The sequence below is a fragment of the Heterodontus francisci genome, chromosome 28 (assembly GCF_036365525.1).
Source record: "Heterodontus francisci isolate sHetFra1 chromosome 28, sHetFra1.hap1, whole genome shotgun sequence".
Taxonomy (NCBI): Eukaryota; Metazoa; Chordata; class Chondrichthyes; order Heterodontiformes; family Heterodontidae; genus Heterodontus; species Heterodontus francisci.
The window spans coordinates 34,739,817-35,028,174 of record NC_090398.1 but is presented as its reverse complement, the minus strand read 5'-3'; the positions used below and the strand labels follow the sequence as shown (position 1 = coordinate 35,028,174).

The following is a 288,358-nucleotide window of genomic DNA, read 5'->3' as shown; positions in this document are numbered from 1 at the left end:
GTGACAGTGGTCCAATGTTGCAGGCAAAGAGCACTGGGTATGACAGTGGTCCAGCACTGCAGGCACAGAGCACTGGGTGTGACAGTGGTCCAATGTTGCAGGCACAGAGCACGGGGTGTGACAGTGTTCCAATGTTGCAGGCTCAGAGCACCGGGTGTGACAGTCACCCAATGTTGCAGCACAGAGCACCGGGTGTGACAGTGGTCCAATGCTGCAGGCACAGAGCACCAGGTGTGACAGTAGTCCAATTTTGCAGGCACAGAGCACTGGGTGTGGCAGTGGTCCAGCGCTGCAGGGACAGAGCACGGGGTGTGACAGTGGTCCAATGTTGCAGGCTCAGAGCACCGGGTGTGACAGTGGTCCAATGTTGCAGGCACAGAGCACCGGGTGTGATCTTTGGGCCAGCGCTGCAGGCACTGAGCACTGGGTGTGACAGTGTTCCAATGTTGCAGGCACAGAGCACCGGGTGTGACAGTGGTCCAATATGGCAGGCTCAGAGCACCGGGTGTGACAGTGGTCCAATGTTGCAGGCACAGAGCACCGGGTGTGACATTGGTCCAATTTTGCACTCACAGAGCACTGGGTGTGACAGTGGTCCAGCGCTGCAGCCTCAAAGCACCGGGTGTGACAGTGGTCCAGTGCTGCAGGCACAGAGCACTGGGTGTGACAGTGGTCCAGTGCTGCAGGCTCAGAGCACTGGGTGTGACAGTGGTCCAGTGCTGCAGGCACAGACCATCGGGTTTGACAGTGGTCCAGCGCTGCAGGCACAGAGCACCGGGTGTGACAGTGGCCCAATATTGGAGGCTCAGAGCACCGGGTGTGACAGTGGTCCAATATTGGAGGCTCAGAGCACCGGGTGTGACAGTGTTCCAGCGCTGCAGGCACAGAGCACCGGTGTGACAGTGGTCCAGTGCTGCAGGCACTGAGCACCGGGTGTGACAGTGGTCCTATATTGGAGGCTCAGAGCACCGGGTGTGACAGTGTTCCAGCGCTGCAGGCACAGAGTACCGGTGTGACAGTGTTCCAATGTTGCAGGCACAGAGCACCGGGTGTGACAGTGGTCCAATGTTGCAGTCTCAGAGCACTGGGTGTGACAGTTGTCCAGCGCTGCAGGCACAGAGCACTGGGTGTGACAGAGGTCCAATGTTGCAGGCAGAGAGCACCGGGTGTGACAGTGGTCCAATGTTGCATCACAGAGCACCGGGTGTGACAGTGGTCCAGTGCTGCAGGCACAGATCACCGGGTGTGACAGTGGTCCAATGTTGCAAGCAGAGAGCACCGGGTGTGACAGTGGTCCAATGTTGCAGTCACAGAGCACCGGGTGTGACAGTGGTCCAATGTTGCAGGCACAGAGCACTGGGTGTGACAGTGGTCCAATGTTGCAGGCAGAGAGCACTGGGTGTGACAGTGGTCCAATATTGCAGTCACAGAGCTCCGGGTGTGATAGTGGTCCAATGTTGCAGGCTCAGAGCACGGGGTGTGACAGTGGTCCGATGTTGCAGGCACAGAGCACCGTGTATGACAGTGGTCCAATGTTGCAGGCACAGAGCACCGGGTGTGACAGTTGTCCAATGTTGCAGGCACAGAGCATGGTGTGTGACAGTGGTCCAATGTTGCAGGCTCAGAGCACCGGGTGTGACAGTGGTCCAATGTTGAAGGCACAGAGCACCGGGTGTAACAGTGGTCCAGCGCTGCAGGCACAGAGCACGGGGTATGACAGTGGTCAAATGTTGCAGGCACATAGCACCGGGAGTCACACTGGTCCAGTGCTGCAGGCACAGATCACCGGGTGTGACAGTGGTCCAATGTTGCAGGCACAGAGCACTGGGTGTGACAGTGGTCCAATGTTGCAGGCACAGAGCACCGGGTGTGACAGTGGTCCAATGTTGCAGGCTCAGAGCACGGGGTGTGACAGTGGTCCGATGTTGCAGGCACAGAGCACCGGGTATGACAGTGGTCAAATGTTGCAGGCACATAGCACCGGGTGTCACAGTGGTCCAATTCTGCAGGCACAGAGCACTGGGTGTGACAGTGGTCCAGCGCAGCTGGGACAGAGCACGGGGTGTGACAGTGGTCCAATGTTGCAGGCTCAGAGCACCGGGTGTGACAGTGGTCCGGCGCTGCAGGCACAGAGCACGGGGTGCGACAGTGTTCCAATGTTGCAGGCACAGAATACCGGGTGTGACAGTGGTCCAATGTTACAGGCACAGAGCACGGTGCGAAACAGTGGTCCTATGTTGCAGGCACAGAGCACCGGGTGTGACAGTGGTCCAGCGCTGCAGGCACAGAGCACCGGGTGTGACAGTGGTCCAGCGCTCCAGGCTCAGAGCACCGGGTGTGACAGTGTTCCAGCACTGCAGGCACAGAGCACCGGGTGTGTCAATGGTCCAATGTTACAGGCACAGAGCACCGGGTGTGACAGAGGTCCAGCGCTGCAGGCACAGAGCACCGGGTGTGACAGTGGTCAAATGTTGCAGGCACATAGCACCGGGTGTCACAGTGGTCCAGTGCTGCAGGCACAGATCACCGGGTGTGACAGTGGTCCAATGTTGCAGGCACAGAGCACCGGGTGTGACAGTGGTCCAATGTTGCAGGCACAGAGCACGGGGTGTGACAGTGGTCCAATGTTGCAGGCACAGAGCACCGGGTGTGACAGTGGTCCAATGTTGCAGGCACAGAGCACGGGGTGTGACAGTGGTCCGATGTTGCAGGCACAGAGCACCGGGTATGACAGTGGTCAAATGTTGCAGGCACATAGCACCGGGTGTCACAGTGGTCCAATTCTGCAGGCACAGAGCACTGGGTGTGACAGTGGTCCAGCGCTGCTGGGACAGAGCACGGGGTGTGACAGTGGTCCAATGTTGCAGGCTCAGAGCACTGGGTGTGACAGTGGTCCGGCGCTGCAGGCACAGAGCACGGGGTGCGACAGTGTTCCAATGTTGCAGGCACAGAATACCGGGTGTGACAGTGGTCCAATGTTACTGGCACAGAGCACGGTGCGTAACAGTGGTCCTATGTTGCAGGCACAGAGCACCGGGTGTGACAGTGGTCCAGCGCTGCAGGCACAGAGCACCGGGTGTGACAGTGGTCCAGCGCTCCAGGCACTGTGCACCGTGTGTGACAGTGGTCCAGCGCTCCAGGCACAGCGCACCGGGTGTGACAGTGGTCCAATGTAGCAGGCACAGAGCACCGGGTGTGACAGTGGTCCAATGTTGCAGGCACAGAGCACCAGGTGTGACAGTGGTCCAATGTTGCAGGCTCAGAGCACCGGGAGTGACAGTGGTCCAGCCCTGCAGGCACAGAGCACCGGATGTGACAGTGGTCCAATGTTGCAGGCTCAGAGCACCGGGTGTGACAGTGTTCCAGCACTGCAGGCACAGAGCACCGGGTGTGTCAATGGTCCAATGTTGCAGGCACAGAGCACCGGGTGTGACAGTGGTCCAGCGCTGCAGGCACAGAGCACCAGGTGTGACAGTGGTCCAATGTTGCAGGCACAGAGCACGGGGTGTGACAGTGGTCCAATGTTGCAGGCACAGAGCACCGGGTGTGACAGTGGTCCAATGCTGCAGGCACAGAGCACCAGGTGTGACAGTAGTCCAATTTTGCAGGCACAGAGCACTGGGTGTGGCAGTGGTCCAGCGCTGCAGGGACAGAGCACGGGGTGTGACAGTGGTCCAATGTTGCAGGCTCAGAGCACCGGGTGTGACAGTGGTCCAATGTTGCAGGCACAGAGCACCGGGTGTGACTGTGGGCCAGCGCTACAGGCACTGAGCACTGGGTGTGACAGTGTTCCAATGTTGCAGGCACAGAGCACCGGGTGTGACAGTGGTCCAATATTGCAGGCTCAGAGCACCGGGTGTGACAGTGGTCCAATGTTGCAGGCACAGAGCACCGGGTGTGACATTGGTCCAATTTTGCACTCACAGAGCGCTGGGTGTGACTGTGGTCCAGCGCTGCAGCCTCAAAGCACCGGGTGTGACAGTGGTCCAGTGCTGCAGGCACAGAGCACTGGGTGTGACAGTGGTCCAGTGCTGCAGGCTCAGAGCACTGGGTGTGACAGTGGTCCAGTGCTGCAGGCACTGACCATCTGGTTTGACAGTGGCCCAATATTGGAGGCTCAGATCACCGGGTGTGACAGTGGCCCAATATTGGAGGCTCAGAGCACCGGGTGTGACAGTGGTCCAATATTGGAGGCTCAGAGCACCGGGTGTGACAGTGTTCCAGCGCTGCAGGCACAGAGCACTGGGTGTGACAGTGGTCCAGTGCTGCAGGCACTGAGCACCGGGTGTGACAGTGGTCCTATATTGGAGGCTCAGAGCACCGGGTGTGACAGTGTTCCAGCGCTGCAGGCACAGAGCACCGGGTGTGACAGTGGTCCAGCGCTGCTGTGACAGAGCACGGTGTGTGACAGTGGTCCAACGTTGCAGGCACAGAGCACCGGGTGTGACAGTGGTCCAATGTTGCAGGCACAGAGCACCGGGTATGACAGTGGTCCAATGTTGCAAGCACTGAGCACGGTGTGTGACAGTGGTCCAATGTTGCATGCTCAGAGCAGTGGGTGTGACAGTGGTCCAATGTTGCAGGCACAGAGCACCGGGTGTGACAGTGGTCCAATGTTGCAGGCACAGAGCACGGTGTGTGACAGTGGTCCAATGTTGCAGGCACAGAGCACGGGGTGTGACAGTGGTCCAATGTTGCAGGCACAGAGCACTGGGTGTGACAGTGGTCCAGCGCTGCAGGCACAGAGCTCGGTGAGTGACAGTGGTCCAATGTTACAGGCTCAGAGCACCGGGTGTGACAGTGGTTCAATGTTGCAGGCACAGTGCACCAGGTGTGACAGTGGTCCAGCGCTGCAGGCACAGAGCACGGGGTGTGACAGTGGTCCAATGTTGCAGGCACAGAGCACCGGGTGTGACAGTGGTCCAGCGCTGCAGGCACAGAGCATGGGGTGTGACAGTGTTCCAATGTTGCAGGCACAGAGCACCGGTTGTGACAGTGGTCCAGATTTGCAGGCACAGAGAACGGTGTGTGACAGTGGTCCAATGTTGCAGGCACAGAGCTCCGGGTGCGACAGTGGTCCAGTGCTGCAGGCACAGATCACCGGGTGTGACAGTGGTCCAATGTTGCAGGCACAGAGCACCGGGTGTGACAGTGGTCCAATGTTGCAGGCACAGAGCACCGGGTGTGAAGGTGGTCCAATGTTGCAGGCACAGAGCACTGGGTGTGACAGTGGTCCAGCGCTGCTGGGACAGAGCACGGGGTGTGACAGTGGTCCAATGTTGCAGGCACAGAGCACCGGGTGTGACAGTGGTCCAATGTTGCAGGCACAGAGCACCGGGTATGACAGTCATCCAATGTTGCAGGCACAGAGCACGGTGTGTGACAGTGGTCCAATGTTGCAGGCTCAGAGTACCGGGTGTGACAGTGGTCCAATGTTGCAGGCACAGAGCACCGGGTGTGACAGTGGTACAGTGCTGCAGGCACAGAGCACGGGGTGTGACAGTGGTCCAATGTTGCAGGCACAGAGCACCGGGTGTGACAGTGGTCCTGCGCTGCAGGCACAGAGCACGGGGTGTGACAGAGGTCCAATGTTGCAGGCAGAGAGCACCGGGTGTGACAGTGGTCCAATGTTGCAGTCACAGAGCACCGGATGTGACAGTGGTCCAGTGCTGCAGGCACAGATCACCGGGTGTGACAGTGGTCCAATGTTGCAGGCAGAGAGCACCGGGTGTGACAGTGGTCCAATGTTGCAGTCACAGAGCACCGGGTGTGACAGTGGTCCAGTGCTGCAGGCACAGAGCACTGGGTGTGACAGAGGTCCAATGTTGCAGGCACAGAGCACTGGGAGTGACAGTGGTCCAATGTTGCAGTCACAGAGCACCGGGTGTGACAGTGGTCCAATGTTGCAGGCTCAGAGCACGGGGTGTGACAGTGGTCCGATGTTGCAGGCACAGAGCACCGTGTATGACAGTGGTCCAATGTTGCAGGCACAGAGCACCGTGTATGACAGTGGTCCAATGTTGCAGGCACAGAGCACCGGGTGTGACAGTGGTCCAATTTTGCAGGCACAGAGCACTGGGTGTGACAGTGGTCCAGCGCTGCTGGGACAGAGCACCGGGTGTGTCAGTGGTCCAATGTTGCAGGCACAGAGCACCGGGTGTGACAGTGGTCCAATGTTGCAGGCACAGAGCACCGGGTATGGCAGTTGTCCAATGTTGCAGGCACAGAGCATGGTGTGTGACAGTGGTCCAATGTTGCAGGCTCAGAGCACCGGGTGTGACAGTGGTCCAATGTTGAAGGCACAGAGCACCGGGTGTAACAGTGGTCCAGCGCTGCAGGCACAGAGCACGGGGTATGACAGTGGTCAAATGTTGCAGGCACATAGCACCGGGTGTCACAGTGGTCCAGTGCTGCAGGCACAGATCACCGGGTGTGACAGTGGTCCAATGTTGCAGGCACAGAGCACCGGGTGTGACAGTGGTCCAATGTTGCAGGCACAGAGCACCGGGTGTGACAGTGGTCCAATGTTGCAGGCTCAGAGCACGGGGTGTGACAGTGGTCCGATGTTGCAGGCACAGAGCACCGGGTATGACAGTGGTCAAATGTTGCAGGCACATAGCACCGGGTGTCACAGTGGTCCAATTCTGCAGGCACAGAGCACTGGGTGTGACAGTGGTCCAGCGCTGCTGGGACAGAGCACGGGGTGTGACAGTGGTCCAATGTTGCAGGCTCAGAGCACCGGGTGTGACAGTGGTCCAATGTTGCAGGCACAGAGCACCGGGTATGACAGTCGTCCAATGTTGCAGGCACAGAGCACGGTGTGTGACAGTGGTCCAATGTTGCAGGCTCAGAGCACCGGGTGTGACAGTGGTCCAATGTTGCAGGCACAGAGCACCGGGTGTGACAGTGGTCCAGTGCTGCAGGCACAGAGCACGGGGTGTGACAGTGGTCCAATGTTGCAGGCACAGAGCACCGGGTGTGACAGTGGTCCTGCGCTGCAGGCACAGAGCACGGGGTGTGACAGTGTTCCAATGTTGCAGGCACAGAGCACCGGGTGTGACAGTGTTCCAATGTTGCAGTCTCAGAGCACTGGGTGTGACAGTTGTCCAGCGCTGCAGGCACAGAGCACTGGGTGTGACAGAGGTCCAATGTTGCAGGCAGAGAGCACCGGGTGTGACAGTGGTCCAATGTTGCAGTCACAGAGCACCGGGTTTGACAGTGGTCCAGTGCTGCAGGCACAGATCACCGGGTGTGACAGTGGTCCAATGTTGCAGGCAGAGAGCACCGGGTGTGACAGTGGTCCAATGTTGCAGTCACAGAGCACCGGGTGTGACAGTGGTCCAGTGCTGCAGGCACAGAGCACTGGGTGTGACAGAGGTCCAATGTTGCAGGCACAGAGCACTGGGTGTGACAGTGGTCCAATGTTGCAGGCAGAGAGCACCGGGTGTGACAGTGGTCCAATGTTGCATTCACAGAGCACCGGGTGTGACAGTGGTCCAATGTTGCAGGCTCAGAGCACGGGGTGTGACAGTGGTCCGATGTTGCAGGCACAGAGCACCGTGTATGACAGTGGTCCAATGTTGCAGGCACAGAGCACCGGGTGTGACAGTGGTCCAATTTTGCAGGCACAGAGCACTGGGTGTGACAGTGGTCCAGCTCTGCTGGGACAGAGCACCGGGTGTGTCAGTGGTCCAATGTTGCAGGCACAGAGCACGGTGTGTGACAGTGGTCCAACGTTGCAGGCACAAAGCACCGGGTGTGACAGTGGTCCAATGTTGCAGGCACAGAGCACCGGGTATGACAGTGGTCCAATGTTGCAAGCACTGAGCACGGTGTGTGACAGTGGTCCAATGTTGCAGGCTCAGAGCAGTGGGTGTGACAGTGGTCCAATGTTGCAGGCACAGAGCACCGGGTGTGACAGTAGTCCAGCGCTGCAGGCACAGAGCACGGGGTGTGACAGTGGTCCAATGTTGCAGGCACAGAGCACTGGGTGTGACAGTGGTCCAGCGCTGCAGGCACAGAGCTCGGTGAGTGACAGTGGTCCCATGTTACAGGCTCAGAGCACCGGGTGTGACAGTGGTTCAATGTTGCAGGCACAGTGCACCAGGTGTGACAGTGGTCCAGCGCTGCAGGCACAGAGCACGGGGTGTGACAGTGGTTCAATGTTGCAGGCACAGAGCACCGGGTGTGACAGTGGTCCAGCGCTGCAGGCACAGAGTATGGGGTGTGACAGTGTTCCAATGTTGCAGGCACAGAGCACCGGTTGTGACAGTGGTCCAGTGTTGCAGGCACAGAGAACGGTGTGTGACAGTGGTCCAATGTTGCAGGCACAGAGCTCCGGGTGCGACAGTGGTCCAGTGCTGCAGGCACAGATCACCGGGTGTGACAGTGGTCCAATGTTGCAGGCACAGAGCACCGGGTGTGACAGTGGTCCAATGTTGCAGGCACAGAGCACCGGGTGTGACAGTGGTCCAATGTTGCAGGCACAGAGCACCGGGTGTGACTGTGGGCCAGCGCTGCAGGCACTGAGCACTGGGTGTGACAGTGTTCCAATGTTGCAGGCACAGAGCACCGGGTGTGACAGTGGTCCAATATTGCAGGCTCAGAGCACCGGGTGTGACAGTGGTCCAATGTTGCAGGCACAGAGCACCGGGTGTGACATTGGTCCAATTTTGCACTCACAGAGCGCTGGGTGTGACTGTGGTCCAGCGCTGCAGCCTCAAAGCACCGGGTGTGACAGTGGTCCAGTGCTGCAGGCACAGAGCACTGGGTGTGACAGTGCTCCAGTGCTGCAGGCTCAGAGCACTGGGTGTGACAGTGGTCCAGTGCTGCAGGCACTGACCATCTGGTTTGACAGTGGCCCAATATTGGAGGCTCAGATCACCGGGTGTGATAGTGGCCCAATATTGGAGGCTCAGAGCACCGGGTGTGACAGTGGTCCAATATTGGAGGCTCAGAGCACCGGGTGTGACAGTGTTCCAGCGCTGCAGGCACAGAGCACTGGGTGTGACAGTGGTCCAGTGCTGCAGGCACTGAGCACCGGGTGTGACAGTGGTCCTATATTGGAGGCTCAGAGCACCGGGTGTGACAGTGTTCCAGCGCTGCAGGCACAGAGCACCGGGTGTGACAGTGGTCCAGCGCTGCTGTGACAGAGCACGGTGTGTGACAGTGGTCCAACGTTGCAGGCACAGAGCACCGGGTGTGACAGTGGTCCAATGTTGCAGGCACAGAGCACCGGGTATGACAGTGGTCCAATGTTGCAAGCACTGAGCACGGTGTGTGACAGTGGTCCAATGTTGCATGCTCAGAGCAGTGGGTGTGACAGTGGTCCAATGTTGCAGGCACAGAGCACCGGGTGTGACAGTGGTCCAGCGCTGCAGGCACAGAGCACGGGGTGTGACAGTGGTCCAATGTTGCAGGCACAGAGCACTGGGTGTGACAGTGGTCCAGCGCTGCAGGCACAGAGCTCGGTGAGTGACAGTGGTCCAATGTTACAGGCTCAGAGCACCGGGTGTGACAGTGGTTCAATGTTGCAGGCACAGTGCACCAGGTGTGACAGTGGTCCAGCGCTGCAGGCACAGAGCACGGGGTGTGACAGTGGTCCAGCGCTGCAGGCACAGAGCATGGGGTGTGACAGTGTTCCAATGTTGCAGGCACAGAGCACCGGTTGTGACAGTGGTCCAGTGTTGCAGGCACAGAGAACGGTGTGTGACAGTGTCCAATGTTGCAGGCACAGAGCTCCGGGTGCGACAGTGGTACAGTGCTGCAGGCACAGATCACCGGGTGTGACAGTGGTCCAATGTTGCAGGCACAGAGCACCGGGTGTGACAGTGGTCCAATGTTGCAGGCACAGAGCACCGGGTGTGAAGGTGGTCCAATGTTGCAGGCACAGAGCACTGGGTGTGACAGTGGTCCAGCGCTGCTGGGACAGAGCACGGGGTGTGACAGTGGTCCAATGTTGCAGGCACAGAGCACCGGGTGTGACAGTGGTCCAATGTTGCAGGCACAGAGCACCGGGTATGACAGTCATCCAATGTTGCAGGCACAGAGCACGGTGTGTGACAGTGGTCCAATGTTGCAGGCTCAGAGCAACGGGTGTGACAGTGGTCCAATGTTGCAGGCACAGAGCACCGGGTGTGACAGTGGTACAGTGCTGCAGGCACAGAGCACGGGGTGTGACAGTGGTCCAATGTTGCAGGCACAGAGCACCGGGTGTGACAGTGGTCCAATGTTGCAGGCACAGAGCACCGGGTGTGACAGTGGTCCAATGTTGCAGGCACAGAGCACTGGGTGTGACAGTGGTCCAGCGCTGCTGGGACAGAGCACGGGGTGTGACAGTGGTCCAATGTTGCAGGCACAGAGCACCGGGTGTGACAGTGGTCCAATGTTGCAGGCACAGAGCACCGGGTATGACAGTCATCCAATGTTGCAGGCACAGAGCATGGTGTGTGACAGTGGTCCAATGTTGCAGGCTCAGAGCACCGGTTGTGACAGTGGTCCAATGTTGCAGGCACAGAGCACCGGGTGTGACAGTGGTCCAGTGCTGCAGGCACAGAGCACGGGGTGTGACAGTGGTCCAATGTTGCAGGCACAGAGCACCGGGTGTGACAGTGGTCCTGCGCTGCAGGTACAGAGCACGGGGTGTGACAGTGTTCCAATGTTGCAGGCACAGAGCACCGGGTGTGACAGTGGTCCAATGTTGCAGGCACAGTGCACCAGGTGTGACAGTGGTCCAGCGCTGCAGGCACAGAGCACGGGGTGTGACAGTGGTCCAATGTTGCAGGCACAGAGCACCGGGTGTGACAGTGGTCCAGCGCTGCAGGCACAGAGCATGGGGTGTGACAGTGTTCCAATGTTGCAGGCACAGAGCACCGGTTGTGACAGTGGTCCAGTTTTGCAGGCACAGAGAACGGTGTGTGACAGTGGTCCAATGTTGCAGGCACAGAGCTCCGGGTGCGACAGTGGTCCAGTGCTGCAGGCACAGATCACCGGGTGTGACAGTGGTCCAATGTTGCAGGCACAGAGCACCGGGTGTGACAGTGGTCCAATGTGGCAGGCACAGAGCACCGGGTGTGAAGGTGGTCCAATGTTGCAGGCACAGAGCACTGGGTGTGACAGTGGTCCAGCGCTGCTGGGACAGAGCACGGGGTGTGACAGTGGTCCAATGTTGCAGGCACAGAGCACCGGGTGTGACAGTGGTCCAATGTTGCAGGCACAGAGCACCGGGTATGACAGTCATCCAATGTTGCAGGCACAGAGCACGGTGTGTGACAGTGGTCCAATGTTGCAGGCTCAGAGCACCGGGTGTGACAGTGGTCCAATGTTGCAGGCACAGAGCACCGGGTGTGACAGTGGTACAGTGCTGCAGGCACAGAGCACGGGGTGTGACAGTGGTCCAATGTTGCAGGCACAGAGCACCGGGTGTGACAGTGGTCCTGCGCTGCAGGCACAGAGCACGGGGTGTGACAGTGTTCCAATGTTGCAGGCACAGAGCACCGGGTGTGACAGTGGTCCAATGTTGCAGTCTCAGAGCACTGGGTGTGACAGTTGTCCTGCGCTGCAGGCACAGAGCACTGGGTGTGACAGAGGTCCAATGTTGCAGGCAGAGAGCACCGGGTGTGACAGTGGTCCAATGTTGCAGTCACAGAGCACCGGATGTGACAGTGGTCCAGTGCTGCAGGCACAGATCACCGGGTGTGACAGTGGTCCAATGTTGCAGGCAGAGAGCACCGGGTGTGACAGTGGTCCAATGTTGCAGTCACAGAGCACCGGGTGTGACAGTGGTCCAGTGCTGCAGGCACAGAGCACTGGGTGTGACAGAGGTCCAATGTTGCAGGCACAGAGCACTGGGAGTGACAGTGGTCCAATGTTGCAGTCACAGAGCACCGGGTGTGACAGTGGTCCAATGTTGCAGGCTCAGAGCACGGGGTGTGACAGTGGTCCGATGTTGCAGGCACAGAGCACCGTGTATGACAGTGGTCCAATGTTGCAGGCACAGAGCACCGTGTATGACAGTGGTCCAATGTTGCAGGCACAGAGCACCGGGTGTGACAGTGGTCCAATTTTGCAGGCACAGAGCACTGGGTGTGACAGTGGTCCAGCGCTGCTGGGACAGAGCACCGGGTGTGTCAGTGGTCCAATGTTGCAGGCACAGAGCACCGGGTGTGACAGTGGTCCAATGTTGCAGGCACAGAGCACCGGGTATGGCAGTTGTCCAATGTTGCAGGCACAGAGCATGGTGTGTGACAGTGGTCCAATGTTGCAGGCTCAGAGCACCGGGTGTGACAGTGGTCCAATGTTGAAGGCACAGAGCACCGGGTGTAACAGTGGTCCAGCGCTGCAGGCACAGAGCACGGGGTATGACAGTGGTCAAATGTTGCAGGCACATAGCACCGGGTGTCACAGTGGTCCAGTGCTGCAGGCACAGATCACCGGGTGTGACAGTGGTCCAATGTTGCAGGCACAGAGCACCGGGTGTGACAGTGGTCCAATGTTGCAGGCACAGAGCACCGGGTGTGACAGTGGTCCAATGTTGCAGGCTCAGAGCACGGGGTGTGACAGTGGTCCGATGTTGCAGGCACAGAGCACCGGGTATGACAGTGGTCAAATGTTGCAGGCACATAGCACCGGGTGTCACAGTGGTCCAATTCTGCAGGCACAGAGCACTGGGTGTGACAGTGGTCCAGCGCTGCTGGGACAGAGCACGGGGTGTGACAGTGGTCCAATGTTGCAGGCTCAGAGCACCGGGTGTGACAGTGGTCCAATGTTGCAGGCACAGAGCACCGGGTATGACAGTCGTCCAATGTTGCAGGCACAGAGCACGGTGTGTGACAGTGGTCCAATGTTGCAGGCTCAGAGCACCGGGTGTGACAGTGGTCCAATGTTGCAGGCACAGAGCACCGGGTGTGACAGTGGTCCAGTGCTGCAGGCACAGAGCACGGGGTGTGACAGTGGTCCAATGTTGCAGGCACAGAGCACCGGGTGTGACAGTGGTCCTGCGCTGCAGGCACAGAGCACGGGGTGTGACAGTGTTCCAATGTTGCAGGCACAGAGCACCGGGTGTGACAGTGTTCCAATGTTGCAGTCTCAGAGCACTGGGTGTGACAGTTGTCCAGCGCTGCAGGCACAGAGCACTGGGTGTGACAGAGGTCCAATGTTGCAGGCAGAGAGCACCGGGTGTGACAGTGGTCCAATGTTGCAGTCACAGAGCACCGGGTTTGACAGTGGTCCAGTGCTGCAGGCACAGATCACCGGGTGTGACAGTGGTCCAATGTTGCAGGCAGAGAGCACCGGGTGTGACAGTGGTCCAATGTTGCAGTCACAGAGCACCGGGTGTGACAGTGGTCCAGTGCTGCAGGCACAGAGCACTGGGTGTGACAGAGGTCCAATGTTGCAGGCACAGAGCACTGGGTGTGACAGTGGTCCAATGTTGCAGGCAGAGAGCACCGGGTGTGACAGTGGTCCAATGTTGCATTCACAGAGCACCGGGTGTGACAGTGGTCCAATGTTGCAGGCTCAGAGCACGGGGTGTGACAGTGGTCCGATGTTGCAGGCACAGAGCACCGTGTATGACAGTGGTCCAATGTTGCAGGCACAGAGCACCGGGTGTGACAGTGGTCCAATTTTGCAGGCACAGAGCACTGGGTGTGACAGTGGTCCAGCTCTGCTGGGACAGAGCACCGGGTGTGTCAGTGGTCCAATGTTGCAGGCACAGAGCACCGGGTGTGACAGTGGTCCAATGTTGCAGGCACAGAGCACCGGGTATGACAGTGGTCCAATGTTGCAAGCACTGAGCACGGTGTGTGACAGTGGTCCAATGTTGCAGGCTCAGAGCAGTGGGTGTGACAGTGGTCCAATGTTGCAGGCACAGAGCACCGGGTGTGACAGTAGTCCAGCGCTGCAGGCACAGAGCACGGGGTGTGACAGTGGTCCAATGTTGCAGGCACAGAGCACTGGGTGTGACAGTGGTCCAGCGCTGCAGGCACAGAGCTCGGTGAGTGACAGTGGTCCCATGTTACAGGCTCAGAGCACCGGGTGTGACAGTGGTTCAATGTTGCAGGCACAGTGCACCAGGTGTGACAGTGGTCCAGCGCTGCAGGCACAGAGCACGGGGTGTGACAGTGGTCCAATGTTGCAGGCACAGAGCACCGGGTGTGACAGTGGTCCAGCGCTGCAGGCACAGAGTATGGGGTGTGACAGTGTTCCAATGTTGCAGGCACAGAGCACCGGTTGTGACAGTGGTCCAGTGTTGCAGGCACAGAGAACGGTGTGTGACAGTGGTCCAATGTTGCAGGCACAGAGCTCCGGGTGCGACAGTGGTCCAGTGCTGCAGGCACAGATCACCGGGTGTGACAGTGGTCCAATGTTGCAGGCACAGAGCACCGGGTGTGACAGTGGTCCAATGTTGCAGGCACAGAGCACCGGGTGTGACAGTGGTCCAATGTTGCAGGCACAGAGCACCGGGTGTGACTGTGGGCCAGCGCTGCAGGCACTGAGCACTGGGTGTGACAGTGTTCCATTGTTGCAGGCACAGAGCACCGGGTGTGACAGTGGTCCAATATTGCAGGCTCAGAGCACCGGGTGTGACAGTGGTCCAATGTTGCAGGCACAGAGCACCGGGTGTGACATTGGTCCAATTTTGCACTCACAGAGCGCTGGGTGTGACTGTGGTCCAGCGCTGCAGCCTCAAAGCACCGGGTGTGACAGTGGTCCAGTGCTGCAGGCACAGAGCACTGGGTGTGACAGTGCTCCAGTGCTGCAGGCTCAGAGCACTGGGTGTGACAGTGGTCCAGTGCTGCAGGCACTGACCATCTGGTTTGACAGTGGCCCAATATTGGAGGCTCAGATCACCGGGTGTGACAGTGGCCCAATATTGGAGGCTCAGAGCACCGGGTGTGACAGTGGTCCAATATTGGAGGCTCAGAGCACCGGGTGTGACAGTGTTCCAGCGCTGCAGGCACAGAGCACTGGGTGTGACAGTGGTCCAGTGCTGCAGGCACTGAGCACCGGGTGTGACAGTGGTCCTATATTGGAGGCTCAGAGCACCGGGTGTGACAGTGTTCCAGCGCTGCAGTCACAGAGCACCGGGTGTGACAGTGGTCCAGCGCTGCTGTGACAGAGCACGGTGTGTGACAGTGGTCCAACGTTGCAGGCACAGAGCACCGGGTGTGACAGTGGTCCAATGTTGCAGGCACAGAGCACCGGGTATGACAGTGGTCCAATGTTGCAAGCACTGAGCACGGTGTGTGACAGTGGTCCAATGTTGCATGCTCAGAGCAGTGTGTGTGACAGTGGTCCAATGTTGCAGGCACAGAGCACCGGGTGTGACAGTGGTCCAGCGCTGCAGGCACAGAGCACGGGGTGTGACAGTGGTCCAATGTTGCAGGCACAGAGCACTGGGTGTGACAGTGGTCCAGCGCTGCAGGCACAGAGCTCGGTGAGTGACAGTGGTCCAATGTTACAGGCTCAGAGCACCGGGTGTGACAGTGGTTCAATGTTGCAGGCACAGTGCACCAGGTGTGACAGTGGTCCAGCGCTGCAGGCACAGAGCACGGGGTGTGACAGTGGTCCAGCGCTGCAGGCACAGAGCATGGGGTGTGACAGTGTTCCAATGTTGCAGGCACAGAGCACCGGTTGTGACAGTGGTCCAGTGTTGCAGGCACAGAGAACGGTGTGTGACAGTGTCCAATGTTGCAGGCACAGAGCTCCGGGTGCGACAGTGGTACAGTGCTGCAGGCACAGATCACCGGGTGTGACAGTGGTCCAATGTTGCAGGCACAGAGCACCGGGTGTGACAGTGGTCCAATGTTGCAGGCACAGAGCACCGGGTGTGAAGGTGGTCCAATGTTGCAGGCACAGAGCACTGGGTGTGACAGTGGTCCAGCGCTGCTGGGACAGAGCACGGGGTGTGACAGTGGTCCAATGTTGCAGGCACAGAGCACCGGGTGTGACAGTGGTCCAATGTTGCAGGCACAGAGCACCGGGTATGACAGTCATCCAATGTTGCAGGCACAGAGCACGGTGTGTGACAGTGGTCCAATGTTGCAGGCTCAGAGCAACGGGTGTGACAGTGGTCCAATGTTGCAGGCACAGAGCACCGGGTGTGACAGTGGTACAGTGCTGCAGGCACAGAGCACGGGGTGTGACAGTGGTCCAATGTTGCAGGCACAGAGCACCGGGTGTGACAGTGGTCCAATGTTGCAGGCACAGAGCACCGGGTCTGACAGTGGTCCAATGTTGCAGGCACAGAGCAATGGGTGTGACAGTGGTCCAGCGCTGCTGGGACAGAGCACGGGGTGTGACAGTGGTCCAATGTTGCAGGCACAGAGCACCGGGTGTGACAGTGGTCCAATGTTGCAGGCACAGAGCACCGGGTATGACAGTCATCCAATGTTGCAGGCACAGAGCATGGTGTGTGACAGTGGTCCAATGTTGCAGGCTCAGAGCACCGGTTGTGACAGTGGTCCAATGTTGCAGGCACAGAGCACCGGGTGTGACAGTGGTCCAGTGCTGCAGGCACAGAGCACGGGGTGTGACAGTGGTCCAATGTTGCAGGCACAGAGCACCGGGTGTGACAGTGGTCCTGCGCTGCAGGTACAGAGCACGGGGTGTGACAGTGTTCCAATGTTGCAGGCACAGAGCACCGGGTGTGACAGTGGTCCAATGTTGCAGTCTCAGAGCACTGGGTGTGACAGTTGTCCAGCGCTGCAGGCACAGAGCACTGGGTGTGACAGAGGTCCAATGTTGCAGGCAGAGAGCATCGGGTGTGACAGTGGTCCAATGTTGCAGGCACAGAGCACTGGGTGTGACAGTGGTCCAGCGTTGCTGGGACAGAGCACGGGGTGTGACAGTGGTCCAATGTTGCAGGCACAGAGCACCGGGTGTGACAGTGGTCCAATGTTGCAGGCACAGAGCACCGGGTATGACAGTCATCCAATGTTGCAGGCACAGAGCACGGTGTGTGACAGTGGTCCAATGTTGCAGGCTCAGAGCACCGGGTGTGACAGTGGTCCAATGTTGCAGGCACAGAGCACTGGGTGTGACAGTGGTCCAGCGCTGCTGGGACAGAGCACGGGGTGTGACAGTGGTCCAATGTTGCAGGCACAGAGCACCGGGTGTGACAGTGGTCCAATGTTGCAGGCACAGAGCACCGGGTATGACAGTCATCCAATGTTGCAGGCACAGAGCACGGTGTGTGACAGTGGTCCAATGTTGCAGGCTCAGAGCACCGGGTGTGACAGTGGTCCAATGTTGCAGGCACAGAGCACCGGGTGTGACAGTGGTCCAGTGCTGCAGGCACAGAGCACGGGGTGTGACAGTGGTCCAATGTTGCAGGCACAGAGCATCGGGTGTGACAGTGGTCCTGCGCTGCAGGCACAGAGCACGGGGTGTGACAGTGTTCCAATGTTGCAGGCACAGAGCACCGGGTGTGACAGTGGTCCAATGTTGCAGGCACAGAGCATCGGGTGTGACAGTGGTCCTGCGCTGCAGGCACAGAGCACGGGGTGTGACAGTGTTCCAATGTTGCAGGCACAGAGCACCGGGTGTGACAGTGGTCCAATGTTGCAGTCTCAGAGCACTGGGTGTGACAGTTGTCCAGCGCTGCAGGCACAGAGCACTGGGTGTGACTGAGGTCCAATGTTGCAGGCAGAGAGCACCGGGTGTGACAGTGGTCCAATGTTGCAGTCACAGAGCACCGGATGTGACAGTGGTCCAGTGCTGCAGGCACAGATCACCGGGTGTGACAGTGGTCCAATGTTGCAGGCAGAGAGCACCGGGTGTGACAGTGGTCCAATGTTGCAGTCACAGAGCACCGGGTGTGACAGTGGTCCAGTGCTGCAGGCACAGAGCACTGGGTGTGACAGAGGTCCAATGTTGCAGGCAGAGAGCACTGGGTGTGACAGTGGTCCAATGTTGCAGTCACAGAGCACCGGGTGTGACAGTGGTCCAATGTTGCAGGCTCAGAGCACGGGGTGTGACAGTGGTCCGATGTTGCAGGCACAGAGCACCGTGTATGACAGTGGTCCAATGTTGCAGGCACAGAGCACCGTGTATGACAGTGGTCCAATGTTGCAGGCACAGAGCACCGGGTGTGACAGTGGTCCAATTTTGCAGGCACAGAGCACTGGGTGTGACAGTGGTCCAGCGCTGCTGCGACAGAGCACCGGGTGTGTCAGTGGTCCAATGTTGCAGGCACAGAGCACCGGGTGTGACAGTGGTCCAATGTTGCAGGCACAGAGCACCGGGTATGGCAGTTGTCCAGTGTTGCAGGCACAGAGCATGGTGTGTGACAGTGGTCCAATGTTGCAGGCTCAGAGCACCGGGTGTGACAGTGGTCCAATGTTGAAGGCACAGAGCACCGGGTGTAACAGTGGTCCAGCGCTGCAGGCACAGAGCACGGGGTATGACAGTGGTCAAATGTTGCAGGCACATAGCACCGGGTGTCACAGTGGTCCAGTGCTGCAGGCACAGATCACCGGGTGTGACAGTGGTCCAATGTTGCAGGCACAGAGCACCGGGTGTGACAGTGGTCCAATGTTGCAGGCACAGAGCACCGGGTGTGACAGTGGTCCAATGTTGCAGGCTCAGAGCACGGGGTGTGACAGTGGTCCGATGTTGCAGGCACAGAGCACCGGGTATGACAGTGGTCAAATGTTGCAGGCACATAGCACCGGGTGACACAGTGGTCCAATTCTGCAGGCACAGAGCACTGGGTGTGACAGTGGTCCAGCGCTGCTGGGACAGAGCACGGGGTGTGACAGTGGTCCAATGTTGCAGGCTCAGAGCACCGGGTGTGACAGTGGTCCAATGTTGCAGGCACAGAGCACCGGGTATGACAGTCGTCCAATGTTGCAGGCACAGCACACGGTGTGTGACAGTGGTCCAATGTTGCAGGCTCAGAGCACCGGGTGTGACAGTGGTCCAATGTTGCAGGCACAGAGCACCGGATGTGACAGTGGTCCAGTGCTGCAGGCACAGAGCACGGGGTGTGACAGTGGTCCAATGTTGCAGGCACAGAGCACCGGGTGTGACAGTGGTCCTGCGCTGCAGGCACAGAGCACGGGGTGTGACAGTGTTCCAATGTTGCAGGCACAGAGCACCGGGTGTGACAGTGTTCCAATGTTGCAGTCTCAGAGCACTGGGTGTGACAGTTGTCCAGCGCTGCAGGCACAGAGCACTGGGTGTGACAGAGGTCCAATGTTGCAGGCAGAGAGCACCGGGTGTGACAGTGGTCCAATGTTGCAGTCACAGAGCACCGGGTTTGACAGTGTTCCAGTGCTGCAGGCACAGATCACCGGGTGTGACAGTGGACCAATGTTGCAGGCAGAGAGCACCGGGTGTGACAGTGGTCCAATGTTGCAGTCACAGAGCACCGGGTGTGACAGTGGTCCAGTGCTGCAGGCACAGAGCACTGGGTGTGACAGAGGTCCAATGTTGCAGGCACAGAGCACTGGGTGTGACAGTGGTCCAATGTTGCAGGCAGAGAGCACTGGGTGTGACAGTGGTCCAATTTTGCAGGCACATAGCACTGGGTGTGACAGTGGTCCAGCTCTGCTGGGACAGAGCACCGGGTGTGTCAGTGGTCCAATGTTGCAGGCACAGAGCACCGGGTGTGACAGTGGTCCAATGTTGCAGGCACAGAGCACCGGGTATGACAGTGGTCCAATGTTGCAAGCACTGAGCACGGTGTGTGACAGTGGTCCAATGTTGCAGGCTCAGAGCACTGGGTGTGACAGTGGTCCAATGTTGCAGGCACAGAGCACCGGGTGTGACAGTGGTCCAATTTTGCAGGCACAGAGCACAGGGTGTGACAGTGGTCCAGCTCTGCTGGGACAGAGCACCGGGTGTGTCAGTGGTCCAATGTTGCAGGCACAGAGCACCGGGTGTGACAGTGGTCCAATGTTGCAGGCACAGAGCACCGGATATGACAGTGGTCCAATGTTGCAAGCACTGAGCACGGTGTGTGACAGTGGTCCAATGTTGCAGGCTCAGAGCAGTGGGTGTGACAGTGGTCCAATGTTGCAGGCACAGAGCACCGGGTGTGACAGTAGTCCAGCGCTGCAGGCACAGAGCACGGGGTGTGACAGTGGTCCAATGTTGCAGGCACAGAGCACTGGGTGTGACAGTGGTTCAGCGCTGCAGGCACAGAGCTCGGTGAGTGACAGTGCTCCCATGTTACAGGCTCAGAGCACCGGGTGTGACAGTGGTTCAATGTTGCAGGCACAGTGCACCAGGTGTGACAGTGGTCCAGCGCTGCAGGCACAGAGTACGGGGTGTGACAGTGGTCCAATGTTGCAGGCACAGAGCACCGGGTGTGACAGTGGTCCAGCGCTGCAGGCACAGAGCATGGGGTGTGACAGTGTTCCAATGTTGCAGGCACAGAGCACCGGTTGTGACAGTGGTCCAGTGTTGCAGGCACAGAGAACGGTGTGTGACAGTGGTCCAATGTTGCAGGCACAGAGCTCCGGGTGCGACAGTGGTCCAGTGCTGCAGGCACAGATCACCGGGTGTGACAGTGGTCCAATGTTGCAGGCACAGAGCACCGGGTGTGACAGTGGTCCAATGTTGCAGGCACAGAGCACCGGGTGTGACAGTGGTCCAATGTTGCAGGCACAGAGCACTGGGTGTGACAGTGGTCCAGCGCTGCTGGGACAGAGCACGGGGTGTGACAGTGGTCCAATGTTGCAGGCACAGAGCACCGGGTGTGACAGTGGTCCAATGTTGCAGGCACAGAGCACCGGGTATGACAGTCATCCAATGTTGCAGGCACAGAGCATGGTGTGTGACAGTGGTCCAATGTTGCAGGCTCAGAGCACCGGTTGTGACAGTGGTCCAATGTTGCAGGCACAGAGCACCGGGTGTGATAGTGGTCCAGTGCTGCAGGCACAGAGCACGGGGTGTGACAGTGGTCCAATGTTGCAGGCACAGAGCACCGGGTGTGACAGTGGTCCTGCGCTGCAGGCACAGAGCACGGGGTGTGACAGTGTTCCAATGTTGCAGGCACAGAGCACCGGGTGTGACAGTGGTCCAATGTTGCAGTCTCAGAGCACTGGGTGTGACAGTTGTCCAGCGCTGCAGGCACAGAGCACTGGGTGTGACAGAGGTCCAATGTTGCAGGCAGAGAGCACCGGGTGTGACAGTGGTCCAATGTTGCATCACAGAGCACCGGGTGTGACAGTGGTCCAGTGCTGCAGGCACAGATCACCGGGTGTGACAGTGGTCCAATGTTGCAAGCAGAGAGCATCGGGTGTGACAGTGGTCCAATGTTGCAGTCACAGAGCACCGGGTGTGACAGTGGTCCAGTGCTGCAGGCACAGAGCACTGGGTGTGACAGAGGTCCAATGTTGCAGGCACAGAGCACTGGGTGTGACAGTGGTCCAATGTTGCAGGCAGAGAGCACTGGGTGTGACAGTGGTCCAATATTGCAGTCACAGAGCACCGGGTGTGACAGTGGTCCAATGTTGCAGGCTCAGAGCACGGGGTGTGACAGTGGTCCGATGTTGCAGGCACAGAGCACCGTGTATGACAGTGGTCCAATGTTGCAGGCACAGAGCACCGGGTGTGACAGTTGTCCAATGTTGCAGGCACAGAGCATGGTGTGTGACAGTGGTCCAATGTTGCAGGCTCAGAGCACCGGGTGTGACAGTGGTCCAATGTTGAAGGCACAGAGCACCGTGTGTAACAGTGGTCCAGCGCTGCAGGCACAGAGCACGGGGTATGACAGTGGTCAAATGTTTCAGGCACATAGCACCGGGTGTCACAGTGGTCCAGTGCTGCAGGCACAGATCACCGGGTGTGACAGTGGTCCAATGTTGCAGGCACAGAGCACTGGGTGTGACAGTGGTCCAATGTTGCAGGCACAGAGCACCGGGTGTGACAGTGGTCCAATGTTGCAGGCTCAGAGCACGGAGTGTGACAGTGGTCCGATGTTGCAGGCACAGAGCACCGGGTATGACAGTGGTCAAATGTTGCAGGCACATAGCACCGGGTGTCACAGTGGTCCAATTCTGCAGGCACAGAGCACTGGGTGTGACAGTGGTCCAGCGCTGCTGGGACAGAGCACGGGGTGTGACAGTGGTCCAATGTTGCAGGCTCAGAGCACCGGGTGTGACAGTGGTCCGGCGCTGCAGGCACAGAGCACGGGGTGCGACAGTGTTCCAATGTTGCAGGCACAGAATACCGGGTGTGACAGTGGTCCAATGTTACAGGCACAGAGCACGGTGCGTAACAGTGGTCCTATGTTGCAGGCACAGAGCACCGGGTGTGACAGTGGTCCAGCGCTGCAGGCACAGAGCACCGGGTGTGACAGTGGTCCAGCGCTCCAGGCACTGTGCACCGTGTGTGACAGTGGTCCAGCGCTCCAGGCACAGTGCACAGGGTGTGACAGTGGTCCAATGTTGCAGGCACAGAGCACCGGGTGTGACAGTGGTCCAATGTTGCAGGCACAGAGCACCAGGTGTGACAGTGTTCCAATGTTGCAGGCTCAGAGCACCGGGTGTGACAGTGGTCCAATGTTGCAGGCACAGAGCACCAGGTGTGACAGTGGTCCAATGTTGCAGGCTCAGAGCACCGGGTGTGACAGTGGTCCAGCCCTGCAGGCACAGAGCACCGGATGTGACAGTGGTCCAATGTTGCAGGCTCAGAGCACCGGGTGTGACAGTGTTCCAGCACTGCAGGCACAGAGCACCGGGTGTGTCAATGGTCCAATGTTGCAGGCACAGAGCACCGGGTGTGACAGTGGTCCAGCGCTGCAGGCACAGAGCACCAGGTGTGACAGTGGTCCAATGTTGCAGGCACAGAGCACCGGGTGTGACAGTGGTCAAATGTTGCAGGCACAATACACCGGGTGTCACAGTGGTCCAGTGCTGCAGGCACAGATCACCGGGTGTGACAGTGGTCCAATGTTGCAGGCACAGAGCACCGGGTGTGACAGTGGTCCAATGTTGCAGGCACAGAGCACTGGGTGTGACAGTGGTCCAATGTTGCAGGCTCAGAGCACGGGGTGTGACAGTGGTCCGATGTTGCAGGCACAGAGCACCGGGTATGACAGTGGTCAAATGTTGCAGGCACATAGCACCGGGTGTCACAGTGGTCCAATTCTGCAGGCACAGAGCACTGGGTGTGACAGTGGTCCAGCGCTGCTGGGACAGAGCACGGGGTGTGACAGTGGTCCAATGTTGCAGGCTCAGAGCACCGGGTGTGACAGTGGTCCGGCGCTGCAGGCACAGAGCACGGGGTGCGACAGTGTTCCAATGTTGCAGGCACAGAATACCGGGTGTGACAGTGGTCCAATGTTACAGGCACAGAGCACGGTGCGTAACAGTGGTCCTATGTTGCAGGCACAGAGCACCGGGTGTGCCAGTGGTCCAGCGCTGCAGGCACAGAGCACCGGGTGTGACAGTGGTCCAGCGCTCCAGGGACTGTGCACCGTGTGTGACAGTGGTCCAGCGCTCCAGGCACAGCGCACCGGGTGTGACAGTGGTCCAATGTTGCAGGCACAGAGCACCGGGTGTGACAGTGGTCCAATGTTGCAGGCACAGAGCACCAGGTGTGACAGTGGTCCAATGTTGCAGGCTCAGAGCACCGGGTGTGACAGTGGTCCAGCCCTGCAGGCACAGAGCACCGGGTGTGTCAATGGTCCAATGTTGCAGGCACAGAGCACCGGGTGTGACAGTGGTCCAGCGCGGCAGGCACAGAGCACCAGGTGTGACAGTGGTCCAGCGTTGCAGGCACAGAGCACCGGGTGTGACAGTGGTCCAATGTTGCAGGCAAAGAGCACTGGGTATGACAGTGGTCCAGCACTGCAGGCACAGAGCACCGGGTGTGACATTGGTCCAATGTTGCAGGCTCAGAGCACGGGGTGTGACAGTCACCCAATGTTGCAGGCACAGAGCACCGGGTGTGACAGTGGTCCAATGCTGCAGGCACAGAGCACCAGGTGTGACAGTAGTACAATTTTGCAGGCACAGAGCACTGGGTGTGGCAGTGGTCCAGCGCTGCAGGGACAGAGCACGGGGTGTGACAGTGGTCCAATGTTGCAGGCTCAGAGCACCGGGTGTGACAGTGGTCCAATGTTGCAGGCACAGAGCACCGGGTGTGACTGTGGGCCAGCGCTGCAGGCACTGAGCACTGGGTGTGACAGTGTTCCAATGTTGCAGGCACAGAGCACCGGGTGTGACAGTGGTCCAATATTGCAGGCTCAGAGCACCGAGTGTGACAGTGGTCCAATGTTGCAGGCACAGAGCACCAGGTGTGACAGTGGTCCAATGTTGCAGGCTCAGAGCACCGGCTGTGACAGTGTTCCAGCACTGCAGGCACAGAGCACCGGGTGTGTCAATGGTCCAATGTTGCAGGCACAGAGCACCGGGTGTGACAGTGGTCCAGCGCTGCAGGCACAGAGCACCAGGTGTGACAGTGGTCCAATGTTGCAGGCACAGAGCACCGGGTGTGACAGTGGTCCAATGTTGCAGCAAAGAGCACTGGGTATGACAGTGGTCCTGCACTGCAGGCACAGAGCACCGGGTGTGACAGTGGTCCAATGTTGCAGGCACAGAGCACGGGGTGTGACAGTGTTCCAATGTTGCAGGCTCAGAGCACGGGGTGTGACAGTCACCCAATGTTGCAGGCACAGAGCACCGGGTGTGACAGTGGTGCAATGCTGCAGGCACAGAGCACCAGGTGTGACAGTAGTCCAATTTTGCAGGCACAGAGCACTGGGTGTGGCAGTGGTCCAGCGCTGCAGGGACAGAGCACGGGGTGTGACAGTGGTCCAATGTTGCAGGCTCAGAGCACCGGGTGTGACAGTGGTCCAATGTTGCAGGCACAGAGCACCGGGTGTGACTGTGGGCCAGCGCTGCAGGCACTGAGCACCGGGTGTGACAGTGTTCCAATGTTGCAGGCACAGAGCACCGGGTGCGACAGTGGTCCAATATTGCAGGCTCAGAGCACCGGGTGTGACAGTGGTCCAATGTTGCAGGCACAGAGCACCGGGTGTGACATTGGTCCAATTTTGCACTCACAGAGCGCTGGGTGTGACTGTGGTCCAGCGCTGCAGCCTCAAAGCACCGGGTGTGACAGTGGTCCAGTGCTGCAGGCACAGAGCACTGGGTGTGACAGTGGTCCAGTGCTGCAGGCACAGAGCACTGGGTGTGACAGTGGTCCAGGGCTGCAGGCACAGACCATCGGGTTTGACAGTGGTCCAGCGCTGCAGGCACAGAGCACCGGGTGTGACATGGGCCCAATATTGGAGGCTCAGATCACCGGGTGTGACAATGGCCCAATATTGGAGGCTCAGAGCACCGGGTGTGACAGTGGTCCAATATTGGAGGCTCAGAGCACCGGGTGTGACAGTGTTCCAGCGCTGCAGGCACAGAGCACCGGGTGTGACAGTGGTCCAGTGCTGCAGGCACTGAGCACCGGGTGTGACAGTGGTCCTATATTGGAGGCTCAGAGCACCGGGTGTGACAGTGTTCCAGCGCTGCAGGCACAGAGCACCGGGAGTGACAGTGGTCCAGCGCTGCTGGGACAGAGCACGGTGTGTGACAGTGGTCCAACGTTGCAGGCACAGAGCACCGGGTGTGACAGTGGTCCAATGTTGCAGGCACAGAGCTCCGGGTATGACAGTGGTCCAATGTTGCAAGCACTGAGCACGGTGTGTGACAGTGGTCCAATGTTGCAGGCTCAGAGCAGTGGGTGTGACAGTGGTCCAATGTTGCAGGCACAGAGCACCGGGTGTGACAGTGGTCCAGCGCTGCAGGCACAGAGCACGGGGTGTGACAGTGGTCCAATGTTGCAGGCACAGAGCACTGGGTGTGACAGTGGTCCAGCGCTGCAGGCACAGAGCTCGGTGAGTGACAGTGGTCCAGCGCTGCTGGGACAGAGCACGGTGTGTGACAGTGGTCCAACGTTGCAGGCACAGAGCACCGGGTGTGACAGTGGTCCAATTTTGCAGGCACAGAGCACCGGGTATGACAGTGGTCCAATGTTGCAAGCACTGAGCACGGTGTGTGACAGTGGTCCAATGTTGCAGGCTCAGAGCAGTGGGTGTGACAGTGGTCCAATGTTGCAGGCACAGAGCACCGGGTGTGACAGTGGTCCAGCGCTGCAGGCACAGAGCACGGGGTGTGACAGTGGTCCAATGTTGCAGGCACAGAGCACCGGGTGTGACAGTGGTCCAATGTTGCAGGCACAGAGCACTGGGTGTGACAGTGGTCCAATGTTGCAGGCTCAGAGCACGGGGTGTGACAGTGGTCCGATGTTGCAGGCACAGAGCACCGGGTATGACAGTGGTCAAATGTTGCAGGCACATAGCACCGGGTGTCACAGTGGTCCAATTCTGCAGGCACAGATCACTGGGTGTGACAGTGGTCCAGCGCTGCTGGGACAGAGCACGGGGTGTGACAGTGGTCCAATGTTGCAGGCTCAGAGCACCGGGTGTGACAGTGGTCCGGCGCTGCAGGCACAGAGCACGGGGTGCGACAGTGTTCCAATGTTGCAGGCACAGAATACCGGGTGTGACAGTGGTCCAATGTTACAGGCACAGAGCACGGTGCGTAACAGTGGTCCTATGTTGCAGGCACAGAGCACCGGGTGTGCCAGTGGTCCAGCGCTGCAGGCACAGAGCACCGGGTGTGACAGTGGTCCAGCGCTCCAGGGACTGTGCACCGTGTGTGACAGTGGTCCAGCGCTCCAGGCACAGCGCACCGGGTGTGACAGTGGTCCAATGTTGCAGGCACAGAGCACCGGGTGTGACAGTGGTCCAATGTTGCAGGCACAGAGCACCAGGTGTGACAGTGGTCCAATGTTGCAGGCTCAGAGCACCGGGTGTGACAGTGGTCCAGCCCTGCAGGCACAGAGCACCGGGTGTGTCAATGGTCCAATGTTGCAGGCACAGAGCACCGGGTGTGACAGTGGTCCAGCGCTGCAGGCACAGAGCACCAGGTGTGACAGTGGTCCAATGTTGCAGGCACAGAGCACCGGGTGTGACAGTGGTCCAATGTTGCAGGCAAAGAGCACTGGGTATGACAGTGGTCCAGCACTGCAGGCACAGAGCACCGGGTGTGACAGTGGTCCAATGTTGCAGGCTCAGAGCACGGGGTGTGACAGTCACCCAATGTTGCAGGCACAGAGCACCGGGTGTGACAGTGGTCCAATGCTGCAGGCACAGAGCACCAGGTGTGACAGTAGTCCAATTTTGCAGGCACAGAGCACTGGGTGTGGCAGTGGTCCAGCGCTGCAGGGACAGAGCACGGGGTGTGACAGTGGTCCAATGTTGCAGGCTCAGAGCACCGGGTGTGACAGTGGTCCAATGTTGCAGGCACAGAGCACCGGGTGTGACTGTGGGCCAGCGCTGCAGGCACTGAGCACTGGGTGTGACAGTGTTCCAATGTTGCAGGCACAGAGCACCGGGTGTGACAGTGGTCCAATATTGCAGGCTCAGAGCACCGGGTGTGACAGTGGTCCAATGTTGCAGGCACAGAGCACCAGGTGTGACAGTGGTCCAATGTTGCAGGCTCAGAGCACCGGCTGTGACAGTGTTCCAGCACTGCAGGCACAGAGCACCGGGTCTGTCAATGGTCCAATGTTGCAGGCACAGAGCACCGGGTGTGACAGTGGTCCAGCGCTGCAGGCACAGAGCACCAGGTGTGACAGTGGTCCAATGTTGCAGGCACAGAGCACCGGGTGTGACAGTGGTCCAATGTTGCAGCAAAGAGCACTGGGTATGACAGTGGTCCTGCACTGCAGGCACAGAGCACCGGGTGTGACAGTGGTCCAATGTTGCAGGCACAGAGCACGGGGTGTGACAGTGTTCCAATGTTGCAGGCTCAGAGCACGGGGTGTGACAGTCACCCAATGTTGCAGGCACAGAGCACCGGGTGTGACAGTGGTCCAATGCTGCAGGCACAGAGCACCAGGTGTGACAGTAGTCCAATTTTGCAGGCACAGAGCACTGGGTGTGGCAGTGGTCCAGCGCTGCAGGGACAGAGCACGGGGTGTGACAGTGGTCCAATGTTGCAGGCTCAGAGCACCGGGTGTGACAGTGGTCCAATGTTGCAGGCACAGAGCACCGGGTGTGACTGTGGGCCAGCGCTGCAGGCACTGAGCACTGGGTGTGACAGTGTTCCAATGTTGCAGGCACAGAGCACCGGGTGTGACAGTGGTCCAATATTGCAGGCTCAGAGCACCGGGTGTGACAGTGGTCCAATGTTGCAGGCACAGAGCACCGGGTGTGACATTGGTCCAATTTTGCACTCACAGAACGCTGGGTGTGACTGTGGTCCAGCGCTGCAGCCTCAAAGCACCGGGTGTGACAGTGGTCCAGTGCTGCAGGCACAGAGCACTGGGTGTGACAGTGGTCCAGTGCTGCAGGCACAGACCATCGGGTTTGACAGTGGTCCAGCGCTGCAGGCACAGAGCACCGGGTGTGACATGGGCCCAATATTGGAGGCTCAGATCACCGGGTGTGACAATTGCCCAATATTGGAGGCTCAGAGCACCGGGTGTGACAGTGGTCCAATATTGGAGGCTCAGAGCACGGGGTGTGACAGTGTTCCAGCGCTGCAGGCACAGAGCACCGGGTGTGACAGTGGTCCAGTGCTGCAGGCACTGAGCACCGGGTGTGACAGTGGTCCTATATTGGAGGCTCAGAGCACCGGGTGTGACAGTGTTCCAGCGCTGCAGGCACAGAGCACCGGGAGTGACAGTGGTCCAGCGCTGCTGGGACAGAGCACGGTGTGTGACAGTGGTCCAACGTTGCAGGCACAGAGCACCGGGTGTGACAGTGGTCCAATGTTGCAGGCACAGAGCTCCGGGTATGACAGTGGTCCAATGTTGCAAGCACTGAGCACGGTGTGTGACAGTGGTCCAATGTTGCAGGCTCAGAGCAGTGGGTGTGACAGTGGTCCAATGTTGCAGGCACAGAGCACCGGGTGTGACAGTGGTCCAGCGCTGCAGGCACAGAGCACGGGGTGTGACAGTGGTCCAATGTTGCAGGCACAGAGCACTGGGTGTGACAGTGGTCCAGCGCTGCAGGCACAGAGCTCGGTGAGTGACAGTGGTCCAGCGCTGCTGGGACAGAGCACGGTGTGTGACAGTGGTCCAACGTTGCAGGCACAGAGCACCGGGTGTGACAGTGGTCCAATGTTGCAGGCACAGAGCACCGGGTATGACAGTGGTCCAATGTTGCAAGCACTGAGCACGGTGTGTGACAGTGGTCCAATGTTGCAGGCTCAGAGCAGTGGGTGTGACAGTGGTCCAATGTTGCAGGCACAGAGCACCGGGTGTGACAGTGGTCCAGCGCTGCAGGCACAGAGCACGGGGTGTGACAGTGGTCCAATGTTGCAGGCACAGAGCACTGGGTGTGACAGTGGTCCAGCGCTGCAGGCACAGAGCTCGGTGAGTGACAGTGGTCCAATGTTACAGGCTGAGAGCACAGGGTGTGACAGTGGTTCAATGTTGCAGGCACAGTGCACCAGGTGTGACAGTGGTCCAGCGCTGCAGGCACAGAGCACGGGGTGTGACAGTGGTCCAATGTTGCAGGCACAGAGCACCGGGTGTGACAGTGGTCCAGCGCTGCAGGCACAGAGCAAGGGGTGTGACAGTGTTCCAATGTTGCAGGCACAGAGCACCGGTTGTGACAGTGGTCCAGTGTTGCAGGCACAGAGAAAGGTGTGTGACAGTGGTCCAATGTTGCAGGCACAGAGCTCCGGGTGCGACAGTGGTCCAGTGCTGCAGGCACAGATCACCGGGTGTGACAGTGGTCCAATGTTGCAGGCACAGAGCACCGGGTGTGACAGTGGTCCAATGTTGCAGGCACAGAGCACTGGGTGTGACAGTGGTCCAGCGCTGCTGGGACAGAGCACGGGGTGTGACAGTGGTCCAATGTTGCAGGCACAGAGCACCGGGTGTGACAGTGGTCCAATGTTGCAGGCACAGAGCACCGGGTATGACAGTCATCCAATGTTGCAGGCACAGAGCACGGTGTGTGTCATTGGTCCAATGTTGCAGGCTCAGAGCACCGGGTGTGACAGTGGTCCAATGTTGCAGGCACAGAGCACCGGGTGTGACAGTGGTCCAGTGCTGCAGGCACAGAGCACGGGGTGTGACAGTGGTCCAATGTTGCAAGCACAGAGCACCGGGTGTGACAGTGGTCCTGCGCTGCAGGCACAGAGCACGGGGTGTGACAGTGTTCCAATGTTGCAGGCACAGAGCACCGGGTGTGACAGTGGTCCAATGTTGCAGTCTCAGAGCACTGGGTGTGACAGTTGTCCAGCGCTGCAGGCACAGAGCACCGGGTGTGACAGAGGTCCAATGTTGCAGGCAGAGATCACCGGGTGTGACAGTGGTCCAATGTTGCAGTCACAGAGCACCGGATGTGACAGTGGTCCAGTGCTGCAGGCACAGATCACCGGGTGTGACAGTGGTCCAATGTTGCAGGCAGAGAGCACCGGGTGTGACAGTGGTCCAATGTTGCAGGCACAGAGCACCGGGTGTGACAGTGGTCCAGTGCTGCAGGCACAGAGCACTGGGTGTGACAGAGGTCCAATGTTGCAGGCACAGAGCACTGGGTGTGACTGTGGTCCAATGTTGCAGGCAGAGAGCACTGGGTGTGACAGTGGTCCAATGTTGCAGTCACAGAGCACCGGGTGTGACAGTGGTCCAATGTTGCAGGCTCAGAGCACGGGGTGTGACAGTGGTCCGATGTTGCAGGCACAGAGCACCGTGTATGACAGTGGTCCAATGTTGCAGGCACAGAGCACCGGGTGTGACAGTGGTCCAATTTTGCAGGCACAGAACACTGGGTGTGACAGTGGTCCAGCGCTGCTGGGACAGAGCACCGGGTGTGTCAGTGGTCCAATGTTGCAGGCACAGAGCACCGGGTGTGACAGTGGTCCAATGTTGCAGGAACAGAGCACCGGGTCTGGCAGTTGTCCAATGTTGCAGGCACCGAGCATGGTGTGTGACAGTGGTCCAATGTTGCAGGCTCAGAGCACCGGGTGTGACAGTGGTCCAATGTTGAAGGCACAGAGCACAGGGTGTAACAGTGGTCCAGCGCTGCAGGCACAGAGCACGGGGTATGACAGTGGTCAAATGTTGCAGGCACATAGCACCGGGTGTCACAGTGGTCCAGTGCTGCAGGCACAGATCACCGGGTGTGACAGTGGTCCAATGTTGCAGGCACAGAGCACCGGGTGTGACAGTGGTCCGATGTTGCAGGCACAGAGCACCGGGTATGACAGTGGTCAAATGTTGCAGGCACAGAGCACCGGGTGTGACAGTGGTCCAATGTTGCAGGCACAGAGCACCGGGTGTGACAGTGGTCCAATGTTGCAGGCTCAGAGCACGGGGTGTGACAGTGGTCCGATGTTGCAGGCACAGAGCACCGGGTATGACAGTGGTCCAATGTTGCAAGCACTGAGCACGGTGTGTGACAGTGGTCCAATGTTGCAGGCTCAGAGCAGTGGGTGTGACAGTGGTCCAATGTTGCAGGCACAGAGCACCGGGTGTGACAGTGGTCCAGCGCTGCAGGCACAGAGCACGGGGTGTGACAGTGGTCCAATGTTGCAGGCACAGAGCACTGGGTGTGACAGTGGTCCAGCGCTGCAGGCACAGAGCTCGGTGAGTGACAGTGGTCCAGCGCTGCTGGGACAGAGCACGGTGTGTGACAGTGGTCCAACGTTGCAGGCACAGAGCACCGGGTGTGACAGTGGTCCAATTTTGCAGGCACAGAGCACCGGGTATGACAGTGGTCCAATGTTGCAAGCACTGAGCACGGTGTGTGACAGTGGTCCAATGTTGCAGGCTCAGAGCAGTGGGTGTGACAGTGGTCCAATGTTGCAGGCACAGAGCACCGGGTGTGACAGTGGTCCAGCGCTGCAGGCACAGAGCACGGGGTGTGACAGTGGTCCAATGTTGCAGGCACAGAGCACCGGGTGTGACAGTGGTCCAATGTTGCAGGCACAGAGCACTGGGTGTGACAGTGGTCCAATGTTGCAGGCTCAGAGCACCGGGTATGACAGTGGTCAAATGTTGCAGGCACATAGCACCGGGTGTCACAGTGGTCCAATTCTGCAGGCACAGAGCACTGGGTGTGACAGTGGTCCAGCGCTGCTGGGACAGAGCACGGGGTGTGACAGTGGTCCAATGTTGCAGGCTCAGAGCACCGGGTGTGACAGTGGTCCGGCGCTGCAGGCACAGAGCACGAGGTGCGACAGTGTTCCAATGTTGCAGGCACAGAATACCGGGTGTGACAGTGGTCCAATGTTACAGGCACAGAGCACGGTGCGTAACAGTGGTCCTATGTTGCAGGCACAGAGCACCGGGTGTGCCAGTGGTCCAGCGCTGCAGGCACAGAGCACCGGGTGTGACAGTGGTCCAGCGCTCCAGGGACTGTGCACCGTGTGTGACAGTGGTCCAGCGCTCCAGGCACAGCGCACCGGGTGTGACAGTGGTCCAATGTTGCAGGCACAGAGCACCGGGTGTGACAGTGGTCCAATGTTGCAGGCACAGAGCACCAGGTGTGACAGTGGTCCAATGTTGCAGGCTCAGAGCACCGGGTGTGACAGTGGTCCAGCCCTGCAGGCACAGAGCACCGGGTGTGTCAATGGTCCAATGTTGCAGGCACAGAGCACCGGGTGTGACAGTGGTCCAGCGCTGCAGGCACAGAGCACCAGGTGTGACAGTGGTCCAATGTTGCAGGCACAGAGCACCGGGTGTGACAGTGGTCCAATGTTGCAGGCAAAGAGCACTGGGTAGGACAGTGGTCCAGCACTGCAGGCACAGAGCACCGGATGTGACAGTGGTCCAATGTTGCAGGCTCAGAGCACGGGGTGTGACAGTCACCCAATGTTGCAGGCACAGAGCACCGGGTGTGACAGTGGTCCAATGCTGCAGGCACAGAGCACCAGGTGTGACAGTAGTCCAATTTTGCAGGCACAGAGCACTGGGTGTGGCAGTGGTCCAGCGCTGCAGGGACAGAGCACGGGGTGTGACAGTGGTCCAATGTTGCAGGCTCAGAGCACCGGGTGTGACAGTGGTCCAATGTTGCAGGCACAGAGCACCGGGTGTGACTGTGGGCCAGCGCTGCAGGCACTGAGCACTGGGTGTGACAGTGTTCCAATGTTGCAGGCACAGAGCACCGGGTGTGACAGTGGTCCAATATTGCAGGCTCAGAGCACCGGGTGTGACAGTGGTCCAATGTTGCAGGCACAGAGCACCAGGTGTGACAGTGGTCCAATGTTGCAGGCTCAGAGCACCGGGTGTGACAGTGTTCCAGCACTGCAGGCACAGAGCACCGGGTGTGTCAATGGTCGAATGTTGCAGGCACAGAGCACCGGGTGTGACAGTGGTCCAGCGCTGCAGGCACAGAGCACCAGGTGTGACAGTGGTCCAATGTTGCAGGCACAGAGCACCGGGTGTGACAGTGGTCCAATGTTGCAGCAAAGAGCACTGGGTATGACAGTGGTCCTGCACTGCAGGCACAGAGCACCGGGTGTGACAGTGGTCCAATGTTGCAGGCACAGAGCACGGGGTGTGACAGTGTTCCAATGTTGCAGGCTCAGAGCACGGGGTGTGACAGTCACCCAATGTTGCAGGCACAGAGCACCGGGTGTGACAGTGGTCCAATGCTGCAGGCACAGAGCACCAGGTGTGACAGTAGTCCAATTTTGCAGGCACAGAGCACTGGGTGTGGCAGTGGTCCAGCGCTGCAGGGACAGAGCACGGGGTGTGACAGTGGTCCAATGTTGCAGGCTCAGAGCACCGGGTGTGACAGTGGTCCAATGTTGCAGGCACAGAGCACCGGGTGTGACTGTGGGCCAGCGCTGCAGGCACTGAGCACTGGGTGTGACAGTGTTCCAATGTTGCAGGCACAGAGCACCGGGTGTGACAGTGGTCCAATATTGCAGGCTCAGAGCACCGGGTGTGACAGTGGTCCAATGTTGCAGGCACAGAGCACCGGGTGTGACATTGGTCCAATTTTGCACTCACAGAGCGCTGGGTGTGACTGTGGTCCAGCGCTGCAGCCTCAAAGCACCGGGTGTGACAGTGGTCCAGTGCTGCAGGCACAGAGCACTGGGTGTGACAGTGCTCCAGTGCTGCAGGCTCAGAGCACTGGGTGTGACAGTGGTCCAGTGCTGCAGGCACAGACCATCGGGTTTGACAGTGGTCCAGCGCTGCAGGCACAGAGCACCGGGTGTGACATGGGCCCAATATTGGAGGCTCAGATCACCGGGTGTGACAATGGCCCAATATTGGAGGCTCAGAGCACCGGGTGTGACAGTGGTTCAATATTGGAGGCTCAGAGCACCGGGTGTGACAGTGTTCCAGCGCTGCAGGCACAGAGCACCGGGTGTGACAGTGGTCCAGTGCTGCAGGCACTGAGCACCAGGTGTGACAGTGGTCCTATATTGGAGGCTCAGAGCACCGGGTGTGACAGTGTTCCAGCGCTGCAGGCACAGAGCACCGGGAGTGACAGTGGTCCAGCGCTGCTGGGACAGAGCACGGTGTGTGACAGTGGTCCAACGTTGCAGGCACAGAGCACCGGGTGTGACAGTGGTCCAATGTTGCAGGCACAGAGCTCCGGGTATGACAGTGGTCCAATGTGGCAAGCACTGAGCACGGTGTGTGACAGTGGTCCAATGTTGCAGGCTCAGAGCAGTGGGTGTGACAGTGGTCCAATGTTGCAGGCACAGAGCACCGGGTGTGACAGTGGTCCAGCGCTGCAGGCACAGAGCACGGGGTGTGACAGTGGTCCAATGTTGCAGGCACAGAGCACTGGGTGTGACAGTGGTCCAGCGCTGCAGGCACAGAGCTCGGTGAGTGACAGTGGTCCAGCGCTGCTGGGACAGAGCACGGTGTGTGACAGTGGTCCAACGTTGCAGGCACAGAGCACCGGGTGTGACAGTGGTCCAATGTTGCAGGCACAGAGCACCGGGTATGACAGTGGTCCAATGTTGCAAGCACTGAGCACGGTGTGTGACAGTGGTCCAATGTTGCAGGCTCAGAGCAGTGGGTGTGACAGTGGTCCAATGTTGCAGGCACAGAGCACCGGGTGTGACAGTGGTCCAGCGCTGCAGGCACAGAGCACGGGGTGTGACAGTGGTCCAATGTTGCAGGCACAGAGCACTGGGTGTGACAGTGGTCCAGCGCTGCAGGCACAGAGCTCGGTGAGTGACAGTGGTCCAATGTTACAGGCTGAGAGCACAGTGTGTGACAGTGGTTCAATGTTGCAGGCACAGTGCACCAGGTGTGACAGTGGTCCAGCGCTGCAGGCACAGAGCACGGGGTGTGACAGTGGTCCAATGTTGCAGGCACAGAGCACCGGGTGTGACAGTGGTCCAGCGCTGCAGGCACAGAGCAAGGGGTGTGACAGTGTTCCAATGTTGCAGGCACAGAGCACCGGTTGTGACAGTGGTCCAGTGTTGCAGGCACAGAGAACGGTGTGTGACAGTGGTCCAATGTTGCAGGCACAGAGCTCCGGGTGCGACAGTGGTCCAGTGCTGCAGGCACAGATCACCGGGTGTGACAGTGGTCCAATGTTGCAGGCAAAGAGCACCGGGTGTGACAGTGGTCCAATGTTGCAGGCACAGAGCACTGGGTGTGACAGTGGTCCAGCGGTGCTGGGACAGAGCACGGGGTGTGACAGTGGTCCAATGTTGCAGGCACAGAGCACCGGGTGTGACAGTGGTCCAATGTTGCAGGCACAGAGCACCGGGTATGACAGTCATCCAATGTTGCAGGCACAGAGCACGGTGTGTGTCAGTGGTCCAATGTTGCAGGCTCAGAGAACCGGGTGTGACAGTGGTCCAATGTTGCAGGCACAGAGCACCGGGTGTGACAGTGGTCCAGTGCTGCAGGCACAGAGCACGGGGTGTGACAGTGGTCCAATGTTGCAGGCACAGAGCACTGGGTGTGACAGTGGTCCTGCGCTGCAGGCACAGAGCACGGGGTGTGACAGTGTTCCAATGTTGCAGGCACAGAGCACCGGGTGTGACAGTGGTCCAATGTTGCAGTCTCAGAGCACTGGGTGTGACAGTTGTCCAGCGCTGCAGGCACAGAGCACTGGGTGTGACAGAGGTCCAATGTTGCAGGCAGAGATCACCGGGTGTGACAGTGGTCCAATGTTGCAGTCACAGAGCACCGGATGTGACAGTGGTCCAGTGCTGCAGGCACAGATCACCGGGTGTGACAGTGGTCCAATGTTGCAGGCAGAGAGCACCGGGTGTGACAGTGGTCCAATGTTGCAGTCACAGAGCACCGGGTGTGACAGTGGTCCAATGTTGCAGGCACAGAGCACTGGGTGTGACAGAGGTCCAATGTTGCAGGCACAGAGCACTGGGTGTGACAGTGGTCCAATGTTGCAGGCAGAGAGCACTGGGTGTGACAGTGGTCCAATGTTGCAGTCACAGAGCACCGGGTGTGACAGTGGTCCAATGTTGCAGGCTCAGAGCACGGGGTGTGACAGTGGTCCGATGTTGCAGGCACAGAGCACCGTGTATGACAGTGGTCCAATGTTGCAGGCACAGAGCACCGGGTGTGACAGTGGTCCAATTTTGCAGGCACAGAGCACTGGGTGTGACAGTGGTCCAGCGCTGCTGGGACAGAGCACCGGGTGTGTCAGTGGTCCAATGTTGCAGGCACAGAGCACCGGGTGTGACAGTGGTCCAATGTTGCAGGCACAGAGCACCGGGTATGGCAGTTGTCCAATGTTGCAGGCACAGAGGATGGTGTGTGACAGTGGTCCAATGTTGCAGGCTCAGAGCACCGGGTGTGACAGTGGTCCAATGTTGAAGGCACAGAGCACAGGGTGTAACAGTGGTCCAGCGCTGCAGGCACAGAGCACGGGGTATGACAGTGGTCAAATGTTGCAGGCACATAGCACCGGGTGTCACAGTGGTCCAGTGCTGCAGGCACAGATCACCGGGTGTGACAGTGGTCCAATGTTGCAGGCACAGAGCACCGGGTGTGACAGTGGTCCAATGTTGCAGGCACAGAGCACCGGGTGTGACAGTGGTCCAATGTTGCAGGCTCAGAGCACGGGGTGTGACAGTGGTCCGATGTTGCAGGCACAGAGCACCGGGTATGACAGTGGTCAAATGTTGCAGGCACATAGCACCGGGTGTCACAGTGGTCCAATTCTGCAGGCACAGAGCACTGGGTGTGACAGTGGTCCAGCGCTGCTGGGACAGAGCACGGGGTGTGACAGTGGTCCAATGTTGCAGGCTCAGAGCACCGGGTGTGACAGTGGTCCAATGTTGCAGGCACAGAGCACCGGGTATGACAGTCGTCCAATGTTGCAGGCACAGAGCACGGTGTGTGACAGTGGTCCAATGTTGCAGGCTCAGAGCACCGGGTGTGACAGTGGTCCAATGTTGCAGGCACAGAGCACCGGGTGTGACAGTGGTCCAGTGCTGCAGGCACAGAGCACGGGGTGTGACAGTGGTCCAATGTTGCAGGCACAGAGCACCGGGTGTGACAGTGGTCCTGCGCTGCAGGCACAGAGCACGGGGTGTGACAGTGTTCCAATGTTGCAGGCACAGAGCACCGGGTGTGACAGTGTTCCAATGTTGCAGTCTCAGAGCACTGGGTGTGACAGTTGTCCAGCGCTGCAGGCACAGAGCACTGGGTGTGACAGAGGTCCAATGTTGCAGGCAGAGAGCACCGGGTGTGACAGTGGTCCAATGTTGCAGTCACAGAGCACCGGGTTTGACAGTGGTCCAGTGCTGCAGGCACAGATCACCGGGTGTGACAGTGGTCCAATGTTGCAGGCAGAGAGCACCGGGTGTGACAGTGGTCCAATGTTGCAGTCACAGAGCACCGGGTGTGACAGTGGTCCAGTGCTGCAGGCACAGAGCACTGGGTGTGACAGAGGTCCAATGTTGCAGGCACAGAGCACTGGGTGTGACAGTGGTCCAATGTTGCAGGCAGAGAGCACCGGGTGTGACAGTGGTCCAATGTTGCAGTCACAGAGCACCGGGTGTGACAGTGGTCCAATGTTGCAGCCTCAGAGCACGGGGTGTGACAGTGGTCCGATGTTGCAGGCACAGAGCACCGTGTATGACAGTGGTCCAATGTTGCAGGCACAGAGCACGGGGTGTGACAGTGGTCCAATTTTGCAGGCACAGAACACTGGGTGTGACAGTGGTCCAGCGCTGCTGGGACAGAGCACCGGGTGTGTCAGTGGTCCAATGTTGCAGGCACAGAGCACCGGGTGTGACTGTGGTCCAATGTTGCAGGCACAGAGCACCGGGTATGACAGTTGTCCAATGTTGCAGGCACAGAGCACGGTGTGTGACAGTGGTCCAATGTTGCAGGCTCAGAGCACCGGGTGTGACAGTGGTCCAATGTTGAAGGCACAGAGCACCGGGTGTAACAGTGGTCCAGCGCTGCAGGCACAGAGCACGGGGTGTGACAGTGTTCCAATGTTGCAGGCACAGAGCACCGGGTGTGACAGTGGTCCAATGTTGCAGGCTCAGAGCACCAGGTGTGACAGTGGTCCAATGTTACAGGCACAGAGAACTGTGTGTAACAGTGGTCCAATGCTGCAGGCACAGAGCACCGGGTGTGACAGTGGTCCAGCGCTGCAGGCTCAGAGCACCGGGTGTGACAGTGGTCCAGCGCTCCAGGCACTGCGCACCGGGTGTGACAGTGGTCCAGCACTGCAGTCACAGCGCACCGGGTGTGACAGTGGTCCAATGTTGCAGGCTCAGAGCACCGGGTTTGACAGTGGTCCAATGTTGCAGGCTCAGAGCACCGGGTGTGACAGTGGTCCAATGTTGCAGTCTCAGAGCACTGGGTGTGACAGTTGTCCAGCGCTGCAGGCACAGAGCACCGGGTGTGACAGAGTTCCAATGTTGCAGGCACAGAGCACCGGGTATGACAGTCGTCCAATGTTGCAGGCACAGAGCACGGTGTGTGACAGTGGTCCAATGTTACAGGCACAGAGAACTGTGTGTAACAGTGGTCCAATGATGCAGGCACAGAGCACCGGGTGTGACAGTGGTCCAGCGCTGCAGGCTCAGAGCACCGGGTGTGACAGTGGTCCAGCGCTCCAGGCACTGCACACCGGGTGTGACAGTGGTCCAGCGCTGCAGGCACAGCGCACCGGGTGTGACAGTGGTCCAATGTTGCAGGCACAGAGCACCGGGTGTGACAGTGGTCCAATGTTGCAGGCACAGAGCACCAGGTGTGACAGTGGTCCAATGTTGCAGGCTCAGAGCACCGGGTGTGACAGTGGTCCAGCCCTGCAGGCACAGAGCACCGGGTGTGACAGTGGTCCAGCGCTGCAGGCACAGAGCACCGGGTGTGACAGTGATCCAATGTTGCCTGCTCAGTGCACCGGGTGTGACAGTGGTCCAGAACTGCAGGCACCGAGCACCGGGTGTGACAGTGGTCCAATGTTGCAGGCACAGAGCACCGGGTGTGACAGTGGTCCAGCGCTGTAGGCACAGAGCACCAGGTGTGACAGTGGTCCAATGTTGCAGGCACAGAGCACCGGGTGTGACAGTGGTCCAATGTTGCAGGCTCAGAGCACCGGGTGTGACAGTGGTCCAGTCCTGCAGGCACAGAGCACCGGGTGTGACAGTGGTCCAGCGCTGCAGGCACAGAGCACCGGGTGTGACAGTGATCCAATGTTGCCTGCTCAGAGCACTGGGTGTGACAGTGGTCCAGCACTGCAGGCACAGAGCACCGGGTGTGACAGTGGTCCAATGTTGCAGGCACAGAGCACCGGGTGTGACAGTGGTCCAGCGCTGTAGGCACAGAGCACCAGGTGTGACAGTGGTCCAATGTTGCAGGCACAGAGCACCGGGTGTGACAGTGGTCCAGTGCTGCAGGCACAGAGCACCAGGTGTGACAGTGGTCCAATGTAGCAGGAAAAGAGCACCGGGTGTGACAGTGGTCCAGTGCTGCAGGCACAGCGCACCGGGTATGACAGTGGTCCAATGTTGCAGGCACAGAGCACCGGGTGTGACAGTGGTCCAATGTTGAAGGCACAGAGCACCAGGTGTGACAGTGGTCCAATGTTGCAGGCTCAGAGCACCGGGTGTGACAGTGGTCCTGCCCTGCAGGCACAGAGCACCGGGTGTGACAGTGGTCCAGCGCTGCAGGCACAGAGCACCGGGTGTGACAGTGATCCAATGTTGCCTGCTCAGTGCACCGGGTGTGACAGTGGTCCAGCACTGCAGGCACCGAGCACCGGGTGTGACAGTGGTCCAATGTTGCAAGCACAGAGCACCGGGTGTGACAGTGGTCCAGCGCTGTAGGCACAGAGCACCAGGTGTGACAGTGGTCCAATGTTGCAGGCACAGAGCACCGGGTGTGACAGTGGTCCAATGTTGCAGGCTCAGAGCACCGGGTGTGACAGTGGTCCAGCCCTACAGGCACAGAGCACCGGGTGTGACAGTGGTCCAATGTTGCAAGCACAGAGCACCGGGTGTGACAGTGGTCCAGCGCTGTAGGCACAGAGCACCAGGTGTGACAGTGGTCCAATGTTGCAGGCACAGAGCACCGGGTGTGACAGTGGTCCAATGTTGCAGGCTCAGAGCACCGGGTGTGACAGTGGTCCAGCCCTACAGGCACAGAGCACCGGGTGTGACAGTGATCCAATGTTGCCTGCTCAGAGCACTGGGTGTGACAGTGGTCCAGCACTGCAGGCACAGAGCACCGGGTGTGACAGTGGTCCAATCTTGCAGGCACAGAGCACCGGGTGTGACAGTGGTCCAGCGCTGTAGGCACAGAGCACCAGGTGTGACAGTGGTCCAATGTTGCAGGCACAGAGCACCGGGTGTGACAGTGGTCCAGTGCTGCAGGCACAGAGCACCAGGTGTGACAGTGGCCCAATGTTGCAGGCACAGAGCACCGGGTGTGACAGTGGTCCAGTGCTGCAGGCACAGAGCACGGGGTGTGACAGTGGTCCAATGTTGCAGGCACAGAGCACGGGGTGTGACAGTGGTCCAATGTTGCAGGCTCAGAGCAACGGGTGTGACAGTGGTCCAATGTTGCAGGCACAGAGCACTGGGTGTGACAGTGGTCCAGCGCTGCTGGGACAGAGCACGGGGTGTGACAGTGGTCCAATGTTGCAGGCTCAGAGCACCGGGTGTGACAGTGGTCCAATGTTGCAGGCACAGAGCACTGGGTGTGACAGTGGTCCAGCGCTGCTGGGACAGAGCACGGGGTGTGACAGTGGTCCAATGTTGCAGGCTCAGAGCACCGGGTGTGACAGTGGTCCAATGTTGCAGGCACAGAGCACCGGGTATGACAGTCGTCCAATGTTACAGGCACAGAGCACGGTGTGTGACAGTAGTCCAATGTTGCAGGCTCAGAGCACCGGGTGTGACAGTGGTCCAATGTTGCAGGCACAGAGCACCGGGTGTGACAGTGGTCCAGTGCTGCAGGCACAGAGCACGGGGTGTGACAGTGGTCCAATGTTGCAGGCACAGAGCACCGGGTGTGACAGTGGTCCTGCGCTGCAGGCACAGAGCACGGGGTGTGACAGTGTTCCAATGTTGCAGGCACAGAGCACCGGGTATGACAGTGTTCCAATGTTGCAGTCTCAGAGCACTGGGTGTGACAGTTGTCCAGCGCTGCAGGCACAGAGCACTGGGTGTGACAGAGGTCCAATGTTGCAGGCAGAGAGCACCGGGTGTGACAGTGGTCCAATGTTGCAGTCACAGAGCACCGGGTTTGACAGTGGTCCAGTGCTGCAGGCACAGATCACCGGGTGTGACAGTGGTCCAATGTTGCAGGCAGAGAGCACCGGGTGTGACAGTGGTCCAATGTTGCAGTCACAGAGCACCGGGTGTGACAGTGGTCCAGTGCTGCAGGCACAGAGCACTGGGTGTGACAGAGGTCCAATGTTGCAGGCACAGAGCACTGGGTGTGACAGTGGTCCAATGTTGCAGGCAGAGAGCACCGCGTGTGACAGTGGTCCAATGTTGCAGTCACAGAGCACCGGGTGTGACAGTGGTCCAATGTTGCAGGCTCAGAGCACGGGGTGTGACAGTGGTCCGATGTTGCAGGCACAGAGCACCGTGTATGACAGTGGTCCAATGTTGCAGGCACAGAGCACCGGGTGTGACAGTAGTCCAATTTTGCAGGCACAGTGCACTGGGTGTGACAGTGGTCCAGCGCTGCTGGGACAGAGCACCGGGTGTGTCAGTGGTCCAATGTTGCAGGCACAGAGCACCGGGTGTGACAGTGGTCCAATGTTGCAGGCACAGAGCACCGGGTATGACAGTTGTCCAATGTTGCAGGCACAGAGCATGGTGTGTGACAGTGGTCCAATGTTGCAGGCTCAGAGCACCGGGTGTGACAGTGGTCCAATGTTGAAGGCACAGAGCACCGGGTGTAACAGTGGTCCAGCGCTGCAGGCACAGAGCACGGGGTGTGACAGTGTTCCAATGTTGCAGGCACAGAGCACCGGGTGTGACAGTGGTCCAATGTTGCAGGCTCAGAGCACCAGGTGTGACAGTGGTCCAATGTTACAGGCACAGAGAACTGTGTGTAACAGTGGTCCAATGCTGCAGGCACAGAGCACCGGGTGTGACAGTGGTCCAGCGCTGCAGGCTCAGAGCACCGGGTGTGACAGTGGTCCAGCGCTCCAGGCACTGCGCACCGGGTGTGACAGTGGTCCAGCGCTGCAGGCACAGCGCACCGGGTGTGACAGTGGTCCAATGTTGCAGGCACAGAGCACCGGGTTTGACAGTGGTCCAATGTTGCAGGCTCAGAGCACCGGGTGTGACAGTGGTCCAATGTTGCAGTCTCAGAGCACTGGGTGTGACAGTTGTCCAGCGCTGCAGGCACAGAGCACTGGGTGTGACAGAGGTCCAATGTTGCAGGCTCAGATCACCGGGTGTGACAGTGGTCCAATGTTGCAGGCACAGAGCACCGGGTATGACAGTCGTCCAATGTTGCAAACACAGAGCACGGTGTGTGACAGTGGTCCAATGTTACAGGCACAGAGAACTGTGTGTAACAGTGGTCCAATGTTGCAGGCACAGAGCACCGGGTGTGACAGTGGTCCAGCGCTGCAGGCTCAGAGCACCGGGTGTGACAGTGGTCCAGCGCTCCAGGCACTGCGCACCGGGTGTGACAGTGGTCCAGCGCTGCAGGCACAGCGCACAGGGTGTGACAGTGGTCCAATTTTGCAGGCACAGAGCACCGGGTGTGACAGTGGTCCAATGTTGCAGGCACAGAGCACCAGGTGTGACAGTGGTCCAATGTTGCAGGCTCAGAGCACCGGGTGTGACAGTGGTCCAGCCCTGCAGGCACAGAGCACCGGGTGTGACAGTGGTCCAGCGCTGCAGGCACAGAGCACCGGGTGTGACAGTGATCCAATGTTGCCTGCTCTGTGCACCGGGTGTGACAGTGGTCCAGAACTGCAGGCACCGAGCACCGGGTGTGACAGTGGTCCAATGTTGCAGGCACAGAGCACCGGGTGTGACAGTGGTCCAGCGCTGTAGGCACAGAGCACCAGGTGTGACAGTGGTCCAATGTTGCAGGCACAGAGCACCGGGTGTGACAGTGGTCCAATGTTGCAGGCTCAGAGCACCGGGTGTGACAGTGGTCCAGCCCTGCAGGCACAGAGCACCGGGTGTGACAGTGGTCCAGCGCTGCAGGCACAGAGCACCGGGTGTGACAGTGATCCAATGTTGCCTGCTCAGAGCACTGGGTGTGACAGTGGTCCAGCACTGCAGGCACAGAGCACCGGGTGTGACAGTGGTCCAATGTTGCAGGCACAGAGCACCGGGTGTGACAGTGGTCCAGCGCTGTAGGCACAGAGCACCAGGTGTGACAGTGGTCCAATGTTGCAGGCACAGAGCACCGGGTGTGACAGTGGTCCAGTGCTGCAGGCACAGAGCACCAGGTGTGACAGTGGTCCAATGTAGCAGGAAAAGAGCACCGGGTGTGACAGTGGTCCAGTGCTGCAGGCACAGCGCACCGGGTATGACAGTGGTCCAATGTTGCAGGCACAGAGCACCGGGTGTGACAGTGGTCCAATGTTGAAGGCACAGAGCACCAGGTGTGACAGTGGTCCAATGTTGCAGGCTCAGAGCACCGGGTGTGACAGTGGTCCAGCCCTGCAGGCACAGAGCACCGGGTGTGACAGTGGTCCAGCGCTGCAGGCACAGAGCACCGGGTGTGACAGTGATCCAATGTTGCCTGCTCAGTGCACCGGGTGTGACAGTGGTCCAGCACTGCAGGCACCGAGCACCGGGTGTGACAGTGGTCCAATGTTGCAAGCACAGAGCACCGGGTGTGACAGTGGTCCAGCGCTGTAGGCACAGAGCACCAGGTGTGACAGTGGTCCAATGTTGCAGGCACAGAGCACCGGGTGTGACAGTGGTCCAATGTTGCAGGCTCAGAGCACCGGGTGTGACAGTGGTCCAGCCCTACAGGCACAGAGCACCGGGTGTGACAGTGGTCCAATGTTGCAAGCACAGAGCACCGGGTGTGACAGTGGTCCAGCGCTGTAGGCACAGAGCACCAGGTGTGACAGTGGTCCAATGTTGCAGGCACAGAGCACCGGGTGTGACAGTGGTCCAATGTTGCAGGCTCAGAGCACCGGGTGTGACAGTGGTCCAGCCCTACAGGCACAGAGCACCGGGTGTGACAGTGATCCAATGTTGCCTGCTCAGAGCACTGGGTGTGACAGTGGTCCAGCACTGCAGGCACAGAGCACCGGGTGTGACAGTGGTCCAATCTTGCAGGCACAGAGCACCGGGTGTGACAGTGGTCCAGCGCTGTAGGCACAGAGCACCAGGTGTGACAGTGGTCCAATGTTGCAGGCACAGAGCACCGGGTGTGACAGTGGTCCAGTGCTGCAGGCACAGAGCACCAGGTGTGACAGTGGCCCAATGTTGCAGGCACAGAGCACCGGGTGTGACAGTGGTCCAGTGCTGCAGGCACAGAGCACGGGGTGTGACAGTGGTCCAATGTTGCAGGCACAGAGCACGGGGTGTGACAGTGGTCCAATGTTGCAGGCTCAGAGCAACGGGTGTGACAGTGGTCCAATGTTGCAGGCACAGAGCACTGGGTGTGACAGTGGTCCAGCGCTGCTGGGACAGAGCACGGGGTGTGACAGTGGTCCAATGTTGCAGGCTCAGAGCACCGGGTGTGACAGTGGTCCAATGTTGCAGGCACAGAGCACTGGGTGTGACAGTGGTCCAGCGCTGCTGGGACAGAGCACGGGGTGTGACAGTGGTCCAATGTTGCAGGCTCAGAGCACCGGGTGTGACAGTGGTCCAATGTTGCAGGCACAGAGCACCGGGTATGACAGTCGTCCAATGTTACAGGCACAGAGCACGGTGTGTGACAGTAGTCCAATGTTGCAGGCTCAGAGCACCGGGTGTGACAGTGGTCCAATGTTGCAGGCACAGAGCACCGGGTGTGACAGTGGTCCAGTGCTGCAGGCACAGAGCACGGGGTGTGACAGTGGTCCAATGTTGCAGGCACAGAGCACCGGGTGTGACAGTGGTCCTGCGCTGCAGGCACAGAGCACGGGGTGTGACAGTGTTCCAATGTTGCAGGCACAGAGCACCGGGTATGACAGTGTTCCAATGTTGCAGTCTCAGAGCACTGGGTGTGACAGTTGTCCAGCGCTGCAGGCACAGAGCACTGGGTGTGACAGAGGTCCAATGTTGCAGGCAGAGAGCACCGGGTGTGACAGTGGTCCAATGTTGCAGTCACAGAGCACCGGGTTTGACAGTGGTCCAGTGCTGCAGGCACAGATCACCGGGTGTGACAGTGGTCCAATGTTGCAGGCAGAGAGCACCGGGTGTGACAGTGGTCCAATGTTGCAGTCACAGAGCACCGGGTGTGACAGTGGTCCAGTGCTGCAGGCACAGAGCACTGGGTGTGACAGAGGTCCAATGTTGCAGGCACAGAGCACTGGGTGTGACAGTGGTCCAATGTTGCAGGCAGAGAGCACCGCGTGTGACAGTGGTCCAATGTTGCAGTCACAGAGCACCGGGTGTGACAGTGGTCCAATGTTGCAGGCTCAGAGCACGGGGTGTGACAGTGGTCCGATGTTGCAGGCACAGAGCACCGTGTATGACAGTGGTCCAATGTTGCAGGCACAGAGCACCGGGTGTGACAGTAGTCCAATTTTGCAGGCACAGTGCACTGGGTGTGACAGTGGTCCAGCGCTGCTGGGACAGAGCACCGGGTGTGTCAGTGGTCCAATGTTGCAGGCACAGAGCACCGGGTGTGACAGTGGTCCAATGTTGCAGGCACAGAGCACCGGGTATGACAGTTGTCCAATGTTGCAGGCACAGAGCATGGTGTGTGACAGTGGTCCAATGTTGCAGGCTCAGAGCACCGGGTGTGACAGTGGTCCAATGTTGAAGGCACAGAGCACCGGGTGTAACAGTGGTCCAGCGCTGCAGGCACAGAGCACGGGGTGTGACAGTGTTCCAATGTTGCAGGCACAGAGCACCGGGTGTGACAGTGGTCCAATGTTGCAGGCTCAGAGCACCAGGTGTGACAGTGGTCCAATGTTACAGGCACAGAGAACTGTGTGTAACAGTGGTCCAATGCTGCAGGCACAGAGCACCGGGTGTGACAGTGGTCCAGCGCTGCAGGCTCAGAGCACCGGGTGTGACAGTGGTCCAGCGCTCCAGGCACTGCGCACCGGGTGTGACAGTGGTCCAGCGCTGCAGGCACAGCGCACCGGGTGTGACAGTGGTCCAATGTTGCAGGCACAGAGCACCGGGTTTGACAGTGGTCCAATGTTGCAGGCTCAGAGCACCGGGTGTGACAGTGGTCCAATGTTGCAGTCTCAGAGCACTGGGTGTGACAGTTGTCCAGCGCTGCAGGCACAGAGCACTGGGTGTGACAGAGGTCCAATGTTGCAGGCTCAGATCACCGGGTGTGACAGTGGTCCAATGTTGCAGGCACAGAGCACCGGGTATGACAGTCGTCCAATGTTGCAGGCACAGAGCACGGTGTGTGACAGTGGTCCAATGTTACAGGCACAGAGAACTGTGTGTAACAGTGGTCCAATGTTGCAGGCACAGAGCACCGGGTGTGACAGTGGTCCAGCGCTGCAGGCTCAGAGCACCGGGTGTGACAGTGGTCCAGCGCTCCAGGCACTGCGCACCGGGTGTGACAGTGGTCCAGCGCTGCAGGCACAGCGCACCGGGTGTGACAGTGGTCCAATTTTGCAGGCACAGAGCACCGGGTGTGACAGTGGTCCAATGTTGCAGGCACAGAGCACCAGGTGTGACAGTGGTCCAATGTTGCAGGCTCAGAGCACCGGGTGTGACAGTGGTCCAGCCCTGCAGGCACAGAGCACCGGGTGTGACAGTGGTCCAGCGCTGCAGGCACAGAGCACCGGGTGTGACAGTGATCCAATGTTGCCTGCTCAGTGCACCGGGTGTGACAGTGGTCCAGCACTGCAGGCACCGAGCACCGGGTGTGACAGTGGTCCAATGTTGCAGGCACAGAGCACCGGGTGTGACAGTGGTCCAGCGCTGTAGGCACAGAGCACCAGGTGTGACAGTGGTCCAATGTTGCAGGCACAGAGCACCGGGTGTGACAGTGGTCCAATGTTGCAGGCTCAGAGCACCGGGTGTGACAGTGGTCCAGCCCTGCAGGCACAGAGCACCGGGTGTGACAGTGGTCCAGCGCTGCAGGCACAGAGCACCGAGTGTGACAGTGATCCAATGTTGCCTGCTCAGAGCACTGGGTGTGACAGTGGTCCAGCACTGCAGGCACAGAGCACCGGGTGTGACAGTGGTCCAATGTTGCAGGCACAGAGCACCGGGTGTGACAGTGGTCCAGCGCTGTAGGCACAGAGCACCAGGTGTGACAGTGGTCCAATGTTGCAGGCACAGAGCACCGGGTGTGACAGTGGTCCAGTGCTGCAGGCACAGAGCATCAGGTGTGACAGTGATCCAGCATTGCAGGCACAGATCACCGGGTGTGACAGTGTTCCAATGTTGCAGGCACAGAACACCGGGTGTGACAGTGGTCCAATGTTGCCGGCTCAGAGCACCGGGTGTGACAGTGGTCCAATGCTGTCGGCACAGAGTACCGGGTCAGGCAGTCGCCCAGCGGTGCAGGCACAGCAGACCTGCATTGTTTTTTTCTTCCTTCAAGGAAAGCTACTAAAACCCAGTAATTAAAGGGGAAAGCTCCAGTAGAAGAATTTTTGAAAGAAAGAATTTCCGACACCATGACAACAAAATACCCAGTGGTGAATTGGAAGGTTCCAACTGGAACTAGCTTTTGGACAGCAGCCCAAATAATCTTTTGACCTGGATATGTCAGAAAGAAAGGGAAAACCGTGATTTTTCAGACTCAAAACTTTCTGAGAGGAAAATGAGCTGGTCATCACATCAACTCCAATAGAGGCATTTAAAAATGTTGGTTTCATAAGTCAAGAGGACATGACATCGGCGGTCTCCAAGGATGTCAGAGGGTGCGAAACCATAGCTGCAATCAGGCAAACACACAAGGAATGGGAGCAGCAACTATCATATGTGAAGTAGCCAAGACACCTCTACAGGACAAGATGTGTGACAAGTGTGGTCTCATGCATTCGCCAAGAAATTGTTCTACATTCAGAGACACCTGCAAGGAATGTTGTATAAAGGGACACTGCGCAATACTATGCAGGGAATCTGGCAGTGAAGAAGCAGTCAGAAGCCACAGCAAGACAAAGTTCTATCAGAAATTGCCTAGTGGCAAGAACAGAAACAATTTCTCCAAACACCAGTTTGAGCACAGGATGTCCATGAGATAGGCAAAGACCTCTGTAGCAAAGATGGCACTGAAAGTGAACAAGCGTTTCACACACCACATGGATTCAATCACACAGTTGGAATCCTTCAATACTATCAAAATCATATATGCAAACAAAAGTAGCAAGCACAAGCCACGAAGGAAGATAGACATTGGTACAAGTGCCAACAATTTACCACTACGTATACTTAAGGATACATATATAGTGAGGTGGGAGTCTATGTTGCAGCCAACAAGAGCTAGGCTCATTGTGTATAATGGATCACCTATATGCTGCATGGGAGTATTGATATCGGAGTGCAGATATGGAAATTCTGCATGATCACCACAAGTCTTCTACACAGTTGACACCCATGGTCTAACGGTAGCAGAACTATTGGCATGCAGTGGATGCCAGATCATGACGATTCACGAGATAAATAAAGCACCAAGGCTAGACAATCAAGGCACATGTGATCCCAGGAGCCCATTCATGATTTACAACAGAAGTACCCAGATCTAGATATGATACCGAGGGCAGTTTTCTAGGAGATGCTCTTCATTTGAAAGACGATGCATTTCCTTCCAGAAATCCACCACAGGAATGCAGTGTCCACATAACTGACAAGCTAAAAAGATGAGCTTGACACAATCGAACGACAAGGGATCACTTTCTGTGTTCAGCAGCACATAGACTGGGGTAGTTCTATAACTACTGTAATCAAGAAACATGGGACCATCAGAGTATGTCCAGATCCGAGAAGATTGAATTGCACATTCAAAAGATGCATTCACAAAATAATCACTTTGGAAGAGCTAAATCCGAGGTTTGAAAAGCCACATTTTTCTTGAAGTTGGACACGAAACATGGATACTGGTCAATCCATCTTTCTGAATGTTTACAGAACGCCATTTGGAAAGTATTGTTTCTTACAGTTACCATTTGGTTTTTTAGGAAGTCAAGACTTGCTCAAACGGGAAGCGGTGGCATAGTGGTTTTGTCACTGGACTAGTAACCCAGAGACCCAGGGTATTGCTCTGGGGACATGGGTCCAAATCCCACCACAGCAGAAGGTGGAATTTGAATTCAACTAATAAATCTGGAATTAAAAGCTAGTCTAATGATGGCCATGAAACCATTGTCGATTGTTGTAAAAACCCATCTGGTTCACTAATGTCCTTCAGAGAAGGAAATCTACTGTCCTTACCTGGTCTGGCCACAGCAATGTGGTTGACTCTTACATGCCCTCTGAAAAGGCCTGGCAAGCCACTCAGTTGTATCTAACTGCTACGAAGTCAATAAAAAGGAATGAAACTGGACGGACCACCCAGCTTCGACCTAGGCACTGGAAACGACTATGGCAAACCCAGCCCTGTTGATACTGCAAAGTCCTCCTTACTAACATCTGGGGGCTTGTGCCAAAGTTGGGAGAGCTGTCCCACAGACCAGTCAAGCAACAGCCTGACATAGTCATACGGAATCATACCTGACAATGTCCCAGACTCTGCCATCACTATCCCCCAGTATGTCCTGTCCCAACAGCAGGACAGACCCAGCAGAGGTGGCGGGACAGTGGTATACAGTAGGGAGAGTGTTGCCCTGGGAGGCCTCAACATCGACTCTTGACCCCATGAAGTCTCATGACATCAGGTCAAACATGGACAAAGAAACCCCCTGCTGATTACCACCTACCGCCCTCCCTCAGCTGATAAGTCAGTACCATGTTGAACAGCACTTGGAGGAAGCACTGAGGGTGGCAAGGGCGCAGAATGTACTCTGGGTGGGGGAATTCAATGTTCATCACCAAGAATGGCTTGGTAGCACCACTACTGACCGGGCTGAGTCCTGAAGGACATAGCTGCGAGACTGTGTCTGCGGCAGGTGGTGAGGGAACCAACAAGAGGGGAAAACATACTTGACTGCGTCCTCACCAATTTGCCTGCTGCAGGTGCATCTGTCCATGACAGTACTGGTAGGAGTGACCACCGCACAGTCCTTGTGGAGGCGAAGTCCCGCCTTCACATTGAGGATACACTGCTTTGTGTTGTGTGGCACTACCACCGTGCTAAATGGGATAGATTTTGAACAGATCTAGCAAGGCAAAACTGGGCATCCATGAGATGCTGCGGGCCATCAGCAGCAGCAGAATTGTACTCAACCACAACCTGTAACCTCATCGCCCGGCATATTCCCCACTCTACCATTACCATCAAGCCAGGAGACCAACCCTGGTTCAATGAAGAGTGCAGGAGAGCAGGCCAGGAGCAGCACCAGGCATACCTCAAAATGAGGTGTCAACCTGGTGAAGCGACAACACAGGACTATCTGCGTGCCAAACTGCATAAGCAGCATGTGATAGACAGAGCTAAGCGATCCCATAATCAACGGATCAGATCTGCGTTCTGCAGTCCTGCCACATCCAGCCATGAATGGTGGTGGACAATCAAATAACTAACTGGAGGAGGTGGCTCCACAAATATTCAATGATGGGAGAGCCCAGCACATCAGTGCAAAAGATAAGGCTGAAGCATTTGCAACAATCTTCAGCCAGAAGTGCCGAGTTGATGATCCATCTCGGCCTCCTCCTGAAGTCCCCAGCATCACAGATGCTAAACTTCAGCCAATTCGATTCACTCCCCGTGATGTCAAGAAACGACTGAAGGCACTGGATACTGCAAAGGCTATGGGTCCGGAAATATTCCGGCAATAGTGCTAAAGACCTGTGCTCCAGAACCTGCCACGCCCCTAGTCAAGCTGTTCCAGTACAGCTACAACATGGGCATCTACCCAGCAATGTGGAAAATTGCCCAGGTATGTCCTGTACACAAAAAGCAGGACAAGGCCAACCCGGCCAATTAATGCCCCATCAGCCTACTCTCAATCATCAGTAAAGTGATGGAAGGTGCCATCAAGCAGCACTTGCTTCGCAATAACCTGCTCAGTGACGCTCAGTTTGGGTTCGCCAGGGCCACTCAGCTCCTGACCTCATTACAGCCTTGGTTCAATCATGGACAAAACAGCTGAACTCAAGAGGTGAGGGGAGAATGACTGACCTTGAGATCAAGGCAGCATTTGACCAAGTATGGCATCAAGGAGCCCTAGCAAAACTGAAGTCAATGGGAATCGGGGAAAACTCTCCACTGGTTGGAGTCATACCTAACGCAAAGGAAGATGGTTGTGGTTGTTGGAGGTCAATAATCTGAGCTCCAGGACATCACTGCAGGAGTTCTTCAGGGTGCTGTCCTCGGCCGAACCATCTTCAGCTGCTTCATCAATGACCTTTCTTCAATCATAAGGTCAGAACTGGGGATGTTCGCTGATGATTGCACAATGTTCAGCACCATTCGTGACTCCTCAGATACTGAAGCAGTCTGTGTAAAAATGCAGCAAGACTGGACAATGTCCAGGCTTGGGCTGATAAGTGGCAAGTAACATTCGCGCCACACAAATGCCAGGCAATGACCATCCCCAACAAGAGAGAATCTAACCATCTCCCCTTGACATTCAATGGCATTACCATGGCTGAATCCCCCACTATCAACATCCTAGGGGCTACCATTGACCAGAAACTGAACTGGAGTAGCCATATAAATACCGTGGCTACAAGAGCAGGTCAGAGGCTAGCAATCCTGTGGCGAGTAACTCACCTCCTGACTCCCCAAAGTCTGTCCACCATCTACAAGGCACAAGTCAGGAGTGTGATGGAATACTCTCCACTTGCCTGGATGGGTGCAGCTCCAACAGCACTCCAGAAGCTCAACACCATCCAGGACAAAGCAGGCCGCTTGATCGGCACCCCATCCACAAACATTCACTCCCTCCACTACCGACACACAGTGGCAGCAGTGTGTACCATCTACAAGATGCACTGCAGCAACAAACCAAGGCTCCTTAGACAGCACCTTCCAAACCCACGACCTCTACCAACTAGAAGGACAAGGGCAGCAAATGTATGGGAACACCACCACCTGCAGATTCCCCTCCATGTTACACACCATCCTGACTTGGAACTATATCACCCCTCCTTCACTGTCCATGGGTTAAAATCCTGGGACTCCCTTCCTTACAGCACTGTGGGTGTATCTGCCTCCCATGGACTGCAGCTGTTCAAGAAGGCAGCTCACCATCACCTTCTCAAGGGCAATTAGGGATGGGCAATAAATGCTGGCCTGGCCAGCGACGCCCACATCCCATGAATGAATATAAAAAAAAATCTCTTATGAGGCACTTTATCAAATGTGTTCTGATAGTTCACATAAATAACATCCATACACATTCTTCTTTTGATGACATTAATCACCACTTCAAAAAATCCAATCCGATCTGCAAGACATGACCTACCCTTTATAAATCCATGCTGGTCTCCCTGAGCACTTGACATTTTTTTAAGTGTTTAATCACCTTGTCTTTAATTATAGTCTCTTGCAATTTCCCTACAGAGAGGTTTCGCTAACTGGTCTATAATTCCCAGGTTTCCCTCTCTCACCTCTCTTAAACAGTGATGCTTCGTTGACTTGTCTCTCTGATATTTCCCTCAGGTAAACTGCTTTTGAGCCACATTCAACTTTTATCTGGTAAAGGCCAACATTCTCTGAAACTATTCTCAAATTTGAAGTTGGTAAGAAGTCCTGAGATGTACTTGTTAAGATAATGCATCATTTAATTCAACATCACACAATAACAATTCTCATCAGTACTGTTACATCATCCAGGAGGCAGTGATACAGAGGTGAAGTTTAATAAAACATTTCCAAGTGGAAGTCATTATACAAATCCAGGTGAGTACAGGTAACAAGTCCGTTCATCGACCCCTCAGTAATGTTTACAAATTGAGATGTTCACACAACCACATCCAGCCTGGGTCTTGTACCCTGCAATGACTTCAGCTGATTCTTTCCATTTGAACTGAACTGGTTCCACCGCAACCTGAATGAGATTAAAGATTAAACAGGAAATAAACAGATTGACCAATAGTGTAAATAACAGGGAGACTGGGATTAATATTTCAATAATAATTACAGAAATATTACTCATAATAGTGAGTGAACCAATTTATATTTTATTAATTACATTAAACAGTAACACAAGCACTCACCGGGTCTGCTCCAGACTCCGACAAGTCAGTATGAGGCGGCGGAGATCGGGGACAGATCGGTCTGTGAAGGCGTTTGATCCCAGGTTCAGAAACGTCAGTGACTGGTTTGTCCTGAGAGCAAAAGTGAGATCCTTGGCACAAAAATCTGTGAGACCGACATCTGATAAGCTGGGGATCAGAGAGAGAAATAACAGGAATCATAAATCTCCAGCATTCATTGATAACACTATTACTGATACTAATAATAATGTACAGCGTTCATTAATAACACTATTACTGATACTAATAATAATGTACAGCGTTCATTATTATTAATAACACTATTACTGATACTAATAATATTGTTCACTGCCCTGTTATTATAAACATAATCTCACACAGTCTGGTACTTACTGTTCTACTCTGTAAAGGCAGCTGGTGAAATGTGTGCTTAAGTTCCCATCCCTAGGTGACCCAAAGAACATGAAACTAGTCATTTTTAGCGATGGTTCACATGCTAATCTTCCTGATGGGTATTCTAGTGCAGCTGGTTTCATAATATTACTGATGGGTGAAAATGGGAGATACTGTCCTTCAGCTTGGGAAGCTCAGAAAATAAAAAGGGTTGTTAAAAGTACTTCAGCTGATTGATACACTGGCCCTAGTGGAGACAGTGGATATGGGATTCTATTTGTCAAATATTGTAAGTGAGATTCTATACAAGGGGTGTACTGAAGATCACATACTCATTGAATGTTATGTAGATAATTGTTCATTGTTGGCTGATGCACATTCTACTAAAAGTTTCAGAAAAGGTTCCAGATCGATCTTGGTGGCTTGAAAGAAATGCCGGAGAGAAAGGAAATCTCTAAAATTAAATGGGTAGATGCAAGTCATCAGCTGTCTGATTGTTTTACAAAAGGAAATTCTTGTACGAAGAAATTCTTTATGGTCCTCGAGGAGGGGCCTCTCGAAAATGTAATGCTTTGTACAGAATATGGAGGTTTTGAATTTGTTTTTTTTGTTGAAATTTTGGTTGTGCATATTAACTCCAACATCTGTATCACCCAGTCATTCATCAAACCCCCTAGCAATCAGCCTGGTTTTAGCCTTATAAGTTCCATCTGCAAGGACGTTTTCAGTACAAATCCACCTATCTGACAAGGCTGCTTGCCCCTGATCTGTTACCAGAGTAAACTCCAACTGTCTCCAACTATCGAATTCCCTTTGTTTTGCTTCTCTTAATAGTTTGTCCTCAAGTTTATTGGCAGCCACTAAAACTTTGCAATCATGAGGACTTCTGCAGAGACTGTTCTGTGGCTTTAATTTCATTGTGTAATCTGTTCAGGTTATGGCCTCTTCTTGCACTTTTACATCTGTTGGGACGACTACTGAGAGATCTCTCTCTTACACAATCGAGGCACTTTCTCTGATACCTGATTTTTTTCTGATGCAAGAGTCACCTCCAGATCCACTATCAGAACGTGCACTGTGCTTTCATACCATCCACTCTTTCGTCCCATTCTACCAGTCCACAGACCTCACTTCTTGACCATCATCCTATACATTAAACAATATTTAAACTTGCCAGTAGGTTTTCCTGCACATCCCACAATTGTCATATTCCTGCATTAACTTGACCCCTCTGGAATATGTGTCACCCAAGTTTCTGAGCAATTGGTCTTTGGATGTGATAGCTCTGTCCTGTGTGTCATGATCACTCATAGTACCACTAACCAGCCCCTGATCTACTGTTTTACTGGTCCTCAGGACCCTCATCACAAAACACACGAACATTTGAGGTACAAGGTGCCTCGTTTACTTCTATCGGCTGCTCAGAGTCCAAGATATAATTAATCCTGATTAATCGTGAGGAATGAACCTGAACAGTTTGATATGTTTGATAAGGACTGTTTTACCATCATGGCCTATTACTTTACCCAGGCCTCTCCATTCCCTATGACCCTCTCTTTTATAATAGAGCAAATCTGCTGAATTAAATTCTATCTCAGATGGTCTTATATGATGCCTCAGAGCTCTCTGAATTTTCATCAAGATCTCAGACCTGATGAAATCCCATCTCCCTGCATGTAAAACATTCAAATGTACTGAAAAAATTGAACTAATTGTAGTACCTTCTGGAACAGGAGGACTATCACACAGTTCAGAAGGAAATTTGGAATTTTTCCTCACAGACCGATTGACAGAGACTAAACCCTCCAACCACTGGAGTGATTTCTTTGTATGAACCATCAATGCTCGGCCGGTTGTCAACTTGCAGTCTGGTTGATCAGCTAAGATTTTATGCAGCATTTCATCAATCACCACATCATCCCTGTCGCAGAGTCCATTACTGAAAAGACTTTCAGCTGCTGTATTCATGACCATATTGTTCATGTTTTCAAACATGTCATTGAACTCATCATTGGCAAATTCCCTCCACGATCAATTAGAAACTTTGCTCGTGCCCCAAGTCTGATCCCTATCCATTTCTCCATGATTTTATCCTTAATCACCCTTTTGACCTTACTCTGTTTTATTGTAGAAACACTAAGTCTGGTGGCCAGGTCTATAAAATGTCGAATGAAAATATTTCTGTCTTTAATCCACGCAATGGCCTCATTAAAGCCACATGCCAATGGAAGGTTTACAATAGGACGTGGATTACTTTTTACATATTTCACACTTGACTAATCTCTTCTATTAGCCTCATACACTCTTCAACTGTACCTGTATCTTTTAGTAGGGTTTTTAACCTCTGACAAGCAGGGTGAGCAAATTGTCTATATTACTTCAGGCGAATTTGCTTTTCTACTCTCTGATTCTTATCATCTGATGCCATTAATACTTGTCTAACACTCTGATAAGGAACAACAGGTTTTGTTGAGGGGACCCAATAATGTCAAGATTGGGTAAACTGCAGATCCACTGACTTTCCAAAAGTAACTGCCTTATCACACTCCATGTCAAATTTCATTTGTGTCTCATTGATAGAAGGTTTACTCAACCACATAGATATCTCACTAGAGACATCAGTACTGATAACATGGCTTACTCCAGCTATTTTATATGGAATTATGACTCTATTTAATGACCTTAATGCTGGTCATCTCTGAACCGGAAACAAGTAGTACTTTTATACTCCTTCATGTTGCATCAATCCTCACTATTTAGTGAATCTAGATAGCATTTTAACCAATCTGTTCTACATACTGTTGAAGTGCAAGCACTACTAGCATGACATAGTTAAACAAGTCTGCGAATAACTCCTTGTGGCCTGTACAATTTGTTCAGATTCATCAAGGTCTTCATCTTCTGCCTCAGAATCCTCTGTCCCATGTGTCATTTTGAGGACTCTGCCTCGATGCTTTGTGCAGTTCATGGCATAATGGTACTTGGAGCCACACCTGACACACCTATTAATTGTTCCTTGGCCATTGCTGGGATTCAGTCATCTATTATTGCTGATCCAATTTTGTCTTCGTTATAATAGCCAGATCTGCTAAAGGTGCTTTCATCCTCATTCTGACTGTCCATAAACATTCTATTGTACTTACGCCTGCATCCAGTATCTGGTCCCTTTCGAAATCTGGCAATTATTGAGTCTTCTGTTCTTTGTGTTACTGCGGAATGTCCCATTTGCTCCGCCAAGCCCCCAAGAATCTTTACAAGAGAGCAGACATTTGATCCAGCAGGAAGTCTCCCTCTCCGAGAACTGAAAACCAGTTAGAACCAGGAGTATGTCCCCATGCTACACTTTGGCACAATCCAGCAATTTAAGTGTTAGCACTGAAACAGGGATCTCTAAAGTGAATTTTGTCAATCTTTTATACAATCTGTTAATGGATATGATATATTCTTCCTTTGAATAAACATCTGTTTTCCAAAATGTATCAAACTCTGACCATGCCTCAAAGGCATTTAATAGATCACCTCACTTGTATATTTCATCCAAGAACTCTAATAGAAGATCCAAACCATCATCCGTTTTTAATTGATGGGGAGGCAGCTCACAAAGCATTTTACTTCTCATTTTACTTCTGGTCCAAAGCAACGCCAAGGCCATATCTTGTTTCCTTTCTCATTGGGACACAACCCATTTCCACATATCCACTTCATTCTTCCACTGATCATTTTTTATACTTATTTGTTTTGTGGGATGTGGGCGTCACTGGAAAGACCAGCATTTGTTGCCCATCCCTAATTGCCCGTGGGAAGGTGGTGGTGAGCTGCCTTCTTGAACCTCTGCAGTCTATCTGGTGTAGGTACATCCACAATGCTGTTAGAGAGGGAATTCCAGGATGTCGATCTAGCAACAGTGAAGGAACAGCAATATTTTCCCAAGTCAGGATGGTGTGTGGCTTGGAGGAAAACTTGCAGATGGTGGTGTTCCCATGCGTCTGCTGCCCTTGTCCTTCTAGGTGGAGGCGGTCGTGGGTTTGGAAGGTGCTGTTGAATAGGGCATGGTGAGTTGCTGCAGTGCATCTTGTATCTGGTACACTCTGCTGCCTCTGCCCATTCCTGGTGGAGGGAGTGAATGTTTAAGGTGGTGCATGGGGTGCCGATCAAGTGGGCTGATTTATCCTGGATGGTGTTGAACTTCCTGAGTGTTGTTGGAGCTGCACTCATCCAGGCAAGTCGAGATTATTCCATCATACTCTTGACTTGTGCCTTGTAGATGGTGGACAGGCATGGGGAATCAGGAGGTGGACTACTCGCTGCAGCATTTCCAGCCTTTGACCTGCTCTTGTCAACACAGTATTTATACTGCTGCTCCAGTTCAGTTTCTGGATGTTGAGGGGGATCCAGCAATATTAATGCCATTGAATGTCAAGGGGTGATGGTTAGATTCTCTCTTGTTGGAGATGGGCATTGCCTGACACTTGTTTGGCATGAATGTTACTTAGCACCTATCAGCCCAAGCCTGGATGTTGTCCAGGTCTTGCCTCATGAGGACATGGACTACTTCAGTATCTGATGCACTGAGAATGGTAGATGGAGTATAATGTAGGGAAGTGTAAAGTTATTCACATTAGTAGTAATGTGAGAATAAGAAATACTGAAATGTTGTTTCGACAGCTTGTGGAAAGTTACCAAGAAGTCATTTGTGCACAACATAATGAAATCACTGAAAAAGTGAACTGATAAGGGTCTGTAAGTGGAGACCTTAAGACAGTACATCACTGACAAAGTGAACTGATAAGGGTCTGTAAGTGGAGACCTTAAGACAGTACATCACTGAAAAAGAGAATTGATAAGGGTATGTAAGTACAGACCTTGGGACAGTACATCACTTAAAAATTGTGCTTAGGCAGATAAAAGAGAAACAGCAAGAGTTAGAACAAAGGATGTAGTGAATAAGAAACTGCCCCACTAAGATAAAGGCTGACAGCTGCAAGTTAAAACACATAATGGAGAGCCAAATAAGGTAAAACAAAAACAAGAGTTAGGGGCTAGAAAGTTAGAGTAGGGGGAGAAGTAAACAGAGGAGGAGACTGTAGCAACCATAGGATAGGTTAGTGTCATAATACGTTATAACCAATAATGTAAAATAAAGGCGTGGACAAATGGATTTGTATTGTATAAACATGAACTGAATATGTTGATCGGTGTGCCTGCTTGTAGGACACCCGATCTTGCAAGACCGTTAAATAAACTTACTTCTTCAGAGTTTGACTTGGTGTAAATTATTATCAAGTGGGCTACGTTTCTCACAGTAAGAATAGAAAAGCAGAGTGTTTTTTAAAAGGTGTGAAACTTGTAAGTGTTGATGTTCAGTGAGACTTAGGTGTGCTTGAATGCAGAAAGTTAGCATGCAGGTATAGCAAGAAATTAGGAAAGCAAATGGCATGTTGGCCTTTATTGCAAGGGGATTGGAGTACAGGAATAAAGAAGTCTCGCTACAATTGTACAGAGTTTTGGTGAGACCACATCTCGAGTACTGTAGACAGTTTTAGTCTCCACATTTAAGTAAGAATATACTTGCATTGGAGGCGGTACAGCGAAGGTTCACGAGATTGGTCCCTGGGATGAGGGGGTTGTCCTATGATGAGAGGCTGAGTAAATTGGGCCTATATTCTCTGGAGTTTAGAAGAATGAGAGACGATCTCATGGAAACATACAAGATTCTGAATGGACTGGATAGAGTAGACACAGAGATTGTTTCCACTGTTTGGGGAATCGATAACACGGGGCACAGTCTCAGGATTAGTGGCTGATCATTTAGGACTGAGATGAGGAAAGATTACTTCACTCAGAGGGTTGAGAGTCTTTGGAATGCTCTACCCCAGAAGGTTGTGGATGCTCCATTGTTGAATACATTTAAGGCTGGGTTATATAGATTTTTGGTCTCTCGGAATCAAGGGATATGGCAAGCGGGCGGGAAAGTGAAGTTGAAGCCTAAGATTAGCCATGATCATACTGAATGGTGGAGCAGGCTCGATGGGCCATATGGTCTACTCCTGCTCCAATTTCTTGTGTTCTTGTGACACTGTACATTGTACAATCATTACCGAACATCCTCACTTCCGACTTTATGATGGAAGGAAGGTCATTGATGAAGCAGCTGAAGATGGTTGAGCGGAGGACACTACTCTGAGGAACTCCTGCAATGATGTCCTGGAACTGAGATCACTGAACTCCAACAACCGCAACTGAAGCCTGGCTTGGGTATAAAATTAAATCCCAACACAGGCCTGACATGAAGGCAGCCAACCCGAACCCGACCTGAGCTCTTTAATTTTTTTTGTGTGCCCGACCCGACCCGCATCTCCTTCATCTGTTCCGGCAGCAAGCTGTTCCTGCAGCTGGAGTTGTGCGGAAATCACTGGTAAGCCTGATCCCCTGACTTCCTGGAAGCAATGTCCAGCCCGACCTGACCCCAGCCCGAATGCTGGACTCGGAATTTCGACCCAACCTGAACCCGACACATGCAGTTGGGTCTAGTCGGGTTCTGGTCGGTAGCCAGGCTTTAACTACAACCATCTTCCTTTGTGCTAGGTGTGACACCAATGTTATGAAGGTGCTTCTATTTTCTAATATTTTTTGGGGACTCATGTTCAAAAGACTGTGGAAATACCTGAGGACTTGCTTGACTTTACTTTTTAAAGGGTTACTGGAAGGACACTTGAGACTTTGTTTAAAAAAACACTTAGTGGAAGTCACATGTCTTCAGCTAAGTAAACAGCAGAGGCCTTGCTGACTGTTGAAGTTGTTTACAGAGAAGTCACATGTCTAGATTTATGGTGGACAGGAGTTGGTTTTGTTTTGAACTGTTTGAATGGACAGTTGGGGTGTCAGCCTGATAAGAGAGAGAGGTCACCAGTTCATCCTGTTTCACATCTTTGAGATCTCTGAGAATCCAGTGTGAGAACTGGAGAAACTGATGCAGCATTTCTCCTGAGAAGTTTCTGCAAGACTTTCTCTTCACATCTCCTGAACGAACAGCTTCTGAAAAGATCCCAATGACAACTGCATGTGAAGAGTGACCCCCGTCTACATGGATCCAGACCAACTGGAATAGTCCATATCGTATCTTTTTTTCTCCAAGAATTAACAAGTACTTAGCCAAAGTTTTTTTTGTTTTTTTGTAAAGTTGGTCTCTGCAGAGAAAGCATCTTTATTTTTCCTTTAACTGGTATGTGTGTTTGTGTTGGCTTATTTTGAAAGGAATATATTTATACTTTCATATTTCAACCTGTGTTAATAAGCTTTGCACCTTTATAAAATGAGTCTGTTTTTTTTTTCTGGAATATCTCCTGACAATGCAGAGCATGTGCAGAGCGATGGCCGATGTCATCACTGCTTTCGAACATTTGCCAGTTTGCCAGGATGGGTCCATGCACGCGCACGTCAACGTCACCATGTAATGACGTCAGACATAATAATGTCCGAGTGTTGCTTCACCCCTCAATGCCCGCAATCACAATCTCCATCCCTCCAACAGTACCCCGCTCCCTCCCCCAATCAGTGCCTCAGTCACCTGTTTTCTTCCCCGCTGTCTCCTGCTGTTCTCTCCTGCATCCGTCTGCTCGCCGCTCCCTACTCTTTGCCGCTCCATCCCTCCTCGCCGCTAGCACCTCACTGGCTCCCCCCACCGCCGCTTCTCTGAATGGCGAGGCAGGTATCGAGCAGCAGGAGGGAACAGCGAGCAGACGGGTGCGGGAGAGAATGGTGAAATGGAATGACGAGCAGTCGGGAGTGGCAGGAAGGTGGGTGCAGGAGGGAGCAGGTAAGAGAAGTGGTGATTGCTTGAGGAAGCGGTGTATTGTTGGGGAGTTGGTGGAGACAGTGATCATTGGGGGGATGACGGGGTTTGAGTTCGATTTTTTTTGTGTTAAATTCAGCAGCACCATTTTTATTACTGGCAGCTGCCTGAGACGTCGAGACGGTGATGTTTCTGTCCATAAGTCTGCATTTGCACATGTGCCCATACTGCGCCACCTAGTGGTTGCATTGTCAGCAAACGCAGCCTTTTTTCATAGCCTTGGACTAAAGGCCTGCTACCTGACCTGAAGCTGACGGGACCCGACAATATGTGTCGGGAAGGGTCGGGTCGGGCCCCTCTTCCGGGTCCGGCTTTCAGGTGCGGGTTGGGTTGGGCCGAATCCAAGTCAGGCCGGACACGCACGGCAAGTGCTCTGCTGGTAAGTATTGAAATTAAAAAACTTACCTGAGCTGGGAGTCCGGGACAAAACTGAGTCTGCGCAGTGAGCAAGTGATGTCTCTAGATGTCGTCACGCACACGCTGCAGCTTCCTGGAGGTTCCAAATCAGAAAGTAAGTCAAGGGATGGTCGCGTTTGGCTCGGGGCAAAATCGAAGGGAGTCGGACCGGGTCGGATTCTGGTCGGCTGTGATTCTGTCGGGTTTGCATCGGTTTGGATGATGGCATAGTAAGTCATATATCCAAATTTGCTGATGATACAAAGTTAGGCGGCATTGTAGACAGTCTAGATGATAGCATAAAATTGCAAAGAGATATTGACAGACGAGGTGAGTGGGAAAAACTGTGGCAGATGGATTTCAATGTGGGCAAGTATGAGGTTATCCATTTTGGACCAAAAAAGGATAGAGCAGGGTATTTTCTAAATGGGAAGAGGTTAAGTACAGTGGATGTCCAAAGAGACTTGGGGGTTCAGGTACATAGATCTTTAAAATGCCATTAGCAAGTGCAGAAAATAATCAAAAAGGCTAATGGAATGCTAGCATTTATATCTAGAGGATTGGAGTGTAAAGACAGAGAGGTTATGCTGCAGCCATACAAAACACTGGTTGGACCCCACTTGGAACACTGTGAGCAGTTCTGGGCACCACACCTTAGGAAGGATATATTGACCTTGGAGGGAGTGCAACGTAGGTTTACAAGAATGATACCTGGACTACAGGGGTTAAGTTACGAGGAGCGATTACACAAATTAAGCCAGTTTTCACTAGAATTTAGAAGGTTAAGGGGTGATCTGATCGAAGTCTTCAAGATATTAACAGGAAAAGACAGGCTAGATAAAGATAAACTATTTCCACTGTTTGGAGATTCTAAAACTAGGGGACATAGTCTAAAAATTAGGGCCAGAGCATTCAGGAGAAATGTTGGAAAGCACTTCTTCACGCAAAGGGTGGTAGAGGTTTGGAACTCTCTCCCACAAACAGCAGTTGAAGCTAGAACAGTTGTAAATTTTAAATGTGAGATGGATAGATTTTTGCTAAGCAAAGATATTAAGGGATATGGGCCAAAGGCAGGTATATGGAGTTAGGCTGCGGATCAGCCATGATCTCATTGAATGGCAGGACAGGCTCGAGGGGCTGAATGGCCTACTCCTGTTCCTATGGCTTCTTTTTCACTACCTAAGCAGGCCTTCCCCTTGGACCTTCATCTTGAGGTGAGCATTCTCTGTTACCATATTCGACTCTGGAAAGCCAGTTGGTGAAGAATATTACTGGAGCTAATCTTTACTCAGTTTTACATTAATTTACAGAGTAAAGCATTACAAGCATAAACCTCCTCACTCAACCACACCACAGTTTCAATAAGTGCCTCTTTATATGTACTCAAGTGAAACCCCAGTTAATGCCCACTACCTGCACACAATTAAACATAATTAATATACAATTAGCACTTACCCCAGTCTCTGTATTTTACAGTCTGGATTCCTCAAAGCTGCAGACAGGAGTTTCACTCCTGAATCTCCCAGTTTATTACCACCCAAGTCCAGATCCGTCAGTGACCGGTTTGTACTGACAGCGGAGGCGAGATCTTCGATACAAGAATCTGTGAGTTCGTTATTATAAAGCCTGGGATCAGAGAGACAGAAATACCAGGAATCACAGTAAATTCCAGAGTTTATTAAGAATGCCATTACTGATACTAATGTTTATTGATGACACTATTATTGATACTAATAATTATGTGCAGTGTTAAACATCCAGTTATTATAGACACAATTTCTCACAGTCTGGTACTTACCACAGTCTCTGTATTTTACAGTCCGGGTTCCTAAGAGCTGCAGACAGTAATTTCACTACTGAATTTCCCAGATTATTATCATTCAGGTTCAGATCCGTCAGTGACCGGTTTGTATTGAGAATGGAGGTGAAATCTTCAATACAAGAAGCTGTGAGTGCGTTATGAGAAAGCCTGGAGTCAGAGAGAGAGTGAAAGAACAGGAATGACAGTAAATTCCCAGTGTTTATTAAGAACACCATTACTGATAATAATAATAATATTTATTGATAACACTATCATTGATACTAATAATAATGTGCAGTGTTAGACATCCAGTTATTATAGACACAATCTCTCACAGTCTGGTACTTACCACAGTCTCTGTATTTTACAGTCCGGGTTCCTCAGAGCTGCAGACAGTAGTTTCACTACTGAATCTCCCAGATTATTACCGCTCAGGTTCAGATCTGTCAGTGACTGGTTTGTATTGAGAATGGAGGTGAGATTTTCCATACAAGAAGCTGTGAGTGCATTATGAGAAAGCCTGGGATCAGACAGAGAGACAAAGAACAGGAATGACAGTAAATTCCCAGTGTTTATTCAGAACACCATTACTGATACTCATAATGTTTATTGATGACACTATTATTGATATTAACAATAATGTCCAGTGTTAGACATCCAGTTATAATAGACACAATCTCTCAGTCTGGTACTTACTCCAGTGCCTGTATTTTACAGTCTGAGTTAATGCCCACCATCTGGATTCAATTAAACATAATTAATATAAAATTAGCATTTACCACAGTTTCTGTATTTTACAGTCCAGGTTTCTCAGAGCTGCAGACAGTAGTTTCACTCCTGAATCTCCCAGTTTATTCAGAGCCAGGTTCAGAACCGTCAGTGATCGGTTTGCGCTGAGAATGGAGGCAAGATCCTCGACACTAGAATCTGTGAGATTGTTTCGTCCCAGCCTGGGATCAAAGATGGAGAAGTAACAGGAATCAGAGTAAATCCCCAGTGTTTATTGGTAACACTATTCCTGATAATAATAATGTACAGTGCTTAGCAATAACACTATTGCTGAAACTAATAATAATGCACAGTGTTTATTAATAATACTATTACTGATATTAATAATATACAGTGTCAGATACCCAGTTAGTGTAAAGAAAATCTCACACTGTCTGGTACTTACCCCAGTTTCTGTATTTTACAGTCTGGGTTCCTCAAAGCCGCAGACAGTAGTTTCACTCCTGAATCTCCCAGTTTATTAGAACCCAGTCTAAACACAAACAGACAGAGAGTGAGAAACAAACTGAATCAAACCCGGACCTGATACAATTCACTTTCTGTTGAATGTTACAGGAAACACTGAAAAAGACGTGAGGAAATTAACGACCAGATTTTCCTGTCACTGACAATGAATCTCACACTGTAGAACTCCTCATATATTCAGGAGCTGTCAATAAACATCAAAGAGGGAAGTAACAGGACAGAACATTGGTTGTTGAGTATTACAGTGTGTTTTTGTCTCTCTAAGTGGCAGCATTTGAATAAAATATTGCTTGGGGAAATAAATCTATTAATTTATTAAATTAATCAGATAAATCAATTAATACATTTATTTTTAATTGATTTAAAAACTTAATTACGTTTATTCAGGCTATCAATAAGCAAATTAATTATAAAAGACGAGAGATGACAGGGTAGGCTACGTGTTGGGACTGGAGGATGTGGGAGTTTGTGGATAGTGAGACTGTCCCACATTCCCACACCAGCAGGAAATGTCTCTGTCTTCAGTCATTCCAGCTCAGAGTCAATGGGCTGGAATGTGAGTTAGAGACACTCCCAAACGTAATGGAGGGGGAGGAATTTCTTCACAGTTTTTTCCAGAACACAATCACAGCTCAGAGAAAATCACAGGTTCAAGAAGAGGGTGTAACCATTAGGGAGCAGCATGGTGAGGACTGAGGAGAGGTTGAGAAGGAGGTTCCTCAAACACAGGTCCTGTTCAAAAGGTACAATGTACTTGTTACCTGTGAGGACAAGCAGAAAGACTGTGGGGAAGACAGTCACAATGCAGACCAAGGCACTGTGGCTCAGAAGGCTGTCCAAGGGGGAAAGAGCAGAATAGAATGTGGTAGTGATAAGGGTTTCTATAATTAGAGGGAGGGAACTGAAGTCGGAACTGAAGAAGGGTCACTGACCTGAAACGTTAACTCTGCTTCTCTTTCTACAGATACTGCCAGACCTGCTGAGTGGTTCCAGCATTTCTTGTTTTTATTTAAGAGAGGATTCCCGACTGGATATAGTAATGGGCAATGGGCCAGAGTAAATAAAAGAAGTAAAAGTAGGGGAACATCGAGACAATACTGAACATTAATTTTATATACTTTCAGATAATAATTGAGAAGGAGGTAAGTATGACGAAGACCAGGGAATAGATTGGAGAAAAATGGATTTTGAGGGGTGGAGAATAGAGCCAAGGAAAATAAAACTGACAACAATATTGTCAAACAGTGATGTCGAACAGCAATGGGAAACATTTAAAACCCTGTTCGACACAGTCCAGGAAAAATATATTCTGCTAAAAAAAACAAGAACAAGTGAAACACTAATGAGTTACCCTGGATAAATAAAGACATCAGATAAAGAAAAATGAGGTCTTGGAAAAAGACAGACACTAAGTACATGAGGTCTAGATGGAGCAGAATTTGTAAGGAGCATCCAGGAGGGTTTTCTAGAGCAGTATGTAAATAGTCCAACTCGGGAAGGGGCCATACTGGACCTGGTGTTGGGGAATGAGCCCGGCCAGGTGGTTGAAGTTTCAGTAGGGGACTACTTTGGGAATAGTGATCACAATTCCGTAAGTTTTAGAATACTCATGGACAAAGACGAGAGTGGTCCTAAAGGAAGAGTGCTAAATTGGGGGAAGGCCAACTATACCAAAATTCGGCAGGAGCTGGGGAATGTAGATTGGGAGCAGCTGTTTGAAGGTAAATCCACATTTGATATGTGGGAGGCTTTTAAAGAGAGGTTGATTAGTGTGCAGGAGAGACATGTTCCTGTGAAAATGAGGGATAGAAATGGGAAGATTAGGGAACCATAGATGACAGGTGAAATTGTGAGACTAGCTAAGAGGAAAAAGGAAGCATACATAAGGTCTACGAGGCTGAAGAAAGACGAAGTTTTGAAAGAATATCGGGATTGTAGGCGCAATCTGAAACGAGGAATTAAGAGGGCTAAAAGGGGTCATGAAATATCTTTAGCAAACAGGGTTAAGGAAAATCCCAAAGCCTTTTATTCATATATAAGGAGCATGAGGGTAACTAGAGAAAGGATTGGCCCACTCAAGGACAAAGGAGGAAAGTTATGCGTGGAGTCAGAGAACATGGGTGAGATTCTAAACGAGTACTTTGCATCGGTATTCACCGAGGAGAGGGACATGACAGATGTTGAGGTTAGGGACAGATGTTTGATTACTCTAGGTCAAGTCGGCATAAGGAGGGAGGAAGTGTTGGATATTCTAAAAGGCATTAAGGTGGACAAGTCCCCAGGTCCGGATGGGATCTATCCCAGGTTACTGTGGGAAGCGAGAGAGGAAATAGCTGTGGCTTTAACAGATATCTTTGCAGCATCCTTAAACATGGGTGAGGTCCCGGAGGACTGGAGAATTGCTAATGTTGTCCCCTTGTTTAAGAAGGGTAGCAGGGATAATCCAGGTAATTATAAACCGGTGAGCCTGACGTCAGTGGTAGGGAAGCTGCTGGAGAAGATACTGAGGGATAGGATCTATTCCCATTTGGAAGAAAATGGGCTTATCAGTGATAGGCAACATGGTTTTGTGCAGGGAAGATCATGTCTTACCAACTTAATAGAATTCTTTGAGGAAGTGACAAAGTTGATTGATGAGGGAAGGGCTGTAGATGTCATATACATGGACTTCAGTAAGGCGTTTGATAAGGTTCCCCGTGGTAGGCTGATGGAGAAAGTGAAGGCGCATGGGGTCCAGGGTGTACTAGCTAGATGGATAAAGAACTGGCTGGGCAACAGGAGACAGAGAGTAGCAGTGGAAGGGAGTTTCTCAAAATGGAGACGTGTGACCAGTGGTGTTCCACAGGGATCCGTGCTGGGACCACTGTTGTTTGTGATATACATAAATGATTTGGAGGAAAGTATAGGTGGTCTGATTAGCAAGTTTGCAGACGACACTAAGATTGGTGGAGTAGCAGATAGTGAAGGGGACTGTCAGAGAATACAGCAGAATATAGATAGATTGGAGAGTTGGGCAGAGAAATGGCAGATGGAGTTCAATCAGGGCAAATGCGAGGTGATGCATTTTGGAAGATCCAATTCAAGAGTGAACTATACAGTAAATGGAAAAGTCCTGGGGAAGATTGATGTACAGAGGGATTTGGGTGTTCAGGTCCATTGTTCCCTGAAGGTGGCAACGCAGGTCAATAGAGTGGTCAAGAAGGCATACGGCATGCTTTCCTTCATCGGACGGGGTATTGAGTACAAGGGTTGGCAGGTCATGTTACAGTTGTATAGGACTTTGGTTCGGCCACATTTGGAATACTGCGTGCAGTTCTGGTCGCCACATTACCAAAAGGATGTGGATGCTTTGGAGAGGGTGCAGAGGAGATTCACCAGGATGTTGCCTGGTATGGAGGGTGCTAGCTATGAAGAGAGGTTGAGTAGATTAGGATTATTTTCATTAGAAAGACGGAGGTTGAGGGGGGACCTGATTGAGGTGTACAAAATCATGAGAGGTATAGACAGGTTGGATAGCAAGAAGCTTTTTCCCAGAGTGGGGGATTCAATTACAAGGGGACACGAGTTCAAAGCGAAAGGGGAAAAGTTTAGGGGGGATATGCGTGGAACGTTCTTTACGCAGAGGGTGGTGGGTGCCTGGAAAGCGTTGCCAGTGGAGGTGGTAGACGCGGGCACGATAGCGTCTTTTAAGATGTATCTAGACAGATACATGAATGGGCAGGAAGTAAAGAGATACAGACCCTTAGAAAATAGGCGACAGGCTTAGATAGAGGATCTGGATCGGCGTAGGCTTGGAGGGCCGAAGGGCCTGTTCCTGTGCTGTAATTTTCTTTGTTCTTTGTTCTTTGTATGAGCAGCAGGGGAGAGTACGACAAAGAGATTAGAAATAAAAAAGGACAAAAAGGAATAATTAAATTATCAAGTAACAAATAGAAAAATATTTTCCAGGAACATAAATAAAAAAAGGAAAATCATGATGGAAATAGGACCAATTATTGATGGTCAGGATTATATCACAACAGGCAACGATAGAGAAATGGCAGAAATGTTAAATAATGACCTTGCTTCAATATTTACCAGGAAAACAGGATAGGTGGACAGATTAGAAATCAGATAGCAGCATTGAAAATAAAAAAGGCAAAGTTTTATATAAACTAATCAAACTGAGAGGATAAAAACCCCTGGTCCAAATGGATTACATCCACACATTTTAAAAGAATCTCGGGAAGGGATAGCAGAGACATTACTGCACATTTTTAATAATTCTTTAGAGAAAGGTGTAGTGCCTGAAGACTGGCCGATAGCTAACATTATATCTATATTTAAGAACGGAGAGAGAACATGTACAGGGAACTATAGACCAGTTGGCTTAACATCAGTGGTCGGAAACATAATGGAATCCCTACTAAAGGTGGGAATAGAAGAATATCTAGAAACCAAAGATATAATAATGAATAGTCAGCATGGATTTAAAGAGAAAGTCTTGCTTAACCAACCATGTTGAATTTTTTGTAGAGGTGACAGAGAAAGTAGACAATGTTAATGCAGTAGATGCAATTTATCCAGATTTTCAAACAGTCTTCGATAAGGTATCACATAACAGACTAATGAATAAGGTCAGAGATTGCAGGATCAGGGAACAAGCAGAATGGACAGCTAGCTGGTTTCAAAACAGAAAGCAGAGAGTAGGGATAAAGAGTAGTTATTCAGAATGGCAGAAGGTGGAAGGTGGTGTTCATAAGATCATAAGATCATAAGAACTAGGAGCAGGAGTAGGCCGCCCGGCCCCTCGAACCTCCTCCGCCATTCAATAAGATCATGGCTGATCTTTTCGTGGACTCAGATCCACTTACCCGCGCTCTCACCGTATCCCTTAATTCCTTTATTGTTCAAAAAGATATCTACCTTAGCTTTAAAAACATTTCCTGAAGTAGCGTCAACTACTTACTGGGCAAGGAATTCCATAAATTAACAACCCTCTGGGTGAAGAAGTTCCTTCTCAATTCAGTCCTAAATCTGCTCCCTCAAGAACCCACAAGGATCAGTGCTGGGATCAGTGTTTTACAATTTATATTAATGATTTAGACTTTGAAATCAAAACCACAATTTCTAAATCTTCAGATGACACCAAACTTGGGGTTGGGGGGGATAGTTAATCTGAGGAGGATAGCAACAAATTACATGAAGATATTCACAAACTTGCAGAATGGACATGTAATTGACAAATTAATGTCAACATAGATAAATGTGAGGTGTTACATTTTGGAAAGAAAAGTGAAGAGGTTACATATTACTTGCAAAATAAGAATCTAAATGGGACAGAGGAGGTAAGGGATCTGGGAGTACAAATACACAAATCACAAAGTAGCTCCACAGGTTAACAGTAAACCAAGCACTAAGGTTTATTCCTAGGGGGTAGAATTGAAAAGTATCGAAGTTATGCTAAACTTGTGCCAAACCCTGGTTGGACCACACCTGGAATACTGCAGACAATTCTGTTCACCATATTATAAAAAAGATATGGAGGCAGTGGAGAGGGTGCAAAAATATTTACAAGGATGATACCAGAAATGTAGGGAATACCGATCAGGAGGGAATGAACAGGCTGGTCTCTTTTCTCTAAAAAGAGAGCAGGCTGAGGGGTGACCTAACAGAGATTTTTGAAAGTATGAAAAGTTTCGATAGAGGAGACACAGAGAGAATGTTTCCACTTGTGGGGAAAAGCAAAACTAGAGGCCATCAATGTCAGATAGTCACCCACAAATCAAACAGCGAATTCAGATTCGTGAGTCCTGTATGATGTGTTACCTCCCTGGTGCTGGGGTAAAGGACATCACGGAGAACATTCTGCAGGGGGAAGGGGGTGAGCCAGAGTTGTGGTGCACATCGGTACCAACGACATAGAGAGGGCAGGTATTGAGGTCCTACAGTCTGATTTTCAGGAGTTAGGGAGGAAATTAAAAAGTAGGACCTCAAAGGCAGGAATCTCTGGATTAGTCCCCGTGCCACGCACCAGTGAAAGTAGAAATAGGAAGATAGGGAGGATTAATGTGTGGCTCGAGACATGATGCAAGAGGGCTTCAAATTATTGGGATATTGGGATCTGGGGCAGGAGACACCTATTAAAAAACGACGGGTTGCACCTCAGCAGGACTGGGCCCAATGTCCTTGTGGGGAGGTTTACTAGTGTAGATGGAGAGGCTTTATACTAAATTGGTAGGGGCACAGGCAACACCATATAAAGTAGAAAAGTGTAGAATAAGGTGCTTAAAGTAGTGAGAGTATTGGACAGTACTAGAGAAGGAAGTAGTACCATATTAAATCGGAGCTGACTAAGGACTACAGGGAATACAGGTTCAGAATGCATGTTTAGAAATGTAAAGTGTGGTGAATAAGGTTGATGAGCTACAAGCACGAACACCTATGTGGGAACATAATGCAGTGGAAATAACAGAAACGTGGCTTAAAACTGGTGAGGACGGGGCACTTAATATTCACGGATACAAAGTGTTCAGAAAACATAGCGAAGGAGAAAAGGGAGGTGTGTGGCAGTACTGATTAGGGAAGACATTGTAGTGTTGGAAAGAGAGGATGATCTTCAGGGAGCAAGGATAGAATACATTTGGTTAGAGGTGAGAAAGAAAAGGATGTGATCACATGACTGGGGGTAATCTACAGGCCTCGGAATAGTGACAGAGAGAAATAATGGAGCAAATCTGCACGGAAATCACAGAGATGTGCGAGAACTATAGAGTGGTGATATTGGGGGAACGTTAATTACCCGAATGTCGATTGGGATAATGTTAGAGTAAAGGGAAAGGAGGGGTTAGGAATTTCTGAAATATTTTCAGGCGAACTTCCTTGACTAGCATGTCCTCAGTCCAACTAGGAAGGAGGCATTGGTGGATCTGGTGCTTGAGGAATGAGGTGTATCAAGTATCTGTGGGGGAACATTTGGGGAAGAGTGATCATTGTATCATAGGCTTTAGATTAGTCATGGAGAAGAGCAAGGAACAATCTAAAATAGTGAAAGATGGACACGTTCAATGGGATGAGAGGGGATCTAGCCAGGGCAAAATGGAACCAAAGACTAATAGGAAAAATGGTAATGGAACCATGGGTGATCTTTAAGGAGGAGCTGTTTCAGGTGTGGGCTAAGTACATTCGAACAAGCTCGAAAGGTAGGGGAACCAAAGCCAGGGCTCCTTGGATAATGAGGGAGCGAGAGAATATGATGAAACAAAAAACAAGTCTGTATGATGCATGACAGGTGAATTCTTCAAGCACGAACCAGGCCAAACACAATGGGCTGGATTTTACCGAGCCCCTGATCTCAGGCTCCGTGGCGGGGAGGCAGAAGATGCTTCTGGCAGAGGCTCGCCATAGAGCCCGATGCCATGAGGGCCAGGCCTGATCCTCCTGGCAGTGGCAAGGCTCTGTGACGGCACCCCAGCCGCAGGGCAACAGGACCTGCATTTAAATATTTTTATGAATAGATTTAAATAAACTTACCTCGAATCTTCTGGGCCTGCCATGATCTTCAGTGCGGCGGCCGGCCCTCCCACACCTTCACTTCCCCGTCTGGGAAAAGCAGGCATGACACTGGTGCGGGATGGGGGGGAATTAAGATTTTTAGTGCGGGGAGAGGGTCCGGTACTGGGGGGGACGGGGCCAAATAATCATCATCAGTATAGGGGATTGTGGGAAGGGGTGAACTTTAAACTTTGTAAAGTCTGGGGGGCAAAGGTCACATTTCAAAGCTAAGTGTTTTTTGGAGGGAAAGGGCAAATATTTAATGTAATTGTTACTGGGTGGGAAAGGGGCGTTACAATTTTATTTGGTTAATTTTGGGGCAGGGATACTTCTTTAAAAATTCAAATTGGCTGGCAGAACTGGCTGCCCTTGAAAGATGGCACCAGCACCTGCACACAGGCATCTGACACTATTGCCGGCGTCGGACAGCCCGTCCCCTCCACATTGGGAGGGGAGGGGAGGCGACAAACCGTGCCGGCTGTTTAAATGAGCTGTCTTCCCTAATCAGGACTGTCACCACACTTCCCTTTTATCCTTCCCTATCTTTTCATCAGTTCTGATGAAAGGTCACAGACCTGAAACAGTAACTCTGCTTCTCTCTCCACAGATGCTGCCAGACCTGCTGAGTATTGACTGCACTTTGTTTTTATTTCATATTCCCACATGCTGTTTGTACTTGTAGCTCAACAAACTTATTCACCACACTTTGTGCTTATACACACATGTCTAAACATGTCTTTGTATTCCTTGTAGTCCTTCTTAATCTCTCTATCTCTGTAATCTCCTCCAGCCCCACAACTCTCCGAGATATCTGCGCTCCTCTAATTCTGGCCTCTTGTACATCCCTGATTTTAATCGCTCCACCATTGGTGACCGTCAGTTTTCTAGGCCCCAAGCTCTGGAATACCTTCCCCAGACCACTTTCCTCCAATAAGACACTCCTTAAAACCTACTTTTAACCAAGCTTTTGGTCACCTGATCTAATAGCTCCAAATAAAGAAAAAGAAAGACTTACATTTCTATAATGCTTCTCATGACCACCGGACGTCTCAAAGCACCTTACAGCCAATGAAGTATTTTTGAAGTGTAGTCACTGTAGTAATGTAGGAAGTGTGGCAGCTAATTTACACACAGTAAACTCCACAAACAGCAATGTGATAATGAACAGACAATCTGTTTCTGTGATATTGATTGAGGGCCAGGATTGGCCAGGACACCAGGGAAAATCCCCCTGCTCTTCTTCAAAATAGTGCCATAGAATCTTTTACATACACCCAAGCTGGTCGATGGGACCTCGGTTTAACATCTCATGTGGAAGACGGTACTTCCAACAGTGCAGCACTTCCTCAGTACTGCATTGCAGTGTTCGTCTTGATCTTTGCATTCAAGTCACCCAACTCCAGCTCCTCGAGAACCGCGTTAGGGAACTGGAGCTGGAGCTGAATGAACTTCGGATCATTTAGGAGGCGGAGGGGGTTATTGAGAGGAGTTATGGGGAGGTAGTCACACCTCAGGTAAAAGAAGTAGGTAGATGGGTTACCGTCAGGGGAAGGAGAGGGAACCAGCAAGCAGTGCAGGGATCCCCTGTGGCCGTTTCCCTCAACAACAGGTATACCGTTTTGGATACTGTTGCGGGGGACGACTTACCAGGGGTAAGCAATGGGGTGCAGGTCTCTGGCACAGAGTCTGTCCCTGTTGCTCAGAAGGGAAGGGGGAAGAGGAGCAGAGCATTAGTCATTGGGGACTCCATAGTTAGGGGAACAGATAGGAGGTTCTGTGGGAACGAGAGAGACTCACGGTTGGTGTGTTGCCTCCCAGGTGCCAGGGTTCGTGATGTCTCGGATCGTGTTTTTGGGATCCTTAAGGGGGAGGGGGAGCAGCCCCAAGTCGTGGTCCACATAGGCACCAACGACATAGGTAGGAAGATTTAAGACAGAAATTCAGGGAGCTAGGGTGGAAGCTTAGAGCGAGAACAAACAGAGTTGTTATCTTTGGGTTGTTGCCCGTGCCACGTGATAGCGAAGCGAGGAATAGGGAGAGAGGAGTTGAACACGTGACTGCAGGGATGGTGTAGGAGGGAGGGTTTTGGTTTCCTGGATAATTGGGGCTCTTTCTGGGGTAGGTGGGACCTCTACAAACAGGATGGTCTTCACCTGAACCAGAGGGGTACCAATATCCTGGGGGGGGAGATTTGCTAGTGCTCTTCGGGGGGGTTTAAACTAATTCAGCAGGTGAATGGGAACCTAAATTGTAGTTCCAGTGTACAGGATGTTGAGAGTAGTGAGGTCAGGGATAAGGTTACAAGGACGCAAGAGGGCACTGGCAAGCAAGAACTTGGTTTAAAGTGTGTCTACTTCAACGCCAGGAGCATCCGGAATAAGGTGGGTGAGCTTGCAGCATGGGTTGGTACCTGGGATCTCGATGTAGTGGCCATTTCGGAGACATGGGTAGAGCAGGGGCAGGAATGGATGTTGCAGGTTCCGGGATTTAGATGTTTCAGAAAAAACAGAGAAGATGGTAAAAGAGGGGGAGGTGTGGCATTGTTAATCAAGGAGAGTATTACAGCAGCAGAAAGGACGTTTGAAGACTCGTCTACTGAGGTAGTACGGGCCGAGGTTAGAAACAGGAGAGGAGAGGTCACCCTGTTGGGAGTTTTCTATAGACCTCCAAATAGTTCCAGAGATGTAGAGGAAAGGATAGCGAAGATGACTCTCGATAGGGGCGAGAGTAACAGGGTAGTTGTTATGGGGGACTTTAACTTTCCAAATATTGACTGGAAATACTATAGTTCGAGTACTTTAGATGGGTCAGTTTTTGTCCAGTGTGTGCAGGAGGGTTTTCTGACACAGTATGTAGACAGGCCAACCAGGGGCGATGCCACATTGGATTTGGTACTGGGTAATGAACCCGGCCAGGTGTTAGATTTAGATGTAGGTGAGCACTTTGGTGATAGTGATCACAATTCGGTTAGGTTTACCTTAGCGATGGGCAGGGACAGGTATATACTGCAGGGCAAGAATTATAGCTGGGGGAAAAGAAATTATGATGCGATTAGGCAAGATTTAGGATGCGTAGGATGGGGAAGGAAACTGCAGGGGATGGGAACAATCGAAATGTGGAGCTTATTCAAGGCGCAGCTACTGCGTGTCCTTGATAAGTATGTACCTGTCAGGCAGGGAGGAAGTTGTCGAGCGAGGGAGCCGTGGTTTACTAAAGAAGTTGAAGCGCTTGTCAAGAGGAAGAAGGCGGCTCATGTTAGGATGAGACGTGAAGGCTCAGTTAGGGCGCTTGAGAGTTACAAGCTAGCCAGGAAGGATCTAAAGGGAGAGCTAAGAAGAGCAAGGAGAGGACACGAGAAGTCATTGGCGGATAGGATCAGGGAAAACCCTAAGGCTTTCTATAGGTATATCAGGAATAAAAGAATGACTAGAGTTAGATTAGGGCCAATCAAGGATAGTAGTGGGAAGTTGTGTGTGGAATCAGAGGAGATAGGGGAAGCGTTAAATGAATATTTTTCGTCAGTATTTACAGTAGAGAAAGAAAATGTTGTCGAGGAGAATACTGAGATACAGACTACTAGGCTAGATGGGATTGAGGGTCACAAAGAGGAGGTGTTAGCAATTTTGGAAAGTGTGAAAATAGATAAGTCCCCTGGGCCAGATGGGATTTCTCCTATGATTCTCTGGGAAGCTAGGGAGGAGATTGCAGAGCCTTTGTCCTTGATCTTTATGTCGTCATTGTCGACAGGAATAGTGCCAGAAGACTGGAGGATAGCAAATGTTGTCCCCTCGTTCAAGAAGGGGAGTAGAGACAGCCCTGGTAATTACAGACCTGTGAGCCTTACTTCGGTTGTGGGTAAAATGTTGGAAAAGGTTATAAGAGACAGGATTTATAATCATCTTGAAAAGAATAAGTTCATTAGCGATAGTCAGCACGGTTTTATGAAAGGTAGGTCGTGCCTCACAAACCTTATTGAGTTTTTCGAGAAGGTGACCAAACAGGTGGATGAGGGTAAAGCAGTGGATGTGGTGTATATGGATTTCAGTAAGGCATTTGATAAGGTTCCCCACGGTAGGCTATTGCAGAAAATATGGAAGTATGGGGTTGAAGGTGATTTAGAGCTTTGGATCAGAAATTGGCTAGCTGAAAGAAGACAGAGGGTGGTGGTTGATGGCAAATGTTCATCCTGGAGTTTAGTTACTAGTGGTGTACCGCAAGGATCTGTTTTGGGGCCACTGCTGTTTGTCATTTTTATAAATCACCTGGAAGAGAGTGTAGAAGGGTGGGTTAGTAAATTTGCGGATGACACGAAGGTCGGTGGAGTTGTGGATAGTGCCGAAGGATGTTGTAGGGTACAGAGGGACATAGATAGGCTGCAGAGCTGGGCTGAGAGATGGCAAATGGAGTTTAATGCGGAGAAGTGTGAGGTGATTCACTTTGGAAGGAGTAACAGGAATGCAGAGTACTGGGCTAATGGGAAGATTCTTGGTAGTGTAGATGAACAGAGAGATCTTGGTGTCCAGGTACATAAATCCCTGAAAGTTGCTACCCAGGTTAATAGGGCTGTTAAGAAGGCATATGGTGTGTTAGCTTTTATTAGTAGGGGGATTGAGTTTCGGAGCCACGAGGTCATGCTGCAGCTGCACAAAACTCTGGTGAGACCGCACCTGGAGTATTGTGTGCAGTTCTGGTCACCGCATTATAGGAAGGATGTGGAAGCTTTGGAAAGGGTGCAGAGGAGATTTACTAGGATGTTGCCTGGTATGGAGGGAAGGTCTTACGAGGAAAGGCTGAGGGACTTGAGGTTGTTTTCATTGGAGAGAAGGAGGAGGAGAGGTGACTTAATAGAGACATATAAGATAATCAGAGGGTTAGATAGGGTGGATAGTGAGAGTCTTTTTCCTCGGATGGTGATGGCAAACACGAGGGGACATAGATTTAAGTTGAGGGGTGATAGATATAGGACAGATGTTCGAGGTAGTTTCTTTACTCAGAGAGTAGTAGGGGTGTGGAACGCCCTGCCTGCAACAGTAGTAGACTCGCCAACTTTAAGGGCATTTAAGTGGTCATTGGATAGATATATGGATGAAAGTGGAATAGTGTAGGTCAGAGGGCCGAAGGGCCTGTACTGCGCTGTAATGTTCTAAAAAAAAAGTCCTGGACTGGGATTTGAATCCAGAACCTTGTGACGCAGAGGTGAGAGGGCAACCAACTGAGCCACAGCTGACACATCTATGTGACTCAGTATCATACTTTGTTTTAGAATACTACTGTGAAGTGCATTGGGTCATTTTATTACATTAAAGGTGCTATATAAATATCAGCTTTTGTTATTGTCTGCTCTTAACTCAATGTATGGTTGTTAAATTTACTGATGACACAAAGATAGGTAGGCGAGTAAGTTGTGAATAGGACATAAAGAGTCCACAAAGAGATATAGACAGGTTAAGTGAGTAGGCAAAAATTTGGCAGATGGAGTATTATGTGGGAAAATGTGGACTTGTCCACTTTGGCAGGAAGAATTGAAAAGCAGTATATTATTGAAATGGAGAGAGATTGCAGAACTCTGCAGTACAGAGGGATCGGGGTGTCCTGGTACATGATTCACAAAGTTAGTATGCAGGTACAGCAAGTAATGAGGAATGAAATGGAATGCTGTTGTTTATTGCAAGGGGAATAGAATATAAAAGTAGGGAAGCTTAGCTATAGTTGGACAGGGTGTTGGTGAGACAACATCTGAAAAACTGCATTCTTAAGAAAGGATAGAATTGCATTAGAAACAGTTCAGAGAAGGTTCACTCGACTGATTCCTGGGATGAAGGGGTGATCATGTGAGGAAAGGTTGGACAGGTTGGGTCTGTATTCATTGGAGTTTAGAAGAATGAGAGGTGATCTTATTGAAACATATAAGATCCTGAGGGGACTTGACAGGTGGATGTTGAAAAGATGTTTCCCCTTGTGGCGGAGACTAAAATTAGGGAACACAGTTTAAAAATAAGGGGTCTCCCATTTAAGACCAAGATGATGAGAAATGTTTTCTCTCATAGGGTTGTTAGTCTGTGGAATTCTCTTCTCCAGATAGCAGTGAAGGCAGGGTCATTGAATATTTTTAAGGCTGAGTTCGACAGATTCTTGATTGACAGGGGTGTCAAAGGTTATAGCAGCGAGACGGGAAAGTAGAGTCGGGGCTGCAATGGTTAGCACCGCACAGTGGCGCAGTGGTTAGCACCGCAGCCTCACAGCTCCAGCGATCCAGGTTCAATTCTGGGTACTGCCTGTGTGGAGTTTGCAAGTTCTCCCTGTGTCTGCGTGGGTTTCCTCCGGGTGCTCCGGTTTCCTCCCACATGCCAAAGACTTGCTGGTTGATAGGTTAATTGGCCATTATAAATTGCCCCTAGTGTAGGTTGGTGGTAGGGAAATATAGGGACTGGTGGGGGTGTGGTAGGGATATGGAATTAGTGTAGGATTAGTATAAATGGGTGGTTGATGGTCGGCACAGACTCGGTGGGCCGAAGGGCCTGGTCAGTGCTGTATCTCTAAACTAAACTAAACTTATCAAATGGTACAGGCTCCAGGAGCCGAATGACCGACTCCACCTGCTAAGGTGTATGTTCATATCGAATATGGTCCTACTTCCTTTTCTAGTACTATCCAATACACTTTATTTACCTTATTCCTCTATTCTACTTCTATATGCTAGTGATCATCCCCCTGCCACTTCAATATAAAACCTCCGCAACCGCACCAGTGAACATCCCCACTCGGCCATTGGTCCCAGTCCTGTTGGGGTGGAACCTGTCCCTTTTGAATAGGTGCCTCCTGCCCCAGAACTGGTCCCAATGCCCCAAGAATCTGAAGCCCTCCCTCCTGCACCATGCTTCAAGCCACATATTGATGCTCCCTATCTTCTGATTTCTACTCTCACTGGTGTGTGACACTGGGACTAATCCACAGATTATTACCAGAGATCTGACTTTTTAAACTTCCTCCCGCGCTCCTGAAAATCTGACTGTAGGATCTCAGTACCTTCCCTCTCTATGTTTATTGGTATTGATGTGTCCCACCACTGCTAGCGCGCTTCCTTCCCCTGCAAACTATTCTGCACTCTCGCCTTTACCCCGGCATGAAAGAGGCAACTCACCATGTGGGACTCACAATGAGGGTTACAGAAATACCTGACTATGGAATCTCCTATAACCACTGCATTCCTACACTTTGCTGTCCCCCTTGTGCAGTCTCTTGCTCATTGGTGCCATGGTCTGGACTGCTCTCCAATGTGTTGTCATTCTCAGCAGTCTTATGGGGAATCTTGTGGGGGCACAGTTTCAAACTAAGGGCCCTTCCATTGAAGATGAAGTTGAGGAGGAACTTCGTCTCCGAGGGTTGTTAGTGTTTGGAATTCTTTTCCCCAGAGAGCAGTGGAGGCTGGATCATTGAATATATTCAAGGCTGAGTTGGACAGATTTTGGATTGACAAGGGAGTCGATGTTTATTGGGGGCAGGCAGGAAAGCGGGGTTAAGGCCACAATTAGATCAGTCATGACCTTATTGAATGTCAGAACAGACTCGAGGGACTGAATGGCCGACTCCTGCTCCTATTTCTAATGTTCTTATGAGGATGATACCAATCGCCTGCATCAGGACATAGATAGGCTATCAGAATGGGCAGACAAATAGCAGATGGAATGTCATAGAGAGAAGTGTGAGGTGATGCATTTGGCAGAAGAGATAGAGAGAGGCAATACAGACTTAATGGCACAGCTCTCGAGTGTGCAGGAATGGAGGGACCTGGGAGTTCATGTGCATGGGTCTTTGAACATGGCAGGACATATTGGGAGAGTAGTTAACAAAGTTTATGGGATCTTGGGCTTCATAAATAGAAGTATTGAGTACAAAAGCAGGGAAGTTATGTCGAATCTTTATAAAGCTCTGGTTAGGCCACAATTGGAGTATTACGTCCAGTTTTGGTCACCACACATTAGGAAGAATGTGAGGGTTTTTGAGAGGGTGCAGTAGAGATTTAGCACAACAGTTCCAGGGATGGGGGATTTTAGCTACACGGTTAGATTGGAAAATCTGGGGTTGTTCTCCTTACATATGAAGTTGGAGCAGGAGGAGGCCACTCGGCCCCTTGAGTCTGCTCCGCTATTCAATAAGATCATGGCTGATCGCCTCCCTATCCCCAACAACCTTTCACCCCCTTGCATATCAAGAATTTATCTACCTCTGTCTTAAAAATATTCAAAGATTCTGCTTCCACCGCCTATTGAGGAAGGAAGTTCCAAAGACTCACGACCTTCAGAGAAAAAAATTCTCCTCATCTCTGTCTTAAATGGGTGACCTCTTATTTTTAAACAGTGACCCCTGATTCTAGATTCTCCCACAAGAGGAAACATCCTTTCCACATCCACCTTGTCAAGACCTATCAGAATCTTATATGTTTCAATCAAGTTGCCTCTTACTCTTCTAAACTTCAGTGGATACAAGGCGATCCTGTCCAACCTTTCCTCATAGGACAACCCACCCATTCCAGGTATTACTCTAGTAAACCTTCTTTGAACTGCTTCTAATGCATTTCCATCCTTCCGACTACTTTGTTCTACTTGAGCTGCATGAAGGGAGGTTGTCAATTGAGCCAAGTAGTTCCCCAGGTGTCTTGAACATGGCTGCAAATGAGATCGAGGTATGTTGGGGTCAAGAGAAGGTGAAAGTAAATGTCCTTTTCATGATTACATACATTCCTTGTCTGGTCCACCAATCACTGCACAAACCTAAGCTGGGAACCACACACCTGAAGGATTTTGGATTTTTCGATGCCAGTTTTAAGGATTAATTATCTGCTAAAGGATCTGAGTTTGTTTCAGGGTATTAATTTAACAAAGGAACTGTTAAATGGACTGATCAACAGCATGATGGTAAGGGTGACTGCATTCGAAATGTCTTATTCAGTAGACTGTCTAGAAAGTTCAAGATAAGACAGTTGCAAGGTTTTGAAAATCTCTGAGAAGCTGTTGTAAGCATCAGATGTTGTAGTAATAATCTGTTTGAAACTATGAGAAAGAGGTATCGTGTGTGGAAAAGTATAAACATTTTTGCCAGCAAGATTATAAAACCAGGATTTTAGCAAGTTCGAGTAGACAGTCCATGAGGAGATCACGAAAACAATCCAGGAGAAAACCACAGGGGATGTCGATGGAGAATTAGGACTGAACTTTATCAGCAGCAAAGAAATCCTGCCACCAGGACTGAAAGTGAGACCTGATCCCGTGCCGGTGGGTGGTGGGACCTGACCCCGTGCCGGTAGGTGGCGGGACCTGACCCTGTGGATGGTGGGACCTGACCCCATGCCATCGGGTGACAGGACCTGACCCTGTAGCAGTGGGTGACGGGACCTGACCCTGTGCAGGTGGGCAGCAGGACCCTGGGGCGGCATTTTAACAGCGGTGGCTAATTCAGACTTGAACTCTTTAACTCTGCCAGAGCCAGACAGGCAGGCCTCGGTGATCGGGAGGAGAGGGAAAATCCTCTTCCATTGTTGGTGCTGTAGCCACGAGGGTGGCCATTGTGAGCTGGAGGCCTCTTCATTGACCATCGAGCAGCCATAAGGGAGGATTTACCTGGCGCTTTCCCATATTAGCGGAGGTGGGAAGTGCCTCTTCATTGGCACTTAATTGCCTCAATTGGCTTCCCGGTGGGCGGCAGTGCCACTGAGGTTCCCGCTGCCGGAAAAATGCCGTGGCACCGGGAAGCAGAAGAATTGGCCATTCTGAGTTTTGAGGAGTAGTTCTAATTAAGCTTATGTGAATCTCTTTTTTTTAATTTTTTGTACTTTAATGTTAATAAATGTAATCAGTTAAAGTCATTACCGTAAAGAGTTAAAACAAACACCTCCCCTGGAAACATTGTACCCACAATCATTTCACATTTTTCCACATTATACTCCATTTTCCAGATCTTTGCCCACTCACATAACCTATCTCCATCCCTTTGTAGCCTCCTTATGTCCACTTCACAACTTACATTCCTACCGATCTTTGTGTCATCAACAAATTTAATAACCATACCTTCAGTCCCTTCATCCAACTCATTTATATAAATTGTAAAATGTTGAGGCCCCATCACTGATCCCTGTAAGACACCACTCATTACATTTTGCCAACCAGAAAATGACCTATTAATGCCTACTCTCTGTTTCCTGTTAGCTCGCCAATCTTCTACCCACACCAATGTTACCCTCTACACCGTGAGCTTTTATTTTCCACAATAATCTTTGATGTGGTACCTGATTGTTATTATCTCCTTGGAGCAGAAAAGGTTGAGAGGAGATCTGACAGAGGTGTATAAGATTATAACAGGTTTAGATAAGATCGACAAAGAAAATCTGTTACCATTAGCTGAAGGTACAAATTTCAGATTTTGAGCAAGAGATACAGGGGGTTTGTGAGGAAGAACTTTACTTTCCACAGTGAGTAGTCATGACTTGGAACTCACTGTCTAGGAGGGTGGAGGAAGTGGAGATGATCAATGATTTCAGAAGGAAATTCGATACGTACTTGAGGGAAATAAACTAGCAGGGCTACAGAGATAGAACGGGGGAATGGGACTGACTGAATTGCTATACAGAGAGCTGGCATGGACTCAATGGGTCGAATGGCCTCCTGTGGCAAAATGACTCTCTGATGTGAATGTGAAACTCGCTACCACAGGAGATGTTTGTGGTGAATAGTTTATATACATTGAAGGGGAGGCTAGATAATCAGATGAGAGAGAAGACAATAGAGGAGTTATGCTGATAGAATTAGATGAGGAAAGACAAGAGGAGGCTCGAGTGCAGCATCAATGCCTGCATGGACTGGTTGGGCCGAATGGCCTGTTTCTGTGCTGTATATCCTATGTAATACAGTACTGGCTGTGTGAAGTCTTTAACTGTCCCTCAGTCTGGTCTCATTGCCTGATGATCAGAATTACCCTCCTGGAGCTGAGTGACCAGCCTCGTCATGTTTGGGGAAAATGGTCTCATTCTGTCGCTTCTTAAATCCTGGATTTTATGGGAATGGGGTGATTTCTCCTGAATTAAATGATAAAACGGTGATTTCCTGTACTTTTTACTCTGTGCAGTATATCAATTTGTATAATACCTGGGGTGAGTTATATTGTGAAATGGTGCTAACTGCTGCTGTAAAATCCATTCCCCAGGATTTTGTCTAACAAGGAGAATTGATTCTGTCCCATTGTAAGTTTTAAATGTGCCTGTGCTCCTATTTTACAGGGGAGGGGAGTCACTCACTTTATTCCCCATTAAACTGGCGCTGCATTTATTTCAAATGGAACTGGTCCGACTGTTTCTGGGGAATTTTCGGAAGTTCCCTCCCAGATTGGGGCTTCTCACACAGGGGACAGATTATGGGGAATTCACGGGTTTAGGCCTCAGGTTTTTCCCAGGAGCTGCTACTAAGAGGCCCCACCGCTGGCTGTGTCTGTACTCCGGGGTTAAAATCCCACAACACGTTAGATTGGAGTCTTTTTATCAAAAAGTTTAACCTCCCAAATGTCACTCTTTACTTAATGTTCAGGACTATGAATAATTCTAAACATTTACAGCTAAAATAATTCCTGTTTTCCCAATACTCCCAATCCAGGAAACGTCTCCCTCGACATACACATCCTGCATGGGATTGGATTAAATATCTCACTGTTAATTATTCAAACTCGGGATTTTGTCCTGTTTCTAGTTAAAATGGTGGACATGGAAAATATTTGACATTAATTTTCTGTACTGCTGGTTTATATTTTATATTTACATTCTGCTGTCCAGCCTTATTAATGATGATTTATTGTAATTAAATTATAAGACTCTTTCAGTGACCTGTATTTACTGATTCCATACAGATTGTAAAATCCCTGCTGGTTCACAAGGATCCATTTTAGATTTTCCAGTCCTGATGGTAAAATTAAACAATCCTCTTATTATTTGTCATCGTTGTGTTGAATCTGTTTCTTTCCCTTCATTACGGAGCAACTACACAATCTGTGACTGTTCCACAATTCACCCAACAATTAGAAACAAATAAACAGTTACCTCAACTCCTGGAATTTGTGCAATATGGGTCCTAGCCGCTGGAATCCTCCAAACTGAATGTAGCAGAACTCCAGATCAAGATTTTTTATGGTATCACAGAGAGCAATAATATGAGACAGGACCGCACAGTCAATTGGGGTCAGTCGCAATCTACTAAATGTAAGTGTGTTCACAGATCCCACTGTGTCCTGAACCAGTGTTTTATTCTGAGACTCAAACAGGTAGTGCAATGTGTTCAGGAGGTTCCTTTTACCAGTTTCACTCCTTGTGTTTCTAATCGCTCCTTTAACCTTCTCCTTCACCCAGTCAATCACTCGGCAGGTTGTTTGATGAGGAAATGGACCCAGAAACTCCTCCAGGGGTCGAGCTGCCTGTGGGGAGGAGAGACCGGCAACAAAACGCAGAAATATCTTAAATCTCCCATCCTTCTCGCTGTGAGCTTCACTGAGGAGTTTTGGGGTGTCCCCTCGACCTACAGTGAGGAATTGTGCAAGTGCGGCTACAAACTCTTGGATGGTGAGGTGTGGGAATGTGTAAACCACACTCTGGACAGAATCATCTCTCTCCAAAAGTTCCATCAAGAATCCAGACAGGAACTGGGAAGGTTGCAGATTGTACTCGATCAAATCTCCATTTCTAAACACAATCTTCTTCCTGGAGACTCCTGTGAAGGCCATCTCACCGATCTTCAGTAACATATCACGGGGGTTTTCAATCTCTCGGCTATGGTTTTTCAGAATGTTGTAAATATAGTAGGAATATAGCTGGGTGATGGTCTTGGGAACTTGCTGCTGTTTCCTGTCTCTTTGTGTAAAGAAGGAACCCAGTGACAGACAGAGGATCCAGCAGTAGGAAGGGTTGTAGCACATGGTGTACAGGATCTCGTTCTCCTCCACGTGTTTGAAAACAGCTGCTGCTACCGTCTGATCTTCAAAACACTTGTTGAAATATTCCTTCCGTTCATCACCAACAAATCCCAGGATTTCAGCCCAGACACTGATCTCAGCCTTTTCCAATAAATGTAATGAAGTGGGACGACTGGTCACTAACACTGAACATCCTGGGAGCAGCTTGTGTTGAATTAAACTGTACACAATGTCAGACACTTCACACCAGCATTCGGGATCTGTGCACATGTACTGAGGTTCTGTATTTCTCCGATTGTCACCAAAATCCATCGTGTCCTTGAATTCATCCAAACCATCAAATATAAACAGCAATCCCTCTGGATCCTTCCAGAGCTCTCCCAGAACATTCCCAAAGTAGGGATACTGATCCAGTACTAGATTCCTCAGGTTTATTCTACAGTTAATTGTATTCAAATCCCGGAATTTAAAACTGAAAACAAATTGAAAGTGTGGGTATATTTTCCCAGTGGCCCAGTCATAAACAATCTTTTGTACCATTGTTGTTTTTCCAATCCCTGGGACTCCGCTCACTGCTGCTGAACTCCCAGATTTGGATTTTCCCCAGGAAAAACTACTCTGGAACAATTGATCAGTTCGGATTTTTTCCAGTTCTCTCCGGAGATGTTTCTCTCTCCACTCTTCATGATCTCGACCTCTTGCCAGCAGTTCATGTTCTACAAGCGTCCGATCTCGAACAGTAGAAATGACCGTTAGCTCAGCGTATCGATCAACCAGCTGGAAAATCTTAACCTTCTCCTTTATTAGGATAGTGTTCACTCTCAGTGTTTCAGTTTGTACCTGGAGTGTTTCCTTGTGTTTCTGTTGAACATCTTCAATTAGAACAGACAGAAAGTGGTTTTCAATGTTAGCTGCATTGATATAAAAACAACTTCTGAAAAACATTTTATTATTCAATAAATGTGGCAAGATTTAATTCACAGCTTCAGTAGAGTAAATTAAAACTCAGTTAACGAAAACTTTGCTTGAAGGTGAACAATGGTGAAAAGAAGTTTTAAATCCTGGTTTGATTCTAACATTTACTGAAGATGGAGATGCCCACACAGGTAATATTTTCCCTCTGATGGTTAACATGATCCGGCCTGCCCTGTTCGATTAGAAATCTCATTACAAATCCACACGTGATCCTGGTTATACAACCATAGAGATTTCATTGCATTAACTTTTAAAACTATCAGCAGTATTTACCTTCTGCAGAAATGGGAAATGTGACATCGGACACAAGTGGGTTATACTGTGAATTGTCAGTAATCCCACTGTTATTGTATCAGACAATGAGCAGTTTATCTGGCTGGACACTGGCTCCCAGTTCGGCAACGTATCAATTTAAAAATTCTCACTGTTTTCAAATCCCTCCGTGGCCTGGACCCTCACTATCTCTGTAACCACCTCCAGCCTGACAAAACTCTGAGGTCTCTGCATTCCACCAAGGGTAGAGTAACACAGTTATGTCACATGGACTAGTAAGCCAGAGGCTTGGATCACTGATCCGGAGATGTGAGTTTATGTACAACCATGGCAGCTGGGGAATGTAAATTCTGTTAAGTAAATAATTCAGGAATAAAGCTAGTATCAAGTATCATGAAAACTACCAGATTGTCATGAAAATCCATCTGGTTCACTAATGTCGTTTAGGGAAAGAAATCCACCGTCCTTATCCAGTTTGGTTCTAGGTGACTCCAGACACGCAACAACGTGTTGGACTGTTAACTGCTGGCTAAACTGGCCTGGCGAGCAACTTAGTTCTATCAAATCATTATAAAAAAGGTCTAAGCAGTATAAAACCAGACAAACCACCTGGCATCGGCTGAGGCTCCTGACACCACAATGATAAAGCAGTCCACTTGATCGGCACCCCATTCACCACCGTAATCATTCACTCCTCCACCAACAGTACACAGTGGCAGCAGTGTGTACCAGATACAAGATGCAGTACAGCAACTAGTCAAGCCTCTGTCAACAGCACCTTCTAAAATCACAACCTCTACCACTCACGAGAAGTGCAACGGTGGAAATATAGAAGCAAACTGAAGAATTATAAAAACTGACTGTTCCTTTGAAAAGTGGACAGTGTGATGCAAAATGGCCACTGAAAGTTGGGCTGACTTGGCCTGTATATTCAAACTGTCTCACTGTCTGTTAAGAACAAGAGGATACATTCCAGGCTAGGAGGTGTCAATTACACCCATCTTGAAACCATCAAGAGACATTCCTGAATTGAATGTGTTCTTCTGAAACAAATGAGGTGTGAAGTAGCCACATTCTGGGCCACTGTGTGGTCACAACAGGGAGGGGGACCAGGCATCTCCTAACAGATGCTAATGTGTGAATATTTTTTTACCTTAAAAAGATATCTCTATGGAGAGTGAAAGAGAGAGAGAGAGATCACAAGAACATCACCAAAAAGCAGTCTAACTGAGGTCTATGAAAAGTAGCCCAGCAAAAACCAAAGAAGGAACCCTGCTGCAAATTCTACACTTAAACTTGGTGCAGCAGAGAACTGAAAGTGACCACCACCCCCAGTCTGAAGTCTCAACCACCAGAAAACTGCAAACACCCAGGCCTGCAACTTTAAAGAAACTGTCCTCTCAGAAGATTCAACAGGTTTACCATGAACCCTGAACACTTACCTCACTTCAAACCACTTACCCTTTTCCTCTCTATTGATTCTTTTGTCTGTGTGTGTGTATGAGTGAATGTTTGCATGGGTGCAGTTGCGACCATTTCGGGAATGAAAATTGTTCAATAAATAGTTAATCTTCTGTTTTAAACCTACAAGAAAACCTGTCACTGTGTGTTTATTTGACAAATAAAACACAAGGGGCTAAAAGCGTAATAACAAAATCACTTGCTGTGGTCAGTTGGGAAGTGAACAGTGGGAACAAGCCGTGCCTCAGTCACCTGGCTGTAACAATGGGAACACCACCACCTGCAATTTCTCTTCCAAGTCTCTCAGCATCCTGACTTGGATCTGTATTGCTGATCCTTCACTGTCACTGGGTCAAAAACCTGGAACTCCCTTCCTAACAGCAGTGTGGGTGTACCTACACCAGACAGACTTCAGCAGTTCAAGGCAGCTCACCACCATCTTCTCAAAAGCAATTAGGATGGGCAACAAATGTGGGCCTTGCCAGCAATGCTCAGATCCCATGAACGCATAAAAAAATGTACAGGACTGCTAAGCATTGATTTGATACATTGGTTGTGGGATTGCTTAGCTGTCTATAGCACTGCTGCTTCTGCTGTTTATAATGCATGTAGCCCTGTGTAATTACATTACCGGGTTGGCACCTAATGTTCAGCTATGCCTGGTGCTGATCCTGCAATGCTGTCCTCCACTCATCGTTGAACTAGGGTTGAACCCCTGGCACAACAGTAACGGTAGAGTGAGAAATATGTCAGGCCACAAGGTAACTGATTTTGATGGAATACAATTCTGCTGCTGCTGATGGTACACAGTGCCTCATGGATGCCCAGATTTGTGTTGTTAGATCTGCTGTGAAACTATCCCATTTAACAGTATGGTAGTTGCCAGAAACCAAATGATGGAGAGATCCTCAGTGTGAAGATGGGATTTACTCCACAAGGATTGTGTGCCCCATTCAGCGTATATTCTGTGCCATCTCTTCTCAGTGTTTCTTCTGAGTGGTGTTCAACATGAACGAATAGTAATTCATCAGCTGAGGGAGGGCGGTAGGTGGTAATCAGCAGGATATTTCCTTGTCTGTATGTGACTTGATGCCATGCAAATTCAAGGGATCTGGAGTCAATGTTGAGAACTCCCAGGGCCACTCTCTCCTGACTGTGTACCACTGTGCCACCATCTGTGATGGGTCTGTCCTGTCGGTGGGACTGGACATATCCAGTGATTGTGAAGGAGGAATCTGGACCATTGGCTGAGATATATGATGATGTAACTATGACTATTTCAGGCTGTAGTTTGACGAGCCTGTGGGACAGTCTCCCAATTTTGGCACAATTCCCCAGATGTCAGTGAGAAGCACTTTGCAGGGTCGACTGGGCTGGTTATATCTGGTGCCCAGGTCAATACTGAATGGTGTCAGCAGTGTCTCAGTTGGTAGCTCACATCCTGTGAGTCAGAAGGTTGCGGGTTTAAGTCCCACTCCAGAAACCGGAGAATAAAAATCAAGGCTGATACTCCAATGCAGTACTGAAGGAGTGCTGCACTGCCAGAGGTGCTGTTTTTATGCTGAAACATTAAACCAATGCTCCTTTTCCCTCACGTGAATGTGCAACTTCCCATGGCACTATTTCAAAGACGACCAGGGGAGGTATGCCTGGGGAGTTATTGCCAGTGTCCTGGCCAACATTTACCCCTTCAGTCTACATCACAAAAGCAGATAATCTGGTTATTATCACATTGCAAAGCATGCCCGATCCTGGGTTCATAAATAGAGGTACTGAATACAAAAGTAGGGAAATCATACTCAACTATTATAAAGCTCTGGTGATGCTACAACTTGAGTATTGCACCCAGTTCTGGTCACCCACACTTTAGGAAGGACGTCAGGGTCCTTGAAATAACATAGGAGCAGGAGTAGGCCATTCAGCCCATTGAGCCTGCTCCATCATTCAATTAGATCATGGCTGATCTAATGAGTGCAGGCTGTAGATGCTTTGGAGAGGGTGCAGAGGACGTTCACCAGGATGTTGCCTGGTATGGAGGGTGCTAGCTATGAAGAGAGGTTGAGTAGATTAGGATTATTTTCATTAGAAAGACGGAGGTTGAGAGGGGACCTGATTGAGGTGTACAAAATCATGAGAGGTCTCGACAGGTTGGATAGCAAGAAGCTTTTCCCAGAGTGGGGGATTCGATTACTAGGGGTCACGAGTTCAAAGTGAGAGGGGAAAAGTTTAGGGGGGATATTCGTGGAAAGTTCTTTACACAGAGGGTGGTGGGTGCCTGGAACGCGTTGCCAGCGGAGGTGGTAGACGCGGGCATGATAGCGTCTTTTAAGATGTATCTAGACAGATGCATGAATGGGCAGGAAGCAAAGAGATACAGACCCTTAGAAAATAGGCGACAGGTTTAGATAGAGGATCTAGATCGGCGCAGGCTTGGAGGGCCGAAAGGCCTGTTCCTGTGCTGTAATTTTCTTTGTTCTTTGTTCTTGTTCTTTCCCACGCTATCTCCATATCCCTTGGTGTCATTAGTACCAGATATCCATCAATTTCTGTCTTGAACATGCTCAATGACTGAGTTTCCACAGCCCTCTGGGATACAGAATTCCAAAGATTCATCACCCTCTGAGAGAAGAAATTCCTTCTCATCTCAGTCTTAAATAGCCCACCCCTTATTCTGAGACTATGTCCCCTGGTTTAGACTTAAAGCCAGGGGAAACATCCCATCTACATCCACCCTGTCACACCCTGTAAGAATTTTGAAAGTTTCAATGAGATCAGCTCTCATTCTTCGAAACTCTAGACAGTGACTGGAAGCCAGTGTCCAGTGGCGTACCACAGGGATCAGTGCTGGGTTCCCTATTGTTTGTCATTTATATAAATGACATAGATGACTATGTGGGGGGTAGGATCAGTAAGTTCGCAGATGACACAAAGATTGGCCGAGTGGTTCACAGTGAGGTTGAGTGTCTTAGGTTACAGGAAGATATAGACAGGATGGTCAAATGGGCAGAAAAGTGGCAGATGGAATTTAATGCTGAAAAGTGTGAGGTGATACACTTTGGACGGAGTAATATGACACGGAAGTATTCAATGAATGGCCTGACACTGGGAAGTTCCGTGGAACAAAGGAACCTTGGCGTGTTTGTCCATATATCTCTGAAGGCAGAAGGACAGGATAATAGGGTGGTGACAAAGGCATATGGGACACTTGCCTTTATCAATCGAGGCATAGATTACAAAAGCAGGGAGGTTATGTTGGAGTTGTATAGAACTTTGGTAAGAACACAGCTGGAGTACTGTGTGCAATTCTGGTCGCCACATTATAGGAAGGATGAGATTGCATTGGAGGGGGTGCAGAGGCGATTCACCAGGATGTCGCCTGGGATGGAACATTTAAGCTATGAAGAGAGGTTGGATAGGCTTGGGTTGTTTTCGCTGGAGCAGAGAAGACTGAGGGGTGACCTGATTGAGGTGTACAAGATTATGAGGGGCATGGACAGGGTGGATAGGGAGCAGCTGTTCCCCTTAGTTGAAGGGTCAGTTACGAGGGGACACAAGTTTAAGGTGAGGGGCAGGAGGTTTAAGGGGGATTTGAGGAAGAACTTTTTCACCCAGAGGGTGGCGACAGTCTGGAAAGCACTGCCTGGGGGGCGGTAGAGGCGGGTTGCCTCACATCCTTTAAAAAGTACTTGGATGAGCAGTTGGCACATCATAACATTCAAGGCTATGGGCCAAGTGCTGGTAAATGGGATTAGGTAGACAGGTCAGGTGTCTTCAATGCATCGGTGCAGACTCGATGGCCGAAGGGCCTCTTCTGCACAGTATTATTCTGTGATTCTGTGAATACAGGCCCAGTTTCCTCGATCTCTCCGCATAAGACAATCCCGCCATCCCAGGAATGATGCAGAGGAGATTTACCACAATCGGTCCAGGGATGAGGGATTTTAGCGACAAGGTCAGGTTGGAGAAGCTGGGGTTGTTCTCCTTGGAGCAAAGGAGATTGAGGGGAGATTTGATAGACAGGTTTGGAGAAGGTAGACAGAGAAAAGCTTTTCCCATTAGCTGATTGTCTCCAAGACCATGTGCTGATCTTTAATGTTTTAGGCAGGAGATGCAGGGGAAATGTGAGGAAAAACTTTTACACTCAGCGAGTGGTAATGACCTGAAACTCGCTGCCTACGAAGGTGGCGGAAGCAGAGATGATCAACGATTTCAAAAGGAAATTGGGTGGTCACTTGAGGGATATAAACTGCGGTGATAGGGCCGGGGAACGGGACTGATTGGATTCCTCTACAAAGAGCCAGCATGGACTCGATGGGCCAAATGGACTCACTCTGTGTGGTTATGACTCGATGATGTTTATGGGAGTTTTGTGTGTGCAGGTTGACTGCTGAGTTTCCCACATTACAAAAGTGACTGCATTTCAAAAGTACTTCATTGGCAAGAAAGCACTTTGGGACGTCCAGGGGTCGTGAAAAGCTCGATATAAATGCAAGGTTTTTATAGTTTACAGCAACTATACATTCCTTCAAGGCACAAAAACCCCAAAAGTAAAGGCAATCAACCGTGGATAACAAAGGAATTTAAGGATAGCACCGCAGCCTCACAGCTCCAGGGACCCGGGTTCGATTCTGGGTACTGCCTGTGTGGAGTTTGCAAGTTCTCCCTGTGTCTGCGTGGGTTTTCTCCGGGTGCTCCGGTTTCCTCCCACAAGCCAAAAGACTTGCAGGTTGGTAGGTAAATTGGCCATTATAAATTGTCACTAGTATAGGTAGGTGGTAGGGAAATATAGGGACAGGTGGGGATGTTTGGTAGGAATATGGGATTAGTGTAGGATTAGTATAAATGGGTGGTTGATGGTCGGCACAGACTCGGTGGGCCGAAGGGCCTGTTTCAGTGCTGTATCTCTAATCTAAAAAAAAGAAAAGGCCTACAAAGTTGCCTGAAATAGATAGATAGTAGCAAACCTGAGAATTGGGAGGATTTTGGAATACAGCAAAGGAGAACCAAGAAACTGATAAAGAAAGGAAGAATAGATTATGAATGTAAGCTAGCGGAAAATATAAAAACAAGCTGTAAAAGTTTCTACAGGTATGTAAAAAGGAAACGTTTGGCTAAGACAAATGTGGGTCCATTACAGGCAGAGTCAGGAGAATTTATAATGGGGAATAGAGAAATGGCAGAGAAGCTAAATGATGACTTTGTGTCTGTCTTCACTGAGGAAGATACAAGAAATCTCCCAGAATTAGAGATCCAAACGATTGAGGGGGGGGGGGGGGGGGGGGGAGGGGAGCGGAGAGCAGGGGAAGAGGATCTAAAGGAAATTAGTATTAGTAAGAAAGTTGTATTGGAGAAATTAATGGGGCTGAAGGTTGATAAGTTCCCAGGACCTGATATTCTACATCCCAGAGTGTTGAAAGAGGTAGCTATGGAGATAGTGGATGCATTGATCATCTTTCAAAATTCTATAGATTCTGGAGCGGTTCTTGCAGATTGGAAGGTCACAAATGTCAACCCAATATTTAAGAAGGGAGGGAGAGAGAAAACAGGGAATTACAGACTTGTTGGCCTTACGTCAATCATTGGGAAAATGCTAGAATCTCTTCTAAAGGATGTGATAAATGGTCACTTGGATAATAATGATCTAATTGGGCACAGTCAACATTTCGACTTATGAATGGGAAATCATGTTTCACGAACCTGTTGGTGTTTTTTGAAGATGTTACGAACAAAATTGATGAAGGGGAGTCAGTGGATATGGAATACTTGGATTTTCAGAAGGCTTTTGATAAAGTCCCCCACTGGAGATTGGTTAGCAAAATTAAAGCACATGGGATTGGAGGTAATATACTGGCATGGATTAAGGATTGGTGAACAGGCAGAAAGCAGAGAGTAGGAATAAACGGGCCATTCTCGCATTGGCAGGCTGTGACTAGTGGGATACCTCAGGGATCAATACTTGGGCCCCAGCTGTTCACAATATACATCAATGATTTGGATGTGGGGACCAAATGTAGTATTTCCAAGTTCACAGATGACACAAAACTAGGTGGGAATGTGTGTTGTGAGGAAGATACAAAGTTGCTTCAAGGGTATTTGGATAGACTTAGTGAGTGGGCATGATGGACATGGCAGATGAAATATAATGTGGAAAATTGTGAGGTTATCCACTTTGGTAGGAAGAACAAATGAGCAGGGTATTTCTTAAATGGTAAGAGATTAGGAAGGGTAGATGAACAAGGGAACCTGGATATCCTTGTCAATAAGTCACTGAAAGCTAATATGTCGGTGCAACAAGCAATTAGGAAGGCTAATGGAATGTTAGACTTTATCGCAAGGGGATTTGAGTACAGGAGTACTCAATTGTATAGAACCTTGGTTAGACCACACTTGGAGTACTGTTTGCAGTTTTGGTCCCCTCACCTTAGGAAGGATATTTTTGCTGTAGAGGGAATGCAACGAAGATTCACCAGACTTGTTCCCAGGATGGCAGGACTGTCCTATGAAGAGTGATTGGGGAAACTGGGCCTGCATTCCCTGGAATTCCAAAGAATGAGAGGTGATCTCACTACAAAATACTTAAAGGGATAGACAGGATAGATGCAGCTAAGATGTTTCCCCTGGTTGGCGAGTCTAGAACCAGGGGACACAATTTCAAAGTGAGGACAGAGATGAGGTGAAATTTCTTGATTCAGAGTGTTGTAAATCTTTTGAATTCTGTACCCCAGAGGGCTGTGGAAGCTCAGTCATTAAGTATGTTTAAAGCAGAGATTGACAGATTTCTAAATACAAATGACATAAGGGGATATGAGGCTGGTGTGAGAAAAAGGTATTGAAGTGGATGATCAGTCATGATCATATTGAATGGCGCGACAGGCTCGATGGGCTGAATGGCCTACTCCTGCTCCTATGTTCCGATATTATGGTCTGTCTGTTTTGAGTACAGTAGCATCGTGGTTATGCGGCTGGATTGAAATCCAGATGCGTGAAGTAGTGATCTGGAGATATGAATTAATATAAAACGATTCCAGCTGGGGATTTAAAGTTCAGATAATTTTTTAAAAATTGGAATAAAACATAAGTATCACAAGTAATATTTGACAATAAAACTATCGAATTGCTGTAAAAAGAAACCCAAATGCTTCATCAGTGTCCAGAGGGAAGGAAATCTACTGTCCTTAGCAATTCAATGACTCAGACCCACAGCAATACATTTCACTCTTAACTGCCCTCTTAAGTGGCCGAGCAAGCCACTCAGTTGCATCAAACCACCACTATTATGCCAGGTGTGTATGCGGTTTCACAGTGTATCAGGATCCTGTCAGGTGTGTCTGGGGTTTCACAGTGTATCAGGATCCTGCCTGGTGTGTATGCGGTTTCACAGTGTATCAGGATCCTGCCAGGTGTATATGCGGTTTCACAGTGTATCAGGATCCTGCCAGGTGTGTATGCGGTTTCACAGTGTATCAGGATCCTGCCAGGTGTGTATGGGGTTTCACAGTGTATCAGGATCCTGCCAGGTGTGTATGGGGTTTCACAGTGTATCAGGATCCTGCCAGGTGTGTCTGGGGTTTCAAAGTGTATCAGGATCCTGCCAGGTGTGTCTGGGGTTTCACAGTATATCAGGATCCTGCCAGGTGTATATGGGGTTTCACAGTGTATCAGGATCCTGCCAGGTGTGTATGGGGTTTCACAGTGTATCAGGATCCTGCCAGGTGTGTATGGGGTTTCACAGTGTATCAGGATCCTGCCAGGTGTGTCTGGGGTTTCACAGTGTATCAGGATCCTGCCAGGTGTGTATGGGGTTTCACAGTGTATCAGGATCCTGCCAGGTGTGTATGGGGTTTCACAGTGTATCAGGATCCTGCCAGGTGTGTATGGGGTTTCACAGTGTATCAGGATCCTGCCAGGTGTGTATGGGGTTTCACAGTGTATCAGGATCCTGCCAGGTGTGCATGGGGTTTCACAGTGTATCAGGATCCTGCCAGGTGTGTATGGGGTTTCACAGTGTATCAGGATCCTGTCAGGTGTGTATGGGATTTCACAGTGTGTCAGGATCCTGCCAGGTGTGTATGGGGTTTCACAGTGTATCAGGATCCTGCCAGGTGTGTATGGGGTTTCACAGTGTATCAGGATCCTGCCAGGTGTATATGGGGTTTTACAGTGTATCAGGATCCTGCCAGGTGTGTATGCGGTTTCACAGTGTATCAGGATCCTGCCAGGTGTGTATGGGGTTTCACAGTGTATCAGGATCCTGCCAGGTGTGTATGGGGTTTCACAGTGTATCAGGATCCTGTCAGGTGTGTCTGGGGTTTCACAGTGTATCAGGATCCTGCCTGGTGTGTATGCGGTTTCACAGTGTATCAGGATCCTGTCAGGTGTGTCTTGGGTTTCACAGTGTATCAGGATCCTGCCTGGTGTGTATGCGGTTTCACAGTGTATCAGGATCCTGCCAGGTGTGTATGCGGTTTCACAGTGTATCAGGATCCTGCCAGGTGTGTATGCGGTTTCACAGTGTATCAGGATCCTGCCAGGTGTGTATGGGGTTTCACAGTGTATCAGGATCCTGCCAGGTGTGTATGGGGTTTCACAGTGTATCAGGATCCTGCCAGGTGTGTCTGGGGTTTCAAAGTGTATCAGGATCCTGCCAGGTGTGTCTGGGGTTTCACAGTATATCAGGATCCTGCCAGGTGTATATGGGGTTTCACAGTGTATCAGGATCCTGCCAGGTGTGTATGGGGTTTCACAGTGTATCAGGATCCTGCCAGGTGTGTCTGGGGTTTCACAGTGTATCAGGATCCTGCCAGGTGTGTATGGGGTTTCACAGTGTATCAGGATCCTGCCAGGTGTGTATGGGGTTTCACAGTGTATCAGGATCCTGCCAGGTGTGTATGGGGTTTCACAGTGTATCAGGATCCTGCCAGGTGTGTATGGGGTTTCACAGTGTATCAGGATCCTGCCAGGTGTGTATGGGGTTTCACAGTGTATCAGGATCCTGCCAGGTGTGCATGGGATTTCACAGTGTATCAGGATCCTGCCAGGTGTGTATGGGGTTTCACAGTGTATCAGGATCCTGTCAGGTGTGTATGGGATTTCACAGTGTGTCAGGATCCTGCCAGGTGTGTGTGGGGTTTCACAGTGTATCAGGATCCTGCCAGGTGTGTATGGGGTTTCACCGTGTATCAGGATCCTGCCAGGTGTGTCTGGGGTTTCACAGTATATCAGGATCCTGCCAGGTGTATCTGGGGTTTTACAGTGTATCAGGATCCTGCCAGGTGTGTATGGGGTTTTACAGTGTATCAGGATCCTGCCAGGTGTGTCTGGGGTTTCACAGTATATCAGGATCCTGCCAGGTGTATATGGGGTTTTACAGTGTATCAGGATCCTGTCAGGTGTGTATGGGGTTTTACAGTGTATCAGGATCCTGCCAGGTGTGTATGGGGTTTCACCGTGTATCAGGATCCTGCCAGGTGTGTCTGGGGTTTCACAGTATATCAGGATCCTGCCAGGTGTGTATGGGGTTTCACCGTGTATCAGGATCCTGCCAGGTGTGTATGGGGTTTCACCGTGTATCAGGATCCTGCCAGGTGTGTCTGGGGTTTTACAGTGTATCAGGATCCTGCCAGGTGTGTATGGGGTTTTACAGTGTATCAGGATCCTGCCAGGTGTGTCTGGGGTTTCACAGTATATCAGGATCCTGCCAGGTGTATATGGGGTTTTACAGTGTATCAGGATCCTGTCAGGTGTGTATGGGGTTTTACAGTGTATCAGGAACCTGCCAGGTGTGTATGGGGTTTCACTGTGTATCAGGATCCTGCCAGGTGTGTGTGGGGTTTCACAATGTATCAGGATCCTGTCAGGTGTGTCTGGGGTTTCACAGTGTATCAGGATCCTGCCAGGTGTGTATGGGGTTTCACAGTGTATCAGGATCCTGCCAGGTGTGTCTGGGGTTTCACAGTGTATCAGAATCCTGCCAGGTGTGTATGGGGTTTCACAGTGTATCAGGATCCTGCCAGGTGTTAATGGGGTTTCACAGTGTATCAGGATTCTGCCAGGTGTGTATGGGGTTTCACAGTGTATCAGGATCCTGCCAGGTGTGTATGGGGGTTTCACAGTGTATCAGGATCCTGCCAGGTGTGTATGGGGTTTCACAGTGTATCAGGATCCTGCCAGGTGTGTATGGGGTATTAAAATTGAACGTTGGATTAGCTTGAGTAATAAAATGTGTGCAGGTTGGCAAACAATTAAGGACTCTGAGTAAATAGTCAGTGCATTTTACACGGACGGTTCAAAGAATATTGGGCGGCAAAGTGGCGCAGTGGTGAGCACTACAGCCTCACAACTCCAGCGACCTGGGTTCAGTTCTGTGTACTGCCTGTGCAGAGTTTGTAAATTCTCCCTGTAACTGTGTGGACGTCTGCTAGGTGCTCTGGTTTCCTCCCACAGCAAAAGACTTGCAGGTTGATAGGTAAATTGACCATTGTAAAGTATCCCTAGTGTAGGTAGGAGAATGGTTGGGATGTGGTAGGGAATATGGGACTAATGTCGGATTAGTATAAATGGTTGGTTGTTGGTCAGCACAGACTTGCCGGGCTGAAGGGCCTGTTTCAGTGCTGTATCCCTAAATTCAAAAAAAATTAATACTGATAAATCCAAATTATCTATTATCCTGTTTTTCCTCGGATTTACACTTTTTTTCAGGTTCCGATAATTTCTAAACTGATGGCTGAAGTCAAACATTCTAATTCTCAGAAGTGAAATAAATGCTTTAAAATCTGCATTTCATTACTTACCTTTCAGGTGACTGGGTACTTCGGATAAATGTTTTGTTATTTTCATCAAATCAAATGAATCAGAACCTGTTTAAGTCAATCAATTTTCATGAAATCAGATCTGTATAATATTATAGTAAAATCTGCAGTGTTTGAATCTGAAGTTGAATTCAGTGTGTGATTTTACCGTACCAAGTTCCTGTATTTCTTTCAGTATTTTGTCCAACTTTGGTACTCCATGACGCATTTTCACAAAGGATTCCCACATCAGCCTTCCAGCCCGAGAGCCTTTCTCCATCACCAGATTTAGGATAAGCTTGGAACTGTCCGCCCTGTTTCCCTTCTCCACGAGATCAGTGAATTTCTGTGAAGAAGAATAATGAATATATTGAGGAGTGAAGTAAAAGACAGACACAACAGAACACTTAGCTACACTGGGTAAGTTGAAGGTGGGGGGCACAAGGTGCTAGATTTAAAAGGAACAGCTATGTTTTGGCCTGCAGGTGGTTTGTAGGGCTGGATCATGTTTCAACGATAAGGAAAAGCAAGGCTATGAAAGGCTTTAAATTGGACGACAGGAATTCTATATTTTGGATGTGCTGAAGTTTATCAGGCATCAAAGAGGGAGTGAAAACAGAAAATACTCATCAGGTCGGGGAGCATTGTGGAGAGAGAAACAGAGTTAACATTTCAGCTTGTGAGCTTTCATCAGAACTGAGCAAAGTTAAACATGGAAAAGGTTTTGACAAGTGAAAGGAGGGGTTGGGTGGGTGGGGGGGGGGGCGGGTAAGAAGAGCAAAAGTGCAGGTCAGTGTTAGGGTGGAGGGCAGGAGAGATTCAATGACCAAAAGGTTTCACGATGCAAAGCTGAAGCGAATCATAATGGGATAAGTCAAGAAACAAATGATGTGTCTGGATGAGGTGCAAATGACCGGATAGCAGACGTCTAAACGCACTGTCAAGGAATTAAAAAAGAGGGGAAAAAAGCAACAAAAAACAAAATGCAGGCAGAGGTTTACGATCTAAACTTATTGAACTTCATGTTGAGTTTGGAAGATTATAAAGTGTCCAATCGAAAGATGAGTGCTGTTTCTCGAGCTTACGTTGAGCTTCATTGGAACACTCGATGGACAGAAAGGTCAGAGTGGGAACAAAGTAGAGAATTAAAATGGCAGGTTGACTGGAAGCTCAGGATCATGCTTGTGGACTGAACGGAGGTATTCCTCAATGTGTCACCCAATCCGTGTTTGGCCTCCCCAGTGTAGAGCAGAAGTACCAGTAAATTGCTGTTTCACTTGGAAGAAGTGTTTGGGGCCTTGGATGGTGAGAAGGGAGGAGGTAAAAGGGCAGGTGCTGCATCCTGAACTTGCATGGAAAGGTACTGTAGGAATGGGGGAGGTGTTGGGGTGACTGAGGAGTGGACCAGGGTGTTATGGAGGGAATGGTCCCTTCGGAATGCTGAAAGGAGAGAGGAGCAGATGTATTTGGTGGTGGTATCATGCTGCAGATGGCAGAGGATGATCTGTTGAATACAGAGGCTGGTGGGGTGGAAGGTGAGGACAAGGGGAACCCTGTTGTAGTTCTGGGGGGGAATAGAAGGTAAAGGCCTGCTCAGGTCGGGAAACAGAACCCGACCCGAACCCGACCAATCCACAGCAGACCCGAGCCCGACCCGGCCCGAGTCCCTCTAATTTCGTCCCGGCCTGAGCCTGACCCGAACATCCCTTCACTTACCATCCGACTGGGAAGCTCCACGAAGCTGCAGCGCATGCATGATGACGTCACAGCGACGTCACTCGCTCACTGCGTAGACTCAGTTTCGTCCTGGACACCCAGCTCAGCTAAGTTTTTTAATTTTAATACTTACTGGCAGAGCATTTACTTTGTGTATCCAGCCTGACCCAACCCGAGCACGACCCGGACTCGGCCCAGCCCGACCTGACCCGAGACCGAAAGCCAGACCCGGAAGAGGGGCCTGACCTGACCCAACCCAAACCCGACACATTGTCGGGTCTCATCGGGTTCGAGTCGGGTAGCAGGCCTTTAATGGAAGGGGTGAGAGCAAAAGTGCATGAAACAGATCGGACACAGTTGTGGGCCCTGTCCACTACGGTTGGTGGGGCAGGGGATTCTTCAGTTGAGGAAAAGAGGAAGACATATCGGACGCGCTAGTTTAGGCGTAAAGGTCCTTCCGATTCCAGTATTGTTGCTGGTACCTTAAGGAATTGAACCCCTTTTTCCACAGGACATTTTTAGCCACCTGTTGACTTTTCTAATAGTTACAGAATCATAGAATTATACAGAAACTGGCCCTTCGGCCTATCGTATCTGTGCCAGCCATCAAGCACCGAATATTCTAATCCCATTTTCCAGCATTTGGCCCACAGCCTTGTATGCTATGGCATTTCAAGTGCTCATTTCAATACTTTTTAAATGTTGTGAGGGTTCCGGCCTCTACCACCTCTTCAGGCAGTGTGTTCCAGATTCCAAACAGCCTCTGGGTGAAAAAATATTTCCTCAAATCCCCTCTAAACCTCCTGCCCCTTATCTTAAATCTATGCCCCCTGGTTATTAAGCCCTCCGCTAAGGGAAAAAAAGTTTCTTCCTATCTAACCTATCAACGCCCCTCATAATTTTGTATACCTCAGTCATGTCCCCCCTCAGCCTCATCTGCTCTAAGGAGAACAAACCGAGCCTTTTCAGTCTCTTCATAGCTGAAATGCTCCGGCCCAGGCAACATCCTGGTGAAGCTCCTCTGCACCCTCTCCAGTGCAATCACATCCTTCCTATCGTGTGGTGCCAGAACTGTACACAGTACTCCAGCTGTGGCCTAACTAGCGTTTTATACAGCTCCATAATAACCTCCCTGCTCTTGTATTCTATGCCTCGGCCAATAAAGGCAAGTATCCCATCTGCCTTCCTAACCACCTTATCTACCTGTTGCATTCAGTGATCTATGGACAAGTACACCAAGGTCTCTGTGACCTTCTGTACTTCCTTGGGTCCTACCATCCATTATATATTCCCTTGCCTTGTTAGTCCTCCCAAAATGCATCACCTCACACTTCTCAGGATTCAATTCCATTTGCCACTGCTCCGCCCATTTTACCAGCCCATCTATATCGTCCTGTAATCTAAGGCTTTCCTCCTTACTATTTACGACACCACCAATTTTCATGTCATGTGTGAACTTACTGATCATACCTCCTATATTCACATCTAAATCATTAATGTACACTGCAAACAGCAAAGGTCCCAGCACCGATCCCTGTGGTACACCACTGGTCACAGGCATCCACTCGCAAAAATAACCCTCGACCATTACCCTCTGTTTCCTGCCACTAAGCCAATTTTGCATCCAATTTACCAAACTGCCCCGGATAACCAATCTCCCATGCGGGACCTTATCAAAAGCCTTACTGAAGTCCATGTCTACTACATCTACTGCTTTACTCTCATCTACACATCTTGTCACCACCTCGAAAAATTCAATCAAGTTAGTTAGACACAATCTCCCTCTGACAAACCCATGCTAACTATCCCTGATTAATCCCTGCCTCACCAAGTGGAGATTAATCCTGTCCCATAGAATTTTTTTCCAATAGTTTCCCAACCACTGATGTTCGACTCACCAGCCTGTAATTACCTGGTTTATCCCTACTACCCTTCTTGAATAATGGTACCACATTTACCGTCCTCCAGCCCTCTGGTACCTCTCCTGTGGCCACAGAGGATTTGAAAATTTGTGTCAAGAGCCCCTCCTATCTCTTCCATGCCTCAGATAACAGCCTGGGATACATCTCATCTGAGCCTGGGGATTTATCCACTTTTAAGCCTGCTAAAACAGCTAATACTTCCTCCCTTTCAATGCTAATATGTTGAAGTATATCACAATCCCCCTCCCTGATCTCTACATCTACATCTTCCTTCTCCATAGTGAACACAGATGAAAAGTAATCATTTTAAACCTCACCCATGTCCTCCGGCTCCACACACAGATTGCCACTTTGGTCCCTAATGGGCCTTACTCTTTCCCCAGTTACCCTCTTGCCCTTAATATACTTATAAAATGCCTTAGGATTTTCCTTTATCTTGCCTGCCAGTATTTTTCCATGCCCCCTCTTAGCTCTCCTAATTACTGTTTTAAGTCCCCCCCCCTCCCCCGCACTTTCTATACTCCTCTAGTGCCTCCGCTGCTTTCAGCACTCCAAATCTGCCATAAGCCTCCTTTTTTTTCTAATCCAATCCTTTATATCCATTGACAACCAGGGTTCCCTGGACTTGTTGGTCCTACCCTTCACCTTAATGGGTCTGTACTCTCACTAATTCCTCTTTGACTGACTCCCACTAGTCTGATGTAGACTTTCCAACAAGTCGCTGCTCCTAGTCCACTTTGGCCAGATCCTGTTTAATCATATTGAAATCGGCCTTCCCCCAATTCAGTACCTTTATTTCTGGTCCATCTTTGTCCTTTTCCATAACTACCTTAAATCTTACAGAGTTATAGTCACTATCGCCGAAATGCTCCCCCACTGGCATTTCTACCACTTGTCCAGCTTCATTCCCTTGGATTAGGTCCAGTACTTCCCCTTGTCTTGTAGGACTTTCTACATACTGACTCAAAAAGCTCTCCTGTATGCATTTTACGAATTCTGCCCCCTCTAAGCTTTTTGCACTGAGACTATCCCAGTTGATATTGGGGAAGTTGAAATCCCTACTATTATTACCTTATCACTTTTACACCTCTCTGAGATTTGCCTACATATCTGCTCCTCTATCTCTCCCTGACTGTTTGGAGACCTGTAGTACACTCCCAGCCATGCGATTGCCCCCTTTTTGTTTTCAAGTTCTACCCATGTGGCCTCATTTGAGGAACCTTCTTAAGATATCATCCCTCCTTCCTGCAGTAATTGACTCCTTGATCAACAGTGCAATGCCACCTCCTCTTTTACCCCCTCCCATGTCATGTCTGAAGATTTTATACCCTGCCAGTCCTGCCACTCCCTCAACCATGTCTCTGTGATAGCAATAGTATCATAATCCCATGTGCAAATCAACACCCTCAATTCATCTGCCTTACTAGTAAGGCTCCTTGCATTAAAATAGATGCAATTCAGTCTTGCATTTTTCATCTGTGCCTTAACAGGTCTATATTTGCTCTGCCTTCCAGAATGATTCAGTTGCTCTTCTATATTTGACTGTGCATCACCCCCCACTGTACCTCCACTCTGTATCCCATCCCCCTGCCAATTAGTTTAAACCACCACCACCTCCCCCCTCCCCCCGCCCCCCAACAGCACTAGCAAACCTCCCTGCAAGGATGTTGGTCCCGTTCCGGTTCAGGTGCAATCCGTCCAACTTGTAGAGGTCCCACCTTTGCCAGAAACAGATCCAGTGATCCAGGAAACTAAAGCCCTCCCTCTTGCACCATCTCGTCAGCCACGTATTCATCTGCTCTATCCTCCTATACTCATTAGCACGTGGCACAGGGACTAATCCAGAGATTGCAGCCTTTGTCCCTTAATCTCTTTGTCCCTCTGCCAATTTGTATATGACTGAGTAATAATCCCAAGATTATTTCAGGTGATGTCCTGTTTTTCAATTTAGCTCCCAACTCCTGATAGTCCCTTAGCAGAACCTCTTCCTCAGTTTCTCCTGTGTCCTTGGTTCCAACAAGGAACGGAACGACTGAACTTCCCCCATCTTTCCAAATCTTTTTTCCGGCCATTTCAAGATCTCCCTTACCCTGGCATCCAGTAGGCAACACATTGTTTGGATTCTCAATCATTACTACTGACAGACGGACTGTCGATCCCTCTAGTTATAAAATTCCCTATAACTACAATCTTTCTAGTCTGCACCTCCTCCTCTTGCACTACCATCTGGTCCATGGGTACTTTGGTTACGATTCTCACTCTCCTTTCCAGTCTTTCTCCTTATTCCTATGAATGTCGAGTTCTTGGTACCTGCTGGAATGGAACAGTGTCGGCTGGAACTCCTTCACAATCTCTCCTATGTTCCTGATACCAGAATGACTCACTGTTACATTCTTCTCTTCTGCCCGATATTTGACTCTGGTATGTCACTGTACTCTGGAGGAATTTGCCTAGTAATTCCTCCTCCTTGGGCACAATTCTCTGGAGTTTCGAAGAATAGTGGTGATCTCATTGAAACATTTAAAATTCTTAATGGGCTTCACAGGGTAGATGTTGACAGGATGTATTACCTGACTGGATGGTCTGGAACAAGGGGTCATAGTATCAGGGTAAGGGTTCAGCCATTTAGGAGAGATGGGGAGTAATATCTTTACTCAGAGTGTTGTGAATCTTTGAAATTCTCTGCCCCGTAAGGCAGTGGACGCTCAGTAGATGAGTATATTCAAGATTGAGATAGATAAATTTTCAGGCACAAATGGAATCAAGAGATATAGGGCTCCAGTAGGAAAGTGGAATTGATGTAGAAGTTCAGCTATTACCTTACTGAATGGCGGAATGATTCTATGGGCCATAAGACATACTCCTGTTTGTATTTCTTATACTCTTATGTTCTCCCTTATGTGTCGGAGTGTCTCTAGCTTGGACTCCAGCTCAACAACTGTGAGTCAGTGTCTCGAAGCAGAAACATTTCTTGCAGATGCTGTGGTCTGGGACAGTCCTGTTGTCAATAAACCCCAACCTATTGCAGTCCAGCCACACTGCCTGCACTGCTACATCATTACTAATTTATTAACTCATTGATTGGTTATCTGGTGTTTATTTCTTGAACTGAGGCACAGTGTGGCTTTCGTGCAGAGAGATCGACCATTGACATGCTGTTCTCCCTTCGTCAGATACAGGAGAAATGCCGTGAACAACAGATGCCCCTCAACATTGCTTTCATTGATCTCACCAAAGCCTTTGACCTCGTCAGCAGACGTGGTCTCTTCAGACTACTAGAAAAGATCGGATGTCCACCAAAGCTACTAAGTATCATCACCTCATTCCATGACAATATGAAAGGCACAATTCAACATGGTGGCTCCTCATCAGAGCCCTTTCCTATCCTGAGTGGTGTGAAACAGGGCTGTGTTCTCGCACCCACACTTTTTGGGATTTTCTTCTCCCTGCTGCTTTCACATGCGTTCAAATCCTCTGAAGAAGGAATTTTCCTCCACACAAGATCAGGGGGCAGGTTGTTCAACCTTGCCCGTCTAAGAGCGAAGTCCAAAGTACGGAAAGCCCTCATCAGAGAACTCCTCTTTGCTGACGATGCTGCTTTAACATCTCACACTGAAGAGTGCCTGCAGAGTCTCATCGACAGGTTTGCGGCTGCCTGCAATGAATTTGGCCTAACCATCAGCCTCAAGAAAACGAACATCATGGGGCAGGACGTCAGAAATGCTCCATCCATCAATATTGGCGACCACGCTCTGGAAGTGGTTCAAGAGTTCACCTACCTAGGCTCAACTATCACCAGTAACCTGTCTCTAGATGCAGAAATCAACAAGCGCATGGGTAAGGCTTCCACTGCTATGTCCAGACTGGCCAAGAGAGTGTGGGAAAATGGCGCACTGACACGGAACACAAAAGTCCGAGTGTATCAGGCCTGTGTCCTCAGTACCTTGCTCTACGGCAGCGAGGCCTGGACAACGTATGCCAGCCAAGAGCGACATCTCAATTAATTCCATCTTCGCTGCCTTCGGAGAATACTTGGCATCAGGTGGCAGGACTATATCTCCAACACAGAAGTCCTTGAAGCGGCCAACACCCCCAGCTTATACACACTACTGAGTCAGCAGCCCTTGAGATGGCTTGGCCATGTGAGCCGCATGGAAGATGGCAGGATCCCCAAAGACACGTTGTACAGCGAGCTCGCCACTGGTATCAGACCCACTGGCCGTCCATGTCTCCGCTATAAAGACGTCTGCAAACGCAACATGAAATCGTGTGACATTGATCACAAGTCGTGGGAGTCAGTTGCCAGCATTCGCCAGAGCTGGCGGGCAGCCATAAAGACAGGGCTAAATTGTGGCGAGTCGAAGAGACTTAGTAGTTGGCAGGAAAAAAGACACAGGCGCAAGGGGAGAGCCAACTGTGCAACAGCCCCGACAAACAAATTTCTCTGCAGCACCTGTGGAAGAGCCTGTCACTCCAGAATTGGCCTTTATAGCCACTCCAGGCGCTGCTTCACAAACCACTGACCACCTCCAGGCGCGTATCCATTGTCTCTCGAGATAAGGAGGCCCAAAAGAAAGAAAGAAAAGAATTTCTTGAACTAATTGGTCACTTGAAATCTAATTTTATTAAAAAGATGGATTTAGCGTGATGTTAAATAAATTAGTAATTAGTTACAGTGATTAATTACTTAGCTGTCTGTCAGGTATTAATATGTCGAAAAGCAGTTAGAATTTAATTACTTAGTAGGTTTTCCTATTACTTCCACTTAACTGCACTACTATTACATCTTTGTTCACTCAGGCTTAACATTAACCAGTAATGATACTAAACACACAAAATGATATCTAGATACTTAACTATATATTTAACTTAATTTCCTCAGGTTCTGCAGCTTCTCTGTGTGTTGATTTTGACATTATTTTTACTATTTCCTCCAGGGTGATTATTTAATGTTGCCCCTTTCTTGAAAGCACCGCATTTCCAATTTCACCAAATCCCTACTGCCACTCCGTTTAGTAGATTCTCCCAGCTCTGTGTACACAGCTCTGTGTGTTCCCACTGTATTAGATATCCCTCTAATATATACCTTTTAGAAATGCCTGAGTTACAACCAGTCAATCAACACTTAATGACAATAATTAGCATCTAGTCAGGTACATAACTGACTGTTAAATAACTCTGGCTTGCAGTTTTAAAGTAAATGTATAAAGTAAGAAAATTATGTTAACTATCAGATTGATAGCAACATAGTAGTAATACTTTTCACACACAACGTACCAAATTCCTGTTGCCACTCTCTTTAGAAGTTGATCCCACCTCTGCAAGTAGGGCACAGGAGGTTGTGATTCGATTGGTGGGTTATTAATGGAAATGGATTGTGAACAGGAAGTTAGGATGAGGTTCAGTTCTCTAGATTTTCAACTTGGACCGGTGGTGTATGATCGACCGCCAATTATACACCTTGTCTGATCTTCATGTCTACATGGTTCTAATTCCATTAAAGATAACTGGCAGCAGGCTGTTTTCATGCATTTCTTAAAGTATCTTCAAGGAGTGATGCTCCCTGTAAGGTCTACTTCCAGTACTATGCCTCTATCCAAGTTGAAATTGACTCCTGGTAATGTATGAGAGAAGAAAACCTGTACAGGAACAGTTTTCAATCCCCAGAATTTGTTTTTGTTTGGTTAGTTTGCTTATTTGGCTCTCATACAATTTAATATTTTTGTTGTTCCTTTTCTCTCATTTACTCCACAGATGATAAAATAGAATAACAGCAACTAACAGCACAGGAGGTGACAATTCAGTCTGTCTTACCTGCATTGCCTCTTTGAAAGAGCAGTTCCACATTCCCACTTTTTGTTCATAACCCTATCAGTTCCCTATTCTCACAAAACTATCCAACTCCCTTTGAAAATTATTTATGGAATCCGCTTCTGTCACTTTTTCTGGTGTAACATCCGAGATCCAGAAAACTCTTGACTGAAAAAAAAATCAGCATATCTCCCCGCTAGATCTCTTGTCATTGATTTTGAATCTCTGAGCTCTCATTAACAACCCACACAGCAAACTCTCCAGCTATCCTATCAAAACCAATCACCTTGAAACCACGATTAGGTCACCTCTCAATCTTCTCTATTCCAAGAAGAACAGTCATAGTTTTCCAACCTCTCCTTATAACTCTAGTCCCTCATCTTGGATAACATCATGGTAAATCTTTCTGTACCCTTTCTAAGGCCTTTACATCTTTCCTGAAGTGTGACGATCAGAATTTTCCATGATATGCCAACCAAGGCCTAACCCCAGTCAGTTACAAAGTTCTACAATGACCTCTTTGCTTTTATATTCTCTTCCACAATTTATAAGCACAAGTAACTGTTACGCTTTTTAATCACCTTATCAATTTGCCTTACCACCTTTAAGAATGTGTGTATTTGGACACACAGTCCTTCTGCTCATTTACACTTTTCAGAATTGGGCCATTTGCAATATACTGTCTATCCATATTCATCCTCCCAAAGAGCATCACTTCGTACTTCTCCACATTGAAAACTCAGTCACGCATCAGCTCATTTCACCATCACGTCCATGTCTTCCTGAAACCTATAACTATCCTCATCAATATTTATTACTTTGCCAAGTTTTTTATCATCTGCAAACTGAAATTCTGCTTCCTAATCCTGAGTCCAGGTCTTTTAAAATGCTGAAGAGTAATGGATCCAAAACTAACCACATGGGGAACAGCACTGCAAACCATCTCTCAGCCTGAAAAAAAATCCATCCACCACCACACTTTGCTGCCTGTCAACGAGCCAATTTTCTATTCATTCCACTTTATTCCATGGGATTCCATCGTATTAGTATGCCTACTGTTTGGCACCTTGTCGAAAGCCTTCTGAAAATCCACATATACAACATCTACTACACAACCTTTATCAACCTTCTCTCTAACAGTATCAAAGAAATTCATCAAAGTTAGTCAGACATGAGTTGTCTTTAACAAGTGCACGCTGATTCTCCTTTATTAATCCATGCCTTTCCAGATGAAACTTTATTATGTTCCTGATAATGGTTTCCAAAAATGTACCCACCATCAATGTTAGGTCGATGATGGTCTGTAGTTTTCTGCTTTATCCCCGTCCGTCTAATTTCTTTGAAGTAGCTTTCCAATCAATCAACTCATGACCATCACTCTAAATTTTTGTCTGTTGCCTCTGGTCTCTCATTTTCTGAGTCCCATTAAAATATTGCCCATTGTTTCCACTCCATGCAAGAATTCTACCTGAACCATTCCCTATCCTTTGTATAGATACTGACAGATCCCCTGGGTATTTTCACCTCTTTGTATCACTGTTTCAGACAGAAATATTTTCAGTTTATTCATTTTTTCTGTTTCTCTTCTGTAATATTCTATGATTCTAAGATCTGATATCCTGTCAGTTCAGTGATCTTTAAGAATCCAAATTCACTTTTCATCCGTCCCACTTACCCGATGTTCTTGTCCACTGAAATGCCGCCCGTATGTTAACAACGAGCTGACTCCATCCACCACTTCTTCAATCGCCTGTTCTAGTCTGTCCCAGTAGAATTTTGTCAGCAGGAACAGCTGGTAGTCATCACACTTTGTGAAAAACTCAGTGATTTTACAGTCTCGATCTGTGATCAAATATGGAGAAAACTAAAAACATTATTGATTTTCTATCAGGGTGACAATACTTCCACTTTTACCAAGTGTCTTAAACCTCCTGTGAGCCACATTACCAAACACTTGCTGATAGCCCATCTGCAGTCAGTGTGCTACATTCTGTCTATCTATATAGACACGTCTCCACAAAGCAGCAATAAATTTGTCAAATACCACTTGTTTACAGTTAATCTATTCCAGCCTCCACTCATTATCCTCTATATATTCACTAATTCAACGTGAAATTAAGAGATTCTTGGAGTTTGTGCACAACTGACAGAGACTAATTGGTCTCTAGTTACACATTTGATCTTCTCTCCCTGTTTTGACAGAAGCATTGCTTGGGCTCCTTCAGTCCACCTGTATAGTTTTTGATATTAAGTTCGGATTGAAAATTTATGGTCAGAGTCCCTCCTACTTCCTCTATGACTTCCTTTAATTGCCAAGGGAGTATTAACTCTTGACCCAGCAATGTATCCAATGCGGCTATGTTTCTCAGATCCAAATCATTTTCTAATGATCTCTAACCACAAACATTTTTCAGAAATTGAAGGGAATATTTTATATCTTTCAAAACCTCATTCACAACTACATTCCTTTAGTTTAGCCTTTTCTCACCTCCACTGCTTGCTAGCCTACCAAACCCAATGAGAATTGTGCTATTTCTCTTCCTATTGCTTAACTCGGTACATATGGATTCTATCTTATCATTAATTTGTCACTCTTTCTGAATTTAAGATGATCTTTAAAACCTAACGCTTTGACCACGCTTTTGGTCATCTGTCCAATATCTCCTTATGTGTTTCGGAATCCGGTTTTGTTTGATAACGCTCCTATGAAGCATGAAAAGACTTTTAATACATTAAACACGTAGCATCAGTGCATGTTTCCTGTTCTAGAGATATCACAGCCCTTTATTAATACTGGTGTCCATGACTACTTTTCTGCCCGCTCACAATGTTATGACTAGGAACCTTTCCCTGAACCTTTTGAAAACGCAGGACCTATCCTATAGATCACATCCCTCGTGCTGTCCATAATATTCCCTCGATAAATATATTTCTATCTGTGTTACTGGTTCTGACCATGATTATTTCCCACTATCCATTCCTTCCCAGAGTTTGTCCCACCCATTCCAGAATGTTCTACCCTCTGACACCGGGGAGGTAACTTACCATTTGGGACATGCTCAGGGCTGTAGAAGAGTTTGTCTATTCCTCTGACTATAGAATCTTCCACCACTATTGCTCTCCTATTCATGTGGATAAATTGTTCTCAACCTCCAGCCCTCTCAACATTCGGTGCAGCTTCCAGTTCCCTGGTGTCACACCTTTGCTCAGGAACACCGTCCTCTAAGTCAATGGGCTGAATTTTACCAGCCCAGTGGAGACAGGGGTTGGAAGCAGGGAGGCTGAGAAAATAGGTGAAGCCACGCACGGAGAGTGCCCCGAAATATCCCTGCCTGTGGGAGAATTTCCCAGGATCAGGCCAGGACAAGGTCCAACTGCTCGCTTCATGAAGGCGGGCAGCCAATCAGGGAAATTAAGGGCCCAATTAGAGGCCATTTTATGAAACTGCCAGTATTTTCCCCTCTTTGCAGCAGCCCCCCCCCCCCCCACCCCCCACCAAGTACAGAGCTCAGCAGCTCTCTAAAGGCAGCCTCCCAACATTAGGCTGGGGTGGGGCAAGGCACCTCCTTTAAATACCCCCTTCCCGGAACCATGCAGATCATCAGGTCACAGCCGCAGCCACAGTTCATCCTGTGGAGGGGCAAAAGACAAAGCTGACGCATTCGCAACCTCTTCTGTCAGAAGTGCTGAGTGAGTGATCCAACGCGATCTCCTCCTGAGTCTCCCACCATCACAGATACCAGTCTTCAATCAATTTGATTCACTCCACATATCAAGAAATGGATGAAGGCCTGGGATACAGCAAAGGCTATGGGCTCTGACAACAGCTCAGCTGTAGCACTGAAGACTTGTGCTCCAGAACTAGACTTTCACTAGCAAAGTTGTTCCAGTACAGCTACAACACTGGCATCTACCTGACAATGAGGCAAATTGTCCAGGTATGTCCTGTCCACGTAAAGCAGGGCAAATCCAATTTGGCCAATTACCGTGCCATGTCTTTTTAAAAATTCATTCTCCGGGTGTGAGCATGACTGGCAAGGCATTTGTTGCTCATCCGTATTTGCCCATCACTTTGATGATGATTGAGAGTAAACTGATGGTGCGGTAATTGGTCGGGTTGGATTTGTCCTGCTTTTTGTGGACAGGACATACTGGGCAATTTTCTACATTGTCGGGCAGATGCCAGTGTTGTAGCTGTACTGGAACAGCTTGGCTAGGGGCACAGCTGGTTCTACAGCACAAGTCTTCAGTACATCTATCACGATGTTGTCAGGGCCCATAGCCTTTGACGTATCCAATGCCTTAACCCATTTCTTGATTTCACATGGAGTGAATCGAATTGGCTCAAGACTGACATCTGTAATTCTGGGGACTTCAGGAGAAAGCCAAGATGGATCATTAACTCGCATTTCTAGCTGAAGATTGTTCCAAATTTTTAATTAAATTATTTTTTTCAGCCAGCACGGACAAGACGGGTTGCATGGCCTCCTTCTCTGCTGTAATTTTTCGATGGTTCTAAATGCTTCAGCCTCGTCTTTTACACTAATGTGCTGGGCATCCCATCATTGAGAATGGGGATGTTTGTGGAGCCTCCTCCTCCAGTAAGTTGTTAACTTGTCCACCACTATTCAGGACTGGATGTGGCAGGACTGCAGAGCTTTGATCTGATCTATTGGTTGTGGGATCACTTGGCTCTGTCTATCACATGCTGCTTCTGCTGTTTAGCATGTATGCAGTCCTGTGTTGTGGCTGCACCGCATTGTTAGGTATGCCTGGTACTGTCCTGGCATGTCCTCCTGCACGCCTCATTGAATCTGACTTTGTTTACTAGTACCGGTTCCTGTGTCCTGATCACCTTCCCTTGCAGCAGGGCCTTGAAGATGACGTTGATTACTCGATGAATTCTCCATTTCAGTTCGCACGTTATCTGCAAAACATTGTATTCCAGGTTACAGCAGAATATGAAGTCCCTCATCCCTTCTACTATTCTAGTAAGTCTCTTCCACATCCTCTGCAAGGCCTTGATATCCTTCTTATATTGTGGTGCCCAGAATTGAACACAATATTCCAGCTGAGTACTAACCAGTGTTTTGTAAAGGTTTAGTATAAACTCCTTGTTTTATTTTAATCTAATCCTCCATGAAGAAAACCAAGGATCACATACATGTTTTTTAAACAGCCTTCTCAACTTGATCTGCCTCCAACCCTTCAGGTACACCAACATGTCTCTGTTGTTGCACTTGTTTAAAATTGTACCTCACTGCATACATATTGCCTCTCCTTATTCTTCCTGCCAAAATTTACCAAGCACACTTTTCTGCTAAATTTCATCTGCCATGTGTCTGCCCATTTTACCTGTCTATGTCCTCCAGAAGCATGTCATTATTCCCCGAACTGTTGACTGGGTTTTGTGCCCTGCACACCCAAGTTCAGGTCATTAATATACATCCAAAAGTGCAGTGTTCCTGATACCAACCCCTGGGAGCACCATTACATTTTTCTCTCCAGTCTGAAAAACGTCATCTCACCAGCATTCTCCGCTTTCTGTCCCTTAGACAATTTTGTATCCATCTGTCCCTTTAACCCTATGGCCTTTCATTTTGCTAACAAGTCTATTATATGGCACCAAGGCTCCTTCGACAGCACCTTCCAAACCCGCAACCTCTACCACCTCGAAGGACAAGAGCAGCAGATTCATGGGAACACCACCACCTGCAAGTTCCCCTCCAAGTCACACACCATCCTGACTTGGAACTATATCGCCGTTCCTTCATTGTCGCTGGGTCAAAATCCTGTAACTCTCTTCCTAACAGCACTGTGGGTGTACCTACCTCACATGGACTGCAGCTGTTCAAGAAGGCAGCTCACCACCACCTTCTCAAGGGCAATTAGGGATGGGCAATTAGGGATGGGCAATAAATGCTGGCCTAGCCAGTAACGCCCACATCCCTTGAATGAATAAAAAAAACCATTGTCATGCAGCTTTTGAAAGTCCATATATACATCAACCCACTATCCTCATCAAACCACTCCATGACTTCATTGAAGAAGTTGATGACTTTAGGAAAACTCAATTTGCCTTTAACAGATCTGGACTGACTTTCATTTATTGGCCCATAAGTTTTCAAGTGCCAATTAATTTTTTTCTGGATTATTGTTTCCAAGAGTTTCCCCACCAATGACATTCGGCTGGTTGGCCTGTTGTTGGCAGGTGTATCTCTCTTCCCTTTTTTGAACAGGGATGTAACATTTGCAATCCTCCAGTCCTCTGGCACCACCCCTCATCCGAGGAGGATTAGAAGATTGTGGCCACAGTCTCCTCAATTTCCACCCTTCCTTCCCTCAGTAATTCAGGATACATCCCAATCAGATCTGATGAATTTTCTACTTTAAAGGACTGCCAACCTTTTAAGTACATTCTCTTTGTCTATTTTTATTCCACTCAATATCACTCCTGCCTCCTCCTTTCATGCTGCATTGACAGCCTCCTCTTCCCTAGTGAAAGCACATGTAAATTACTCATTTAGTATCTCATCCATGCCCTCTGCCTCCATAAATTCTCATTTTTTGGTCCTTAATCAGGCCCACTATTCCTCTGACTACCCTTTCATTATTATGTATTATAAAACAATTCTGGATTCCCTTTTATGTTAGCCGCTAATCTATTCTCATTCTCTCTCTTGGCCCCTCATATTCCCTTTAAGATCTCCTTTGCATTTTCTACATTCAGGTTTGTTCTCCACTGCAGTACGAACTTTACAATTCCCATGTACCATTTCTTTCTGTCTCATTTTGACCTGTATATCGTTTATCACCCAGGGTGCTCTAGGTGTGAATGCCGTTCCTTCCTTCTTCCCGTGCTCCAATAGGAATGTGTCTACTCTGGATAAAGCATCTCCTATTTGACATCCTCCCATTTTTCATTACTGATTTGCTGAACACTTTTTGATTCCAATCCATCTGAGCCCTTTTCAACTCAGTAAAGTGAGTCCTCTTGTACTGAAGTATTTTTATGCTTGGTTGTACCTTGTCCTTTTCCATTACTATTATTATTCGAAGCTGGATGAGATTATGATCACGGTTCCACAAATGCTCTCCCACTAAAACATGCTACATTTCTCCACTTTCTTCCCCAGAGGGAATCTTGAGATTTCTCTACCCCAGAGGGTTGTGGATGTTCCCTCATTAAGAATATTTAAATCCGAGATAGATAGATTTTTGATTTCTCAGGGAATCGAGAGATATGGGGAGTGGGCGGGAAAGTGGAGTTGAGGCAGAAGATCAGCCATGATCGTACTGAATACTGGAGCAGACTCAAGGGGCCTCCTGTTCCTATTTCTTATGTTCTTATCTTCACAGAACTAGATTCAGCAAAACTTCCTTCCTTGTTGGGCTGGAAACACTGATAAAGGAAGTTCTCTGGTATACATTTTAGGAATTTCTCCCACTCTTTGTAGGTTACACTGTTATTATTCCTGTCTATATTAGGATTATTGAAATTTCCCTTCATTACTACACTGCGGTTCTTACATCTTCCTATAAATTGCCTGCAATTTGCTCCTCAATCACTTGCCCATTATTTGGTGGCCTATATTACTCAGTAATGCAATAGCTCCTCTATTGTTGTTTAATTGTAATCAAATACATTCTTGTCCTTCTCCACTGTTACAACCAGGTGAGAAAGGTTTCGAGGGGTCTTTTGCTGTGCTTCACCTAGTCTTATTGTAACAGGGTTTAATTTTTAACACATTGTGTTTTGAGCTTCCCCTTGGTGAATCCTTGTTCACCACTTTCCAATTACAAGGCAAAGAAATGAGCACAACAGGCTTTCTTAGGTTTAAATAAGAAAAATGAAATTTATTAAACCGTAAACCCTAATATGGTTAACACCTATGGCTATACGCCACGCCTCATGCAAGCATGCATACGCGATACACACATGCAAATAGAGACAGGAAAGAGAATAAAAATAAAATGGAGAGGTTTGAGGCAGTCTCTAAAGGGGGTTTCTTGTTACTGTTTCTGTGTCCAGCTCGCCATAAAGTCCTTGATTGTAGACAGCTCTTACTTTTCGTTGGGGCCCAGTATTCTTCTTAAACCTTGCTCACTGTCGGAGACTTTTCACTCTTGGTGTTCATATGTGTTCAATGGTTTCCAAAGCTGGTGAGAGTGAGATGAGAACAGACAGGAGAGAGATGTTCTCACTCCAGGAGAAAACAGTTGTCTGAGTTCAAATCTGTGGCAAGTTCAAAAAACGAACAGCCAGCTAGTCATGTGACTAAATCTGGTCTGACCACTGCTTGTGTGTACTGGGGAAGCAAAGACTGGGTCACTTGTTCCAACACTGTCTGTTATGATGCAAATGCCTTTCTAGTCAGAGGCTTGCAATGTTAAATTTAATGTTCATGTGGCGAAATACTGTGTGCCTCAGTCTTGGCCAATGGGAGGCTTGCCTGACACCACTCGACAACATCAACCTTCTCCAGAGCTGCAATAGCATTTTATTTTATCAATACTGCAAACGCTTTCCTTCTTCTGAACGTTCCCGAATACCTTGTAGTCAGGAATATTAATTGCCCAATTTGCTCCTTCTTGGAATATCTCTGCTGCTGCCATTGTATCATTCTTCCATGTGGCGACTTGCGCCTGCAGCTCACTGACCTTATTTACCATGCCACATGTATTCAGGTATCTGCACTCCAAACATATCTTCGACTGCTTCACATTTGGCTGTTGTCCAATCCCTTGTTCACTGCACTATTCTTTACATTAGTGCTGTTTGCCTCTCCCAGTCTTCCGTGCATCTAGTTTCCTCTCACAACATTTCATTCTGGTTTTCCACCAACCCCCCTCCCCCGCCCAATTAACTTAAACCCTCGCCCAAAGTACCAGTTAGCGAAACAGTGAGGAAATTGATCCCAGCTCCATTCAAGTGTAATCTCTCCATCTTCTCCATCTTCTCCTGCCCCAGAACTTATTCCATTGCCCCCAGAATCTGAAACTCTCTCCTGCATCATTTCTCCAGACACACATTAACCTGGAGGTACTGTGGTCAGTTCTGAGCATCAGGTCTCAGGAAGGATATATTGGCCTTGGAGAGAGTGCAGCACAGATTTACTACAGTGATACTGGAACTTCAAGGGTTAAATTTCAAGGAGAAATTCCAAAAGCTCGGGTTACATTTCCTGGAATTAAGATTGAATGGTGATTGGAGTGACGTTTTCAACATATTATGGGAACAGTTAGGATAAATAAAAAAGAAACCATTTCTGTTGCATGGGAAATTTAGGATTAGGAGATATAGTCTACCAATTGGAATATGAGGTGTGTGCAAACACATCTGTGGGTGAGGGTGGTAAAACCTTGGAAGTGACTGCTGCAAACACCAACTGATGCTGGGCAAAATGCTAAATTTACACCACAAACGAATAGATTTTTGTTCTCTAACCGTTTAACGGGATAACGGGCAAAGGCTGCGATATGGATTAGGTGAAAATTCAGCTGAAACCCATATCCCAAGAAAGGATTTTTCAAAATTTACCAGGTTACACAGTATCTGATCTCACTGTATCCATCCTCCCTGGGTTACACACTGTCTGCTCTCACTGGGTCCATCCTCCCCGGGTTACACAGTGTCTGATCTCACTGGGTCCATCCTCCCGGGTTACACACTGTCTGATCTCACTGGGACCATCCTCCCCGGGTTACACACTGTCTGATCACACTGGGACCATTCTCCCCGGGTTACACACTGTCTGATCTCACTGGGTCCATCCTCCCCGGGTTACACAGTGTCTGATCTCACTGGGTCCATCCTCCCCGGGTTACTTACTGTCTGATCACACTGGATCCATCCTCCCTGGGTTATTCACTGTCTGATCTCACTGGGTCCATCCTCCCGGGTTACACACTGTCTGATCTCACTGGGACCATCCTCCCCGGGTTAGTCACTGTCTGATCTTACTGGGACCATCCTCCCCGGGTGACACACTGCCTGATCCCACTGGGACCATCCTCCCCGGGTTACACACTGTCTGATCTCACTGGGTCCATCCTCCCCAGGATACACACTGTCTGATCTCACTGTCCATCCTCCCCGGGTTACTCACTGGCTGATCACACTGGGTCCACCCTCCCCGGGTTACATACTGTCTGATCTCTTTGGGTCCATCCTCCCCGGGTTACACACAGTCTGATCTCACTGGGTCCACCCTCCCCGGGTTACATACTGTCTGATCTCACTGTGTCCATCCTCCCCGGGTTACTCACTGGCTGATCACACTGGGTCCATCCTCCCCGGGTTACACACTGTCTGATCTGACTGGAACTATCCTCCCCGGGTTACACACTGTCTGATCTCACTGTGTCCATCCTCCCCGGGTTACATACTGTCTGATCTCACTGTGTCCATCCTCCCCGGGTTATTCACTGTCTAATCACACTGGGTCCATCCTCCCCGGGTTACAATCTGTCTGATCACACTGGTAACATCCTCCCCCGGTTACACACTGTCTGATCTCATTGGGTTCATCCTCCCCGGGTTACACAATGTCCGATCTCACTGGGTCCATCCTCCCCGGGATACACACTGTCTGATCTCACTGGGTCCACCCTCCCCGGGTTACATACTCTCTGATCTCACTGTGTCCATCCTCCCCGGGTTACTCACTGGCTGATCACACTGGGTCCACCCTCCCCGGGTTACATACTGTCTGATCTCACTGGGTCCACCCTCCCCGGGTTACATACTGTCTGATCTCACTGGGTCCATCCTCCCCGGGTTACTTACTGTCCGATCACATCGGGTCCATCCTCCCCGGGTTATTCACTGTCTGATCTCACTGGGTCCATCCTCCCGGGTTACACACTGTCTGATCTCACTGGGACCATCCTCCCCGGGTTATTCACTGTCTGATCTCACTGGGACCATCCTCCCCGGGTTACACACTGTCTGATCTCACTGGGTCCATCCTCCCCGGGTTACACACTCTCTGATCTCACTGGGTCCATCCTCCCAGGGTTACACAATGTCTGTTCTCACTGGGTCCATCCTCCCCGGGTTACACACTGTCTGATCTCACTGGGTCCACCCTCCCCAGGTTACACACTGTCTGATCACACTGGGTCCATCCTCCCCAGGTTACACACTGTCTGATCTCACTGGGTCCACCCTCCCCGGGTTACTTACTGTCCGATCTCACTGGGTCCATCCTCCGTGGGTTACACACTGTCTGATCACACTGGGTCCATCCTCCCGGGTTGCACACTGTCAGATCTCACTGGGACCATCCTCCCCGGGTTACACACTGTCTGATCACACTGTGTCCATCCTCCCCGGGTTACACACTGTCTGATCACACTGGGTCCATCCTCCCCGGGTTACACACTGTCTGATCACACTGGGTCCATCCTCCCCGGGTTACGCACTGTCTGATCTCACTGGGTTCACCCTCCCCAGATTACTCACTGTCTGATCTCACTGGGACCATCCTCCCCGGGTTACACACTGTCTGATCACACTGGGTCCATCCTCCCCGGGTTACGCACTGTCTGATCACACTGGGTCCATCCTCCTGGGTTACACACTGTCTGATCTCACTGGGTTCACCCTCCCCAGATTACTCACTGTCTGATCTCACTGGATCCATCCTCCCCGGGTTACTTACTGTCCGATCTTACTGGGTCCATCCTCCCTGGGTTACACACTGTCTGATCTCACTGGGACCATCCTCCCCGGGTTACACACTGTCTGATCACACTGTGTCCATTCTCCCTGGGTTACACACTGTCTGATCACACTGTGTCCATCCTCCCCGGGTTACACACTGTCTGATCTCACTGGGTCCATCCCCCCCGGGATACACACTGTCTAATCTTAGTGGGTCCATCCTCCCCAGGTTACACACTGTCTGATCTCACTGGGTCCATCCCCCCCGGGATACACACTGTCTAATCACACTGGGTCCATCCTCCCCGGGTTATTCACTGTCTGATCACACTGGGTCCAACCTCCCCGGGTTACACACTGTCTGATCTGACTGGAACTATCCTCCCCGGGTTACACACTGTCTGATCTCACTGTGTCCATCCTCCCCGGGTTATTCACTGTCTAATCACACTGGGTCCATCCTCCCCGGGTTACAATCTGTCTGATCACACTGGTAACATCCTCCCCCGGTTACACACTGTCTGATCTCATTGGGTCCATCCTCCCCGGGTTACACAATGTCCGATCTCACTGGGTCCATCCTCCCCGGGATACACACTGTCTGATCTCACTGGGTCCACCCTCCCCGGGTAACATACTCTCTGATCTCACTGTGTCCATCCTCCCCGGGTTACTCACTGGCTGATCACACTGGGTCCACCCTCCCCTGGTTACATACTGTCTGATCTCACTGGGTCCACCCTCCCCGGGTTACATACTGTCTGATCTCACTGGGTCCATCCTCCCCGGGTTACTTACTGTCCGATCACATCGGGTCCATCCTCCCCGGGTTATTCACTGTCTGATCTCACTGGGTCCATCCTCCCGGGTTACACACTGTCTGATCTCACTGGGACCATCCTCCCCGGGTTATTCACTGTCTGATCTCACTGGGACCATCCTCCCCGGGTTACACACTGTCTGATCTCACTGGGTCCATCCTCCCCGGGTTACACACTCTCTGATCTCACTGGGTCCATCCTCCCAGGGTTACACAATGTCTGTTCTCACTGGGTCCATCCTCCCCGGGTTACACACTGTCTGATCTCACTGGGTCCACCCTCCCCAGGTTACACACTGTCTGATCACACTGGGTCCATCCTCCCCAGGTTACACACTGTCTGATCTCACTGGGTCCACCCTCCCCGGGTTACTTACTGTCCGATCTCACTGGGTCCATCCTCCGTGGGTTACACACTGTCTGATCACACTGGGTCCATCCTCCCGGGTTACACACTGTCAGATCTCACTGGGACCATCCTCCCCGGGTTACACACTGTCTGATCACACTGTGTCCATCCTCCCCGGGTTACACACTGTCTGATCACACTGGGTCCATCCTCCCCGGGTTACACACTGTCTGATCACACTGGGTCCATCCTCCCCGGGTTACGCACTGTCTGATCTCACTGGGTTCACCCTCCCCAGATTACTCACTGTCTGATCTCACTGGGACCATCCTCCCCGGGTTCCACACTGTCTGATCACACTGGGTCCATCCTCCCCGGGTTACGCACTGTCTGATCACACTGGGTCCATCCTCCTGGGTTACACACTGTCTGATCTCACTGGGTTCACCCTCTCCAGATTACTCACTGTCTGATCTCACTGGATCCATCCTCCCCGGGTTACTTACTGTCCGATCTTACTGGGTCCATCCTCCCTGGGTTACACACTGTCTGATCTCACTGGGACCATCCTCCCCGGGTTACACACTGTCTGATCACACTGTGTCCATTCTCCCTGGGTTACACACTGTCTGATCACACTGTGTCCATCCTCCCCGGGTTACACACTGTCTGATCTCACTGGGTCCATCCCCCCCGGGATACACACTGTCTAATCTTAGTGGGTCCATCCTCCCCAGGTTACACACTGTCTGATCTCACTGGGTCCATCCCCCCCGGGATACACACTGTCTAATCACACTGGGTCCATCCTCCCCGGGTTATTCACTGTCTGATCACACTGGGTCCAACCTCCCCGGGTTACACACTGTCTGATCTGACTGGAACTATCCTCCCCGGGTTACACACTGTCTGATCTCACTGGGTCCATCCTCCCCGGGTTACTTACTGTCCGATCTTACTGGGTCCATCCTCCCTGGGTTACACACTGTCTGATCTCACTGGGACCATCCTCCCCGGGTTACACACTGTCTGATCACACTGTGTCCATTCTCCCTGGGTTACACACTGTCTGATCACACTGTGTCCATCCTCCCCGGGTTACACACTGTCTGATCTCACTGGGTCCATCCTCCCCAGGTTACACACTGTCTGATCTCACTGGGTCCATCCCCCCCGGGATACACACTGTCTCATCACACTGGGTCCATCCTCCCCGGGTTATTCACTGTCTGATCACACTGGGTCCATCCTCCCCGGGTTACACACTGTCTGATCTGACTGGAACTATCCTCCCCGGGTTACACACTGTCTGATCTCACTGTGTCCATCCTCCCCGGGTTATTCACTGTCTGATCTCACTGGGTCCAACATCCCCGGGTTACACAATGTATGATCTCACTCGGTCCATCCTCCCCGGGTTATTCACTGTCTGATCACACTGGGTCCATCCTCCCCGGGTTATTCACTGTCTAATCATACTGGGTCCATCCTCCCCGGGTTACACACTGTCTGATCACACTGGTACCATCCTCCCCCGGTTACACACTGTCTGATCTCACTGGGTCCACCCTCCCCGGGTTACATACTGTCTGATCTCACTGGGTCCATCTTCCCCGGGTTACTTACTGTCTGATCTCACTGGGTCCATCCTCCCGGGTTACACACTGTCTGATCTCACTGGGACCATCCTCCCCGGGTTATTCACTGTCTGATCTCACTGGGTCCATCCTCCCCGGGTTATTCACTGTCTGATCTCACTGGGTCCATCCTCCCGGGTTACACACTGTCTGATCTCACTGGGACCATCCTCCCCGGGTTATTCACTGTCTGATCTCACTGGGACCATCCTCCCCGGGTTACACACTGTCTGATCTCACTGGGTCCATCCTCCCCGGGTTACACACTCTCTGATCTCACTGGGTCCATCCTCCCAGGGTTACACAATGTCTGTTCTCACTGGGTCCATCCTCCCCGGGTTACACACTGTCTGATCTCACTGGGTCCACCCTCCCCAGGTTACACACTGTCTGATCACACTGGGTCCATCCTCCCCAGGTTACACACTGTCTGATCTCACTGGGTCCACCCTCCCCGAGTTACTTACTGTCCGATCTCACTGGGTCCATCCTCCCCGGGTTACTTACTGTCCGATCTTACTGGGTCCATCCTCCCTGGGTTCCACACTGTCTGATCTCACTGGGACCATCCTCCCCGGGTTACACACTGTCTGATCATACTGTGTCCATTCTCCCTGGGTTACACACTGTCTGATCACACTGTGTCCATCCTCCCCGGGTTACACACTGTCTGATCTCACTGGGTCCATCCCCCCCGGGATACACACTGTCTAATCACACTGGGTCCATCCTCCCCGGGTTATTCACTGTCTGATCACACTGGGTCCATCCTCCCCGGGTTACACACTGTCTGATCTGACTGGGTTCACCCTCCCCAGATTACTCACTGTCTGATCTCACTGGATCCATCCTCCCCGGGTTACTTACTGTCCGATCTTACTGGGTCCATCCTCCCCGGGTTATTCACTGTCTGATCACACTGGGTCCATCCTCCCCGGGTTATTCACTGTCTAATCACACTGGGTCCATCCTCCCCGGGTTACACACTGTCTGATCACACTGGTACCATCCTCCCCCGGTTACACACTGTCTGATCTCATTGGGTCCATCCTCCCCGGGTTACACAATGTCCGATCTCACTGGGTCCATCCTCCCCAGGATACACACTGTCTGATCACACTGGGTCCATCCTCCCCGGGTTACACACTGTCTGATCTGACTGGAACTATCCTCCCTGGGTTACACACTCTCTGATCTCACTGTGTCCATCCTCCCCGGGTTATTCACTGTCTGATCACACTGGGTCCATCCTCCCCGGGTTACACACTGTCTGATCACACTGGAACCATTCTCCCCCGGTTCCACACTGTCTGATCTCACTGGGTCCATCCTCCCCGGGTTACACACTGTCTGTTGTCACTGGGTCCATCCTCTCCGGGTTACCTTGGTCACTGTCTGAGTGAACACTTCCCACAGAATGGCTATAGCCACGGGGAATGGACTTACCACAGGAACCCATGGAACATCATCTCCCTGGGAGCTTTAAATGGGAAGGGGAATTAATTAATGCGGAACAATTCAGAATCAGGTTCAGAAACTATATTCACATTATTGGCTTTCTGTCTCTGCACTGTCTTCATAAATTTAGGTACCGTCAATTCCAGTTTATTTTGCACAAATCAGAGACATCATGGGAACATCATGGGACAGGACATCAGAAATGCTCCATCCATCAATATTGGCGACCACGCTCTGGAAGTGGTTCAAGAGTTCACCTACCTAGGCTCAACTATCACCAGTAACCTGTCTCTCGATGGAGTAATCAACAAGTGCATGGTAAAGGCTTCCACTGCTATGACCAGACAGGCCAAGAGAGTGCAGGAAAATGGCGCATTGACACGGAACACAAAAGTCCGAGTGTATCAAGCCTGTGTCCTCAGTACCTTGCTCTGCGGCAGCGAGGTCTGTACAACATATGTCAGCCAAGAATGACGTCTCAACGCATTCCATCTTCGCTGTCTCCAGAGAATCCTTGGCATCAGGTGGCAGGACAGTATCTCCAACGCAGTAGTCCTCAAGGCAGACAACATCTCCAGCATATATGCCCTACTGAGCCGGCGGCACTTGAGTTGGCTTGGCCATGTGAGCTGCATGGAAGATGGCAGGATCCCCAAGGACGCATTGTACACTGAGCACGTCACTGGTATCAGAACGACTGGCCGTCCATGTCTCTGCTTTAAAGACGTCTGCAAACGCGACATGAAGTCCTGCGACACTGACCACAAGTCGTGAGAGTCAGTTGCCAGCGATCGCCAGAGTTCGCAGACAGCTATAAAGGCGGGGCTAAAGAGAGGCGAGTCGAAGAGACTTAACAGTTGGCAGGAAAAGAGACAGAAGTGTAAGGGGAGAGCCAACTGTGTAACAACCCCAACAACCAATTTTATCTGCAGCGCCTGCGGAGGAGTCTGTCACTCTCGAATTGGCCTTTATAGCCACTCCAGGCACTGCTCCACAAACCACTGTCCACCTCTAGGTGCTGACCCATTGTCTCTCGAGACAAGGAGGCCAAAGAATCAGAGTGCGAATCATTTCAGTTGATCCTTGTTTGTAGGATTTGTGTCTGAGTTTCACTCTCTGGTGTAAGGTAGTTTCTGCTATGAGATTGGTTTGTATCTGAAGAATTACAAGAAAAAAAGGTGGCGTTTCTTATACAAATGAATTGACCCAGTTTGACAAGTCCTGACCCAGTTCAGCTGTGAAGAATGTTTAAGGCTAGTTCGAAATGATTCTTTCTCACTTCCTGTTCAGTAAGTTCAGTAAAACAGACACAAGGTTAAACACCAATTGTTACATCTGCATCTTGAACATGATGAAAATTCACACTGATTAGCTGATGTTTGAAGTTTTAGTTAAACACCCGAGAGCTCTTTCATTACCTGAGTTGCTCAGTATTGAGTGGGGTAAGATCATGGGTGCGGTTAAACCCTGTGGGCCAACTCCGCCAGAGGTCCTGAACCTGCTTTCCTGTAACTTCCAAACTGAAATCTTCTGCAAAAGATGCAGTATGTATTGTGGTAAACATCCAGAGTGAGGAAGAGAAGTCCAGGGCCCACCCCTGTCACAGCTACCTAGGATGGTTTAACACTCTGATTATCTCACACCATCCCTCTTCAAAATGAAAGGAGGGTGCAGAACAACAGTAGCCTGATCTGAGGACCCTCATTGTTAAACAGACCACCCTCAGTAACTGTCTGAGTTCACACTGAGCAACTGGATATAGTCATGAGGAAAAGGAATGGCCACAGCAGCCCAGTCAACATAATCTCACTGGGAGAAATTATCTTTCAAAAGGAAGATTAAAGACAGACATGGAACACAGGCTCAGAAACTATATTAACCTTACCTTGATCCACAGATTCTCCGTTTCCATGGGGAGCCTCCCAGTTCCGTCCTTGTAAACCTGTTGCCCCCAATCCCGAGATTGTTCCTGGTTTTCTTTCAGCAAATCATCGTTTGGTAATTGGATCTGATGCTTCTGTCCTTTGACTGGAAGCTGCTGTTTAAAATAAAACAAGTCGAACCGGTTTAACAACTCTTTCAACTGTGAACAAAGTCAGTCATAAACATTTCAGATTTCCAGCACCCGCAGTATTTTGATTTTAATTCTTTATTAAATACTGTCTCACGGCCCATTCAATAGAAGTGAATCATTCCCTTTCTGTCTGAATCTGTATTCAATGCTCCACCAATTCCCTGATATTTGGCCTTTCAGACCAACACCTAAAAGTCAATGTCTGATGTTTCAATGTGGTGAGAACTTGCCACCTCGAAAGATCAACACTTTAACCATTTAACTGCTGAATGAAAGTGTTGTTGAACGAGGAGGAAGTTATTTTGCCATGGTTACTCCGATTATGTTCAGGATGGTATTCACTCCAGCTGTCTGTTGCCCCTTCACCCGGTGCTCACCGATCTACATTGGGTCCCAGCTTGGCAATGCCTCGATTTTAACATTTTTATTTCTCATGTTCAATTCCCTCCATGGTCTCGCCCCTCTCTATCTCTGTAACCTCCTCCAGCCCTATAAACCTCCAAGATCTCTGTGCTCCTCCATTTCTCGCCTCTTCTACACCCCTAATTTCCTTTGTCCCTACATTAGTATCCAAGCCTTGAGCTGTCTAGGCCCTAAGCACCAGAATTTGCTCTCAAAGCCAAACAGCTCCCCCTCCCTCCACGCTTAAGATGATTTTAAAACTCACCACTTTAACCAAGCATTTACTCAAAAGAGATGTGAGTTGCTGCAGTGCGTCTTGTAGATGGTACACACTGCTGCCACTGTGAGTCGGTGGTGGAGGGAGTGAATGTTGAGGGTGGTAGATGAGGTACTGATGAAGCCGGCTGCTTTGTCCTGGATGAGTGTTGTTGGAGCTGCACCCATCCAGGCACGTGTCAGCTGCCAACTCCAGCTCCTGCCCACGGGAACTGCAACTGATGAATTGTAACCAGGGGCTGAAATGTGTCTCCAGGTGACATCACAAATGAAGCCAGGAACCAATCACACAGCAGCTAGCCCAAGCCCCGCCCAGTCATGATATTACAGGGTCACATGACCAGGCTCTGCTCTTGGTGCAGTCTCACTGGACTGGAGGGCAGGTTGTAAAATCAGCCCAAAAGATGGCGTTTTCTGTGACCCCCAGGTCACATGTAACAATGACCCAAGTGTGCCGCACAGCCTCAAAAAACCCACATACGCTGAATGTGTGGTATTCAAACAATCTATATAGTCTCGGAATGGGACTTTCTCTTACCTTTCTCTCCAGTCGATCTATGGAAGCTCTTTGAATGGGAAGGGTTCTCTCTGGTTGGTGCTCTCACAATCCTGTGCTGGTTCACCTGCTGTTGTTCCTCAGTCTACAATCCCTGTTTACTTCCAGCTCCGTCATTCACCAGGAGATCTAATTATGGCGGAGCAGAAAATGAGAATATTACTGATGGTCTCAAGATAAATATAATGTACATTGTTCTTTAATGTTTAATAATAAAAGGTAACAAACTTAAATAAATTCACCATGTCTCAATCTTCAGTCCCTGGTTAAAGACAGTTCATTCTCTGTCTCGATTCTCAATCCCTGGCTAGTGACAGTTCATTCTCCATGTCACCGCCTTCGGTGCCCGGCTAGAGACAGTTCATTCTCCATGTCACCGCCTTCGGTGCCCGGCTAGAGACAGTTCATTCTCCATGTCTCCACCTTCAGTCCCCGGTTAGAGACAGTTCATTCTCCATGTCTCAATATTCAGTCCCCGGTTAGAGACAGTTTATTCTCCATGTCTCCACCTTCAGTCCCCGGTTAGAGATAGTTCATTCTCCATGTCTCCACCTTCAGTCCCCGGCTAGAGACAGTTCATTCTCCATGTCTCCACCTTCAGTCCCCGGTTAGAGACAGTTCATTCTCCATGTCTCAATATTCAGTCCCCAGTTAGAGACAGTTCATTCTCCATGTCACCGCCTTCAGTCCCCGGCTAGAGACAGTTCATTCTCCATGTCTCCACCTTCAGTCCCCGGTTAGAGACAGTTCATTCTCCATGTCTCCACCTTCAGTCCCCGGTTAGAGACAGTTCATTCTCCATGTCTCCACCTTCAGTCCCCGGTTAGAGACAGTTCATTCTCCATGTCTCAATATTCAGTCCCCAGTCAGGGACAGTTTATTCTCCATGTCTCGATATTCAGTCCCTGTTTAGAGACAGTTCATTCTCCATGTCTCCACCTTCAGACCCCGGTTAGAGACAGTTCATTCTCCATGTCTCCACCTTCAGTCCCCGGTTAGAGACAGTTTATTCTCTATGTCTCCACCTTCAGTCCCCGGTTAGAGACAGTTCATTCTCCATGTCTCCACCTTCAGTCCCCGGTTAGAGACAGTTCATTCTCCATGTCTCCACCTTCAGTCCCCGGTTAGAGACAGTTCATTCTCCATGTCTCAATATTCAGTCCCCAGTCAGGGACAGTTTATTCTCCATGTCTCGATATTCAGTCCCTGTTTAGAGACAGTTCATTCTCCATGTCTTGCCTGTTTTGGGATAAGATTGGCTATTTTTGAATCAGTGGACATTCCATTACATTTTCTGGCTGAACTCCAATCAGGGACCAGACTCCCAGTTTCCATTTGTATTTTAGTGGAATCATGAACAAACAGGGAGGGTTGATAGGAAAATATCATAAGTAACACGGTTCTACCTGCAAAAGGCAGCTGTATTGTCACAACACTGTGACTGGACATGTAACTATAGTAGTCAGTTCACTTCACTTCGTAGTCACATAACAAAGCATGGGGCTGATCTATCAGCAGAACAAGATATTTCTGCTGCTCTGTTACTTTTTAGTGTGGACACTCTGCTGAATAAGTGTTGTTGACTGGGTTTCTAACAGCCTTGCATTGGTACTGGACGACTCTGAGACTGCATGTGCTTCCAGTTAGGTACAAACTCCAAAGTGGGGCTGTTAAGGAATGTTTGTAACTATCAGTGAGACATCTTAATAGGAATAATTAACAATCAAAATAGTTATTTACAGTACCTCAATGTGGAAATTCACAGGAGTTTTCACAATTTATGTACATAACTGGATGATATATGACAACTCATTTACATATTGTTACGAAGAAGGGTCACTGACCTGAAACGTTAACTCTGCTTCTCTGTCCACAGATGCTGCCAGACCTGCTGACTATTACCAGCATTCCTTGTTATCCCTCTGACCCTCTGTACTTCCTAGAGTCCTAACATCCATTGTATATTCCGTTGCCTTGTTAGTCCTCCCAAAATGCATCAGCTCACACAGAAACAGATTATGATTGAATTTTTCCTCCCTTGAACCATGACTTGTAAAAGACCGCAATCCCACTGTTGTTAAAGTTAAAACAAAGCAGTCGGGTTTCTTAACACAGTCTTAAACTTAGGAAGGGGTTAACTTCCCAACACATGCTCACGAACATATAATGAAAGGTAAAGACATAAAAAGGGCAAGGACATTTGCTAAATAGAAAAAAAAATCTTAACTGCAAACAAACATAGGTTGCTGTTGAAACTAGAATCCTTTTTTTAATTATCAGAAAGTCCAAAACTGGAGTTAACAGACTGGAAATGTCGAGTGGGGTACAAGTTGGGGCGGCGCAGTGGTTAGCACCGCAGCCTCACAGCTCCAGCGACCCGGGTTCAATTCTGGGTACTGCCTGTGTGGAGTTTGCAAGTTCTCCCTGTGTCTGCATGGGTTTCCTCCGGGTGCTCCGGTTTCCTCCCACATGCCAAAGACTTGCAGGTTGATAGGTTAATTGGCCATTATAAATTGCCCCTAGTATAGGTAGATGGTAGGGAAATATAGGGACAGGTGGGGATGTGGTCGGAATATGGGATTAGTATAAAATGGGTGGTTGATGGTCGGCACAGACTCGGTCAGCCTAATGGCCTGTTTCAGTGCTGTATCTCTAAACGAAACTAAACTAAGTCACTGGAAAAACCTCTTCTTACACTTTCTTCCTCTTGCACTTTCAGAGATAAATTGAGGCAGCTTAATTTCTGATGCAACCTTTTCTAATGGAGAGAAAACTGGCAGAGAGCAGATTTTCTTGCCGTTTTGCAGACTGCACCTTCTTTTTAATTTTCTTGCAGGGAGGCCTCAGAGAAGTTAGAAGCAGCTTCAAGACAGCTGTGGCTTTTGAATGAGCTGTTCCCTCAACTGCTACTGTTTCAAATCCAGGCAGACTGAAAAGGATGACTTCTGGGCCATGTGACTGGACCACTTCAAGTGGCTGTCCCACCTCCTCCATTTTAACAAGTGGAACACAGAAGTAATAACTTAACATGCTGTGTATAGTGGCAGTTGACAATAACACCCAAGTGCACAAAAACACAATGTATAGTTGGTTCTCATCTGTTCATGACAATGTCTGTAATAATAAATATTTAGGCTTGAGAAAATCAGAGTCAGTAACTTAATAATTTAAAGCAGAATGTGTAATTAAATACAGATTGCGCTTATTTTTAGGATAAATCAAATCACTATCGATGAAAATAGAAACAGTTCTTAAAGAATTGGAGTTTGAGGATTTATTGGGGTTACTTTCCAGACACAATAGGTGAGATTAGGAGAATTGGAGTTTGAGTATGTATCAGGGTTGCTGTCCTGACAAAATAGGTGAGATTGGAGGAGAATTGGAGTTTGAGGATTTAATAGTTTAACAAAGTCTTTAAAAAGCACATCATCCCTTCAGTATTTGGGTGTTTATATAAATAGGTCCATTTTGATCAATTCGTTACTGATCAACGTTGAACTATTTGGAGATAAAAGGCAGGATCTGAAGAGAATAACAATTTCCGTCCACAGTGAAAAGGCCGGGCAGTGGGACGAGGTGATTTGTTCTTGCAGAGAACAAGCACGATCAGGACGGGCCGAATGGCCTCTGCTGTAACCATTCTATGATTCAGATGAAAGGTCACAGACCTGAAAGGTGAACTCTGTTTCCCTCTCCACAGATGCTGACAGACCAGATGCTGTGTATTTCCAGCACTTTCTGTTTTTATTTCAGATTTCCAGTATTTTCCGTTTTATTTATTTTCCCAAAACAGAAATTTAACGAAAACTGCGCGCGACCCATGCTGGGGGAAGGGGGAGGGGTGCTGGAGCGGAGCATGCGTAATACCGCCACCGAACGCTGCATAAATTAATGACACTCCATCTGTCCGCTCCTCCCACTGGTCGCGGATGTACAGATTGACAACCACATCTGCCGATGGAACAGGCCGGGGGCAATCCCAGCTCCGCCCCATTCCGGCAACAGGGTCGCTCGCGGTCACGTGGCTCGGCCAGAAACCTGACTCCGTGTCGGGCACCAATAGTCTGAGTCCTCTCCCCAGTGCGCATGACCACGTTTTGATTGATGCGCGCGAGAAACAATCGGAGGGGAGGCGGGGCTGTTTGTATTGCGCCTGCGCCTGCGCCGGACTGGCCAATGATCGGCGGGATTTGCTGCTGAGACTCAGTTGAAGAGCGAGTTCAACAGGAACGGTCACCGGCCTGAGATAACAAGGTAAGAGAGTAAATAGTGAGAATGAGACTGGGAGAGTCTGATCACCCAGTACAATTATCCAGCATGAAGACCTGCAATGGAAGGGCAAGTGGCAGCAATTTCTCTCTCATGACAGGATGGGGAACAAGAGGGCGCAGATTTAAAATAATTGACCAAAGAAGCAGAAGCGACTTTGAGGAAAAGCATCTTCAGAGAGCGAGTGGTTCAGGTCTGGAATGTAATGTCTGAGAGTTTAGTGGAGGCAGGTTCAATGGAGACATTCAAAAGGGAATTAGACTCTGATCTGAAAAGGAAGAATGTACAGGATTTGCGGGCGGGAGATTGGCACCAGGTGAATTGCTCATTCGGAGAGCTGGTATAGACAGGACGGGCCGAATGGCCTCCTTCTGCTCTGTAACAATTCTGTGATTGTGATTCTGTGAAAATACACAGTCACAAGTGAATCTTCTGTGTATTTTAGATTAAAGGGATTTGATCTCTGAGGTAGTCTGCCCGGCAGGTGCACACTAACTCCCAGCCCCCAATACTAATGGGGAAAGAACTGACCTTTGTGGTCCCCATAATGTTATACTGTGTGTTAATGTAGTCCGAGACAGTGTTACTGAATTCAGATATATTTCATATCCAACTATCAAAATAAATGATTTTACAATGCTGAACTGGATGCTGTGTTGTATTTCAGTTATTTCCCCTCAGCAAATCTATTTTTGGATTTCAAAATTTGCAGTTAAATCACTGTCATTCAAATATAAACAAGAAGATATGGCAAGCTTATTTTTAATAAAATTTGTAAACATTAACAAAATAATCACTGAATCATTTTCAGAATATAGATTATTAGTGGTCACCTAGTTCAGCTTAGCTGAGGGTTTTAAAAAATTAAACTGAGAACAGTATTCGGATACATTCGTCATTCATTTCCGTGCTTGTTCAACACAATCACCTGATTATTCTGGGGACCTGCTTTTAGCAGAACTTAAAAATGCACCAAATTTTAGCTCTTCAAACACTTCCTGATTTTCACAATGTTTGGCCAAGTTTGGTATCATTTTGGTTGTATAACAAACCTGATTATATGCTGCAATCAAATTAGTATTTTAGCAGTAATTTAAATGGTCACGGATGTTAGGACCAGGTGAGAAAGGTGTCTTGGGTCTTTTACTGTCTTCACCTGGTCTCATTGTAACAGGGTTTAATTTTAAACACTGTGTTTTGAGCTCTCCCTTTGGTGAATCCTTGTTCACAGCTTTCCAATTATAAGGCAAAGAATTGAGCATCAACAGGCTTTCTTAAGTTTAAAGAAGAAAAGTGAAATTTACGGATATACGATGCACCCATGCGAATATGCACATATGATACACGCATGCTAATAGGGACAGAAAAGAACAGAAGACAAATAAAGTGGAGAAGTTTGAGGCAATCTCTGAAGAAGGACTTTTCCAATTAGCTTGCTATGTCGTAAAACAGACCAGGTCTCAGCTGGCCCTTTTAGCTGCCTTGCCAGTTTCTCAAAAGACACGAAAACACTTCCACATCTTCCTCAACCACAAGAAAACCTGTATTAATCTTGCTCTTCTTTGATTGGGAACAATGTGGCTTCTCACTTCCCAATTCTCTCATTTGTCTGTGGGTAAAATTCTGGATGTCTGGCGGAATCCCCATCCCAATTCCAGTGCCTTCACCTGAAGGTATGGAAGAGGAGGGTCCCAAATCGACTGGCTTTACATTTCACAGGCGTATGTCTCCTGCATCTCGGCGATCTTCACGTGGCTAGTGCTGTGCCTGACCACCACCTGGTGTGGATGGAGCTCACTCCTCTCCGCACGTGGGTGAGGTCTGCGTACTGGCACTTTGACAGTCGTCTGCTGGAGGACGAGCAATTCCAGGAATCGTTCTACATAGAACATAGAACAGTACAGCACAGTACAGGCCCTTCGGCCCACGATGTTGTGCCGAACCTTTAACCTACTCTAAGATCAAACTAACTACCTACCCTTCATTCTACTATCATCCATGTACCTATCCAAGAGTCGCTTAAATGCCCCTAATGTATCTGCTTCTACTACCACCGCTGGCAGTGCATTCCACGCACCCACCACTCTCTGTGTAAAGAACCTACCTCTGACATCTCCCCGAAACCTTCCTCCAATCACCTTAAAATTATGCCCCCTGGTGATAGCCCTTTCCGCCCTGGGAAAAAGTCTCTGGCTATCCACTCTATCTATGCCTCTCATCATCTTGTACCCCTCTATCAAGTCACCTCTCATCCTTCTTCGCTCCAATGAGAAAAGCCCTAGCTCCCTCAATCTTTCTTCGTAGGACATGCCCTCCAGATCTGGGCCGACTGGAGAAGGAAGCGGGGCGGCTTCCCATCCTTGAGTCTATTGTGGGATGTGGGAAAGTCTCAAATCTGTTTCTTTTGTCAGAAGTGCCCAAAGGAATCGACCAAGCGGGGAGAGATTGATGTCGGGCACCTGGAGCGGGAGGTGCTCGACTTGGAGCCCCATTTGGTCGGGCTGTCATGGACCCCGCCCTGTGGCAGGTTAAAAATATAAGGATGTGCTGAGGGACCTGCACCTTGTAGAGTCCCAAGGCACATACGCGAGGTCGTGGATCCAGATTCTGTAAGATTTGTATCGCATCTCCCCTTTCTACTCACTGTAGAAATGGCTCGTTCAGCTGCTGGCTGACCACTGATCCTCCCTCATAGATCTCGGTCCGTGCCCATTACTGGGCGCTGTTCTCTCCAGATCTATCCAGCGAGGACATGTGCAGAGTATTGTGGGAGGACCTGCCGAAGGTCAGCCCGCAGAGTGCCGAATGACTGGTGTCCTCCATTAGCTGTCGAGAGACAAATCCCCTCCACAAGCTAACCGTGAACATCTTCAGGAGGTCCTGAGGGATCATTACGGATTGGTCCCAGGGGAACACCTGGTGACAGGAAAGATGCCCCTCTCGTGATGTAGGATAGTCATCGTCCTGCTGTCAAAGATAGGTGATCTCCACCTGCTTAACAGCTGGCCCTCGGTCTTCCTCCTCAGCACAGATTGTAAGATCTTTGCCCGGGCTATGTCTACTCACCTGGGCTCTGTACTGACCGGTGTGATCCATCCCAACCAGTCCAACACGGTCCTGGGCCAATGCATCCAGGACAATATCCACCTGGTCTGGAACCGGATCCATCTTTCCCAGAGGACTGGTCTGTCGGTCGCCTTTCTCCCCCTCGATCAGAAGGCGTTCGACAGAGTGGATCGGGAATATCTTTTTGGAACTTTGCTTGCGTTCGGACTCGGGCTGCATTTTTTGACCTAGGTCCAGCTTTTGTAAGCTGCAGAGTATCTTTGGGAGAGGGGTATGTCAGGGATACTCCATTTCTGGCCAATTACATACCATCTGCGTGACACTATTCCTGTACCTGCTTCGCATTGGCTCTCTACAGGCTGAGCATGCAGGTCGTCCTCTCTACTTATGTCAATGACGTGCTGCTCATGGTCTCAGATCTCATTGACTTGCGGAGGATGTGTGAGTGCCAGATCCTTTTTACTGCATTCTCTGGGGGTATCACTTGGGAGAAGTGTTCCGGACAGTGGGTCAGTGGTGGGTGGACTCCGTGCTGGAGGAATTAAGGCCTTTTGCATGGAGCACCAAGCACCTTCCCTGTCTGGGAGTCTACCTGAGCCCTATTGAGGAAGCCTGGCTAGCAAACTGGCAGGCATTAGAGGTGAAAGTCACCAGTCGGATGGGGTGCTGGACAGGACTGCTCAGAGTGCTTGCCTACGTGGGCTGAGTGCTGGTCATAAACCATCTGGTGGCCCCGATGCTGTGGTCACTTTGGCCTCACCCCCTGCATTTTCCACCAAGATCCAGAAAAATTTCATCGGTTTCTTCTGGGGCAAGAGGAAAGAGTGGATCTCTGCCGTGGTTTTGAGTTTCCTGATTGAGGAGGGCGGCCAGTCGCTGGTGTGCGTCCACACCCAGACTGCAACTCTCCACCTTCGGACCCTTTAGAGATACCTGTACGTCGAGCGTCCTCCCAGATGGTGCGCGCTAGCGATGTACCTTTTCTGCCAGGAGCACTGCCTTCAAGACATTACGCAGCTCCCGGCAGATAACGTTAGCCGCGCCTCTCTGAGGGAGTTGACTGTCTTTTACTGTGATCTGCTCAGAGTCTGGAACGTGGTCGCCTCCAGTCAGGGCACTCTCCCACTGGCGGAGAAGAGCAACTCGGCTGTCTGTGCGGCCGGCTCCGGGGACGGACCGACGGCAGAGAGGTAGCCAAAGCCCCCGGGACGCCCCTCACTGTGGATGACAAGGGGCCTCATGACTGCAGAGTGCTCCCAGCTGAGCTGATCCCCACTCGGCCAGAATTGCTCATCGGACCCAGGCCCCGAATTCCTCTCTGGAGCCAGTCCCGGACTGCCACCTCTTGGAAATGCCCTCTGTGCCATTCCACATGGTGCGGAGGGGTTTCCTGTATGGGCTGCTCCTGCACACTCTCCCCTTCCTCGCCTTTGTCAGCCAGATGGACACACCATGGTGGTCCGTGTCGCCATCTGGCGGCGAGGGGAAACCCTGGTGGAGGTCTCTCTGCGTACGAGTCCTCCCCTTTTACATCGGGGACCCGGGGTGGAGGGTGCTGCACAGGGCATTCCCATGCAATAGACTTTTAAGCAGGTTCACGGACTCCCAGGCCCTCTGTAATTTCTGCGTCCTGGACAAATCTGTGTTCCATCTTGTATATGGAGTGTGCAAGGTTGCATTCCTTTTTGAGTATTTAAAGGGGCTGCTCCTCAAGTTCTGGCTGCACTTCAGCCCCACGCTCCTGATCTTGGGGCATCCTGTGCTGAGGGATTTTGGCCGGGAGGAGGATCTCCTCATTGGTCTGCTCCTGGGCCTGGTCAAGGTGGCAATTCACAGGTCCAGGCTATGGGCCGTTGGGGGGTCCGTCCATCCTGATTGCCTGCCCCTCTTCCATGGCTACGTTCGTGCGAAGGAGTATGTAGTGTCCGCCGGTACGCTTGAGGCCTTCCATGACCAGTGGGCACCGCAGGGACTGGAGTGCATCATTGACGCTGAGAATGCCATTTTAATTTAAGTTTTGTTTTATTTATTTGATTTTAATAAAGTTATTTTATAAAATGTATCAAGGGGAGCCTGAGGAATAAAGGCCCCCTCGACAAAAAATATATAAAAGGGGCCTGGGTTATGAAGGCCACCTTTTTTAGTAAAAGAAGAAAAAAGGAAAAAAACAGGCGAAGTTACAGAGTAAAGCTCCCTCTACATAGTCCCATCAAACACTCCCAGAACTGGTACAGTGCAGGTTAGATACCGGGTAAAGCTCCCTCTACACTGTCCCGTCAAACACTCCCAGAACTGATACAGTGCAGGTTAGATACAGAGTAAAGCTCCCTCTACATTGTCCCATCAAACACTCCCAGAACTGGTACAGTGCAGGTTAGATACAGAGTAAAGCTCCCTCTACACTGTCCGATCAAACACTCCCAGAACTGGTGCAGTGCAGGTTAGATACAGAGTAAAGCTCCCTCTACACTGTCCGATCAAACACTCCCGGAAATGCTGCAGTGCAGGTTAGATACAGGGTAAAGCTCCCTCTACACTGTCCGATCAAACACTCCCAGAACTGGTACAGTGCAGGTTAGATACAGAGTAAAGCTCCCTCTACACTGTCCGATCAAACACTCCCAGAACTGGTACAGTGCAGGTTAGATACCGGGTAAAGCTCCCTCTACACTGTCCCGTCAAACACTCCCAGAACTGATACAGTGCAGGTTAGATACAGAGTAAAGCTCCCTCTACATTGTCCCATCAAACACTCCCGGAAATGCTGCAGTGCAGGTTAGATACAGGGTAAAGCTCCCTCTATACTGTCCCAACACTCTCACACTGGACAGGTACAGTACAAGTTAAAAACTGAGTGGAGTATATCATGCAGCTGGCTGTGTACCCTGCGGTTATCTGTGATAATTTTAACACTCTGAATTTCCTTCCTTTTGTTATAAGGAGTTAGTTTGACAGCTGCAACAAAGCATGTTGTGAATCACAAAACACAAGGAGATGAGATTGAATAGTGCAGGGGGGTTGGGGGCTCAGTACCTGACAGATTCCTGTCAGTGCCTTCCCCTCCCACCAGCGCTGTCGGCTGCATGAAGACTCCCAGCAAAACAGCCTCTGGGAATAAGGTGATGATCTGGTGGCCAATCTGGACAGGAGAGGTGATGGGAAAGGGTGAAAGGGCAAGGTCACAGATCGAGAATGTTCTGGAATCAGGTGCACCCCCTCCCCCAACCCAATGCCTGGCTGTGGCTCCTCTCATCCCTGAGTCAGGAGCTCATGGGTTCGAGCCCCATTCCAGAGACTTATCTAGGCCGACACTCCATATGACAGCACTGCGGGAGAGCTGCAGTGTCAGAGGTGCTGTCTTTCAGGATGACAGATAAGTCCCCGTCTACCCTCACAGATGTAAAAGATCCCATGGCCAGAATTGGAAGAAGAGTAGAGGGGAGTTCTCCCTGGTGTCCTGGCTAGTATTTATCCCTGAAAAATATCACTAAAAAGTAGATGATCTGGTCATTATCCCATTCCTGTTTGTGGCATCTTGCAGTTCTCAAACTAGCTGCCTCATTTCCGACATTATAACAGTGACTACACTTCAAAAGTCCTTCATTGGTTGTGAAGCACTTTGAGACATGCTGAGGTGGTGAAATCTCTATAAATGGGAGTTTGTTCCTTTATGTGGCTCTGTAAAGTGGGGAACTCATTACCATGGTGATGACAACATTCAAATTGTCTTTCAGCAGCCCTTCAAGTTGGCACAGTTTTGTTCAGTGAGATGAGAGGAATTCTACCCCATGCCTTCACCATTTCTTCACCTATACTGCTCTTTGAGATGGGACTGTCTGAATTATTGTTGAATCTGCTCCCAATACTCACTTTCACATGGGAATTGGATATGTCATTGGAAAAGGAAAGCAATGCAGGGTTAAGCGGAAAGAGCAGGGGAGTGGGACTAATTGGATAGCTCTTTCAAAGGACTGGCACAGACACAATGGGCCAAATGGCCTGTTCCTGTGCAGTGTCATTGCTTGATTCTGCAAGTATTCTCACAGTGTTAATGACAAACAACAGGGAACTGTGGAGGTTCAGTGAGATTTGGGGTCCAAGTGCAGAAATCAGTAAAGCTGGTGGACAGATACAAAAAAAGGTCTACTGGAATGTCTGCCCCTACCTCAAGGGCTGGAATACAAAGGGGTGGAAGTAATGTTAAAGCTAGACAGAGGTCTGGTTAGACCCCATCAGGAATACTGCATTCAGTCCTGGGCACCACACCTTAGGGATGATGCATTGGTCTCTCATTCACCAGAATGATACTGTGGCTAAAAGGGTAAAATTATGAGTTACATAAACTTGACTTCCAGCACTAGTGAGCTGATCCCAATTTTCCAACCTTACCTGGTAGACATCTTTGGGTGCAACCATAATCTGTGTTAAGAGGACAGAAGAGAACATGAAGATTCAGAAACAGCTTTTAGCTCTAAAGGTCAGTTTGAACATTGCAGGGACTGAGAATCCTCTATGTCTCCACTGGGTTCCTCTCACACATAATGTAAACTTGAATACATACAAACTCTGCTGCCCATCTCCTAAGTTGCAGCAAGTCCGTTTCACTCATCACCCACTGTGTTCGCTGATCTACATTGCCTCCCGGTCTGACAAAACCTCGAATGTAAAATTACACCTTCATGTTCAAATCCCTCCAAGGCCTCGGCCCTCCCTATCTCTGCAATCCCCCTCCAGTCCTAACCCTGTGAGATCTCAGCATTCCTCCAACTTTGCCTCTTGAATATTCCTGATTTTCTTCACTCCATCATGACCAGCTGTGCCTTCAAATGCCCAGAAATAAGCTCTGGAATTCCCCCGATAAAGCTCCTTCTTTAAAATGGTCCTGAACACCCACCCTTTAACCAAGCTTTTGGCCGACTCTCCTGAAATCTCCTTCTGTAGCTCAGTCGGCATTGAGAGAAGAAATGAAAAATTTGTAGTTAATTCATATCTTGCACCATCTCAGAACATCCCAAAGTGTTTTACAGCCAATGAAGTACTTTTGTTTTAAATGTAGTCATGCTGTTCCATGATTCTGTGTCGTAATAGATGAAACTCAAGTCCTGGGACCTTCCTCCCAAACAACTCACCTCCCCCTTCCCTGAAACTCGGTCTGACACAAGGCAATTCCCACAGTTCACACCACCCCTTCCCTCTGCTCTGTTGTTTATCTGACATATGCCAGTGAGCTTCAGCACCAAGGTTTGACGGTGAAAGACTTGGTCTTACACTGAACCCCCGCCTTCGAAGGATACCTGCTATGAAGGGTTAATGAAGGAGCCTCTGTCGAACTGTGAGACTAGAAACAGGAAATTCTCTCTGGTGACAGGCCGTGGCAACACAAAGTCATTTGGCTTTGCTGGAACAAGAGGCAGATGTTATATTTACCTTTTTATTTCTACACAAGATAACGATTCTCTCCCTTTTTGGGTCCACACACATCAACCACACCTCCCTAGATAAGGAAGGACAAAAGTAATTCACTCCCGAACAGAGGAGGTAAGGGGCTCCTCTCTCTGATGGGGGAATGGATGGAGCAAAGAGTCAGACACTGACCTTTCACCCTCTGGGACCTGGGGTCAAATCCTGCCCCAGAGAGAGGGGGTGAGGGGCTCCTCTCTCTGATCGGGGTGGGGGCCGGTGCTACGTTTGATCTTAGACCATGCTCTAACCAAGGTTCCGTGTCCTGTGGACATTAGGAATCTTGTGCTGCAAGAAAGAGGAAACTTGGATTGCTGCAGCATCTTTCCCAACCTCAGGATATCCCAAACCACCTCACTGTCGATGAAGTACTTATTGAAGTGCCCCTCCCTATCTCTATAACCTCAAGTCTTGCAATTCTCATCCTCATATTCAAATCCCTCCATGGCCCTCGCCCCTCCCTATCTCCATCACCTCCACTAGTCCTGCAATTCTCATCCTCGTATCCAAGCCCCTCCATGCTCCTCCCCTTCCCTACCTTTGTAACCTCCTCAAGCCCAACAACCTGTGTTACTCCAGTTATAGCCTCTTGTACATCTCTGATTTTCATTGCTGCAGCACTGGTGCCTGTACCTTTGCTGCTTGGGCTCTAAGCTCTGGAATTCTCTCCCTAAACCACTTTGCCTCTCTGCTTTTCTCCTCCTTTTAAGACAATTGTTAAAACCTAACTCATTGACCAAGCTTTTGGTTACCTGCCCCAATATCGCCTCTGAAGCTCAGTGTCAAATTTTGTTTCATAATACTCCTGTGAAGCGTCTTGTGCGTTTCACTCCGTTATATAAATGAAAGTTGTTTTTATTATAGAAATGTGTTTTTCATCTTACTTACAGTCAGTAACAATTACACTGGAGAATGTCTGAACCACTCTTGTGGATAACCATTGGAACAGAGTTGTTGCTGGTGAAGATCACTGATTCCTCGATGCAAACTTGGCCAATAACCCTAGAGGTGATAGAAAATAGAGCAACTGTTGAGGCTTTTTGTATGTAACAATAAAACAGAGTTAATATTCGGGGTGTCAATCAGACAGCTCAAGGGCAAGAAGCACTGAGTTCCTGTTTACTATCAAATATCATCCCCCAAACACCAGGGAAGAACAATCCCGGGATCTGGAAACAGAAGGAGGTTATTCAGATACTTGATCATGTTACACAGACAAAGTAGAAGGCCATTCAGCCCCTCAAGCCTATTACACAGAAATAGAAGTGACTATTCAGTCTCTCAAACCTGTTACACTGTAACAGGAGGAGGCCATTCAACCCCTCGAACCTATTAGAGAACAACAGCAGTTGGTTACTCATGCACATGAGCATCTTCCAATGTTCAATTCGATACTGGCTGATCTTTACCTCAACGCCATCTGCTCTCCTTGACTCCATATTCCTTGTTACCATTACTCAAAAAAAGACTAAGTATTATTAGCTACTATCATGCATTGTAATAACTTGAACCTGTTAGAAAGGAACAGGAGGTAGAGATTCATCCCCTGGAACCTATTCCACCAATAAATTAAATCCTGGCTGATCTCTACCTCAACTCCATATTCCATGTTACCGATGATCAACGATAATATCAGAATTTGACCTTATTTTGACCCTAGAAATCCGGAATGTAGACAGAATAAGTGAGTTAGCAAAACTATGGTAGATTAAATTTTATGTGGGCAAGGGTGAGTATTTCCTCAGTGGGATGTGACTTGGAACTGTGAATCAGCAGGGTGAGTTGTGTGCAGGTGTAAAGAAGGAGATAAAGGTAGAGAGGCCGAGAGGTTTAGAGAGGGAATCCAGTGCTTCGGACCTTGATCACTGAAGGCACGGTCGCCATTGGTGGAGTGGATGGGAGTGGAGGAGGCATGAGAGGCCAGAGGTGGAGGAACAAAGATCTTGGAGGGTTATAGTGCTGGAGGAGGTAACAGAGATAGGCAGGAGTGAGGCCATGGAGGGATGTGAACAGGAGGGTGAGAATAGGTGTCTTATGATGAGAGGTTGAGTAAATTGGGCCTATACTCTCTGGAGTTTAGAATAAGGAGAGGTGATCTCAATGAAACATACAAGATTCTGAAGAGGCTCCGCAGGGTGGACACTGAGAGGTTGTTTCCCCTGGCTGGGGAATCTGGAACCTGGGACGATCATTTAGGAGTGGGATGAAGAGAAATTTCTTCACTCAGAGGATTGTGAATACTTGGAATATTCTACCCAAGAGGGTTGTGGATGCTCCATCGTTGAGCATATTCAAAGCTGAGATAGATTTTTGATCTTTTAAGGAACCAAGGAATATTGGCAGCAGGTGGTAAAGTGCAGTTGAGGCAGAAGATCAGCCATGATCATATCGAATGTTCTTATGTTAAAACCAAGTTATTGCCAGACCTGGAGCCAAAGCAGTAACACAATAACAGACACTCACAGTTCACTGCCCGGCACACAGGAAGAAGAGATTGATGGCCGTGGAGGAACAGTCAGGGTCATAGCAGCAGTCAAGTTCACAGACTCCGCCAATCAGGTCACAGTACAAATGGGAACGGCAGGGACAAGACAAACAGAGAGACATCTTACAGCAGAGCATGAACAGTCTCAAATAAACACCTCCCTCCCTTTCCTGAATCCACAGTCACCACCTTCTCCATCTCCAAAAATCAATCTGCAAATTTATCCTCCCACTGCTTTCTACTAATTCAGTTACAATTTCCAGATATGCAGCTCAACCCTGCTAATTAAAAATAATAATGGTATTTTGATGTAAAATTTTAATGGTGGTGCAGTAACAGAGAGATCTGGGGGTTCACATGCATAGAATCTAAATGTCGCAGGCCAAGTTGTGACAATTGTTCAAAAAGCTACGGGATCCTTTGCTTTATAAACAAAGTTAGAGGTGATGAAAGCAAGGAAGTTATGTTAAACCTAAATTAATACCGGTTTGTCCTCAGTGAGTGCATTGTGTTTAATTCTGTGCACCATACTTAAGGATACAGAACAGGTACCCTAAATGCTACCAGGGATGAGGAACTTCAGTCCCTGTGCCAGTCAGTGTGTGTGCGTTTCTCCCTCTGTTTGATTCCCTGAAGCTGATTGGGAGAACAGGTGAAACACCTTTCTGCAGGGAGGGTGTGTCTGGGGCTGGGATTTTACAGTGCGTTAAAGGGTCAGAATGCCAGTTAGCCTCTGGGGGTCCTTTTTTAAAAATTCATTCATGGGATGTGGGCGTCACTTGCTATGCCTGCATTTATTGCCCATCCCTAATTGCCCTTGAGAAGGTGGTGGTGAGCTGCCTTCTTGAACCGCTGCAGTCCATGTGAGGTAGGTACACACACAGTGCTGTTAGAAAGGGAGTTCCAGGATTTTGACCCAGCAACAGTGAAGGAACGGCAATACAGTTCCAAGTCAGGATGGTGTGTGACTTGGACGGGAACTTGCAGGTGGTGATGTACCCATGCATCTGCTGCTCTTGTCCTTCGAGGTGGTAGACATCGTGGGTTTGGAAGGTGCTGTCTAAGGAGCCTTGGTGTGTTGCTGCAGTGCATCTTGTAGATGGTACACACTGCTGCCACTGTGCGTTGGTGGTGGAGGGAGTGAATATTTATGGATGGTGTGCCAATCAAGCGGGCTGCTTTGTTCTGGATGGTGTTGAGCTTCTTGAGTGTTGTTGGAGCTGCACCTATCCAGGCAAGTGGAGAGTATTCCATCACACTCCTGACTTGTGCCTTGTAGATGGTGGACAGGCTTTGGGGAGTCAGGAGGTGAGTTACTCGCCGCAGGATTCCTAGCCACTGACCTGCTCTTGTAGCCATGGTATTTATATGGCTACTCCAGTTCAGTTTCTGGTCAATGGTAGCCCCTAAGATGTTGATAGTGGGGGATTCAGCGATGGTAATACCATTGAATGTCAAGGGGAGATGGTTAGATTCTCTCTTGTTGGAGATGGTCATTGCCTGGCACTTGTGTGGCGTGAATGTTACTTGCCACTTATCAGCCCATGCCTGGATATTGTCCAGGTCTTGCTGCATTTCTACATGGACTGCTTCAATATTTGAGTCGTCGCGAATGGTGCTGAACATTGTGCAATCATCAGCGAACATCCCCACTTCTGAGCTTATGATAGAAGGAAGGTCATTGATGAAGCAGCTGAAGATGGTTGGGCCTAGGATACTACCCTGAGGAACTCCTGCAGTGATGTCCTGGAGCTCAGATGATTGACCTCCAACAACCACAGCCATCTTCCTTTGTGCTAGGTATGACTCCAACTAGCAGAGAGGTTTTCCCCTGATTCCCATTGACTCCAGTTTTGCTGGGGCTCCTTGATGCCATACTCGGTCAAATGCTGCCCTGATGTCAAGGGCAGTCACTCTCACCTCGCCTATTGAGTTCAGCTCTTTTGTCCATGTTTGAACCAAGGCTGTAATGAGGTCAAGAGCTGAGTGGCCCTGGCGGAACCCAAACTGAGCGTCAGTGAGCAGGTTGTTGCGAAGCAAGTGCTGCTTGATGGCACTGTTGATGACACCTGCCATCACTTTACTGATGATTGAGAGTAGACAGATGGGGCAGTAATTGGCCGGGTTGAACTTGTCCTGCTTTTGTGTACAGGACATACCTGGGCAATTTTCCACATTGCAGGGTAGATGCCAGTGTTGTAGCTGTACTGGAACAGCTTCGCTAGGGGCGCGGCAAGTTCTGGAGCACAGATCTTCAGTACTATTACCGGAATATTGTCAGGACCCATAAGCTTTTCAGTATCCAGTGCCTTCAGTCATTTCTTGATGTCACGCGGAGTGAATCGAGTTGGCTGAAGTCTGGCATCTATAATGCTGGAGACTTCAGGAGGGGGCCGAGATGGATCATCAACTCGGCACTTCTGGCTGAAGATTGTTGCAAATGCTTCTGCCTGATCTTTCACACTGATGTGCTGGGCTCCCCCATCATTGAGGATGGGGATATTTGTGGAGCCACCTCCTCCAGTTAGTTGTTTAATTGTCCACCACCATTCACGGCTGGATGTGGCAGGACTGCAGAGCTTAGATCTGATCCGTTGGTTATGGGATTGCTTAGCTCTCTATATCGCATGCTGCTTATGCAGTTTGGCATGCAGGTAGTCCTGGGTTGTAGCTTCACCAGGTTGACACCTCATTTTGAGGTCTGCCTGGTGCTGCTCCTGGCATGCCTTCCTGCACTCTTCATTGAACCAGGGTTGGTCTCTTGGCTTGATGGTAATGGTAGAGTGGGGGAGCCGTGAGGTTACAGATTGTGGTTGAGTACAATTCTGCTGCTGCTGATGGCCCACAGTGCTTCATGGATGCCCAGTTTTGCATTGCTAGATCTGTTCGAAATTTATCCCATTTTGCTCAGTGATCGTGCCACACGACACGATGGAGGGTATCCTCAATGTAAAGGCGGGACTTTGTCTCCACAGGAACTGTGTGGTGGTCACTCCTACCAATACAGTCATGGACAGAAGCATCTGCGGCAGGCAGATTGGTGAGCACAAGGTCAAGTATGTTTTTCCCTCGTGTTGGTTCCCCCACCACCTGCCGCAGACCCAGTCTAGCAGCTATGTCCTTTAGTACTTGGCCAGCTCGGTCAGTAGTGGTGCTACCGAGCCACTCTTGGTGATGGACATTGAAGTCCCCCAACCAGAGTACATTTTGTGCCTTTGCCACCCTCAGTGCTTCCTCCAAGTGCTGTTCAACATGGAGAAGTACTGACTCATCAGCTGAGGGAGGGCAGTAGGTGGTAATCAGTAGGAGGTTACTTTGCCCATGTTTGACCTGATGCCATGAGACTTCATGGGGTCCGGAGTCGATGTTGAGGACTCCCAGGGCAATTCCCTCCATACTGTAGACCACTGTTCCGCCACCCCTGCTGGGTCTGTCCTGCCGTCGGGACAGGACATACCCAGGGATGGTGATGGCAGTGTCTGGGAAATTGTCGTTAAGGTATGATTCCGTGAGTATGACTATTTCAGGCTGTTGCTTGATTAGTCTGTGGGACAGCTCTCCCAACTTTGACACAAGCCCCCAGATGTTAGTAAGGAGGACTTTGCAGGGTCGACAGGGCTGGGTTTGCCGTTGTTGTTTCTGGTGCCTCGGTCGATGCCGGGTGGTCCGTCCGGTTTCATTCCTTTTTTTTGACTTTGTAGCGGTTAGGTAGAACTGAGTGGCTTGCTAGGCCATTTCAGAGGGCATGTAAGAGTCAACCACATTGCTGTGGACCTGGAATCGCATGTAGACCAGACCAGATAAGGACAGCAGCTTTCCTTCCCTAAAGGACATTAGTGAACCAGATGGGTTTTTACAAAAATTGACAATGGTTTCATGGCCATCATTAGACTAGTTTTTAATTCCAGATTTATTAATTAAATTCGAATTCCACCTTCTGCTGTGGTGGGATTCAAACCCATGTCTCCAGATCAATACCTGGGGTCTCTGGGTTACTAGTTCAGTGATAATACCACTATGCCATCGCCTCCCCTGTGCCCTGCTCTGTGCCCAGCCCAGCCCATTGTTTGGCCGGACAGGAGTTAAAGGTGCCGGGGGTCTGGGAGCCATTTGAAAGAATTCCAATGGCTTATCTGGACGAGGAATTCAAGTGAATTAAAGACTGTCGGGAGACTGAGCCACACCCAGGAAAGTGATGGAGGTTGGAATTACACAGGGGTGCAGGGGTGCTAACTGGGACGGGAGTTACACAGGGGGCGCGGGCGGGAGGGGGAATCTTTTTACAGGGGAGATAATACAGGGCGGGCCCGTTCCCGGGGGTGGTATTTTGATGGGCTATCTTTGAACAGGGGAGGGGATAATTAGATGGGGTCTGTTCATAGTGAGAGAGAGTATGAGACGGGAGTCAGTTAACGGGGGGCGGGTCCATTCACAGAGGGAATTTTTCCAGGGTGGGGGGGAATACTGCAGTGGGAAAAATTTGCGTGGATAACAATTGGGGGGATATTCCGGCGGGGGGGGCGGGAATTTTGCGGGAGGAATAATTTCCAGGGGAGAAATTTGCTGGGGGGAATAATTTCTGGGGGGGGAAATCATTTGCTGGGGGGGGTGGTATTTTGCAATGGCGATAAATTAGCAGGGGAAAATATTTGTGGGGGAATAATTTGAGGGGGGGGGAAATATTTGCAGGGGGGATATATTTGCGGGGGGCGGGGAGAAGATCCAGAAAGAGAGAAAATGCCGCAAAGTGAGAGAAAGCCAGAGAGAGCCAAAGAAAGAGAAAGCAGAGAAAAAGACAGAAAGAGACAGAGAAATAGAGAAAAGACAGAAAGAGATAGAGAAATGGAGAAAAGACTGAAAGAGATACAGAAAAGACAGAAAGAGAGAGAGATACAGAAAAGACAGAAAGAGAGAGAGAGATATAGAAAAGACTGAAAGAGACAGAGAAATAGAGAAAAGACCGAAAGAGATAGAGAAAAGACCGAAAGAGACAGAGAAAAGACCGAAAGAGACAGAGAAATAGAGAAAAGACCGAAAGAGACAGAGAAATAGAGAAAAGACCGAAAAAGACAGAGAAATAGAGAAAAGACAGAAAGAGACAGAGAGATACAGAAAAGACCGAAAGAGACAGAGAAATGACCGAAAGAGACAGAAAAATAGAGAAAGGACAGAAAGAGGCAGAGAAAAAGAGGAGGGAAAAAAGTGGAGGGAAAGAACAGAGACACAAAGAAATTGCAGGCACCAGAGACAGACAGAAAGCCAGTGAGAGAAAGGCACACAGAGAATCACAAAGAGAGAGATTGAGAGACAGAAGAACAGAGAAAGCCATTGAGACAAAAAGACACACAATCACTCAGAAAAACAGAGAGAAAGAAACACAAAGTGGGGGAAGAGAGAGAGAGATGGAGGAACACAGAGACAGAGAAACACAGAGAGAGAGAGAGAGAGTAACACAGTTTCTTTGCTAGCAGTACCCTGTCTGGGTCTGCTTCTACTTCGTCAGATTCGAGGGAAAAATGGCTGGCTACTAGCCTTTAGGAATTCAGACTTCCTAGCCTTGACACATACAGTGATCCCACACTGCTCAGCCATTTTTCTGAACTCCTCCATAGACAGTGCTTTTAACTTATCCCAAATTACTTTACCCTGGCTTGGAGAGCTAGTCACTTCAGTTGCAGACATGTTAGTATACAATCACACACAACCACTAGAAAACCCGTATTGATTTACTCTTTTTGTTTGGGAACAATTTAACTTCCCACTTCAATTTTCACTCGCTTGTCTGTGGGTAACAATCCAGACGCTAACACACAATTTCTGTTATGACCAGGTTAACAATGTGTCCAGGGGTCTTTGGCTGTCTTTACCTGGTCTTATTTTGATAGGGGTTAATTTTGAACACATTGTGTTTTGAGCTCCCCTTTTTTGTGAATCCTTGTTCAGTTTCCAATTCTTAGGCAAAGAACTGAGCATAAATCGGCTTTCTTTGGCTTAAAGCAGAAAGAGGAAATTTATTAAAACCTTAAACTCTAATGCAGTTCACACCTACAGATATGACACGCTCACACTAGCATGCATATATGACATAAAAATGTAGATAGGATAGAAAAGAGAAGAAAAAATAAGAACTGTTTCTCGAGCTCGCTGTGGTCCTTGATTGAAGATATGGTCTTGTGATTCTTTGGGGCTCAGTAATCATCTTAAGACTTTGTTCACATGGAAAACCCTTCTCTCTTTGAGGTTCACGTGTTTTCACAAGATTCAGTTCTGTTGGAAGAGATGAAGGCAGGTAGACAGACAGGAGAGGAGATCTTCTCAGTCCATGAGCACATGGCATTCTCAGTTCAAATCCCTTTGATGGAAATTCAAATTCAAAAACTCCAGCCAGATAGTCATTTGACCAAAACTGGCCCAACCACTTCTGTGTATTGGGGAAGCAACTGCTGGATCCCCATTATTTCAACGCTGTTGTCAAGGAAATGTCATTCCGGTCAGAGTTTGCAATTTTAAGTTTTAATGTTCATGTGGCAAAACAATGTGTGTCCCAGTCTTGGTAGGTTGGATTTGCCTGACAATAACCTGAAATGGCAAATGTTGTGAGGCATCCGAAGTACTGTATTGAAAAGAATTGACCTGTATTACACTTGATATAATGTCCCATTTGAATTGTTATGTACTTTTACACATTTTATGAATAAAGTATACTTTTGGGAAACAATGACTCAGACTTGATTTCCTTAATGAATGTGAGAACACGTTACTTTGTGTTGTCACTTTCCCTTTGCAAGAGTACTGTGGAAAATAGTGTCCTTCCTTCCTTTGTGATTGTCAACTGAGGCAGACTGCTTTCATTACCCTCTTATCCAGTTGGATAACCTTATACCTGGGGTCAAATGAGAAATTCGCGAGATCTGATGTGCAAATTAGTCAATCTATTTAGAGCAGAGATGTTTAATGGGAGAGTAAATAGAGCTGTCCAAAATCTGAAGGTTTTGTGAGAGGAAATAAAGAGAAACCATTGCTGGCGTCAGATTGGTATCAAAAGGACATAGATTTAAGGTAAAAGAATCAGCGGGGATGCAGGGAGATATTTTTACCTGGTATGAACTGCCTGAAATAGTGGTAGAAGCAGATTCATTAGTAACTTTCAGAAAAGGATGGAATAAATACTTGAAGGAGAAGCTTCTGGCAGGCCTCCCACCTTATACATGCTGAAAAGGTATGACAGGAAGGTAAGGGAGGTGGTGTAGCTCTGATATTCAAGGATGACATCAGGGCAGTGCTGAGAGATGATATAGGTTCTATGGAAAATGAGGTTGAATCCATTTGGGTGGAAATTAGAAACTCTAAGAAGAAAAAGTCATTGATAGGCGTAGTCTATAGGCCACCAAATAATAACATCACATTGGGGCGGGCAATAAACAAAGAAATAACTAATGCCTGTAAAAATGGTAAAAATGTAAAAATCATGGGGGATTTTAATCCACATGTAGATTGGTCGAACCAGCTCAGTCAGGGTAGCCTTGAGGAGGAGTTCGTTGAGTGTATCCGTGATAGTTTTCTTGAACAATATGTAATGGAACCGACGGGGGAGCAAGCTATCCTAGATCTAGTCCTGTGTAATGAGACAGGAATAATTAATGACCTCATAGTTAGGGATCCTCTTGGAAGGAGTGATCACAGTATGGTTGAATTTAGAATACAGATGGAGAGTGTGAAGATAAAATCCAATACCAGGGTCCTGCGCTTGAACAAGGGGGACTACAATAGAATGAGGGAGGACTTGGCTAAAGTAGACTGGAAACAAAGATTTTATGGTGGGACAGTTGACGAGCAGTGGAGGACTTTCAAAGCAATTTTTCAAAGTGCTCAGCAAAAGTATATTCCAGTGAAAAGGAAGGACTGGAAGAAAAGGGGTAATCTGCCATGGGTGTCTAAGGAAATAAGGGAGGCTATCAAATTGAAAGAGAAGGCATACAAAGTGGCCAAAAACAGCATGAAACTAGAAGATTGGGAAAACTTTAAAGGTCAACAGAAAGCCACAAAAGGAGCTATAAAGAAAAGCAAGATAGAACATGAGAAAAAACTAGCACAGAATATAAAGACAGGTAGCAAAAGTTTCTATAAATATATAAAACGAAAAAGAGTGACTAAAGTAAACATTGGTCCTATAGAGGATGAGAAGGGGAATTTAGTTATGGGATATGATGAAATGGCCGAGGCATTGAACAGGTATTTTGTATCGCTCTTCACAGTGGAGGACACTAATAACATGCCAGTAATTGACAAAGAGACGAACGTAGGTGAGGACCTGGAAACAATCATTATTACGGAAGAGGTAGTGTTGGGCAAGCTAATGGAGCTAAGGATTGATAAGTCTCCTGGCCCTGAAAGAATGCATCCTAGGGTACTAAAAGAGATGGCGGGAGAAATAGCAGGTGCACTGACGGTAATTTTCCAAAATTCGCTGGACTCTGTGGTAGTCCCAGCAGATTGGAAAACAGCAGATGTGACGCCACTGTTTAAAAAGGGAGGTAGACAAAAGATGGGGAATTATAGACTGGTTAGCTTAACCTCTGTAGTGGGGAAGATGCTTGAGTCTATTATCAAGGAAGAAATAGCAGGGCATCTCGATAGAAATTGTCCCGTTGGGCAGACGCAGCATGGGTTCATGAAGGGCAGGTTATGCTTGACAAATCTTTTGGAATTCTATGATGACATTACGAGCAAGGTGGACAATGGGGACCCAGTGGATGTGGTGTACCTAGATTTCCAAAAGGCCTTCGACAAGGTGCCGCACAAGAGGCTGCTGCATAAGATAAGGATGCATGGCGTTAGGGGTAAAGTATTAGCATGGATAGAGGATTGGTTGACTAACAGGAAGCAGAGAGTGGGGATAAATGAGTGCTATTCTGGTTGGCAATCAGTCACTAGTGGTGTGCCTCAGGGATCGGTGTTGGGACCGCAATTATTTACAATTTGTATAGATGATTTGGAGTTGGGGACCACGTGCAGGGTGTCAAAGTTTGCAGATGACACTAAGATGAGTGGCAGAGCAAAGTGTGCAGATGACTGTGAAACTTTGCAGAGGAACATAGATTCATTGAGTGAGTGGGCAAAGGTCTGGCAGATGGAATACAATGTTAATAAATGTGAAGTCATTCATTTCGGTAGGAGTAACAGTAAAAAGGATTATTACTTGAATGGTAAAAAGTTGCAGCATGCTGCTATGCAGAGGGACCTGGGTGTCCTTGTGCATGAATTGCAGAAGGTTGGTCTGCAGGTACAGCAAATAATTAGGAAGGCAAATGGAATTTTGTCCTTCATTGCTAAAGGGATTGAGTTTAAAAGCAGAGAGGTTATGTTGCAGCTGTATAAGGTACTGGTGAGGCCGCACCTGGAGTACTGTGCGCAGTTTTGGTCTCCTTACTTGAGAAAGGATGTACTGGCACTGGAGAGGGTGCAGAGGAAGTTCACTAGGTTGATTCCGGAGTTGAGGGGGTTGGTTTATGAGGAGAGACTGAGTAGATTGGGATTATATTCATTGGAATTCAGAAGAATGAGGGGTAATCTTATAGAAACATATAAAATTATGAAGGGAATAGGTAAGATACAAGTAGAGAGGATGTTTCCACTGGCAGGTGAAGCTAGGACAAGAGGGCATAGCCTCAAGATTAGAGGGAGCAGATTTAGGACTGAATTAAGGAACTTCTTCACCCAGAGGGTTGTTAATCTATGGAATTCCTTGCCCAGTGAAGTAGTTGACGCTTCTTCAGTAAACGTTTTTAAAGCTAAGGTAGATATCTTTTTGAACAATAAAGGAATTAAGGGATACGGTGAGAACGCGGGTAACTGGATCTGAGTCCACGAAAAGATCAGCCATGATCTTATTGACTGGCGGAGCAGGCTCGAGGGGCCGGACGGCCTATTCCTGCTCCTAGTTCTTATGATCTTATGATCTAAAACTTGAGCTCATCCAAACCTCTACTGCTTGTGCTCTAACTTGCACCAAGTCTCATTTACCTACTACCCCTGTGTTTGCTGGCCGACACAATCTTCTGGCTAAAATTCACATCCTTGTTTTCAAATCTCTCCATGACCTCACCCCTACCCATCTATGTAACCTCCTCCAGCCCCACGACCGTCCAAGATATCTGCGCTCCCGTAATCCTGGGTTCTTCAGCAACCCTGGTTTTAATCTCGCCAGCACTGGCTTCAGCTTCTAACTTCCTATGAGCTGGAATTCACCCATCTCGCTTTCCTCCTTTAAGACTACCCTTAAAATCAACCTCTTTGAGCAGGCTTTTGGTCATCTGCCCTAATATTTCTTTGTGACACAGTTTTATAATTCCTGAGAAACGTCCAGGGATGTATACAAATTGTTGTTGAGTTATAGGGCTAGGGGAAATAGGACTAATTGGGTTACTTTTTCAAAGAGCACCATTTTCTAAATAGTCTCCTGCTCGCAGTATTATGTTGTGCATCTATGATATGACCTGGATACTGGAGTGAAGACTACTCAATCCATTATTGAGCTGGCACTCAAATTTCACTCAGGGGAGTTGCTTTTGATTCACCCTCAGCTTTATCTGGTAAAGACAATGGTTAGAGGTCTTTGATCCAAAGCTATTCTCATATTTTAAGTGGATAAGAACCATAAACTGTACATGTTAAGATTTTGTACCATTTAATTCACCATAACACGATAACCATTCTCATGCTTACCATTACATAACCCAGGAGGCAGCGATACAGAGGTGAAGTTTAAGAAAGTTGAAAACAGTTCCAAGCCAAGTGCAAGTCATTATACAAAGCCACGTGAGAAAAGGGAACAAGTCTGATCATCGACACCTCAGTTTCTTCAGGTCTTTTCACAATCTCTGTTTGCATTCTCAGGTGATTCTATTTTAAAATCAAAGTGACTCATGACAATGCAGTGGCCCGCTGACGTCATCAGAGTACACCAAGATGCGCACATGTGCAAACTCTCTCCTGTGCTGAGATGCTGCACATGCGCAGCCTACATCTTGCCTTTCCAGGACTAACTGGCGCATGCGCAGAAAAACGTTCACCAACCCCTTGGCCACTTACTTCAGGCCGCTTGCTCCTTGCTTCCCCACCCCACTCCCCCCCTCCCTGCCCATCCAGATGCTAGCTCTAGGCCACGGGCCGCAGCACCCCCATCCCAATCTCCGGCTGCTTCTCTCCCGCTCCCCGGCCGCTACTCCCCCACCCCCCCCAACCTGCTCTCTGGCCGCTTTCTCTCCGCTTCCCCCCTCCCCATCTGTCCAGATGCCAGCTGTAGGCCACAGGCTGCTTACCTCCTCTCGGCTACTCACTCCGTCCGAAGAAGCAAAGCGGGCCGCGAGGGTGACGGGGCGTTGTAGGAGTGAGTGGCCGAGAGGAGGGAAGCTGTGTGGCCTCGGGATAGCATCTGGAGGGATGGGGGAGAGGGAAGCGGGCAGCAAGCAGCTGGAGAGCGGGGCTGCGTGAAGCAAGGAACAATCGGTCAGGGGAGTGGCGGGGAGCATTGAGGTCTGGAGTCAGTAGCTGAGTTGGGGTGAAATCAGTCCTGGTCATATAAAATGTGGATCACGAATTGGCAGCAAATTTTATACTCTGCCCAATTTTCTTCTCCATCAACTGGGGTGCCAATTCACTATCTCCCAAAAGTATCAGAAAAATAAAATTAAACCATAAAATTCCCTTTTTATTTAATAGGATTACAGGAATATTAAATGGATCTGAGGATTACAGTTTGTATCCTGTACTACATACTAGTATATTACTGGGCTTCCATCCAACTTAACTTATGATTAGTTTACTGGAACTAACTAGCCATTGGTACTTCCTGTAACAAATTGAGCAGCGCCATCTTTAATCCTGGCAGCTCTGAACGTCGCAGACAGTGACATTCCAGTGGAAGAGGCTACATTTGCACATGTGCTAGTACTACATCAGCAAAAGTAACCTTTTCAAATAAAGTCTGCAGCAACTACATGGAGTTCTATTTCCATGGTAAGATTAGTGCCTCCTCTTATGTTGGTGCCAGAAAATTGAAGTTCAGGATCCTTCAGCAGTGCTGATTCTCAATCATACACACAGAACAGCAGGATTGGCACCTAGCTCCTTTCAGTGTGCACCATCTCCAGGAAGCTCCTTAGTAGGATACGTTCCCTTGGTTTCCCCAGACTATGGCTGTTGGTCTGTATTGGACGACAGGATCAGCCCAGCCTGAACAAGCAGAGGTTCACTTTCCAGCAGGGCCACTAGGCATTCATACTGTACACAAACCCTGGGTAAGATCAGCCTCAAACCCAAAATACCGAGTGCAATTGTCAGTGTTCTCCTGCAGCCCAGACTGAGCCACACCCTGGACTCTTCATATTTGTGCATTTCCCCAGTGTCCCATTTGAGAACATTCAGCCCAAATATCCTGCAGAAGCAGCGCTGTGGGGCCGAGCGGCTGAGTCTTGTGACCCTGTTGCTGGGCCTCTGATGTCACACTGGGGGATGAGTCTCGCTCAGCTCGAGGTAGAAACCCTGAAACAGCCAATAGGATTTAAACCTGGAGCGCATCCAATTAAAGGGGAGGGACAGGAAATAGGCCAAAAAATATTCATATAATGAGCCGAATAACATTTATAAATTGTAAAAATCAAATTCCACTCTCAGTCTGTATCTGGATTCCTGCAGTGATTTCAGGTGTCTTTTTCCATTCGGACTGAACAGGTTTCCCCACAGCCTGTAACAGAAAATAAACAGATTGAACAACAGTGTAAATAACAGAAAGACTGGGGTCAATATTTCAACAACAATTACAGACAAATATTACCCAATAAAGTAACTGAACTCCATTTATAGTTATTTGACATTAAACATTAACACAAACACTCACAAGACCCACTCCAAGCTTTTGCAGGTCAGTATGAGACGGCGGAGAGCAGGGATAGATCGGTCTGAGGAGTTTGATGCCAGGTCCAGCATCGTCACTGACCGGTTTGCACTGAAAGCAGAGGCAAGATCCTCGGCACAAGCATCTGTAAGATAATTATTATTCAGCCTGGGGATCAGAGAGAGAGAAAGAAATAACTGGAATTAGGGTAAATACCCAGTGTTGACACTTATAATAATATACAGTGCCAGATATCTACTTGTTATAAAGACAATCCCACAGTCTGGGACTTACCACAGTTCCTGTATTTTACAGTCCGTGTTCCTCAGTGCTGCGGATAATGATTTCACTCCTGAATCGTCCAGCTCATTGAACCAGAGACTAAAACAGACAAACAGAGATAAACAAACTGAATCAAACCCCACATATGATACCATTTTCCTCTCCCAGATATTGCAGGAAGCACAGAGAGAAATTTAAGGAAATTAATAACCATTTTTTAAAATCACTGACCATTACTCGCACTCTGTCCACATCAGGATCTGTCAGTAAATGTATTTATTAAATAAAGCGCTGAGTGAATCCTTTAAATGTCCTTCAGGTCAGTCTCATTCCCTGATGATCCTGGAGCTTAGTGACTGCCCTGTCATGCTAGTGGAATGTTCTCTCATTGCTAGTGCTTCTTAAATCCAGCATTTTATTTAATCTTGATTAAATGGTTGCTGCTGATCTCTGCTTGTGCCAGGTCCCATTTACCAGACAGTGGCAGCACCCCTCTACCGCCTTTGTTCAGCGGAGAGTTTCATCTGTTGACTTATTTTTATTAAAGTAAAACCACCCAGTTTGTATAAATGGTTGCTAAATGATAGTTTTGTTTCATGTACTTTCAACTCTGTGCACAATATTAAGCTTTATACCTCGAGGGGAGTTAAATTATAAAGCAGCGCTCACTGCTGCTGTAAAGTCTATCCCCCAGGATTTTATTTAACAAGGAGTGTTTATTCTGTCCTGCTACAAGTTTTAAGTGTCCCTATGCTCCTAGTTTATAGAGGAGGGGAGTCAATCACTTTATTCCCCATTAAACAGGCTCTATATTTATTTCAGGTGTAACTGCTCTGACAGTTTTGGCGAATTTTTTGGAAGCTCCCTCCTCCAATTGGGTCCTCACAAACATAGGACAGATTATGGATCACTGCCCCCGGTTTATCCAGGAGCTGCCCGCTATGTGCAAGGACCCACCATCCTGTGTGTTGTCTGATCGGGGATATTACCCAACAGCCTGTTAGATTTGGAACCTTTTTACTGGCAGATTTAAGCTCTCAAATGTCACTGAAGTGTCAGCCTGGATTAAGAACAAGGGGCCTGAATCTATGACTTGCTGATTCATAGCAGTCTGTGCTGCCAGCTGGGTGAAGACATGGTGGATGTATTAGAGAGTGTGAAGAGCTGTGTCATTGATGAGTTCAGATAATGTACTGACGCCATGTGAGGAAGTTCAGGTCACATGCTGATGTTTGACTGCCCGGAAGCACTTTGTTACTGAATGTTTGCTGTTTCTGCTTCCCTTTTCTATGCATGTTGACAGTCTGTGACTGTCGCTTGTTTCTGCAGCTGGGAAGAGGGTGGGATGCTCCAACACAGAGTTGCAGCTAGTGCCAACCTACGTACAAGTAACAGAGAGTAGGAGCCTCTTCACAGGATGTAACTTAGGCAGTGAGATAAACAACAATAAACTCTTTCGGCGACCTGTAAATCCCTACTTGTTCACAAGGAGCCCTTTTAGATAATCCAGTCCCGAGGGAACTGCTAATTAATCCTCTTATTGTTGATCATATTTGAGTTGGATCTGCTTCTCTCTGGTTTCACTGAACTATTTCTTCCTCTTCATTACAGAGCTAAAACACGATCCGCGACTTCTACAATTTGCCCAACAGTAACAGACAGATAAACAGTTACCTCAACTGCTGGCATTTGTGCAGTACGGGCTCCAGCCGCTGGAGTCCTTCACATTGAATGTAGCATTCTCCGAGATCGAGGTGTTTTATTGTATCACAGAATCCAATGACGTGAGAGAGGACAAGACAGTCAATCGGGGTCAGCCACAATTTCCCAAATGTAAGTATTTCCACAGATCCCACGGTGGCCTGAGTCAGTACTTTATTTTGAGACTCAAACAGATAGTGCAGTGTGTTCAGGAGGTCTCTTTTACTAGTTACACTCGCGTTTTTTCCAATCGCTCCTTTAACCTTCTCCTTCACCCAATTACTCGGCAGGTTGCTTGATGAGGAAATGGATTCAGAAACTCCTCCAGGGGTCGAGCTGCCTGTGGGGAGGAGAGACCAGCAACAAAACGCAGAAAGATCTCAAATCTCCCATCTTCCTCGCTGTCCGCTTTACTTAGGAGTTTCTGGATGTTGCCAGGATCCAGAGTCAGGAATTGTGCGAGTGCAGCTACAAACTCTTGGATGGTGAGGTGCGGGAAGGTGTAAACCACACTCTGGACAGAATCATCTCTCTCCAAAAGTTCCATCAGGAATCCAGACAGGAACTGGGAAGGTTGCAGACTGTACTCGATCAAATCTCCATTTCTAAACACAACCTTCTTCTCGGAGACTCCTGTGAAGGCCATCTCACCGATCTTCAGTAACATATCACGGGGGTTTTCAATCTCTCGGCCATGGTTTTTCAGAATGTTGTAAATATAGTAGGAATATAGCTGGGTGATGGTCTTGGGAACTTGCTGCTGTTTCCTGTCTCTTTGTGTAAAGAAGGGACCCAGTGACAGACAGAGGATCCAGCAGTAGGAAGGGTTGTAGCTCATGGTGTACAGGATCTCGTTCTCCTCCACATGTTTGAAAACAGCTGCTGCCACCGTCTGATCTTCAAAAAACTTGTTGAAATATTCGTTCCGCTCATTACCAACAAATCCCAGGATTTCAGCCCAGACACTGATCTCAGCCTTTTCCAATAAATGTAATGCAGTGGGACGACTGGTCACTAACACTGAACATCCTGGGAGCAGCTTGTGCTGTATTAAACTGTACACAATGTCAGACACTTCACACCAGCATTCGGGATCTGTGCACATGTACTGAGGTTCTGTATTTCTCCGATTGTCAGCAAAATCGATCGTGTCCTTGAATTCATCCAAACCATCAAATATAAACAGCAATCCCTCTGGGTTCTCCCAGAGCTCTCTTAGGACATTCCCAAAGTAAGGATACTGATCCAGTATCAGATTTCTCAGGTTTATTCTACAGTTAATAGTGTTCAAATCCCGGAATTTAAAACTGAAAACAAATTGAAAGTTTGGGTATATTTTCCCAGTGGCCCAGTCATAAACAATCTTTTGTACCATTGTTGTTTTTCCAATCCCTGGGACTCCACTCACTGCTGCTGAACTCCCAGATTTGGATTTTCTCTGGGAAAAACTGCGCTGGAATAATTGATCAGCTCGGATTTTTTCCAGTTCTTTCCGGAGATGTTTCCTTCTCCACTCTTCATGGTCTCGGCCTCTTGCCAGCAGTTCATGTTCTACAAGTGTCCGATCTCGAACATCAGAAATGACCGTTAGCTCAGCATATCGATCAACCAGCTGGAAAATCTTAACCTTCTCCTTTATTAGGATAGTGTTCACTCTCAGTGTTTCAGTTTGTACCCGGAGTGTTTCCTTGTGTTTCTGTTGAACATCTTCAATTAGAACAGACAGAAAGTGGTTCTCAATGTTAGTTGTATTGATTTAAAACAAGCTTCTCAATCACATGTTACTATTCAGTAAAACGTTGCAAGGTTTAACTTTCAGCCTCTATAGAGGTGTGTGTAAAAATGAAAATTCAGTTCATGGAAACCTTGATTCAAAGTGAACAATGGCTGAGAAATCTCTCTATTTGATTCTAACATTTATTGAACATGGAGATTTCTACCAAGATGATATTTTTCTTCTGATGGTTAATATCTGGCCTGCCCTGTACCATAGGCATCTCATTACAAATCCACACATAATCCTGGTTTTCCAACAGTATAGTGGATTAATCTGTGGAACAGTCAATGGTGTTTACCTTCTGCAGAAATCGATAATAGGACATTGGCACAGAATAATGAACAGTCAATATGGATTTCAAAAGGGAAAGTCTTGTTTGACCAATCTCATTGAATTCTTTAAAGAGGAAGCAGAGAGAGAGTAGCAACGGGCAACCAAGTAAATGCAATACATCTCGATTTCCAAAAGGCTTTTGATAAGGTACCACGTAATCGACGAATGAAGGTCAGAGCATGTGCAGTCAGGGCATAACTGGAACAATGGATAGCTGACTAGCTGAAAGACAGGAACCGGCACAGGACCAACCTCCTTGCTGGGAGGTTTGCTAGTGCTGTTGGTGGGGGGTTTTAAACTAATTTGGCAGGGGGATGGAATACAGAGTGGAGGTACAGTAGGGGGAGATGTACAGTCAAATATAGAAGAGAAATTGAGTCAGTCTGGAAGGCAGAGCAAATATAGACCTGTTAAGGCACAAGTGCAAAATGCAAAGCTGGATTGCATCTATTTTAATGCAAGGAGTCTTACTAGTAAGGCAGATGAATTGAGGGCGTTGATTAACACATGGGATTATGATATTATTGCTATCACAGAGACATGGTTGAGGGAAGGGCAGGACTGAGCTCAATATTCCAGGGTATAGAATCTTCAGGCATGACAGGGGAGGGCGTAAAAGAGGAGGTGGCATTGCACTGTTGATCAAAGAGTCAATTACTGCAGTAAGGAGGGATGATATCTTAGAAGGTTCCTCAAATGAGGCCATATGGGTAGAACTTAAAAACAAAAAAGGGGGCAATCACTTGGCTGGGAGTGAACTACAGGCCTCCAAACAGTCAGGGAGTGACAGAGGAGCAGATATGTCGGCAAATCTCAGAGGTGTAACAATAATACGGTAATAATAGGGGACTTCAACTTCCCTAATATCAACTGCGATAGTCTTAGTGCATAAGGCTTAAAAGTGCATACAGGAGAACTTTTTGAGCCAGCACGTAGAAAGCCCGAAAAGAGAAGGGGCAGTACTAGACCTAATCCTTGGGAATAAAGCCGGACAAGTGGTAGAAGTGTCAGTGGGGGAACATTTCAGGGATAGTGACCATAACTCTGTAAAATTTAAGGTAGTTATGGAAAAGGACAAAGATGGACCGAAAATACAGGTACTGAATTGGGGGAATGCAGATTTCAATATGATAAAACAGGATCTGGCCAAAGTGGACTGGGAGCAGCTACTTGCAGGAAAGTCTACATCAGATCAGTAGGAGTCATTCAAAAAAGAATGAGTGTGTGTTCAGGGCCAACATGTTCCTGTAAAGGTGAAGGGTAGGACCAACAAATCCAGGGAACCCTGAATGTCAAGGGATATACAGGATTGGATAAGGAAAAAAAAGGAGGCTTATGGCAGAGTCAGAGCGCTGAAAACAGCAGAGGCTCTAGAGTATAGAAAGTGTAGGGGGGTACTTAAAAAAGTAATTAGGAAAGCGAAGAGGGGGCATGAAAAAACACTGGCGGGCAAGATAAAGGAAAATCCCAAGGTTTTCATCCGTATATGAAGGGCAAGAGGATAACCATGGAAAGAGTAGGGCCCATTAGGGACCAAAGTGACAATGTGTGTGTGGAGCCAGAGGACATAGGTGAAGTTTTAAATGATTACTTTTCAACTGTGTTCACTATGGAGAAGGACGATGTAGGTGTAAAAGATCAGGGAGGGGGATTGTGATATATTTGAACAAATTAGCATTGAAAGGGAGGAAGTATGAGCTGTTTTAGCAGGCTTAAAAGTGATAAATCCCCAGCTCCAGATAAGATGTATCCCAGGCTGTTATGTGAGGCAAGGGAGGAGATAGCAGGGGCTCTGACACAAATTTTCAAATCCTCTCTGGCCACAGGAGAGGTACCAGAGGACTGGAGGACAACGAATGTGGTACCATTATTCAAGAAGGGTAGCAGGAATAAACCAGGTATTAACAGTCTAACATCAGTGGTAGGGAAACTATTGGAAAAAATTCTGAGGGACAGGATTAATCTCCATTTGGAGAGGCAGGGATTAATCAGGGATAGTCAGCATGGCTTTGTCAGGGGGAGATCGTGTCTAACTAACTTGATTGAATTTTTTGAGGAGGTGACTAGATGTGTAGATGAGGGTAAAGCAGTTGATGTAGTCTACATGAACTTCAGTAAGGCTTTTGATAAGGTCCCACATGGGATATTGGTGAATAAGGTAACAGCCCATGGGGTCCAGGGCAATTTGGCAAATTGGATCCAAAATTGGCTTAGTGGCAGGAGGCAGAGGGTGATGGTCGAGTGTTGTTTTTGAGAGTGGAAGCCTGTGACCAGTGGTACCGCAGGGAGCGGTGCTGGGACCCTTGCTGTTTGTAGTGTACATAAATGATTTAGACGTGACAAAAGGAGGTATGATCAGTTAGTTCGCAGATGACATGAAAATTGGTGGAGTCGTAAATAGTGAGGAGGAAAGCCTTAGATTACAGGACGATATAGATGGGCTGATAAGGTGGGCAGAGCAGTGGCAAATGGAATTTAATCCTGAGAAGTGTGAGGTGATGCACTTTGGGAGGACTAACAAGGCAAAGGAATATACAATGGATGGTAGAACCCTAGGAAGTACAGCGAGTCAGAGGGACCTTGGTCTACTTGATCATAGATCAGTGAAGGCAGCAGCACAGGTAGATAAGGTGGTTAGGAAGGCATATGGGATACTTGCCTTTATTAGCCGAGGCACAGAATATAAGAGCAGGGAGGTTATGATGGAGCTGAATTAAAAAGCTAGTTAGACCACAGCTGGAGTACTGTGTACAGTTCTGGGCACCACACTATAGGAAGGATGTGCATGCACTGGACAGGGTGCAGAGGAGATTCACCAGGATGTTGCTTTGGCTGGTGCATTTCAGCTATGAAGAGAGACTGGATAGGCTAGGGTTGTTTTCCTTAGAGCAGAGAAGGCTGAGGGGGGACCTGATTGAGGTATACAAAATTATGAGGGGCATTGATAGGATAAATAGGAAGAAACGTTTTCCCCTTAGTGGACGGGTCAATAACCAGGGGGCATAGATTTAAGGTAAGAGGCAGGAGGTTTAGTGGGGAGTTGAGGAAAAAGTTTTTCACCTAGGGGGTGGCTGGTATCTGGAACACACTGCCTGAAGGGGTGGTAGAGGCAGGAACCCTCACAACATTTAACAAGTATTTAGATGAGCACTTGAAATGCCATAGCATACAAGGCTACGGGCCAAGTGCTGGAAAATGGGATTAGAATAGATAGGTGCTTGATGGCCGGCACTGACTCTCTAAGCTGAGAATAGTGGTGTGAGAGGGGCAGACGTTGGTAAGTGGGGTTCACAAGGATCAGTACTGGGACCACTATTGTTTACAATTTAAATTAATGATTTGGACTTTGGAATTACCAACACTAATTTCTCAATTTGTGGACAAAACAACATTGAGAGGGACAGTCAACACGGAGGAGCACTGCAAAAAAATTACAGAAATGCATTAATGAACTTGCAGAATTTGCGTATAATTGGCAAAGGAATTCCAATGTAGGTAAATGTGAAGTGTTACGTTTTGGCAAGGTAAGTAAGGAGGTAAACTATTACTAGGAAATAAGAACTCAAACGGGTTGGAGGAGCAAAAAGATCTGAGAGTACAAACACACAAAATCACGAAGTTGTGGGGCAGTTCAATAAGGCCATAACTAAAGCAAACCAACACTTGTAGAACTGTTTGCAGTTCTGGTGCACAAAGATTCACAAGGATGATATCAGAACTCTGAGGTTATACCCACTGGAAAGCATAAAAAGGCAGGGTCTCTTTTGTTTTGAAAAACAAAGGCTGATGGGTGACCGAATGGATGTCTTTAAAATAATGAAAAGTTTTGATGGAAAGTAGACAGAGAGGGAGTGTTTCCTCTTGTGGAGAAGTGCAAAACTGGAAGCCATTAATATAAAATAGTCACTAAGGAATCAAACGGGGAATTAAGGGAAAAAATGCTTTATCCAGAGAGTGGTAAAAATGTGGAACCTGCTACCACAGGGAGTAACTGATATAAATAGTAACGACACATTTAAGAGCATGCTAGATAATTGTAAGAGGAAAAAGGGATTAGAGGCTTATGCTGATATAGTGAGATGAGGCAGGATGGGAAGAGGTTCAAGTGGAGCATAAATGGAGAAATGGACTGTTTGGGCTGAATTCTGAGCTGTATATTCTATGGATGTAGGGACTTGAATTACCCAATTATCGATTGGGATAATTTTTAGAGTAAAGGGAAAGGAGAGGGAAGAATTTCTGGATTGTGTTGGAGAACTTTCGTGATCAGTACGTTCTTTGCCCAACTAGAAAGGAGATCTGGTGCTGGGAAATGAGGTGGGCCATGTGATCCAAGTGTCTGTGGGGAAACACTTGGGTAAGAGTGATTATCATATCATAAGATTTAGAATCAATGCAGAAAAGCAAGGGACAATATAGGTAGAACGGCTACATTGGAAAAGGGATCATTTCAATGGGATGGAAAGGGATCCAGCCAGGATAAAAAGGAACCAAAGATTGACAGGAAGAGATGGCAAGGAACAATGGGTTATCTTTAAGGAAGAGATGCTTCAGGTACAGGCTAGGTACATTTCAACAAGGGCGAAAGGTAGGAGAAACAAAAACAGGGCTCCTTGTATGACGAGTGAGATAGAGAGCATGATGAAACAAAAAAAAGGTATCTGATACATGTCAGGTGAATTCTTCAAGTGAGAACCAGACCAAATACTATAAATTGAGAGTAGAGGTGAAGAGGAAAGTAAGACTGGCAGAGACAGAATATGAGAATGGAATGAGTGTCAGCATAAAAGAGAACCCAAGAATCTTCCAACAGCATGTAAATAGTAAGCAGGAAGTAAGAGGTGGAAGTGGGGCCAATGAGGGATAAAGAGGATAATAAATGCTTAGTGGTGCAGGCAAGGTTGGAATAATCAATGAGTACTTTGTGTCTATGTTTACGAAGGAAGAGAAATCTGGCAAAATACTGGTAGAAGCTGAGACAGTAGAGGCAATGGATAGGGTAAAATGAGAGGGAGGAGGTACTGGAAAGGCTAGCTATGCTTAGAACATAAGAAATAGGAGCAGGAGTAGGCCATTCAGCCCCTCAAGCCTGCCCCGCCATTCCATAAGATCATGGCTGATCTGTCCCAGGCCTCAACTCCTCTTTCAGGCCTGCTCTGCATAACCCTAGACTCCCAGAGATTTCAAAAATCTATCTAACTCTTCCTTAAATACATTTAGTGACCTAGCCTCCACAACTCTCTAAGGTAGAGAATTCCAGAGATTCACCACCCTCACAGAAGAAATTCCTTCGCATCTCAGCTTTAAACGTGTGACCCCTTATTCGACAACTATGTCCCCTAGTTCGAGATTCCCCCACCAGTGGAAACATATTCTCAACATCCATCCTGTCAAGCCCCTTAGAATCTTATATGTTTCAATAAGATCACCTCTCATTCTTCTAAACTCCAATGAATAAAGGCCTAAACCTGTTTAGCCATTCTTGATAAGACAGCCCTTTCATCCCAGAAATCAGCCTAGTGAACTTTTTCTGAACTGCCTCCAATGCTAGTATATCCTTCTTTAAATACGACGACCAAAACTGTACACAGTACTCCAGGTATTGCCTCACCAACACCCTGTACAGTTGTAACAGGACTTCCCTATTTTTAAACTCTAACCCCCTAGCAATAAAGGCCAAAATTCCATTTGCCTTCCTAATTACTTGCTGCACCTGCATGCTAGATTCTTGTGTTTCATGCACAAGAACACCCAGATCCCTCTGTACTGCAGTATTTTGTAGTCTTTTTTTAAAGTTTTAGTTTTAGAGATACAGCACTGAAACAGGCCCTTCGGCCCACCGAGTCTGTGCCGACCATTAACCACCCATTTATACTAATCCTACACTAATTCCATATTCCTACCACATCCCCACCTGTCCCTATATTTCCCTGCCACCTACCTATACTCGGGGCAATCTATAATGGCCAATTTACCTATCAACCTGCAAGTCTTTGGCATGTGGGAGGAAACCCACGTAGACACAGGGAGAACTTGCAAACTCCACACAGGCAGTTCCCAGAATTGAACCCGGGTAGCTGGTGCTGTGAGGCTGCGGTGCTAACCGTTGCGCCGCCCTTGCACCACTGTGCCGCCGATGGAGTCTTTCTCCATCTAAATAATAATCTGCCTTTTTATTCTTCCTAGCAAAGTGGATGACCTCACACTTTCCCACATTGAATACCATCTGCCAAGTTTTTGCCCACTCACTTAACATATCTATATCCCTTTGCAGATTCTGTGCCCTCATCACAACATGCCTTCCCACCTATTTTTGTATCGTCAGCAAATTTGGACACACTCTGTCCCTTCCTCCAAGTCATTAATATAGATAGTAAATAGTTGAGGCCCTAGTACCGATCCTTCTGGCACCCCACTAGTTATGACTTTCCAACCTGAAAAAGACCCACTAATCCCAACTCTCTGCCTTCTGTGTATTAGTCAATCCTCAATCCAATCCAACACATTACCCCCAATACCCTGAGCTCCTATTTTGTGCAATAATCTTTTCTGTGGCACCTTAGCGAAAGCCTTCTGAAAATCCAAATACACTACATCTACCGGTTCCCCTTTATCCACTCTGTTCGTTATATCCTCAAAGAACTCTCACAAATTTGTCAAACATTATTTCCCTTTCATAAAACCATGTTAATTCTGTTTGATTGCATGTTTCTCTAAATGTCCTGCTAATTTCTTCCTTAATAATGAACTCTAGCATTTTCCTAATGACTGATGTTAACCTAACTGGTCTATAGTTTCCTGCTTTCTGTCTCCCTCCTTTCTTGAATAGGGGTGTCACATTAGTGGTTTTCCAATCCGCTGGTACCCTACAGGAATCCAGTGAGTTGAGGTATCGTACGACCAATGCCTCCACTATTTCTGCAGCCACTTCTTTTAAAACCCTTGGATGCAGGCCATCAGGTCCTGGCGACTTGTCTGCCTTTGGTCCCAGCAGTTTGTCCAGTACCTTTTCCCTCGTGATAGAGATTGTTACAAGTTCCTCCCTCCCATTTACACCTTGCTCATCTGTTATTGTTCGGATGTTTATAGTGTACTCCACCGTGAAGGCCAATGCAAAATATTGGTTTAAATTATCTGCCATTTCCCTGTTATTAATTCCCCAGTCTCATCCTCTGAGGGTCCCACACTTACTTTAGCTACTCTCTTCCTTTTTATATACCTATAGAAGCTCTTACTGTTTGTTTTTATACTTCTTGCCAATTTACTATCAATCAATTTTCTCCCTCTTTATTTGTTTATTTAGTCATCCGCTGCTGGTTTATAAAAAACTCTCAATACTCTGGCCTACCACTCGTTTGCGCCGCTTTGTACGCCCTTGTTTTTGATTTGATACTCTCCTTAACTTCCTTTGTTATCCATGGGTGGTTCATCGTTCTCATCGAGTCCTTCCTTCTGACCGGAATAAATGTTTGCTGAATGTTATGAAATATCTGCTTAAAAGTCTGCCACTGCTCATCTACTGAGTTCCCCTGTAGTCTATTTTCCCTGCCCACTTTAGACAACTCTTTCTTCATACCTCTGTAATGGCCCTTGTTTAAGTTTAAGACACTGGTTTGAGACCCGAGTTGCTCACCCTCAAACTGAATTTGAAATTTTCCCATGTTATGATCGTTTCCCCCGGAGGATCCGTAACTACGAGATCTCTTATTAATCCTCCCTCATTACAAATTACCAAATCTAAAATAGCCTGTTCCCGGGTAGGTTCTGCAACGTATCGTTCTAAGAAACAATCCCTGATGCACTCTACAAATTCGTCTTCCATGTTACCCATGCCAATTTGATTTGTCCAGTCCATATGCAGATTAAAATCACCCATGATAATTGCGGTGCCCTTCTTACACGCATCCGTTATTTTCTGATTAATATTTTGTCCTACAGAGAGGCAACTCCTCGGGGGCCTATAGGCCACTCCCACCCATGATTTCTTTCCCTTGCTATTCCTCATTTCCACCCAAACTGATTCTACATCACGATCCATCACACCTCTCTCATTACTCACAACTGCACTGATCCCTTCCTTTAATAACAAAGCTATCCCATCTCCTTTTTCTTTCTGCCTATTTTTCTGGAACTTCATATATCCTTGAACATTGAGTTTCCAGTCCTGGTCATCCTGCAACCACATCTCAGTAATGGCTATCAAATCATATTTATTTATTTCTATTTGTGCTGTCCGCTCATCTATCTTGTTACAAATGCTACGTGCATTCAGATAAAGCATTAAGCTTCAATTTTTTACCATTTTTCCCTACTCTGGTTCTAATTTCTGCTGCACTCTTATGCTCGTATTCTCTGTCCCTACCTGTCACACTCTGATTAATGTATGCCCCTTCACTACCTTGCACCTCTGTTCGCTCATTACTTTTCGACTTTTTAAAACTTCCCTTCAATTGAACCCTTATTAAGTTTAAAGCCTTATCTACAACTGTAGTTAAACGGTTCACCAGGACACTGGCCCCAGCACAGTTCAAGTGAAGCCCATCCCAATGAAACAGCTCTCTCTTTCCCCAGTACTGGTGCCAGTGTCCCATGAATCGGAACCTATTTTTCCCACACCAATCTTTGAGCCACGCATTTACCTCTCTAATCTTATTTACCCTACCCCAATTTGCACTTGACTCAGGTAGTAATCCGGAGATTACCAACTTTGTGGTTCTGCTTTTTAATTTAGCCCCAAGCTGCTCATAGTCCCTCAGCAGAATCTCTTTCCTAGTCCTACTTATGTTGTTGGTACCTACGTGGACCACGACAACTGGATCCTTTCCCTCCCACTCCAAGTTCCTCTCTAGCCCAAAAGAGATGTCCATAACCTTGGCACCAGGTAGGCAACACAGCTTTCAGGACTCTCTATCTTTACTGCAGACAGCAGTATCTATTCCCCTAACTATGCTATCCCCTATGACTACTACATTTCTCTTTTCTCCTCCACTTGAATGGCGCTCTGAACTACGGTGCTGCAGTCAGTTTGCTCATCCTCCCCACAGTCTGTGCCATCGTCCACACTGAGAGCAAGAACTTCGTACCTATTGGATAACTGCACTGGATAAGGATCCTTCAAAGCTAAATTCTCGATCCTCATACCTGCCTTACTCACAGTCACACCCTCCTATCCCTGGCCACGGTCCAAATTTGATGTAATCAATCTAAGGGATGTGACTGTGTTCAGGAGACAGTGTCCAGGTAACTCTCCCTTTCCAACTGTGTCACAGTGCTCGCAGCTTGGACTCCAGCTCATCAACTCTGAGCCGAAGGTCCTTGAGCAGCCAACAATTGCTGCAGATATGGTCAATGTGGATCGAACTGGTGTCCACCAGCTCCCACATACTACAGCTACAACACATCGCCTGCCCAGCCATCTCTATTCCATTTAATTAATTAATTTGGATCTCAGTATTTGAAAAAAACTAATTATTTAAGTGTACTGTTAACCTGTAATGATGTCTCCTGATTTAAATCACTTGGCCAAACAAAAAAAGAGACGCAGAAGAAATACCCACCAACCACGTAACAGCTCTCAAGTGACGTCACACTTTCATTTTGTTGGTCAAGAAGGTCCACTATTCCACTGAACAGAGCGCTCTCGTCGCCCCGACCGCTTCTGGTCTCGTGTCTCTGCTCTTGAAATCCCGGTTCCTCTCATCTACCCTGCTCTCACCGCCTCTGCCGCTTCTGGTGTCAGGCCTCTGCTCTTTATATCCCAGCTCCTCTCGCCGCCCCTGCCGCTTCTGGTCTCGGGTGTCTGCTCTTTATATCCCGTCTCCTCTCACCTAGCCTGCCGCTTCTGGTCTCGGGTCTCTGCTCTTACTATCCCAGCTCCTCTCGCCTGTCCCTGCCGCTTCTGGTCTCAGGCCTCTGCTCTTTATATCCCAGCTCCTCTCGCCTGTCCCTGCTCTCGCTGCCCCTGCCGCTTCTGGTCTCGGGTCTCTGCTCTTTATATCCCGGCTCCTCTCACCTACCCCACTCTCACCGCCTCTGCCGCTTCTGGTCTCTGGTCTCTGCTCTGTATATCCCAGCTCCTTTCGCCGACCCTGCTCTCACTGCCCCTGCCGCTTGTGGTCTCGGGTCTCTGCTCCTCTATCGCGGCTGCTCTCGCCTACCCCACTCTCACCGCTTCTGGTCTGGGGTCTCTGCTCTTCATATCCCGGCTCCTCTCGCCTACCCCGCTCTCAACGCCTCTGCCGTTTCTGGTCTGGGGTCTCTGCTCATTCTATCGCGGCTCCTCTCACCTACCCCGCTCTCACCACCTCTGCCGCTAGTGGTCTCGGGTCTCTGCTGTTTACATCCCGGCTCCTCTCGCCTACCCCACTCTCACCGCCTCTGGTCGGGGGTCTCTGCTCTTTATATCCCGGCTCCTCTCACCTACCCCGCTCGCGCCGCCCCTGCTGCTTCTGGTCTCGGGTCTCTGCTCTTCATATCCCGGCTCTCTCACCTACCCTGCTCTCACCACCCCTGCCGCTTCTGCTCTGGGGTCTCTGCTCTGTAGAACCCAGCTCCTCTCACTGACCCTGCTCTCTCCACCCCTGCCGCTTCTGGTCTGGAGTCTCAGCTCTGTATAACCCAGCTCCTTTCACCTCCCCTGCTCTCACTGCTTCTGGTCTCAGGTGTCTGCTCTTCATATCTGGCTCCTCTCGCCTGTCCCTGCTGTCACTGCCCCTGCCGCTTCTGGTCTGGGGTCTCTGCTCTTCATATCCCCGCTCCTCTCACCTACCCTGCTCTCACCACCCCTGCCGCTTCTGGTCTGGGGTCTCTGCTCTGTATAACCCAGCTCCTCTCACCTACCCCGCTCTCGCTGCCCCTGCTGCTTCTGGTCTCGGGTGTCTGCTCTTTCTATCCCGGCTCCTCTCGCCTACCCCGCTCTCACCGCCTCTGGTCTGGGGTCTCTGCTCTTTATATCCCGGCTCCTCTCACCTACCCCGCTCTCACCGCCCCTGCCGCTTCTGGTCTCGGGTCTCTGCTCTTTATATCCCTGCTCCTCTCACCTACCCCGCTCTCACCACCCCTGCCGCTTCTGGTCTCGGGTCTCTGCTCTTTCTATCCTGGCTCCTCTCGCCTACCCCGCTCTCACCGCCTCTGCCGCTTGTGGTCTCGGGTGTCTGCTCTTTATATCCCAGCTCCTCTCACCTACCCCGCTCTCACCGCCCCTGCTGCTTCTGGTCTCGGGTGTCTGCTCTTCATATCCGGCTCCTCTCGCCTGTCCCTGCTGTCACTGCCCCTGCCGCTACTGGTCTCGGGTCTCTGCTCTTCATATCCCGGCTCTCTCACCTACCCCACTCTCACCACCCCTGCTGCTTCTGGTCTCGGGTCTCTGCTCTTGATATCCCGGCTCTCTCACCTACCCTGCCGCTTCTGGTCTGGGGTCTCTGCTCTTTATATCCCGGCACCTCTCTCCTACCCCGCTCTCACCACCCCTGCCGCTTCTGGTCTGGGGTATCTGCTCTTTCTATCCCAGCTCCTCTCGCCTACCCCGCTCTCACCGCCTCTGCCGCTTCTGGTCTCGGGTCTCTGCTCTTTATATCCCGGCTCCTCTCACCTACCCCGCTCTCACCGCCCCTGCCGCTTCTGGTCTGGGGTCTCTGCTCTTTCTATCCCGGCTCCTCTCGCCTACCCCGCTCTCACCACCTCTGCCACTTCTGGTCTGGGGTGTCTGCTCTTTATATCATGGCTCCTCTCGCCTACCCCGCTCTCACCGCCTCTGCCGCTTGGGTCTCGGGTCCTTGCTCTTTATATCCCAGCTCCTCTCACCTCCCCTGCTCTTGCCGCCCCTGCCGCTTCTGGTCTCGGGTCTCTGCTCTGTGTATCCCAGCTCCTCTCTCCTCCCCTGCTCTCGCCGCCTCCGCCACTTCTGGTCTCTGCTCTTAATAACCCAGCTCCTCTCGCCTGTCCCTGCTCTCGCCGCCTCTGCCGCTTCTGGTCTCTGCTCTTAATAACCCAGCTCCTCTCGCCTGTCCCTGCTCTCGCCGCCTCTGCCGCTTCTGGTCTCTGCTCTTAATAACCCAGCTCCTCTCGCCTGTCCCTGCTCTCGCCGCCTCTGCCGCTTCTGGTCTCTGCTCTTAATAACCCAGCTCCTCTCGCCTGTCCCTGCTCTCGCCGCCTCTGCCGCTTCTGGTTTCTGCTCTTAATAACCCAGCTCCTCTCGCCGCCTCTGCTGCTTCTGGTCTCTTCTCTTTATAACCCAGCTCCTCTCGCCTGTCCTTGCTCTCGCCGCCTCTGCCACTTCTGGTCTCCGCTCTCTATAACCCAGCTCTTCTCGCCTGTCCCTGCTCTCACCGCCTCTGCCGCTTCTGGTCTCCGCTCTTTATAACCCAGCTCTTCTCGCCTGTCCCTGATCTCACCGCCCCTTCTGGTCTGGTCCATACTGGGTATAAAATTAACCTGGTCCAGATGGCTTGCATCCCAGGTTGCTAAAGGAAGTGGGGGTGGAGATAACGGAAGGGCTTGCCAAAATCTTCCCATCTTGCTTAGATGTGGGGGAGGTGCCAGAGGATGGAGAGTGGCAAATGTGACACCCTTATTCAAGAAAGGCCAGTTAGTTTATCAGTGGTGGGTCAGGTTTTCAAAACAATAATTGGGGGAAAATAAAAAATCAACAGGCACTTGAAGAGGTTTGAGTTAATTAAGGATAGCCAGCACGGATTTGTAAAATACAGATCATACTTAACTAATCTAATTACATTTTTTAATGAAATAAAAGAGAAGATTGATGGAGAATGCAGTTCACGTTGTTGATATGGCTTTTAAGAAAGCATTTGATAAAGTACCACATGAAAGGCTGGTTAACAAAATTGAGGCTCATGGAATAGGAGGGTCAGTATACAACTGGATAAAGGACTTAAGGACAGAAAAAGCGAGTCATGGTAAATGATTGTTTTTCAGACTGGAGGATGGTAGACAGCGATGTGCCCCAAGGGTCAGTTGTAGGACCTCTGCTATTTTGCTTTATAAAAGTGACTTGGAACACTGACCAGCATTTCAAAATTTGCTGATAATACCATTTGTGGAGGAGTGGCAAACAGTGAAAATGATACAAACTGCCTGCAAAAGATTGGGTCAGTTTGGAGAATGGGCAGACAAGTGGCAGTGGAATTAAATACAGACAAGTGTGAGGTGATGCATTTTGGCAGAAGGGATAGGTGAGGCAATATAGACTTAATGGTGCAGTTCTAAAGAATGTACAGAAACAGAAGGATCTGGGGGTGCATGTGTATCCATCTTTGAAGGTGGCAGGACATATTGAGAGAGTGGCTAGCAAAGCATATGAGATCTTGGGCTTCATAAATAGAGTAATTGAATACAAAAGAAGGGATGTTATGTTGAATCTTTATAAGGTTTTGGTTAGACCCCAACTAGAGTATTGCATCCAGTTCTGGTCACCACACCTTAGGGAGGATGGAAGGGTCCGTAGAGGGTGCAGAGGACATTTGACGCTTAATAAGGGTGCATAAAAGCTATCCTGTGGGATAACTGATAACCCAATCAGATCATTGCTCAGTGTGTATTGTGCATTCTCACGAATGGGCCAAAGGCCACCACTTTTGAACCTGAAAAGTGCCCAATCGACTTCAAATTACCCTGGAAGGGTAAGGCATCTCAAATATTTGAGCAACAGGTGAAGCTAGCTATTTCACACTGTTACTAAGGGCTAGCAACACGAGTGGTATTTTCCACCAACAGGATGCTGCCATCAAGCCGAAAAGACGTTCTGCCTACCGCACAAATGAGTAATGTGCTATACGAATTTTAGTGCCAGTGTGATGCCAGGGGCATAGACAACGTCCCCCAACGATTGGCAGATCCTATCAAACAGCACCTGCCTTCAGCTGTTCACAATAGGCACAGTATTGACTGTACATGAGCCTCTGCTTTCAAAACTCAGAACATATCGTCTAACACTAGATGTGATTCTACGATTGGACAGCACTTGCTGAACAATCCCGAGTGTGCTAAGAATTACACTCACAATCACTTTAAGATTATCAGTCGGGCTTGCAATGTGGCTCACTTACGCTTGCTTGAAGCAACATATACTCACTCATTCGCAGGCACCCCTTTTCTCATGGGGTATAAATTATTGCTCCCTTTGAAATGTGGCGTTCTTGTGTCTGTCCTGATGAGAAGACAAAAAGCTTCGACGGCATGTCCCTTTTTCAGCAATATATAAATGACTCACATATTGGAATATAGAGGAAAATTTCAAAATTTGCCCATGATACCAAGCTTGGAGTGGCAAATAGTGAGGATGATACAAATCGACTGCCACAGGACATTGATAGGCTAGCAGAATGGGCAGACAAGTAGAAAATGGTATTTATAGTGTCAGGTGATGCATTTTAGCAGAAGGGCTAGGGAGAGGCACTATAGACTGAATGGCACATTAGTAAAGTGTGTGCAAGGACACTGGGCTCTGGGAGTGCATGTGCATACGTCTTTGAAGGCAGAAGGATACACAAAGAGTGGTTAGAAAAGCAAATCGATTTCATAAATACAGGCATTGAGTATAAAAGGAGGCATGTTCCTCGATGGAAACAGACTTGCAAGGCTATGGGGATTGAGCAGGAGAGTGGGACTGACTGAATAGCTCCGTGGAAAGCTGACATGGACTCGATGGGCTGAATGGCCTCCTGCTGTGCCGTAAATGACACTATGGGCTGGATTTGGTGCCGGGAGCAGCAGTGGGTTCAGAAAATTGTGACCGGCTCGCACGGGAGCTGTGCTGGCGCGATTATGTGGCAGGCGGCCGCTTAACATATTGACAGCAGCTGCCTCCCCAATCATGTGGTGTGGGCGCCTTTGGTGACACCACGCATGGCGCCACCTGATGCCGGAGCAGGTGCTGGCACCATTTTAAAAGGTTGCCAGCCCTGCAAGCAGTTCAAAATAATGCAGAGTTTAACCCCTTCCCCCCACCCACCCCCCCCCCCCCCCATGCAAGGGTCCTTGTGAATGTGCAAAGAAGATTTACCAGAATGGTTCCAGGGATGAGGGATTTTAGCTACAAGCTTAGGCTGAAGAAGTTGGGGTTGTTTTCCTTGAATCAAAGGAAATTGAGGGGAAATTTGATAGTAGTGTACAAGAAAATGACAAGTTTAGATAAGGTAAACAAGGAAGAACTGTTCCCATAGCTGATGGTACAAGGACTCAGGACACAAATTGAAGGTTTTGGGCAAGCGATGCAAGGCGAGCTTGAGGAAGAATTTTTTTTTACACAGCATGTGGTCATGACCCGGAACTCGCTGCCTACAAGGGTGGTGAAAGCAGGGACCAATGATTTCAAAAGGAAACTATTTGCCACTTGAAGGAAATAAACTCCCAGGGTTACAAGGATAGAGCAGGGGAATGAGACTGATTAGATTGTTCTAGCGAAAGCCTGCAGAGATTCGATCGGCCGAATGGCCTCCTTATGTGCCGCATGACTATCTCTATAACCTCCTCCAGTCACACAACACTCAGATCTCTGCGCATCTCCAATTCTTACAATCTCTATACAAACGGCTACAGTCAAACTTTCTGACTCTGAAGTGTTATAAATTGCTTAAAATCTCCATTTCAAAGAATCAAGTATTATTACAGCACGGGAGGCGGCCATTCGACCCGTTGTGTCTGCACCTCCAAGAGAGCAATTTAACTAGTGCCACTCCCCTGACTTCTCCCCACAGTCCTGCACATTCTTCCTTTTCAAATAACAATCCAATTACGGCTTGAATCCTTTGACTGAAGCTGCCTCTACCTATACTCTCAAGTAGTGCATTCCAGATCCTAACCACTCACTGCTTGAAAAAGGTTTTCATGGGGTCATTGCTTCTTTTGTCAATTAGCTTAAATCTGTGCCCTCTTGTTCTCAATCCTTCCACCAACAGGAGCAGTTTCTCATCATCCACTCTGTCCAGACCCCTCATGATTTTGAACATCTTTATCAAATCTCCTCTCAACCTTCGCTTTTCCAAGGAAAACAGTCCCAATTTCTGCAATCTATCCTTATAACTGAAGTTCATCATCCCTGGAACCATTCTCGTGAATCTGTTCTACACCCTCTCCAATGCCTTCACATCTTCCCTCAAGTATGCCTCCCAGAATGGGACACAATACTCCAGTTGAGGCCGAACATGTGTTCGAGTTAAGTTTAACATACCTTCCTTGCTTTTGTACTCTATGCCTCTATTAATGAAGCAGAGGATGCTGTATGCTCCATGAACTGCTCTCTCCACCTGTCCTACCACCTTCAATGATTTATGTACATGTACACCCAAGTCCCTCTGCTCCTGAACTCCTTGAGAATTGTACCCTTTATTTTATATCGTCTCCCTGCATTCTTCCCACCAAAATGAATCACGTCACACTTCTCTACATTAAATTTCATCTGCCACTTGTCAGCCCATTGCACCAACCAGTCTATGCCCTTTTGAAGTTCTACACTATCTTACTCATATTTCATAATGTTTTCCAAGTTTCATATCATCAGCAAACTTTGAATTTGTGCCCTGTAAACCAAGGTCGAGGTCATTAATATATATCAGAAAGAGCAAGGGTCCGAACACGCTGTCCCTTGGGGAACTCTGCTACAAATCTTCCTCCAGTCCAAACAAAATCCATTAAGCACGATTCTTTGTTTCCTGTCACTCAGCAAATTTTGTATCCATGTTGCTACCACCCCTTTTATTTCATGAGGATAACTTTCCTCACAAGTCTGTTGTGTGGCACTTTATCAGATTTTTTTGCAAGTCCATGTTCACCACATCAACAGCGTGACTCTGATCAACCTTCTCTGTTACCTCATCAAAAAACTCCAGCAAATTAGTTAAACAGAATTGGCCCTTAACAAATCCGTACTGGCTTTCCCTAATTAACCCGCATTTGCCCAAGTGACGATTAATTTTGTCCTGAATTATTGTTTCACCCTTTTTGAACAAAGGTATAATATTTGAAATTCTCCAGTCCTCCAGCACCACACCTGAATCTAAGGAAGGCTGGAAAATTATGGCCAATGTCTCAGTAATTTCCATTTTCACTTGCCTCAGTATCCTTGGAAGCATCTCACCCAGTTCTGGTGTCTTAACTTTTAAGTATGGCCAGCCTATCCAACACCCTTTAAGTGTCTGATTTACATCCTCTTTCACCATGACCTGCACAGCATCTTCTTCCTAGGTCTAGACAGTGGCAAAGTATTCATTTAATACCTCAGCCATACCCACCTGCCTCCATGTGTGAATCCCCTTTCTGGTCTCACTCCTCCTTTTACCACTCTTTTACAATTTATATGCCTATAGAAGATTTTGAATTCCTTTTTATATTAGCTGCCAGTCTTTTCATACTCTCTCTTTGCTTCTCTTATTTGCTTTTCCACTTCCCCACTGAATCTTCTATATTCAACCTGGCTCTCATTCACTTACCTTTCAGATGACTGGGTACTTCAGATAAACCTCGGGCGATGTTCATCTAATCAAATGAATCAGAACCTGTTTAAATCAATCAATTTTCATGAAATTAGATTTGTGTAATATAGTAAATTCTGCAGTGTTTGAATCTGAAGTTGAATTCAGTGTGTGATTTTACCGTACCGAGTTCCTGTATTTCTTTCAGTATTTTGTACAACTTCGGTAACCTGTGGCACATTTTCACAAAGGATTTCCACATCAGCCTTCGTGCCAGAGAGCCTTTCTCCACCACCAAATTTAGGAGAAGTTTGGAACTGTCCACCCGGTTTCCCTTCTCCACGAGTTCCGTGACTTTCTGTGAAGAATAATATTGAATATATTGAAGAGCGAAGTGATAAATAAACAGAGAATGAGAAGGAAAGGATCAGTTTAATGATTGGATTTCCCAGCTGTTTTGAGCAGAGACAGCAGTCACTGGGCTAGTTACTGATCAGATCTCAACATGGGTTGAATATTCTTAAAACATTTTGATTCCGCCAGCTTTTGGTATGAATTTCAGAGTGCATGGTCATAAGACAGTGGAATGTTCAGCCACCAGTGGTGGTGTGAAGGAAGGGGTGCACAAGAGTCAGAGCAACGGGGGATTCCAGTGGCATGGAAGGGTTGTAGGACTGGAGTGGGTGACAGAGATAGGGAGGGACAAAACCAGGATAGCAATTTTAAATTGGAGGCGTTCGAGAACCAGGAGTCACTGTAGGTGAACAGACACCAAGGTGACACCTGAATGGGACCTGGCGAAAACACAGGGTTTAGGCAGCAGATTAGGAGTAGTTGAAGACTACAGATGGTCTAAGGTGATGAAGTCTGACCAGAAGAACATCGGAATGGTTAAGTTTGGAGGTAACAAGGCATGAATGAGGGTTCCAGCAGACGAATTGGGGTAGAGCTGAGGACGGGTAAAGTTACGCAGATAGAAATAGGTGATCTTTGTGATGGAGGGCGAGATTGTGAACAGTCTGGTTCAGCCTCAGTGGCCAGGGAGTGGGAAATGAAACTAAATGGCGAGGCATGGAGTTACTGGTCAAGGTAGCAAATATGATTTCAGTCTTCTCAATATTTAGCTGGACGAAAGTTCAAATTAAATAAACAGCAGGAGCTAAGAAGAATTGAACCTGAACAGAGAATGGATGTAACTGTTTATAAAAGTCATACCAAGCCATTCTGTCGTAACCAGAACGGAGCCAAAATCCATCCACTACTTTTAACTGGCAGAACATTACCGGCTGAACGAGGGCATTTACCTGATGGCTGCCTCGGGAGCAACAAAGAGCATGGGGGTAGGGAATTTACTCAGTTTTATTCACTCCATTATAGGAAGTAAATAAAAAGCAATGGAGAAATGCAGATTCATCAGTATGTTACCAGAGCTGAAGAGTTACTGTTAGAGGGGATTTGGGAATTTAGGGCTTATGCCACTAGAGTTGAGTAGATTAAGTGATGAGTTGAGGAAAGACTTCAAAATTCTGAAAGTTTATGAAGAAATTAAATGTTTACAAACTGTTTCCACTGTTTGGCCAGAGGCCAGGCATTTAGGCTAATTCAAAGTATTAAGGTCGAGGTTGGGTAAAGTTATTTATGTACAATGTAGTTAGAATGCATAATTTACTCCCAGTAACCGTTGCAAAAATAAATTAGACTAGGTGAGATATTAATGGGAATGGGCAGTGAGCAGGAGGTTGAGATTGAACTAGGTGACTTGAAAGAGAAAATAAACTCTTGCAAAGTATTGATTGGGGAACTGCCTGGTTGTCCCCTGCCCAGGGTATTTTTGGATTTTTGCTCCCCCCGTTTGGGTCTCACATTTTCACCATTTGAGCTCTTTTGCTTTTAAAATTTCTTTTGTTTGACTCACAGGTTTTTTGTGTCAACTAACAGTTTCCCGATTTACTATTAAGTAGTTTCCTGGTCACTCCGCTCATTTGCTTTCCCTTGAACTGCTGTCTGTTTCCTCTGGTCTTTCCTTTTCCCAGTCCCAGTAAAACGGACTCCTTTCGTTTTCAGTCCACACAAGAGTTTTATCAGAAGAGTTAATCTGTCTTTATACAGATACTGACAGGGTATTTTCACCTGTTTCAGATTCATAATATTTGATCTTATAACTTTTTTTTGTTTCTATTCGAACATTCTACATTTCTAAGGTCTGATACTGCAACAATTCTCAGTAGCAGTGAGGACAGTAAATCAAAAGAGGGGGGCCATTTTAAGATTGACAAACTGTAACTACTGGAGTGCCATAGAGATCAGTGATGGGGCCTCAACTACTCAACAGTCTGCGATGGATAGGCTGTCACGGCAATTTATCTGCAGCAGGCATCACACAGGTCTTTCAGCAAAGGGTCTAACAACAGGTCTGCTTGAGTTCTGAAGTAGTAGTCTAGCAATAGAAGCTTTCTTGATTTTTCAGGATCCCCCAAAACACAAAAGAGGCAGCAAGAATCATTCTTGAGGCAGGGATTTTTCAGAGACTGGAGGCAACAGGAATCTGCTACCTTCAAAATGCAGGAGTTCCACTCTGCAAAGCCATTTTCCTCCACAGAGAACAGCAACTCCTTTTTTCCTGGGTCTTTTTTTCCCTCTTTCCAGGGATCTTTTCCTCTCCCCAGGCAGACTACAGCCACACCTCAAATGTAGCATTTCTTTTTCCAAGAGAGGCAAGTCTTCTTTTACAGAGAGTAGGTCTTTCCTCTGGTCTGAAAACAGGTCCCAGCCAGGTCTCACTGCATGCTGTCGGTCCAGCCCACACTTTTTTCACAATGCAAAGCGAAACTAAAACTCACAATCAAATCATGTGACAGTCATACATCTTCCTGTCATTTTCCTGTTGAGCTGCTTGGAAACAGGTGCCTTGCAGTATGTGCACACTTCATTCAATCCATAATTCAAATATCAGCACTTAAAGCACTTGTTGCAAAGAGAAATAGAAACACTCACATAACAATACAAAGATTGCCAGGAAAGCAAGTTGTGAGGAGGACACAAAGAGTCAGCAAAGGGATATGGGTAGGTTAAGTGAGTGGGCAAAAATTTGGTAGATGGAGAATAATGTGGGAAAACGTGAGGTTGTCCAATTTGGCAAGAAGAACAGACAAGCAGATTATTTAAATGGAAAGAGACATTCCCACCAACCTTTATATCGTTCGCAATCTTGGATTCGTTACTCTCACTCTTTTTGACAAAGTCATTAATATAGATTGTAGCTAGCTCTGGCCCCAGCACTGATCCTTGTGACACTCAACTAGTTGTAGCCTGCTAACTTGAAAGTGCCCTGTTTATCCTGCTCTCTGCTTCCTGTCCGTTAACCAATTGCCCATCCATAATAATACATTACCTTCTACTCAATGAGCCCTTCTCTTGCACATTATTTGCCCTCCCAATTTCCGACTTCACTCTTCAGTACTGCTCAACCTTCCTGCTCTTCTGCCTCCATTCCAGGCTTGACTCCCTAACTGACAAACCCACAGGTTCTCTCTGTGCCTCTCTTGGCAGGCTCATCGAGGCACCCAGCACTAGCTTATTATGAGGAACAAGCCCCAATTGCCCCATCCCACTCTCTTGTCGTCCTCCCACCCGGTGCACCCACTGGGGGCTAATGTTGCCAATCTTCTTCCTGCCCAACTTGCCCTGCTAACCCTGTGGACTCTGCCAGTGGATCATCTCTCACCACTCCTCTATGCATCTCCCTCCAGTATGTTCATTCACCTTAGAACAAGACCCTTGCCATCCATGAAGTTATTGTGGATGATTACACTGACATTATGGCCTTAACGGAAACCTGGCTGAGGGGTTGAGGCACCATGCCACGTAATGAAGCTTCCCCGCTTGGCTACATCTTTCACCACTTACCTTGCCAAGACTGTCACAATGGTGGCGTGGCACTCATCAACAAATCACACCTTGGCCTCACCCCCTACTCTCCTTTGTGCATCTCATTTTGTTCCGTCCCCTCACCTCTCGTTCAAAATCCTCGTTCGCTGCTGTCATCGCAAGCACAATTAAAAATTTTCGCACATCCTCACTGCTTTCCTCTGTATCAAATCACTTCGCATCCTCGGCGATTTCAATCTCCATCTCAATTCATCATGTTCTCTCGCCTGAGTTCACTGCCTTCTTATCCCCCCCTAAATCTCTCCTTCCATGTTAACTCCCCAACCCATATTCATTCCCACCACCTTGACCTTACCATCTCATGATCTTGCTAGTCCCACTGTATCAATTGGAGATAAGACCATCTTTGATCATTTCCTTGTATCAATCACTACCCACAGACCCTTTCCATGCCCCAAACCTACCTCCTTCCATATTCATCCCCTGGAAAAAACTATCCTCCCATTCGCTTACAACTGCACTTTCAAAATCCCAACTGTCTAGCCTCTGGCCCTCCGTTTGCCACAACACTTCTGCAGCTACTGATTTGCTCAACCACACCCTCACCTCCACCTTTGATAAAACCATTACACTCTCTCACCCTGGCCACTCCCCCTTGTACAGCCCTCAACTCTACTCCCTTAAGTCCATGGACACAGACTTGAAAGGATATGGCAGACTAGGTTTAGTCATCCACCACTAGATCTGGCTGGACTATCGGAACCTGCTCCTGTCTGCTAAAACTGCTCACTATTCCAGGATCATCCTGGAATGCAACGATAACCTTTTCACTACTGCAAATTGTCTTCTTAAACCCCTTGCCTCAGTTCCCTCCACCCTCTTCTCCATAAATAGTGTGAGGAGCTCGTGGACTTCTCGGTCACTAAAATTGAGACCATCCAATCAACTGCCTCTGCCATGTCCCTCCCTTCCAGGAGCCCACCAGGTCAAACATCCTCTAATGTTCCACCCTGCCCTCGGCCTAAACTCACATCTTTCTCTAGATTTCCTATCACCCCTCATGCCCTCCCTGAGCTCATCTTGTCCATGAGACCCACGTCCTGCTCCCTCGATCCTATTCCCACTAAACCCAATTTCCCCTCCTGGTCCCCATGTTAGCAGATATTGTTAACAGTTCTCTCTTTGGGTGTTTTCCCTGTCTCCTGTAAATCTGCTTTCATCACCCCACTCAAAAAAAAACAACTCTCGTCCGCACTGCCCTTGCAGGCTGACATCCCATCTCCAACCTCCTTTCCTCCAGAAAGTCCCTGAATGTATTGTCGTCTCCCAAATCCATTCCCATCTTTCCCAGAACTCCACGTTTGAATCTCTCCAATCAGGTTTTTGCCCCTGCCACAGCGCCGGAAGAGCTATCAAAGTCAATGATGACAGCCCTTGTGACTGTGACAGAAGTAAACTTTCCCTCCTTGTCCTTCTCGACCTCTCTGCAGCTTTTGACATAGCTGACCACACCATCCTCTTCCAACGCCTCTCCACTGTCGCCCAGCTTGGTGGGACTGCTCTCACCTGGTTCCATTCTTATCTATCTAATCGTAGCTGGAGAATCACATGCAATGGCTTCTCTTCCTGCTCTATCACCTATTTCTCATCGACATGCTGCCCCTCGGTGACATCATCCAAAAGCAGTGTTAGTTTTCACATGTACCCTCATGACATACTACTCCATTTCACCACTCGCTCTCTCTCAATTCCTTCACTGTTGCCAAACTATCATGTTGCCCGGTTGAGTAGAAATTTCCTCCAATTGAATATTGGGACGAGTGAAGCCATTGTTTTCAGTGCCCACTCCAAACACCGTTCCCTAGCTACTGACTCCATTCTTCTCTCCGGCAAGAGTCTGAGATTACGCCAGTATGTTCACAACCTTGGTGTCACATTTGACCCCAAGATGAGTTTCTGACCTCAAATTCACGCCATCACTAAGACCGCCTATTTCCACCTTTGTAATATTGCCCGACTATGCCTCTGTCTCAGCTCATCTGGTGTTGAAACCCTCAATCATGCCTTCATTACCTCTGGACTTGACTAATTCAACGCATTCCTGACTTTTCTCCCACATTCCACCCACTGTAAACTTGGGGACATCCAAATCTCTCTGCCATGTCTTAACTCGCACCAAGTCCCATTTACCTATGTAGACCCAATAAAAAGACATAAGAACTTAGTTGAGACAAAGGGTGAGTCACACAATACAGTGTGTTGAAACATGGGGGGGGAGGGGGTTGGTTAAAAGGGGGCACAGCATACAGATGAACAAGAAATTGTAGACAGTCCAGAAAAACAGGCTGAAACAAGAGAAATGTTACCAGACGCAGTATCCTTGCATATGCCAGATTAAGGAGTTGCTATGGACACGAGATATGATTACACCCACAAGAGACAGAGGATTGGGAGTTTTAGAAACAAGCAAAGGACGATAAAAAATTGATAAAGACAAAAAATGGAATATGATATTAAATTAACCAGGACTATAAATAAAGATAAGAGCTTTTAGAAGTATATTATAAGGACAGTGGCAAAACTAAATACTGGTCCCTTAGAGCAGAGACAAGGGAAGTCATCATGGGAAATGTGGAAATGGCAGAGAGGTTGAACGAATATTGTGTGTCTGTCTTCGCAGTAGAATCATAGAAAGTTTAAGGCACAGAAAGAAGCCACATGGCCCATCTCGTCTGTGCCGGCCAAAAAACGACACACCTATTCTTATCCCACCTTCCAGCATTTGGAGATTACGGCACTTGAGGTGCATATCCAGACACCTTTTGAACGAGTTGAGGGTTTCTGCCTCAACTACCCTTTCAGGCAGTGAGATCCAGACCCCCACCACCCTCTGGGTGAAAAAGATTTTCCTCATCTCCCCTCTAATTTTTCTACCAATCACTTTAAATCTCTGCCCCCTCGTCACTGACCTCTCTGCGAAGGTGAATAGAACCTTCAATTCTACTCTATCCAGGCCCCTCAAAAGTTTGTACATTTCAATAAGATTTCCCCTCAGCCTTCTCTGTTCCAAGGAGAACAAACCGAGCCTATCCAATCTTTCCTCATAGCTGCATTTTTCCAGTCCTGGCAACATCCTCATAAATCCTCTGTATCCTCTCAAGTGCAAATATATCCTTTCTGTAATTCTTTTTTCTTCTTTTGGGCCTCCTTATCTCGAGAGACAATGGATACACGCCTGGAGGTGGTCAGTGGTTTGTGAAGCAGTGCCTGAAGTGGCTATAAAGGCCAATTCTAGAGTGACAGGCTCTTCCACAGGTGCTGCAGAGAAATTTGTTTGTCGGGGCTGTTACACAGTTGGCTCTCCCCTTGCGCCTCTGTCTTTTTTCCTGCCAACTACTAAGTCTCTTCGACTCCCACATTTTAGCCCTGTCTTTATGGCTGCCTGCCAGCTCTGGCGAACGCTGGCAACTGACTCTCATGACTTGTGATCAATGTCACAGGATTTCATGTCGCGTTTGCAGACGTCTTTAAAGCGGAGGCATGGACGGCCGGTGGGTCTGATACCAGTGGCGAGCTCGCTGTACAATGTGTCTTTGGGGATCCTGCCATCTTCCATGCAGCTCACATGGCCAAGCCATCTCAAGCGCCGCTGACTCAGTAGTGTGCATAAGCTGGGGATGTTGGCCGCCTCGAGGACTTCTGTGTTGGAGATACGGTCCTGCCACCTGATGCCAAGTATTCTCCGGAGGCAGCGAAGATGGAATGAATTGAGACGTCGCTCTTGGCTGACATATGTTGTCCAGGCCTCGCTGCCATAGAGCAAGGTACTGAGGACACAGGCATGATACACTCGGACTTTTGTGTTCCATGTCAGTGCGCCATTTTCCCACACTCTCTTGGCCAATCTGGACATAGCAGTGGAAGCCTTATCCATGCGTTTGTTGATTTCTGCATCTAGAGACAGGTTACTGGTGATATTTGAGCCTAGGTAGGTGAACTCTTGAACCACTTCCAGAGCGTGGTCGCCAATATTGATGGATGGAGCAAAACTGCACACAGTATTCAAGTTGTGGCCTAACCAATGAGTTATATGGTTCCAGTATAACCTCCCTGCTCTTATATTCTATACCTCAGCTAATAAAGGAAAAGATTCCATATGCCTTCAAGGATCTGTGGACATTCACTCCAAGGTCCCTCACAGCCTCTACACTTCAGTATTTTCCAATTTATGATGTATTCCTTTGCCTTGTTTGACCTCCCCAAATGCATCACCTCTCAAGTCTCCAGGTTGAATTCCATTTGCCACTTTTCCGCCCATCTGATCCGACCATCAATATCTTCTTGCAGCCTACAGCTTTCCTCCTCGCTATCTACCACACGGCCAATCTTTGTGCTGACTGCAAACTTATTGATCAGGCCCCCTACATTTATGTCCAAATCGTTAATATATACCACAATAAGCAGGGGATCCAGTACTGAGCCCTGCAGAATGCCACTGAAAACAGCCCTCCAGTCGCTAAAACACCTGTCAACAATTACCCTTTGTTTCCTGCCACTGAGCCAATTTTGTATCCACCTTGCAGCATTTCCCTGGATCCCATGGGATTTTATTTTTTTAACCAGTCTGCCATGTGGGACCTTGTCAAAAGCCTTGCTAAAATCCATGTAGATCACATCAACAGTAGAAGAAAGCAGTAGAAGAAACTACTTACATACCAGAAATAGCTAGCAACCAAAGTGTTAATAAGAGTGAGGAATCTAAAGGAATTAAATTCAGCAGAGAAAAATTACTGAAGAAAATTAAGGGACTAAAAGCCAACAAATCCCCAGGACTTGATAGCCTGCATCCTCGGGTTCTAAAAAAGAGGTAGTTGCAAAGAAAATTGATGCACATTTATGATTTTCCAAAATTCTCCAGATTCTACAATGGTCCCACCAGATTGGAAGGAACATTTCCATTCAAGAAAGGAGGGATAGAAAAAAAAGGGAATGACAGGCACGTTAGCCTGATATCAGTCCTTGGGAAATTGCTGCAATTTATGAAGAAAGTCTTAAAAAGGCACTCTGAATATCATAGTATGATCAGACAGAGTCAACATGGTTTTAAAGAAAGGAAAACCGTGTTTGACAAATTTATTAAAGCTTTTTGAGGATGTATCTAGTAGCGTAGATGAAGGGAATCCAGTAGATGAGGTGTACTTAGATTTCCAAAAGGCATCCGATAAGGTATCACACAAAAGGTTAATATGCAAGATAAGGACTCATGGAGTTGCGGGTAAATATATTACCATGGATGGAGGATTGGTTAACAAACAGGAAGCAGAGAGCAAGGGTAAAAGGGACAACTTCAGGTTTCCAGAAGGATCAGTGCCAGGGCCTCAGCTAAGAAATAAGAAGTGACCTCATTGAAATCTACAAAATACTTAAAGGGATAGACAGGGTAGATGCAGCTAAGATGTTTCCCCTGGTTGGGGAGTCCAGAACCAGGGGACACAATTTCAAAATAAGGGGGAAAGCCACTTAGGACAGAGATGAGGAGAAATTTCTTAACTCAGAGGGTTGTGAATCTTTGGAATTTTCTACCCGAGACGGCTGTGGAAGTTCAGTCACTGATTACGTTTAAAGCAGAGATTAACCGATTTCTAAATACAAATGACATAAGGGGTTATGAGGATAGTATGGGAAAAAGGCATTGAAGTGGATGATTGGCCATGATCCTATTGAATGGTGGTGGGGCAGGCTGGATGGGCTGAATGGCCTGCTCTTGTTCCTATTACAATCTAAGTTAATGACTTAGACGAACAAACCACTAGTAATGCACCTATATTTCTTGCAAGTTGAAAATGTAAGTTGTGGGAAGATACGGGGGCGCAGGAGAGAGATTTGGACAGATTAAGTAGATGGGCAATAAGGTGGCAGATTGTGTATAATGTGGGGAAGTTATTCACTTTGGTATTAGTAATAGAAAAGCAGAATTTATTTTAAAGATGTGAAACTTCTAAATGTTGACATTCAGGCAGACTTAGGTGTACTCGTATAAGCAACACAGAACGAGGATGCAGATTCAGCAAGCAATTAGGAAGACAAAGGATATGTTGGCATTTATTGCAAGGGGATTGCAGTAAAAGAATAAAGAAGTCTTGCTACAATTGTACAGAGCTTTGGTGAGACTCTACTGTACAGAGTTTTGGTCTCCATATTTACACTTGCCTTGGAGGCAGTACCCCAGAGGTTTATGGGATTGGTTACTGGCATGAGAGGGTTGTCCTGTGATGAGACACGGAATAAATTTGGACCTTACTATCTGAACTTTAGAAGGATAAGTGATCGCATTGAAATTTACAAGATTGTGAAGGAGCTCAACAGGGTAGACGCTGAAAGGTTGTTTCCACTGGCTAGAGAATCTAGAACACAGGGATACCATCTCAGACTGAAAGATCAATCATTTAGGACTGTGACGAGGAGAAACATTGTCACTCAGATGGCCGTGAATCTTTGGAACTGTCTACCCCAGATGGTTTTGGATACTCCATTGTTAATTATATTTAAGGCTGTGATGGACAGATTTTTGGTCTCCCAGGGAATCAAGGGATAAGAATATAAGAAATATGCTAGTTTATTCTCATATTCTGTTTCCTTCCTTTTTATCTTTTTTTTTTAAAAGTCATCCTTTTCTGGCTTCTAAAATTTTCCCAATCTTTTAGTCTATCACTAACATTGGGAGCACTGTACGCTATTTCCTTCATTTTGATATCATCCTTAACCTCCTTAGTTAACCATGGATGGTTCACCCTTCTTGTAGAGTCTTTCTTTCTCAGTGGAATATAACTGAGTTATTTCAAAATTGTCAAATGTAATTTGAGAATATGACATGTGGACAGTGTGGCATGCTTGGGAGGAACAGGTGAATTTGCACCTATGGTTCCCACTAGCATTTTCCTTCACTTCTTGCCTGGGCTTGTTGTCGACTAATGACAAACGGATTTGTCAACAACTCCATTAGCATCATAGCAATGACTACACAGATGCTAGAAGGCCAACTACATAGACCTTCATGCAGCAATTCCTTTGCTCCTATATTCTGTCAGTTATGATATGTTATAATAAACTAACCTCAATCTGCATCTCTCCCACTTACTTGATACTCTTGTCCAGTGAAATGGTTCTCGCCTGTTAATATGAGACTGAGTCCCTCCACCCCTTCTTCAATTGCCTGTTCTAGTCTGTCCCGGTAGAATTTTGTCACCTGGAACAGTTGGTAATCGTCGCATTTTGTCAAGAGTTCAATGATGGTAGAGTTCGGATCTGTGAAGAAAAATGGAGAAAACTAAAACACATTATCAATTTTCTATTGGGGTTGCTGCATTTCCTCTCATACCAATCAGCTGAAGCCTCCTGTGAGCCATATTAACAAAGATCTTCTGAAAACCCATATACATCGTTGATGCTACATTCTATTGATCTATATAGTCAATTCTTCAAATCAGGTGTACACATTTGTCAAATACGACTTGGCTACAGCTTATCGGTTCTAGCCTCCCCTTATCAATCCCTGTATCTATAAATATTTACTAATTCCACCTCAAAATACAGATTGTAGGAGTTCGCTCATAACCCAGGCCTCTCCCTCTATCTTTTCTCCATTGCTCAATAGTCTGTAAAACCAGCTGAGAAATGTGCTATTTCCTCCTGTTCCTTACATATATATTCTATCTTTCTGTAATTCCACTGGGCAACATTATGATCCAGCGCTGTCTCAGAGCCCTACATTAATACTGTAATACACAACTATCTTATCACATTCTTCAAAATGTAATAGTCAGGATCATTTCACTCAACTTCCCATTCAAACTTAAGCTCTGTCTTGTAGAAAACAGATCACACAACCCAAAAGAACAAGGGAGATGGTGCATAGGAACACCATCACTATTCATGCTCCAACAGTTTTATTAATTCTGTTCTCCAGTCTCAGATATGAATATTTCCCACCCTCCAGTCATATCAGCTGATATGCTACCCACAGCTCCATTCAGAAATTCTGTAAAACCTTTGTTTATGGTCAGTTCAAATTGTAGCCTTCCCTTCCCTTCTCCCTGAACTCACCTTAGTGCCCCAAGAACACCTTCCCCCTTCCGTGTACAGCCTCTTCCCTCTTGCTCCCGCCCTGAAGCCGCACACTGACCTGCCTTATATTTCCTTCCTTAAGCATCCCCTTGCAAAATAATTCGGAGATCGCCACCTTGAGGCGTGGTTTTTACTCTGTGTTTAAGTCTTCATATTCCTTCTATAAATGTATTTCTTCTGGCGTTACTGTTTCTGACCTTGATTATTTGCTGCTCTCCTTTCATTGCCAGAGATGGTTCCACCCAATCCGGGATGTTCTTCCCACTGACACCAGGGAGGTAACTTACCATTCGGGTTCTGCTCAGGGCTGTAGAAGAATCTGTCTCTTCCCGACTATAGAGTCTCCCACCACGAGCACTCTCCTATTCCTGTATCCTACCTGCCTCTCACCCGACCCAGGATGGCTTCCTGCTCCCTGGTACCACACTGTTGCTCAGGGAAATCCTGCTCTGAGTCACTGTCTCTATCCACCTTACAGTCCCCAATACCAGTAATCTATTGGACAGTTCCAGTGCTCAGGGCTCCTTCCACCTGTGATTAAAATGCTCCTCCTGATGGTCACTCACTTCCCTCTTTCCACTTAGCCCCTGCATGTTTCCTCTTCCTGTGCGAGCAGAGGTTCTTCGACAAGATCTGGACCCATTGTCAGAACAGAAATTATATTTTCAATTATCTGGTGAACCTACCTGCATTCACTCTCATACTTGAAGGTGTTGTATCTTCTCTGTTTGGACCTTCAGCCATAGCAGTGACAGGTGTTCCGAGATTTGTTTGTTCTGCAACAAATACAATATTAATAGGAGTGTAGGAGTGTTGAAATGGCCAGCAACCGGAAGCTCAGGGTCCTGCTTGCGGACTGAGCGGAGTTGTTCCGCAAAGCAGTCACCCAGTCTGTGTTTGGTCTCCCCAATGTAGAGGAGGCCACATTGTAAGCAGTGAACACAGTACATAACATTGAAAGAAGTACAAGTAAATCGCTGCTTCACCTGAAAGGAGTGTTTGGGGCCTGGGATAGTAAGGAGAGAGGAGGTACATGGGCAGATATTACACCTCCTGCGATTGCAGGGAAAGGTGCCATGGGAAGGGGACGAGGTGGTGGGGGTAATGGAGGAGTGGACCAGGGTATCGCAGAGGGAATGATCCCTTCGGAATGCTGACAGGGGAAGGGAGGGGAAAATTCGTTTGGTAGTGGCATCACGCTAGAGGTGGCGGAAATGGCGGAGGATAATCCTTTGGATATGGAGGCTGATGGGGTGGAAAGTGAGGACAAGGGGAACCTTGTTGCAGTTCTGGGAGGGAGGGTAGAGGTGAGGGAAATGGGCCCTCTCAACCACAGTGAGGGGGAATCCACGGTTAAGGAAAAAGGAAGACATATCAGAAGCGCTGTCATGGAAGGTTGCAACATCAGAGCAGATACATCGGAGACGGAGAAACTGGGAGAATGGAATGGAGTCCTTACAGGAGGCAGGGTGTGAAGAAGTGATGTTGAGGTAGCTGTGGGAGTCAGTGGGCTTATAATGCATATTAGTAGACAGCCTATCCCCAGAGATGGAGACAGAGACGTTGAGGAAGGGAAGGGAAGTGTCGGAAATGGACCATGTAAAGGTGAGAGAAGGGTGGAAATTAGAAGCAAAGTTGATAAAGTTTTCCAGTTCAGGGCGGGAGCAGGAAACGGCACCGATACAGTCTTCAATGGACCGGAAAGAGAGTTGGGGGATTGGGCCTGAGTCGGACTGGAACAAGGAATATTCGACATATCCCACAAAAAGACAGGCATAACTAGGACCCATGTGGGTATCCATAGCAACACCTTTTACTTGAAGGAAGTGAGTGGAGTTGAAGGAGAAGTTGTTCAATGTGAGAACAAGTTCAGCTCGGCGGAGGAGGGTGGCGGTGGATGGGGACTGCTTGGGCCTCTGTTCAAGGAAGAAGCAGAGAGCCCTCAAACCACTGTGGTGGGGGGTGGAGGTGTAGAGAGACTGGACGTCCATAGTGAACAGGAGGCAGTTGGGGCCAAGAAACTAGAAATTATCAAAATGACGTAGGGCGTCAGAAGAGTCACGGATGTAGGCGGGAAGAGACTGGACCAGCAGAGAAAAGATAGAGTCAAGATAGGAAGAAATAAGTTCTGTGGGGCAGGAGCAGGCTGACGCAATGGGTCTGCCGGGACAGTCCCGTTTGTGGATTTTGGGAAGGAGGTAGAAGCGGGCTGTCCAGGGTTGCGGGACTACGAGGTGGGAAGATCTCCAGAGGAGCAACAGGAGTAAGCCATTCAGCTCCTCGAGCCTGTTCTGCCATTCAATGAGAGAATGGCTGACCTGCATCCCAACTCCATCCACCTGTCTTGGCTCCATATCCCTAAATACCCTTGGATAGCAAAAATCTATCGATCTCAGATCTTATTGTGCTAGGGTGCCCTGCTTTTTGTGCAAAGGAGTTCCACACTTCCACCACACTTTGACTGAAAAAAAGTGTTCCTAACTTCTCTCCTGAATGGCCTCAGTGATCGTACAGTAAGGTTATGTTCCCTTGTCGTGGACTCTCCCACTGGCTGTAAAGGTTTATTACCATCTACCCTTTTCATTATTCTCAAAATCCTAAAAATCTCAGTCAAACCTAGTTCAGGCAACATCTCATGGTCGAACCCCTGGAGTCCTATCATGCTAGTAAATCTGCACTGTAATCTTTACGAGGCCAGTATATCCTGTCCGAAGTGTAATGCTCAGAACAGTTTTGAAGTAGTGAATATTCTGGAGTGGATATGTTTGGGGGGTGGAGTGGAGTAGGAGTGCTCACTGAAGCAAATGATCATCTCAGCTTTACACAATCAAGGAGTATTGTATTAATCTTATTCACCAATTTGTATTTAATGTTCTTGATTTGTTGAGTTTGATGTTAAATTCAGGTATTTTAAGAAAGAGGGACAGAGATTCGGGAGGTGATGAAACATTGAGGGGAAAGAGGCTGGGGATGGCGATACACATGCCTAACTTTTCACCAATGACTCAAATTAGGCACGTCTCTGATCAAACCATCTCCTGTGAAACAAAAATCTCATTTGTGGTTTAATTTTACAGTTGAACTCATTTCACTTTTATAGAACATTCCATGCACTCTGTTGGGAGATTGGAATCTCAAAGGTCCCTGTTGCAGGCTGCAGAATTAGAGCAAAACTTGTCATTTACTTTTTACAAAACTGCTTCAAAAATGTGTCACTGTCACTTCCCTGTTTTAATAAAATTACATAGAATGTCAAGTGCAGCAACAGGCCATTTGGCCCAACTGCTCCATACGAGTCTCCTCCTAACCCTCTATGTCGAACCCAATCAGCATAACTTTATGCTCCGTTCTGTCTCATGTATTTATTCAGCTTTCCCTTAAATACATTTTTTTTTAAGTGAAGCTCTATAATCTGCAGCTTGCCTTCTCACCAATCCTGTACAAATCTCGTTTTATTCCTCTTTCCATTGATCCTGCCCCACCTGACACCACCACTCCATTGACCCAACCCTACACTGCCACATCAGCAATGGTGACTGAGAGGTCACATATATCAGTTTCACAGTGCAAATATGAGTAACAAAGTAAATGTGACAAGGGACGAGAGCAGCAGTAAGTGCAACTCTTACAGGAAGTGTGCATTATAAATAAGAATTTTAATTTACTACTCATGTTTAATATATTACGAGTAAATCTCAACTGTCTTGGTCATACTTAAAGCAGATTGACGGAAAAGCACGCTCACCAGATGAGGTATTAGAAATGCTGACTGCACTTAAAGATAAGTCACCAGGAACGGATGTGATGCATTGAGGACACAGAGGGAAGTAAGGGTGGAAATTGCAGAGCTACTGCCCATAATCTTCCAATCATCCTTCGGTTCAAGGGTGATACCAGAGGACTGGAAAATTGTAAATGCTGCACTTTTTTTGAGCCAGAGTGTAAGGATAAACCCAGCAACTGCAGGCAAGTCACTTCAATCTCAGTGGTGAGAAAGCTTATAGAAACGATAATCCTCGACAAAATTAACAATCATTTGGACAAGGTTGATTTAATTAAGGGAAGCCAGCATGGATTTGTTCAAGGCAAACTGTGTTTAACTAACTCGATTGAGTTTTCTTGATGAGGTAAGAGAAAGTTGATGAAGATAATGCTGTTGATGTGATGTATATAGACTTCCAAAAGGTATTTGATAAAGTACCACATAATAAGCTTGTCAGCAAAGTTGAGGCCCGTGCAATAAAAGGGACAGTAGCAGGGTGGTATGATGGTTGATTGACAGGAAACAGATAGTGATGCGCAGTTGTTTTTCAGAACAGAGAAAGGTATAGAGTGGGATTCCCCAGGGGTCAATACTGGTGATGACACAATCTGCAGATGACACAAAACTTGGAAGTATTGTGAACTGTTAGGATAGTGATAAGACTTTAAGAGGACAGAGAGAAGCAGATGAAATGGGCAGACATGTGGCAGAAGAAATTTAATGCAGTGAAATGTGAAGCAATACATTTTGGTAGAAGGACGAACAGAGGCAATGTAAACTAACAGGTAAAATTCCAAAGTGGGTGCAGGAACAGGGAGACCTGGGGTATAGGTGGCATACAGGATTCTGGGCTTTATAAATAGAGGCAGAGTACAAAAGCAAGGAAGTTATAATGAACCTATGTAAAACAATGGTTCAGCCTCAACTAGAGTACTGTGTCCAATTCCAGGCAATCACTTCAGGAAAGCTGTGACTACTTTAGAGGTGAGAAAAGATGGACGAGAATGTTTCCAGGGATGAGAGACTTCAGTTACGAGGATAGATTGGAAAGGTTGGGGTTGTTCTCCTTAGAGGAGAAAAGGTTAAAAGGAGATTTGATAGAAGTGTTCAAAACCACGATGGGGCTAAAGAGAGTAGATAGAGAGAAACGTGCCCTTTGGCAAAGAGGTCGAGAACCAGAGGACACTGATTTAAAAGGTGACTGGCAAAAAAAGAAATGAGAAGCATTTTTGTATGCAGAGTGTGGTTACGATCTGGAATGCACTACCTGAGAGGGTGCTGGAGACAGATTTAATTGTCTCTTTCAAAAAGGAATTGGTTATGCACCTCAAGATGAACAAATGCAGGGTTTGGGAGGGGGGAAAAGTGGACAATGGAGTGTGACTAAACTGCTCTTGCAAAGAGCCAGCAGGACTAATTGGCCTGAATGGACTCCTCCTGTCCTGTAACCATTCTATGGTACTATGATTCACTGCACTTGTTGGAAGAGACAGGAATGGCAGGAAGACAAGTGAGAATGTTCACGACAGCACCTTCGCTGCTGGAAGGACTGAATATCAACAATATTCTCTTGTAAAAAGGTTTTGAAACAGTCACCATCAATAGAAGAAAAGTGTTATTAAACCATGAAACCTGGAAGGCTTAGAATTATATAATTATCTATATAATCTACTACTGTATCATAATCTTATTTTTCTGGCTTAGCTGAAACAGTATTAAAATGTAATCCCGTATCCAGGTGTTCCTGCTGCTGGATTGCAGAATATATAGACAGGAATTGCAGTGATTCAAGGAGAATTTTGATAATTGGGGAGGGAAGGGTTGTGTGTGCCAGAGACAAGTAAAACAACTAAGCAGCGAACAAATGGTACAAATGATATCCCTGTGAGATCAGTAAACTTCTTCATTCAGCTATGTTCTGGGGCTATACTTCCACCACCTTTGGATATCTTCCTGCTGCCTGGTGGATAGAAGATGTTCCCATTCCTGGAGACATCCACCTGCAAAACCTCAAAGGCATTGCCCGCAAACTGTGAGGCCCATGTGGGGTCTGCCATGCCGACCACTGACTACAATCTTCAATTATAGTTGCCCACAGGAAAAGTGCTCTTTCACTTTCAAAGTTGCAGGTTGTCATCACTTGGCGCCAGCGCTGGTGAAATTGCCACCTGCCATTCTGCGTGCTGCCAATGAGCAGTACAAGTGCCTGTGACACTACTTGTTTTATTTAACTTAATGATGGGCACATTTGAGACTTTCTTTGCAATTGAGACCTTCTTCACATAATTGGGCATCGCCCATTCAGTGCACTAAAAAGAATTTCTAACCCATTGGCACTTTTGTCAAAAAAAGCATTAAGTAATATAATGTGGGGCTATAGAACAAAACCCAGAAGACGGTTTCATATTTGTCACTGCATTTTTTTTTGCTGGTCTGTAAGTGACTGGGCACACTTATACTGAAGTAGTTGAGCTGTTCAGAAATTTTATTAATTTGAATTGAGTTTCATTCCACTAACCTGATTTTTCGTCAAGTCTTGGAGTATCCGTGCTTAATGAATTTCCAGAAGGAGTCGCTTTATCTGTAACAGTTCCTACGGCTTGATCACCTTCCCTTGCAGCAGACCCTTGAATCTGACTTTGGTGACTGGAACTGATACCTGTAGCCTGATCATCTTCCCTTGGAGCAGGGCCTTGCATTTGAATTTGTTCATTCGTGACACTTGATGCCATCTCAGTTAATTTGTTACCTAGAAAACATTTCATTCCCGGTTATAGGAGAGTCTATTAAAATATGCAGAAAACACACGGTTTCAAACAAAACCCATTATATGTTTGGGGAAAACACGAAGAGGAAATCCTCAATATACAAGTTCTCGAACAGTGAAGTATGTTTCCGCTGATTGTTTTTCAAGCTGTGAGTACGATGGGGTGGTGAGGGGCGGATCTGGCAGTGAGAGCAGGTCGGATCTGGGCAGGCAGATCCGGCAACAAGGATGGGAGGGGTTGGTGGACATGGGCCAACATTTTTTCTGTTTGTCATTGGTTTCCTCTGTTAATTATTTGGTAGTACATGAATCATACTCTGCCAATTGATTCAAAATAAAATAATGAAAGGATTGGGCTAAATGCAGTCAGCGGTTAATTTTAACTCTGGGCAATGGTGTGAGTTGATAGTATTGAATTAACAATCCCCGTTTTACACCAGGCCCAATTTCCCATTCCATTAATGTGAATGAAAGCAAGAATCAAGCCTGCATATTGGGAGCCAATTCAAAATACCACATGTTACACAACAGCAAAGTTAAAATAACTCCCAATGAATTACAATCTCCAGCCTTTCAAAATTCAATAATTCAATTGTTGTGAAGCATAGAATAATTTTTCTTCTATTTGGTGTGAAATGATTTTCAACAGTTTCAGTGCCTTTCAATATTCAGGATTCACACTGAACTGAAAAGCTGAGAAAGTCACCGATATTGGTTGAAGTGGCAAAAAATAAGTCTCTCAAGTGCAAGAAGGAAACTTTATGACAATGCTGCAGAGTATACATGTCACTCCTAAGTGTGGGTAAAATGCTACAGTCTGCACCATTCACGCCCAGAAAGCAGATCAGCACCACAGGCTTTTCCCATTCTACTTCCAGCATTGATGAACAGCATATGGCAGACCACAGCACAGAGCAGCAGCAAAATTAAATGCACAAAGAATTGGAGATAACCTCGTGATATAGGCTGTTGATTGGATGGAAGGCAGAAGAGAGTACAGATAAAACAAACCTTCACTGATTGGTGGGACGTGATAAGTGATGTTCCCCAGGGTTCTGGACTGGGGCCACAGTTTTTCAACATATATATCAATGCCTTGGATGAAGGAATATAGTTGTATATTCAGGTTTGAAGATTGCACAAGGTTAGGAAGCTCAGTAAGTTATGTAGATCAGAGCAGGAAGTAAGAAGGGGACTTCAACAAAATAAGTGAGTGGACAAAACTACTGCAAGTGGAGTTCAATTTGGGAAAGCGTGAGGTCATTCTGGGATGAGAGTCCTCACTAGCCCTAATACCTCAGCATCCTGGGCAGACTGTAGGACCAGCATGCATTATGCGAGGACTTGGGAGCTTTAAATGAGGTCCGGGGAGAGTTGAAAAAGAACGAGCGCGCAATGATTGAGGTCCAGTAAAAGCTGCGCGAGGACCAATGCACAATGAATTCAAAAGGATTTCTGCTGGATAGGGGACAGTTCCACACAAAGCTAAACACCATCCTGACTTGGAACTCTATCTCTGTTCCTTCACTGTCACTTGGTCAAAATCCTGGAACTGCCTAACAGCACTCTGCGCTTACCTACAGCACTTGGGCTGCAGCAGCTCAAGAGCAATTAGGGATGGGCAATGCTCACATCCCATAAATGAATTGAAAAAGTGCTTCACATTATTCTTCCTACCAAAAGAATCACTTCAAACTGCTCCATGTTAAATTTCATCTGCCACGTGTCTGCCCATTTCACCAGTCCCAAACTGCTCCTGCAGTCTGTTAGATGGAAGGTGATGCTGATAGGGTTACATAAGTTGAGAGGAGACTTGTGTCGAACATGAACACCAACCTAGACCAGTTGGGCCAAATGCCCTGTTTCTGTGCTGCAAATCTGTGTATAATTCTCTGTGAACTGAAGCCCTTGAACTTTGCAAGGGGACATATGGAAAGGTCACTTCCATAAATAAGTGGCGGAGAGGGCAGAGGAGAGGGATAATGGATTGTCAGAATGTCGGTGCTCAAACATGTCTCGAATGGTTTAAAATTATCTGATCAATGGTGTCCATGATGAGTGGTACTGAGATAATTATGGTGACATGACCATGGTAATTGGATAACATAATAAATAGGAGTAGACCAGATGGCCCCACGTGCCTGCACTACCATTCAATACCACTGTGACTGATCTTCTGCTGCAACTGCACTTTCATGCCTGTCCCCCATATCCCTTGATTCCCAGAGATCAAAACGCTGTTCATCTTAGCCTTAAATATCTGCAACGATAGAGCATCCACAACCATCTGGGGTGGAGAATTCCAAAGATTCACAACCCTCTGAGTGAAGAAATTTATCAGCTCAGTCCAAAATGATCTACCGCTTATCCTGAGGCTGTGCCACCATGTTCTCGATTCCACGGGCAGGGGAATCATTCTCTGTGTCTCCCCTGTCAGGACACTTCAGAAACTTTTTTTTCCTCTTTCATGGGATGCAAGCATCGCTGACAATGCCAGCATTTGTTGCTGCCCCTAATTGCCCTTGGAAAGGTGGAGCCAGCTTCTTGATCTGCTCCAGTCCATGAGGAACAGGTGCATCCATAGGGCTATCAGAAGGGAGCTCCAGGTTTTTCACCCAGTGACATTGCAGGAATGGTGATACAGATCCAAGTCAGGATGGTGTGTGGTTTGGAGGGGAACTTACAGGTGGTGGTGTTCCCATTTGTCTGCTGCCCTCGTCCCTCTACGTGTCAGACATTGCAATTCTCCATGTCTGTGATGATCAGTGTTACAAATTAACATACTTGCAGCTTTCAAAATCTTGTCATTCCTGAACACTACAATCATTACACCGCAATCCACTTCCACCGCAGTTACCAATCGATTGCACGCCTGTAGTTAGCGTAATTACAATCTAACACTTCTTCAGTTATCAGAACCAAATTGCATTTATATAGGATCTTACATGTAGAAAAAAAATCCTAAGGCACTTCAGTGGAACATTATCAAACACAATTCCGCACCCAGCAATGTGAAGAAATATTAACAAAGGTGAACAGAAGCTTGTTAAAAAGGGTAGGGTTTAAGGAGCATCATAAAAGCGGAGAGGTTTAGGGAGGGACTTTCAGAGCTGAAGGTCAAGGCTGCTGAAGGCAGGGTCACCAATGGTAGAGTGATTAAAGTCGGGTCTACGCAAAAGTACAGAATTTGAGAGCAGAAATCTGAGGGTTATAGGGGCTACAGAAGGTTAAAGATAAAGGTGGGTGGAGTCAGAAAGGAATGTGAAAACAAGGGTTAAATGTTAATGGGACATTGCTGGACCTGGAGCAAATGTAGCACAGCGAGCACAAGGGTGATGGATTAATGGGAATTGGTGCGAGTTGGGATACCGACAGCAGAGTTTTGGATGAGCTCAAGCTCAGGAGGGAAAATGGCGCCAGGCCAGTCAGATAAGCATTCTCCTCATCTTAGTCTCAATTGGGAGGCCCCTCATTTTTAAACTGTGTCCCCTAGTTCCAGACTCCCCCACAAGGGGAAACATCCTCTCAGCATCCACCCTGTCAAGTCCCCACAGGATCTTATGTTTCAAATTCGATCACCTCTTATTCTTCTAAACTCCAATGGGTATAGGCCTGCTCAACCTTTCCTCATAAGATAACCCCTCCATCCCAGGAATCAGTCAAGTGAACCTTCTCTGAACTGCTTCTAATGCAATTATACCATTTCTTTAGAAAGGAGACCAAAACAGATGCAGTTTCACTAAGGCCCTGTACAGCTGTAGCAACACTTCGCAACTTTTAAACGCTATCCCCCTTGCAACAAAAGCCAAATTCCATTTGTCTTCCTAATTACTTGCTGTACCTGCATGCTAACTTTTGAGATTCATGTACCAGAACACCCAGATCCCTTCAGTAAACAGAAGATTCTCTCCATTTAAATAATATACTGCTTTTTTATTCTTCCTGCCAAACTGGACAGGTTGACATTTCCCACATTACACTCCATCTGCCAAATATTTGCCCACTCACTTAACCTCGCTAAATCCCTTTGTCGTCTCGATGTTGTCTTGAAGGCTTGCTTTGTTATCTTTGTTTCATCAGCAAATTTAGCAACCATATGTTCGGTCTCTTCATCCAGTCTTTGTGTCAGCTCTCTGAAAGAGCTACTGAGTTAATTCCAATCCCCTGTCTTTTCCCCATAGCCCTACAATTTGTTTCTCTTCAGTAACTTATCCTCAGACAGCACCTTCCAAACCCGCGACCTCTACCAACTAGAAGGACAAGGGCAGCAAATACATGGGAACACCACCACCTAAGTTCCCCTCCAAGTCACACACCATCCTGACTTGGAACTATATCGCCGTTCCTTCACTGTCGCTGGGTCAAAATCCTGGAACTCCCTTCCTAACAGCACTGTGGGTGTACCTAGCCCACATGGACTGCAGCGGTTCAAGAAGGCAGCTCACCACCACCTTCTCAAGGGCAATTAGGGATGGGCAATAAATGCTGGCCTGGCCAGCGTCGCCCACATCCCATGAATGAATTAAAAAAAAAATTCCCTTTTGAAATGACGATTGAATCTGCATAATCTCGGGCAGTGCATTCCAGATCCTAACCATTCGCTGCATAAAAAGATTTGTCCTTGCTTCTTTTGCCAAGCACCTTAAATCAGTGCCCTCCAGTTCTCAATCCTTCGGCCAATGGGAATAGCTTCTCCCTATCGACTGTCCAGACTCTTCAATAATTTTGAACACCTCGTTCTTGCTACCGAAATGCATCACTTCACACTTCTCTGCAGTAAATTACATTTCTCACATCGCTGCCTATTTCACCAGCTGTCCCATCCCCGGTCCCTCGTCACCTCACCAGCTTTCCCCCACCCTCACCACCTCCCCCTGCCCCCGCCCTTGCTGCCTCCCCTCGTCCCTCGCCCTCGTTGCCTCCACCATCCTTCACCCTCACCACATCACCCCTCCAAAGCCGCCCCCCCTTCCCGTATCCCTCGCCACCTCCCCTTTTTCCCCTCTGTCAACCTCTCTCGCTGCCACCACCCTCCTCCTTCCCACGCTGCCACCTCCTCCCCATCCCTCGCCTTCCCCCGACTGTCTCCACTGGGTTTGTTTCCACCAAGTCTAACTCTTCGTCTCAGCCACCTCCCTTCATCCCCCACAACAGGTTGGCTCCCATCATATGTCCCCACGAGTGTCTCTCTTGCCCTGTCTGTCTGTCTGCCTCATCCATCTCAATCTCTCTCTGTACAACGTCCCCCAGCTCCGGTATATCTCTTCTGACTTTCTCAGCCATCTATCGCCCCACCCAAACCTCTCCCCATGTCCATGTCTCTCTCCCCATGTCTCTCTCCCCATGTCTGACTGCCCAGTCTCTCCACACTTGTGCCCCTCTTTCTCATCTGTCTGCTTCCCATATAACTCTCCACTGTCTACACGTCTCTTTCTCGGTGTCCCTCCTGACTGCCACCTCCCCTCCTGTCTTCCCGTCTCTTCCTGCGCCCCCACTAGCTTCCCCCTCCTTCTCCCACTGTCTCACTTTTTATTGTCTCCCACCTGTCTGCACTCTCTCTCTTTGTTTTTCCCCCACCTGTCTCCTTGTCAGTTTTCCCCCCGGTCTGTGTCTCTGCCTTTCCCATCGGTTTGCCCCTTCTGACTCCCCGTCTGTCCAACTCACCCACGCACAATACCCACCCACCTCCCACCACTGATTTTTCTCACCAGTCTGTCTCCCCTCACTGTGCCTCACATACCAATCCCGCATCATCTTCCAGTCTGTCCCTGCCTCCCCCCACCCCACCGTCAGTCTCTCAGCATCTGTCTGTCTCCCCCACCTCACTTCTCTCTCTCTCTCCCCATTTCCCCACCATAAGTTTCCCTGTCTGTGTATGACTCTCTCTCTCTCTGCCCACACCCCCCAAATCTATGGCCCGGTTTGGCTGTCTTTCCCCACCATCTATTTTCCAGGTCTGTCTCCCCGCTGCCTGTTGTCCATTCTCTCTCTTTCCCTGTGCAACCTGTCTCTCTTCCAAGTTTGTCTCCCCAATCTGTCTGTGCCTCCACTTCCATATCCCCTGTCACCTACCCTCATTTCTATCTGTCCACTCTTCTGTCTCACAAACTCTGTCCTCCTTCGTGACTGCCTATCTCCCCCACAACCGTCTGCCTCGCCAGAACTCTTGCCCGCCTATGTGCTTGTCTGCCTCTCTCTCTCACTGCCTCCCTCTCTCACTGCCTCCCTGTCTGTTACCCGATGTCTGTCTCCCCATTCCCCTCCTTTACAGAGTCCCCACCATCTGTCTCCCGATATCTATTTTTCTCTCTCTACCTTCTAGTCTTTTTCCTCCTATCAGTTTCCCTCTCAGTCTCCCCCAACTGTCTCTCCCTCTGCCTCTTCCCTGCCACCCCATTCCCTCCCCCACCTACCTACCTACCCACCCACTCCCAGTCTATTTCCCATCTCTCTATCTTTCTCTCTCTCTGTCTGTGTCCAACCATCTTTCTCCCTTGTCCATGAAATACCTATAGGTTTGACACTCCCTCCATCTTCATCGAGCTCCCCTCATTGCCTGACTTTCTATCCCTCTCCATCAGTCTCCCTCACCCCCCCCCCATCCCCCATTTGTCTCACGGTCTGTCTCTCCCAATCTTGTCCATCTGTCTCTCAGTCAGAATAAACTTCTCATCTCAAATCAAAATGCCAACTCCTAATACTAGACTGTGATGCAGCATTTTAGATTCCCTACTCAGGGGAAACATTTTATCAGCATTTACCCTGTCAAGCCCCTTCACAATGTTATATGTTTCAATTTGATTAGGACATTCCTATAATACTCCATCTCTCCCCATGGAGCAGCCAGCTCATCCCAGGAAACAGTCCAGTGAACCTTGGTTGCATTCCCCAGAAGAATGTCCTTTCCTTAAGTCAGCAAACCAAAACTGTACACAGTACTCCAGCTGTGGCCTCACCAATGCGCTGCATGATTGTAGTAAGACTTTCTTACTCTTCAACACCAATCCCTTTCTAAGAAAGGCTAACATATCATTTGCCTTCCTAATTACATGCTGTACCTGTATGCTAACTTTCTGTGATTCCTGTCCGAGGGCCCTCAATTCCCTCTGAATGTAAACATTTCCCAGTCTCACACCATTTGAAAAGTATTCTGCTTTCTTTTGTTTTCGGCCAAAGTGGACACCTTCACACTGGGACACATTATCCTCCACCTTCTGTGTTGTTGTCCACTCACCCAACCCTGTCTGTATCCCTCTGCAGCCTCTTTGTTGTTGATGCTGCTGTAAAAGTCCCTTGAGATTTCCGCATTTTCATCGCTGGAGATTAACTGCGCTTTAACCCACCGGGCCACCGCCTGTACTAATACTACATAACACTCTATATTAACACTATACAATATTAGAGCTCTGACACTATGACAGCGATTACTTATTCAATCGAAATTTGAACTCTATCTCGATCCGAAACTCAGCAGCAAACCAAACACAGCCACAGCCAACTCCCGCGCAGTCGCACTGGGAGCTCCCAGGAACCACCGCTCAACTCCGACACGAGCTCTGACGTCACACACGCTCCGCCGCGCGCGCAAAGTCGGTTCAACGGCTGCGAATCAGGAGGCACGCGACCACGAGCGTGAGGCCGGTCACGAAACCGAAGGCGGGGCTGTGAGCCGGGGCCTTATCTTGATTGCTCGGAGGGCTTGTCAGTCTTCCGTTTGGAACCAATCGGAGGAGGGGAGCTCACCTGAGGCCGTTGATTCGTTCAGAGCTGGCTGTCTATAAGCCCCGTGCGCATGCTCCGCCCCTTGGGGGGTCCCGCGCAGTTACTGGCGGTTTAGAATATGACCATAGAATGGTGACGGCGCTGCGAGAGAATATTCAGTCTGACCTGTCAATGCTCTCTGCAAGATCAACTTACCGAGTCCCACTCCCCTGCCTTTTCCCCACAGCCCTGCATTTTTTTTTATTTAAGGTAATTATCCACTTCTCTTTTGAAGGCCTCTTTTGAGTCTGTTTCCACCACACTCTCAGGCAGTGTATTTCAGATCCCAAACACTCGCTGCATAAAAAAAAATGTTTCCCTCATGTCCCTCTTGTTTCTTTTGCCAATCACCTTAAATCGCGATCCTCTGGTTCTCGATCCTTCCACCAATGGGAAAAGTTTCTCCTTATCTACTCTGACCAGACCCCTCATCATTCTGAACACCTCGATCAAATCTCTTCTTAATCTTCTCCATGGAGAACAGTCCCAGCTTCTCCAATCTATCCACTTAACTGAAGACCCTCATCCCTGAACCATTATTGTGAAGCTTTTCTGCACCCTCCCTCGTGCCTTAAAATCCTTCCTAAAGCATGGTGCTCAGAACTGGACACAATGCTGGAAGGATGTTCCCGATGGTGGGGGAGTCCAGAACCAGGGGTCATAGTCTCAGGATACAGGGTAAACCTTTCAGGACTGGGATGAGAAATTTCTTCATCCAGAGAGTGGTGAGTCTGTGGAATTCACTACCACAGAAAGCAGTTGAGGCCAAAACATTGTATGTTTTCAAAAATGACTTTTCAAAAATGGGGTAGGCGGTGCCGTAGTGGTATTATCACTGGACTAGTAACCCAGGGTATTTCACTGGGGACATGGGTTCAAATCCCAACACAGCAGAAGGTGGAATTTGAATTTAATTAATAAATCTGGAATTAAAAGCAAGTCTAATGATGGCCATGAAACCATTGTCAATTGTTGTAAAAACCCATGGTTCACTAATGTCCTTTAGGGAAGGAAATCTGCTGTCCTTACCTGGTCTGGCCTACGTGTGACTCCAGGCCCACAGCAATATGGTTAACTCTTACATGCCCTCTGAAATGGCTAAGCAAGCCACTCAGTTCCACCTAACCGCTACAAAGTCAATAAAAAGGAATGAAACCGGACGGACCACCTGGCATCAACCTGGGCACTGGAAATGACAACGGCAAACCCAGCCCTGTCGACCCTGCAAAGGCCTCCTTACTAACATCTGGGGGCTTGTGCCAAAGTGCGGAGAGCTGTCCCACAGACTAGTCAAGCAACAGCATTACATAGTCATACTCACGGAATCATACCTCACAGACAATGTCTCAGAGACTGCCATCACCTTCCCCGAGTATGTCCTGTCCCACCGGCAGGACAGACCCACCAGAGGTTGTGGCACAGTGGTATACAGTAGGGAGCGAGTTGCCCTGGGAGTCCTCAACATCGACTCCGGACCCCATGAAGTCTCATGGCATCAGGTCAAACATGGGCAAGGTAACCTCCTGCTGATTACCACCTACTGCCTTCCCTCAGCTGATGACTCAGTACTCCATGTTGAACAGTACTTGGAGGAAGCACCGAGGGTGGCAAGGGCACAAAATGTACTCTGGGTGGGGGACTTCAATGTCCAACACCAAGAGTGGCTTGGTAGCACCACTACTGACCGAGCTGGCCGAGTCCTAAAGGACATAGCTGCAAGACTGGGTCTGTGGCAGGTGGTGGGGGAACCAACACGAGGGAAAAACATACTTGACCTTGTCCTCACCAATCTGCCTGCCGCAGATGCTTCTGTCCATGACTGTATTGGTAGGAGTGACCACCGCACAGTCCTTGTTGAGACGAAGTCCCACCTTCACATTGAGGATTACCGTCCATCGTGTTGTGTGGCATTATCACCGTGCTAAATGGGATAGATTTCGAACAGATCTAGCAATGCGCTTTGCGCCATCAGCAGCAGCAGAATTGTACTCAACCAAAATCTGTAACCGCATGGCCCGGCATATCCCCCACTCTACCATTACCATCAAGCCAGGAGACCAACCCTGGTTCAATAAAGAGTTCAGGAGGGCATGCCAGGCGCAGCACCAGGCATACCTCAAAATGAGGTGTCAACCTGGTGAAGCTGCAACTCAGGACTACTTGCATGCCAAACTGCGTAAGCAGCATGCGATAGACAGACTTAAGCAATCCCATAACCAACGGATCAGATCTAAGCTCTGCAGTCCTGCCACATCCAGCCATGAATGATGGTGGACAATTAAACAATTAACTGGAGGAGGTGGCTCCACAAATATCCCCATCCTCAATGATGGGGCAACCTAGCACATCAGTGCGAAAGATAAGGCTGAAGCATTTGCAGCAATCTTCAGCCAGAAGTGCCGAGTTGATGATCCATCTCGGCCTCCTCCTGAAGTCCCCAGCATCACAGATGCCAGACTTCAGCCAATTCAATTCACTCCATGTGATATCAAGAAACAACTGAAGGCACTGGATAGTGCAAAAGCTATGAGCCCTGACAATATTCCGGCAATAGTACTGAAGACCTGTGCTCCAGAATTTGCCGCGCCCCTAGCCAAGCTATTCCAGTACAGCTACAACACTGGCATCTACCCTGCAAGGTGGAAAATTGCCCAGGTATGTCCTGTACACAAAAAGCAGGACAAGTCCAACCCGGCCAATTACTGCCCCATCAGCCTACTCTCAATCATCAGTAAAGTGATGGAAGGTGTCATCAACAGTGCCATCAAGCAGCACTTGCTTAGCAATAACCTGTTCAGTGACGCTCAGTTTGGGTTCCGCCAGGGCCACTCAGCTCCTGACCTCATTACAGCCTTGGTTCAAACATGGACAAAACAGCTGAACTCAAAAGGTGAGGTGAGAGTGACTGCCCTTGACATCAAGGCAGCATTTGACCGAGTATGGCATCAAGGAACCCTAGCAAAACTGAGGTCAATGGGAATCAGTGTGGAAACCCTCCACTGGCTGGAGTCATACCTAGCACAAAGGAAGATGGTTGTGGTTGTTGGAGGTCAATCATCTGAGCTCCAGGACACCACTGTAGGAGTTCCTCAGGATAGTGTCCTCGGCCCAACCATCTTCAGCTGCTTCATCAATGACCTTCCTTTAATCATAAGGTCAGAAGTGGGGATGTTTGCTGATGATTGCGCAATGTTCAGCACCATTCGTGACTCCTCAGATACTGAAGCAGTCCGTGTAGAAATGCAGCAAGACCTGGACAATATCCAGGCTTGGGCTGATAAGTGGCAAGTAACATTCGCGCCACACAAGTGCCAGGCAATGAGCATCTCCAACAAGAGAGAATCTAACCATCTCCCCTTGACATTCAACGGCATTACCATCGCTGAATCCCCCACTATCAACATCCTAGGGGCTACCATTGACCAGAAACTGAACTGGAGTAGCCATATAAATACTGTGACTACAAGAGCAGGTCAGAAGCTAGGAATCCTGAGGAGAGTAACTCACCTCCTGACTCCCCAAAGCCTGTCCACCATCTACAAGGCACAAGTCAGGAGTGTGATGAAATACTCTCCACTTGCCTGGATGGGTGCAGCTCCAACAACACTCAAGAAGCTCGACACCATCCAGGACAAAGCTGCCCGCTTGATTGGCACCCCATCTTCAAACATTCACTCCCTCCACCACCAACGCACAGTGGCAGCAGTGCGTACCATCTACAAGATGCACTACAGCAATGCACCAAGGGTCCTCAGACAGCACCTTCCAAACCTGCGACCTCTACCAACTAGAAGAACAAAGGCAGCAAATACATGGGAACACCACCACCTGCAAGTTCACGTCCAAGTCACACACCATCCTGACTTGGAACTATATCGCCATTCCTTCACTGTCACTGGGTCAAAATCCTGGAACTCCCCTCCTAACAGCACTATGGGTATACCTACCCCAAATGGGCTGCAGCGGTTCAAGAAGGCAGCTCACCACCACCTTCTCAAGGGCAATTAGGGATGGACAATAAATGCTGGCCTGGCCAGTGATGCCCACATCCCATGAATGAATAATAAAAAAAATATAGCTCTTGAGTTTAAAGGGATCAAAGGGTATGGGCGAAAGCGTGAACAGGCTACTGAGTTGGATAATCAGAAATGATCATAATGAATGGCGGTGCAGGCTCGATGGGCCAAATGACCTACTCCTGCTCCTAGTTTCTATGTTTCTCTGTTTCCATTTGACGCCGAACCAGTGATTTATACAGGTTCATCATAACTACCTTGTTTTTGTATTCTGTGCCTCTACAAGATGTCAAGGCAGAGGGATTTTCAGAGATTGTGTCAAGTTTTAAAATGTTTACTTGCAGCAAAGGTGTGATACCATGAGAGCAGACAGTGAAAACAGCTTTTGCATCGATTTGTCTCGTAGTGAAATAAGGCATCTTTGAAAAATAAAAGCATTGAGATAAAGTAGTAAACACAAAGAACCCTTTGTGTACTACTTGCATCAATCCAAAAGTTTACCAACCATCACAAAACGATCCTTGGTTGGTTACGAAAGGCATCCTTTAATACAAGACTAATCACTGATTGAGAGAGGGGAGGGTTAACTGTAAATCTGCCATGATAAAAGAAGTCCATTCTTTCCGACTGTACGACAGAGAATTTTGAACAACAAGAAGAGAGGAGAGAGAGAGAGAGACCAAAAACTTGAAGACCACAAGCTGCAAGAGAAAGAGTTTTGTGCTCTGCAATTTCTCTCTAATACAGGTAGTATATGACAATGTATGTCAGCCAAGAGCGACGTCTCAATTCATTCCATCTTCGCTGCCTCCGGAGAATACTTGGCATCAGGTGGCAGGACCGTATTTCCAACACAGAAGTCCTCGAGGCGGCCAACATCCCCAGCTTGTACACCCTACTGAGTCAGCGCCGCTTGAGATGGCTTGGCCATGTGAGCTGCATGGAAGATGGCAGGATCCCCAAAGACACATTGTACAGCGAGCTCGCCACTGGTATCAGACCCACCGGCCGTCCATGTCTCCGCTTTAAAGACGTCTGCAAACGCGACATAAAATCCTGTGACATTGATCACAAGTCGTGGGAGTCAGTTGCCAGTGTTCGCCAGAGCTGGCGGACAGCCATAAAGACGGGGCTAAAATGTGGCGAGTCGAAGAGACTTATAGTTGGCAGGAAAAAAGACAGAGGCGCAAGGGGAGAGCCAACTGTGCAACAGCCCCGACAAACAAATTTCTCTGCAGCACCTGTGGAAGAGCCTGTCACTAGAATTGGCTTTTATAACCACTCCAGGCGCTGCTTCACAAACCACTAACCACCTCCAGGCGCGTATCCATTGTCTCTCGAGATAAGGAGGCCCAAAAGAAACTCTCTCAGTTTTTATCTCCTCTTGCTGTCTGACAATAAATAGCGCCACCAACCGTCTACCAGCACTGCATCATGGGTAACACATGTGGAATCGTGTTCTGCAGGGAAATCTCATCTCACCCACAAGCGGATGACTGCCTGAAATGTGTGTTTTGTTCGATGTTCCTAAATGGTTGACGTTTCGGCTTCCCTCTCTTACACCCATTGGCAGATCAGTGAATGTCATTTGACCCAGCATCAGTAATGTTAGAGTAAACACACCAGCAGCAATTTTTCAGTACTACAGTCAGTTAATAGCAGTACTGTTCGACTCAGGTCACCAGCAGTAATGTCAGAATAAGATAATCCAGAATAATGTAAAAGTGGGGTCATCAGCAGTCATGGTAGAATAGGGTCGCCACCAGTAATGCTGGAGTAGAATCACAACCAGCAATGTTAGATAAGATGCACCAGCAGTAAATAGGAGTAGGACCACTATCGGTAACGTTAGAGTAGGATCAACACCAGTAATGTTAATGTATGCCCATCACCATTAATGTTCAGGTAAAGGTATCACAAGGGACATTACAGTGGGATTAGATTAATGTCACCAACGCGGGGATTAGGATAGAGTCACCACCAGCAACATTAGAGCTGGGTTAAAGCCATTAATATTAGAAAAGGGTCACTATCTAACAGTTGGGTTATCACCAGTACTAGTTCAGGATAGTCCTCAACACTCATGTTCGATTTGGGTTACGAACCATAATAATATAGTGGGGTCATCACCAGCAATGTTAGAGCGTAGTCATGAATAAGTATTCTAGTGTTGAGTTACTATCATTAAAAATAGATTATGGTCATCAACAGTATCAGAGGGGAGAGTAACAAGTCATGTTAGAGTAGGTTTAACAAGAATAATGTTAGAGCAGGTTTATTAAAGGAATGTTACAACAGAGTCACCAACAGTAATGTTAGTTAGATTAACACCAGTAATATTAGTTCACTGTAATGTTCAAGAGGGGCATCTTCAGTAAAGTTGCATTAAAGCTACAGTGGGTTACAACCCACTGTTTGAATCAGATCACAACCAGCAATGTTATAATGAAATCATCACCAGCCATGGTAGAGTTTGGTCTTTACCAGTAATATCAGAATAAGGTCACCATCAGTAATGTTAAAATCAATTCACTGCAGTAGTCTTAGTGTACGATCCGCACGATTAAATTTAGAGTAGGGTTGCATCAAGAAATGTCAGTGTAGGGTCTCCACCGATAATATTATAATAGGGATCTTACCAGTAATGTTATGCTAATGTTACCACGAGTAATGCGAGATTAATGTCACCACCAGTAATGAATAGAGTCCAATAATGTTTGAATAAGATAAATATCAGTAAATTCGAATATGATCAGAGTCGAAGCACATCCATTAAAGTTAGATGATGTACAGCACCAGCAGGACCAGTAATATTAGTATTAGGAAAGTGTTATCGCCAATAATGTTAATGTAGGATCCCCACCAGTAATGCGAAAGTGGGATCATCACCTGCAGTGTTAGCACTAATAATGTTAAAGTAGGCTCTCAATCAGTGGGGATGCCACTGGACTAGTAATCTAGAGCCCAGGCTAATGTTCTGGGGACATGGGTTCGAATCCCACCATGGCAGATGGGGAGATTTAAATTCAATGAATAAAGCTGGGATTAAAAGTTAGTCTAATGGCGACCATGGAAGCATTGTCGATACGTTCACTAAATCCATCCTTACCTGGTCTGGCCGACATGACTCCAGACCCACAGCAATGTGGTTGACTCTGAACTGCACTCTGAAATTATCTAGCAAGACACTCAGTTCAAGGGCAATTAGGGATGGGCAAATGCTGGACTAGCAGCCCACAAAAAACGATTTTTAAAAAAGTGCTGTTTGAATAGTAACTTCAGAATAATATCCGGTAATGTTAGAATCCGTGTAAAATCAGTAAATTTGATTAGGATCTGCATGAATAATATGAGACCAGGACCCTCCCCAATAATGCTAGAAAAAAGCTCATCGGCAATATTATAGTGGGGTCATCAGTTGTCATGCTCGAGTACCATCCTCATCAGTGATGCTAGAATGGGGTCATCACCAGTAATGTTGCACTTGGGTTGCCACCAGTAATGTTATGCAGGGTCACCACTAGTAATGTTAGAATAGTATCACCAGTAGTAATAATAAAGCAGGCTCAACACCGATAATGTTAGAGGAGGGTTAGCATTAGTGATGTTACATTAGGGTCGTCAGCTGTAGTGTTTGAGTAGGAACATCTTCAATAATATTATAATAGGGTCACTACGAGTCATGCTAGAGTATAAACACCACCATTACTTGTACAGTGGGATCACTCCCAATGATGTTAGAGGTGGGTCACCACCAGTAATGTTACAGTAATGTCTCCAGAGGTAACGTTAGGTTAAGATAACTTCTGAATGGAGTCATTAGTAGTAATTTGAGAATAGGTTAACCACCTGCAATAATGAAAAGGATCTTCACCATTATGGTTAGAGTAGGGTAACATCCAATAATGTTAGTGTAGGATCACATCCAGTAATCGTAGACCAGGACCACATCTATTGATATTAGGGTAGGTGCATTCGGAGTAAAATAGAGCAATATTGGAATAGGATCAACAGCGGCAATGGTAGTGTACAGCCATCACCATTACTGTTAGACTCGTGTTAACAGCAGTTATGTTAGAATAACACAGTAAGTGTTAGAATGGAGTCCCCACCAGTAATGTTTGACTAAAATCGCCAGGAGCATAGTTACAGTGTCAAAGTTGATAGTACTGTCGGACACATTCAGGCATGCTAAATTTAGGGCCACCAGGATTAACTTTGTGTCTGTTCACCAGTAGTAATATTAAAGAAGGGGCATCAATGGTAATATTACATTGTAGTCACCATTAATAATGTTGTTGTAGGATCGCCAACAGTATTGTTAGTATCAGAGCAATACCGGTAAATTAAAGTAACATCAAGTAATGTTAGAGTTGATCAGCATTTTAGGTTAACGTCACCAGAGGTAACGTTAAAATACATTTCCCACCAGTAATGTTAGAATAAAATCACCAGCAGCTTTGTTATAGTGGGAACATCACAAGTCATGCTGCAGTATAGCGCTCATCAGTAATGTTAGAGTAGTGTCACCACCAATAATGTTAGAGTGCTATTACCTGTGGTAATGTTACAATAGGTTCACCGCCAGTTTGTTTGATTAAGGTTACAACCAGTAATGTTAAATTTGGATAAACAACAGTCTTCTTCTTCTTTGGCCTCCTTGTCTCAATAGACCATGGGTAAGCGCCTGGAGGTGGTCAGTGGTTTGTGAAGCAGCGCCTGGAGTGGCTGATAAGGCCAATTCTAGAGTGACAGACTCTTCCACAGGTGCTGCAGATAAAATTGGTAGTCAGGGCTTTTTTGTCTTTTTTCCTGTCAACAGCTAAGTCTGTTCGACTCGCCACTCTTTAGCCCCGCCTTTATGGCTGTCTACCAGCTCTGGCGATCACTGGCAACTGACTCCCACGACTTATGGTCAATGTCACAGGACTTCATGTCACGTTTTCAGACGTCATTAAAGCGGAGACATAAATGGCCAGTGGGTCTGATACCAGTGACGAGTTCGCTGTACAATGTGTCCTTGGGGATCCTGCCATCTTCCATGTGGCTCACATGGCCAAGCCATCTCAAGCGCCGCTGGCTCTACAACAGTAATCCTCGAATAAGTTCATCACTAGGAATGTTAGAGTAGGGTCGCGCCCATTAATGCCAGAAAAGTGCTATCACCAGTAATGTTGGTGAAGGGTATCCACTCGAATGTTACAGTCATGTCACCACAGCACCATATTCCAATATCACCACCCGTAACGTTTGAGTATGAGCATCAGCAGTAATATCAGGTTCTAGACATTATCAGTAATGTTAATATAGGATCACCACCAATAATGTTAGAGGAGGTTCGTCACCAGGAATGTTAGGTAGCGTGACCACCAGTAATATTAGAATAGGTTCCACGCCAGCAATGTTAGAGTAGAATTACATCCAGTAGGCTTTTCACCAGCCATGTTAGTGTGAGGTCTCCAGCAATAATATTAGATTAGGGTTACCATCAACACTGTTAGAGCAGGGTCACATATTAATAGAACATAGAACATAGAACAGTGCAGCACAGTACAGGCCCTTCGGCCCACGATGTTGTGCCGAACATTTAACCTACTCTAAGATCAAACTAACTACCTACCCTTCATTCTACTATCATCCATGTACCTATCCAAGAGTCGCTTAAATGCCCCTAATGTATCTGCTTCTACTACCACCGCTGGCAGCGCATTCCACGCACCCACCACTCTCTGTGTAAAGAACCTACCTCTGACATCTCCCAATGTTACAAATTGTTCATTACCAGTAATGTTAGAATAGGGGCACCACTGGTTATGTTACCGTATGCTCACCATCAGTAAGGTTGGGTCATCTGCAGTAATGTTACATACGAGATATCACCAGTGATCATTACAGTACCAAACACAGTTTAATTATGCCATGGATATGTGAAGATTTCACTGAATTAATATGAGGCCACAAGAACCTAATGCAGTGTTTGAGAGGGATTCCCATTCAATGTTCACAGGTTCTCCACAGAGCACATTCGCTCTGGGATTATTTTCCCTTCATTAGTTTTAATGGATGAGGTTTCATGGCTTGAACTGTACAATTTCCCCATTGACGGCCCAGGTGCAATGAAGTGGAAAATCACCCCTTGTTTGTTAAATGGTTGTAAGTAATGCACAATTATTGTGTAACCTGGTTTTCTCACTGGGGCACGGATGTTTCTATAAAAGGGGGAGCACGTAAGGATCTCATTTGAATTCCACTTGGAACCGCAAAGCTTGACAGAATTCATATATTCTTGTAAAAAATGTTGAGACCAACAATTCTCCAGATAAAGAACGTTTATTATCCCGTTCTCGCAGTCTTTGCCGCTCCCAGTAAGTGAATGCAAGCTCTTGTCTAATGGCTGTGCACTATTTCAGTGTTAATGTAATGGATTTAGAGAATTCCCTCACTGCAGAGTCACCAGGATGAATTGGGGAATATCGATGTGAATCCTCCCAGTCTGTGTGGCGGGAGACCTGAAGTCCTTATCGGTAGATCGCCAACACCGGGCACTTCACTGTCCACTCTTTACTGAGAGGGGGCAACGCAGATTCCCAGCCATCCACACACACCCGTCTCTCCCTTCAGGCAGCTGCTGACTTCACTCCCACCCGGCTGTAAAAATATTTGCAGTTCCACCAGTTTCCCTCGACCAAGCAGCTCCCACAGGATGAGTATAAATAGAACAAGTGCAGTGCTTGGATTTAAATTTAATGTTTGTGTCTCAGCTAAAGGTTTTATTGGAATAGACATAGTTCCTGTAATTCTCTGGAAATTATATTTAGCACATGACAGTGTTTGAATGAAGTTTGCTGGAAGGACGATGGATATTAAATGTTCAATGTTTTCTTCCTTTGAAACAAATTGTTGTCAACACTCGTCTGTATTATTAAAAATAAATCTGTATCTATAACCCTATGTCAAGATCCGAACATCTCCCTACAATATTCTGTGGCATGTTTTCTTAATATCTCCGTTACTTACCTCTTCTGTCCCTTTCTTACAGTGAATGTAGTGACAATCGTGATCATCTCCAGAGGAAATACCGGTCTTTCCAAATGTATCTCTGTTTACATGATGGTCATGGCAGCAGCAGATCTACTGGTCATCATATTTAATGTAATAGTATATCAAATATTCAGTTATCACTTTCCATTGTCATTCCTGTCCTACACTTCTGTTTGTAAGTTCCTTCTGTACATGAATCCTGCTACCCTGGATATGTCTGTGTGGTTTACTGTCTCCTTCACATTTGACCGTTTTGTAGCTATATGTTGTCAGAAATTTAAAAGGAAGTACTGCACAGTGAGAACTGCGGCTCTGGTTATAACAGTCGTCTCTGTACTGATCCATTTAGAGAACGTCCCCTTTTGGTTTGCATATGAATCTGAACGAATAATTAACAACATTCCCTGGGGTTGCCTCTCCAGCCAGGCCTTTTTCTTGTCGCCTGCAGGTGTAGCGTACTCCTGGTTGAAAAGTATTTTAGTTGCATGGCTTCCTTTTTGCTTGATATTACTGTTGAATTCTCTAACAGTCAGGCGTATTTTAGTCGTCAACAGGGCTCGCAAGTCACTCCGGGGCCACAGCAGTGAGAATCAGAGCGATCCAGAGATGGTGAACAGAAAGAAATCCATAGTTTTACTATTCAGTGTATCGGGCACACTTATACTCTTGTGGCTGACAGCTATTGTTAGTTTTTTAACGACTAAAGTGACGAACAACGCGCATTACCAAGGCGATTTTGAATCCCCTGCCGACATCATCACCGAAGTCGGATTTATGCTGATGTATCTGAGTTCCTGTGCAAACACCTGTATTTATGCAGCTACACAAACGAAATTCAGGGAAGAGCTGAAGAAAGTGATGGAATCTCCTTGGATATTGATTCAGACTTTGGTTAAAAAGTGAAAAAAAATTAACCAAAGCTTCCTGACCTAAGTAGATAAATTATAGCCTGTGTTCTAACTGAGAATGGCAGCCTTACTATTACTAATAAAAATTATTGTACTTGTGAAAATGAACTGGTATCAGAATGCAATTATTCCATTTCCACCGTGTGTTTGATGTCTTGTTATATTCCCAGGGTGAACTTAATCTCCTGCTGAAAGATCTAAAAATTCAGTGAGAACTCAAAGAGAACAGTCGATACGACAACATGTGGGCTTCCGTGTGAAGTGCCTTACACCACAGTAACTGGAATGAGACGCCTCAGTTTAATGAACAAACGAATTTTCTTTTAATGTCGGAACAATGTTATAATTATGGTTATTTGTAGTTCTTAAATCTTGTAAGGAATTTTGCAGGCGCTTGTCTCCCCCATCAGACATCGCTTCCAATTGACTCCCGGTCCAATAGGAACTGTACGCTGATAAGTGTCTAATTATGGAGATAGTCGGAACATTACTCGCTGATGTGACGTTAACCATCTTTGATTATAGATATATACTTAAAGTCTCAATTGGTCATCACAATGTTGGAATAGAGTAACAGGAGAATCGTCCATTCGACCCTTGTGGTTTTTACCCTCCACTCGAACAAATCGTTTCAATCATTTTACCCACCACATTTCAACATCCATCAGCCTATTTTTGTTCATCCATATATTTAATTGAATCTTAAATATTGATATAACTTCTCCCCTTTGAATTCCACAACCTCTCAGCTCTCCATGTAAAAATGGTTTCTCCTAAATTCGTATCTAAATCTCTTACACCGTTTGATACTGATATAGGGTGCTGCATGAACTTTCGAAATCTGTGTGTGGATTTGTTTTACTTGTTTAGATGATGTGGCAGTAAAAGCTAGACCTTATTACTTATCCACATTTTCCCTTCAGAAGGTTGCCATGAGCCGCAGTCTTGAACTGCTGCAGTCCATGTGGTGTAGGTACACCCACTGAGCTGTGAGGGAGGGAGTTCCAGGATTTTGACCCAATGACAGTGAAGGAATGGTGAAATTTTTCCAAGTTAGGATGGTGTGTGACTTGGAGGAAAACTTGTAGGTGACGGTGTTCAGCAGCATCTGCTGCCCTTGTCCCTCTAGGTGGTAGTGATCTCAGGTTTAGTAGGTGCTGTCAACGGAGCTTTGGCGAGTTAATGCAGTGCATCTAGTAGATGGCATACACTGCTGTCACTGTGTGTCGGTGGGTCAAGGGAGTGAATGTTTAATATTATAGATGGGGTGTCAATCAAGCGGGCTGCTTTGTCCTGGATGATCTCGAGCTTCTTGAGTGTTGTTGGAGCTGGACTCATCCAGGTAAGAGAAAATCATTCTATCACACTCCTAACTTGTGCCTTTTAGATGGTGGAATGGCTTTGGGAATGGATGAGGTGAGTTAATCGCTGCAGAATAGCTAGCCTATCACCTGCTCTTGTAGCCACAGTATTTATATGGTTGGTGCATTTCAATTTCTGGTCAATGGTGACGCCATGATGATGATGCTGGGGGATCCAGCGATGGAAATGCTGTGGAATTTCAAGGATCATTCAATTTCATTCACTATCTGAAAGTTATACAGAAGCTTAAACTCAATAAGCACGACAAACTGCTGTCACACCTGACATTCAGACAGTCCTTCTGACCCACAGAACACTTCTAACTCATATAACACTTCAACCTCATACAGAACCTCAAAGTCATACAACACTTCAACCTCATACAGAACCACAAACTAATACAAAACTTCAACCACATACAGAACCTCAAACTCTTACAATACTTCAACCTCATACAGAACCTCAAACTCATACAAAACTTCAACCTCATACAGAACCACAAACTAATACAAAACTTCAACCACATACAGAACCTCAAACTCTTACACTACTTCAACCTCATACAGAACATCAAACTCATACAAAACTTCAACCTCATACAGAACCACAAACTAATACAAAACTTCAACCACATACAGAACCTCAAACTCTTACAATACTTCAACCACATACAGAACCTCAAACTCATACAAAACTTCAACCTCATACAGAACCACAAACTAATACAAAACTTCAACCACAGACAGAACCTCAAACTCATATAACACTTCAACCTCATACAGAACCTCAAACTCATACAAAACTTCAACCTCATACAGAACCACAAACTAATACAAAACTTCAACCACATACAGAACCTCAAACTCATACAACCCTTCAACCTCAAAAAGAACCTCAAACTCATACAAAACTTCAACCTCATACAGAACCTCAAACTCTTACAAAACTTCAACCACATACAGAACCTCAAACTCATACAAAACTTCAACCTCATACAGAACCACAAACTAATACAAAACTTCAACCACAGACAGAACCTCAAACTCATATAACACTTCAACCTCATACAGAACCTCAAACTCATACAAAACTTCAACCTCATACAGAACCACAAACTAATACAAAACTTCAACCACATACAGAACCTCAAACTCATACAACCCTTCAACCTCAAAAAGAACCTCAAACTCATACAAAACTTCAACCTCATACAGAACCACAAACTAATACAAAACTTCAACCACATACAGAACCTCAAACTCATATAACACTTCAACCTCATACAGAACCTCAAACTCATACAAAACTTCAACCTCATACAGAACCACAAACTAATACAAAACTTCAACCACATACAGAACCTCAAACTCATACAACAATTCAATCTCATACAGAACACCAAACTCATACAACCCTTCAATCTCATACAGAACCTCAACCTAATACAAAACTTCAACCACATACAGAAAACCAAACTCATACAACAATTCAAACTCATACAGAACACCAAACTCATACAACAATTCAATCTCATACAGAACACCAAACTCATACAACCCTTCAACCTCATACAGAACCTCAACCTAATACAAAACTTCAACCACATACAGAACACCAAACTCATACAATACTTCAACCTCATACAGAACACCAAACTCATACAATACTTCAACCTCATACAGAACACCAAACTCATACAACCCTTCAACCACATACAGAACACCAAACTCATACAACAATTCAATCTCATACAGAACACCAAACTCATACAAAACTTCAACCACATACAGAACACCAAACTCATACAACAATTCAATCTCATACAGAACACCAAACTCATACAACCCTTCAACCTCATACAGAACCTCAACCTAATACAAAACTTCAACCACATACAGAACACCAAACTCATACAAAACTTCAACCACATACAGAACGCCAAACTCATACAAAACTTCAACCTCATACAGAACCTCAAACTCTTACAATACTTCAACCTCATACAGAACACCAAACTCATACAACAATTCAAACTCATACAGAACCTCAAACTCATACAAAACTTCAACCTCATACAGAACACCAAACTCATACAACAATTCAAACTCATACAGAACCTCAAACTCATACAACAATTCAATCTCATACAGAACACCAAACTCATACAACACTTCAACCTCATACAGAATCTCAAACTCATACAAAACTTCAATCTCATACAGAACATCAAACTCATACAAAACCTCAACCTCATACAGATCGTCAAACAAATACAACACTTCAACCTCATACAGAACCTCAAACTTATACAAAACCTCAACCTCATACAGAACATCAACCTCATACAGAACCTCAAACTCATACAACAATTCAACCTCATACAGAACCTCAAACTCATACAGCACTTCAACCTCATACAGAACCTCAAACTTATACAAAACCTCAACCTCATACAGAACCTCAGACTCATACAACAATTCAACCTCATACAGAACCTCAAACTCATACAACACTTCAACCTCATACAGAACCTCAAACTCATACAAAACTTCAACCTCATACAGAACCTCAAACTCATACAACACTTCAACCTCATACAGAACCTCAAACTCATACAACAATTCAATCTCATACAGAACACCAAACTCATACAACACTTCAACCTCATACAGAATCTCAAACTCATACAACAATTCAATCTCATACAGAACACCAAACTCATACAACCCTTCAACCTCATACAGAACCTCAACCTAATACAAAACTTCAACCACATACAGAACACCAAACTCATACAATACTTCAACCTCATACAGAACACCAAACTCATACAATACTTCAACCTCATACAGAACACCAAACTCATACAAAACTTCAACCACATACAGAACACCAAACTCATACAACAATTCAATCTCATACAGAACACCAAACTCATACAAAACTTCAACCACATACAGAACACCAAACTCATACAACAATTCAATCTCATACAGAACACCAAACTCATACAACCCTTCAACCTCATACAGAACCTCAACCTAATACAAAACTTCAACCACATACAGAACACCAAACTCATACAAAACTTCAACCACAGACAGAACACCAAACTCATACAAAACTTCAACCTCATACAGAACCTCAAACTCTTACAATACTTCAACCTCATACAGAACACCAAACTCATACAACAATTCAAACTCATACTGAACCTCAAACTCATACAAAACTTCAACCTCATACAGAACACCAAACTCATACAACAATTCAAACTCATACAGAACCTCAAACTCATACAACAATTCAATCTCATACAGAACACCAAACTCATACAACACTTCAACCTCATACAGAATCTCAAACTCATACAAAACTTCAATCTCATACAGAACATCAAACTCATACAAAACCTCAACCTCATACAGATCGTCAAACTCATACAACACTTCAACCTCATACAGAACCTCAAACTCATACAAAACTTCAACCTCATACAGAACCTCAAACTCATACAACAATTCAACCTCATACAGAACCTCAAACTCATACAGCACTTCAACCTCATACAGAACCTCAAACTTATACAAAACCTCAACCTCATACAGAACCTCAGACTCATACAACAATTCAACCTCATACAGAACCTCAAACTCATACAACACTTCAACCTCATACAGAACCTCAAACTCATACAAAACTTCAACCTCATACAGAACCTCAAACTCATACAACACTTCAACCTCATACAGAACCTCAAACTCATACAACAATTCAATCTCATACAGAACACCAAACTCATACACTACTTCAACCTCATACAGAACATCAAACTCATACAAAACTTCAACCTCATACAGAACCACAAACTAATACAAAACTTCAACCACATACAGAACCTCAAACTCTTACAATACTTCAACCACATACAGAACCTCAAACTCATACAAAACTTCAACCTCATACAGAACCACAAACTAATACAAAACTTCAACCACAGACAGAACCTCAAACTCATATAACACTTCAACCTCATACAGAACCTCAAACTCATACAAAACTTCAACCTCATACAGAACCACAAACTAATACAAAACTTCAACGACATACAGAACCTCAAACTCATACAACCCTTCAACCTCAAAAAGAACCTCAAACTCATACAAAACTTCAACCTCATACAGAACCTCAAACTCTTACAATACTTCAACCACATACAGAACCTCAAACTCATACAAAACTTCAACCTCATACAGAACCACAAACTAATACAAAACTTCAACCACAGACAGAACCTCAAACTCATATAACACTTCAACCTCATACAGAACCTCAAACTCATACAAAACTTCAACCTCATACAGAACCACAAACTAATACAAAACTTCAACCACATACAGAACCTCAAACTCATACAACCCTTCAACCTCAAAAAGAACCTCAAACTCATACAAAACTTCAACCTCATACAGAACCACAAACTAATACAAAACTTCAACCACATACAGAACCTCAAACTCATACAACACTTCAACCTCATACAGAACCTCAAACTCATACAAAACTTCAACCTCATACAGAACCACAAACTAATACAAAACTTCAACCACATACAGAACCTCAAACTCATACAACAATTCAATCTCATACAGAACACCAAACTCATACAACCCTTCAATCTCATACAGAACCTCAACCTAATACAAAACTTCAACCACATACAGAACACCAAACTCATACAACAATTCAAACTCATACAGAACCTCAAACTCATACAACAATTCAATCTCATACAGAACACCAAACTCATACAACCCTTCAACCTCATACAGAACCTCAACCTAATACAAAACTTCAACCACATACAGAACACCAAACTCATACAATACTTCAACCTCATACAGAACACCAAACTCATACAATACTTCAACCTCATACAGAACACCAAACTCATACAAAACTTCAACCACATACAGAACACCAAACTCATACAACAATTCAATCTCATACAGAACACCAAACTCATACAAAACTTCAACCACATACAGAACACCAAACTCATACAACAATTCAATCTCATACAGAACACCAAACTCATACAACCCTTCAACCTCATACAGAACCTCAACCTAATACAAAACTTCAACCACATACAGAACACCAAACTCATACAAAACTTCAACCACATACAGAACACCAAACTCATACAAAACTTCAACCTCATACAGAACCTCAAACTCTTACAATACTTCAACCTCATACAGAACACCAAACTCATACAACAATTCAAACTCATACAGAACCTCAAACTCATACAAAACTTCAACCTCATACAGAACACCAAACTCATACAACAATTCAAACTCATACAGAACCTCAAACTCATACAACAATTCAATCTCATACAGAACACCAAACTCATACAACACTTCAACCTCATACAGAATCTCAAACTCATACAAAACTTCAATCTCATACAGAACATCAAACTCATACAAAACCTCAACCTCATACAGATCGTCAAACAAATACAACACTTCAACCTCATACAGAACCTCAAACTTATACAAAACCTCAACCTCATACAGAACATCAACCTCATACAGAACCTCAAACTCATACAACAATTCAACCTCATACAGAACCTCAAACTCATACAGCACTTCAACCTCATACAGAACCTCAAACTTATACAAAACCTCAACCTCATACAGAACCTCAGACTCATACAACAATTCAACCTCATACAGAACCTCAAACTCATACAACACTTCAACCTCATACAGAACCTCAAACTCATACAAAACTTCAACCTCATACAGAACCTCAAACTCATACAACACTTCAACCTCATACAGAACCTCAAACTCATACAACAATTCAATCTCATACAGAACACCAAACTCATACAACACTTCAACCTCATACAGAATCTCAAACTCATACAACAATTCAATCTCATACAGAACACCAAACTCATACAACCCTTCAACCTCATACAGAACCTCAACCTAATACAAAACTTCAACCACATACAGAACACCAAACTCATACAATACTTCAACCTCATACAGAACACCAAACTCATACAATACTTCAACCTCATACAGAACACCAAACTCATACAAAACTTCAACCACATACAGAACACCAAACTCATACAACAATTCAATCTCATACAGAACACCAAACTCATACAAAACTTCAACCACATACAGAACACCAAACTCATACAACAATTCAATCTCATACAGAACACCAAACTCATACAACCCTTCAACCTCATACAGAACCTCAACCTAATACAAAACTTCAACCACATACAGAACACCAAACTCATACAAAACTTCAACCACATACAGAACACCAAACTCATACAAAACTTCATCCTCATACAGAACCTCAAACTCTTACAATACTTCAACCTCATACAGAACACCAAACTCATACAACAATTCAAACTCATACAGAACCTCAAACTCATACAAAACTTCAACCTCATACAGAACACCAAACTCATACAAAACTTCAATCTCATACAGAACATCAAACTCATACAAAACCTCAACCTCATACAGATCGTCAAACAAATACAACACTTCAACCTCATACAGAACCTCAAACTCTTACAATACTTCAACCTCATACAGAACACCAAACTCATACAACAATTCAAACTCATACAGAACCTCAAACTCATACAAAACTTCAACCTCATACAGAACACCAAACTCATACAACAATTCAAACTCATACAGAACCTCAAACTCATACAACAATTCAATCTCATACAGAACACCAAACTCATACAACACTTCAACCTCATACAGAATCTCAAACTCATACAAAACTTCAATCTCATACAGAACATCAAACTCATACAAAACCTCAACCTCATACAGATCGTCAAACAAATACAACACTTCAACCTCATACAGAACCTCAAACTTATACAAAACCTCAACCTCATACAGAACATCAACCTCATACAGAACCTCAAACTCATACAACAATTCAACCTCATACAGAACCTCAAACTCATACAGCACTTCAACCTCATACAGAACCTCAAACTTATACAAAACCTCAACCTCATACAGAACCTCAGACTCATACAACAATTCAACCTCATACAGAACACCAAACTCATACAACACTTCAACCTCATACAGAACCTCAAACTCATACAAAACTTCAACCTCATACAGAACCTCAAACTCATACAACACTTCAACCTCATACAGAACCTCAAACTCATACAACAATTCAATCTCATACAGAACACCAAACTCATACAACACTTCAACCTCATACAGAATCTCAAACTCATACAACAATTCAATCTCATACAGAACACCAAACTCATACAACCCTTCAACCTCATACAGAACCTCAACCTAATACAAAACTTCAACCACATACAGAACACCAAACTCATACAATACTTCAACCTCATACAGAACACCAAACTCATACAATACTTCAACCTCATACAGAACACCAAACTCATACAAAACTTCAACCACATACAGAACACCAAACTCATACAACAATTCAATCTCATACAGAACACCAAACTCATACAAAACTTCAACCACATACAGAACACCAAACTCATACAACAATTCAATCTCATACAGAACACCAAACTCATACAACCCTTCAACCTCATACAGAACCTCAACCTAATACAAAACTTCAACCACATACAGAACACCAAACTCATACAAAACTTCAACCACATACAGAACACCAAACTCATACAAAACTTCAACCTCATACAGAACCTCAAACTCTTACAATACTTCAACCTCATACAGAACACCAAACTCATACAACAATTCAAACTCATACAGAACCTCAAACTCATACAAAACTTCAACCTCATACAGAACACCAAACTCATACAAAACTTCAATCTCATACAGAACATCAAACTCATACAAAACCTCAACCTCATACAGATCGTCAAACAAATACAACACTTCAACCTCATACAGAACCTCAAACTCTTACAATACTTCAACCTCATACAGAACACCAAACTCATACAACAATTCAAACTCATACAGAACCTCAAATTCATACAAAACTTCAACCTCATACAGAACACCAAACTCATACAACAATTCAAACTCATACAGAACCTCAAACTCATACAACAATTCAATCTCATACAGAACACCAAACTCATACAACACTTCAACCTCATACAGAATCTCAAACTCATACAAAACTTCAATCTCATACAGAACATCAAACTCATACAAAACCTCAACCTCATACAGATCGTCAAACAAATACAACACTTCAACCTCATACAGAACCTCAAACTTATACAAAACCTCAACCTCATACAGAACATCAACCTCATACAGAACCTCAAACTCATACAACAATTCAACCTCATACAGAACCTCAAACTCATACAGCACTTCAACCTCATACAGAACCTCAAACTTATACAAAACCTCAACCTCATACAGAACCTCAGACTCATACAACAATTCAACCTCATACAGAACCTCAAACTCATACAACACTTCAACCTCATACAGAACCTCAAACTCATACAAAACTTCAACCTCATACAGAACCTCAAACTCATACAACACTTTAACCTCATACAGAACCTCAAACTCATACAACAATTCAATCTCATACAGAACACCAAACTCATACAACACTTCAACCTCATACAGAATCTCAAACTCATACAACAATTCAATCTCATACAGAACACCAAACTCATACAACCCTTCAACCTCATACAGAACCTCAACCTAATACAAAACTTCAACCACATACAGAACACCAAACTCATACAATACTTCAACCTCATACAGAACACCAAACTCATACAATACTTCAACCTCATACAGAACACCAAACTCATACAAAACTTCAACCACATACAGAACACCAAACTCATACAACAATTCAATCTCATACAGAACACCAAACTCATACAAAACTTCAACCACATACAGAACACCAAACTCATACAACAATTCAATCTCATACAGAACACCAAACTCATACAACCCTTCAACCTCATACAGAACCTCAACCTAATACAAAACTTCAACCACATACAGAACACCAAACTCATACAAAACTTCAACCACATACAGAACACCAAACTCATACAAAACTTCAACCTAATACAGAACCTCAAACTCTTACAATACTTCAACCTCATACAGAACACCAAACTCATACAACAATTCAAACTCATACTGAACCTCAAACTCATACAAAACTTCAACCTCATACAGAACACCAAACTCATACAACAATTCAAACTCATACAGAACCTCAAACTCATACAACAATTCAATCTCATACAGAACACCAAACTCATACAACACTTCAACCTCATACAGAATCTCAAACTCATACAAAACTTCAATCTCATACAGAACATCAAACTCATACAAAACCTCAACCTCATACAGATCGTCAAACAAATACAACACTTCAACCTCATACAGAACCTCAAACTTATACAAAACTTCAACCTCATACAGAACATCAACCTCATACAGAACCTCAAACTCATACAACAATTCAACCTCATACAGAACCTCAAACTCATACAGCACTTCAACCTCATACAGAACCTCAAACTTATACAAAACCTCAACCTCATACAGAACCTCAGACTCATACAACAATTCAACCTCATACAGAACCTCAAACTCATACAACACTTCAACCTCATACAGAACCTCAAACTCATACAAAACTTCAACCTCATACAGAACCTCAAACTCATACAACACTTCAACCTCATACAGAACCTCAAACTCATACAACAATTCAATCTCATACAGAACACCAAACTCATACAACACTTCAACCTCATACAGAATCTCAAACTCATACAAAACTTCAATCTCATACAGAACATCAAACTCATACAAAACCTCAACCTCATACAGATCGTCAAACAAATACAACACTTCAACCTCATACAGAACCTCAAACTTATACAAAACCTCAAACTCATACAGCACTTCAACCTCATACAGAACCTCAAACTTATACAAAACTTCAACCTCATACAGAACCTCAAACTCAAACAACACTTTAACCTCATACAGAATCTCAAACTCATTAAGCACAGCGAAATTATCGCACCTCAAAGTCAGACAGCTTAACTGTACAGAGCACCTCAAACTCATACAGCACCTCAAAGTCAAACAACGATTCAAATTGATAGAGCAGCTCAAGCCAATGAAACACCTCAAAGTAACACAGACCCTCGAAATAGTACAGAACCACAACCACATATTGCGGCTCAAACAGATGAAAGACCAGGAACACAGACAACGAGGCAAACGAGCAAGTGTCTCGACCTCATGCAGCACGTCAAACTCACACAATCCCTCAAAATCAGAGAGTACGTCTAACTCAGACAGAACCTCAAACTAATCTCAAACCTTAAATTAATTCAAGCTAATCAAAGCTTACCTCCTGCTCACACATCAAATCCACATTCTGCTCACAAATCAGAGCCTCTGTCCTGATGAGAGGGCGGCAGTAACTCGCTGCAGTGAGACAGGGACACCAGCAGATGGAGATGGTGAGCGGGAGCAGTTAAAGGGTGCAGTGAGAGAGGGACACCAGCAGATGGGGATGGTGAGCGGGGCAGTAACTCGCTGCAGTGAGACAGGGACACCAGCAGATGGAGATGGTGAGGCGGGGAGTAACTGGGTGCAGTGAGACAGAGATACCAGCAGATGAAGATGGTGAGCGGCGGCAGTAACAGAGTGCAGTGAGACAGGGACAACAGAAGATGGTGAGGGGAGGGGGGTGGGGGGCGCAGTAACTGAGTGCAGTGAGATAGGGACAACAGCAGATGGAGATGGTGAGCTAAGTGCAGTGAGACATGGACACCAGCAGATGGAGATGGTGAGGGGGAGTAACTGCAAGACACCAAAGCAAGGCAAGGCAAGACAATAGGAACATAGGAGCAGGAATCGCCATTCAGCCCATCGAGCCTGCTCCATCATTCAATATGATCATGGCTGTGCATCCACTTCAATGCCTTTTTTCCACAACATCCTCATTTCCCTTTATGAGCCCCAGATCCTGTGTCTCTTACCCATCCCCAATCAGAGAGGAACATTACTGCAGTTTGAAAATATAACAATGCTGATCCCATTCACAGACTCTGCACTAAACCTCAGCAACAAGAACTGACTCCAGTCAAACTGTTCAATTCCCTCCATAGCTCGCAGCAAATCTCACAGACAGGGCTGGAAGGAGCAAGTGGAAAATGGAACTCCCTCCTTCCCCATCCTCCCGCCTATTGCAAATCCCCTGCCCCTCGAGTTTATTTCCAGCCTGGGGACATCCCCTCAGTCCCCAGCAAGGGCTAAACTTCCTCTTTAAACTGGTAGCTACTGATTCTGTCTCACCGTTTAAAATAATGACAGATCATATTGCTGTGTGCACAATGTCTTTAGCTATTATAGGTTTAAAAAGAGAGAAAGAAGGTTGGAGAGAGAAATCTAAACTCAGAACTTCATTGAAATGAATTGAAATAGCCACTGTGCATCTTATTTAACTGTAAGCCTCATCGCATTGCCCCAGATACATGCATTATTTGCGAAAAATAACAAACCTTTAGACAGCTTCACATTGACAACTCTTAATTCCTAGCCTTCAGGAGATTTCACACTCAATGAATTAATCTTTAAGGTGGTCGGCACTTTTGCAGTGTTGGAAACGCTTCAGGCAATTTATGCACAGCAAGATCCCATAAACAGCCTTGTGATAACAGCTGGCTTGCCCCCTTTCACCCTTTGATTCTCTCCATGTCTCCCTCACACTATCCTGTGTCTCTCTCCCTCCTCTTACTCTCATTCTGAGAGGCAGATGGAAAGACAGAGACAGAGAAATCTACTCTCAGAACCTCACTCTCAAAAAAAGTGGCTGCTGCAAATTTCATTTCACCCTCAAATTCACTGCACTGCCCAAAACACAAGCATTATTCGGGAACTATACCGGCTTCAGGCTCAGGACTTTAATTCCAGGCCTTCAGGAGAGCTTTACACACAATGAATTCACTTCTAAAACTGTTACAATGCAGGGAATTCTGCAGGCAAGCTGTGCACAACAAGATCCCGAAAATGGTGCCACTTCAAAGTTCAGTTTACCAAGGTTTTGATTGTGGATTTCTTTGTCTCCCTTTCTCCCTCTCAGTCTTTCACCATCTCTCTCTGCCTTCCTTCCCCCACCGACACACTATCTGTCTCTCTCTCTCACTCTCTCTCTCCCTCTGCATTTAACCTGCCACCTCCAGCCATTTCTCACTCTCCCTCTTTCGCTCGCCATCTGCCTCAATGTTGCAATGTAGGAAATGATGCAGGGCAATTTCTGCACAGCAAGATCCCACAAGCAGCAAGATAATAATTGCCAGATTTCCCCTCAGTCCCCAGAAAGCACTAAACGCCATGTTTAAACTTGGAAAGAATCTGCTAATTCTTGCAGGAAACATTTTTTGCTTCATAATTAATATCCCAGGATTGATTTTGTTTTCAGTCAGACAATGTGGAAGGGTATGACTGAAGTGATTTACTCCAGAGGCTGGGAGCTGGGCAATAACTACACACTTGAGAGCCCCAGATCCTGCGTCTCTTATGCACACCCAACCACCCCCCTGCCCAAACAGAGAGGAACATTACTGCAGTTTAATAATATAACAACGCTGGCCCCACTCACAAGCTCTGCACTAAATCTCAGCAACAAGAACAGGCCCCAATCAGACTGATCAATTCCCTCCACAGCTCACACCAAACCTCGCAGACAGGGCTGGAAGGAACAAGTAACAAATGGCACTCCTCCTTCCCCATCCTCCCGGCTGTTGCAAACCCCCAATCTCCCGGATGCATTCCCAATCGGGGACATCCCCTCAGTCTCCAGCAAGGACTAAACTCCCCATTTAAACTGGCAGCTGTTGATTCTGTCTCACCATTTAAAATAATATAAAATCACATTGCTTTGTGTGGCATATGTTTATTTATTAAAGGTTTAAGTGCAGAAGGGTAGTGTGAAACAGAGACAGAGAAGAAAAAAGCATGGGGGTGGGGGAGAGATAGAGGCACAGCGCAAGAATATGGAGACAGAGAGAAAGCTAACGTCAGAACTACAGCAAAATGAATTAAAATGGGTACAATGCATCTTATTTAACCTTAGCTTCAAAACATTGCCCAAAACACATGCATTATTCATGAATTAAAACAAGATTTCAGCTTCACATTGAGGATGTTTAATATCCTCGTGTGGTGGCCTGTTTGTCGGGCACTTGTCGGCAGGTTCTTGTGTCAATTTACAAGGCTGGACTGCGCCTTCAACTCCAGGCTTTAAACAAGTTGAAACTCAAGGGCCCCAATCAAACAGGAACAAGTTAACCCGAGGCATCAAAAACCAGGGCCTCAGAGAGGGAATTAAACCTCAGGCTGATAAACAGACACAACTCCTGGGCCTCAGTCCATCCCCTCTGGAGGATGCTCCTGTCCAAGGAATCCTCATCCCAAATTTTCCTGTTTTCATTTTAACGATGCAGTTTTCAAACTGAAAACTCCAAAGTCAAGAGGGAGAGAGAGAAAGTTGATTAAAAGGCAAGAATATTTTTAAGCAAAGCAGTACAGCAAGAGCCCAGGAATTTCTCTCAGTTACACAACCTCTCAGCAACACCCAAATACAAAAAAAATCGCAGTTATAAACAGGGACTGAAAAAACTGAGACAGTTGTCTCCACCTGTATGTGTCTGTGTGTGTGTCTGCCTCTTTATCTCTCTCTGTGTCTCTGTATCTCTCTTTCTCTCTCTTCCTATTTCAGTCGCACCTGTGTCCCTCTTTCATGTTCTCTCTCTCTCTCTCTCATTCTACCCATATCTCTCTATTTTCCCTCTATCTAATTGAAATAAGCTATTAAATATTTCTATCTCATCATTTAAAATAAGAATAACTCACATTGCTATGTGTGGCATTTTTTTTTTAATTATGTAGGTTTAAATAGATAGAGACACAGTTAAAGAAAGCTAGAGAGAGAGAGAGAGAGAGAAATCTAAACTCAGAACTTCAGTAAAATAAATTGAAATGGCCACCAGACATCTTATTTAACGGTAAAGCTTAATAACATTGCCCAAAGCGCACGCATTATTCCAGACTTATAACAAGCCTTGAGACAGCATCACATTTGCGACATTTAATTCCTGGCTTTTGACACTGAATGAATTGATTGTTAAAATGCTCGTCACTGTTGCAATATAGGGAACACTGCAGACAATTTGTGCACAGTAAGATCCCACAGACAGCAGAATGATAACAGCTGGCGAACCTCCTCTGATTTCCTCCATGTTTCCCTTACTCTCCTGCTTCTATCTCCCTCCTGTTCCTCTCATTCAGAGAGAAAAATTGAGCAATTTAAGATTGGCAGTCAGGCTCGAAGTGTGGCACATTTGTGCATACTGGAAGCTACATATATTAATACACAGGGCCCTGTTCTTTGCAGACAGAAAGAACATGTGCACACATTGTGCCTGTCTCAGCTAAACAAAATAAGTGAGAACCATTCGCTGCTTTATTCTTCAAGACAATGCCTTGACCAATTAGGGTCAAGCTGCCTGGTTTTAATTTCAGCAAAGCTTGGCTGTGAACTGTAAGTCACCATAAACTAATGCATTCTCCATGGCAACGCCTCTACAAACAGAGTCCACTTGCCAACTAATCAGCACTCTCTTTTCATACAGTATAAATTTGTTTCTTTCTCTCACAGTGGTATTCTTGTGATTTGCCCTGATGAATACACGGCGAATATCTTCCACAAAATGTCTATTTTCAGCAATACTTATGTTCTGTACTATCAAATGACTATTTATATGCCTGAGACAGAAATACAACAAAGACCAAATTCAGGATATCAACAGCATAGTTCGTCCTTCTCGTTTGTTATCTCTTGCCACACCCCCGCTTTACTTGCTTATAACCTTTTACATTTCTAATATTTGTCAGTTCTGAAGTAGGGTTAATGAACTGAAACGTTAACTCTGCTTCTCTTTCCACAGATGCTGGCAGACCTGCTGAGTATTTCCAGCATTTCTTGTTTTTAGTTCGTCTTGCAGGTAAGTTAAGAACAGGTGCGCTATCTATAGAATTTCTGCAAGAGTGTAATAAACCCAAGGTTGTGCCAGTTTACATTTCCAAACGTATTGATAATCTAAAGAGACACAGTCCCACGACTAAGTGAGCATTTATGCGAACTGAAATTGAACAGATTGGTAATAAGGTTGCTAATTTATACCCTATGCTGTGCTTGGTCTGATGTGTGCAAAGTTCTTTCATTTTTTGATTTGATCCATTGATGCCACGATATTGCTTCAATAGATGACTGTACCTTAAAAAGTACCTGCTTGAAACAGGCCCGCACCGTAATCTCACTTACACGGAAGTGGTTTGGCAATGCAATTCATGATGCCTCTAAACATGTAACAAATCTCTCTGACCATGTACTCTCAGAAAGCAAGGAGTTTGTTCCTGCACATGGTTTCAAATTTGGTGTGCCATCATCCCAAATTAAATGGGAAGATGTATTTGATGGGTTCGAACTCCTCTACTCTCAAATTTGCCACCATAAACCAGCATCTACTGAACACACTGAATCTTTGAAAGCTGATCTAGTGCACATATATTGTGAGATTACGAATGATGTGTCTGATTTTCACAGGCAATGTGAATGTCTGACAGCATTGCGAGGCCTTAAGACCAACCTGGGGCATACATGTCAATAAACCTGACAAATGGACAGGAATAGTCATCCTTCAGAAGCGTGCACGCCATTCTTAATGTTTGTGCCAAAGTCATATCCATTGGAGTTGCCGTTCAACATGACAGGACAGTCTCGCTCGAAAGTAAGCAAAAAGAAAACTCCTGCTGGAATTGTGTAAGAGCAAAGAGCTGCTGGCTGATATATATGAGTGAGTTCTTCCTCAAGGTTTGCTGCATCCATGTATGTATGGGTTGCCCAAGACACATAAATGTGATGTCCATCCATGTTGTTTCTTATCTATGACTGTTTCTGCACAACATGAATTGGCCAAATGGTTGGGTGAATTTTTCAAACCGGGTTTGAGCAAGTTCTCCACATACATGGTGAAGGATTCCTTCACCTTAGCAGAAACCATATAGGACTTGCATATTGAGCGCAATGCCATGTCCATGTGTTCATTTGACGTTGCAAGTCTATTCATAAATGCACCACTTAAGGAAGCCATAGATATTTGTGTTGCAGCACTATAGCAGGGCGATCTAGACCCGCCACCATTCCGTGAATCAGTATTTATTGAACTTATGAACTCAGAAACTCGTGCTGCTGAGTTCAGTTTTAATGACATCGTTAATGCCCAAATATATGGTGTTGCCTTGGTGTTCCCTCTAGGCCCAGCTCCCATTAATATCTTCCTTAGGTTCCATGAAAAACGTGTATTTGAGGGAATGACACCTAGCCTCCTGCCTCTTGCTTATTTCTGATATGTTAATGATATGTTTGATATATTTGAAATCACAGCTGCATGTAATAATTTCCTTACACTTCTTAATGGGTTCCATCCAGCGCTCCAATTCATCTTTGGAATGGAACAGTCAAATGAGCTCCCCTTCCTCGATGTAGTAGTTGAAAAATCTGCTAAGGGGTTCACTACCATGGTATACCACAAGCCTACCTTCATTGGTCAATGCACATGTTGGGATTCTTAGAGTTCCACAAACTATAAGTTTTGCCTTATTGGCAACCTCGTAAACACGGCCTGAGCCATTTGCTCACCATACAAGCTTGATGATCAAATAAGGTGAATCAAAGGCATCCTGCATGACAATGGCTACCCTGTTCAGATCATTGGAGCCGTCAATCAAGCACTCCCCTTCCAGGAACTGCTACAGGAATTCTTGTACTGATCTGACTGCGTACAGTGTAATGATCCTATAGCTTTTGTTTTGCCGGGGAAGAATGTGATGTGCCTTTAAGGCTGGAAAAGGAGCAGTAGTGCCTTAAGGAAACAAGGACAGTACAGTGGTGCAGTCCTTAGCATTGCAGCCTCACAGCTCCAGCGACCTGGGTCCAGTTCTACGTACTGCCTGTGTGGAGTTTGCAAGCTCTGCTTGTGACTATGTGGGTTTCTGCCAGGTGCTCCGGTTTTCTCCCACAGCCAAAGACTTGCAGGTTGATCGGCAAATTGGCCATTGTAAATTGCCCCTAGTGCAGGTAGGTGGTAGGAGAATTGTGGGGAGGTGGTAGGGTATATGGGATTAATGTCAGGTTAGTATAAAGGGGTGGTTGATGGTCAGCACAAACTCGAAGGGCCTGTTTCAGTGCTATATCTCTCTATGACTCTAAGCTCCAGAGACGAGTCAAAGGATGCATTCTCTTTGTCAATGGATGCAGCCATTCAGGATCAAGAGATCCATTGTTGCTGATTGTCATTTGAAATTGGTTGAAAAGGTGGCTTTTGAGACACAGTTAACAGATACACAGACAGCTGGACCAGCAGATACTGAAGGAAAAGAGTGCTCTCTCTTGGTTTATTTAAACCCTATTTATTATACTCTTAGAATTCAGATGTCAAGCCAGAGCGTGAGGAGTCATTTCACATAATTATAATCATACACCAAGTCGCCTTCACAATGAGGTCTGAAGCCTTAACAATGATCGAAGTCATCTGCCCAAGCAAGAATAGAAAACATAGACTACATCTGAAAGGTGACACTGAGGCAAGTGCTAACATTCTTCCACAACACACTTTGAAGGATATGTAGCAGGCAAGATGGAAATCAGTGATCCAACCAACCAGAGTGAGTACAATTGGTCAGTGATACGTTCTTCAACCATTTTAACCAAACATTTCAGGTAGAAAAACCCCTGTCTGTTCACAACAAGCTTTTTACGTTGTAGAAGTTGCAAGTGCAGCAGCAACGGGACTGCCAGCACGCAGCAAAATTCACATCTCTGCAATTCATTAGATAAACCAGTCGAAGGCACAGGACGCTCGAAGTAATTGCACTCCTTTGAGTCCATGAAAGCCCTACAAAGGAACTATCCTGACAAATCTTATACAGCGGGCAATTTTGTTGGAGGTATAATTCTTCACCTTCAGGGAGATGTATCCATAGATCCACCATGAAAGTGTAGTGTCCACATATGAGAGAAGCAGAAATCAGAACTTGACACCCTGAAGTGTTAAGGAATAATTCATTGCGTACAGCATCACAATGATTGGTGCAATTCAATCACCACTGTAGTCACAAAAAGATGTCATGATCAGACTGTCCCTGGATCCTAGAAGACTGAACAAGTCACTTAGAGGTGCCCGCACAAAATGCTGACACTGGCAGAGCTCCAATTGACATTTGCTGGAGCCAAAGGTGGCCAACACTGTAAGTGCCATTTGCAGCTTGTTTGTTACCTTGGAGGAGGGCGTGTGGGAGAAGGATTTACAGTATCGTGGAAAGCTTTTCCACAATGTGTGCTTGAAATGGGCCGCAAATATCACCTCATTTCCACACTATCAACGTTGAAATAGATTAGCAGATCTGTGAAATCGTTGATACATCAACGCACAGCAATGGGTCAGGGCATTCAAGTAACGATGTTGCTTTTCCGTGCAACACCATTGGATTCTGGGCTACCGTCTCCAGCAGAAATCATGATTGGATGACAGGCGAGACCAATTCTCCTGAGCCATAACTTCACAAGGATATCGTCTATCCGGGAAAAGTTGTTGGCAAGACAAGACAAGATGGATATCGTTCACAGAAAGACACGCAAGTGCAGAGTTACCTCCACTGCACGTTGCCCATAAGGTAAGAGTTATACACCTCCAGGAGAAAATGTGGTTTCCAACAGAAGTCTCGAAGATTTGTGAAGAACCATGATCTTCCGAGGTGATAACTCCGAATGGTGCTACCTTGGGAAGGAATAGATCTAATCTTAGAGAGCTATTCAATGGCAATTGGCAAGGTATACCTCGATCACCAAGTACAAGAGCACACACAAGTCTTGATGACGAAACCACAGAAGGATCTGAAAAGGATCCATTGCAGGATAACTGTTGCTCCGCTGCAAGTAGTCAAGAAAAAAACCGAAAGCTCGAAGTCCCAATAGATTAATACTGATAGCAGGTCCAGTCGTGTAAGCAGACCACCGGAGCGTTTCTGAAGTTGCAGGCTTTAGGAGCCCTGGAAGACTAGCTGTCAAAGCTAAAAGCATCTACACATAGTGCTCGTAATCATCACATTTCACGCTTTTCTAGAGTAACTGTTTTATGGATATAGAATGAAAACTATGCTTTTTGTACTCAAGGAAATAGGGATTTTTTGTTATGAATTTGTACTGAATCACTGTGAGCATATTTTTGCGTATGTAAATCAGTTAGACAGACGTCATCACAGGAAGTGATGTAGTCCATCAGGTAATTCAGGTGTTGTAGTGTTGGTGTTCTTCTTAGGCAGTCCCTCGGGAATGAGGAAGACCTTCTTCCACTCCAGGGTTGTGGGTCCTTAAGTGACTGAATGTTCCAAGTCTGGATCCTCACACTCTGCCACAAGTTGGGCAGGTGGTGTTTGGTGAGGCAAGTGAATGGGATGCACAAATTTCTGAAAGCTCCTTCTGCTGTTTGCACGTGGTCATTGCCTGGTCATGTCGACATTGCTCAAACTGGCTGGCACCTTTGTGGATGCTTCTTCTCCATTTTGGATGGTCTTGGGCAAGAGATTCCCACAAATCGGTGAGATGTCACATTTTTTCAGGGAAGCTTTAAGGATATCCTTGTAGCATTTCCTTTTCCCTTCTGATAGCCTTGTTGTGATGGAGCTCCGAGCAGAAAGGCATGCAGGTGATATGGCCCACCCAAAGTAACTGACAAGCCATGACCAGTGTATCGATACTTGGGATGTTGGCCTGAGAGAGGGCACTGATATCGGAGCACCTGTTTTGCCACTAGATTTGCAGGATCTTGTAGAGGCATCACTGGAGATATCTCTCCAGGACTTTGAGATATCTGCTATACAGTGTTCATATTTCTAACATATACAGTAGGACAGGTTCACTGCAGCCCTGTAAACCATGAGCTTGGTGCCATGCTTGAGGTCTTTGTCGTTAAACATTCTTTTCCTCAGACAACCAAAGACTGTTCTGGCACACTGGAGGTGATGCTGAATTTCATTATCAATTTCTGCCTTTTCTGAGAGGAGGCTACCAAGGTATCAGTATTGGTGTTCATCAGTTAACGGCACAAGCAAAGAGTTCTCATGAATAAAGAACCACATTTGTTATTTACCAACTGGTCTGGTAGCATTTATGTTCAGAAACAAAGAGAAAAAGCACAACGCACTGTCGCATCAAACACACACAGGGTATTTTCAGCATAGGATTATAGACAGTATAAAACTGCATCTACACGATCCCATCAAATAGTGAGGGCAGGTAAGCACGGGTTAGATACAGATTCTAGATGGAACCAAAGGCGCTATATGAATGGCTGAAACATTTTATTAAAACTATTTATTTGATCTAGTTTAAGTTTCGGGTAGATTAAGTTAAATACATACCAGTACCATGAACCAATCAGCAGCTGCATTATTTTGAGTTGCTGTACTCATGTGAGGTGCTGCAGAAATGTGAGGTGATGTATTAGTTTGAGGACTGTTGATTCAGGTGACCTATTATTTGACTTCTTGTATTTTTGGAGATCCTGTTTCAGTCAGATGGGCTGCATCAGTTTGAATATCTGTGTCAGTGGAAGGGGCTATATTGCTTGAGGGGCCATATCAGTTGGAGTGGCTGTATTGGTTGGAGGGGGTGTACTGGTTGTAGGGTTTGTATCAGTTGGAGGAGCTGTTTTGGATAGAGTAGTTGTGTCACTTGGAGGGGTTGTATCCATTGAAGGGTCCATATGACTTGCCGTATTTTACTGATTTAAAGCATTACATTAGCTTAAGGTACGGTAACAAATTGAGACGCTGTATCACTTTGTGCTATTGAATTAGCTGCAGAAGCTGAATTAGTTGAATTCTGCAATGCATTGTCACAAATAATCTATTTGAATCACTTAACTGGATATCCACAGTTAAAGAAGGCAGCCATACCACAGAGTGCAGTAGAGCAGCCCTGAGAGAGACATTCTAACATTTGGAGTTTAATCACTGAATTTTGACAGCCGACTGAAAGACATCACTGAAACAATATGAAATCTAGAGATCGGACTGATGGTGTTTGAAAGAACAACCTCATTTTTCGGAGAATACAAATTCGAATTGCCATTTGTTTAACTGATATGATCAGAATTGCCCAGTCTGTGGAGTTTTCCAATTCAGTCTTAGAAATAAATATATTCTATCATAACACGGACTTAACTCGATGTCATAATCTGTTTCTTCAATGTAAAAAAAAATGAGCAATGTGGCAACGTCAATATCAACGTGCGATCCCACAGGGTATAAATTACGAGATCTGGGAATGTATCACTTCAGAGTTTAATAAAAAGACATTGCTTGCAGCACAAGGGAAACACAATGGAAACTTTTAACGATATCAGGAAAATATATTACCTGATCCTTGGCATCATTGGTGTTCCTGGTAAGTGACTATAACCAGTGACCTTGTGTAAAACTGTGTGTGAGCTGGTCTCGACTTTTGCTCTATTCATGATAACGTAATATGCTGATCATCGATATGCACACACCCAATCAGAGATATAATTTATTTAAGTCAAAAGTCTTGAATTATCTGTTAGGTTTTATTTAATTTCCTCAACAAATAATGAACCTCTATTGGAACTCACAGCGTCTCTGAATTAACAAGTTAATTCATTCAGTAGAATATTGTGTAATGTTCAATGAGACCTCAGTGAAAGTAATTTAGGGACGGTGTTAATGGGAGTATCTGTCACTGTAGAGTTGTGTTGAGTGTGGGTCACTAAGCAGACTGGAACCCCTGACCCCAGTTGTCATGTATTACTGTGAGTATTTCTCACTGTCGAATTGTACTGACAGTGGGTAACTAACTGGAATGCAGCTCCTGACGACAGTGGCGTGTATTATTGAGGGTATCTGTCCATGTAGGATTGCACTGATTGTGCGTCCCTAACTGGAGTGAAAAACCTCATGCCAGTGGCCTTGTATTACTGTGAGTATCTGTCACTGTAGAATTGTGTTGAGTGTGGCTCGCTAACTGAAATCAAACAAGCTGTTTCTATTTTGAAACCATTGTTTCAGATGACGGATCTCTCCAATCTATGGAGCCTCCTCTGCTTTTCCCGAATGTAATTGACTGCAAGGGGGGAGATTTTTGCTAATGTTTGGGGAAAAAGTGTGTACATTGAAATCTATTGATATTGTTCAGATTCCTATTGAATTGCTCCGAAAGAAACAGTTATTTACTACTTACTGACTGTTGAACATCATGACAGCACTTTTACACTATTTAAATCCTCTGCATAACGACTCATTCTTACCCTGACTATAGTTGCTATAAACACTTTAGTTCTTTCAGTCTTGATTAAACTCCTTCACCTAATAGGGGTATCAGAATCTGTGGGTCCTAACTGCTGAATTTTGTTATCTTGCTGTGACATTAGATGAATACTGGGCTATAGATATTGAATCGTCTTATTCTGTAACTTATTATGGTTTGACAAATCAGTTTTTAACTATCATTCAGGTTCTTTACTCATGTAACATGTACAAATCCATGGCGTAAGCTCACTGAGGCCTGTACCTGTGAGGAGAGACACCTGTAAATGAGGAGCTATTGCTTTGTCATAACGTAGTGATCAGACAAAGGGCAGCAAATAATAATATTAGTAAACTGTTTATGGTGAACTAGATAGTGCATTTCTCTCAGTTGTGCGATCAACTTGGTAAAAAAAATAATTGCACCTATCCCAATACATTAATTTAATTTCTGTAATATGGCGACCAGAAGTGTTGTACAATCAAGGTTTTATTTTACTTTATTATCAGCTCTTTGCTTTTTCAATTCCATTCTTTTAGAAATTAGCTCCAGTGCTTTGTTTGCATCTTTATTTCCATGTTAACCTGTGTGTCTCCTGTAAATGATTTGTGCAGCTGTACCCCTGAACACTTTTTCTTCTGTCAACCCCATTCAGACGTTTATTCCCCAAGGGGTAGTTGGGATCCTTATTCTTCCAACCACAATTCAGTACCTCAAACATATCTAAACTGAAATTAATTGCTGTGTAAATGTTTATTATGCATTTTTATAAATTATCTTCTGGTATTTTTTTGCATTCTTCCTCTGCTTTGACTGTGCTGTTAATTTGGATTTGTCTGCAAATTTTGAAATTCTGCTTCTGTTTCCTGAGTCGATATCATTTGTGTAAATGGTGAACGACAGTATTCCCAGCGCTGTCCCGTATGGAACACCACATCCCTCTTTCCACCAAACTGAAGAAATGCCTTTAACCCTTACTCTCTGTTTTCTGTTTCTGTAACCAGCTTGCTGTCCACTCTGCTGCTTGTCGCCTAATTCCACTTGCTCTGAGATTATCCATGAGTCTGATGTGTGGTACCTTATCGAAGGCCTTTCGAAAGTCAATGTATATTACATCTACTGTATGAATCTGATCTACTTCTCTTAATATTATTCAAAGAATTTAATAAGACTGGTAAAATATGACTTTCCCTTTGGTATATGTGCTGACCACTCTTTATTATAATATGTGTTTTTAGATGATATTCTGTTACATCTTTGAATAAGGATTCCATTATCTTTCCGACCACTGATTTTATGCGAATTGGTCTATAGTTCTTTTGACTTGTTCTATCTTCTGTATCAAATATAAGAGTCACAGTAGCTGTTCATCAGTCGTCTGGCACTATTCCCTATTCTAATGATTATCATTGAACAGATAATCGTGCCTCAGCTATCTCTTCCCTATCATTTTTGTATGCGTGGATGCAAAGATTTCGAAGCAGAGAGTTTACCATGTCTTGATCACTTTATCAAGTATCTCCCCACTTTGCATCTTAAATGTCTTGAAGTTTTTCATTGAATTTATTCATCATTATTTGACCTATTAGTTCTTCCCTTCAGGGACCTCTTTCCCTCCTTCAGGCTCTGAGTCATCATCTCCTGTTTCATTCTGCCCTAACTGTCCCACAGAACACGAAACTTCCTCCCTGCTGAGGTCGGAGCTATTCTTAAGATGCCCATTTACATTTTTGTCATGTCAGCCTGCCCCTCTCTTGTCCAATGTCGAGTAACTCTGAGCTGTCCTTAAACTCGCATGGATGGAATCTTGCTTGACAGGAAAACTGAGGCCCGGACACTTTCCCTCCAACGTCCCCTGTTGTTGTATTCTAAGGGCGCTATTTGGACCAGATTCGTTTACTTTCATTCCCTCGTCATTCTGCAGGAACTCCTCTCCTCTTCAGCAGCTCTGGTCTGGGAATGAAACCCCTTGCAGGTTTCTGATCCTGATCACTGTGAGGGGACCCTGTTGTAACGTATTGGTGAATGGACCTTGGGTGTAAATATTGGGAAACCCTACACTCCAATGGTGTCGCTATGGGAGATGTATGGGTACAAGCAATGCTGCCTTTGTGCCTGATTCATGGACCATTCTTTGTTACATTGCTGCTCAGTTCCTCTCCTTGACATTTTTATTTTGCTACTTTGATGACTGTGCTGGTTCCATTTCCTTCATTTGCCTTGAACTTGAAAAAAGTTATCAACTTTGCTACCAATGTCAACCCCTTCCCCTTTTTACGTGGTCCGTCTCTGATACTTCCCTTGCCTTTCCCGATTTCTCTAGCTCCATTTCAGGGATTGGCTGTTCACCAATATCTATTATAATTGCACCGACTCCCACAGATACCTTGATTATACCTCCTCCCACCCGCTCCCTGGAAAGATGGTGTTCCATTCTTCCAGTTTTTCCATCTATTTTCCATCTGTTTCAACGATGCTACATTGCACAACAGTGCTTCTGCAATTACTTCATAATTCCTCAGCCAAGCATTCCCCTCCAGGGTTTTTAAGAGGGCCCTGGACCATGCCCATCCCAATCCCTATGTTACCTCCTTCACCCCTTCCCCTCCCTGCCAGAACCACGGTAATGTTTCCCTTGTCCTCACCATCCCACCATCCTGCACATTCAACGATCATCTTCCAATCCTTTCCACCATCTCTGGCTTATTTCAACAACAACTAAATGTAATGCTCCTCTCCCATCCGTCCAGCTCACTGTGACACCCTGGTCCAATCCTCAATCACCCACAACATCAGCTTCTCTTCCCCAGGCTCCTTCCCGTGCAAGTTCAGAAGATGTAACACCAGCACTTTCACATCTTCCCTTCCCACTGCAAAGGGCACAAATACTCCTTCCAGTCAAAACAACGATTTCTTTGTGCGTCTTTCTGAGTACGGCAAGGTTGAGGGGGAGTGTGTAATCCTCAACGCCCTGGAAGGGGCTCCTATCTTGCAGCATGTTCCGATGTCCAGACAGGGGTGGAAGGAGGAGGGTGAGAGAGACTGTCTGATCCTCAACGCCATGGAGGGATCTCCTCTCCTAGAGCGTGGTCCTAGTCTAATGAGGGGGCTCCCGAATGTACTGAATGATACCCACACCCGAGGGGTCTTCTATCCTGGAGCATGATCCAAGTTCTGGGACGGGCAGGAAAAGGAGCTGAGCGGAATGCCTGATTCCCTGCACCGGGGGTGGTGTGTCTCTTGTCCTGTCGTAGCTCTGAATCTGAGGACAGGGTGGGGGTGGCGGAGGGGCTCCTATCCGGGAGGATGGTCCAGGTCCAGGGATGGGAAGGGAGTGTGGTGATTCAATAAACGCTGGGGGCGGGGTGGGGGGAGCTGTTCAGATTGGCAATGCCAGCTGCCTTTGTCTTGGCTGTAAGATCTCATGGGGAATCCCAGTCAGCCAGGCCTAAAATGCAGAACAGAGTAAATCACAGACTTCAAGCTTCATTAAAATATTCATGCCCACCCGCCTCCATGGTTATTCAGCCACCCCTTGCCCAGTCCGAACTCTGTTAACTCGGATGTGGGAAGGTCTAACCCACGTTTAGGTCGGTGTTGGGATATTTAAAATTTCACCTCTGACTCGCCCACAACCCATCTGTTTTTGCTGCCAAAATCTGGCCTTTACTGTCTGGGTCACACACGGGGAATGTTTGATCAGTTAATTTCCAATCTCTTTTCTCTTCTTTCTCTTGCAGTAAATTTAGTGGCGATTGTGCTCCTGGCTCGGGGAAAGTGCGGCCTCTCCACTTGCACCACTCGCTACCTGGTGGCCATGGCAGTGGCAGATGTACTCGTCATTATCACTGAGGTCATACTGTTGAGTATCAATAATTATTACTTCCCACGCTATTTCCTCCACATCACCCCTATGTGTAGTGTTATCATTGTCCTGATTTGTTCAGCTACAGACTGTTCCGTCTGGTTTACAGTCACTTTCTCCTTTGATCGATTTGTAGCCATTTGTTGCCAGAAGCTAAAAACTAAATATTGCACTGAGAAAACTGCAGCTGTGGTTCTAGCAACAACCTGCATTCTGCTGTGCTTAGGAAACATTCCCCTCTACTTTGTATTTGAAACTGGAGAGATAATTGAAAGTGTACCATGGATCTGTCGTACAAAGCAAAGTTTTTATACTGAGCCCGGATGGACAGGATTTGACTGGTTTGATAAGTTTTTAACCCCATTGCTCCCATTCACTTTAATTCTGTTGCTCAACACTCTGACAGTCAGACATATTTTAGTGGCCAGTCAAGTCCGTAAGCGACTGAGGGGTCAGAGCAGTGGTGAGAACCTCATTGATCCAGAGATGGAGAGCAGAAGGAAATCTGTGATTTTACTCTTCTCCATATCTGGCAGCTTCGTAGTCCTGTGGTTGGTGTATGTTATAGATTTCGTATATTATAACATTGCAAGATTATATTTCGAGGCTCACAGTGATTCTGAATATATATTTCGACGAGTGGGATATATGCTGCGGACTTTAAGTTGCTGCACAAACACACTTATTTATGGGGTGACTCAGTCCAAGTTCAGAGAGCAGTTCAAGAGCACGGTAAAATATCTGCTTTCACCAATGATTCAATTCGTGAATAAACAAAACAACTGAGTGCAGCCCAGAGGCGGCTCCCGTGATCTAGTTCATGAATGTAATATTTATCCCCAATGGGAAAGATGTAATCAACAGCTGCAGGAACCAAACTATACACTGTTGGGGGTGGGGGGGGGGGGCGGGGGGGGGGGTGGTGGTGATTACTGGGGGTGAGGGGTTCGCATATGCCAAAGAACAGTGTGCAGAAGGCAAGAGGAGGCCAACAGCTGGAAATCTGGAAATACACTGGCAAGGGCATTGCACATACAAACAAAAGGGCAGCGCGGTAGTGGGCAAGAGGTGATCGTCTGAGGCAGGGATGAAAATGGGGCAGGGTAAGAGTCAGGAGTGACCCCTGCGGGACAGGAATGGAAGCAACACTACCACTGGTTTGATTCTGAGCTCCTCACATCTCTTCAAGTGGAAATAAACTTTTTTCTTCTGAAAACAGAATGCTGCAGATGCTGGAAATCTCGTGTCAGTTGATTATAATTGTTTGTTTAATTTTTGGAAACGCTTTATTGAGTAAAGCTGCCTTCCATTCCCCCACCAAGTAATTGCTGTCTCTCTCTGTCTCTCCCCCCACCCCCACCCCCACCCCCACCCACCCTCATCCTGGCACCAAGTTAGACGATGTTGTCGGGGCAGTTGGCATCTGGTTAAGCCCAGTCGAGGGCCAAGGGTGGAGATACGAGACCTGGGGTGAGGGAGCAGGGTCGGGCCTGGCACTGGAGCTGACACCCTCAGTGCCTCAGTTCAGTAGCTGCTCAGATGGAAAGGGCCAATACCCTCCTGTTCCCATGTTAGTTGATATTGTTAACAGTTCCCACTCCTCAGCTTCTTTCACACTCCTCTTGAACCCTCTCCTAAAAAAAAACACTTTAACCCTCAGTCCTTGCAAATTTCTGTACAGTCTCCAACCTCCCGTTCTCCTCCAACACCCTTGAACATGCTTTCACCTCCCACATCTCCATATTTGAATCTCTCCAATCAGGTTTTTGCTGTGTCATATAACTGAAATGGCTCAAATGTGACTGTGACAAATTGAAATTATCCCTCATCGCCCTTCTCGACTGTATACAGCCTTTGATTTGGTTAACCAGTCCATCCTCCTCCAATGCCTCTTCACTGTTGTATAACCGGGTGGGTCTACTCTCAGCCAGTTGTATTCCTAGCTATCTAATCTTCACTAGAGGCTCATCTGAAATGTCTTCAATTCCCCCTTCTCGCATCTTTCCTTTGCCCCTTCCTATTTCACTTCCAAATGCTGCTAGTACATGACATCACCCTAAAACATGTCAGTTTACACATGTGAGGTGACAATATCCAGCTCTACCTCGCCACTACCTTTCTCGACCGCTTCACTTTATCTACATTATTAGACTGCTTATCTGACATGCAGTACTGGAAGAGCAGGAATTTCCTCCAACTAAAGTTTGGGAATACAGAAGCCATTGCATTCTACCTTCTCCATAAACAACGTTCCCTAGTCACCGACTCCCCATGCATTGCAATGGCAACTGTCTGAGGCTGAACTTGCCCATTCACAACCTTGGTGTCATATGTGACCATAGGATCAGCTTCCGAAAGCATACCCTTGCCATCATTAAGGCTGCTTATTTCCAACTCTGGAAAATTATGCAACTCCCTCCCTGCCTCAGTTCATCTGTTGGTGAAACCCGCAACAATGACTTTGTTGCCTGCACACATGACTATTCCAATGCACTCCTGGATGACCTCTCATATACAGCCCTCAATAAACTTGAGGTCATCCAAGTCCTGCTCGCTGATGTAAATTCGTTCCAAGGCAAGCAATGCTTCACTTTTAAAATTTCCATCTGGCTTTCAAATCCCTCCCTGACCTCACTCCTCTTCATTTCTGCAATCTCCTCAAGCCCTACTTCCCTCTCCATCTCTGTAAACACCTCCAGCCCTGACAACCCTTTCTATTTCTGTAACCTCCTACAGCTTTTACAAACATCCGAGGTCTCTATGTTCCTCTAATACTGGCCTCTTTCACATCCCAGATTTAATTTTCTCCATTGGTGGCGGCAGTTCATTCAGTTCCCTCTGGAATTCCCACCCTTAGCCTCTCGAACGATCACTCTCTCCTCCTTTCAGAAAATACGTATAAGGAAACTTTTTGTTCAAGATTTTGGGCACTGTGCTCATATTTCCTTATGTGGCTTCCTGACAAATTTTGCAATGCTCCTGGGAAATGTCTTGAGATGTTCTATTATCATAAAGGTGCTTGTCTTTCTTTCTCACTCTCGCTGTCTCCATGCTCCTATCAGGCCCGTTTATTGTCTCTCTTTGCCAACCCTAACACTATCTCTAAACCTAAACCTAACCCTGTCTGTAACAGTAATCTTAAATGCCATTGTAGCCCTAACCCTAACTCTAAATGTAACCCTAAACATAACCCTAACCTTAAATGGAACGCGAACCTTATCCCCAAACCTAACACTAAACCTGACTGGAACCATAAACTTAAACCTAGCCCTAACACTATAAATAATTCTAACACAAACGTAACCCAAAACCTAACTGCAACCCTTACCCTACTGTCACAACCAACCGCTCCTCTCAAAGCCCCCAATCAAAATGTACGATTCTGATTGTGGTTGGTGAAACACACTGTTAATTCAATCCCGTCTCTCCTCTGTTCACCAAACATAACATTTAATCTTTCCAATTTAAAGAAATACCCAGCCAAATTGTCCCATCTATTAACCCCCGAATGAGGTTAACCTAGCCAGGTGTCTTCAAATCAACAAATTAACTGTTTAATTAGAAGGGAAAAAAACTAAATTCTTAAACACAGCTAAGATATAAACAACATTTAAAATAGAAAGAAAATTAGAGTCCTTGCAAATTTACACTTCTGCCGGATGTGGAACAGTTCAATGTTGCTTGAAATCCTCACAGCCGTCTGATGGGTGAAAAAAGATTCTTCAACAGTAGATCAGTCCATCGTCTAACTCAGAATTTGAAATTGATGCTTTCCTTCCCCAGCGATGAATTTCAACATTTAACAACTTGCAAATACTTCTGAATGAATCAATCTGGCTTTAGAATCTTTGAGGGATAAACAGTTGTCATAGTTTAACTTCCATTCCGTCAGTTTAAATTATTGTTTTGGCTTGAAGTTTTGCAATTTTTAAGAAAGAATAATAAATACACAGGCTAAATTCTCTTCCTTCATTTTAAATATCTGAGAGATCTCCTTTCAGGTGTTAACAAACAGCTGTCTGTCTGTTTCTCTGAGTTAGAGCAGTTTGTTTCCAGTACAAGCCTGTTCAAAATTAAAGTGTACAAATGTATCTCTCGATCTCTGGTCCTGAATGGCTATATCCCGGACAACGAGAATGCACTCTTTGACTCACAGTCTCTGATTGGCTGTATCTAGGGGCAACGAAAATGCATTATTTGATGCAATTCTCCAGAGCTTGCTGCCTTAAAGCAGTACTGCTCCCTTTTCAAACTTAAAGGGACACAGCTTCCACACCCACCACCCCCCAAAAAAAGAACTGAAAGATCATAACACTACCCATTAATGCAACAACCGTTCAAACTCTAGCCCTAACCCTAAATGTCATCCTACCCCTAACCCTAGCCATAATGCTAACTGTAACCCAAAGTCTAATCCAAACTCCAAATCTAACCCACGTCTCCTAATCCAAAACCTAACCCTAACCCTAATTTAACCCTTTCTCGCAGACTTTAATGAGTTGATGCTGAAACTTGATTAAATTTAATGTTGCAACCAGCAACCAGTTGGGGTAAAAGTTTCAAACCTGGTAACATACTGCCTCTTTAAAAATATATTAGTTTTAAAACTATAAATAATCTTTCTTTCAGTCGGTCCTTTCAATATTTTAATCCTGCCCGATTAAAAGTTGATCAGTTGAATTTATTTCCACGGCACTCATAAAGATGGTGGCCGCTGAGGTGTAACAAGACAGGCCGTGGGCGCCATTGTCGTTGAGGAGGATCTGGGAGGAACAAGACAGAACTAAAGGTATCCCTCTCATCCAAAAGTGCCAGCGGGAGCTTTTGCCCATCCAATGGCAGCAAGCAGATTGTTTTGTTTGCTGCAAATAGATATGGAACAAAATGTTACTTTTATTTCTAGAAATGTTCGTGCTTACCTTCTCTCATTCAAGTGGCCAGTCTTCATCTGTGAAAACAGATAGGGAGTTTTGACTGCCTATTTCGCATGGAAGTTTGTGTAATTGGACCAGATCCTGGAACTCCCTCAATAGCTGTAACTGAGGATTACCTTCGCCAGAAGGGACAGCAGATGGTTCAAAAGACAAGGTCCAACATGACGGACAAAAGAGGTTGTGTTGTTCCCAAGCGCAAAATCATCATCAATTTCTGCTGCGTGCCTAGCTTTGAAAACTTTTATGTTATCTATACATTCTCACTACTGAAGGAATGAAGATTTTAAACTCTTTAAGGAGAATCAATTCTCCAGCAAAGAAGAAGGGATCAGCTGAGGATGGGCTGAGGCACTGATAGTGCAATGTTAGACCAGAATCACATCCAGCAATGTTAGCGTAGAATCATAACCAGACGTGTTACAGGACGTTCAAGAGCAATAATGTTGGACAGTCACCAACAATCATTTTTGGCAGTTAACAAATGTACAAGTTCCAAAAGGCATTCAGTACTCAAAAGGAATATTCTGCACCGCTTCATTCCATTGATATGTGCCAGTTGCAAACCACTTGCTTTGGGAGTTTATCTGCATTGCAGCTCCCCTTCTCTAATATTACTCGTGGCTACCCAACCCTGTCGTTAATGGTGGTAACTATCAAACATTATGGGTGATCACACTACTCTATCATTATGGGTGGTGACCCGAATCTGACATTAATGGTGCCATTCCTGGCACTAACAACATCGCTGGTGAATTTACCCTTGCATTACTGAGGATGAACCTGCACGAATATTTTTAGACAGCGACCCTGTTCTAATATTACTGAGGTTTGTTGCGTTACTGCCTTCACTGTTAGCACTTCTACAGAAATATTAAGTAATTCAGTAATGTTACAATAAGGTCACTACCAGATATGTTAACTTAGAATCACCACCAGTATTGTGAGAGTAAAGTCAATACCAGAACTAGCGTTAAAGGTTGTGATTCTTCCTTAGAATAACTGGTGGTGTCCATATTCTAATGTTACTGGGGGCGATTTTACGCTAATACTATCGGTGCTAATTTTACCGTAATACCGAGAGACAGGGTAAGGGATCGAGAGAGAGAGAGACAGAGAGAGAGAGAAGGTGAAGGAGAGAGAGCGGCAAGGTGAGGGAGAGAGGGAGAGAGAGAAGGTGAAAAGAGAGAGAGAGAGAGACAGGGTGATGGAGATAGAGACAGGGAGAGATAGATAGAGATAGAGAGAGTGAGACAGGGTGAGGGAGGGAGAGAAAGAGATGGGTTGAGGGGGAGAGAGGGAGAGAGTTAGAGTGACAGGGTGAGGGAGAGAGAGGGTGAGAGAGACAGGGTGAGGGAGAAAGAGAGAGATACAGGGTGAGGGAGACAGAGAGAGAGACTGGGTGAGGGCGAAGGAGAGAAAGAAAGAGAGAGACAGTGTGAGGGGGAGCGTGAAAGAGAGATGATTTGACAGAGAGAGATAGAGAGAGACACTGTCAGCTCCTGTATGTGTAAGCCCTCTCTGTTCCTGCACCCATTTTAACATTGTACCATTTAGTTTACATTGCCTCTCCCAGTCTTCCTTCCAAAATCCATCACTTCACATTTCTCAGCATGGAAGTTAACCTGCCATGTGTCTGTCCAAAGTTAGGTTGGAAAGAAAGCTGTCAATAGGGCATAATGAGTCTAAAAAGAGATTTTGATTGGTTAAGAGAATGGGCAAACATTAGGCAGGTGGAATCTAATGTGTCAGGAAGACTAAATAGCAGCATATTATTTAAATGGAGAAAGACTGCAGAACTCTACGGGACAGAGGGATCTGGGTGCCCTAGTAAGTGAATCACTAAATGTTACTATGCAGGTACAACGAATGATTAGAAGGCAAATGGAATGGTGCTGTTTATTGCAAGGAGAATAGAATATAAAAGTAATGAAGTGATGCTACAGCTGTACAAGACCTTAGTTAGAGCACATCTGGAGTACTGTGGACTGTTTTGGTCTCCTTCCTTAAGCAAGGATATAATTGCTTGAGAAGCAGTTCAGAGAAGTTTAACTCGACTGATTCCTGGGATGAAGGGGTTATCTTATGAGGAAAGGTTGAACAGGTTGGGTCTATACCCACCAGAGTTTGGAAAAATGAGAGGTGATCTTATTGAAACATCTCAGGTCCTGAGGGGACTTGATAGGGTGGTACTGAGAGGATGCTTTCCCTTGTTGGGGAGTCTAGAACGATGGGACACAGTTTAAAATTAGGGCTCGCCCATTGAAGACTGAGATGAGGAGAAATGTTTTTCTCTCAGAGCGTCATTCGTCTGTGGAATTCTCTTCCCCAGAGAGCAGTGGAGGCTGGATCATTGAATATATTCAAGGCTGAGTTAAATAGATTTTTGATCAACAAGGGAGTAAAGGTTTATGAGGGGCAGACAGGAAAGTGGAGTTGAGATCACAATCAGATCAGCCACTGAATGGCGCAGCAGGATCGAGGGGCCAATTGGCCTACTCCTGCTCCTAATTATTTTGTTCTTGTGTGTTTCATTTCACCAGACTGCCTCTATCCTCCTGAAGTCTGCTACTACTGGCTTCTCTGCTTATTACATTGCAGATGACACAAACACTGAAGTTATGCCCTGTAAACCCAAGTCCAATTCATTAGTATATATCAAAAAGAGCAGTGGTCCTAATATGAACCTCCACTGTATACCTCCCTCCAGTCTGTAACAACCATTGTCCACTGTCTTAGCCTATATCGTATCCACTCAGCCACTGCCCCTTTCATCCATGGAGCACTAATATTGCTAACTAGTCAATTAGAAGGCACCTTTAAGTCCTCCCCATGAGGGCACTGGTCCCAGACCTCACTGTTTGTACTCTCCCATCAACGTTCGCCAGAGAGGTACAGCATGGATTAGATACAGAGTAATGTCGGTCCGGACACAATGGGCCGAAGGGCCTGTTTCTGTGCTGTATTACTCTATAACTCTAGCTGTCGTCATAGTATTAAGCCGAAAATTGATCAGTTACATTGTTAATTCAGTCATTTCAGTCCATATTTACAGTACACACGGTACCTTACAGTTGTAATAAAGTCATATAGTATCTATTCATCCCATTAGGGCAAGATTTCAATGGGTCAACATTCTCATCAAATTCTAAAGCATTCCACAATGCAAGACTCACAAATTCAGCACAAGTTTACTTTTCTGAGTCTCACTGGTCTGTTCTGACCTCTGAGGGATTACTGATGCTTATCCTCCACATGAGCTGTTGTCCTTACCCCGTGTGCCTATCCTGCTCCCAAACCCGGCATCCACTTACATTAAGGCAAGTGATTTAGGAGCGTCTCAGTGACAGAGGCAGGTGAGTCTTGAGCCTGAGCCGGGCACGAGCCTGAGTGACCCCGGGTTAATCCTACACCCCAGCGACAGTTTAAACGGAGCTTTGCTCTGTATCTAACCCGTGCTGTACCTTCTCTGAGACTGTTCGGCGGAGAAGTGCAGATGAGGAGAGTTATTCCTTACCTATTGCCCAATCCTTCCTACACTTTTACTTCCTTTATCTGATTTGGCTTCATCTCGATTACTACATTGACTCCTTATTGGACCTTTTACATTTCGGATTAGAAAGAAGTCTTTTGCACAGTATAGGAGCTCCAATTCCTTTTCCCTTTATATAATTCTCCGGGACAATTGATCGATTTTTATTTGCTTCATGTGTTGTGGGCAAGGCTACCATTTGTTGCCCAACCCTAACTGCCCTTGAGAAAGTGGTGATACTGCCTTTTTGAACTGATGCAGTCCACCTGGTGCAGATAAACCAATGGTGCTGTGAAGGGGGGACGTTTTTTATCCAGCGAACGAGAAGGAACGGAGATCAATGCCAAATCAGGATGATGTGTGTCTTGGAGGGAAACTTCCAGATGGTGATTTTCCCATGCTTCTGCTACCCTTGTACTGCAAGGTGGTTTAGAATGTGCTGTCGAAAGAAGTGTGTTAGTTGCTGCAGTGTATCTTGTTTATGGTACACAATGCTGTCAATGTATGTAAGCGGTGGAGGGATTGAATGTTGAATGTGGAGGATGCGATGCTGATTGTGTGGGTTTTTTGCACTGAATGGTAGCGAACTCCCTGAGTTCTGTTGGAGTAACATTATTTCAGGCAAGTGTTATCACGCAAGTAGAATTAGATCACTTCTGACTAGTGCCTTTGAGATGATGGACCGGCTATGAGGGACCACAAGGTGAGTTACACTCTGCAGAATGCCTAGCCTCTGATCTGCACTTGTAGCCACAATACTTAGCTGGCTCGTCCAGCTTAGTTTCTGATCAATGGTAACCCCAGGATATCGATAAAGAGGGATTCAGTGATGGTACCACCATTGAATGTCAAGCAGAGATGTTTAGCCTCTCTTGCTGGAAGCTGACATTGCCTGGTAATTGTGTGGCGTGAATGTTACGTGCTACTGATCAGACCATGCCTGAATGTTGTTCATGTCTTGCTGCAAATCGAAATGGATTGTATCAATATCTGAGGAACTGCAAATGTGCTGAAAATCGTATAATCATTAGCGGACATCCATATTTCAGACATTATGTTGGCGAGGTAGGTCATTAATGTAGCAGCTGAAGATGGTTGGGCCTAGGATAATACCCTGAGGAACTCCTGCAGCAATGTCCTGGAGCTGAGATGATTGACTTCCAACAACCACAACCATCTTCCTTTGTGCTAGGTATGACTGCAACCAGTGGAAAGTTTTCCCCTTTCTTCCCATTGACACCATTTTGGCTTGGCCTCCTTGATTCCACACCTTGTAAAATGCAGCCTCCAGCGACAATCCCTCTCACTTCACCTCGAGTTCAGCTTTTTTGTCCATGTTTCCAGCGAGAATGTAAAGAAGTCAGGAGCTGAGCGGCTCTGGAGGAATACAAGACGACTGTCGATGAGCAGGTTGTTGCTGTTTAAGAGGCGCTTGATAGAACTGTCAATCACACCTTCCATCACTTTGCTGATACTCGAGATAAGACTGATGGGGTGTTAACTGGCTGGATTGGATTTATTCTGCTTTTTGTGGACACGATATACCTGGGAAATTTTCCACAGTGATATAGCTGTACCGGAACATATTGGCGAGGGGCACAGCTAATTCTGCAGCACAAATCTTCATTCCTGCAGGTGGCATGTTGTCAGGCCCAATAGCCTTTGCAGTATCCAACACCTTCAGCCGTTCCTTCATATCACGTGGAATAAAATGAACTGACTGAAGACTAGTATCTGTGATGCTGGGAACCTCAGGAGGAGGCCGAGATGGATCATCCAGTTGGCACTTCTGGCTGAAATGGTCGCAAATGCTTCAGCCCTGTCTTTTGCACTAATGTGCTGGGCTCCTCATCATTGAGGATGAGGATATTTGTGTAGCCTCCTCCACCACTTTGTTGTGTAATTGCCCACCACCATTCAGACTGATATGATCCATTGGCTGTGGGATCTCTTCGCTCTGTATATTGCATCCTGCATCCACTGTTGGCATGTCGTGTGTTGTAGCTTCACTAGGTTGAAACCTCATTTTTATGTATGCCTAATGCGTCCCCTAGCATGCTCTCCTGTGCTCTTTATTGAACCATTGTTGATCCCTTGGTTTGATAATGGACGACTGAGGTTTATGCCAGATCAGGAGATTAAAGATTGTGGTTGAATCCAATTCTGCTGCTGCTGATGGCTTCCAGCGCACATGGATGCTCAGTTTTGAGCTGCCAGGTATGTTCAGGTATGTTCAGCTGCCAGGTATGGTTCCGAAGAAGGGTCGCTGACCCGAAACGTTAACAAGTGAAGCAGCGATTTACTTGTACTTCTTTCAATGTAGTATACTGTATTCGCTGCTCACAGTGTGGTCTCCTCTACATTGGGGAGACCAAGCACAGACTGGGTGACCGCTTTGCGGAACATCTCCGCTCAGTCCGCAAGCAGGACCCTGAGCTTCCGGTTGCTTTCCATTTCAACACTCCCCCCTGCTCTCATGCTCACATCTCTGTCCTGGGATTGCTGCAGTGTTCCAGTGAACATCAACGCAAGCTCGAGGAACAGCATCTCATCTACCGATTAGGCACACTACAGCCTGCCGGACTGAACATTGAGTTCAATAATTTCAGAGCATGACAGCTCCCATTTTACTTTCATTTTTAGTTATTTTTTCTTCCTTTTTTTTACAATCTTTTTTTGCATTTATTTCATTTCATCTTAGCTTGTTCAATTTGCTTACCCACTGTTTTTTTTTCAGGTTTTCACTTGCTGCTGTTCAATATTCAGTGTATTAATACCTAATCTGTACTAATGCTTTGTCTTTCAACACACCATTAAAATATTGTTTGCCTTTGCTCTGTGACCTTTTGGTCAGCTATGTGGCCTGGTCCAATCTCGACCTCCTTTGTTATCTCTTGCCCCACCCCCACCTCACCTACATATAACCTGTGACTTTTCTAATATTTTTCAGTTCTGAAGAAGGGTCACTGACCCGAAACGTTAACTCTGCTTCTCTTTTCACAGATGCTGCCAGACCTGCTGAGTGGTTCCAGCATTTGTTGTTTTTATTTCAGATTTCCAGCATCCGCAGTATTTTGCTTTTATTATTATGTTCAGAATCTATCTTATTTGGCACTGTGGTAGTGCCACACGACACAATGGAGGAGAACCACAGTGTGAGGACAGGACATTATTGTCATAAGGATTGCGAGGTGGTCACTCTTATCATTACTGTCATGGTCAGATGCATCTGCAGCAGGCAGGTTGATGAGCATAATATCTAGTCGGGTTTTCTATCTTGATGGTTTTCTCACCACCTGCCACATGCTTAGTCTGGAAGATTTCTCCCTAAGGACTCTGCCAGTTCGGTCAGTAGTGGTGCTATCGAGCTACTCTTGATGATGGACGTTAAAGTTTCCACCCAGAATAGGTTCTACGCTCATTCTACTCTTATTGTTTCTACTAAGTCGTGTTAAACATGGAGGAGTACTGATTCATCAGCTGAGGGAGGGTAGTATGTAGTAATCAGCAGGAGTTTTCCATTCCCATGTTTTAGATGCTGTCATGCAATTTCATGCGGTCTGGAGTCAATGTTGAGGACTCTCAGGGCAACTCGCTCTGACAGTATACCACTGTGCCACCATCTCTAGTGGGACAGGATATTTGCAGGAATGATGAAGGTGGTGTCTGGGACATTGATTGTCAGGTATATTTCCGTGATTATGACTGTGTGAGTATTGTTTTAATTGTGTTTCTTTAAACTGCCCAATAACAATGTTATTGTTCTCTTAATCTGACGTATCACACAACAAAACAAAAACAATTCAGCTGAGTGCATTTGTTAAATGAATGTAGCTAATGATAATCGTGAACCTGATTGGCTGCATGAAGGATTGATATGTGTATGAATATAAGCTCCCTTCCATTGTCTCAGCCTGCCCCAGTCAGAGTCATTCAGCTGTTTCAGATTTAATCTATTCTCATAAAATGGGGCAACCAGCTATTCTGGTGATAAAGGATATTTACTACCCAATTCTCGCAGCTGTTGCTGTTCCAGGTGAGTCACTGTAACCAGTTTGTTGTTATTTGTTGTTTACTGTCTCTCTGCTGATGCTGCATGTTGGCTTAGGTATGTATAATTTTATATAGATTTCAAAGAGACACTGCAACATTATTAAAAGGCTGCAGTTTATGAACATTATAGCAAAGACAGAATTACAGATACTCTGTCTGAATTCACACAGCATTCGCAACAAGGTAGATGAATTTATGGCACAAATAGCAGTAAACTGGGATGATCTAATTGCCATTAGGTAGATATGCCTCCTGGGGAACCAAGACTGGGAACAGAATTAGCAAGTGTATTTGACATTTAGAAAGTATAGGCAGCAAAGGAAAAGGAGGTGGTGTAGCATTGTTAATAAAGGATGAAATCAGAACATTAGTGAAAGAAGACCTTAGATCGAAATATCAAGTTGGAGAATCAGTTTGGGTGGAGCTAAGAATCAAACGGGGCAGAAAACATTGATAGGAGTTGTTTATAAACCACCAATCAATAGTGGTAATGTAGGGCTCTGTATCAATCAGGAAACTGGAGGTGTATGTAACAAGGGTAGTACACTAATCATGGGAACCTTCACTCTGCATTCAGACTGGGTAAACCTCATTACAGCCAATGCTGAGGAGGACGAATTCCTGGAATAAATATGGGATGATTTTCAAGTAAAGTACGTTGCGAAACAAACCAGAAAATGGGCTTTCTTTTGGATCTGGTACTGTGCAATGAGAATGTGCTGAATAATAATCTCGTTTTAAAGCAGCCTTTAAAGGAAGAGTGACCTTAATATGAAGAATTTGAATTTAAGGTTGAAAGTGATGCTGTTTAATACGAAACTAAGGTGTTAAATCTAAACACAAATGATATCGAATGTATGAGGGGTCAAATGGCTGTGTTACCTATTCCTGCCAGCTCCATGAGGGGTCCTGGGGAGCTCTTGTCATGGGAAACCTTGGAGCAGGCTTTCAGTTGTCCCTTCAAGAACATCCTGACGCAGATCAACAGGGCCTGCATCCGGGCTCACCAGCTAGACATGCCGGCCATGTGTACGTGTCCGTCTGTGTAGCAGAGCCTTGTCTCCAATCATCTCGGCCATCCCTGCTGCAGGATAAAGACCTTGCTTCGCTTGGACGGTGTGGTAGTAGATGTGTACCGGCCACCCCATGTTAAAAGAGCCCACGCACAAGCATCTTCTGCCCTCTCAAAATGAACCTCGGGACCTGGAAGATAGGGTTGAACTATTCAGTCAGCTGAGGACCCACAACCCTGGAGTGGAAGAAAGTCATCCCTGTTCCCGAGGGTCTGCTGAAGAAGAAGAAGTTACAGTTGGAATCTAAAACAAAAGGTATGATGGTAGACAGGTAATAGCTACCATTTAAAGAATTAATGCACGGTTTATAACAAATGTACATTCCTTTGAGGTACCAAAGCAGAAGGAAAAGTCATCCAGCCATAGCTAACATAAGAAGTTAAATATTTTACTCGATCAAAGGAAGACGCTTATAAAGTTGCCAAAAAAAGATAGTAAGACTGAGGATTTCGAGCATTTTAGAATTCAGCAAAGGAGGACTAAGAAACAGTTAAAAAGAGAAAATTTAATATGAAAGCAAACTCGCAAGAAACATAAAAACACATTGTAAAAGCTTCCATGGATATGTAAAAAGGAAAAGATCAGCAGAGACAAATGTGGGTCCATTACAGGCAGATAAATTAAACTAGTACTTTGTGCCTGTCTTCACAGAGGAAGATACAAATAACCACCCAGAAATACTAAAGAATCAAGGGGCTAGCAAGAATGAGGAACTTAAATGAATTAGCATTAGTTAAAAAAAAGTACTAGTGGAGAAATTAATGCGACTAAAAGTTCATAAGTCCTCTGGACCTGATGATCTACATCCCAGAGTGTTACATCAGGTTGTTGTAGGCATGGTGAAGGAATTGGTGATCATCTTCCAAAATTCTATAGATGCAGGAGTGGTTCCTGAAAATTAAAAGGTAGCAAATGTAACACAACTATTTAAGAAAGGAGGGAAAGAGAAAAAGGGGAACAACAGACTCGTTAGCTTGATATCAATAGTGGGGAAATGGTAGAATCTATCATAGTGGATGTGATAACTGGAAACATAGAATATTATGGTAAGATTGGACAGAATCAACATGGATTTATGAAAGGGAAATCATGTTTTGCAAACCTGGTGGAGATTTTTGAGGATGTATCGAGCAGACTAGATAAGGTGGGGACAAGTGGATGCGGTGTATTTGGATTTTCAAAAGGCGTTCGATAAGGTCCCAACCAAGAGGTTAGTAAGCACAATTCGAGCACCTGGGATTGTGGGTAATATACTGGCATGGATTGAGAATCGGATAACGGACATAAAAGGGAGAGCTGTAATAAACAGGTCATCCTTAGGTTAGCAGGTCGTGACTACTGGGACACTGGAGGGATCAGTGTTTGAGCCCCAGCTATTCACAATCTATATAAATGATTTGGATGTGGGGGGTCTGCTGGACGCAAAACTAGGTGGGAATGTAAGTTGTGAGGAGGAGATTTAGAAAGACTAAGTGAGTGGACAAGAACATAGCAGATGAATATAGTGTGGACAAGATGTGAACATAACCACTTTGCTAGGAAAAAAAAGAAGTGCAACGTATTTCTTAAATGATGAGATGTGTTAGGGAAGCGTTAATGTCCAAAGGCACCTGGGTATCCTTGCTCAGAAAGTGACTGAAACCTAACATGCAGGTGCAGCAAGCAAGTCGGATGGCAAATGGCATGTTGGCCTGCATTGGAAGAGGATTTGAGTACAGGTGTAAAGAAGTCTTGCTGCAATTGTAGCGAGCCTTGGTGAGATCGCACCTAGATTATTGTGTACATTTATGATCTCCTTACCTAAGAAAGGATATACTTGTCATGGACAGAGTGCAACGAAGGCTTACCAGACTGATTCCTGGGAAGGCGAGATTGTCCTGTGAGGAGAGATTGGGGAGAATGGGTCTATTTTCTCTCGAAGTTTGAAGAAGGAGAGGTGATCTCATTGAAGCATGCAAAATCCTTACAGGGCTCAAAAAGTTTGATATAGGAAGGGTGTTGTCCCTGGCTGGGGTTCTAGAACCAGGGAACATAGTCTCGCAATAAGAGGTCCGTCATTGAGGACTGAGATGACGAGCAACATCATCACTCAGAGGGTGGTGATGCTTTGGAATTCTCATCCACAGACGTTGTGGATACTCAGTCATGGAGTATGCACAAGACAGAGATCGATCGATTTCTAAATATTTAAGATATCAAGGCATATGGGGATAGTGTGGGAAAGTCAGCCATGATCTAGTTAAATGGCGGAGCAGTCTCGAGGGCCCAAATGGCCTACTCTTGCTCCTATTTCCTTTGTTCCTATGTAATGTATGTCCTCTCTCTTTCTGACAGTGAACTTGATGACAATTGTGATTCTATCCCGAAGAAACTGTGGCCTTTCTAATTGTATCTCTGTTTACATGGTGGCCATGGCAACAGCGGATCTACTAGTCATGATCATCAATGTAGTATTGTACCATATTTTCAGTTCTAACTTTCCACTTTCATTTCTGTCCCACACTCCCGTGTGTAAGTTTATTCTATATATGGCTGCTGTCAACCTTGATTTGTCTATTTGGTTTACTGTCTCCTTCACATTTGACCGATTTGTAGTTATTTGCTACCAGAAGTTTAAAATAAGGCATTGTACAGAGAGTACTGCTGTTGCCGTTATAACAACGTTAACTGTTCTGATTTTATTAAAGAACTTTCCATTTTTGTTTGCTTTCGAACCCCAGCAAATAATTAACACAGTGCAGTGGGGCTGCAGGTCACGTGTAGCTTTTTTCTCTTCATCTCTCGGTAAAGCCTACATTTGGTTTCATGCGGCCTGGGTCGTTTGGGTTCCTTTTGCTTTAATTGCCTTGTTCAATTCGTTAACAATCAGACGTATTTTAGTAGCTAGCAGAGTCCGAAGGGAACTCCTGCATCCTACAAGTGACAATCAATGTGATCCAGAGATGGTGAACCGAAGAAAATCCATCATTTTATTATTCAGCATATCAGGCAGTTTTATACTGTTGTGGCTGACGGCTGTCATCAGTTTCGCAATGACTGGACTGGTAAACAGCAATTATTACCGAGGTGACCGCACAAACCCTGGATATATAGCCACAGAAACCGGAACTATGTTGAAGTTTTTGAGTTCCTGTCCAAACACATTCGTTTATGCAGTGATCCAGAGGAAATTTAGAGAGGAACTGAAGAAGGTGCTGAAATCTCCCGTGAAATTGATACTAAGGACGATTAAAAATTAAATAAATACGAACTAGATCTCTCTTTGGAGAATTAGAATTTATGTTTAGCTCACTCCAAAGAGATGAGTTTTTCTCTCTTTCCAGTTACACCAAGACGGTTCTTGTAAAACCTTCTCGGTAGGCCAATATATTTCTGCCCCTGTGGCCTTTTAACGGCAACATTGACAGTGGCTTTCCACGGTTCCTTCTCCTGAAAACATTGTATTCCAACCACTGCAGGCATTTTCCCATGTCTGGTGTGCAATTGGACATGACTGGGATTGCAATTTCCGACCATTGTGTGACAGTCCAATATTCAATCCTACTATGAGTGAGGAGCAACATTTAGTAGATGTGGAATTGGAAATGAAAGCTATTCATTCCTAATATGTGAATCTCAGCAATACATTTTAAGTGTTTGCTGTAAGCGAATTAAATATACAGAGTTAAAAAATGATTTAGACTTGAATAGTTCCGGAAAAGTTGCGGATCGTGTATCTATGAGTCAGAGCACGTGATAACATTGGGTGTGTCTGTAAAACAGTGGAGAGAGTTCTGTGTTTGCTGATGATACAGACTGTTCGTGGAGGATTGCGGAGTATGATTGGCCAACCTTAACATCCGACTCTGCTAATTCGTTCCACTCAATGCAAGGAGATTCGAAAATGATTTTTACATTGGCCAAAATTCAACACGTGTTTTGCATTATATTAAAGGGAAGAAAATGAATGTCCAAGCCTGAAGTCCAAAGTCTCATGACTGCTAAAAAAACAATCAAACACAAGTCAGAAATGTTAACAATTCATTTTATCTCATTCAACTGCAGGAGTAAAACAAAAGATGAGCTTCGGAATATATTTGGAGAAAATCCCAACATCAGCTGAGTATTGAATGCATTGGTTGTTCGTGTCACGGGTGTTGTGAAATACATCCACTTTTGAAACAGTCACTATATCATTACATATTAACCATCCACTTCAGGTTGTGGCACTCTTCACGATGTGCCAGAGGAAATGGCGCCATAGTTTGATTGTCTAAAACCAGGAAATGCTGCAACCTTTCAATTTCCTTGTCAGAATACTTAGGCTTTCTCCATAATCAGCTGTAATTTCCCCTGTCGTGAAATTCTGTTGGATACTTGAGTGGGAAGAAACACCCAAAACCAAACCCACCAGATCCATCATAATATCAGCTTCCTCTACATCTCTCCCAACAAATACGAACAAATGAGAACTGGAACAAAGGTTATTAGGCAGTGCCATTCAACATAAAAACTGTTCTTAGCAACATCTACGTGCATTAAGTGCCAAACAGGCACGGGGATAACGATTGAGAAATACTGAGGAAATAAACAGCAAAGGAATAGATGGGGATAGTTAATTTGAGAGGATAAGCAGGGGACTAGAGAACATAAACTGTAAAAAGAAATGACAAAGAGAATGAACAGCCATGTTTAACGCAGTATTTTAAAGAAGATAATCAGTGGAGTTCAGGATAAACATATTACACTAAAAATATAAGACCCAACTAGCCGATAATGAGAGACATACGTGAACAGAGATAACGATACAATTGAAACAAAAGAAACTAAAGAAAATACACTAATACAAAGCAGAGGATGGCGAAAAGGAAGACTTAGCAGATAGGAAACAAGACAAAACCAATTACAAAGACAAAGAGGAACTAAGCAATTAATTTATCAACGGATATAAAATAAATAACAAAGTATTCTGAAGACACCTAAACATATCAGGATCGGGATAGCGCCACAAATGAATACAGCAGCCAAAAACACAAGTATTGAGAATGAAAGGGAATGAATTTTGGATAATTAGTTCCCCAGTATTTATCAGGTAGATGAACAGAACGGCCATTACATTAGATGAAGAGATAAAAAGTTAAGACATTTAAGATAGAAAGAAGGAGATAGTTGAAGAGCTAGTTCAACATATAGACGATAAAGCACTTGGCCCAAATGGATTGCATCCATTCAGGAAATTAATACAATTCCTGTATTTAAAAATAACACGTTCAGGAAATTATAGACCATTAAGCTTAATGTTGGTGTTAGGAAAAATCATGGAACATTCACTCGAATAAGTAATCGAAACATATCTAGAAAGCGAAATATTATAAAGAGTGGTCAGGACTGATTTAAAATGAAAAGGCATATTTGTCCAATCTTGTTTAATCCTTTGGAACAGTAAAAAGAAAATCAACAAAATAATGAATTGGATGCAAGATATTTGGATTTTCAAAAGGCCTGCGATAAAGTACCACATAGTGGACTCCAAAATAAAATCAGGCCATTTGAAGTTGGAGGACAAAGAGCAGAATTAATATCAAAGGGATGACACCATTGAATACAGAGAGATGTGGTTAAGGGTAGTATCTCAGATTGGCAAAATGGTGGAAATAGTGTTTCAGAAAGATTAGTGATGTGACCATATTTTCTGAAAAGTAAGTTGAGCAAATTGTTGATGTAACTTTAAGAAAATTTGCTTTTTATATTTGATTCTTATCACCTGATATCATTAATACTTGTCTATCTCTCTGGTGAGAAACATCTGGTTTTGTTGAGGGGAGACAATAATGTCCTGATTGGGTAAACTGCAGATCCACTGACTTTCCAAAAGTAATTGCCTTATCACGTTCCATGTCAAGCTTTATTCGTGCCATTTTTCTTAGAAGGTTTACTCAAACACATTGGTATCACACTAAAGATTATATCAATATCAATTTGTAAAATGACTTACTCCAACTATTTACGTGGAATTACGACTCTCTTTGGTGACCTGAATGTGTTGTCATCGCGAAACCTAAAGCAAGTCAGACATTACGACTCTCTTTGGTGACCTGAATGTTTTGTCATCGCCAAACCTAAAGCAAGTCGGACATTTATTCTCCTTAATCTTGCATCGATCCTCACTACTTAATGAATCTAGGTAATATTTTAACCAATCTGTTCCAGATTTTATCAAAATGCAAGCGCTGTCTAGTATGGTATGGATGAACGAGCCACTGACTAACAAATCCATCTCAAGACTAAAACCTCTTGTGACAAGAAAACTTCGTTCAGATTCATCATTATCTTCATCTTCTGCTTCATATTTCTCTGTGCCATGTGTCATTTCGAACACTCTGCCTCTCTGCTTTGGGCAGTTCATCTCATAATGGTACCTTCAGTCACACCTGAAACACCTATTCACTGTTCCTGGAGCATTCCTGGGATTCAGTCTCATATTATTGCTGTTCTAATTCTATCTTCCTTTGAAATAGCCAGATCTACTAAAGATTATTTTTCTTCATTATGGCTGTTTGTAACACTTGCATTGTTGATCCCTGCATTCAGAATCAGAACTATTTTTAAATCTGGTAATCATTGATTGCATCCACTATGTTTTGTGTTATTACAGCATGTTCCACCAAGTCTGCAGGAAATGATTGTTTCCCCATGATTGTTTTCAGGCCACAGACATCTGATCCAACTGGGAGTCTCTCTTTCCAAGAACCAAACACCAGATAGAACCAGGAGCCTGACCATATATGATTCCTTAGCAATCCAGCAATTTAAATGTTAGCACCAAATCAGGGATTGCTACATAGAATATTTTATACGATATTTTAAAGTCTATGACATATTCCTCCATTGAATAACCTTCTGAAATCTATCAAAGTTTGACCACTTCTGATAGGAATGGAAGAACCAAATCCTCATCAGTATACAACAGATGGACTTCCAGCTCACAAAATGCTTTATAACAGATTTTACTTCTGGTTGAAATGACAATCCCAAGGTCATATTTTATTTACTCTTCAGTGGGGACAAAACCCATGTCGACATATCCACTCAATTATCCTAATGATCATATAGCTCAGACTCTGAGAACATCAGAGGGTAATCATACTCCAGCAGTTTAGTCTTGCTTTCTGCGATTTGTCACAATGACTTTTAGGGTTGTAGATTTCTGCCTGAGGAAAAAAAAATCTTAGATTTCACATTCCATAGTCAGGCCCAAATCATCTGCTATCACGTTATTCTCCAGAAAGCCAATTGGTGAAGAATGGTACTGGAACCAATCTTTCCACAGTTTTACATTTATTCACAGAGTTAAGCATTGCAAGCATACACCTTCTAGTTCAACCAGCCAATTTCAGTAAGTGTTTCTTTAGATGTGGTCAAGTGAACGCCAGTTCATGCCCATGTCCTGCACATAATTAATATATAAGTAACAGATTCCCTTCTCTCTCTTTAAATAAAAATTAGAGTAAATATTTGCAGCCAAACTTCCAAAATAAATTACCTCAAATACTTCAATTCTCTATAGAAAGCGTGACATTGTGGGATGCCCTTCCTCTTGTACCCCTAACAATTTATTCAGACAACCTTTCCTTTTTGTAAAACAATCAGACAGTTGGTGACTTGCATCCATCCATTTAATTTTAGAGATTTCCTATCTCTGCAGCATTATTTTTCAGGGGTGGCACAGTGGTTAGCACCGCAGCCTCACAGTTCCAGCAACCGCGTTCGGTTGTGGGTACTGCTTGTGCGGAGTTGGCAAGTTCTCCCTGTGACCGCGTGGGTTTCCACCAGGTGCTCTGGTTTCCTCCCACAGCCAAAGACTTGCAGGCTGATAGGTAAATTGGCCATTGTAAATTTCCTTTTGTGTAGGTAGGTGGTAAGAGAATTGAGGGAAGGTGGTGAGGTGGTAGGGAATATGGGATTAATGTAGGATTGGTATAAATGTGTGGTTGATGGTCGGCACAGACTCGGTGGGCCGAAGGGCCTGTTTCAGTGCTGTGTCTCTCTATGACAACAATATTAGTCCATAATCTTTCCTCAATCACACTTTTCATCGGCTGTACGTTATCCCATTCAATGGGTATACGATCTTCAGTACACCCACTGTGCAGAATCTCACTGAAGACATTATATAAATAGAATTCCACATCCAGTACAGCCACAGGATCCAGTGCTTAGCAGCGAAAATGCTTTCAACACAACGTTTTATTTTCTAAGTTTTCAACCAAAACGGCAAGATTCCAGATTTTCAGTCATAGCACGAGAATAGTCATCAGGAAGATTAGCATATGAAGCATCACAAAAAATAAATACTAAGTTCATATCCTTTTGGTCACCTGAGGATAGGGTCTGTTAGAGTTTTCTTTAATGCTTTAATTGCTTTAAACATTCTCGACTTTCTGGTGTTTAATTTCAACGCATAAAAATTAGCCTCTGACCTCCTGAGTGTGCAACCCGTTCAATTGATCAATTGATGAAAGATTGGACTGAAGTCAATCATATACATTTTTACATTTATTCAGAGTTCAGCATTACAAGCATTAACATTCTAACTCAACAACTCACAGTTTCAATCATGTCTCTTTATATGTTTTTTAGTGAAACCCCAGTTAATTCTCAGAATCTGCACACAATCAAACACAATAAATATACAATTACATTTCTCTGAACAGCAAACCAGCATTGCAGTTTGTCCATCAAATATACAAATTAGCTGTGCTGGAAATACTCAGCAAGTCTGGCAACATCTGTGGAAGAGAAACAGGGTTAACGTTTCAGGTCTGTGATCTTTCACCAAAACTGACAACCGTTGGAATTGTAATTGGCTTTGAGCAGGTGAGAGGGGGGGGGGGGGGGTGGCGGAGAGCGGGAATAATCTAAAAAATGAATAAGGTCAGACATTTCTGCATGTTGCTCGGGAGAAGAAAAGGTGTTTCATCTGTGCTATATGTCAATGAAGATTGAGCAAGATTTTAAGACCCTTGGGGAAGTAATCTAATATAGGTTTTTTAAAATAGTTTCCCTTCAGACGTAAGGCCCCACCTAGAAGAACATAAAGTTAGGAAAATAAGAATTGCCACCACATTGGCAGATGATTGCAAATAGACCCTAAAAATCAGTAATTGCAGGCCCGAGTTTGGAAACTTTCAGAGACGCTGGAGAGATAGGAAGGCTGATAATGAGAAGAGATTTCATTTCAGGCAGAGAATGGTAAACAATAGGAGACAGACTATCCTTGGAGTAATATGGAAGATGGTCAGGAGACTAGAGTTGAGTTAAAAGGACCACAGCTTCATATTTGTAATTAAAGAGGGCATATATAGGAAACACTGCTGCAACCGTGAGTTGGTGGTGACGGGGGTGCATGTTGAAGGCGGTGGATGGGGTGCCAATCAAGCGGGCTACTTTGACCTGGATATTATTGAGCTTCGTGAGTGTTGTTGGAGCTGCACTCATCGAGGCAAGTAAAGAGTATTCCATCACACTCCTTATTGTGACTTGTAATGTTGGAGAGACATTGCATAGACAGGAGGTGAGTTACTCGCCGCTGCATTCCTAGCCTCTGACCTGCTCTTGTAGCCATAGCGTTTATATGGCTAATCCAGTGCAGTTTCTGGTCAATGGTAACCCCCAGGATGTTGATAGTGGGGAAATTCAGTGATCGTAATGCCATCGAATGTCAAGGGGAGATGGTTAGATTCGCTCTTGTTTGAGATGGTCATTATCTGGCACTTATGCGTCACGAATGTTAGTTGCCACTTATCAGCCGAAGTCTGAATATTGTCCAGGTCTTGTTGAATTTCTACATGGGTTGCTTCAGTATCTGAGGAGTCATGAATGGTGCTAAACATTGTGCATTCTTCAATGAACATCCCCATTCTGACCTTCTGACCTTATTACAGGGTATTGAGCGATTCTATGTTTTCTGTGCCATTGTGTAAGCTTAATCGACAATGTGATTTAGACACCAATCTGGTAACTGTGGGAATATTGACGGGGTGGATTGCTTGCTACAAAATGACCTGATTGGTTTAAGTTATTGGAGTCTCCAGTAATTTGGGGGAAAAGCAGTTCAGGTTACTAAATCTGAAGTTTTTCTGGATGAATGTCCAAGAATATTTCCAGATTGTGCAGTGATTCGGTAATAAACAGTCAGTGGTTATAAAGGACAAGTCAGATATCTGGCTAACTAAACCTTTCTCAGGAATTTGAGTAGCTCGGTTGAATTGTTTGACAGATCGCTTTTAATTCAGGCACAACAGGCAGACACCAATATAAAGAAAACATCTCAGACAGTGTTTTCTGAGACGGAGATTGAGAATCTCCCTGAGTGCTATCATGATAAGAATGACATCTAATGGGAAAGTGGAGACCTCCCCAGAGGCTGACCGTTAAGGATTGGGCTATAGGTCATCGCATTGTTGTTCCCCCGCCTACCACAGTTAAATGTTGAGAATTACCCGTGTGATTTCTATGGTAGGTCATATGGATAATCAAAAAACTCAGGCCAGGTTGAGACAACATTCTGATTGGCCAGGCATGCGTAAAGATGTGGTTGAATTTTGCAGAACATGCCATACCTGCCAGGGAGTTGGGAAGCCTCAGCCTTCATCTAAGCCAAGTCCATTCCAACCGATGCATGATTTTGATGAACAGTTCGCCCGGTTCCTGTGAGAAATTAAAAGCATGTTTAAATAAATTAACCCGTCCTGTTGGCACTAAATTTTAGCAAGCCTTTTAAAGCAGCTATTCATGCCAGTGATTTAGGAATAGGAGCAGTGTTGCATAAAGATGATGGTGGTGGTATGGAACGACCAGTCAGTTATTTCTTTTTTTAAAAACTAAGTACCAAAAGAAGCACTCCGCTTCAATAGTCATTCTGCTGTAAACAAACTTGTAGACGCTGCATATTGAAAGAGAAATTTGAAAAGGCATATGTAAATTCAACAGGCTTTCAGAAGCCAGGAGGCTGTAAGGAAGACCAAAAGCTGCAAACAGCAGCAGTGGCAACCTCAGAAGAGAGAGAGAGAGAGAGCGAGAGAGAGGGAGAATCTGCTCTCAGAACACTGATACAATAAAGACTGCATGGCCACAACCATCCCTGGGCATGTTCCATCCCACTGGCAAGGCAGACCCAGCAGAGGTCGCAGCACAGTGATATACAGTTGGGAAGGAGTTGCCATGGGAGTCCTCAACATTGACCCTGGAACCCACGGAGTCTTAGTGCATCAGGTCCAACAAGGGCAAGGAAACCTCCTGCTGATTACCACCTTGCCTGCCCACCTCCCCAAACCCTCAGCTGATGATTCAATACTCCTCCATGTTAAAAAAAAATTCACTTGGAGGAAACAAGGCGGGTGGCAAGTGCTCAGGATGTACGCTGAGTGGGGGACTTCGCTGTCCACCACCAACTGTGGCTAGGTAGCACCACTACTGGACGAGTTCTAAAGGACATGACTGCTGCTCTCGGTCTGCAGCAGGTGGTGAGAGACTAAACAAACGAGAGAACATACTTGACCTCGTCCTCACCAGTCTGCCTGATGCAGATGCATCTGTGCATGATAGTAATGGTAGGAGTGACAACCTCACAATCCTGTACTGGAGAAGCTATATAAATATGTGGCTCCAAGAGCTAGTCAAAGGCTAGGAATACTGCGGCAGGTAACTCACCTCTTGACTCCACAAAGCCTATCCACCAGCTACAAGGCACAAGTCAGGACTGTGATGGATTACTCTCTGCCTGCCTGGATAGATGGAGCTCCAACAATACTCAAAAAGCTCAACACCATCCAGGACAAAACAACCTGCTGGATTGGCAAACCATCCACAGACATTCACTCCCTCCACCACTGATGCACAGTGGCAGCAGTGTGTACCACCTTCCAGATGCACTGCAGCAACGCACCAAGGCTCCTTACACAGCACATTCCAAACCTGTAACCTTTACCACCTAGAAGGACACGAGCAGAAAATGTACGGGAACACAATTACTTGCAAGTTCCCTTCCAAGCCACACATCATCCTGATCTGGAACGACATTGCCGTTCCTTCACTGTCACTGGATTTCCCTTCCTAACAGTGGGTGTACCTATCCGACATAGACTGCAGCAGTTCAAGAAGGCAGTTCATCAGAACCTTCTCATTGGCAATTAGGGATGGGGAATAAATGCTGGCCTGGCCAGATCTGCCCACATCCCATAAACAAATAATAAAAAGACTTGAACCCAATTCTAAAGCAGAGGTTTGCAGAGGAAAATGGCCAACATGATCACAAAATACGCCTTATTCAAGGAAGTCCAGCGGGAAAATACTCGGAATAAGTGAGCAAAGAGGACCTTGACTTTGAAAAAACAATGTGAAAAGTTTGGGACCTTTAACTGCAAAAAAATCACTTCAATGAGGATAATGTGTAACGTTTAAACGTGGTGTCGGCTTTTCAATTGTTTTGATAAGTTAAAGCTAATTGCCTTTCTCTGTAATTTAGTGCATTAGCTAGTTACAAAACAGTGTTTAGTTAATGTTGATTTTTTAGTTTTGCTGTAGTAAAAGTCTTTAAAACGTAAAATGTGGTGGAGAATTTTTTAAATTAGTTTGGGGAGCTCATGCCTCTTGTTTTAACGTTAACGATCTCACTGAGGTCGCAACAGTAAATCTCACTCCCATTCTGTCACTCAATAAATCTTAGTCTGATCCTTCTTCTTTCTTCTGCCCTCAGTTTCTGGTGCCACATCGATCCATTGCATTGAAACAAACAAGAGCCATTTATGATCCTATTGTTTTCTTTTCTGGAAATATGCGGTGTATCTTTAAGACAGCAAAGGATCAAAACTGCTATTATGACAGCCAGCTTCAGAAGGAGCATCTTGCTTGCCCCAGATGTAGCCATTCAGAGACTGAGAACAGGATATACAATGCTGCAATTGACTTTTGAAACTAACTGAAAACTGGCTTTCGCAGACACAGTTCAGAAACAGAGATGCAGCTGCCCCCACATGAGCTGAACATTTTATTTACTTATTTTATTTAGATTTACAGCACTGAAACAGGCCCTTCGGCCCACCGAGTCTGTGCTGACCAACAACCACTCATTTATACTAACCCTACAGTAATTCCATATTCCCTGCCACCTACCTACACGAGGAGCAATTTACAACGGCCAATTTACCAATCACCTGCAAGTCTTCGGCTGTGGGAGGGAACCAGAGCACCTGCTAAAAATCCACATGGTCATAGAGAGAACTTGCAAACTCTACACAAGCACTATCCAGAATCGAACCCAGGTCCCTGGAATTCTAAAGCTGCAGTGCCAACCACTGCGCCACTGTGCCGCCCTAGTACATGTCGCTCTTAATTTAAACTGAAGGACGTGAATTTAGACTGACTACATTTTTACCCCTCAAAACCCTGAAGGTTAAGCCAGATTGATTCATTTGAAAGTGGTTGTGAGTTGTTGATCTATTGTGGTTATCGCTGGAAGGAAGAGGAGTTTGAAACTTCGGATGTTGGTCTGGCTTTCCTTACCTTATTGGACACTGGAAGATTGTGAGTGGACTTGGAATCAGAGGACTTCAAGAAACCTTGGACAGTTCCACTTTGGAAGATTGCATTTTGTCAGGAGCATAAATCTGCAAGGACCTTACTGCTTTGGTTCTATGGTGATTTCCATTTTTTGTATATTGCTTTATCTTAGCAGTGTTTAAGTCTTTTTTTAAGTTTTTACCAATAAACTGTTAATTAATTGATACCTAAAGATACCTGGTTTTATTCACCTCATTCAGGGGATTAACATATTGTTCAATTCGGCTGTCACGTTCTTTAATTTGGAAAGTTCAAAGTGATATGTGATGCGATCTGTGGAGTGAAGGGACTAAATTGACAGTGTGTTGCTCCCACCACAATCAGAATCATATATTTTGATTGCAGGCTTTGTCTTGAGTGGTCGTGCCACAACATATTAACTAAGTGATCGCCTGCGATCAAATAATATTTTTAATTAGGATGCTCACCTCTGGGATCAGAATTAGACTAATTGAAGAGCTCCCATTTATAATCATATTAATTACTCATCTCTGGGATAACAAATTTAAATTGGGGTCTTGTGTCTGGCATCATATTTATTTCTCTGGCATTTGGGATCATATCATTTGGACATTTGATTGTTGGGTTCTAAATCCAACACCGGTTACAAAGAAATAAAAAGAACCAGGTCTTATGTATACTAAGATACAGACTAGACCATTCTAATGGTAGAAGCAGAGTTCTTGGAAAAACAAAATGTTTCTCTGAGTGTCTTGAATGAAGTTAAATAAAAATAAGTTAAAAGAATTGCCAGCACAATTAGAGTCAGAGTTGAAATCAGAAGCCAAAAAAACAGAGATAATTGACATAATAGCTGAACACCTGGAATGAGAAGAAGAAGCAGAAAGGGAATACACGAGACAAAAAGTCGTAAGTCAGAGGGTAATGTAATGGACTTGCTAGGATTCAGTTAGAAATGAAAAACAAAACTGGAGATTCAGCAGGAAACAGAAAAAAATCATTAGCAATAAGAGCACTTTAATTGGAAAAAGAGGAAAGGGAGAAAAAGGATTTCAGAGAGAAAATGAAAGGAAAGACAGGCAATTTCTGTGAAAAGAGATGGAATTAAGACAAAAGGGTAGATATAGAGCCAGCGAAAATTCGGGTCAGCAAGAACATGAATTTTGCTCAGGACCAAGCGAAACGTTGTTTAAATTTATAAAGGTTCTTCCTAGGGTCGAGGAAAGGGACGTAGAGGCATTTTTCATATCTTTTGAAAAGATAGCTCAAGAGATCAAATGACCGAAAGAAAGATGGACACTGCAGGGCAGGTTGGTAGGTAGAGCTCATGACGTTCATGCCATGCTTCCTGAAGAGGCTTCTGTAGATTATGAGATGGCAAAAAAGACTTTTCTATCAGCGTCTGAGTTCGTCCCTGATGTTTACTGTCAGATGTTTAGGAACTTACGGAAATTGGCTGGGCAGACGTATTAGAATGTGAAGGGGGAAGAAAATTAATCTTGAACATTAAGGATAGAAACCACACATCAGGATCTTCGAGAATTGATCCTCTTATAAGTGTTTAAAAACTCCATTCCTTCAGTAGTGAGAACTCATATAGATAAACTTAAAGTTTTGAAAGCTAGGCAAGCAGCAGAAATTGTTGATGATTTTGAGCTTCTGAATGAGCCAAAAACTTTTTTCCGTCACACCCATAAAGCAGAGAAGGATATAAGGTGGGAGAGTGAAAGAAGGCAAGTCGGGGGCGGCACAGTGGTGCAGCGGTTAGCACCGCAGCCTCACAGCTCCAGCAACCCGGAGCGGAGTTTGGAAGTTTTCCCTGTGACTGCATGGGTTTCCACCAGGTGCTCCAGTTTCCTCCCACAGCCAAAGACTTGCAGGTTGATAGGTAAATTGGCAATCGTAAATTGCCCCTAGTGCAAGTAGGTGGTAGAGAATTGAGGGAAGGTAGGGATGTGGTAGGAAATATGGGATGAACGTAGGATCAGTATAAAAGAGTGGTGGATGGTCAGCACAGACTTGGTGGGCCGGAGGGCCTGTTTCAGTGCTGTATCTCTCTATGACTCTAGCTGGGAACAAGAAGGAACAGTTGAGAATGCCCAAGGGTCACTCTCTCAGATCAGAAAGGAAGGTGCAAAGGGTAGAAGTAAGGGTCAGAAGCCAAGAGTTTAACATTGCCACAAAGCGGGTCATTTTCGGTCAAAATGCTGGAAATTGTGAGGAAAAACCACAGGACTTATTTGGGGTATGCAAAGCTAGTGCAGAGGCAAATACTCTGACTGAGAGTATCGCAGATCAGGCGAAAGCTTTAACAATGTTGCCAAACTATTACTTTTTTATTCATTCATGGGATGTGAGCGTCGCTGGCCAGGCCAGCATTTATTGCCCATCCCGAATTGCCCTTGAGAAGGTGGTGGTGAGCTGCCTTCTTGAACCACTGCAGTCTATTTGGGGTAGGTATACCCACAGTGCTGTTAGGAAGGGAGTCCCAGCATTTTGACCCAGCGACAGTGAGGGAACAGCGATGTAGTTCCAAGACAGGATGGTGTGTGACTTGGAGGGGTATTTGCAGGTGGCGCTGTTCCCATGCATTTGCTGCCCTTGTCCTGCGAGTTGGTAGAAGTCGCGGGTTTGGAAGGTGCTGTCTAAGGAGCCTTGGTGCATTGCTGTAGTGCTTCTTGTAGATAGTACACACTTCTGCCACTGTGCGGCAGTGGTGGAGGGAGTGAATGTTTGTAGATGGGGTGCCAATCAAGCGGGCTGCTTTGTCCTGGAAGGTGTCGAGCTTCTTGAGTGTTGTTGGAGCTGCACCCATCCAGGCAAGTAGAGACTATTCCATCACACTCCTGACTTGTGCCTTGTAGATGGTGGACAGGCTTTGGGTAGTCACGAAGTGAGTTACTCGTCTCAGGATTCCTAGCCTCTGACCTGTTCTTGTCGCCATGGTATTTATATGGCTACTCCAGTTCAGTTTCTGGTCAATGGTAGCCCCTAGGATGTTGATAGTGGGGGATTCAGCGATGGTAATGCTATTGAATGTCAAGGAGAGATGGTTAGATTCTCTCTTGTTGGAGATGGTCATTCTCTGCCACTTGTGCGGCGCAAATATTACTTGCTACTTATCAGCTCAAGCCTGGATATTGTCAGGTCTTGCTGCATTTCGACACGGACTGCTTCAGTATCTGAGGAATCAGCGAACATCCCCACTTCTGACCTTATGATTAAAAGAAGGTCATTGATGAAGCAGCTGAAGATGGTTGGGCCTGGGCCACATTCCTGAGGAACTCCTGCAGTGATGTCCTGGAGCTCAGATGATTGACCTCCAACAACATTTGCGCCAGGTATGAGTCCAGCCAGGGGAGGGCTTCCCCCCTTATTCCCACTGATCTCAGTTTTGCTAGGGCTCCTTGATGCAACCTTACTCGGTCAAATGCTGACTTGATGTCAAGGGCAGTCACTTTCACCTCACCTCTTGAGTTCAGCTCTTTTCTCCATGTTTGAACTGAGGCTCTGATGAGGACAGGAGCTGAGTGGCCCTGGCGGAACCCAAACTGAGCGTCACTGAGCAGGTTATTGTGATGTAAGTGCCGCTTGATGGCACTGTTGATGACACCTTCCATCACTTTACTGATGACTGACAGTAGGCTGATGGGGCGGTAATTGGCCAGGTTGGACTTGTCCTGCTTTTTGTGCACAGTAGATACCTGGGCAATTTTTCACATTGCAGGTTAGATGCCAGTGTTATAGCTGTACTGGAACAGCTTGGCGAGGGGCACGGCAAGTTCTGGAGCACAGGTCTTCAGGACTATTGCCGTAATATTGTCAGGGCCCAAAGCCTTTGCAGTATCCTGTACATTCAGTCGCTTCTTGATATCACGTGGAGTGAATCGAATTGGCTGAAGTCTGGCATCTGTGATGCTGGGGACTTCAGGAGGACGCCGAGATTGATCATCAACTCGGCACTTCTGGCTGAAGATGGTTGCAAATGCTTCAGCCTTATCTTTCACACTGATCTGCTGGGCTCCCCCATCATTGAAGATAGGGATATTTGTGGAGCCACCTCCTCCAGTTCGTTGTTTGATTGTTCACCACTATTCATGCCTGGATGTGGCAGCACTGTAGAGCTTAGATCTGATCCGTTGGCTATGGGATCACTTAGCTCTGTCTATCGCATGCTGCTTACGCAGTTTGGCATGCAGATAGTCGTGTGTTGTAGCTTCACCAGGTTGACACTTAATTTTGAGGTATGTCTGGTGCTGCACCTGGCATGCCCTCCTGAACTCTTCATTGAACCATGGTTGGTCTCCTGGCTTGATGGCAATGTTAGAGTGGGTTATGTGCCAGGCCATGAGGTTGCAGATTGTGGTTGAGTACAATTCTGCTGCTGCTGATGGCCCACAGCGCCTAATGGATGCCCAGTTTTGCATTGTTAGATCTGTTCGAAATCTGTCACATTTAGCACGGTGGCAGTGCCACACAACATGATGGAGGGTATCATCAATGTGAAAGTGGGACTTCAACCCCACAACGACAGTGCGGTGGTCACTCCTATCAATACTATCACGGACAGATGCATCTGCAGCAGGCAGATTGGTGAGGACGAAGTCAAGTATGTTTTCCTCTCTCGTTGGTTTCCTCACCACCTGCTGCATACCCAGTCTAGCAGCTATGTCCTTCAGGACTCGGCCAGCTCGGTCAGTAGTGGTTTTACCGAGCCACTCTTGGTAATGGACATGAAGTCCCCCACCCGAAGTACATTCTGTGCCCTTTCCACCCTTAGTGCTTCCTCCAAGTGTTGTTCAACATGGAGGAGTACTGACTCATTAACTGAGGGAGGGCGGTCAGTGATAATCAGCAGGAGGTTTCCATGTTCATGGTTGATCTGATGCCATGAGACTTCATGGGGTCCAGAATTGATGTTGAAGACTCCCAGAGCAACTCCTTCCCTACTGTATACCACTGTGCTGCAACCTCTGGTGGGTATATCCTGCCGGTGGGACAAGACATACCCAGGGATGGTGATGGCAGTGTCTGGGACATTGTCTGTCAGGTATGATTGTGTGAGTATGACTATGTTAGGCTGTTGCTTGACTAGTCTGTGGGATAGCTCTCCAAACTTTGGAACAAGCCCCCAGATGTTAGTAAGGAGGACTCTGCAGGGTCGACAGGGCTGGGTTTGCCGTTGTCATTTCTGGTGCCTAGGTCGATGCCGGGTGGTCGTCTGGTTTCATTCCTTTTTATTGACTTCGTAGCGTTTAGATACAACTGAGTGGCTTGCTAGGACATTTCAGAGGGCATGTAAGAGTCATGTGGGTCTGGAGTACTAAATACTAAAACTACAAGGAGTTAAGAATAAAATACCTGTGAGTTATAATGAATTTCTGCCAAAGGGGATAGTAACTCCGTATCCAGTAAATGAGGCAGGAAAACCTGTCATGTTATTCAGGCAGACAAGAAAACCAAATGTTGGCCAGGGGCTGCAAGAAGTACTGAGTCTGTTACAAACTGCTGAGCAGTCTGTGAACTGAAGTAACCTGAGCCCAGGCACTGGCCTGTGCTGGTAGAAACCAGTTTGAACTAATTAAGTTATGTGAAGAACAAGGCAGATATCACAAGAAGGGAGCATTATTTGGACACGGGGTGATACCGGGGAACTTGGGCCTGGGCCAATAAGGAGAAGATACGAACGAGGTGAGCAGGCCTAAACCAACGGGAAAGAGACAACACAGCTTGAAGAGATAAGAAAGAGAATAAGTATCAAGAATCTTGGACATAGAGCCAGTGAAACGCAGGAGACCAACCAGCGTGGAAGTGGAAGACCCTGCATCAGCAATGCAGAGACAACGTAAAAGAGAGAGAGAACAGAATGCCTGGCCAGCGTCAGCTCTCCCCTTTTCGGGTATTAGCCTTTAATTTCTGTGACTAGGTCAGGGAATGTCAGAGGATCCTTGTGGGTGTGTGTATCGATTCTAGTTTTGTCATAAACTGTATATCACAGTTTGAGTTGCATGCTTTTGTCTAGCCAAGTGTATAGGCCTTATTCTTATATTGTATAACAATGTGAATAAAGTAAATTGTTCGTTAAAGTAAGGACTGAGTTTCCTCCTCTTTGTACTAAGCAATTAACCATAGCTGGTGGATTAGGTGGAGGGCGGATTTCCTGTAAACCCCGATATCCCAATCACCCATCCTGAGCCTGAATTAAGAGGACTGAGTCCCACATGACGGTCAGGGTCAAGTGGGCGAAGGGAACAATGGGGCCAAAGGGGCCAAAGGTGCTTGCTGGTCCATCGGGACACAGTGAGCTGAAGGGCCTCTTTCTGTGCTGTATTATGCTATGACTCTATAACTCTAACTGTCATGATAGTATTAAGCCGAAAACTGATCAGTTACATTGTTAATTCAGTCATTTCATTCCATATTTACAGTACACACGGTACCTCACAGTTGTAATAAAGTCATATACTATCTATTCATCCCACTGGGGCAAACTTTCACTGGGTCAACATTCTCACCAAATACTAAAGCATTCCACAATGCAAGGCTCACAAATTCAACACAAGTTTACTTTTCTGAGTCTCACTGATCTGTTCTGATTCTCTGAGGGATTACTGATGCTTATCCTCCACATAAGCAGTCATCCTAATCCCGTGTGCCTATCCTGCTCTCAAACCCGGCATCCGCTTACATTAAGGCAATTGATACAGGAGCGTCTCAGTGACTGAGGTTGGTGAGTCTTGAGCCTGAGCCGGGCACAGTGAGTGTCCCGAGTTAATCCGGCACTCCAGGGGCAGTTTAAAAGGAGCTTTGCTCTGTATCTAACCCGTGCTGTACCTTCTCTGAGAGTGTTCGATGGGGCAGTGCAGGCGAGGAGAGTTATTCCTTACCTATTGCCCAATCCTCCCTATACTTTCACTTCCTTTATCTGATTTGACTTCATCTCGATTACTACATTGACTCCTTTGTTGGGCCTCTTACATTTCGGATTAGAAAGAAGTCTTTTGCTCAGAGTAGGAGCTTCATTACCTATTCTCTTTATATAATTCTCTGGTACAATTGATCGATTTTTATTTGTTTCATGTGTTGTGGGCAAGGCCACCATTTGTTGCCCAACCTTAATTACCCTTGAGAAAGTGGTGATGAGCTGCCTTTTTGAACTGATGCGGTCAACCTGGTGCAGGTGAACCAATGGTGCTGTGAAGGAGGGAGTTCCAGGTTTTTGATCCAGCGACAGAGAAGAAACGGCGATAAATTCCAAGTCAGGATGGTGTATGTCTTGGAGGGAAACTTCCAGATGATGATTTCCCCATGCTTCTGCTACCCTTGTACTGCAAGGTGGCTTAGAATGTGCTGTTGTGGAAGTGAGCAGAAAGGCATGGCACTATGCTTAATGGGAAATATAGCCAAGTTAGGAATAGTAGCTTTGCTGAGCTTTGATTTTAAGTGGCAGAAACCACAATGAAATAGTTAAAAGTAAAGGCAGAGCGTGTGAGACTGTAAAGACTAGCCGACACTGGTAATTGCAAGGACATCTGTTCTTTATGGCCTGATTGTGTGACTCCCTGTGGTTTGGAACAAATGGACTCCTGTGAATCAAATGATGTCCATCCCTGTGTGAGTGATAAGGAGTGCTAGGCCCCTCTTATCTTCGTGAGCTGCCACTACTTGTAGCTGCAGGCTGCACGAAACACTCAGGAATGTAAACCTAATAGAGATAGCAGGATGCTCCGCAATTACTTGTCACAAGGGAGAAACAGAACTCATGATCCATGTAGGGAGTGAGACCAGCATGGTTATTGATGATTCCTATGCTCTTGCTAATTAGCTTGCTTGTCCGCTTTGTTTTATCTTGCTGGTACAAAACAATATTTTATTAGTAACAAGTATGTATTGAGAATGGAGTGTATTGTAACCTCAGTAACAGATGTACTGCATGTCACCACGTGGGTGAAGTCGAATTGTACCGCACTGATTGGTTAAACAAGGAGGTGTAGCATGAATCTTAATGTATAAACAGTGGTACCTGTATCACAAACTTCACTTACTCTGGGGGGGGGGACCCGACAGACTCTGGTGGAGTCAGTGCCGCTGTTCTCAGAGTAAGTCCGCTGGCGACTGTGCAAATAAAGTAATTGATTTTACCTACACATCCGACTCGGTATATTTACTGAACCAGACTGAAGGCAAAAAGAACTCAGATTTACATTTTGGTGTCAGAAGTGGGATCTCAACAGACGACCGCCGATCATTAGCGAAATCAGAATCAGACTAGTCTTGGACGGAGAGAGAGGAAATGGGCCCCCGACGTGAGTAGTTGAAATATGACCATGTCAGTTTTCCTCTGTCCCGTAGTCCGATAAAAGTTTGATCACTCGCTGATGGTCAGGTAAGATCTTCTGGACGAGATCAACGATCAGTCTGGCGGATTCGAAAGACAAAGTTCAGTCGATGTAGGTACGACTGAGGTGTTATATCGTTAGGTCAGGTTCAGTTGGTTATTTTTGACTGCGGCTGAGGGGAACTGAGGTTAAAATTTTATTTAGGTCAGGTTCCGTTGGTTAGTTTAGACTATGGCTGAGGGGAACTGAGGTTTAAGTTTTATTTTTAAGTCAGGTTTAGTCGGTTAGTTTAGACTACGGCTGATGGGACTGAGGTTAAAGTTAAAGTTGGTCGCGACTGAAGGCTTAAGCAGGTTGTTTTAGAATGGCTGAGGTTAAGGTTTTATTTGTATTTTTAGGTTTGAATAAGATAATTTGTGAGTAACGTACTGGGTGATAAATATCCGGATAAAGGGAAAGACTTCAGATAATTATCGGCAGCCTTAAATAAGAAATTAGGAGACCAATGGCCCTTAGGGGAGACAAAAGATTTGGAAGTGACTAAAAAAAAACCCCAAGAAAAAAATCTGGAAACAAAATAAAGGCAATAGGGCCAAAGAATTAATTGGATTATGGAGACAATATTGTCAGGAGAAAAAAAAAATAGAACCCTCCTATCAAGTTGGCAAGAAAACGCCCTTAAATTAGGAATACTGATTAGTGAAGGGGGAAACCAAAAGACTCTAAATATTCTGTTGATCCCAACATTGACTGCGCCTGTTCGTCTCCTTGTGTGTGGTTCGTCCTTTGTTTGTGTTGCTGTGTCTATTCGTTTTCTTGTGTCTTGTTTGTTTTCTTTCGTTTTAATGCTGCTTGATTCATAGAAAAGAACTAGGGTTTGAGAAAGTAGAAGGAAGAATGGGCTCGACAGCTTGTAAGGAAGAAGGGTTGCCCCCGGGGACAAGTAAATCATGTCCTCTGCAGAAAGGCGACCCACGTCCGTTGCCCACTCGAGAAAGATGCAGAAGCGCCACGGTAAAAATGTGTTTTAAAGATAGGTATGTTTCAGAGTAAAAACAAGTTACCGTGTCTTTGATTTGAATGTGAGAATGTTGGAAGCTTCCGCAAATGAATTGAATGTCTGGAATGTACAGCCTGTGTTCTGTACAGCTTGTGTTCTGTAAAACTGACTGTCGTTGACTCTTTGTTGTCTGGCCTTAATGATGAGAGAATGAGTCTGTTACTTTTTTTATTTTTACAAGTGTATATTTTGAGGGAACCTTGAGTCATGTTTTGGTTGTGAATTAGTTGAACCTGTGTGTGTTCCTCGACATTGGGACAGGGAATTTTGAAAGAGATTTGGTATTTTGAATTCGTAACCCATTACAGAAATCAATTTTCGAAGTTGTTTGGAATTGAATGAGTGTGAAAAGTGATTGTTGAGTGTGTTCATTTCGATTTAGTGTTGTTCACCCAGGAATGGAATATAAAATTGAATTATATTTTAAGTTAAAATTTTATTTTTTATTAAAAGGTTAGTTTTGCAACTGTGAAAAGACAATGAACAATTTTCTAAGAGATAAGCTTCAGCCTTGAAGGTCTGAAGATGTTTGGCAGAAATCCAATTTGAAGTTTACCATTCCTGCTTTAATTGGAGTTCCAGTTTAAAATCTGTTCTAGTTTTTTTTTGCAGTTTAAATTAAAGACATGTTTTATTGACTGTTTTAAGTAGCAAATGTTAGGAATTGGATATTGGTCTAAGGGAGAGAAGGATAAACAAAGGAGATATAGGAAAGATTCTGTCTGTTTAAAGTTTACTTAAGAAGCTGGTGTTAAATATTTTGTGTTAAGAATGTTAAATAACTTTTCCTTTAGTTTTTGGTTTTATTACAGTCATTTGAAAAGGCGCCTGAAGAAAGAACAAGAAAATGACGCAATTTACCTATCTTTTAAAATAAGCACATGCTATTCTGTTCTGTGTGTAGTTAATAAGTATTATAAGTTAATAAGTCTGAATTGAATTAATACTATTAAGGTTAATTGACCTGTTAAATTGAATAACTGGAAATTTCATTTGTTGCCACAATGAACTTTCAAGTTTATTATGTCATGTTTTGGAGGAGTCTTTGGTTCCGGACAGAGGACTCACTCATATAACATTGGCAGTTTTGATATTAAATATTGATTGCAGTGAATTGGAATTTGGAATCATCTTTGTTAAAAAAGAAATAATCCTTGGATTAGAAACCTCTTATAAAAGATGCAAAAAAATAAGTTTGGAAACAATTGGAGTTTAATCTAAAATGCTGTCTTTCCTGATGGAGATGGTTTCCTTTGGAGTTGATAATGTTACTAAAGATTTTGTTGTTTGACAATCCTAAGGATAAAAAAAAACATTTAAAAAGGAGTTTAGTTCTTTTCCATTAAAAAAAAGGGTTACGTAAAGCGGCGCAGCGGAGAATGCTTTGCTCCGCCCCCTTGGAGACAAGCAAGAAATTAACCCTGCTGCAACCATCCTTATCAATGAGACAAAGTGCTTGAGAAAGAGAGATAGTTGCAAGCACTTCTGTCTTTAACGTACAAAAAGTACAACCAAGTCTGGGCATAAGAAATTGGAATCAATAAACAAAATTAAATTGATATGAGTGGTTATTTAAAGCATTCAAAGAGAAATTTACTGTTATTTGAATTTGGAATAATGTGAGATGTTGAAAATCCAGTTTAATTTGGCAAGTGATTTAAGGAATTAAAATGTCATCTAAGGTTAAAAAAAAAACATAAACAATATACACTAATGTCTGGAATCAAATGGAAATGTTCGATTTCTGTTCTAAGGAATTACTAATATTAATTGTAAAGGTTCTCCAGGGCTCAAAATGAAATAGAATTATAATTAATGGGAATTGGCAATCAGATCTGGCTGATGCAAGCGCTAATAAAGGAATTGGGGCGGCACAGTGGCGCAGTGGTTAGCACCGCAGCCTCACAGCTCCAAGGACCCAGGTTCGATTCCGGGTACTGCCTGTGTGGAGTTTGCAAGTTCTCCCTGTGTCTGCGTGGGTTTTCTCCGGGTGCTCCGGTTTCCTCCCACAAGCCAAAAGACTTGCAGGTTGATAGGTAAATTGGCCATTATAAATTGTCACTAGTATAGGTAGGTGGTAGGGAAATATAGGGACAGGTGGGGATGTTTGGTAGGAATATAGGATTAGTATAAATGGGTGGTTGATGTTCGGCACAGACTCGGTGGGCCGAAGGGCCTGTTTCAGTGCTGTATCTCTAATCTAATCAAATCTAATTCTGGGGATAAACAAATAGTGAAATAAACAGCTAATTTCCAAGAAGCCTCGAATTTTCCAGTGAATGTCAGGAAAGTGTAGATAAGACTAGCAATTGATAGTTTTCTCTTGGAGATATGAGTTTTTAAGAGAGCTACATTTGAAAGTCTGGCCATAACCTGAGACATCAGGACCCTGCAGGGGGAGGTAAGCAAAGATCTCAGATAGACACCACCAGCCCCCCCCCCTTTTCCTCACCGCTGATATTTGATCTTTTGATAACATCACCTGAGAGTTCAGAATATGTGGCATGACAGTGGAATACCAGTGCAAGTGTGCAGATGTGATTTGTTATTGGAAAGTAACGGAAGCATTCGTGGCATTTTCAACCTCAAAGGCGAGCAACCCTAAGGATACCAAAAGGATTGAAAAAAAAAGATTAAAATGGAGTGTGGTTTTTTTCCGATCAGAGAAGAAAAAGGTTTTGTAAAGTGACGCAGCTGAGACAATTTTGCTCCACCCCTTGAAAAAAAAACCCCGCTGCAGCTGCTGTTTTTCCATTTAACCCACCACACAATTTTGCATTGCTGAAAGTAAAATTTATATATATTGGACATTGTTAAATTTTACATTTCTAAATTGACAGATAGAATTGGACAAATTAACCCATTGGGCTCAGGGGCAGAGCCACAGTGGATTCTTTGTGGGATGTTTTTAAGCAGGTGACGACAGGCCATGTGAGAATTGATGCCACAGCGAGAGATCCAGCAGCTTTGAGAATTTAAGACATTAATTGCAGACATCAAATATCACAGCATCTTTATCAATGAGACAATTTTCAGCATCTGCAATATTTTGCTTTTATTTTAGTAGACAATTTAATCTACCAGGTGTGTCAGCTTTTGACAGCAAAGGCCCTCAAGGGACCTTTTGTGTCAAAATCATTGGGGGGGGTGTACAAGGGAAGGAGCCAACAATCAAACCAGCATTCAAAATTTATTAAACGGACAACAAGCTCCAATCACCACGATTACCCCCACATTTTAATTACTAACGAGTAAGGTTACGACCCAACAGCCACAAGTGACTGGTCTCCCTTGCCCGGCCTTGACTACAGGACCAGAAAATGGACTTGCGATAATAAAAACTAATAAAATTGTATATGATAATATAAAGCTTTAGTTGGTACCGGTAATATTGAATATCTCAGATATCCAGCTACCTGGCTGGTGCCCTAAGACCCGAGAGTTGTACAAGATATTACTGTAACAATTGCTGAGACAGGAATTTGGTAATGAGGGAATAATAAAGGGAAAGAGACATAAACATAGTTTAGTGAATGACGCAGCCACAGTCCTTAATAAGGGAACTTCAATTGTCAATACTATAGATTTGGAAAATGTGGACCAGAATGTTAGAACTCTTAGTCAGCTAGTAAAGGATATTTTGTAAAAGGAACAAAAAGGACAGAGTGGTGTAGCTAAAGTAGGAAAGACTTGATGAATACGGTGACAGGAAGGGCAATGAGGTTGCCTGGGGATGTCATAGCAGGAAATAGGACCCGCAAGAGAAAGGGTTAAAGATTTATGAAGGAGCTGTGCAGACAACTGCACAAGGTGAGGCAGGAGGTTCTATAGAAACATGATAGAGGAACAGCCAAAGGTGCCTGTTGTGGGAGACAAAGTAATGGTAAAGGGAAGGGCCGATAGAAATACATGGTCCCAACTGAAAAAAATATAATCAAGGGAATAATGGTCGTATTGATAGGCATTTGGATTATTATTAGATGGGTTACTAACTGAGCAAGGATTGTGGGGAATGAAACCCGAGCACAACGGGACCATATAGATAATTTCGAAAGAGTAGAGATGATAAGAGTATAAATTAACTCCTGGGTTCCCCAGGACATGTTCGGTCCCCACAGGTAGACATGTATCCCTCATTGGAGGATACTCACAACATGGACAAGTACTAACACCTGGTGACCACCAGGGTAGTGTGTTTAAATTACAGATATAACCACTAGTGGCGAATGGGAAAGAACCAGACTGCAGTGGCTGTGGGGCCTGCAGAACAAAGACCCGGTAATGGATGCACGACGGATTAATGAAAGGAGTATTAATATGGACTATATGAACTATGGGGCATTGCACAACATGTTGGATGGGAAGTGTGTACGGTGTTCCACAGATGACCGTGCTAACTGCGTGACCAGACAGAAAGGGGAAGGGGTAACTGAGAGCTGTGTCTTTGGAGTTATTTGTGCCCCTCCCATTGGGCAATAGATGATAAGGAAAGTTGAAAGGAACATGGATGTGTGTGGGTACATCGAGCCCAGGGGAAGCGTTGTATGATAATGTTAAACATGCGATTGTGCCTGTCCTGGTCAACATCTCAGGGATGCAAATGTCGGGATATTGTACGGAACAGGCAAGAAATATGTATAGTGTATTAAGTAAGATTGTAATGCAGCAGGCTGCCAATGCCATGGGTGCCGTCAGATTTCGAGGTCAGAATCAACTTTATAGGACAAGGAGAGGGATAGTTAATGACGTTGCTACCGGATTCAATACCGGTGCCTCCATAGTAAAATACAGTTAATACTGGCCATAATATGGGGCATACTAGCTTGCTGTTCATACAGGCGATATGTGCAGCGAAGGAGGATGAAAACCAGAGCAAAGGCAAGGGAGACAATTTGTCTATCTAGAAATATTCTTTTAGTAACCAGTAACATATATTAATGAACAGTGACATTTCAAATAATGAGAGTGTTTGTCGTAAATACAGTTCGTGAATGTTGGAACAAATTCGAGAAAATTCGAGGCAAATTGATGCAAGACAGGTGCCAGTTTGGATCAATGACACCCAGTTGGAATACTTAACTAGTCACACAAATGATAAAATTACCAGGTGCCAAATCAGAAAATTTAAAGTATGGAAAGATCAGGAATGTGTAAATACAGGATCTATGAGTATTGGAGTAGTGTTGGGAATACCTGTAATTCTGAGAGATAAGTTAGGGATGCAATTATACAAAGTAGAAAATACAGGAGTGATAAGGGGAAAGATTAAATAAAATACAATGATATGTTACCCTATGTTATGGAAATTGGAAAAGAGGTAATTGGAACAATATTGTCCATTGTCTGAGTGTAGTCTGGAAAACCAGGTGGTCATACGTCCTCATCCTAACTATAAAACGGCAGGATCAAAATGTGGGTTTAATGCCACTGTAAATTACACCATGGAGACTAGGAAAGCATTGTCAGAGCTAACCCATGTGGCCTATATGGGAAAGGGGAGATATCGCTTAACCAACACAGCGAAGGAGTACCAGTATGGACATAAACGGACCTGCCCGGTGAGCAACAGTACATTTTGGTTCAACCCACAAATACCAACCCGAGTAGGGAAGATGGCGTTGGTACAGATACATAAGCAAAAGACAGAAACAATAACTGTGACAGAAAGTTTTAAGGTGGATTTGACTATTCAGCCATTGCCCACATGCTTGGGTAAAGAGAGACAGCAGCTAGAAGTCATTGCTGTAGTGTAATACAATTTGGAACAACAGTCGAAGATGCAACAAGATGAGATTGATGAGATAAATGATTCTACCTGGCAGGAGGACTTATGGAACTGGGGGTCAGACGTGCAGATACACCCCTGGTTTAGAATTATCTCCCATGTCCTGATAGTGGTTTTGTGTATCATGGTGTTAGATGTGACATACTTAATTTGGCAACTTTAGAAATTAATTAGGCGATGTAAGAGGATGTATGAACACAGGTTGGACAGCTACCCGAAAAAGCAATTAGTGTTCGAACTTGCTCTGTCAAAGGAGGGACAATTAGTTATGCCATAAAAGGGTAAATGTATAACCTATTCATATATTGTTAAAATGAATTAGTGAATGATCAGTATACTCTAAGAATGGAATTGAGACTGTATTATGTTCGCACAATTGATTGATTATGTAATAGTGATGGTTAAATTGTGCTTTCTTCAATATTACACTGCTTATGCTTTGCGAGTGAAATTGTAATTGGACAAGTGTACCATCTTTTATTTTGTAAGCAGATAGTTGAAGCCCCTGCAAAACTTATGCCTTTACAGAGTTCCCGCAGGCCCCGATTATGGCACAAGCAGGCAACGTATTGAGTGCGACCCCTCTGGGTGTTGAAGACTGTTTCTAGACAAATAGAGACCATTAAAGGCACCTAGGTGGGATCAAGAGAATGATTTTTACACATGTTTTGAAGAATCAAAGGGGGGACTGTGAGAACAGAATTTAGATTTTAGAATTTTTAAGAACAGAATTACATGGGAACATTTAAGATGAAACAATTAATCAGTCATGTACTGCTAACAAGCTAGCTTCTGTGCTGCAGGGAGGGACAGCTTATCAGAAATGACTTCATAACTTCAGGGCTGCAGAGGCAACTTGGCCTTGCAGCTGGTACAGAGAGAGAGAGACATTGTACTTCAACAGCACTCTTCTTATCACCCAGACATGACAATCCTAGGGAAAAGTTAGAATGAAAAACATAATGACCAGGCTAATACACGCCCCCTTGTTAGAGGGTGGCTCAGCCTACCCTTCAAATTCAGCAGTTGCTGAGTTTTTTCTTTATTTGCTTTTATATTTTGCTGTTTAAATGTTATTTGAGTAAATAGATCCATATAATCCTAGTGACGATATATAATCATATACAAGTTGATCGGTAGAGAGAAGGTTATCATAGAATGATAAAAGGGGAGAATGTGGAAGTGAGCAGAAAGGTATGGCACTATGCTTAATGGGAAATATAGCCAAGTTAGGAATAGTAGCTTTGCTGAGCTTTGATTTTAAGTGGCAGAAACCACAATGAAATATTTAAAAGTAAAGGCGGAGCGTGTGAGACAGTAAAGACTAGCCGACACTGGTAATTGCAAGGACATCTGTTCTTTATGGCCTGAGTGTATGACTCCCTGTGGTTTGAAGTAGATGGACTCATATGAATCAAAGGATGTCCATCCCTGTGTGAGTGATAAGAAGTGCTGGGCCCCTCTTATCTTCGTGAACTGCCACTACTTGATGTTGCTGCAGACGGCATGAAACACTCAGGAATGTACACCTAATAGAGATAGCAGGATGCGCCGCAATTACTTGTCACAAGGTCGAGACGGACTCATGATCTATGTAGGGAGTGAGACCAGCATGGTTATTGATGATTCCTATGCTCTTGTTAATTAGCTTGCTTATCCACTTTGTTTTATCTTGCTGGTACAAAACAATATTTTATTAGTAACAAGTATGTATTGAGAATGGAGTGTATTGTAACCTCAGTAACAGATGTACTGCATGTCACCACGTGGGTGAAGTTGAATTGTACTGCACTGATTGGTTAAACAAGGAGGTGTAGCATGAATCTTAATGTATAAACAGTAGTACCTGTATCACAAACTTCACTTACTCTGGGGGGGACCCGACAGACTCTGGTGGAGTCAGTGCCGCTGTTCTCAGAGTAAGTCCGCTGGCGACTGTGCAAATAAAGTAATTGATTTTACCTACACATCCGACTCGGTATATTTACTGAACCAGACTGAAGGCAAAAAGAACTCAGATTAACATATGTAGGTACCAATGATACAGGCAGGACAAGGAAGGAGGTTCTGCAGAGTTAGTATGAGGAGCTAGTCACCAAATGAAGAAGCAGAACATCAAAGGTAATTATATTGCGGAAGGCGA

The 288,358-nt window shown here is 46.6% G+C and overlaps 4 protein-coding genes and 1 long non-coding RNA gene across 6 annotated transcripts; 3 read left to right on the top strand and 2 right to left on the bottom strand.

Annotated features, from left to right (window-relative positions):
• Positions 1 to 53,426: 53,426 nt before the first annotated feature.
• On the bottom strand, positions 53,427 to 126,897 carry LOC137345322 (NACHT, LRR and PYD domains-containing protein 3-like). The gene is made up of 13 exons (XM_068008820.1): positions 126,756 to 126,897; positions 113,773 to 113,865; positions 110,614 to 110,780; positions 99,664 to 99,835; positions 99,493 to 99,558; positions 85,128 to 86,865; positions 65,436 to 65,522; positions 65,041 to 65,211; positions 64,611 to 64,781; positions 64,259 to 64,429; positions 63,916 to 64,086; positions 53,820 to 53,987; positions 53,427 to 53,650 (listed from the first exon to the last, which is right to left on the bottom strand). Exons 2-13 carry the CDS (start codon positions 113,846 to 113,848, stop codon positions 53,563 to 53,565), a joined length of 3,246 nt encoding a protein of 1,081 aa, XP_067864921.1. The 5' UTR covers positions 113,849 to 113,865; positions 126,756 to 126,897; the 3' UTR covers positions 53,427 to 53,562.
• Positions 126,898 to 132,350: 5,453 nt separating this feature from the next.
• Positions 132,351 to 160,137, top strand: LOC137385180 (uncharacterized). The gene is made up of 3 exons (XR_010977745.1): positions 132,351 to 132,432; positions 158,247 to 158,468; positions 158,627 to 160,137. It is a non-coding gene; the product is annotated as an uncharacterized lncRNA (long non-coding RNA).
• Positions 158,520 to 178,145, bottom strand: LOC137385178 (NACHT, LRR and PYD domains-containing protein 3-like). Of its 2 annotated transcripts, XM_068060163.1 has the most exons (3): positions 178,059 to 178,145; positions 177,891 to 177,956; positions 158,520 to 160,043 (listed from the first exon to the last, which is right to left on the bottom strand). In XM_068060163.1, the coding sequence occupies exons 2-3, from the start codon at positions 177,934 to 177,936 to the stop codon at positions 158,608 to 158,610; spliced, it is 1,482 nt and encodes a 493-aa protein (XP_067916264.1). In that variant the 5' UTR covers positions 177,937 to 177,956; positions 178,059 to 178,145; the 3' UTR covers positions 158,520 to 158,607. The 2 variants fall into 2 exon arrangements, with proteins under 2 accessions (XP_067916264.1, XP_067916265.1); XM_068060164.1 differs by lacking the exons at positions 177,891 to 177,956; positions 178,059 to 178,145 and adding an exon at positions 174,536 to 174,605.
• A 36,341-nt stretch (positions 178,146 to 214,486) lies between these two features.
• Positions 214,487 to 216,135, top strand: LOC137345208 (probable G-protein coupled receptor 139). Its single transcript, XM_068008671.1, has 2 exons — positions 214,487 to 214,556; positions 215,231 to 216,135. Exons 1-2 carry the CDS (start codon positions 214,487 to 214,489, stop codon positions 216,133 to 216,135), a joined length of 975 nt encoding a protein of 324 aa, XP_067864772.1.
• A 40,176-nt stretch (positions 216,136 to 256,311) lies between these two features.
• LOC137345207 (probable G-protein coupled receptor 139) lies at positions 256,312 to 260,710 on the top strand. Its single transcript, XM_068008670.1, has 2 exons — positions 256,312 to 256,381; positions 259,806 to 260,710. Exons 1-2 carry the CDS (start codon positions 256,312 to 256,314, stop codon positions 260,708 to 260,710), a joined length of 975 nt encoding a protein of 324 aa, XP_067864771.1.
• Positions 260,711 to 288,358: the final 27,648 nt, after the last annotated feature.

What these genes read in the sequence shown, in the direction of transcription:
- LOC137345322 (XM_068008820.1), bottom strand. Translation starts at nt 113,848, where the DNA reads ATGGAGAATTCATCGAGTAATCAACGTCATCTTCAAGGCCCTGCTGCA. An exon ending in TGTAAAATACAGAGACTGTG is followed by an intron (nt 64,087 to 64,258) that starts GTAAGTACCAGA and finishes CTCTGATCCCAG; the next exon opens with GCTTTATAATAACGAACTCA. An exon ending in TGTAAAATACAGAGACTGGG is followed by an intron (nt 53,988 to 63,915) that starts GTAAGTGCTAAT and finishes TCTGATCCCCAG; the next exon opens with CTTATCAGATGTCGGTCTCA.
- LOC137385178 (XM_068060163.1), bottom strand. Translation starts at nt 177,936, where the DNA reads ATGAACATCGCCCGAGGTTTATCTGAAGTACCCAGTCATCTGAAAG. An exon ending in AGTACCCAGTCATCTGAAAG is followed by an intron (nt 160,044 to 177,890) that starts GTAAGTGAATGA and finishes TTCTAATTGAAG; the next exon opens with ATGTTCAACAGAAACACAAG.
- LOC137345208 (XM_068008671.1), top strand. Translation starts at nt 214,487, where the DNA reads ATGTTGAGACCAACAATTCTCCAGATAAAGAACGTTTATTATCCCGTT. An exon ending in CGCAGTCTTTGCCGCTCCCA is followed by an intron (nt 214,557 to 215,230) that starts GTAAGTGAATGC and finishes CCTTTCTTACAG; the next exon opens with TGAATGTAGTGACAATCGTG.
- LOC137345207 (XM_068008670.1), top strand. Translation starts at nt 256,312, where the DNA reads ATGGGGCAACCAGCTATTCTGGTGATAAAGGATATTTACTACCCAATT. An exon ending in CGCAGCTGTTGCTGTTCCAG is followed by an intron (nt 256,382 to 259,805) that starts GTGAGTCACTGT and finishes TCTTTCTGACAG; the next exon opens with TGAACTTGATGACAATTGTG.